This window comes from Prionailurus bengalensis, chromosome A1 (genome assembly GCF_016509475.1).
Source record: "Prionailurus bengalensis isolate Pbe53 chromosome A1, Fcat_Pben_1.1_paternal_pri, whole genome shotgun sequence".
Classification (NCBI taxonomy): Eukaryota; Metazoa; Chordata; class Mammalia; order Carnivora; family Felidae; genus Prionailurus; species Prionailurus bengalensis.
This window is the reverse complement of record NC_057343.1, coordinates 3,500,201-3,743,993: the sequence shown is the minus strand read 5'-3', so window position 1 is coordinate 3,743,993 and position 243,793 is coordinate 3,500,201. Positions and strand designations below refer to the sequence as shown.

Below are 243,793 nucleotides of genomic sequence, written 5' to 3'. Positions count from 1 at the left end.
GCACTGGCCTGGGGGTGACAATAAGTCGTGCTGCCACCTTCAAGCTGGACTTGAGGGTCCTGTGGGAGAGGAGAGTATCAGGGAGCAGGGCACCAGGGCCGACTGATATGCTGGTACCGATGGAAGTGGTCTGGTGCATCTCACAGGGGTGGTGGGCAGGAAGCTAGCTGCTACCTACCCTCAGGCTTGCCCACAACCCCCAGTGGTGGGGGGGGGTGTGTAGGTGGTGCCTGTCTCATGGGTCTCACAGGGTGGGTTGTAGCCCACCGGCATCTCAGTGCCAGGCTACGTGACACCGTCCCGGGCTACACGTTACCCTGCACCAAGTCAGCCATGGTGACCGGCCATGGGCTGTTGTGTCGTAGGCGAGGCTAGAACGGACACAAGAAGGTCATGCACAGGCTGGACTTGACCTCCGTGGGCACTGTGATTGGAGGCACCTGGGTAGGCTTGGAGATAGGCTGCATGGTGATGGTGGCAATGGTGCACGCTCATCACCAACCCTCATCACCGTGGTCTGTGCAACCAACATGGTGACAGCAGTAGGGGCTGATCACCTGGCTTGAAGAGATGGCAATGGTGCCCAAGGTAGTGATGGGCCAGGGAGGCTCCGGTGCGCTGGCCCGCAGCTCTGCAAGGCTGGTGGGAATGCTGCCTGTCCCTCTGCCGAGGGTTGACATCTGGGACGCTTTTCGTGATCAACACGGTGACGGCTGGCTTGATGGTGGAGACGGTGACGGTCGTGACCAGGTGAACACCCCTCAACGGGCACGGAGCAGAGGATAGTGCCTGCCTGGCTGTCCGGGGACCCTCTTTAGCACCACCTGGGTCACTACGTGCTTCTCATGGCCGGTGGCATTTTGAACAGCAGCAGTGATTTCGGTGGGTGCTCCCGTTCCTGAAGTCATCACCTTGGTGATGATGGTGGTGAAAAGGGACTTGATGTCAAGACTGCTGGTCCCACCTGTGGCTGGTATGGGGATGGTCTCGATGATGGTGTTGTGTTGGGCTTGGCCTGCTGGAATGGCCAGGATGATGGGCTTAGTCCCAGCCCCACCGGCTCGCATGGCACTGATGATGGTGGTGGGCTTGCCATCTGCCGAGGTCCCCAGCTTTAGGACGGTCCCAGCTGAAAGGGACCCTTTGATCCGGACTACCAACGTCCCTTTGCCCAGATTGCAAGTCAGAGCGCCGCCTCCCAGGATAGAGATGGGGCTTTTCACCAGGGCGGTGGCCTTGATGACCCCACCCACCAGCGTGGTCGCTACCTGGCTTTGCCGGGCCATTATCATAGTCCCTGATGTGTGCACCTAAATGATAGGATGGGTGGACGTGTGGACAGCAGAAGAGATGGACCTCCTCACCTGGGCAGCTGCAGGTGTTTGAGTGGCTGGGTTGCTCACCATGACTGGTGAAGAGGCCACTTCAGTAGCCCAGAGAGTGGTGGGGCCAAGTGCCAGGTGTCAGAGCCATGGTTTTGATGATGGTGATGCTTGTGGGGACACTTGGCACTGTGAGTGCCAAGGAAGGAAGGCTTGTTGGCAGCAGCTGTGGTCGCTGGCCATTAGTGCCACCATCTCTCTCATTTTGGGGCTGCTGCTGATCACTGTTCCCTGGGCACTCTGTAGTGAAAACTGCCTTTTTTTAAAAATATGAAATTGGGGGGTGCCTGGGTGGCGCAGTCGGTTGAGCGTCCGACTTCGGCCAGGTCACGATCTCACGGTCTGTGGGTTCGAGCCCCGCGTCGGGCTCTGGGCTGATGGCTCAGAGCCTGGAGCTTGTTTCCGATTCTGTGTCTCCCTCTCTCTCTGCCCCTCCCCCGTTCATGCTCTGTCTCTCTCCGTCCCAAAAATAAATAAACGTTGAAAAAAATTTTAATAAAATATGAAATTGATTGTCAAATTGGTTTCCATACAACACCCAGTGCTCATCCCAACAGGTGCCCTCCTCCATACCCATCACCCACTTTCCCCTCCCTCCCACCCCCATCAACCCTCAGTTTATTCTGTTTTTAAGAGTCTCTTATGGTTTGGCTCTCTCCCTCTCTAATTTTTTTTCCTTCCCCTCCCCCCTGGTCTTCTGTTAAGTTTCTCAGGAGGCGCATAAGACTGAAAACACATGGTATCTGTCTTTCTCTGTATGACGTATTTCAGCATCCTTTCTTAATGAAAACCCTCGAGAAAGTCGGGATAGAAGGAACATACTTAAACATCATAAAAGCCATTTACGAAAAGCCCACAGCTAACATCATCCTCAATGGGGAAAAACTGAGAGCTTTCTCCCTGAGATCAGGAGCACGACAGGGATGTCCACTCTCACTGCTGTTGTTTAACATAGTGTTGGAAGTTCTAGCATCAGCAATCAGACAACAAAAGGAAATCAAAGGCATCAAAATTGGCAAAGAGGAAGTCAAGCTTTCACTTTTTGCAGATGACATATTATACGTGGAAAACCCGATAGACCCCACCAAGAGTCTGCTAGAACTGATACATGAATTCAGCAAAGTTGCAGGATACAAAATCAATGTACAGAAATCAGTTGCATTCTTATATGCTAATAATGAAGCAACAGAAAGACAAATAAAGAAACTGATCCCGTTCACAATTGCACCAAGAAGCATATAATACCTAGGAATAAACCTAACCAAAGATGTAAAAGATCTGTATGCTGAAAACTATAGAAAGCTTATGAAGGAAACTGAAGAAGACACAAAGAAACGGAAAAACATTCCATGCTCATGGATTGGAAGAATAAATATTGTTAAAATGTCAATACTACCCAAAGCAGTCTACACATTCAATGAGATCCCAATCAAAATTGCACCAGCATTTTTCTTAAAGCTAGAACAAGCAATCCTAAAATGTGAATGGTACCACAAAAGACCCCAAATAGCCAAAGTAATATTGAAGAAGAAAACCAAAGCAGGAAGCATCACAATCCCAGACTTTAGCCTCTCCTACAAAGCTGTAATCATCAAGACAGCATGGTATTGGCACAAAAACAGACACATAGACCAATGGAATAGAATAGAGACTCCAGAACTGGACCCACAAAAGTATGGCCAACTAATCTTTGACAAAGCAGGAAATGGAAAAAAGACAATGGAAAAAAGACAGTGTCTTTAACAAATGGTGCTGAGAGAACTGGACAGCAACATGCAGAAGATTGAAACTAGACCCCTTTCTCACACCATTCACAAAAACAAACTCAAAATGGATAAAGGACCTGGATGTGAGATAGGAAACCATCAACACCCTAGAGGAGAAAGCAGGAAAAAACCTCTCTGATCTCAGCCACGGCAATTTCTTACTGGACACATCTCCAAAGGCAAGGGAAATAAAAGCAAAAGTGAACTCTTGGGACCTCACGAAGATAAAAAGCTTCTGCACTGCAAAGGAAACAATCAACAAAACTAAAAGGCAACCGACAGAATGGGAAAAGATATTTGCAAATGACATATCAGACAAAGGGCTAGTACCCAAAATCTATAAAGAACTCACCAAACTCCATACCCGAAAGACAAATAATCCAGTGAAGAAATGGGCAGAAAACATGAATAGACACTTCTCTAAAGAAGACATCTGGGTGGCCAACAGGCACATGAAACGATGCTCAGCGTCACTCATCATCAGGGAAATACAAATGAAAACCACACTGAGATACCACCTCATGCCAGTCAGAGTGGCTAAAATGAACAACTCAGGAGACTATAGATGCTGGCGAGGATGTGGAGAAACGGGAACCCTCTTGCACTGTTGGTGGGAATGCAAACTGGTGCAGCCGCTCTGGAAAACAATGTGGAGGTTCTTCAAAAAGTTGAAAATACAACTACCCTATGACCCACCAATAGCACTGCTAGGAATTAACCCAGAGGATACAGGAGTGCTGATGCATAGGGGCACTTGTACCCCAATGTTTATAGCATAACTTTCAACAATAGCCAAATTATGGAAAGAGCCTAAATGTCCATCAACTGACAAATGGATACAGAAGATGTGGCTTATATATACAATGGAATACTATTTGGCAGTGAGAAAGAATGAAATATGGCCTTTTGTAGCGATGTGGATGGAACTGGAGAGTGTTATGCTAAGTGAAAACTGCTTTTAATAAAGGGATGAGCAACTTCTACATTGTTAGATTGAGTGATTAGATGTGATTAGAGATTATTTCCTGTCTCCCAATAGATACACATACACTTTCCCAGTTCTGTTTATCAAGAAGGACACATGCAGGGCTTTACAGAACCATCTGTGTCCTAAATCAAGTGTCTGTGTGTGGGTTTATCTGGGGTCTCTCACTTCTGTCTCATTGGTCTGCCTATCTCTGCACCCAGTCCCAGACTCCTTATTTACCATAGTTTAAAAATAAATCTTGATGTCTGTTAGGGCACATCCCTTTTCTTCTCTCGGTCCTTCACATTCCCACATAAGTTTTCGAACCAGCTGCCAATTTCATAAAAGAACCTAAAGGGATTTCGAACGATAGTTCATTGAATCTATAAATCAATATGGAGAGAATTCACATCTTTACAATATTGTCTCTTCCAATTTATGACCATGATATATCTTTCATTCTTCTACATCAGTTTTTTCCCTTGATGTTTTATAATTTTCTGTGTAGAAACTTTCCACGTTTACTTAGATTTATTTCACATTATTTAAAATATTTTTTAACACTTATTTATTTTTGAGAGACAGAGAGAGACAGAGTATGAGCAGGGAAGGGGCACAGAGAGAGGGAGACACAGAATCAGAAGCAGGCTCCAGGCTCTGAGCTGTCAGCACAGAGCCTGACATGGGGCTCAAACCCACGAACCGTGAGATGATGACCTGAGCCGAAATGGGATGCTTAACCCGCTGAGCCACCCAGGCACCCCTATTTCAAATTATTTTTAAAAGTTTAAAAAAATTCTTTTGTTTTGGATATTTAGAAAAAAAATTAGTTTTTAATATTGGTCTTACATAAAATAGACTTACTGAACTCAAATATTCCTTTTAATAACTATTCATGGATAGTTTTGGATTTTTGTGTGCCTAATCATATTACCTACATAAGATGATTATATTCGTGCATTTCTTTTTTTTTAAGTCTTATTATTTATTTTGAGAGAGAAAGGGGGATGGCGCAGAGAGAGAGGGAGAGGATCCCAAGCAGGCTCTGAGCTATCAGTGTAGAGCCTGACATGGGACAGGATCCCATGAACTGCAAGATCATGACCTCAACTGAAATCAGGAGTCAGATGCTTAACTGACTGAGCCACCCAGGCACACTCCTGCATTTCCAATCACTATATCTGATTTCTTTTTCTTGCTTTACTGCATTGGCTAAGATCTCCAATACAATGGTGAATGGAAGGGGAGAAAATGGGCATCCCAGTTTGTTTCCCAACCTCAAATAGAAGTATAAAGCATTCCACCATTGCGTATAACGTTTTCATAGTTATGTTCTTTCAGACGAAAGAAACCTCCTTCTATTTCTAGTTGCTAAGAGCTTTTAACAATCAATGTTGAATTTTTTTCAAATGTTTTTCTGCATAGATTGAGAGCCTATGAATTTTATCCTTTATCTTATTCTATTTTATTCCATTTAATTTTCTTCTTTATAAATTGCATTGTTTGATTTTTTTCCCCCAAGGAGAAGCCAACTTTGTGTTTCTAAAGTAAGTTCAGCTTGGTCACTCATATTACCCTTTATGTATAAATGGGTTCGGTTTGCAGATACTTTAAGAGTTTGGCATGTATGTTCATATAGGAGATCAGCCGAGTTTTTAATATTATAGTGTCCTGTTCCACTTTTGCAGCCAAGGTGTTGCAGCTTTCAAAAAACGAGCTAGAATGTGTATGCTCCCTGCCTATCCTCTGAAAGGATCTGTACAGAATTGGCCCTAATGTCTCCCTAAATGTACATCATTGCTGAAGCGTTCTGGACTGCTCTGACATCGATGGGCACTCTACCCCGGCATACTTGGAAGATCTAAGATTTCAATAAAGGGGCCTTTTTACAGGATATGGAACCCACTCTTGATGTACCTGTGCCATTAGAAAACGGATCCTTGGCTAATTGAATTATATTGTTGTCTTCCTCTTAAAAGAAGTGTAAATTTATTGGATGCTTACTTTAAGTCAGGCACTCTAAGAATTTTACCTCTACTATCTCACTTAATCCCTTAACAAAACTAGAAGAGCCTCTGTTTTGCTGATGAGGAGGCCGAGGCACACAGAGGCCAGAAAACTCCACGCAGGACAGAGCTGGGGAGCGGTGGAGGCAGGTTTCCTGGAATCAGAGCCTACACCCCTCATCGCTGGCTGATGCACCTTGCTTTGGCTTAGACTGTTGCTTTTTTTTCTTCTCTATTGAATTGACTCCTCTGCTCACTTATTTCCCATTTTTCTAAATACTGTATCTAATACATGCCTTCACAGTCAAATTTGCCTTGATTAATGCTTTGCCCAAATTCTGTGTTTCAATGTATGGTATTTTATTTCCACTCACTGCTGAATAGTTGTTAATTTTAATTTTGAGTTTTCCTGTATCTTGAGTTATTTAGAAGAATGGTTTGACATTTTTTTTTCCATGGAAAGTCTCTTTGGGGCTAGCCTTTGGTTGTGTACTGTCTGGGTTTGTAACATTGTAATCAGAACTTGGCTGTGTAATTTCTGCCCTGAGCACTTTTTCCTTTAGAATTTTTTAGTAACCTAACATCTGGCTAATTATTGCAAGTGTCCTGTGGTGTTTGAAAAGAATGTATTTTCTATTTGTTTGTTGCACGATTCTCTCTACATATCTATCACAGCAAGCTGAATATTCGTGATATTCGAATTCTTAACACTGTCATTTTTTCCCCCAGGTTATTTGCCATTTTCTAAGAGGGATTTTTCCTTCTCCCTCCTCGGATCTAGTTTGCCAGCCTCTCTTTGTATGTTTAAAAACATTTGCTGTCTATATTTCAATGCTATGTTTAGTCCTTAATGTTTTCTTGACGTCTTGATGAAGTGTGCCTTTTATCAATATAAAACACTTGTCCTCTTCACGCTCAATATGTGACCTTTCTTCAGTTTTGTCAAATATTCATTTTTAGGAAAGCCTGCCTGTTGACTGCTCCTCTCAGCCTGGATTTTCAGTGGGGCTTTATCTCCCAGAGGTCTTCCAGAACGTGTTAGGACATAAATCCTTTTCTAAAACCTTTCTCAGGCTCCTGCGGGGAAAGCAGGGGCATAGATCTGCAATCCCTCAAGGCCACCAACGTTGTGTTTTCTTTCCCTTTTTTCCTCTTTGTTTTTTCCACCCTGCCTATATTATGTTTTGCTAGGTATTAACTTCCAAATGTGGGCGGGTCTGTTCAGGCGAAGCCTGCACGGCTACATTCCACGGGCCCTTGGGCAGCTTGCCGGAACCTTCTCTTTCCTTCTGTTTCTTGTTGGCACCTCCTGGTGCACAGCCCCGGTTTTCTTCTCTTACCTCAAAGGAGTAATAATGGGAATTATTTGACTAGAAAGGGATAATAATAGAAATGATTATTCCTCCAGTAATGTTTCATACAACCCTCTATTCTAGTGCCCATAGTCTGTGCATTATTTTTTAACAGTGTCATCCATTAAATTCGAGGTCCTTACTCGCGGGAACCGGGCCGAACCACCTTTCTGGTCCTTTACGGGTAGCGTGATGCCCGGCACACAGGCACTCAATAAATGGGACAGGTGAGGCACGTGTAGATAGACGAATGCGTTCGTAAGCACCCAACATAGAAGGCCGCGGGAGATGTAAATATAATGAACCAGGCGTCCTTGCTCCTGCCCTCAGCCTCTCAAACCTGTTCTTCATTCACATAATGACCAGAAAGATTCTTCTAAAACTTAAGTCTGATCTTATCACCTCTCTGTCCAACATCTGGCTTCAGGGACTCCCTATCTCACTCCAGGCGAAAGCTAGTGCATCCCTAAGGAATGCTTAACTGAACTAAATTAAAGCTTAGAACCAGCGTGGAATCATGGGAAGACAGTAACAATGGTCTGATCCCGTTTCACAAATTCTGTAATTTTGTCATCTACACTTACACACTTGAGCGTCTGTTAATATTTTAAATACCTCTGACATTTTGACGCTACAGGATGGTATTTTGACCTTGTCCCGTGGTGCCCAACACAACGTGTTCTCATCTCCGTCCACTCACAGCCTGCCCCGGCTATGCTGGCCTCCCTGATTTGCCTTAAGCAACCCGAGCAGACTGCAACCAACACAATTCTGCATTTGCTCGCCCTCTGCCCGGCTCGTACTCTTCCGGCCCGAGAGCCACATGGCTTGCTCTCTCGCCCTGTCCTAACCGCTGCTGGAATGTCACCTTTCCTGAGAATCCTATCCCAACACAGTGCGCCCGTGTCTCTCTGACCACGTTGATTTCTTTACACTCTGTGGCGCCGACCGACTCGGTAGGTACACGGTTGTTTATTTCCTCCTCCTGGAATGTGAGCTGCACGACAAAAAAGACACCCATCTGGTTTTTCACTGCTGCATCCCAAGGGCTTAGTGAATGGTAGATGTAATTTTTGAATGAATCAATACAAGTATTTGCTTGGTTTTGGTGGCTACTGCTATATTGGCCATAGTCACGCGTACTGAGATCGTAGCCATACCCATGTCAGGAAGGAGCTGGGACACTGGTCGCTGGGTGTCAATACCCCAGGGGAGCGTTTGGGCTTGCGGCCATGGCAGGGCAGGCTGGCAGCCACGTGCCCCTACCCGCACTCCCCATGAGCCGTGGGCTTGGTCGTCCGTGGACAAGCGAGGACCGTGGGCTTGAAACACAGACCCAGGAGAAGGATGCTGCGAAGCGTGCAGTCTCGGGTTTCGTGGCAAAAAGGTGTTAGGGGAGCAAATCCGACCTCGAATATGGTGTCCGCCCCATGTCCACTTCTCGCGTTCACGTTGCCGTGGGCAGTAAAGCACGTGAAAAGTTTTACTTGCGTTTCGTTCAAATGTAAGTCTGCTATTTCACAGGCCAGGACTTTGGTGACATGCATGCAGGGGTCCCCAGACGATCTTTCCCCCCCTCAGCTTGCAACCCCAGTATGGCCCCTGATGATTCCCAGTATAATTAAGGGAGTGAATTAAAGGATACGCATCGGGCATCCTCAAGAAATGCTTAATTGGACTAGGTTAAAGCTTAGAGCCAGCGTGGAATCAGGGGAAGACAAGAAAAATGGTCTCATTCTGTTTGAAAAATCTGTAGTTTTGTCTTCTACCCTTAAAACGTGAGCATCTGTTAATATTTTAAATATCTATGATATTTTGACTCTGTCGGATGGCATTTTGACATAGGTTGAATTTTCTAATGGACTAGTAGTAATCGATAGGAAAACTGGAATTAAGTGATCAGTGAATAGAGAAGAAGTTGATCTTAAATCTCGTCCTGTATCTTACATTTGTTGAGAATTTACAGGATACCCGGGTACCACAAGGGTGCGCTTAGTTGAGTATTAATGAATAATGATTTGATTAATTATTAACGAGGGGACTAAGGGTGTTCTTATTAACTCGGTGGAGTTGGTAATACGGCAACAACCCTGAAAGTTACATGGTAATATTGTCTCCATTTCACCTTGAGGACAGAGAGTCAGAAAACGGTTTGGCCAAGGGAGGAGCTGGAATTGCATCGTAAGTAACTGCAGCTCAGAATCTGTTCTACCCTGGGGTTTCTCTTTTGCAATCGGTAGCTGGCGGCCTCGAGAAGAGCTGAATTCCATCATGCTTAACAGGCTTGAGAAAAAATGCAAAGGAACCCAGGGATTCAGGTTGTGAAAACGTTCTCGGGGTCTGGAGCTAACGGCGACTGGGAAGAATTCCAGAGATGGCGAGGAAAATGAAGGGAAGGCACGAATCTCTCAGAGCGCCTTTGAAAGGCAGACCGTGAATTGATGTCCGTCCCTGAGTAATAATTTGATCCTTCAAGGGAGGCGACCGTATATACGAAACCATGATAAAGCCACATCTTTCTTGTTTTCCTGAAGTCGGTATAAACCAAAGTATTTTTCTTGTACATATTCTACAAAAAGTCTGTAATTAATCTTCAAAGTTGACTGTTGCAAAGAGTTTTAATTAGTCAGCATGCATGGTACGAATGTATCAGATTAGTACCGGTGCAGCAGAGTCCCGCCTGGCCCTTGGGGAAAGGGTGAGATGTGGTTCGACACAAACCACAGGAGAAATTGAGATGGAGAGGTTTACTGCTCAGCTGCAGGAAGTAGCTGGAGCCACCTGGGAAGGTCAAGGCTGGTTCAAACACAGACAGAGGCAGAGTGTGAGTGGGGGAGGGTCCGAGAGAGGGAGACACAGAATCTGAAACAGGCTCCAGGCTCTGAGCTGTCGGCACAGAGCCTGATGCGGGGCCGAACTCACGAACCGTGAGATCATGACCTGAGCTGAAGTTGAGCATTTAACCGACGGAGCCACCCAGGCGCCCCAAGAGTCGTAGCTCTTAAAAAATCTTACACTTCAAAAAGATACTTGCCTCATTTCTTAGTTACTATTTGTGCGTTTGGCTACTGTTACCTTTTGTAGCTTCTCCCAGGGACGTGTTTGGTATTTGTCATTACAGATGCCCCACTTGTCATTTACTTGTCGATTGTAATTGTGTTTATGAATGCAGTAGGCTCCCCATCTCAGTTGTGAATTGTTTTCCCGGAACTTAGTACCAGGGTTAGAAAGGATGGTGATCAAGGTGTGTTTGTCAAAATAAATAAATAAATAAAAGACTCATAGGCAATATCTTTGTTGTTAACTATGACCTACGTACTATTACTGTCTATTACTGTCTGTTATTATCTATTATTACCTTGCTGTTATTATCTATCTGTTGGCAGTATCTAATAAACCCCTTCACCACCCTTTATACAGTTCTTAGCACCAGCGAAAGAGAGTTTCAGGCACACAGCACAGTATGGTGAGTCCACAGTGTATGTATCAGGCCATGCTCACCACAAATATCGTGACCGTTTGTCACCATACAACACTATGAAAACACCGCTGACCATGTTCTCTGTGCGGTGCCTTTCAGCCCGGCGACGTACTCATTTCGTAACTGTACCTCCTGCTCCCCTTTGTCCATTTTGCCCATCCCCCCCACCCCCTCCCCTCTAGCAGCCGTGGGTCTGTTGTCTGTCATTTATAGGTCTGATTCATTCTTTACAGTAAGACTGAGGAAGGTGAATTGTTTGCGCAGGTTGAGTGCCTTGCTCAAGGTTGGGCAATGAATTTATGATGAGTCGGGATATGGACTGAAACCCCTTAATCTCATGCTTTCAAACACACCAGAAGATCTTGAAATAATTCTTCCCGTGGTCTTAAATGTCACCGATGGGAGATAGCTGTATGACACTGATTTTTTTTTTTTAGTTGTTATTTAAATTCCAGTGAGTTAACATAGAGGGTAGTATTTGTTTCAGGGATACAGTTTAGTGATACAGCACTTCTTATAACACTCAGTGACACTGAACTTTAATGTGCAATCTGTGGCTTGTTCCAGGACCTCTCTGCTTGATACATCTCAAAGGCCTCCCAATATTTTTTTTCAGTTAAAAACATTTTTTATGTTTATTTATTTTTAAGACAGAGAGACAGAGTGTGAGTGGGTGAAGGGCAGAGAGAGAGGGAGACACAGAATCCGAAGCAGGCTCCAGGCTCCGAGCTGTCAGTGCAGAGCCTGATGTGGGGCCCGAACTCACAAATTGTGAGATCATGATCTGAGCTGAAGTTGAGCATTTAACCGACGGAGTCACCCAGGCACCCCAAAGGCATCCCAATAATTAACACCAGGAATAAAGTTTTGATGGCGATGTTAGTATTACTTATGTACTCTCTATGAACTAACTGGTGTCTCACAGAGATGTATTACATGTTGAAGTACATTTTTCTTTGTAAAAACAATGCGAGCGTTTTGAATTATTCGAACCATCTTTATACTTTTTAAAACAAAATGTAATTCCATTTTTCTATTATTTTATTTCTTACCGAGATCAACAATGTTCAAAATGGTTGATTAGCAAAACGTTTAGTAGACTATTTTAGGGTATTTACAAAGGGTAACACAAGCAAGGTTTTCCTCTCCAAAAGTGAGATAAGTGTATAAATGCATTTGTCACTTTGGGTGAACTCAGCATGGCCTTCCTTGAGCTTCGTGCTAGAACAAAACAAATGCAGTTGGTTGCTAGTTGATGAAGAAGAGTGATGTAGCAGAAAAACTAACTTCTATTTCTTCCCCTCCTTCTCTTCCTCTTCCTTCTGTTAATCAATCGATCATCTATCTATGATTGATCTATTATCTATCTATCTATCTATCTATCTATCTATCAATCATCTATCTATCATTTATCTATCATCTATCTATTATCTATCTATCTATCTATCATCTATCAATCATTTATCTATCATCTATCTATCTATCATCTATCAATCATTTATCTATCATCTATCTATCTATTATCTATCTATCTATCTATCTATCTATCATCTATCCATCCTGCTAGCTTATCCTTCTTTTGGTATTTGTATTTCTTTCTGTCTTCCTTTCTTCCTTTCTGAAATTCACTAAAAAACCCTGTTGGTAACACTTCCAACTCTGACAAACTTCTGGTGTTTCACGTGAAAAGAATGGTTTTAGGAAGTCCTACATCAAAAGAGAATATCCTGGGAACCCTTAGGTTAGCTTAAAGTAGACATAGGTACACTGCTTTAGAAGATGCTTGTTAAAGAATTTTAAACAGTGAATTCTGAAACTACAAGAGGAAGATGGAGTATATAGAATTTTCCACACTTACCTGACCATGCAACTATTTACATTTCTCATAACACTCTTCAAAGGAACACCAACTGGGAAAATGTGTGTCTGTGAAATCAAGCTTAGTAATTACATGACACAAATGCTTTGAATTCTGACAATTTTTTTATACTGCAATTTTCATTAATGATTGTTTCTTCTGGTATTTCTAACAAGCCTTGCTTTGCATTAATTTGAAATCATTCATTCTATCTGCTGCAGAATATAGACTATTTGACTTCATCAAATATTGTACCATTTATGTATTGAAAATATACTACTTTACTTGATTGTTTGTGTCTTGAATTATATATTTTTAAACAACTCACCTTGAAGTAATTATGGGTTCACAGGAAGTTACAAAAAAACCCTACATGGATGTCTACACCCAGTTTCCCCAGTGATAACATCTTGCACACCTACCGTATAGTAACAAGATAAGAAAATCGGCATTAGTATAATGCACAGAGCTTGTTCAAATTTTACTGGTTCTAAGTACTCTCATTTGTGTGTGTGTGTGTGTGTGTGTACAAGTCTGTGCAATGTTATCCCTATGTGGATTCACCACAATCAAGATAAAGAGCTGTTCTACCTTCACAAAGCACTCTTTGCTACCCCTCATCGCCAGGTCCACCCCCTCCCCCCATTTTCTTCCTAATCACTGCCAACTACTGTTGTCCTTTTCTATAACTGGATATTTTGAGAATTTTACATAAATGCAACCATACAGTATGGAACCTTCTGAGATTGGCTTTTTTCACTCAGCACAATCCCCCTGAAATCCATCCACAACATGGGTATCAACACATTAATGCTCATTAATTTCTATGGTTGAGTAGTATTCCATGGTGTGGATGGACCATGGCTTATCTGATGACTTTTTGAAGGACATTTGGATTATTTCTAGTTTGGCCTTTTGTTTTTAATTTTTTAATGTTTATTTATTTTTTGAGAGAGAGTGCGCGCATGTGCACAAGCGGTGGGGGGGTGGGGAGGGTGGGGGGTGGGTGCGAGCATGTGAAGCAGTCTCTGTGCTGAGAGCAGAGAGCTTGATCTGGGGCTTGAACCCACTAAAGGGTTCAAGATCATGACCTAAGCCGAAGTCAGATGCTCAACCAACTGAGCCACCCAGGCGCCCTTCTAGCTCGGTCTTTCAAGAATGAAGCTTATATAGGGGCACCTGGGTGGCTCAGTTTGTGGAGTGTTCGACTTCAGCTCAGGTCACGATCTAGTGGTTTGAGCCCAGAGTTGGCTCTGTGCTGACAGCTCAGAGCCTGGAGCCTGCTTCTGATTCTGTCTCCCTCTCTCTCTCTGCCCCTCCCCACTTGTGCTCTGTCTCTCTGTCTCTCAAAAATAAATAAACGTTAAAAAAAAAAAAAACAAATAAGAAAGCTTATATAAACACTCCCACACAGGTTTTTTGTGTGAACGTAACTCTTCATTTATCTGTGATTAATGCCCAGAGTGTAACTGTGGGCTCGTAGGGTAGTTTATGGTTTTAAGAAGTTTCCAAACTGTTTTCCAGGGTGGCTGTGCCATGTTATTTCCACCAGCAACCAGTGAGTGATCTAACTTCTCTGCACCCTCAGCAGCATTAGCTGTTACCTCTATTTTTTATTTTAACCGTTCTGCTCAGTGTGTCATGATACCTTATTTTGGTTTCCCGTTTCCCTAATGGCTAATGATGCTGAAAATCTTTTCTTGTACACGATTGCCATCTTCTCTGGTGACCTCTATGTGTTGCTCAGTTTCTAACTGGATTCGGTTTTTTCAGTGTTGAGTTGTGAGAGTACTTTATAGACTTGACACTTTAGGTGCAAGTTTTGTCAGATGTATAGTTTGTAAATATTATTTCTACCCGTTTTACGACTCATCCTCTTATCCTCTTCACAGAGCGTTTGGCAGAGCAAAAGTCTTAAATTTTCGTGATCTCCAATCAAATTGTATTTTAATTGCAACATTATTACTTTTAAAAACTTCACTTGATGTAATGTACCCTTTTGATTTGGCCAAAAGTTACTCTTCCTTATTATAAAGCATTTTAAAAAGCACAATTTTTAAAACCCTATAAATTCTATTCAAATTAGCCATCATTAGCATTTTTGGGAATAGACTCAATCTCTCTGCATATATTCATATCCATGTGAAACAGAGAAGTAATTTACAAGAATGACTTTTTTAACTTTTTTAACTTTAAATGACTTTTTTAACTTTAAAAAAACATTAAGTTCATTTTTATTCAAATTCAAAAGACAGGCAACCGAAGTGAAGATATGAGATAGGTTGAGCTTTAGATAAATTTTCATTTGCATTAGGGAATTTGAGTGCAAAGGATCCTAAGTGACCCCTTTACAAATAAGAAAATGGTCATGACCCTTAAACCACATGGGTTTGACTCTGGGTCCACTTACACATGCATTTTTTTATAGTGCACCATTGTAAATGTATTTTCTCTTCCTTATGATTTTCTTTTTTTTTTTTAATGTTTGTTTCTTTTTGAGAGAGAGAGAAAGAGAGAGTGCAAGCAGGAGAGGGGCAGAGAGGGAGGGAGAGAGACAATCCAAAACAGGCTCTGTGCTGTCAGGGCAGAGTCGGACCCAGGGCTTGATCTCACAAACTGCGAGCTTGTGAGCTGAGCGGAAATTAAGAGTTGGATGCTTAACCGACTGAGCCAACCAGGTGCCCCTCTTTCTTATGATTTTCTTAATAACATTCGCTTTTCCCTAGCTTACTTTATTGTAGGAATAGAGTATATAAAACATATAATATTCAGGGGCACCCGGATGGCTCAATCGGTTAAGCGTCCGACTTCGACTCAGGTCGTGATCTCAGGGTTTGTGGGTTTGAGCCCCGCGTCGGGCTCTGTGCTGACAGCTCAGAGCCTGGAGCCTGCTTCCGATTCTGTGTCTCGCTCTCTCTCTGCCCCTCCCCTGCTCACACTCTGTCTCTCTGACTCTCAAAAATAAATAAAGCGTTTAAAAAAATTGAAAACATGTGACATACAAAATGTGTTAATCGACTGTGTATGTTATCACTGAGGCTTCCGATCAACGGTAGGCTATTAGTAGTTCGGGTTTGGGGAGTCCAAAGTCTTATGCAGATCTTTGACTGCTTGGGGGTCAGCACCCCTGCCCCCTGTACTGTTCAAGGGTCAAGTGTATTTTCTTTTGTTATAGATTTCAATTTACTATATCGATTGGCTCCATCCTATGAAGGTAATAATCACCCCTTTTGTATATCCTTCTGTTTCTCTTTCTCCCGAATTCCTATTTTTATCACTTTTGTACAACTGATGACACCTTTCCAGTGGGTACATTCTGTGCTATAACCGTAACACCCACAGGGTGGCAGCTGGCTTCTCTTTTGGCGGCTCCACGGTAGGATCCTATTTTGTGAAAAGGTTGCTCCCGTGACCCCCCACGCGCTGGATGCAGACACGCCAGTGGCTGTGCCAGTTTTTCATCCCTGATCTTCACTTTCAGGGAACCTGTACGCTTCGCGAGCGTGCACGAGAGAGCATGGCCCTCTCCTATAATGTGTGTCTTTCTCTCCGTCTTTTCCAGACCTCAGATCCTCACTCTGTGTCACGCTTTGAGGCCGAGGCTGTCCCTTGAGGAAAGGGAGATCATATTTCTTAAGTACTTCCTGCGGCATTTGTTGATTTTGGTAATCGAGTTACCCCCACCGCCCCATTCTTCCACAGCTCTTTCTTTGGTCGTGATGTCTAGGGGCATGTGTCTTGTATCCCGGGATGGGAAGAATTGTATCAAGAAAGCAGAGGTGGGAAACAGGGGGACGTAGCAAGGCTTCCACAGGCAAGCGTTTTGCTCATTCTCGTGAGGTCTTTTTTTTTTTTTCTCCCAAGCCAGGAATTTAGTTTATTAATTATGCTATTTTTATCTATTCTACCTCATTAATTTATCCCTTCATTTATTTTCATGATGTCCTCCCTTGTATTTTCTTGAGGATTCCTTTGTTGGCTTTGTTTTTCCATTTTTTTGAGATGAGCATTTAATATGTTTATTTTCATTCTTTCATTTTTCCTGGTAAGTGTTCAGTGCTATGGCATCTCTCCTTGTTGCTTTAAATGTGTCCCGCAGATTTGGAAATGCAGTGCTGTGTTATGATTATTTTTGACAGATATTTTGTTATTTCAGTTTGTATTTCTTCTGTCGCCCAAGAGTTGTTTAATAGATTTTTAAATACCCAGGGTAAAGTCTCATTTTCATTTTAGCTTTTATTAATACTTTCCAAATTTATTGCATTGTGGTGAGAACTGTTTCCTGTAATATTTCTACATTATTCAACTTAACTAATGTTTTCCTTGTAGCCTAGCAGACGATCCATTGTTGTGAATGTTTCAAGAGTATGGAACTTTCTCTTAAAGTTGAGTATATATCTATAAGCTCTCCTTGTTGATGACATTGTTTAAGTATTCTGTCTGCTTATATCTTTTTGTCCATTTTATCTGTCTTGGCCAAGAGTGGTCTTTGAATGTCTCCTCTTATCAGCGTGTCACGGGTCTATGACTCTTTGAATCTCTTGTACTTGTCGCATCGTAGGGTGCTTGCTATATTATTTAGGATACGAATATTTCTCAGTGCTTAATCACCTGTGTGAATTACAGCTTTAAGCATTAAAAAGTGCCTTTCTTCATCACATGTAGTGCTTTTAGGCTTGCATTCTACTTTGTGTGATATCTGGATTGCCGCTTCTATCTTCTTATCGTTTCTATATGCCTGGGATACCTTTGTGCGTCCGATATTTACCATTTGGAATCTCTTTGTCTTAGGTCCTCCCTTGTTTACAGCATACACTTGGGTTTTGTCCTGCAAGCTAAGTGGAAAATTGACTTTATTCCTCTGAACCTTTGCCTCTGAGGGTCCCCCTGAAATCTTAATAACATCGCCTCTGTGAAGTTCCTGCAAAGTTCCCCGCAGGGTCTCTGGCATGTGGCATGTGGGCTCTGGGGACAGGGGACAAAGAACACTTACTCAGGAGTACTGTTGCTCTGTTTCCCTGAGCCTTCACCTGAGAGCTAAGGCTTACACATGGGGCTGGGAGTGGCTGTGTGCTGAGATCCTTCTAAGGGCGATTAGCCCCTCCCTCAGTTTGACAAGGGAAACAGGCCACTAATTTTGATCTTTTTATGCTTTTCTACTTGCTTCCTTCCTACCACAGAGCTGGGAATCCAGCGTGGGGAGGGTGGTATTCTTGATGCCTCCCCCCCTCCCTCCATTTCTGTCTCTTTTTCTCCTCCTCTCCACCATCCCTTAGGATTGAAAGTCATCAGGCTGTACATTTTTTTTTTCTCCCGGAAACCCTATCTTTCCTTAGCCCGAGGGCAGCAACCCCAGGGTCTAGACCTCAGAGGAGAAAGAAGTATCTTTTTTGTATACTGGGAGAAACTCTCTCACCAGGTTGCTCTAGGCACGCATTCTTTAAATGGTCAAGTAATTTAAAAACTCCTCTTTTGACAAAGCCTGGTTTGCAACTCAGTTGCCCTGCTGACAACTCAAGCAAAGATCTAATTTGACAGTTAAAGCTGAAAAATGACTTCCTGGATATAGAAGCCGGTATCTGCTCTTTCCCGAAGCACCGAAACACTTTATTTCAAAGGACAGTGAGCTTCGCCAGCGCTTGGAAATGTGTAGAAAAAACGGTGCGATTATCTCCGTGGCAGGTGTAGTCGAGGGGCGCTGTGGACACTCTCCGTCCTGCTGCGGCTACTTAAATCGTCTGTGCATCAGTAGGTCCCTTTTTACCCTGTCACAGTGTTTGGGATCGCCACCATTTTTGTCCAAGTGTTCAGAGAGGTCCGGGTTTCCAGGAAAAATTGTTAAAATGTGAGACAGCTAAGCGCTGTGGTGAGAGATTGGTGGCTAGCTGTACTAGTGAATGGCTTTGTGTTGGCCGCTGATTCATCCAGAAGAAGTGAAGGTTCGGCCACTGTTGCATCATCTCTAATGCGAAGAGACGACGTGGGGTTGTGGAGGCTCTCCTCGAAAGATGAGGAAAACAGGATTGAGTGTGTGAATCACATCTGGCATCAAAGTCAAGGCTCAAATGCATCATTCGGAGTCTTCCTTTTTGAAGCTAAACTTGGCATCCGTACCCGGGGATCGGGTGGAACTCTTATGTCTAGTGCATGGAGGAGAGTGGAGTGACAGCGTGTTTTCCAACCAACACTCCTGGCTTTTCACAAACTCTGCATATGCAAATCTCTAATGATACTGTACCTACAGATGATGAAAGTTTAGGAAGAGAATCAGGAAAACCACTTAATTATTTCCACTTTACTTTTTCTTTTAATATGAAATTTATTGCCAAATCGGTTTCCATACAGCACCCGGGGCTCATCCCAACAGGTGCCCTCCTCCATGCCCATCACCCACCCTCCCCTCCCTCCCACCCCCCATCAACCCTCAGTTTGTTCTCAGTTTTTAAGAGTCTCTTATGCTTTGGCTCCCTCCCTCTCGAATTTACTTTTTTAATGTTTATTTTTGAGAGACAGAGACAGAGCGTGAGCAGGAGAGGGGCAGAGAGAGAGGGAGACACAGAATCCGAAGCAGGCTCCAGGCTCTGAGCTGTCAGCACAGAGTCGGATGTGGGCTTGAACTCACGGACCATGAGTTTGTTTGTTTGTTTGTTTGTTTGTTTATTGTGTGTGTGTATGTGTGATTGAGAGAGAGAGAGAGAGAGAGAGAGAGAGAGAGAGAATCCCAAGCAGTCTCCGTGCTGTCAGGGCAGAGCCTGATGCAGGGCTCAATCTCACGAACTGTGAGATCGTGACCTGAGCTGAAATCAAGAGTCAGCTGCTTAACCGACTGAGCCATGCAGGTGCCCCTGAACCAAATCTTTAGATTGGGCACTTCAATTGTTTTAAGCAGCTACCTGAGAGGTCATCAGGGTATGGACATCATGATCACAAGACTCAAAGTTCTGGAATTTCTGAAGATGAAATAAGCAGACAATCAACGCACAGCCCCACATAGTTTAGCTTGTTAACACCCATAGAAAGAACTTTTTCCCCCCTCTTTTCTTTGACTCCTAGAACTGCCCCTTCCTTTGCCTCATTAAAACCACTTACTTTGGGGCGCCCGGGTGGTGCAGTCGTTAAGCGTCCGACTTCAGCCAGGTCACGATCTCGCGGTCCGGGAGTTCGAGCCCCGCGTCAGGCTCTGGGCTGATGGCTCAGAGCCTGGAGCCTGTTTCCGATTCTGTGTCTCCCTCTCTCTCTGCCCCTCCCCCGTTCATGCTCTGTCTCTCTCTGTCCCAAAAATAAATAAACGTTGAAAAAAAAAATTAAAAAAAAAAACCAACCACTTACTTTTACCCTACAAGCGGGAGCCCTACCTGGGTAGCTTCCTGCACCCACACCCCCCGGATTATAACTCTTTAATCCCAAACACACCCTGTCTTGCATCTCCTCAGGCTTTATCCTCGGGCTGATGGGACAACGTGACTGGGGGTGATTCAGTAACTTGTCCCAGTTCAGATGTCAACCCCCAATCCCACGACTGGGGCAACACTACTTTGGCAGGGTTTTTAAAGCACCATTAATTCAGTCACTAACTTAAAGTTGGAGGGTTCAGACAAAGGCTGTATTGTTTCAAGGTAAAATATATTTCAAAAAATCAATGTGTTTTGTTCCCCCCAACATACAGAGTTTGTTAAATTATTTGTGAGAACTCACAGGGACAGATTTCTAAGGCAACCAGTGACTGCATTAGAGGAGTTAGGCATTTGAAATAATAACCATTTACTTTTGATGCCCAGTAATTCAGAAATGATAGGAGGTGATACTGAGTGGCACATTCTGGGCGAGTGCATCCTTTCCATGTATTCATTCATGGGAGCTCTATTGCTAGCTGTAGTTTCCAGATGAGAAAACTGGGGTTCAAAGGAGGGCAAAAGATTCGGGAAAAATCGTAATTGAGGAGGTGGAACCCAAAGTCATCTCATTCTAAAAACACTCGTGCTTAAATATTGCTTGTCTGGACTCTCTTCCATTCATCGTCCAGAGTGATCTTGCAAAACAATGAAAATATGACCCTATTATTTCACTGGTACCTTACCCTTCAAAGGCTTCCCATTTCCCTTGAAATTCCCAGCCCTTTTACTGAGCTATGTCTGTTTTCCTCTTCAGCCTCCCGAAGGCGCCCCTCCCCTCATCCTACCCTCTAGCCATGGTGTATTTTTTAGTTATTTCACATTCTTTCCTCCCTCTTCCTAGAATATTCCACATTCTTCAATCCCTTTTACTCTTTACTTGACCAACTCCTATTTATGTGACCGGTCTCAGCTAACTCTTTATTCACTCCTGGGGCCTTTTTGAAATCTACACTTGTTTTGAAAGTCTCACACAATACTTATACTCCCCTCTCATGATATATAATACATATATATGCATATGATATATAATATATATATAACTCCCCCTTCAATATATAATACATAACAATATAATAATCTATAACGGCATATATTATAATGATTAGGCTTGTTTAATAATTGTGTTCTTCATGATACTGAAGATTCATTTCGGGCAGGGTCAATGTCTATCTTGTGGTCACTAATTTTTTTTTTTTTTTAATTTTTTTTTCAACGTTTATTTATTTATTTATTTTTTTGGGACAGAGAGAGACAGAGCATGAACGGGGGAGGGGCAGAGAGAGAGGGAGACACAGAATCGGAAACAGGCTCCAGGCTCCGAGCCATCAGCCCAGAGCCTGACGCGGGGCTCGAACCCACGGACCGTGAGATCGTGACCTGGCTGAAGTCGGATGCTTAACCGACTGTGCCACCCAGGCGCCCCTAGATTTCTGCATGCCTGCTACAGCACCAGACTATATAAATATGTCTTGAGTGGTTTAATCAGATACTAGTCTGATATCAGTGCTAATTAGCGTTGAATATTTAGATGCAGGTAAGGATCAAATATACCAAATAAATGTGAACCTCGACATGAATGTGCTAAAGTAAGACTATCCCATTCGATTCTGCCTTCTTAGTGCCCACCACGATAACAATGAACAGTAATGGATGCTAGATTAAATATTTTTGGATGAATTTATGAACACGTAAATGGTCGAGCATAACTTAGCCAACGTGTGCATAAATATTTTCTTGGGCAAACTGGTAATGATCATTAGAATCCTAGAATCTTTGCAGCTAAAGACAAAATGAGAGAAGAGATGTAAAAGTATCATTAAAATGCTTGAAAGATGTAAAATAATAATTGTTTATGGGAGAATACAGAGAGCCATATTAAATATTAGATAACATTTGCCCAATAAACCTGTGTTTTATCTGCTATATCAATTGCTATCGCAAAAATATCTGCAGAGAATAAGTTTCATCTCTTTTCATATTCAAGTTTATATTCTTGCTGGTTCAGCTTCTTATTTTATGGTCTTTCCTGGGAGTGTTTCCTTGAGATGCTACAGATTATATTTAAAGTTTGACTTGCACTAGTAATTTCTACATACTGGTATTATTAAATAATCTTTATGAATATTAGCTTTCCTTAAAATCAGGGGAGGATTGATTGAACTCATCTGAGAAGAGCTTGGGTAGAGCACTGAAAGAAGCAGAAGTCATTGTACAGTGCATCTGGTAGGCAGAATATTGAAGACAAAAAACCGAACTCTGCTATTGAGTTGAAGCCACCGTAGCTCAATGTATGTGCAATATTTTTATATCGGCATCATACTACCTTTGATTAAAGCTTTTGCACGTTCATATGTTTGATTCCTTTTATTATCTGGTAATGTAGTACCTACCTACAGTGGAATATTATTTACCCTTTCAGTGGAAGGGTAATAAAAAGGAAGGCAACTCACACATGCCGCAACAAGGATGAACCTTGAGTACGTTATGGAGGTGAAATAAACCAGCCGCAAAAATACAAATACGTTATGGTTCCAGTTACGGAAGATAGCCGGAGGAGTCAAATTCACGGAATCAGAGAGCAGAATGGTAGTTGTCAGGGGCTTCTGGGGAGGAGGAATGGGGAGGTTTTATTTATTTATTTTTTACTGGCTCTAGAGTTTTGGTTTCCTAAGATAAAAACATTCCGGAGATGGGTTGCACAGCAATGTGAATACCTATGACAGTATTGCGCTGTGTACCGTAGAAATGGCTAAGGTGCTACATTTTATGTTCTGTATTTTTTTTGGCATGATAAGATATACAAGGTAAGTAAAAAGTAGGCTGGATATTTTTAAGCTCTCTAGAAGAGATGCAAAGATAGCCCATAATCGCCATTTAGAATTGTTTAACATACGTGGTTTCCTTTGGAGCAAATGATTTTTATGGTTTCCTTTGTGATCACGCTGTCGAGATGAGATGTACCTTTCTTCAAGTGTGTATTGCAAATATTGGTTTTTCCAATCTGGGCTTTTGCTTTACCAACTCTATAGGACTTTGAAATGTGATAAAACCAAGACTTATTGATACTTTATGTAAAGGAAGAATCGGCCTAAGAAGAACTCTGTTCCCAACTTGTTCTTCTTTTAACGAATCCTCGTAAGGTATCTTCATGACCAGGAGGAAAGGGTCTTGTTGTAGGGATGCTGACATAGAGAGCAGGTGACAGGTAATCTTAATCCTCGTGTTAACTACCTGCCTCTGCCCCCTGCCACCGGCCTCTTTCTCCCCCATGGCCTCTTCCATGTTCCCAAAGTTACAAGATCAGTACCATTTTAGGATCTTTGTCTCGCACATAGCTATCTACTTAGAGAGCCGTGGAGATTTTTCCGTTTGATGCTATTATGAGCACTTTGGCACCACATACACTTCTGTGTATATTTTTGCTTAAGGAAAAATCCCCAGTCTGGGCAAAGGATATACATGCAACGTTCAGATTCCTACTGCCTCTTTCCTCCTAAGAAGGATTTACATTTCCGTAAGTATATACGAATTAAGTCCATTGTCCCACAAGCACCTCAACTAAAGGTATTATTAATCTCGAAACATTTGGCAATCCTAGATGTATAAATGACATCTCCTTATTGTTTCAACTTGAATGTCTTTGTCTAATGATGACTGACAACTGATGCTTACTTTCCTATTTTTCTTTAGGGCGTTCATACTTTTCTTATTGATTTGTAAGAAGTATTTGCGACTCAAATGTGCCGCCCCTCTGTCAGACGTCTTGCAAACATTTCTCTGGAGTTCCATTTGTCCTACAGCTTTCTCATGGGATTGTCTGTCAAACAGAAATTTACATTTTTATGTGCTTAGTTCTATCAATCACTTCCCTTGTGGAGTCTTACCTTGGTGTCATGGTGAGAAAGATTTTTCTTAACCAAAGATGGCTGTGCCCCTATAGTTTCCTATTTTTTTTTCCTATACTAAAATACTTGTATATTTTATTTTGGTACTATTTTTAAAAATAACCTGGTGCTGTTAGGGAACCAGGCTGGAACGCTGGTGGAAAAACTAAGCAGCCCTCGGAGACTTTGGTGGATCGGAGATTTATTTAACACCGGTGGGCTCAGAGGAGATGGTTTCTCCAAAGATCTGAGGACAGAATGCAAGAGGGAAGGGTGATTTATAGTTGTCAGCCTCCATGTTTGGGGGGGGGAGCAGTTTTGCGCACGCGGCAAACAGGGCAAGAAGAACCCAGAAGAGGGGTCTCCAAGCCAGAGACTAGAGCTTGTCTTAGTCCCATCGGCCATCTTTGGCGCAGTATTTTATTTATTCCTCCAACAGGGCTACAAAGCGAAGCTTGGATACACATGGCACGACCAGTTTCTCCTATTGCAGGTGGATTTTGTTCCCAGTGGATCCAGTTACTGAGTTTCAAATGTCAGGATTGTCCTGGGCTTGTTCGAGAAAAATCCGTCTACCTACTTTTCATGGCCGCAGCGGTGGGTGTGAAGACAGAGAGGCAGGGGCTAATTTCCACGTCTCTCGTGTATAGGAAATTGTTCTGCCTCCAGAGCTTCTCCACGTTTTGTCTCACTTTTATATTTCATTGATTGCAGTGGGATTTTGGAAGCCCAGATCCATGGGTCCATTCAGTACCTTTTCCTTCTTTCACATTGTGCTGTGGATGACTGTTCAGCAAATCATTCTTGTAGTACCTACCGGGTCCCTCTTCCACCGGCTTTCAAGAATAGCTCCCTTTACCAGCAAGCGTGAGTGAGGTAGAGAGAGCACACAAATTTCGTCCACTGGCCTCTGTTACCTGAAGGCTCTTCCTTAGGCCACTAGGTGCGTGTCAAACCAGAAGCCTGCCCCTCAGGCCATTGCTTCATTGTACTCAAATGAGCCTCTTCCACTTAAAATCTGCATAGAATCAGCTGTCTCTGAGCTGGGCCCGGGGCACAAGAGTAGGAGGGCGCACAGCTTTATAAGAGCCATGTCTTAGATGACTACAGTGTTGATCTCAGTAGACATACCCTACTGGTTTTCAAAGCTAGATGTTTCAGGGGGTTCATCTCTCAGGCGCACATCTTAAAAGTTTGGGTGCCCAGTGTGGGGTTCAAACCCTTCACTCATCAGGGGGAAGCTCTAGGTTTTGAATTCCTTCCCAATTGTAGGTTGCCATGTCAGGAGTGGGGTCTATGTGGAGAGATTGTGTCCCAGTGATGTGGTTTTCTTCTAGTTTGTTGAAGTTATAGTCATTGCTTAGCTGGCCTCTAGTTTGGTTTGGTTTTGTTTTCTTCCTTCAAAGGAAATTGTTCCGTATGTAGCTGTAGACTTAATATGTCCACGGAAGGAGGTGAGTTTGGGATCTTCCTGTGTCGCCATCTTGACCCAACACCTCCACCCATTCGCTTTGTGTCTTTGGGGATTTATCTACAAAATTTTAATAAAGGAATTATAGAATATTTTACTCTTAGTGTCTGGCTTCTTCCCACTTAGCATAATGTTTTTGAGAGTTATCCAAATTATTATGTATATCAATACTTCATTCCTTTTTGTGGCCGAATACTATTTCTTTGTAAGTGTATATCGTAATTTGTTTATCCATTTCTCCATTCATGCACATTTAGGTTCTTTACACCTTTTGGCGATTGTAAATAGTTTGCTACGGTCTCTGCATTTTTTAAAGATACAGTTCCCTTAAAAACTTTGGGGACCTCCCATGTGTCACTGTAATACACTGCATTAGACAAAATATGTAGCCAAATTGCTTTTTAAAAAATTTTTTTAAGGATTATTTATTTTTGAGAGACAGAGTGCTAGTGGGAGAGGGGCAGAGAGAGAGGGAGACACAGACTCTGAAGCAGGCTCCAGGCTCTGAGCTGTCAACACAGAGCCTGATGCGGGGCTCGAACTCACGAACCACGAGATCATGACCTGAACCGAAGTTGACGCTTAACCGACTGAGCCACCCACGTGCCCTGACATAGCCAAATTTCCTTATGAAAGAAGACCTTATTTACCTTTAGCCACAAGTGATATTAATTTGGGACAATAAATGTAAGATTCTTAGGAGCCATCTTGAAAAGCCAAATTGAGGGGCGCCCGGGTGGCTCAGTGGGTTAAAGGGCCGACTTCAGCTCAGGTCATGATCTTGTGGTCCGTGAGTTCGAGCCCCGTGTCGGGCTCTGTGCTGACAGCTCAGAGCCTGGAGCCTGTTTCGGATTCTCTGTCTCCCTCTTTCTCTGACCCTCTCCTGTTCATGCTCTCTCTCTCTCTGTCTCAAAAATAAATAAATGTTAAAAAAAATTAAAAAAAAAAAGAAAAGCCAAATTGATATGCAGCATTTCATGTTCTGCCAGTATATAACCTGGATCCCTGTTGTAAAGCTTTCTGTAGCTCTTTCCTTCACCTTCTCATCCACAATTCCCTTAAGATCCTTTGGGCTTTTGTCTACTGCTTGGTCCCAAGACATTACCATACAGCTTTGGTGTTTTATGGCAACACCCTAATTCTAGATACCAAATTCTGTCCCAGAATCTACTACTATATAACAAACTACCCCAAAATTTAATGGATTAAGATATTAATCACATTACTACATCTAATGATTTTGAGAGTCAGAAATTCAGAGAGAGCTTAGGTGATTATCCTCCTCTACAAGGGACAAGTTGAAGTCACCTGGTGGCATTCAGCTGTTGGCCAATCTGTTCTTAGTGGTTGGAATTGTGCAACCATAACCACTTTCTAATCCTGATGTTTTCGGTTCCCCCAAAAGAAAAGGCATTCCTATTCCCCTCTGCTTCCAGCTGCTGGGCACCACTAATTTACTTCCTATAATACGGATTTACCCATTCTGGACATTTCATATACAGTCGGACCTTCATTTGTGGGCATAACTTGTTCCAGAAACATGCTTGTACTCCAAAGTACTTGTATATCGAAGAGAATTTCAAGAACCACTGGCTCAGTTATGATCACGTACGTTCCTGTACGATCACATACGGTCTGAGTACATTCAGCCTCACATACCGCTCATATTGCAATACATCACTTGTTTATTATGTTAAAATCTTTAGAGACGTTTTCTTGTCTTGCAGAACACTCCCAGAAGAAGTTACCAGCAATCCAAGGTTTTACCGTATAGGGAAGGATACCATTATGGTTTACTTCCATAATTTCAATCCCTTCACATGTATTGAGGCTCGTTTTATAGTCCAGCTGTTACTAACCCCAAATTTGGCTACCCATCCCTCAATATTGAGGCCAATACTCAAGAGGTGAGTTTTGATTGAAAAGGCATAGGAGCTTTATTCAGGAGGCTGGCCACTTGGGGAGAAGGCAGACTATTGTCCAAAAGCCATTTCTGCCTAGCCCAGAGATATGAAGGGGTTTAATCAGTGAAGGGAGTTCAGTGGCCTGTGACATTTCTTGATTACAGGCAGACTCAATGATGCCAGCTACAAAGTTATCTCAGTGCTCTGGGGTTTTGCAAGAAGTCCTAGTTCCTTGGTGCCTGGGGGTGGGGCAGCGCATAGATTTGGTTCCTCGGTAACTGGGGGAGGTTGTGAAAGATAGTCTGGTTCTTTGGGACCCAGGAGAGGTTGTGTGAGAGAGCCTGGTAACTAGCAGAAGTGCTCTGTTCTCTCTAGGAAAGAATGCATGATCTATAGGTATACAAAGAAAGGTTAAATTCATCGATCACATAGGCTCAGAGTGCTCGCTAAAGTATAAAGACTACTAGGTTGGCAAGAGGGGCCAAGGCAGTGGCTTCAATTCCCCACTGTCAATCTCATCATTCCATATCTGTGGAATTAGGGGCAAAGGTCCATCTTCTGTGTCCACTTTCTGCTGATCAGGGACAATGTAGGGAGTTTGGAATGGAAGGACTCTTACACAGTTGGAGACTCTTGTTTCCAGCTTTTCCACTGAAGGGGGGCATCTCCAAGCTAGTATGAATAGTGCCAGCTCCTGCTTGACAAGATGCGAAAAATCAAACAACAACCAATGAGAACAAGAAACATAGCAATGCTTAATATTGTATACTTCCATTTGGATGGTATTGAATTTAGCCAATTGCTAAAGGTATCTACAGTTAGGGCATCTATAGCTATGATGTGTTTACCTAAATCTTTCATCACTTCAGTTATATTTTTTGAGTAATTTGGGACATATACACAGCACTGTTTTATGGGATATGCAAGTTCTGTGAAATGGGCAGGACACATGAATAGACACTTTTCCAAAGAAGAATCCAGATGGCCAACAGACACATGAAAGATGCTCAACATCACTCCTCATCAGGGAAATACAAATCAAAGCCACACTGAGATATCACCTCACACCAGACAGAGTGGCTAAAATGAACAAGCAAGCTTGATAATAAATTATATTAACAAGAGTTTCAAGTTCCCAAAGATTAAAAAAAAAATTTAATGTTTATTTATTTTTGAGAGAGAGGGAGAGAGAGAGAGAGAGAGAGAAAGCTCAAGCTGTGGAGGGGCAGAGAGAAAGGGAGACACAGAATCTGAAGCAGGTTCCAGGCTCCACACTCCACACTGTCGGCATGGAGCCCGATGCAGGGCTTGAACCCACAGACCGTGAGATCATGACCTGAGCTGAAACTACGAGTTGGACACTTAACCGACAGACCCACCCCGGGCGCCCCTCAAAGATGTTAAAAGCGGTCCCAGCAATTACTCATGAGAACTCTATGAGACAAAATTAATCATTGTAAGCCATCTTTTGCCAGCAAAATTACAACAGAAATAACATGAGCTTATTTGACCTTTCGCAAACCTTGGTAGAATAAAGATGTTTATATTGAGAGTGAATCACTCTAAAAACACGTCTGATTTAATGAACCCAACCGACTCAAATTAGCTTCGATACCAAATATGCTACACCTGTGTCCCCCGAAAGTCGATCAATTTGTTCCCTGAAGTCAGTTTTCCGGAGGGCTCCTGTGGGGAAATCTCAAGTGGGCAGTTTCAATCCAGGGGAGCCCCTGGGCCCCTCGTGCTGATTTGGGAGGCCTTCGGTTTGAACCTCCCCAGGAGGGGGCCTAACGGCTTGAGGTGCTTGGAGCTCCTTGACATAGAGGAGAGGAGGAGCCTGTGGTGCCTGAGGACCCAGCCCAGGACGGCACTGGAGCTGGTTATGGGAGCCTCGGCCTTGGCCTTGCGGGAACCAGCGGAGGGGGAGGGGAGGCAGAGCTGGCAGGGTGTTGCCAGCAAGAGTGGAGGTGGATTTAAAAAGTTTCAACGAGGGGCGCCTGGTGGCGCAGTCGGTTGAGCGTCCGACTTCGTCTCAGGTCATGATCTCATGGTCTGTGAGTTCAAGCCTCGCGTCGGGCTCTGTGCTGACAGCTCAGAGCCTGGAGCCTGCTTCCGATGCTGTGTCTCCCTCTCTCTCTGCCCCTCCCCATTCATGCTCTGTCTCTCTCTGTCCGAAAAATAAACAAACGTTGAAAAAAAATAATAATAAAAAATAAAAAAAATAAAAAGTTCGAACGACACCCTTCCCTTATCTCTGTCTCCTGCCTCTCCCTCCTGCAGAACAGGTTTTTTTTTTCTCGGACTCTTTTTATGTCTTTGCACCACGTAATTTTGGCAGAGACAGAGAAAGAGAGAGTGCCGGCCGGGGAGGGGCAGAGAGAAAGGGAGACAGAGGATCTGTAGCGGGGTGTGCACCGAGAGTGGAGCCCGATGTGGGGCTCGAACTCAGGAACCACGAGACCATGACCTGAGCCGAAGGTGGATGCTTACCCGACTGAGGCACCCAGGCGCCCAAAACGTGTCCTTTTTCAAAGTTTATTTATTTATTTATTGAGAGAGTGGGGGGAGGGGCAGAGAGAGATGGAGATGGAGAATCCCAGGCAGACTCTTCGATTTCGGCACAGAGCGCGACGTGGGGCTCAGACTTACAAACTGAACTGTAAGGCCATGATCTGGGCTGAAATCAAGGGTTGGCCGCTTAGCTGACTGAGCCACCCGGGTGCCCCTATTTAAAATATGTCCTAACGGGCTTTCTTTGGGAACAGAAGGAGTAGTCCCCATCTTCCTAGGCGAAAGTTCGGGAAGAACCCAGGAGAAACAAAATCATAACAAGATGAATCTGTTACCATTTGTTCTTCCCCCAAATTGAGGGGCTCATTGATCTACATAGGCCAGGCTGTGTTACAGTAAAAACGCTATCCTATTCTCAATTGTGAGCTTCTGGTTATATTCTTTCCATTTATTCAAAATACGACCCAGTGGGCTGTTGGTGAGACAGAGGTAGAACCTCCCGTTGTACAAAAATTTAACACAACGCCACCCACCCCCACCCAAACAGATCTGTTCCAGATGCCAAATAGAGTGACCATTATTCAGGTCCCTTTTAGTTTCTCCCCAAATCCATGCCTTTCTAATGGGAAAAAGTAAGAGCAACAAAACAGAAGCACCCAGTGCTCTACAAATGAGAAACATGCAGGGGCGCGTTGGGCACTCTGAGGGACTTACTCCGTCCGGAAGCTCATGGGCTTTCCCAAGTCCTCCTTTCCTTGTCACCGAAACCAAGATGCCAGACTGGCAGTTGGTGTAGGTAGCTTAGGAATCATCAGGGAGACTCTCTGAGACCAAAACAGTGTTGGCAGCTGCGGGACTGGTCAGTCCTCCCAGGCTCCCTTCCAGGGCCAACCAGCATGGAGCAGCGGGTCTCCCTTGACCATCAGAATGACTAGCCCTGGAAGCAAAGAGTCAGCCCTGGCACGCTGCAGGTCCCGCAGTTTTGCCCATCCACGCGTGGCGTGGTAGCTCTCCTGGCTCATTTGCCAAATTTGTTACCAAAACCCAAGTTCAGCTCACTCTGAAGGCCAATTCTCAAGAGCCAAGTTTTGACGAGAAAGGAACATGAGCTTGATTCAGGAGACTAGCCATCTGAGAAGGCAGACTCTTATTCCCAGGTCAACTCCACCATTCCTGTCTGGCCCAGGGACTTTTTTTTTTTTTAATGTTTATTTATTTATTTTGAGACAGAGCGCGAGAGAGAGAGCACTCGGGTACATGAGCAAGAGAAGGCAGAGAGAGAGAGGGAGAGGGAGAGAATCCTAAACAGTTTCTGCACTGTCAACACAGAGCCCAGTGCAGGGCTTGCACTCATGACGGTGAGATCATGACCTGAGCCGAAACCAAGAGTCGGGTGCTTCATTGACTGAGCCACCCAGGTGCCCCTGGCCCAGAGACTCTTAAAGCCACTTAATCAGTTATGGAAGTGCTGTGGTCTGCGACCTTTCTTGATTTCGTGCAGATTCAAGTATGCCAGCTACAGAGTTATCTCCATGCTTGGAGGTTGTGCAAGAGGTTCTGGTTTCTTGGTGCCCAAGGGAGGTTGTGCAAGAAAGCCCGATGATGTGCAAAAGTGCTCTGGTCTCTCTAGGACAGAATGCATGGTCTGTAGTTATGCAAAGAAAGGTTTAGTTCATTGATCAGGCAGTCCAAGAAAAGTTTGTACACTACTGGGTTGGCCAGAGGGGCTGAGGAGGCTTCATAACATATGGTGTATCCTGGAGAATGTTCCATGTGCCCTTGAGAAGAATTCGTGTTCCGGTGCTTGTTGTTGGGGGCGTGCTCTACCTTGAGACTAGTTGCTTTACAGTGTCGATTGAAGTATTCTACTTCCTATTTGGTATTTAGTCTAGTTGCTCTATTCATTATTGTAAGTGCTATGTTAAAGTCTCCCATATTATTGCTGAATTGTCCATTTCTCTCGTCAGTCTGTCAGCTTTTTCTCCATGTATTTTGTATCTTATTGTGGGTTTCATTTGCATTTCTCTAATGGCTAACGATATGGAGCATCGTTTTCACATTTTATCCATATTTTTCAAATTACCCAAGAGTAACATGGATTCCTTTCGTAATTGGAAAAAAAAATATTTTGTAAAAATAGATTCAGTGACTTCTCTAATAATGGCTACAGTTTTAGACTTGCAAATACAATTCTGACATGTTATCTGCCCAATAGCAAGTACCTAATAGTATTTGACAAAGTAAGTTTTACTTCTATTATTTTATTTCCAGCATGTTAAATTTATTCTCCCTTAGAAGTACGTAAATTTTATTTTATTTTTATTTATTTATTTATTTATTTTAACGTTTATTTATTTTTGAGACAGAGAGAGACAGAGCATGAACAGGGGAGGGGCAGAGAGGGAGACACAGAATCCGAAACAGGCTCCAGGCTCTGAGCTGTCAGCACAGAGCCCGACGCGGGGCTCGAACTCATGGACTGTGAGATCATGACCTGAGCCGAAGTCTGACGCTTAACCGACCAAGCCACCCAGGCGCCCCAGAAGTACATAAATTTTAAATGGCTAACTTATATGAGGTTGAAAACATTAAATATGATTACCTATATGAACCATTGTTTCAAAAATAATATATATTAGGTCAGTTCAGCAAGAGAACTGAAACACTCAACATAAAAAGGATTTAAATATTCTTTACCCAAATCATATGCTGAGTTTATCTGACAGTTTTCTCAAAAAGGTATAGTGAAATCTGACACAGGACACTCCAGAAATTTGAATTCTACACTCAGTGATGAGAAAAAGCAAAGATTTTATACTTCGTATGTTTATTTGACTATGCAAAAAGTAATTTTTAGCATTAAAGTTTTTGAAGAAATGCTTCCAAAATTTTAATTTTTCTTCCAAAAATATCCCAGGAAGATAGGCCCCTCCCCAGAATTTCCTTTGTTTATGAGGAGCTTTTGTCACTTTAAACAATACTTTTATTTATATTCAATTGAAAATTACTATTAATCATGATGACATTTAACACATTTATTTTAGGGTCATTAAGTGATATCTGTCAGTAGACATCTATCCCCAAGCAAATGACAGTTTCTCAGTATCTAAGGGTCAAGAAATAAACATAATTAACTTTTGATTCAGGGAATGTAGATGATTGAGTTATAGACAAGCTTTTAAAAGGTTAAAACATGCCTCTCGATTTTAGACATGTATGTAATGCAGGAATAACAAGTGTATGAAGTAAAGAACTTTGAAATAAATTAAATGTAAAGATAATTCGAGAAGAAAATAAGCTTGATTTACAGTTTGCCACTCTTTTGATTGGGGATATTTATGATAACCTTTTCAAGTAAATAGGAAATAAATTTAATGCCCTCCTAATTTTGTCACAGTGTTTATATTTTTATCCATTTCACTTTTAATTTATGAATCCCTAGTAAGTAGCTTAGTTAGCAGTTGGAACAGATATTTCTAGACTGGAGTGTCTTCAATTTGGATCGTGACCAGAAGTAAGGCTTATGTTTGGTTGGAATGAAGACAGTGTTCCCCAACACTTCGCTGCCTGTTCTGGGACGATATGAAAGTGTTAGAATTGAAAGTGCGTTTCTTGTACAACAATTTTCTTTAGTTAATATCATGAACAAATTGTTTGAAATATAAAGACTATCTTTAGCGGAGTAATACGCTTGTTTTTTGAGGTGCAATAGAGGAATTCAAATAAACGAATGTATATAATTTATCAGGAAGTAAAGGAGTTTGTTTTATGCCAGGAGAGTGGTTGAAGTCATACACTTTGGTGACCAACAGAACGGGTCCAAGTTCTAGGCCTGCCATTTGCTGTGTCACCTTGATGTCACCTCCTCTTCAAGACTTCAGCTTCGGTAATTACAGCTCATAGGATTAAGAGAGGACATATTTGAAAATTCTTTTTATTTTCATTTTTTAAATGTTTATTTTGGACAGAGAGAGAGAGAGAGAGAGCTTCTGAGGGTCAGAGCAAGAGGGAGACACAGAATCTGAAGCAGGTTCCAGGTTCTGAGCCATCAGCACAGAGCCCGATGCGGGACTCGAACCCACAAACTGTGAGATCATGACCTGAAGTCGGATGTCTAACTGACTGAGCCACCCAGGCACCCCTGCAAATTATTTAATGTAGAGCCAGGCATAGAGAAAGTGCCTAATATATATACTATATTATAATATAACAGATATTATGATGTTATATTATATTAACATGTATAATTTAAATAAGTAATAAATCTTTAAATAAATACATATATATAATGTATGTTATGTATGTAATATATACACAGTAGCTCTTAAAAATCAATTCTAGGTGAGCACTTCTAGAGTATGAACCCACTTTGACGTCAGCAGAATGCAGGCTCTGTAGTTCAGCAGCTGTTACCTTATTCACCGCTGCTGTCATCAGTTACTTCGACAGATCTTTCCGAATATTGGCAAAACAATTTGAGCTTCGTCCATTGTCTCAGAATGTTGTGGACTGAACGTTTGTGCCCCACCCTCCAGATTCATACACTGACATCCTAACCCCTGATTTGATGGTATGAGGAGGTGGGACCTGGAGGCGATTAGGTCATGAGGCTGGACCCCTCATGGATGGGATTAATGCCCTTGTAAAAGGAACCCCAGAGAGCTCTCTCTCACCCCTCTTCTGCCACATGAAGATATGTGAAGAGGTTGGCTATCTTCACTTTTCAAATTGCTGATGCTTCCTTATACCTGAAGGATCGTATGCAAACTCTTCCGCCATTACTTCAGGGTTCTTTTCAAATGTTGTCCTGATATTACGTGGCACTTTATAAGTCTTCCCTCATATAAACCTTGTAATCTAACTGGACTGCCATGTTTATGGTTTCATAGCCTAAGCCCAGATTTGCTTTCTGGTACAGCTTTGTACATTCTGCTCCCTTCATTTAGAGTTTCTTCTTACATGTGATCATTCCTTATGTGTATGGACCCTTCCTTCTGTGTAGCCAAACCTGCTTTCCACACCTGGAAGCTTTCCCATTGTAATCTCTGCAATAGATATTTTTCCCAAACTTAAACTATAAAACAAGTCAGGGGGGGCAAAGAAACAACACTCATCATTTTAAATTAATTAATTTATTTTAAAGTTTACTTTTATTTATCTTGAGAAAGATACAGAAGGCCAGCAGGGGAGGGGCAGAGAGAGGAGACAGAATCCCAAGCAGACTCCATGCTCCAAAGAGCCCATTGTGGGGCTCGAATTCACAAACTATGAGATTATGACCTGAGCCAAAATCAAGAGTCAGACACTTAACGGACTGAGTCACCCAGGTGATCACAACACCCATCATTTTAATTTTAATTTTTTAATGTTTATTTATTTTTGAGAGAGAGAGAGAGAGAGAGAGAGAGAGAGAGAGAATATTAAGCAGGCTTCATGCTCAGTGCAGATAAAACACAAGTGTTTTAAAAGAATGCCTCTCAAGTTTTAGATTTAGAAAGGCTTGCTACAACACAGATCGCTGAGCACCACCCCAGAATTTGATTTCTTAGGATTGGGGTGGGGCCCCAGAACCGCATCTTAAGTGATGCTGGAGCTGCTGATCTGGGGTCATGCCCGGATAGCATCCCTCACACGTGACCCTGAGTCATGTAAATAATTCTAGAGAACATACTCGACACAGTGCTAGTGATCATACCTACAATGAGATTGAAACAAAGCTCCATAGTAAACAAAATAGAAAGAGATTTCAATAGTATATTCTAAAATAATGAAATGAGCCAAATACCTTTTCTTTCTTTATTTTTTGAGAGAGAGAGAGAGAGAGAGAGAGAATGTGCATGCACACGTGGGGGAAGAGGCAGAGAGAAAGGGAGAGAGAGAATCCCAAGCAGGCTCAGCCCAGTAAGCTCAGAGCCCGACCCATGAATCTTGAGATCATGATCCAAGCCAAAATCAAGAGTCGGGCACTTAAGTGAGCCACCCAGCCGCCCCTGAGCCAAATATCTTAAAGAAGGGCAGCTAATTACACAGAATTGTTCTCATTACCTACAAAATGAAATATCTTAGGTGTCTTTAATACTTATAATAAGAATGATAGGGTAGCCCTGAGTTTTTAACAATGTTAACAGATGAAGTCACTTTTATCATAATGACGGGACAATAGGTTACACAATCCAGGCAAAAGAGTCAGAGTCAAAGTTTTAAAAGTGGATCTTTTCAGGGACGGGTGCCCGATGGCTCAGTCTCTCAAGGGTCCAACTTCTTCTCAGGTCATGATCTCACGGTTTGTGGGTCGGAGCCCTGCAGAGAGCTCTAGCTTTGACGGTGCAGAGCCTGCTTGGGACTCCCTCTCTCCCTCTCTCCCTCTCTCTCTCTGTTCCTCCCCTGCTTATGCATTCTTTCCCTCTCAAAATAAATACATAAGCTGAAAAAAAAAAGTAGATCCTTTCAGGGCAAGACCAGATTATTAAAAAATAAAAATAAAATAGGAAGAGACATGGGGCCGATCAGATTAAATAGGCTCGGATGAATCGTCTCAGTTTATGCATAGTTCCCATGTGTAGACAAGAATCAATGGCCCAGAGCTGTTGAAAATATTCCTTCTAAATTTCATAAGATTATTGAACTCTTAGGGTAGTAGGGAATGAATTATCATCGTATTAACTATAACCACAGAAAACTGTAAGAATAAGAGAACATCAAGGATAGGAATATATGTCCAAATGAAGCGACAACTTTAAATCAATGGTCAAAGCACTTCTGTGACCTTTTTGAAGAGAGTAGTAGTAAGTTTTCTTTTTGGGACACATCTCCAGATACACACTGCTCACTTCCGTGAAGAAGACCGTAAGCACACTACCTAATGGTCAAATGTCATCTCATATCCTTGGAACCGTGGGGGCTTGTGGGTAGTTTGTGGGAGCAGAAATAAACCCTATGGTCTGATTTATTACCAATCGCTTCTCTCCATTCTTTATCAATAAAAACATTCTTGGTGGGCCTAGTGCCGTATATATACATACGTGTATGTACCTATGTATATACATGCAATATATATATGTAATTTTTTTCCTTATGTGCATGCTCAATGACAATAGCCACATATTGTCAAATGATACATATGCAACTAAGAAACAAACGTACACAATGAGAGGAAGAGCAAAGGCAGAGGGAGGAGAGATAAGCAGCTGTTGGAAGGCTTAGGGGAGAGGAATGGGCAGGTCGCTGCAAGGCTGGTCCTTGGCTAACTAACCCTAGTAGGCCAAGTCTATCTGAGCTCTCTCTCCATTAAAGTCCTTGCCTCCTGTTTAGGTCCTCAGTACTTCTGTGCTGACACTCTCCTGCCTTCTACAAAGTCATCTCATGCCAGGTTTGGGTGACCGTGAATGTACGATGTCTGTCAGGCTCATGGGTTTTAGTGCATCGTTGAACACAGAAGGAACACATGAAGCATCTTGTCAACCTCTCAGTTGCTGATAAGCAGGCCCTCTTGAAGCCATACTTCTTAGTCTCCCAGTTACAACTCAGAATAGGATATGTGAGTTTTGAGAAAAATCTGAGAAAAACAAAACACAGTAGCAAGCCTGGGGTCATTCACCTCTTAGGTCTCCCCAGTTCAGATTTCATCTTCAATCCTTTATCTTCATTCTGTGCCTCCCCTTTAGCCCACGATTCTGGTACTAACCAGTAGATCTGGGTTGTATTTCATTTGACGGAAGACCCTGGAGGTGAATAAATTTAATTAAAATTACCATCGGACGCTCACACACCGTCATGCTTCAGATCAAGATAAACAGAAGCTTTGCCAGAGGAACATCTAAATCTGCTGCAATGATTGTCAGCTGCCTTCACGAAGTCTTTCTTGGCAGAACAATGGCTTCAACAGCAATGCCATTAACCTCATAATAGTCGCCTCCCCGCTTGTGGGAAGGTGCCCTGTGAGAAAGCCTCTTCCAAGAGTATTAGAGTAAGAACATCAGAATAAAGAACAGGTGGGGCCGGGGGATGCAGGGATGCAAAATTAGCCCAGATTCTGTCAGGCCTCCATATATGAGGGAGTAATGGCTGAGATTAAGCTGCAAATGGGGTGCCTGGGTGACTCAGTCAGTTAAGCGTCTGACTCTCGATCTCAGCTCAGGGCATGATCCCAGGGTCATGAGACTGAGCCCTGTGTTGGGTTCTGTGCTGGGTGTGGAGTCTGCTTGGGATTCTACCCCCCCCCCCTCCCTCTGCCCCTCCTCCACTTGTGCTCTTTCTCTCTCTCTCTCCAAAACAAAACAAAACAAAACAAAACACCTACGATTGACTTGTGGTGTTGTTGACAGTGATATCCTACCCAAAGTCCACAGAGCACCAGTAGCTTTTCATTGTTACTGCATTTTAACACTAAATGAGGGATACTTCACGGAGCTAGTGGGGAGGTTATAAACTATAGAGTGAAATAATTGTTCTCTAAAAGAATAAGGAAAAATGTAACATAATTCTTTCAGAGAAGAGAAAGTGTCATGGAGAAAAAAATGGGATTTGGAGTCAGGTATGTGTGAGTTTGAATCCTAGCTCTATTTTCTTTTACCGGGAGTCTTTACCTCCTTCTGGGAGTCTTTACCTCCTTCATTATGTGAGTGAGAAGGCTTGGACAGCTGAGGAGGGGTTTCAATGCCCTTTTTCATTCAAAACATCATTCTGAAAAAGATCATGGAGAATATCCCTGGATTTTCTTTCTAGTTTCTATAATCCCTTCACAACACAAAAAACATAAAAGGAAATAAACAAAACATCCAGTTAGAGAAATCCCTGATTCCATGCAATCAAGATTCCATGATGCACAGGGAATCTCAGTGATGTCCAAAAAGTTGTAACATTTATATAAGAGTGATACTCAAGGATAGAAAAGTCCAGGTTGGGGGGGTGGGGTGGGCAGCATGTCTCTGAAAAGCACAAAGACAGCAAGGAACAGCACACGTTGGGGAGATAGTGCATCTATCAGTAGCAAGGTCTAGAAAATCATCTAGATTTGGTATCCCAGTATGGAGTCTTTCTAATGTCCAGGAATATATGTTTCTTTTGTTTGCTAGTGACAGAACTTAGATTTGAGATGGTTGACATGAAAAGAGAATTAACTGGTTCACAAATCTGGAAGTCCAAGACTGATTTCATGTATGGCTGGTTCTATAGAATCAAATCATGCTATTAGATTCTGTCTTCCTCTTTTGACTATGTGAGGGTCTATTCATGGCCTAACAGTTCTCTTTTCACTTAATGTACAAGTTTATCCTTACACTAATTCCACACTCTTTTTTAAAGCACTTTTATTTAAATAAAAAAATTAATTCCAGTATCATTAATATACTGTGTAATATGAGTTTCAGGTGTACAATATAGTGATTCAACAATTCCATACATTACCCTGTGCTCATCAAAAGTTCCCTCCTTAGTCCCCATCATCTATTTTGCCCATTCCCCGCCCCCCACACTTTCTCTCTGGAAACCATCATCTTAACTATAGGTGAATCTGGTTTTTGACTTGTCTCCCCATCCCCCTTTGTTTTGCTTGTTTTGTTTCTTAAATTCTACCAATGAGTGAAATCATATGGTATTTGTCTTTCTCTGACTGATTTGTTTAGCTCAGCATAATACTATACTCTCTAGCTCCATCCATGTCACTGCAAATGGCAATATTTCATTCTTTTTTCATGGCTGAGTAATATTCCATTGTAGATGCATGCTACATCTCTTTTGGCTATTACAGTTTTGTAGTAAATTTCGAAATCAGGTAACAAAAATTCTTCAATATTGTTACTTTTTATGTTTATTTATTTTTGAGACAGAGAGAGAGAGGGAGAGAGAAGATGAGTGGAGGAGGGACACAAAGAGGGGGGATAGAAGATTCTAAGGATGTTCTGCGTTGACAACAGAGAGCCTGATGCAGGGCTTGAACTCAGGAATTGTGAGATCATGACCTGAGCTGAAGTCTGACACTTAACCGAGTGAGCCACTCAGGTGCCCCAATATGGTTACTTTTTTTTAAATATGAAATTTATTGTCAAATTGGTTTCCATACAACACCCAGTGCTCATCCCAACAGGTGCCCTCCTTATTGTTATTTTTTAAAATAGTGTTTTGGATATTTTTGGTCTTCCACATTGCCATATACATTGTAGGGCCAGCGTATCAATCTCTACAAAGAATTTGCTAGGATTTTGATACCTATTACGCTGAACTTGTAGGTCAATTTGAGAAGGGCTGTCCTCTTAATAAACTTGAGATTTTCAATAAATCCCAATGTTCTACTTCTCAGTTTATTCAGATTTCTTGAATTCCTCTCAGAGAAATACCTGCAGAAAGCCAGTGACCCAGCTATTTGAATGTATCCATGAAGAATACAAGTTTGTGGGCCTTGCCTGTTTGCTCCAGATTCAGGCTGAGTGAAGGAAAAGTGGTTTTTTTTTGGCCTTTCTAAAAACAGGTTTCAGTAAGGCAAAGACAGAGGACCAGGGGAGGCTAATCTTGCCAAATGCAGACTCCGAAGAAGGTGTCAGTAATGTTTCAGAAAAGGGTACCAGCAGATGGGACGGAGTCAGAGAGAGGTGGGCATACGCTGAAAAGAAAGGCTTTGGGATTTAAGAGTAGATTAAAATATCATTTTCTGGAAATAGTTAAGTGGTTTCCAGAGAGGAATTTTGTTAAGAAGCAGTTTTCCTTCTGTCCATCCTTTCTGAGATTCTCTTTACTTGTCATCTCCCTCAAACAGGGATGTTGGGGTCCGGGATCTTGGGCATATCTCAGTACTGTAGCAACAGCTTCTGACCTCATAACACCTTAAAAAGTAAATAAAAAATTCTGAATAATAAATTTTTTTGCAACATCTAAGTATATTGGAGAGTGTAGGCGCAAAGAGTGTTCTATCCCAAATACAATGTGTTGTACAAGAACATGAGCTTGAAGTGACCTTAGACAATACACTCTGTGCTGGGAGGGGATTTCAGAAATGTCATGGGGAATGGTGAATAAACCCAGGTCAGTAACAGGAACCTGTCGAACCATTCGTCCCCACAGCTGCAAACTAGATGTGACCAGACAATGTGGGAAACTTTACTCACTTTTCTAAATTTAAACAACTTTCCTTCATAAACATCCAGTAAGTTTGGGAATCCAAATATTGTTCTGTGATTTGTTTTTCCTCTTGCCCTGGACACCTGTAAAATGTTCTTCAAATATACTTTTCTGAAGTAGAGTGAAAGATGCATGAGAATTTATTATACTATTCGTTTCATTCAGTCTCTCTTCTAAGGTACATACAGAATACAACATGTGAGCCTGGATTAGTTGCTGATTTTCAACCAGAAAAATCATGGAAGCAAACCTGGAAATTTTCAAGTGAAAAAAGGCAGGTGCAAACTTTTTTTGGATACTATGATCTCATTGTATATGAGATATAATTATGTAGGTATATATGTAGGCAGGCTCCTGCGTGGCTCAGTCAGTTAAGCGTCTGACTCTTGATTTTGGTTCGGTTCATGATTCCCGGGTTGTGGGATTGAGCTCCACATCAGGCTCTGCACTGAGCTTGAGGCCTGCTTGGAACTCTCTCTCTCTCTCCCTCTGCCCCTTTCCCCTGCTCCCTTTTCTCTTTCACCCTTGTTTGCGTGCTCTCTCTCTCTTAAAAAAATTATATATATGTACATACCTGTATATAGTACTGTATGGTACATTATAAGAAAATTATATATTAAATGTATGAAAATTATATACAACATATATACATTTTATAAACGAATATAGTACATATATGTGTGTGTTTGTGTGTATGTGTATATGTAGTATATATACACTATATTCATATATAGTACTATATATATATATATGCACACATTTTTAATATAAATCTATATGAATAGAAAAATACCTGGAAAGATATATATTAAAGTTTAATTTCTGGGTACAGTGAACTGAATGTCTGTGTGTCCCCTAAATTCATATGTTGAAACCTTAACCCCCAATGTGATGCATTAGGGGGTGGGGCCTTAAGGAGGTAATTGGATCACGAAGGTAGAGCCTTCACAAATAGGATTAGTGCTCTTATAAAAGGGGCCCCAGGGGGTACTCTCACCCCTTTCTGCCATGTGAAGACATGAGGAGAAGTCCTTCATCTATAACCCTCAGGACAGCCCTCACCCGAACCGGACCATGTTGCTACCATGATATTGGACTTCCAGCCCCCAGAACCACGGGAAATGAATTTCTGTTGTTGATAAGCCATACAGTTTATGCTATTTTGTTATAGCAGCCTAAGCCAAGACCCCAGATGTTAGGCTATAATTCTATTTTATTTCTCTCAAAAGTTTCTTCTAACTAAAAATACATGTATTTGTTACAAAAATGCTTTTTAAAATAGTAAAAGCAAAGCAATTTTATAAAATAAAATATAGCAGTATTTTTTAAAAGAAATATGTAATTCAAGAGAAGTGATAATAATTCCAAACTTGTAGTCTGATAATATTATTTCAAATGCACATGGCAAATTGACAGAGTAGAAAGGAGAAATCTATAAATACACAGTCACAGTGGGAGATTTTGACAGATCTCTCTAATTTGTTTTTTTAAGTAATTAATCTAGCACTAGAGCAAAATATTTAAACAGACAAACTAAAATGCCCAAATGTATGAAATTATACAGAAGTCTTCATCTAATAATTAGGAAATATGTACTCTTTTTTCGACATGCTTGAGACATTTATGAAAATTGGCCACGGACTTCAACTTTGTCCACAAAGCAAGTCTAAACGTTTCTCAGAAGTGGTGTCATTTCAACCATGTTCTCTGACCACAGTGCTAGTAAGTCAAACCAGAGAACAGAATCTTGGGATCTTTAAAAAAATTGAAATAGGAGAATCTGTTATATTGAAATATTTTTCGCATACCTCACAAAATACCTCATAGAGCGTATCTTGGATATTCCTGAAGAACAGTTCAAGGGAAATTTATAGTTTTAAATACTTACATCAGAAAAGAGGAAATAACTGGGGTACCGGGATGGCTCGGTCAGTTGAGTGGCTGACTCTTGATTTCGACTTAGGTCATGATCTCATGGTTCATGAGCTTGAGCCCCATGCCAGGCTCTGCGCTGACAGTGTGGAGCCTGTTTGGGATTCTCTCTCTCCCTCCCTCTCTGCCCCTCCCCTGCTCATGTGCACACACACACTCTCTCTCTGAAAATGAATAAAAACATTAAAAAAAAAGAAAAGAGGAAATACCTGACGATTAAGGAGCTAAGCACACAGTTGAAGAAGCCGGAGAAAAATAAAGAAGAAGAGATAACATAAAAAGGTAAAAGCAGACATTAATGGAATAGAACTCAAATCATTAAGTACAAAGACAGAGCAAAGCCAGAAATCGGTTCTTTCGGGGGGCAAAAAAGATATGCAAACTAGGGTGTGATTTTGCAAGAATGGGAAAAGCACAAAATAAATATCAGTGAAAGTGTGAAAGAAGAGACACAGTTGCAGCTGTAGCAGAGATTAGAACTGTAAGAGACCACTGTGAATAAATTCATGGCTAAGTTAGATGAAATAGGCAAATTTTTTAGAAAAAATTGATGTAAGAAACAGTAGAGGAGCGCCTGGGTGGCTCAGTGCCCTTAAGCACCGAACTCTTGCTTCGGGCTCAGGTAATGGCATCACGGTTTGTGAGATGGAGTCCTGGGTCCCGTTCTGTGCTGACGGCGAGGAGCCTGCTTGGGATTCTGTCGCGCTCTCTCTGTCCTTCTCTGGCTCATGCTCGATCTCTCTCTCTCTCTCTCTCTCTCTCAAAATAAATAAATAAATAATTTTTAAAAAGAAAAAAAGATAGAAAACTTCTGTAGAAAGAACTATATCTAGGGGCACCTGGGTGGCTCAGTCGGTTGAGCATCCAACTTCGGCTCAGGTCATGATCTCACAGTCTGTGGGTTCGAGCCCCGTGTTGGGCTCTGTGCTGACAGCTCAGGGCCTGGAGCCTGCTTCCGATTCTGTGTCTCCCTCTCTCTCTGCCCCTCCCCTGCTTGTGCTCTGTCTCCCACTCAAAAATAAATAAACATTGAAAAAAAAAGAATGAACTATATCTATGAAATAAATTGAGTAGTTAAAAATCTACCTTTACAGCAACACCAAGCCCCATTGTTTTTTCTACAGAATTCTACTAAACTTTCAAGGAACAAATAATTGCATTTTTTTAATGTTTATTTTTGAGAGGGGGGAGGGGCAGAGAGAGAGGGAGACACAGAATCCGGCTCCAGGCTCTGAGCCGGTCAGCACAGAGCCTGACGCGGGGCTCGAACCCACGAACTGTGAAATCATGACGTGAGCCAAAGTCGGAGGCTTAACCGGCCGAGCCAGGCGCCCCAATAATTATATTTTTTAATTGAAGTATAGTTGACACAGAACGTCACATTAGTTTCAGGTGTACAACATAGTGATTTGACAGGTGTATACATTAAGCTGTGCTCAGCAGAAATGCACCCCGTCTGTCACCACGTAATGCCGTAACAATGGCATGGACTGTGTTTGCTCTGCTGCACCTTTGGTCGCGTGACTTACTCCTTTCATAACTAGAAGCCTGTACCTCCCACTCCCCTTCACCCGTTTGGCCCATTCCCCGACCCCTTTCCCCTCTGGCAATGGTTAGTTTGCTCTCTCTGCTTATGGGTCTGTTAATAACTGCACTCTAAAACAAACTTTTCCAGAGAACAGAAGAGGAGGCAGCTCTATCATTTTATATGACTGCTATAACCTTGATACCAAAAGCTGAAAATGATAATACAAGGAAGGAACCTTCCAGCCCACGCTTAGCTCTGGATAGATGCCCTGAACTTCACAAAATACCAGTAAATCAAATCTTGTAACGCATGCGATAAAACATTCTGTGAAATGTCATTCAGATTTGGCTTTTTATTTACATCCAATTCAGGAATCGCTGGGCACCAGTTGAGGCCAGTCTCTGTTCCATGAGCAAGAAACAGGATGGTCGATGGTGTTTACATGCTTTTCCCCCTCGGGAACATGATTCTTGAGTTGCGTCTTACAAACTACAACCGAAGAGTTAATCTTCTCTTGTTTTACACTTTGTTTTTCATGCTTCCTGCTATTTCTTCATAAATACATTTCCTTTCTCATTTCTCCCCATTGATTTAAAAGTTAACCGTCTTGGTTTCTATTATAGCAGTTTGTGATTTTCAGCTCTTTACTTGCATGCACATATCTCTGTATCTACACCTACATATGTATTATTTCACATCACTATTGGGTTTGCAATTCCCCATATAAAAAAAGGAAATTATCATGACAGCATCCGTTCTCCTCCCCTACATTTCTTATTTTTATTTTTTGCCGGATTTTAAGTTTGCACTGTTGTTATCACTTTTCACATAATATCTTTATCAGAAAGTATCTTGGTATTTGCCATACTTGGAGCAATTATTTACCCTTAATTCTTCGTGGTTCCTTTCCTCCGCCATCTTGGTCCTTCTGTATGAGGACCTGGTCCTAAGATGACATCCCCTTATTGATTTCTATGAAAAAATTCCACAAGAACCAAACGTTCTGTGGGGCATTTAACTGAGGTTTATAGGTGCTATGGAATGTCATACCAGCTTTCCATCCGTTTGCTGACCCTACCCCACTCGTTCCATTGACTTCCAACGTTGATGCTCCCCATACATGACCCTCACAGCCACACGCAGACCCTGGGAAACTTTGCCCAGTTAACCTGCCTGTTCCTCAGAAAACAATCATGCCTCTCTGGTCTTGCCTTTCCCAGAAATCCTCATGGACCAGTTGCCTACTTAGGGTTGACTGGTAGGACAGTATAGGAGGTGGGTGCATGGCCGTAGAGATTTTGAAACCAATGACAAAAGTCATTCTGCTTTTTGTTGTCACTTACACCAGCACTTCTAAACAAACTCGTTGACAAAAATAAGATATCCCTGCTGGGGCTGACCCTTCCCCCTTCCCTGTTGTTGGCAAGTCGTTGGTAGGTACTTTTACTCACCCAGTTACACAGATGGGGTAACTGTGACTTACGCAGGATACTGACTTCCAGGTCTTACGGATTGTAAGGGAAAGTATTGGTATTTGTACCAGATATAGCTTACTTCAAAGTTCTTAACAGATATGCTATTGCGTGTGCTTTTGGATGACAATCCTGGGTCGCTTAGTGAAAGCAAGCCTTGGCTTTTCTCTATCCCTTAATGAAGTGCCATTGGGACATTACCAGTGAAAAGCCCTGCAATCTGATCACACCTCTAATGGATTTTCACAGTCAATGATAGTGCATCTGTATACTTCCCTAGGAAGGCTAGTTTCAACTCATTATTGTCAAGGACTATTGATCAATGAGCACCAATTCAATCTAAATTGTAGCAGAGGAACTCAAGGCTTCCCGAATTCATAATGAACTATGTATGTTTCTTGCTAAGACATGACAGAAAAGCAGGGCATAGCTAGTTCCCCACAAGAAAAAGTCAATTTTGAAATCTGAGCAAAGCCTTAACACATAGCAGCTGTCAATATTATAAGAGAAAGCAAGCTATTGGCCACATAACAATCTATAATCTTTGTTTTGAAAGCAAAACATCCATTCCATTTGGAATGACCCACCAAATTTTCCACAAGTAAAACAGGAGCATCTTAGAAAGAGAAACTTTTTTATATGTTATGTGCCAAAACCGTAGTCACATGAGATTGATTCTGTTTTGTACTGGTAGCACTAAATATGAATTTAGTAAATTTATGACACTTAAGTTTTGCAAAACAAAATTGTTACAGAGCACAGGCATAAGCTGCTTAGATAAAACTTTTCCTTTACAGATTTCACTAAGAGCTGTCGTCTTTCTTACCCGTTAAGAATCGTTAAAATGAATGAATGTCTTACGTTTGAATGAATGAATGCTTATCTAATTCCTAATTATGTTTCCACCTATCTCATAACATCGGCCACCACTTTGTAGTAGAAAGTGCAGAGACTTTTGATTCCTGGAGACGTAATTCACATCCTCCCCTTGTCCATGAAAAAAGGTAGGTAACTATGCTCATCTCTCAGTTGAACAGAAGAAAGATGGAACTCCCAGAAAGAAATGTCATAAAAATTAAATATGATTTCCACATATTCAGTGTCTTAGATTTACACCTGTGTCAGTTAGTTTCCTAAAGATGCTATAACAAAGTATCACAAGATGAGGTGCTCAAACAACAGGAATTTCACTTTCTCTCAGTTCTGGGGACTAAACAAGGCATCGGCAGGCTGTGCTCCCTCCGATGGCTCTAGGAATGGGTCCTTCCTTGCCTCTTCCCAGCTTCCTGGGGCTCCCGGCTATCTTTGACTTGTCCTTGGCTTGTAGCTGCATCATGCTGATCTCTGCCCCTGTCTTCCCCTAGCATTCTTTCCTGTGTGTTTGTGTCCTCTGCATCTTCTCTCTCTTTTAAATCGATTTTATTTATTTTGAGAGAGACAGAGACAGTGCGAGTGGGGGAGGGGCAGAGAGGGGGGGAGAGGGAGAATATCAAGCAGGCTCTGCGTTGTCAGTGCAGAGCCCGACTTGGGGCTTGATCCCAAGAACTGTGAGATCATGACCTGAGCAGAAATCAAGAGTCGCATGCTTGGCCGCCTAAGCCACCTACGTGTCCCTACGTGTGCCATTTAACACCGCGCTCCCATCAGATCCCTTTCCTTCCATTTCTTAATATGAATATGAATAGGGTGCTTATTATGTAGGTCACCAAGTCATGGTACTCCAGGGGTGATATTAACCATAGACCACCATGTAATAATATATAAAATTTATGTAACCTATGTGTACATTTTTTAAAATAGAAATTGATTTTTAAGTGTATATGGATAGTTCCATACGTATACTTCTCAGCTTTTTTTTATTGCAAGTTAATTAGGACCTTTTATTTCAAGAGCTTCACTGGTCTCCCCTACAGGAAAACCACATTGACCTATCGGTTCCCTACTGAGGGACGATTGGATTGTTCCTTTTCTTCCTGCTCTTCCTGTCGATTCTGTAGCAAACATCCTAATACTTTCTGCATTTCCATAAGTGTGGTTGTTTCTAGACCTGCAGTTGCTGAAGTATTAGGTAGTCACATCTTTAACTTTATGGGTATTACTAACTTGCTTTCTGAACTAGATGTCCCAAGTTATAGTCTCACCAGAATTGTATGACAGTTCCCAGTTCCATTCTTGTCAACATTTGGTACTCTCAGACTGGCTTTATCAATCAGACGATTATACAGTAGTCTCTCTTTGGTCTTTGATTAGAACAGGGTTGAACATCTTTTCATCTGTTTATTGACAATTTGGTTTTCATATTCTGTGGATTACCAGTTGTGTCCTTCTAAAATATATATATAATTTGGGCTATCTTTTCTTGCCCTCATTTGTAGGAGGTTAATAAAATACATGTATTCTGTGTGATATTTCTGTGTTGGCTCTGTGTTTGGCAAATGTCTTTTTCCAGTCTGTGGTTCATCTTTTCTGGTCTCCACCATAGTTTATGAGTCTTGATGTCTTACGGGGTAAGTATCTTCTCACTTATTTGGACTTCTCCTTTCAGCACTGACCTACTCTTGATTTGTCTGTGGGGACTAGAAGCCTGTCCCTGTAAGAAGCGGCTCAGTGCCTCCAAGTCCTTCCAAGCAGAAGCTTTGCTATGGCTGACTGGGTGGGGATGAAAGCCCAGTGCTGCCATCTGGTGACTGGGCTGAATAGAGCACCCTCTTTACTCGGGTTTTGGCTGAGATGTTCTTCTGGGTCTCACTCAATCTGGTTTCCAAACTCTGACTTCTGTCTTCTTACTGATCCTTTATTTCTCCTGAACTTTTCTTGGGAGCAAATGAGTTTCAGCATCACCTCGAATTTGGGCCTAATCTTAAGTCTTTGCACAACTTGAGGGCAGGGGGAGCTGACGGAAAGGGGTCAGTTGCATAGACAATATGTAATTGGACAACACAGATAATCTCTAAATGACTGAGGATTTCATACACATCATTTCTGTCCATGTAACTGAAAGGAAATAAAACTTAATTAAACACAGTATTATAGTTAACTCTGGCTGCTGCAGAATCCCGGAACTTGCCTCACTTCTTTCTCCTGGCTACATTAAATAACTTTGTTCTTAAAATAGACCAATTATCCCCCAAAGGATGCTAAATTAAAAACAAGTCATTCTTTCCTGTTTTAATTATCCTAGGACGTGTATTTTGAGGAATAATCCTTCATGCATTTAGTCTCATCCACGCTGAATTCTTGGTCAGAGGGGATATGCCTACCTAACACAGCATTTTGCAAGAAAAAAGCTAGGAAGTAACTGAGTTTAATTTTATTGTTTCGGTCTATTTGTAATAGCTGACACGTGAATGAAAGCCTTTGTGGTTTTGCAAATATAAAGCTCAGCGATGTTTATCGATGTTTGTTTTACTGTCCAGTAATTCCCACCGTTGACAATCAACAGATGAAGAAAATGAAGGAATTTGGAGGTAACAAGTCACTGTTTTGCCTTGCATTGGAAAAACCTAACAAAAGTTAATGAGTAGTGTGGTTTATTCAATTTCGTTAGGGTCTATAGCATGATTTTCATTAGAGTGTCCTTTTTGATGTTTTTAAGCTTATTTATTTATTCTGAAAGAAAGAGCGTTGAGTGCGGAAGGGGCAGGGAAAGAGGGAGAGAGAGAGAGAGTCCCAAGAAGGTTCTGCACTCTCAACTCTGAGTCCGACGTGGGCCTCGAACCCACAAACCATGAGATGACCACCTGAGCCAAAATCAAGAGTCAGGTGCTTAACTGACTGAGCCACCCAGGTGATCCCCCCATTATGATCTTTAAACTGAGATCGGTTCCCCCAGAAGTTCGGTGTTACTAGAACTTCTACAAATTTTGAAACATCTTGCTGCATATCCTTCCCCTGTACCTCGTGTCTGCGTAGATAAGCGGTAATCACATGGCCTAATTTGAATTGACTTCTGAAAAGGAACCAATAATCAGAAAGCGCCATAAATGGGTTGATTTTATTGATTAATAAATTAAATGATTTAGTTATTCTCTTATTCATTCAGCAAGCATTCATTGAACTATTATTACGACATCTGGTATATTTGCTACATACGGGAGGACTGAAAATAAAAAAAATAAATAAAATAGTAGCCAGGTGGATAGATGCATGTGTATCTACCACCATCCAAACCTATTAAGTCACTGAGTTTGGATCGAATGAGTCTACATGGCCACCAATATTTATATTTAATTATTGCATGACAGTAAGTGTGAGACATGCATAATAACAGATGGCTAACGAATTATTTCAGCTGCCCCGGTGTACAATTACATCTTCTAATTATACCACAGCAAACTTTGCTTTTCCACATTCATTTTTGTTAGATCGAAGTGTAAATTTATAATAACGAAGACCGGGCTTTTATTTTTTGTAAATTTTTTTTTTAACGTTTATTTACTTTTGAGACAGAGAGAGAGACAGAGGATGAACGGGGGAGGGTCAGAGAGAGAGAGGGAGACACAGAATCTGAAACAGGCTCCCGGCTCTGAGCTGTCAGCACAGAGCCCGACGCTGGGCTCGAACTCACGAGCCGCGAGATCATGACCTGAGCCGAAGTCGGCGGCTTAACCGACTGAGCTACCCAGGCGTCCCGAAGACTGGGCTTTTAGATTGTGCTTTTAGCTTGGTGGCTTCGATGCATTTATTTTTCCCATAGAAACACCCATGGAACCAGGTAAGGGATGCGGGGGTCCAATAGCACTGGGAACATCAAGCGGTCCTCTGGATCCGTGCAGGACAACTCCCAGGAAAGCAGCACATTTAAGTGTCCGACGAGGCAAAGAGCGGCATCATGAGTCCTGAGATGGACAATGGACATTAGGTGGGGATGACCATGGCGGGGAGCACTGGTTGCGGGAAACCACGTGGGCTACACTTTCATTCGCCAGTTCTAGCTAAAAATCAACTCAGGGTCTCTCAAATCACCTAGAAAGAACTTAATCTTTGATGAGGCAATTGTCAGGCCACAGAAAGAGGAAATCCTATCATGCTGCTAGAGCGACATTAAGGAAATACCAGAAAGATATCAAAATTTTATCTAGAAGTTGTGGGCACAGCTTGTTCTTTAGTAAGTAGAAAGGGAATCCATAACAGTACACAATGAGATTCAGAATACCTGAGTCTGTTGAGAGAAGCAGACAAGCTGTGTGTGTGTGGGAGGGGTGGAGGGCAGCTTATTTGAAGGCACAAGATAGCTTAACCTATATCGAAAAACTACCTGCCAAAGTTTGAGAGAAGAAAGACGTTCAGAAAAGGGGTCCCTGTCTCTCAGGGGTTATTTGCTGATTGCCAATTACGGAAATATACAGATGAAAGACCGCCAGTGTTTTAGACAATTCTTGGGGCAGGGGCGGGAGGCTGAAACTGGAAGCCCGAGTCCGCCAATATGATGACCAGGGACCCTGCCGAAACCTCCAGGCTTTTGAATGGAGATGCTGAGAGTTGCACCTTACAAATAAAAGTAACAGGGTAAAGCAGTCCTCATGGGAGCTGCACCCCTGCTTCACGTGGGTCACCACGTCTGACAAGGGATCCTACGTCGCCACAACTCCAGTCCCTGGAAGAGGCCCAGTTCAATTCTTTCAGAGAACTGTAAATTCTAAAAAGTAAAATACGAATTAGAGTGCAACCTTTGAAGGATAAAATAAATTAAGAACTCATTTGACAGTTAAGAGTAGTTTAGATAGATGAGAAATGTAGATAGGTTGATAAGTGATATAGATGATAGATAGATAGATAGATAGGGAAATACCTAGGGCAGAGTAAATGACCTGTAGAATACAGTGAGGAAGTTCAAAATATGTCCAGAAGTGAAAGAAATAATTGAATAGAGACAATAGGGGCGCCTGGGTGGCTCGGTCAGTTGAGCATCCAACTTCGGCTCAGGTCATGATCTCACGGCCTGTGAGTTCGAGCCTTCGTCGGGCTCTGTGCTCACAGCTCAGAGCCTGGAGCCTGCTTCGGGTTTTGTGTCGCCCTCTCTCTCTGCCCCTCTCCTGCTCATGCTCTGTCTCTCTCTCTGTCAAAAATAAATAAACATTAAAAAATTAAAAAAAAAGAAATGATATTTGAAGCTATTATGTCTGAGAATTGTATAAAACTGAAGGCCAACCAGCCATGGACTAAAAAAGGTCTACAAACAGTGTGTTAAGTACAAAATGAGTCACGTCTTGGTACATCATAACAAAACTCCAGAAAAACAAAGACAAAAAGAAAATGTCAAACTCAAGAAAACACACATTTTCCATTAACAAGATTTTTAGACATCCACCTGATTTTTTGGCAACAGCTTTATTGAAATATATTCACATGCCATATAAGTTACCCTTTCAAATATGTAATCCAAGGCTTTAAAAATGTACAATCCCAGGTGTCAACCATCAACCCAACTTTTGAGCGTTTTCATTCACAAACACAAACTTGTTAGCCTTCAGCTTCCAGCCCGACCCTCCTTCTCCACTGCAGCCCTAGGCAATGATTTTCTGTCTCTATATTTTCCTCTTCTGGAAATTTCGTATCGATTGAACCATACAACATGTGTTGTATTATTGCCTTCTTTCACTTAGCAAATTGTTTCCAAACCTCATCCACATGGGAGCATGTATCATTATTTAAATTTTTTGTGACCCAATAGTATTCCTGTATGTATATTCAGGCATACCTTGGAGATATCAGCAGTCTGGTTCCAGACCACTGCAATAAAGCAAATATCACAATCAAGTGAGTGAAATAAAGTTTTTGATTTCCCAGTGCATATTAAAGTTGTGTTTATATCATGATGCAGTCTATTACATTGCAATAGTCCTATTTCTAAGAAAATTACCTGGATACCTTAATTAAAAAATACTTCATTGAAGGGGTTCCTGGGTGGCTCAGTCAGTTGAGCGTCTGACTCTTGGTTTCAGCTCAGGTCATGATCTCACAGCTTTGTGGGTTCAAGCCCCACATCAGGCTCTGGGCTGGCAGATCTCTGCTTGGGATTCTCACTCTCTCTCTCTCTCTCTCTCTCTCTGTCCCTCCCCCACTTGCACTGTCTCTGTCTATTTCAAAATAAATTTTAAAAAATTAAAAAAAATACTTCACTGCTAAAGAGTGCTAACCATTATCTGAGCTTTCAGTGAGTTTCATCTTTTTTGCTGGCGGAGGGCAGCTGGCTGGCCAGGGTAGTGGTTGGTGAAGGCTGGAGTGGCTGTAGCAATTTCTTAAAACTAGACTGCAGTGAAGTTTGTTGCGAGTGACTGTCCATTTTATGGATGATTTTTCTGTACCTTGCGGTGCTGTTTGATAACATTTTACCCACAGTAGAACTTCTTCAAGATGGGAATCAATGCTTTCATAGCCTACCACTGATTTGTCTACTAAGTGTATGTAACGTTCTAAATCCTTCGTTGTCATTTCAACAAGCTTCACAGCATCTTCAGCAGGAGCAGAGTCCATCTGGAGAAACCACATTCTCTGCTCAGCGGTGAGAAGCAGTCCTCACCCCATCGCGTCCTATCACGAGATCGCGGCAACGCCGTCCACCTTCGGGCCCCACTTCGTCTAGTCCTGGTTCTCTCGCTGTTCCTACCACATCCGCAGCGACTGCCTCCACTGACGCCCCGAACTCTTTACAGTCATCTGTGAGTTTTTGAAATCAACATCTTCCGAACTCATGTGAGCGTTGATATTTTGACCTCTTCCTGTGAATCAAAGATTTTTGAATGGCTTCTAGAATGGTAAATCCTGGGTGCGTGGATGGCTCAGTCGGTTCAGCATCTGACCCTTGGTTTCAGCTCGGGTCATGATCTCATGGTTTGTGCGTTAGAACCCGCATTGAGCTGTGTGCTCATGGCATGGAGCCTGCTTGGGATTCTGTCTCTCCTTCTCTCTGTTCCTCCCCCACTTGTGTCTGCTCTCTCTCAAAGTAAATAAATAAACTCAAAATTTTTTTTTTCGAATGGTGAATCCTTTCCAGAAGAAGTTCAATTTGCTTTCCTCAGATCCATCAGAATCACTATGAGAGGTATGGCTTTATGAATGTATTACTTAAAAACTAAGACTTGAAAGTTAAAATTGCCCCTTGACCCACAGGCTGCAGAACGGATGTTGTGTCCGCAGGCCTAAGAACAACACTAATCTCATTGTTCGTCTCCGTCAGGGCTCCTGGCTGACGAAGTGCGTTGTCAATGAGCAAACATATTTTGAAAGGAATCCTTTGTTTCTTGGTGGTAGGTCTCAAAAGTGGGTTTAAAATATTCAGTAAACCTTGCTGTAAACAGATGTGCCGTGATCCAGGCTTTCTCGCTCCTCTTTTTGAACACAGGCAGAGTAAATTGAACATAATTCTTACAGGTCCTAGGGTTTTGGGAATGGCCAGTGAGCACTGGCTTTACCTAGTCACCAGCTGTGTTAGCCCCTAACAAGAGAATCAGCCCATCCTTTGAGGCTTTGAAGACAGCAAGACTCCTCTCTACCTATGAAAGTCCTAGATGGCACATGAAATCTCTATAAGGGAAGCCCTGTGTCAAGGTGCTAAAAATGAAAATATGGGACGTCACATTTCGGGAGATAGAAAAGTAATAATGTATGCTATGAGTTCTATTTTTTTAATTTTTAAATTATATTTAAATCCAAGTTAGTTAACATATAGTGTAATAATGATTTCAGGCATAGAATTTAGTGATTCGTCACTTACATATGATGCCCAGTGCTCTTCCCAAGAGGTACCTTCCTTAGTGCCCATCATCCATTTAGCCCATATTCCCACCCACCTCCCCTCCAGCAACTCTCAGTTTGTTCTGTGTATTGAAGAGTCTCTTATGGTTTCTCTCCCTTTCTGCTTTATCTTATTTTTCTTTCCTTTCCCCTATGTTCATTTGTTTTGCTTCTCAAATTCCACATATGAGTGAAATCATATATTTATCTTTCTCTGACTGACATATTTCATTTAGCATAATATACTCTAATTCCATCCACGTTGTTGCAAAAGTTTCATTCTTCTTCACTGCCAAGTAGTATTCCATTGTGTGTGTGTGTGTGTGTGTGTGTGTGTATCACATCTTCTTTATCTATTCATCAGTCGATGGACGTTTGGGCTCTTTCCATAATTTGGTCATTGTTGAAAGCACTGCTGTAGACACTGGGGTGCATGTGCCCCTTCGAATCAGCAATTTTGTATCCTTTAGATAAATACCTAGTAGTGTAATTGCTGTCATAAGGTAGTTCTATTTTTAATTTTTTGAGGAACTTTCACACTTTTTTTCCAGAGTAGCTGCACCAGTTTGCATTCCCACCAGCAGTGCAAAAGGGTTCCTCTTTCTCTGTATCCTCACCAACATCTGTTGTTTCCTGAGTTGTTAATTTTAGCCACTCTGACCAGTGTGAGGTGGTATTTCATTGTGTTTTGATTTGCATTCCCCTGATGAGGAGTGATATTGAGCATTTTTTCATGTGTCTGTTAGCCATCTGGATGTCTTCTTTGGAAAAGTTGTCGATTCATGTCTTTTGCCCAATTCTTCACCGGATTATTTGGTTTTGGGGTGTTGAGTTTGATAAGTTCCTTATAGATTTTATATCTATATAAAATCTTTATCTGATATGTCATTTGCAAATATCATCGCCCATTCAGTTGGTTGCCTTTTAGATTTGCTGATTGTTTCCTTTGTTGTGCAGAAGATTTTGTCTTGATGAGGTCCCAATAGTGCATTTTTCCTTTTGTTTCTCTTGCCTCCAGAATCGTTCCTAGTAAGAAGTTGTTGAGGCCGAGGTCAAAGAGGTTGTTGCCTGTTTTCTCCTCTAGGATTTTGATGGTTTCCTATCTTACATTTAGGTCTTTCATCCATTTGAGCTTATTTTTGTGTATGGTGTCAGAAAGTGGTCCAGATTCATTTTTATAGGCTGAAAAATAGTCTCTAAAAGAGCACTGAGGAGTGCCTGGGTGGCTCAGTCTGTCAGTTCGACATTGACTCAGGTCATGATCTCTCAGTTCATGGGTTCGAGCCCCACATCGGGCTCTGTGCTGACAGCTCGGAGCCTGAAGCCTGCTTTGGATTCTGTCTCCCTCTCTCTCTGCTCCTCCCCTGCTTTCTCTCTCTCTCTCCCTCTCTGTCTCTCTCAAGAATAAATAAACATAAAAAGAAAAGAGCACTGAGATCATAGGAAAAGAGAGGAAAGAGGAACATGGAGGGAGTAGAATCAAGGCACTGGAGCTTGGGTCAGTTATGAGATAGTTATTACCATCACTTTTTAATTTTTAGTTAACAGCTAAAACAAAGAAAATAGGATGGGCATAAAAGAACTGTTCGAAATTCCACATCTCTGCATAATTTACCTTAACCATGTAAGTGCTCGGAAAACTACTAACAATGATTCTGGGTAGTTGGGGAAGAAAGACACGGGCCGCTGCCTCGTAACTATCTGTCTCCCTGTCTGCAGCAGGTGTTCAATGGGAAGTCCTGAACGGTTGCTGCTGGTTGTCATGCGTAGCTCAGTACAGAACAGCTTGTGTGAGCTGTGAGCCCAGAAGCTGCAGCCTGAAAATAGACCACAGTCGTCAAATTCCTGGTGAGCATTGCGAAGAGACACTGTGAGCAGTGCCGTTGGTGGGGGGTGTGTGTGTGTGCAATAGGTGACTTTTCTATTTGTAACCTAGGAGTAAATTACCCTGTATGTCATTTTGCATAATCAAAATACAATACCTTGTCAATTACCTATTGACGTACCAGTAGTGAAAGATATGGGTTAGGGTAGGATACTCTAGGATGAAAGTAAAAAAAAAAAAAAAATCTTTAAAATTTTTCAAAAAAGAGCCCTTTATGGAAGAGGGAAAAAATTAGTATAAAGAAAAACAACAGAAGGAAAAACTCCTTGGTTTAGCACGAAAACATTATATGCCTAAAACAGATAGGATGTTCAGAGAAATCCTAACTTAATATATATGAGAACGTTTTCTGTAAAACTATTGTTTTCAACTCAACAAAGAAGGAAATTTGGACCTAATTCAAAGGATATTTTATCAACACATCATTAAAAATGTGAAGGATCAGCTCTTTTTTAAAAAAGTGTTTATTTGTTTCGAGAGAGAGAGAGGGGTGGAGAGAGAGGGAGGGAGGGAGAGAGAGAGAGAGAGAGACAGCGAGAGAGGGAAAGCAGGGGAGGCACAGAGAGAGGGAGGGAGAATCCTAAGCCGGCTCCACATTGTCAGCCCGGAGCCCGACTCGGGGCTCGATCTCACGAACCCATGAGATCATGGCCTGAGCCTAAATCAAGAGTTGGACGCTTAACCAACTGAGCCACCCAAGCGCTCCATGAAGCATTCGCTCTTAAAATTATTTCTTTCTTTGGGTAAAATAGAAAACCGTAATATAATTTTCACAGCCAATACACAGTGAAATGGTTTATTTTTCATCCTGCTTCGCGGGGAAGAGGCCCGACACTATTTGGCTCTGAGGTAGCCTGTGATCTTCTAGATTCTCTAGACAAGACATCATTTCCTTTCATCTATGAAATTGCTCCGGACGCAAAACAAACTAGTACAGCAGTAAGTTTTGACATGATGATTACGTCTACGGCGATTACCTCTCCCATTTGGATAGTGGTTTTTACCTTCTGCTAAGTAACTTGTCATTCTCTAACTCATTCTGTCTTATGACGACGGCACCTAATATTTTGGAAACTTGTCGTCCTTTGCCACTAAACCAAAGATATTTCCCTGATGCTTTGCTTTTGTTTCCTCTGAGCCAGTTACTTACTTTTTAAAACCCGTTTTTCTTTGCCCTCTCCCACTTGTAACGTTTTATTCTCCCGGCACGGTTCTTAATGCAGTGGGGAGCCCTGCTGTTCACAGTCCGCGGGCAACTGGGACTTAAAGGGACATCACAACGTGACAAGGCTTCGGACAAGGGTAGCATTGACTGCTCTGCCAGGCTGCCAGTCCTTTGATGCTGTAGCATTTTGGCTTGAGCCCTTGGATTCCTAGCCCCGTGGTAGCCTTGCCTCCCTCCCTTTTTCTCCCCAGTCTTCATCAGGCACTTGGCCCCATGATGCTGTCTGCAAACCATGAGGATACTAGGGGTTGATGCCTACATTTCCGATGCCTCAGCTGCCTCTTACCTGAGAATTCGATTTTCACCATGTTTCATACTGAACAACCCCCCCAATTCTTTTCTTTTCCCTTCTGTCGGACCTCTGAAAAGATGTCTCTTGAAAGACCTTTCTGTCAGTTTGTGTCTTAGGAATATTTTCTATGCCTTTAGGTAAAACCTTCTCGGTTCTCTTTTCGACACTGCAGACCAGACGCTTACGTCGACGTTGTGAATTTTCCATTACAATTTCTACACTGGAAATATTTTTGTCACTTCAAAAATAAGTATCGGTCCCTTTTTATGTGTAAAGTACTGTGATTCCATTATATTTAAAACAAAGCTGGGGCGCCTGGGGGCGGCTCAGATCAGGATCTCACAGTTTGGGAGTTCGAACCCTGCATGGGGCTTTCTGCTGTCAGCACAGAGCCCTTTCCAGATCCTCTGTCTCCCCTCTCCCCCGCCCCCTGCTCTGCCCCTCTCCTGCTCACGCTGTCTTCCTCGCTCGCAAAAATAATAAATAAATAGTAAAAAAATAAAACAAACTTAAGAAAGACTAGACCTTTCTGTTAGGCTCACCTTATCTGAGAGAAAGAATCATGAAATGAACTTGCGGCTCATGCTCTGTGGTGGGTGGTCTTCGTGTTTTCCTACAGGGCACAGGGATGATCGAAGTAGGGGGGATAGGTGTCCTCAGTGCTGCCTGTCACTTTGCCACTAGATTGTAGACGACGGCCTGGGACTGCACATCGGCTCTGCTCCTTGCCATTTACATTTACAACCATCTTCGGCCTTTGTTCTACTTACTTCACACGATGTTCTTATAATGGCACTAAAATTAGAAGTATGTTTCCTGTGAGTAGTTTAGTGGCCTTTCCTGAACTCTCATCACATGCTAGGCAATGAAATAGGCTTGTCTCGCCATTTTATAGATGAGGAAACAGAAGTTCGGGAAATTAACGTGAAAGTCCGAAAGCCAATAAGGCCAAGAGTGGAGTCGAGTCAAAACTAAGTCTGCATGAACTATAAACTTCCAGGGGGCACCTGGTGAGTTGCATCATCTCTCTAAAACAGATGAAGGGAAGGTCCTTCAAGCTACACAAGGCATTTTCCGGAGGGCTGCTCATTCACTGCTTCTTCCTGTGTCTAGTTGGAAAAGCACATAGTTAGAGGGGCCTCCACAGTCAGGGTGGACTCTTCCCAGGAAGTCCTCCTCTGGACTAGTTGTCTGACACGCACGGGGTGGGCAGGGTGCGGTGAAAACCCACTTAAAGAGCTACTGGTTTGGGGGTGCCTGGGGGGCTCAGTGGGTTAAGCAACTGACTTGGGCTCGGGTCATGATCTCACAGTCTGTTAGCTGGAGCCCCACGTCGGGCTCTGTGCTGATGGCTCAGAGCCTGGAGCCTGCATCGGATTCTGTGTCTCCTCTCTCTGCCCCTCCCCTGCTCACGCTCTGTCTCTCCCTGTCTCAAAACTAAACAAATATTAAAAAATTAAAAAAAAAAAAAGAGCTCCTGGTCTTAATTTTTCCGATACTCTGCAAGCAGCTATTTCATAGTAATAATGTGGATTAGATGGCTGACAATTCATCTGTTTTCGAATGTGAATCCTCTTAAAGGAGGGTAAGGGAATAAATTAATCTACAAAGTGGACGGGAGAACAATATCTACTGTATATTACTCATCATATCCAGATAATTAACTCAAGGTTCAAACTGAGAGTGACATTTGAGAACATCTATATTGCAGTTGTGTTATAAGCCCTTCATTTCCACTTAAAATATTAGAAATGGGTATCGTGTCTGACACCTCTTAGGGTTTCCACGGTGCTTTGAAACCACGGCAGCAAAAAACAAAGGCAATTAGCTGAATGACTGTGAGTCTATTGTTTGGTTTTCTTTAGATCCAGAGCTTGAAAGTGAGCAGCTCCTGGGGGCCAGGTTTAAGGGTGCCCTACATATTCACGGGTCTTTCTCCCAGAAACTCCCCCATATTCTCATGGTGAAAAACCCCCTCCTGTACCTGGCAGGGTGAGAAGGAAAAGCCACCATATTGATCCAGGCCTGGAGTGTTCTCCATCACAAAGGCTTACTCTCCTAGGGAAAGAACTTTCCAGGAGCCTTATCTGACCAGGTGGGAGGTGATTAGTCAGCTCCAGCCCCCTCTAGACTTCCTGTTTTACCTAAAAAGCTGCGAAGCACTTCTGAAGCTCACAGCCCAGGGACTCGGGTCCATTAAAAGGCTGAGATTTAACTGAAAGATAGGAAATGCTTCATTCGTACCGCATCTTACCCCTGGGTTAACAGGGCTCCAGTATATTAGAGTGGATTATGGTTTAAAGAACGGCAAGACACAAACTGTACTTGAGCGGGAGTTCTTAGGAAAACCCAAAGACATGAGGGGGCTGGGGAACAAGAGTGCTAGAGGATACTGAAGACTCTGGCACCTGCAGCTGGAGTGAACATTAAACACACCCCAGCTCTTAGCCAAATCAACATAAAATCTCACATTAAAGACTTGTTTACCTCATTTCTTATTACCCGGCACATCATTTCATCTTCCAACAACAACAACACCAACAACAAAAATGGCAAGGCATGCTAAAAAACAAAAATAAAAACAAAAACACCTCAAAAGACAAGAAACACACTCTGAAAAGCCAAAGCAAGCATCAGAACCAGACTCAGGTGTGACACAGCTTTTGGAATCTTCAGAGAGAGAACTTCAATTAACTCTGATTAATACCCTAATTGTTCGAATGGAAAAAGTGGACAACACACAAGGGCAGATGGGCAACGTAAGCAGAGACAAAAACTACTGGAAAGAATCCAAAGGAAATACTAGAAATCATAAACACTGAAAAAGAAAAGAATACCTGGGATTGAATACAACCAAGGAAAGAATCAGCGAGCTTGAAGACATTTCAATAGAAAATTACCAAACTAAAATGCAAAGATGAAAACAAAATTTAAAAAAGATAGAGTATCTGAGGATTATGGGGCAATTAGAAAAGAAGCAGTATATGCATTATTGCAATATCAGAGAGAAAATAAGGAAAAGAATAGAAGGAATTTTTAAAGTAATAATAGCTAAGAATGTCCAAAACCAATGGCTGACACCAAACCCCAGATCCAGAAGACTTAGGGTATGACAAGATAAATGCCAAAAATGGACACTCAGGCATACCACATTTGAACTGCAGAAAAGCAAAGACAAAGAAAAGCTTGAAAGAACCCAGAGGAAAATAACAGCTTATGTATAAGGCAACAACGATAAGAATTACATTAGACTTCAGATTAAAAAGCATGCAAGTGGGAAGTGGCTGAATTAGTTAAAGTGCTGAAAGTGGAAGAACACCAACCTAAAATTCTTTATCCCGTGGAATTATTCTTCAAAAGTGAAGAAAAAACAAAGATTCTATCAAACAAAAATCGAGGGAATTTTGTGCATGGCAGATCAACACAGAAACTTGGACCTACAGAAAGAAAGGAACAAGGATAGAGAAGGAATAAATGAAAGTAAAATTTCTTTCTTCCTTTCTTTATTTCCTTCTTTTCTTCCTTCCTTCCTTTCTTTCTTTCTTTCTTTCTTTCTCTCTCTCTCTTTCTTTCTTCCTTCCTTCTTTTCTTTCTTTCTTTTTTTCCTCTTTCCTTCTTTTCTTTCTTTCATTCTTTCCTTCTCTTTCTTCTTTCTTTCTTTTCTTCCTTTTTTTCTTTTCTTTCTCTCTCTCTTTCTTCTTTCTCTCTCTTTCTTCTTTCTTTCTTTCTTCCTTCTTTTTGTTCTTCTTTCTTTTTTTCTTTCTCTTTCTGTTGCCCTTCCTTCTTTTCTTTCTTTCTTTCTTTCTTTCTTTCTTTCTTTCTTTCTTCTTTCTCTTTCTTTCTTCCTTCCTTCTTTCTTTTCTTTCTTTCTTTCTTTCTTTTCTTTCTTTCTTTCTTTCTTTCCTTTTAATGTTTATTTATTTTTGAGAGAGAGAGAGAGAAAGAGACAGAGTGTGAGCAGGGAAGGGGCAGAGAAAGAGGGAGACACAGAATCCGAAGCAGGCTCCAGGCTCCAAGCTGTCAGCACAGAGATCAATGCAGGGCTCAAATTCATAGACTGCAAGATCATGACCTGAGTCCAAGTTGACGCTCAATGGGTGGAGCCACCCAGGCACCCCTAATTTATTTTTCTCAATGAATTGAGGTTTTTAAATTAATGGTATAGCAATTTATTGGGTGCATATGGCCTATGAATAAGTAAAATGAACGACAGCAGTGTTACAAGGAGGACTTGAGGATACTTGATTATAAGCCACCTGCACTATCCCTGAAAGTGGTATACTGTTACATGAAAAGTAGACTTAGATTCATAATACATTTTACAATTTTAAGGAATTAAAAAAACAGAAGTATAAGTGCTGTACTAAGTGAAGTGAGAAAATGGAATAATGTATAATGCTCAGTTTATATCAGAAAACATAGAAAAAGAAGGGAAGGGAGAAAAATGAAGAAACAAAGAAGAAGAACAGTGAATAGAAAAACAATTACCAACATGGTAGATGTTAACCCATCTCTATCAATAATCACGCTAATTAAAAAAAATAGAGATTGTTGGAGTGGAGAAAAAAAGAATGGCCCAACTGTGTTGCCTATAACAAACTCTAAACATCAAGACACAGATAAAAGTAAAAGGGTGTACAAAATATATCATGCTAACTCTAGTCAAAAAAAAGCTGGAGCAGCTACATTAATTGCAGACAAAGCCAACTTCAGAGCAAAGAAAATTATTAGTCATGAAAAAGAGCATTCTGCAATGATAAAGGAGGCAATGTTCCAAGAAGACATAACATCCTTGATGTGAATACACCTAACAGCAAAACATCAAAATATGTGAGGCCTGAACTGACAGAATTGCATGAAAAAGTAGACATATCTAGAGACCCTGTGTAAAGATGGTGACATAGAGGCTCCCAAATTTTCCTCCTCCCATGCACATATCAGTTGTACAGCTACACACAGAACAGTTCTCTCTGAGAGAAATTCAGAAACTAGATGGGTGACTCCTGCATAACAACTGAGAAAATACCCACATGGAAATGAGTAGGAAAGGCTGGAACACACTCTCACTCTAAATTCCACCCCTGATAGAGGGCCATACAATTGGGAGAGATCCCCTGACCCTCAGCTTCTCCCTGAGAATGAAGGGTTTGGGCCACACAGCTGAATTTTCGGGCTACCACCTGGGGGATGGTCCCCCAAATCACTTTGCTCTGAAAGCCAAGAGGGCTTGTGTCGATGAATTGTACAGGACTCTAGCACACCAAGAAGCAGATGACACTCACACATGATACTCACTGTGGCTCTCCCCACCAGCGTTCAGTGCAGAAGAACAAGCAAAAACACCCATTTCTCAGTCTTCCTGGAAGGGGTTTAAATTGCATACTTTCCCAGATGCTGCTTGATTTTAAACTACAGTACAAAGCTATAGAAATCAAAACAGTATGGGGTTGGCATAAAATAGAATGAAACTGAGATCCTAGATACAAATCCACACATATATGGTCAATAAACTTTTCTTAACAAAAGATTTATTTTTGAAAGAGAGAAAGCATGAGTGGAGAAGAGGCAGAGAGGGAAAGATTGAGAATCCCAAGCAGGCTCCACACTATCAGTGTGGACCACTGGGCTTGAACCCACAAACCGTGAGATCGTGCCTGAGCCGAAGTCACGCTTAACCAACGGAACCACTCAGGTGCCCCATGGTCAATTAACTTTTGACAAAGGAGCCAAAATATATAATGGGGAAAGGAGGTTTCTTCAATAAATGGTTATGGGAAAACTCAATATCCACATGCAAAGAAATGAAACTGTACCTTTATTTATACCACACACAAAATCAACTCAAAGTGGATTAAAGACTTGAATCTAAAATCTGAAATCAGAAACATAGAAAACATAGGGAAAACAGGCCTTGACACTGGCCTGGACACTTTTTTTTTTTTTTTAGATTTAACATCAAAAGCACAGGTTAAAAAAAAAAGCAAAAAGAAACATGTGGAACTGTGTCAAACTAAAACGCTTCTGCACAGCAAAGAAATCCATCAACAGAAAACAAACAAACACCTACAAAATGGGAGAAATTTGCAAATCATATATTCAGTAAAGAGTTAATATCCAAGATATATAAGGTTATTCCTATAACTCAATAGCAAAACACCAAATAATCCAATTAAAAAATGGACATTTTCTGAAAGAAGACATACAGAACGCCAACAGATACATGAAAAGGTGCTCACTATCACTAATCATCAGGTTTTGGTCACAAATCAAAATCACAATGAGGTATCACCTCACACTTGTTAGGATATCCAGGGTCAAAAAGATCAAAGATTTAAAAATGCTGGTGAAGATGTGGAAAGAAAGGAATTCTTGTGCGTTGGTGGTCATGGCGTAAACCGGTAGGTCCACCATGGAAAACAGTATGGAGGAGTCAAGGAACTAGATATAAAAACGTACAATTAAGAAAAAAAAAGAAGTGAAAAATAGAATTACCTACTTCTAGGTATATGTCCAGAGGAAATGAAATCACCATCTTGGAGAGATACCTGTACTCCCATGTCGATTGCAGCATCCTAATAGCATTTATAATAGCCAAAGTATGAAGCAACTGAAATATCTGTTAATAGGTGAATGGATAAAGAAAATGTCAAAGACGTACACACACACACACACACACACACGCACACGCTGAAACGTTAGTCAGCCTTTAAAAAGGAAGGAAATCTTGTCATTTGTGCCATGGATTATCCTTGAGGGCATTATGCTAACTGAAATGAGACAAGCAGAGAAAAGATAAATACTGTATGGTATCACTTATAGGTGGAATCTTCAAAAAAAAGTTGAACTCATAGAAATAGTGTGTAGAATGGTGGTTGCCCGGGGTGGGTATTGAGGGAAATGGGGAGAGGTTGGTAAAGGGTCCCAACTTCCAGTTATAAGATGAATAAGATCTGAGGGCTTAATGAATAACATGGTGGCTGTAGTTGCTAATACTGCATGTGTAAATGAAATTTGTTAAGAGAGCAGAACCTCCGTGTTCTTACCACTTAAAAAGGTAATATGGGATGAATGATTCTTTTCATGATGTGATGTATCACACTGATTGTTTTGCAGGTATTGAACCAGCCCTGCACCCCCAGGTATAAATCCCACTTGGTCACGGTGAATAAAGCAACCTACATATTAGAACAAACAATCCTAAAATTTGTATGGAACGAGAAAAGGCCCTGAATAGTCAAAACAATCCTGAGAAGGAAAACTAAAGCTGGAGGCATCACAATCCTGGACTTCAAGCTGTATTGCAAAGCTGTAACCATCAAGACAGTATGGTGCTGGCACAAAAATGGACACATAGATCAATGGAGCAGAAGAGAGAACGCAGAAATGGACTCCACAAATGTATGGCCAACTAATCTTCAACCCAGCAGGAAAGAATATCCGATGGGAAAAAGACAGTCTTTTCAGCAAATGGTGTTGGGCAAACTGGACAGCGACATGCAGAAGAATGAACCTGGGCCGCTTTCTTACACCATACACAGAAATAAACTCCAAATGGACGAAAGACCTGAACAAAAGACAGGAAGCCATCAAAATCCTGGAGGACAAAACAGGAAACAACCTCTTTGACCTGGCTGAGCAAGTTCTTACTTGCTATGTCTCTGGAGAGGGAGACAGAATCCGAAGCCGACTTCAGGCTCTGAGCTGTCAGCACAGAGCTGAAGCGGGGCTCGAACTCACGGACAGTGAGATTATGACCTGAGCCTAAGTCCAACGTTCAACCGACTGAGCCACCTAGGCGCCCCTAGAGCAGTTTAATTCTATAGCAACCAGAAGAAAATAAATAACGACAACAACAACAAAAAACAGCCACAAGCAATGAAATTAAAAAACAACAACAACAACAGGAAATCAATAGAGGAAATAAAATTCAAATTATTTGAAAAGATTGATGAATTCATAAAGCTCTCTTTAGGGTAACCAAGAAAAAAAAAGAAAGGATAAACTAATAATATCAGAAATGAAAGCAAGACCATTACTATTGCTCATTAAAATGATAATAAAGGGATATTGTAAGTGACTAATATGCCCCAAATGTAATAACATATATGAAATGAACCAATTCCTTGTAAAACACAAATTACCAAAAAATACAAGGAGAAATAGATAATCAGAATAGGCGTCTATTACAGGAATTGAATAAAAAAACTAATAACCTTCTAAAAAAGAAAACAACAGACTCAGATGGTTTTACTGGTGAATTCCACTAAACATTTATTGAATAAATGAGACCAATTCTCCAAAATTTCTTCCAGAAAGTAGAAGCAGAGGGAAGACTTCCATACTCCTTTTATAAGATCAGCATTACTGCAATATAAAACTAAAGACAACAGAAAAAAAGGAAACCTGCAGACCAATATCTCTCATAAACTGATATTTAGAAAAATCCGCACTTAAATATTAGTAAATTGAACCAAACAATGTGTAAGAAGAATTATGCACAATGACCAAGGGAGATTTATTCCAGTTACACAAGGCAGACTTAGCATTTGAAAATCAATTAATGTAACCCGTTGTATCAACAGATTAAGAGGAAAACTCATATGATGATATTGATTGTTGTATAAATAGCATTTAAAAGATCATCAATTATTCATAAAAACTTTGAGCAAACTGGGAAGAGAGGGTAATTCTCTCTATTTGATAAAGCACACCGACAAAATAATTCTACAGCTAATATCATACTTAATGATGAGAAACAAGGTGTTTTCCTCCTAAAATAGGGAATATGGCCAAGCTGTCTCCTCTCTTCACTCCTATTCAACATCATACTGGGACTCTTAGTAATTGCTATAGGGCAAGAAAAGGAAACACAAAGTACATTGACTGGGAAGGAAGAAATAAAACCATGATTGCTTGCAGATGACATGATTATTTATGTAGAAGATCCTAAAAAGTCAGCAACAAAAAACATGTGGAAGTGATAAGCAACTAAAGCAAGCTGACACGATACAATAGTAATATACGAAAGTCAATTGCTTTCTTATATGCCAGCAATGAAAAAATGGACCTTGAAATTAAAACCATAACACCTTTTGCAAAACAAAAAAAACCAAAAAATTGAAACGTTGTAAATTTCAAACAACAACAGCAGCAACGTGTTTCTAAAGGTTACATGGAAAGTAGAAGACCCAGATTAGCCAGCACAACAGGACTTTGACTTATTATAGAGCTGTAGAAATCAAGACACAGTGATGCTTGTCAAAAAATAGACATATAGGGGCGCCTGGGTGGCTCAGTCGGTTAAGCGTCCGACTTCAGCTCAGGTCACGATCTCGCGGTCCGGTCCATGAGTTTGAGCCCCGCGTCGGGCTCTGGGCTGATGGCTCAGAGCCTGGAGCCTGCTTCCGATTCTGTGTCTCCCTCTCTCTCTGCCCCTCCCCCGTTCATGCTCTGTCTCTCTCTGTCTCAAAAATAAATAAACTTAAAAAAAATTAAAAAAAAAATAGACATATAGATCAGTGGAATAAAATACAAACTCCAAAACACACTCATGCAAATATGGTGAACTAATCTTAGACAAATGAGAAGGGAATTTAATTGAGAAAGGATCGTCTTTTCAACAAATAATGCTGTAACAATGGCATCTCCATCTATAAAAAGAAAAAGAAAGAAAAGAAAAAAGAATGAATGAAAGAAAAAGAATCTAGGCAGAGACATTACATCTTTTATGAAAATTGAATTAAAATGGATCATATAGACCTAAACGTAAAATGCAAAAGTATAAAACTTCCAGAAGGGTTTGTGATGAGTTATTAAATATAACACCAAAACCACTTATCCATGAAGGAAAAAAAAAGACCTCATAAATTGAGCTGTATTAAAATTTAAAACTCCTGCTTTGTGGGAAACAACTGTTAAGAGAAGGGAGAGAAAAGCAACAGACTGGGAGGAGATATTTGTAAAACACATATCTAATAAAGGACTTGCATCTAATTATACAAAGAGCTCTTAACACTCCAGTATAAGAAAATAGAGAGCCCGGTTAAAAAATTGGCCAAAAGATCTGGGCAGACATCTCACCGAAGAAGTAATAGAGATAGCAAATAGGCAGATGTAAAGATGCTTAACATCATTATTTATTGGGGAATGGCCAATTAAAACAACAAGATACCAGTACGCAACAAGTAGATTGACTGGAATCCAGAAAACTGGCGATATCAAATATTGGCTAAGATATAGGGCAACAGTAACTCCAATTCATTGCAAGTGGGAACCCAAAATGGTACAACCACTTTGGAAGAGAATCTGGCAGCTCTTACAAATCCAAACATAGTCTAATCACATGATCCAGGAATGGCACTCCTAGTGTTTACTTGACTGATTTAAAAACGTATGCCTGCACACAAAAAGCTGTATGTAAATGTTTATAAAGCTTTATTTGTAATAACCGAAGGCTGGAAGCAACAAAGTTGGCCTTAAACAGATGAATGGAAAAACAAACGGATACATTAATATCATGGAATATTACTGTATACACCCAATAATGGATTTTTCGCTGATAAAAAGAAATGAGCTATCAAGCCACGAAAAGACAGAAGCAATTTAAGGGTGTGTAGGTAAGTAAGAGAATTCAGTCTAAAAAAAAAATGAAGGCAATTCAGGCAAGAGTCCTAAAATACATTGGACATTTGTGGCAGAGATAGGCAGGTCGATGTATGAGGTAGACACAAAGTGAGGTGACTTGTGTTTCACATTCATATCCGTCAGAGATCATGTTTCAGGGGAGATACGGAAAGAGGTTGGACGGGAAGACTTATGCAGTAACTGTCAGCTACCCCAGTGGGTATAGAGTGGGTCCATGGCTGCCATGTTGGCAGAGATGGATGCCTGGGCTTCCCTTCACCTGGGTTAACCTAGCTGGCACTGCAAATGGAATTTTGATGTTCCAGAAAGAGAATGAAGCTGAGTCCCCATGCGGTATCACGCATGAAGAGAACATTTGGTGGCAAATTCACTTTAACGTAGCCTTCCGCTCTGGAAAGAGAAGTGATTTAGTCTTCTCGGGACCAATACATATTCTAAATATGAGTTTTCTTTTCCTTCCCACCCTACAGTGCCTTTGAGATAATACCACTTCCCAGAGGTTCAGAGAGAGTCTGATTTATAGGCATGAGATCACTCATAACATCGTCCAGGACTAAGGGACCCACTCACTGCGTAGCATTTGTGACACTGAGTGTATAACTATTAGATCTCACATTCCTAGCACATATTCTACCATCACAAGCCGCCTGTCTGACAGGGCGTAGAAATGGAGCTTTCATGATTCAGCTAATGCGATTGCTTGGAGGAAAGACTCTGTATGTTTAGGATGCTATCCTCTAAGTGTGCTATGGAATTTAAAATCACTTCCATTGTATAATAATGAAATCAACAGGTAGGGCACAGGGATCCACAAACTGAGGACTAGAAGTTGGAATAACTCTGCTAACTCATTATTTTCATTGACTCATTGGGATATTTGTGCTTTCCTCCTTACAACTTGAGGCTGTGTTGGGACAGAGGTCCTTGTTCCCAGAAGAAGGATACCTCAATCCAAGAACCCAGAAAGGATCGAGTTAAAGTTAAAGCTACTTGTGACCATCTCATCTTTGTCTCCTTCTAAAATTGGGCAAACAGGCAAAGAATGAAGTTATTATACTAATAGGGGTAATTGACTTTGGCATCATTATGAAGTAGTCACAGCTACATATGAGTAAGGAGGAATCAGTCTTTGAGAAGGTGACTCATGGGATCGACTGGGATGTCACTTGGTGTTCCATGTCCAATCCACGGTGAAGAGATAATTACAGCAACCACATTCTGGTAAGATCACGGTAACAGAGGCTCAAATCCCTTATCGATGAAAGTCTGAGTCACCTACGAGTCAAGACATCTGGTCCAGCAGAAATTCTAGGTAAGGGGTGCCTAGGTGGCTCAGTCAGTTAAGCGTCCAACTCTTGATTGTGGCTCAGCTCATGATCTCAGGCTCATGAGATCAAGCCCCGTGTCAGGCTCTGCATTGATGGCATGGAGCCTGCTTGGGATTCTCTCTCTCTTTCTCTCTTTCTTTCTGCCCTTCCACTGCTCATGCATGTGCACTTTCTTTCTTTCTCTCTCTCTTTCTCTGAGTGTAAATTAATAAACATTTAAAAAAAAGAAATGCTAGGTAAGACTATGCAGAATCTAGAATAGATGGTAGAGAAGTTACATAATATTAATAATTTTGACCTTGAGACCAACTTAAGACATGGGCTATCCATTGTCCCCCTAACCATTCTCCTATAAGATTTGTCCCCCCAATTAATATTAACAATCAGAATTTGGGAGAAGCTGTGACGTGAGGGCATATACTCAGGGCAAGTAACAAATGGGTCTAAGCATGAAAGGAGTAGACAGTAGCAGAAAGTGTCAGCGTCTGTCATGTTCCACCCAGGTCCCTTTGGTCCCTTCCACAGTTTCTATGGGCCTGTTCTCTAGTTTCTGTGTGTTTCACTTTTAATAGTTCACACCTACAAACTTGTGTAGAGGGATACCTTTAGGTTGTCGAAGCTGCTTTATCTGATGCCCCAAAAGCCAGAAGTGACTGGAGGTTCAAGTCCCTTTCAGGCACCTGTTGATGCAGCCTGGCATATGAGGATGAGAACCCAGCTCCTGTGCCTTCAGACAGGTCAGAACTCCATTGTGAAATGTTCTCTGAGCCTTCCCCTGGCTTCTCTTCCCTTCCTTTCCTGCCTTTCCCATTCCGTACCAGCTACAAAATTTCTTATAGGAGCACTTCCTTTAGAAATCACTTGCGTAAGAATCCTGTTTAACACAGGATATACTTCTTGGGAATCTGACCTAAAGATGATGAGAACTTTTCTTAACCTATATGGGGACTGAATATACATTTGGGAGATAATAAAATTATATCCACACTTACATCCACAAGAATAAATTTCAAGTAGATTAAAGAGCTAACAATAACATTAAAAATATAGGAAAATATGTTCTATGCTCTTGGGATAGCAGGCTTTTCCAAACCTGGCATGAAACCAATATAAAAAAAAAAGGAATATAATGATGAACTAATGTAAGATCCTCTAATGAACAGAAGATGTTCTATGTTAATAAGGTGAAAGACAATGAAAAAATATTTACAACATAGATAATGCAGAGTGATATAAATTATATATAAAAGGCCATAAAGATAAAAGAGCAAAACCAAATAACCGAAAGAAAAAAAATGAGAAAAAAGAATATGCAAAAGAAATTCACAGATGGGATGCACTTAACCACATTAGTAAAAAAATGCAAATTGAAACTAAGTATAATTCGTGGAATAAATTGGAATAGGGTATTGGAAAAAAGTTATGGTTGGCAAGAGTATGTGAAAATGGGTACTTATACCCACCTCTGGATAGTGAGAATTTTGCCAATATCTACTGATATTTTAAATGTGCAAGCCTGTATATTACAGGAACACCTTTTTGTAAGAATTTATCCTGCAGAAGTACTTGCAAGATTGAAAAGATAGAAAAGCACACACACACGTTTTGTAAGATCACTCGGAACTTAATTAAATGCAGAATCGAACAACTATCCAGAGATAATTTGAAGGGTCATTAGCAGAGGAAACACTGCAAAATGGTGGAGGTCAAAAGAATGCTGTGATTTACATGAGTCGGGATTGAAAGGACTTTGACGAATGGGTAAAAATCGAGCACATTTCAGAAAAATGTGTAGGGTTTGGCTACATTTGTACGACACCTCCATCAACAACAAACCTCTTTGTGTCTGTGTGTGTATGTGTGTGTCTGTGTGCTCACCCATTTACAGCAAGTTTACCGACTTGTGTACCGACTTGAGGGATGTCTTGTATCCTTGATCACTGATCTGTGTTCCATAACTCATCTATAACCACTATTCATATTTGTGATAGGCAGTGTCCATTAAGTTGTAATTGTAGGAGGTAAGAATATGGGTTTGGGTAGTCAATTCTATCAGGATGACAGCTCCACCATCGGAGAGTATTGACCTTGGACAAGTTCTTCAACTCCCCAAGCTTCAATTACCTCATTTGCTAAAAGTGGATAACAGCAATACCTGTACCTCTTTCGTGAGGCAAAATAAATAAGAAATACGATAAGAGCTGCCTGCAAATTGCCTACCAAAGTCAGCCCTTACTTATCATCCCTACAGGGATGCATTCTCCCAGATTCAGTGGCTAACGGAGAGGAATTTTGAATGGAGTCTTATGGTTATCAAACATTTCTGAGGGAAAAACTTCTGTTTGCAGAATATCTTCTCTCAGTAGCGTACAAAACGTCAGAGTGGTTTAAGTCAAAAGTCCTAAAAATGTCCAAAGCACAACTGGCCCTCCATTACTGTCTTTTTTCATCTCCCATCTTTTCTTTAACAAATCTCTTTAATCTTATCATAGGAGCACAAGGTTTGTGTTTTGTTTGTTTGTTTGTTGTTTTTTGAAGAATGGAAAATTTGGAATTCAATGCCGTGTGAAAAGAAATAAGTAAATGTTGAAGCAAAGGGCCATAAAATCAAGTAATAAACTCAAAGCACAAAGTGAAACATCACCAGCAGAAAAACGAAACTGGATATCCAGAGAAGTCAGTGGTTTTGAATCACGTAAGTTGTGTAGAACCTCTTCATGACAGCAGTTCAGGATTTGAGGGTAATTACTGAAATTGCATTGCTACGGACTCCTTTCACAAAGGTACGGTCTTCATATTATTTTCAGCAACCATGTAATCTGGTTAAATACTGCAGAAGGCAAAATAAAGATAAAAAAAAAAGAATGGCACTGATTTGAGAAAGACCGGTGTGCCCTTGGCCATGAGCTTTGCTCCTTTACTTACTTTCTTCATCTCCTGACGAGGTTATAATGCCTCCATTTAGAGGATTTCTGTGAAGAGTAGAGATGAAATAAATAGTGACCACGGAAGTGGCTGGAACACGATAAGCACTCAACAAAGGGTAGCTAATGATCTTGGGAATTGTGTTGCTATTTTTTTTTAAGTTTATTTGTTTACTTATTTTGAGAGAGAGACAGAGAGAGAGAGACAGCACACACACAAGTGGGGGAGAGGCAGAGAAGAGAGAGGGAGTGAGAGATTCCCAAGCAGGCTTCCTGCTTTCGGTGCAGAGCTGGACACGGGGCTCGATCCCAAGAACCGTGAGATCATGACCGGAGCCAAGATCAAGAGGCTGAGGTCTGATTGAGCCACCCAGGTGTTCTTTATGAAGAGCAACTATATTCATGCAATACTTTCTTGAAAACAAACACACGTATTCATTTCTCCTAACCTCCGCCTCTTTAAATTTGGCCATTTTTCTGACTCCTGAAGAATCTCCTGGACCATTATTTCATCATCCAGTGTCTTCCTTATCTTTCCATACTTGTAGCACCTGAAAGAATGTGTAAAGTATCTGTTATATGTTAAGTCAAGTCATTGGTCAACATGTTGTGTGGTTTCTTCTCTGGTCCTCCGGGGCTTACATTTTCCTAGATAGGTTAGGACCCAACTCCTATATTCCTGTTACACTTCAAACACGGCCTTACCACGTACCAACTACATCCTAAATTTTTCATGATGAAGAATGTGTAGAAGTGATTTTAGCGAGTGATGTTAGGCAGACAGGTGGGTATTCCTGGTACAAGTTCAAGGTGGTCAGTGAACATGGGTTAAATGAGTGGAAGGGTGGTTGGTTGGAGCAGATAAGAACTGGCCAGGGGCACCTGGGTGGCTCAGTCGGTTGAGCATCTGACTCTCGATTTCAGCTCAGGCCATGATCTCACGGCCTGTGGGTTTGGGCCCTGTGTCGGCTCTGCACTGACTGTATTGAACTTGCTTGGGATTCTCTCTGTCTCTGTTCTTCCCTCGCTCATGCATGTTCTCTCTCTCTCAAAATAAATAAAAACATAAAAAAAAAAAAGAACTGGCCAAATGAAACAAGCTGTAATGTGACCTCGTTTTCAGTTAGGTCGTCATTAACTACGAAATGCTCTAATTCATTAATAAGAAATGCCAATTTAAAATTCGGATGCAAAAAAAACATGCTATCATTTAAACCGATTTGTTTTGTTACACTTTATGTGTGCCTTCCTTTTAATTGATAACTCTTACCCAAACGGAAAAAACAAATACATTAATTCCCTGGTTTTTTTTTTTATAAACAATTATGAGGAATATAATTAACAGGAGGAAAGGAGACGTCTTAGCAAATACACAGAAAAAATTAACCTGTAGGAGGATTAAAACAGAATCCTGAAGCTGTGCTATGCCTTCATCAAGGCTTCTGCAGAAGTTTTTCTAAAGAAAGTAATTAACGTATAACAAATTGATGATAAAAGTCTTTCTGGGCGAAAGATATATTTCCAGGAGGCCTAAACTTTGTTTCAATTCTCCCTCCACCGCCTTTTCTTTTCACGACGCTTCAGGCCCGAATCACCCGATGTATGAAATGGTTTTCCAAGCTGGAAATTAAGATTTTGGAAGACAGTAAAAAAAAGGTTCAGAACAGTGAAAATTCCTTTTGGAGGGAATTCTATGGTTAATGTTGGAATGTGGTGCCATCTCTGTACTCAGATACAACACGGTTTCTTTACTGACCGTTAATGTGCTGATTTTTCTCTTTTTATTCTTCCTTGGTGGCTTGCCCCATGGTGTCATTTGGCTCCTGATTTTGTGCTCTGGGAAGCGCTAACAGGCAGATGAAACTCACATTCCGCTGGCTAGGATGCAGGTTTCACACTGGGTTGAGCAAGAACTTGTAACACAAGAGAGCACAAAACATGAGACCCAACAAGAAATAACCCGCCTCTCACGTGGCTGAGAAGCACACAGTGGGGAGGACGGACGCCATGATGATTAAAAGTTGCACAGCCCAACTTTTCTCCAGAGTGAAGATTTCTCTGGAAACTTGTGGTTGGAAACAGTTGTATTTCCTAAAGCTGAAGTGTTTGCTTCGTGAAGAAAATAGCTGAGAAAGTAGGAAACCAAAGAGCATCTACAAAGCTATTTCTATCTGATTAATGCCAACTAAAAGGGAAAGCCTTGATTTTGTTACCAAGGAGAGAAGGAAAGCCCGGAAATGCCGAAATTGTCCCAGTCAGCGGCATCTCAAAGAGAAGAGCCATTGTCCAAGGCACCTGGAATGTTCATCGCTCATCTTTATGTGTCTGTGTTTAGAAGTGCATGCATAGTTCCCTCCCCTTGGCTACATTTATAATTATACCCAGCAGGGTCTGTAAACCATGAAGTCTCTAAAATATCTCACTATAATCTTTTTTTACCAGCTCCTTCACACTCCCGTTGATAAACAATACAATTATGCCTTTTGCAGTAAAAAACAGCCTTATAAGTTACCTGCCAATTAAAAATCAAACAAACTGAATAGTGTCTTCCCAAACAAGTATCCTCCTGATGGTTTAAGTGGAAATGGTCATCAGCCGTATGTAATTGTGCAGACTGGACCACATTCAGCATTTGAAAAGCATAATATAAAACATGATGCCATTTTCTATCTTTTTCCCTCACTGAAAAGATAACACAAAGGTTCACTACTGCTTTTGAAGTTATTTAGGTATATTAACTAAGTCCTTTTTTTCTTCTAAGAGAAGAAAAGGAGTCAAATGTCATTCGATGCTGTAATAATGTAACAGCAAACGGAAAAACAAAACAACAGTGAGTTTAGAGATTCATCCTCCCTTCTAGAATCTAATACTCACTCGTCATCACTATGGATGATAAAATCCAATCTGGGCTGTAACACTGGAAACATGGCTAGCACTCCTGCCTCTGAGGTAGTTGGTCAGACTCTAAAAAACGAAGAGGGGCTCCAATCCCATTTCCTGGACTCTGTACTTTCCCTGTTATCTTGATGCAACTCTATTGTTCTGTCCTTAGTGTTCTCGTGAGTCCAAACCTGATTCAGAAAAGGTCTTGAAACCAATATTCCCTAAAGTGTGAATGGCCAAGGAGAGCAAGGGAAAACCACGACCAGCTTTGTGCAGAAAGGCTTGTTTTGTTTTGTTTTCAAACATTTCCCGGAGAAGAAAGATAAAGAAAGGAGCTTCGGTAGTTTAAAGAACCGCAGTTTCTTGAGACCACAGAAAACAACAAAGGTTGGAGTGGGTCTGGAGAAACTGGAAGCCTTGCATATCGTTCACGGGAACGTAAAATGGTGTTGCTGCTTTGGAAGCCAGGATGAGGCTTCCTTGCAAAGTTAAAAAGAGACCCAGTATTTGATCAAGCGTTTGCACTGCTGCGTTTATAAACACAAGTTTTGGGAGCAAGAACTCGAACAATTAAAAAGTATACATAAAAAAGAAAAACAGTTGTGTTAGTCAATCTATAATGGAAACCAACCATTAGAAAATGAAGAATTTGGAAAGGTTATTAGGGAAATAAATGTTATGTCGATTTCAAACAAAATACAAAGTGAGAAGTATAGAGGGATGGCTTTGTGTATGCGGCACAATCTTACGTAATCTTTCTTTCCCCTTTTCACGGATGATGCAATATTACTTCTTAAAGTGCAACCCCCAGATCAGCGGCATCCGCATACCTCGAAACCTTGACAGAAATTCAAATTTCCGGGTTTTCGCTCACATCCACTGAGAGGCCAAGCAGTCTACATTTTATGAAGCCCTTCAGGTTATTCTGATATACACTGAAGTTCTGGAACCACAGACATAGAAGGCACATGATAGGCTGCTTAGGTAAATACGTCTAAATTCCAAATCCTGGGCACACCTACCAACTGAGACCTTGGAGCATTTATTTACATCAAAGGATGTTGATATTCTCCTCCATAAAATGAAAATAGTAATAAAGACTATTGTCAGGGTTAAATGAGATATTGAATCGGTGATAGAATATCAAATGGGACCTTTCCTATTGCCTCAATAAATGGCTATACGAGTTGCTAATATGTCCAAGTGGGAATTTCTAAAATGCAGCAGAAATGATCCAACCATCATCAGGTGACTAAAGCCTCTAAGAGAGAAGATTTGAAAATGTGAAAGACAACGTGTAGGGGAATTTTCAGGAATAGAGAAATTGCAGGGTGTTCTAAGGTTTTTCTCTTCCTTTCCCTTTCGGTGAAAAGAGTAGCCACTCCCCTACCCGGAAGGCAAGAGAAAGAGAGAGCCAAAAAAAACAAAAACAAAAACAAAAACAAAAACAAAACAAAACAAAACAAAACAAAAAACAAAAAACAAAAAAAAACCCCAAAAAACAAAAAACCTTCTAGAGATTGAAGGTCTTTAAAAGAAGCTATTTAATCATATTTAATCATAGGCATACTAAGCTGTAGGTGCATTCGGACACAGCCATGTGAGCAGAACAAGGCAAAAGAATTCTTGTGAGCACGTGCTCTTTGTCCCCAGGATTTGGAAACATAGGTATAAACGCTGATGTGCTACTTTCCATGCTGGACATTTTGAAGTCTGCACTTTGGTTGGAACAGCCCCAAATCACAGAACAAGGAAGAGGAGTCAGCATCTGGGCCAACCTCACTTCCTCTGGTCTGCCAAACAAAGCTACCTATGTTTTCTATGGGTCAGTTAGACATTAGAAGGTAGGCATCTTGGAAGGACCCTGTCTAGTAAGGCTGCCTGCTCGAAGAGTAAGAGACTCTGAGGGTCGACCGCAAAGCATCAGCCAAATAGCATACCACCCACGTCAGAGAAGAGCACAGCACAGAGACCTCTGCCCACAGAGATTCCAAAGAACCCACCCATGCATTCCCTGGGAGAGCCAGCATTTGGACAGCTGCCATAGAAGACACAGTGGCCAGCCACTGTCTGCTGAGTCAGAATTACAAGAAGCAGCAGCTAAGGGGTAAGATCTTTATCCTTCCCCCACCTTTCTTTTTTCAAATCCCCATTTCTGTGCCCTGACTTTGAAGGGGTCAGAAGATGGACGGGGGAGGGAAAAAATGGGGAAGCAAGACGAAAATAGAAGTATCTTTTTTTTTTTTTTTTTTTTTTTTTTTTAACCACAGTTGGGCCCTCAGTTCCTGGTAGGAACATAGTTGACTTTGGTATGAGATCAGGGTCACATTTGAGGCTGAAGTGGACTATTAAAAGTCCTGAAAAAGGGGCGCCTGGGTGGCGCAGTCAGTTAAGCGTCCGACTTCAGCCAGGTCATGATCTCGCGGTCTGTGAGTTCGAGCCCCGCGTCTGGCTCTGGGCTGATGGCTCAGAGCCTGGAGCCTGTTTCCGATTCTGTGTCTCCCTGTCTCTCTGCCCCTCCCCCGTTCATGCTCTGTCTCTCTCTGTCCCAAAAATAAATAAAAAACGTTGAAAAAAAATTAAAAAAAAAAAGTCCTGAAAAGGACAGTATGATTGTTCCACAAATAAAGCATCTAAGAAAGTGTCTACCATGCCAATACATGTAATTTTTTCCTTTTCTTTCCTTTTCTTCTCCATCCCCCGCATCTTGGTAAGAAGGTTGCATGGGATAGGGGATCAGACATGACCTTTGGTATTTTTCAGTTAGTGGCTCAAAGCCACCTGTAAGAAATTTTACCGTTAACCAATTATGAAGAATTAAACTTGAGCAATGAACACTTTCCAGAAAGATTTTTGACTCATAGAAAAATATTAGAGAAAATCTTATCCTCCTCATGCCAGAGAGATGGAATTAAGATGAGATTCATCCAAGGTTGAAAATACTTGAACATTAGTGGGAAGGATGATATCTTGATAATGGATATCTTTGCATTTGTTCATAGTTTAAATTATTTTGAAATTAATAACTTAATTATTTAATTAGATCAACTTGCTTTCCGTGGAAACCTGTGAGTAATTTTTAAATATCAGTAGAATTGTGACACATTTAGTGTTACCTAAGAAAATTCTCATTATTAAGTTGACAAGTCCCAGCTCTCCTAACGTTGACCTGAAGACAGTCAATCCACATTTTCAGCAAAGTTACCTGGAAATATGGAACACAGAACAGGGAAGCCTGGATCCAGACTAAGGAGTGAAGATGCTTAAGTTGACTCGATCCTCAAGGGGGAAAGGTCATTGACCTCTTTTCACGCTAACCTAGAGTTGACTCGAGTCTGGAGTTCAAACAATTCATTCTTGACCTAAAAAGGCTCACTCTGAGGTTATACCTGCTTACTTTTCCTCATTCTTCACCTAATCCTGGCATAAGATGCCTTCTAATGACTATATTACTGACACCATTTGTTGAAATTTCATAAAAAATCTGTATAAAACCATTATAATGCTTACAAGTACATTGGAAAACTGGCATTATTTTCCTATTTGCTTTTTGCCCTAATTAGCTAAATAATACTTGGAGAATGACAGAATGTCAAGATCAATAGATCCCTATACAGTACTTTCGGATGGTTATTTTGTGGTATAATTAGCATATCTGATGACTTAATCAAAATGGCACCTTGGTCCTGCAGGGAGACAGAAAAGCAGAAATACGAATTGTTGTAGGACACACAACTAGATTTCTTCTCTGGATGGCAGTTACTATGTGCCAGCTACTGTTCTAAACGCTACATATAGGAAGCTTTCCATTGTAACTGAGTTTTGCTTTATAGGGCAGGATTTTTTTTTAAGTTTATTTGTTTTGAGTGGGGAGAGGGGCAGAGAGGGAAAGAGAGAATCCCAAGCAGGCTCCCCACTGTCAGCACAGAGCCTGATGAGGGGCAGGAACTCACAAACCGTGAGATCATGAGCAGAGCTGAAACCAAGAGTCAGACGCTTAACCGACTGAGCCACCCAGGCGCCCCTAGGGTAGGGTGTTATTATTGGAAATATCCAGAATTACAAAATTATGGATGCAGTTTAATGCTGTTCACTATTTCCTCTTCCCAATGCTCACACCAAGAATGCTATTGGTTATAATCTAGATCTTTCTTTATTAATGAACAGTGACTGGTGGTATGTCAGAGCAGAGAGTCCATTTTTATGACTTCTGTGATGTCAACTCAATCTGTGGTAATCACTGCAATTTATGGCACTTTAAAAATTTTTTTTTTTCTTCAACGTTTATTTATTTTTGGGACAGAGAGAAACAGAGCATGAACGGGGGAGGGGCAGAGAGAGAGGGAGACACAGAATCGGAAGCAGGCTCCAGGCTCTGAGCCATCAGCCCAGAGCCTGACGCGGGGCTCAAACTCACGGACCGCAAGATTGTGACCTGGCTGAAGTCGGACGCTTAACCGACTGCGCCACCCAGGCGCCCCATTTTATGGCACTTTAATGTCCGCACTCTGCAAGGACAATGAAATAAACTTGAGAATCAAAGCGCCATGATCATCGTGCAGTTCCTACATTTCATATAATCCCTGATAAGACTGCATATGGGACACACTGTATACCGATGCCCGGATGCGTATAAGCAACAATCACAATATTTTTATTTTTTTTTACCAATCTATAATTAATGGAAATCATTCTTGATTTGCCCTTAACAAATCGAATTGTGCTCTTCGTAAATCTTCAGAGGCTATTAAAATTTCCCTTGTGATACAGTGGTGAGAAGGAAATGCTTTTGAACATTTCTAGTTGGAAAGTGGGAATTCTAGGACAGAAGAAAATTTTGAAAAGCATTGATTGCTCAGGGGCCATTTTCTTTAGGGAAGAGATAAGCAATGGGCGGGAATCAAATTACAACCCAGTCCAGTTCTTAAATTCTACAAAACACACTCATTACTCACTGATAGTACCTTCTCTGTTGACCAGAGGGCTTGAGTCCTTACAGATCATAGACCCAGTAAAAGCCTCCAAATTCTTGGATAGCAGTTGGGTTTCAAGTTTGCCATTCTGAGAACACTCTGAAGAAAGCCTCATGCCCTTTGCTGCTTCTAAACTTGGATCTGCACTTGGATTTCTGTTTAGAATGCTCTTAGTTCTTTTTTTTTCCTTCCTGGCAAATGTCTAGTCTTCAAAAATCACATTTTTTCGTGTGTCATTATGAAAGAAATAGGTGTTCATTTTAGAAAATTTGAACCTATGAAATGGTATAAAATGGGGAAAAAAAGTCTGCCTTATGCTGGACCACTCAGACAGCCTGAGACATACTTCTTTAGTAGGTATCATTCCAGATGTTTACTGGTGGAGACATGTGTGTGTGCTTGTGTTTGTGAGGCTATGCGTTTAAATTAACAGTTGGAATAATTATTTACCATTTGTTGCCCATTGGGACTTGTACAGTTTAATTTTATATCATATACGTATCCTACTTTGTTGGATATTCTTTCATACATGATTTGGATAATGGCTTATCATATGATACGCTGTCTTGTATTTAAACAGAATCCTCTAGTCCAGGAGATTCAGGTTGGTCTTAATTTGCTCTACTTTAATAAAGCGGGTATGAATTTTCTTTACGTTTGTGTCTCTTTTTATTAGGTATCTCTGAATTTTTACCCTGGGAAAGTTCTTCAAATAAGAAATAGAGGTCAAGAGCTTATATTTCTTGAAACTTTTGCTACTTAAAGCCAAAGTGCCAATAAAAAAGATATATTTTAGGCACTATTGTCAGCAGAGGACGACCTGGAGATATCTTCGGCAATTCGATGTGTGAAAAATCGCATCACTTTGTGCTTTTAATTTAATCATTTTGGTTTCTGTTGACAATAAACACCTTTCATGTATTAATTTACCTTTTGTTTTTCAGTTTTGTGACTCCTTTGATGTTCTTTGCTCATTTCTATGGGACTCTTGGTTTTAATTTTCTAAGTGTCATTCATATAGAAAAAACTTTCTCTGTTATGTACTTTGAGTTTTCTTTATTACTACTTTGGATTCTTGTTAGCTTATGAAATAATTTAAATATACATCTTCACAAGCTTTTGTAGGTCAAAGCTCTGTCTCAGAGTTATTTGCTGTAAAACGCTGTCGCTGATCGTCAGTATTTGCCACAAAAAAACGGACCAAAAGATACTGTGTATCTCCTGTTGGAAGAACAAAATACCACCTCTCTCCCCTGTAGCAAAGTCAAGCCCTGACTAATTACCAAACGTTTCCAAAAGCCAATTTCATCCAAAGACACACTTTTCCCCCCCCAAATTGAAGCAAAATAGTATCAGCACTATTACCATTATTATTTTACGTGCTTTCATTGTTTTGTTAACGGAATACGATGTGAAAAGGTAGAGAGGAATAAACGTTGGAAAAATAAGAACAAATGTTATAATTTTTGTATTTACTAACTGTAGACGCAGAATAATCAAACAAAATAAGCTCAAACAATCTTACTATATTTTGAGATATTACTAAAGATATGAGAGATTATGAAGTAAAACTCAATAGCTTTTCTATGCACCAATAGTAACAAGCTGGAAATGATGTTTAAATTGTGGCATTTTATTGTTCTTATATGCATTATTAAAAAGTTTAATTGAGCATGATATTGGTATGCAGTAATATATTTTAGCATCTGCTCAGACTGATCCCTATAAATTATTTTAAAAGAATAAGAAAATGTTCTATGTTCTTAATGACTTTATTCAGTAGATACACATTACCTGCTTATTGTTATACATCCTTGGAATATAATGATTCAAATCAGAGGCCATAAAATCAACACACAAAATCAGCAGCATTTTGTAAACACTAACAATGAACAATCTGAAAAGAATCTAAACAATAGTCCATTTACAATAGCATCCTAAAGAAGAAAATGCTTAGTAATAGATTTAACCAAAGAAGCAAAAGAGTGGTGTAATGAAAACTACAAAATATTTCTATTTAGAGATTCCTGTTTAAAAATATATAATAAGTGGAAATATATCATGAATTCAAGGCTGGAAGATTTAATATTGTTAAGCTGACACTATTGTCCAAAGTGATCTCCAATTTTAAAGCAATCCCTACCAAAATTGTAATGATTTTTAATTGTACAGAAATAGAAAAAGCCATCATAAGTTTCTTATGGAATCTCAAAAGACCCAGAATAGCCAAAACAATCTTGAAAAGAGCAAAATTGGAGGAGTCCCACTTTCTGATTCCAAGCTTACTACAAAGCTATAGTATTCACAACTAGGATACCTGTCACAAGAACTGAAATATAAGAAGAGAAAGCCCAGAAATAAAAACCCAATTGATTTTCAATAAGGGTGCCGTGATCCTTCAATGAGGAAAGGACAGTCTTTCTTTCTTTTTGTTTGTAAGAAATGGATCACTTTCCATTGTGAAATCCAATTGTACGTTGTTATGCTTTATGAAGGCATTTTGACACTTGTCTGTTTCCTAATGTTAATGAGACTGACTTCCTTTTTTTTTTTTTTTTTTTAGAAAATTTTAATTTCAGTATAGTTAACATACAGTGTTATGTTAGTTTCAGGTATACAATATAGTGGTTCAACAATTCTATCCATTACCCAGTGCTCACCATGAAAAGTCTCCTCCTCCTCTCCTCCACCTCTTCCCCCTCCCCCCCTTCCCATCCCTCCCCCCAGCCCACCACCCCTCTAGTAACCATCAGTTTGTTCTCTATAATTAAGAGTCTGGTTTTTGGTTTGTCTTTTTTTTTCTTTCTTTAAGTCCACACATGAGTGTGATCATATGGTATTTGTCTTTCTCGGGCTGACTTATTTCACTTAGCATTATAATCTCTAGCTCTGTCCATGTTGCTGCAATGCAAGATTTCATTCTCTTTTATGGCTGCATAACATTCCATTGTATATATGCGTCACGTCTTCTTTATCCATTCACCTGTTGATGGACACTAGCACTGTTTCCATAATTTGGCTATTGTAAATAATGCTGCACTAACCACAGGGGTGCATATATCCCTTCCAATTATATATCCCTTCTTTATTCTTTGGGTAAATACCCGGTAGTGTGATTACTGCATCCTATGGTAGTTCCGTTTTTAAGTTTTCGAGGAACCTCCGTACTGTTTTCCACAGTGACTGCACCAGTGTGCGCTCTCACCAACAGTGCCTGAGGGTCCCTTCTTGTCCGAGTCCTTGTCAATACTTGTGATTTCTTGTGTTTTTGATTTTAGCCATTCTGACAGGTATGAGGTGATCTCTCATTGTGGTTTTGATGTGCATTTCTCTGATGATGAGTGACGGTTAAGCATCTTTTCACGTATCTTTCGGCGGTCTGTATGTCTTCTTTGGAGAAACGTCTGTCTGTGTCTTTTGTCCATTTTTAAGCTGGATTGTTTGGGGGCTTTTTTGGTGTTGAGTTGTGTAGTTTCCTTATAAGTTTTGGACACTAACCCTTTATTGGATATATCATTTGCAAATATCTTCTTCTATTCAGTAGAGTATATTTTTATTTTGTTGCTAGTTTCTTTTGCCGTGCAGAAGCTTTTTATTTTGATGTTGTCCCAATAGTTTATTTTTGCTTTGGTTTCCTTTGCCTTGGGAGACATGTCTAGAAAAATGTTGCTACAACCATCGTCAGAAAAATTACTGCTTGTGCTCTCTTTTAGAATTTTTATGGCTTCAGGTCTTACATTTAGGTCTTTAATTAATTAATTTTGAGTTTATTTTTCATGTAGTGTAAGCAAGGGGTCCAGTTTAATTCTTTTGCATGTAGCTGTCCAGTTTTCCCCACACCATTTGTTGAAGAGACTGTCTTTCTTCCACTGTGTATTTTTGTCTTCTTTGTCGAAGATTAGTTGAGCATGTAATGGTGAGTTCATTTCTGAGTTCTCTGTTCTCTGTGTCTACTTTTGTTCCAGTCATTACCACAGCTTTATAGTATATTTGAAATCTGGGACTGTAATACTTCTAGCAAAGCTAGAAGAACAAAGTTCTTCTTTTTTAAGACTGTTTTGGCTCTTTGGAGTCTTCTGTCTATTGGAGGCAAATATTAAGATTATTTGTTCCAGTTATGTGAAAAATGCTCTTGGTATTTTCATAGGGATTACATTAAATCTGTAGATTGCTTTGGATGGCATAGATATTTTAACAATATTGGCTCTTTCAATCCATGTACATGGGATATCTTTCCATTTGTTTGTGTCATCTTTAATTTCTTTCATCAATGTTTTCTAGTTTTCAGAGTATAGGTATGTCACCTCTGTGGTGAAAAGACAGTCTTTTTAATGAATAGTGTTGTGAAAACTAGATATCCACATGTGCAATAATGAAGTGGGACTTTTACCTTACACCTCATACAAAAATCACCTCAAAATAGATCAAAGACATAGAGGTAAAGGCTAAAAGTATAACCTTCTTACAAAACCACAGAGAGGAAAAATGTTTATGACACTGCAGTGGGCAATGATGACTCTCATGTGACAATAAAAGCACAGGTGACAAAAGGAAAAATAGGTTGGACTTCATCAACATTACAAACTGTTATAAGTCAAAGGACACTATCGGGAGAGTGAAAAGACAACCTAAGAAAGGCAGAAAATATTTGCAAACCATATATCTCCCCCTCCACTACCTTTCTTTTTCAGAAAGGGGGGTTGGGGGAGGGGCAGAGGGAGAGAGACAGAGAGAGAGAGAGAATCCTAAGTGGAGCCCAACGCGGGGCTCAACGCAGGACTCAGTCTCATGATTGTGAGATCATGACCTGAGCTGTAATCAACAGTAGGATGCTTAATCTGCCGAGCCACACAGGCAGCCACCCAGACACCCCCGCAAACCATGTACCTAATAAGAGATTATTATCCAGAAAATGTAACAACGCCTACAACTCAACGACGAGAAAGCGACTTAATCGAATTGGCCCAACACCTTGAATAGATATTTCTCCAAATAAGATACACAAATGTCCAATAAGCACATTCAAAGGTTCATAGCGTCACTGGTAATTAGGGAAAACAAATCAAAACCACAATGAGATACCATTTCACACCCCTTAGAATGGCTCTTATTGAACAAAAAATGGAAAACGACAAGAGTTGGTGAAGATGTGGAGACACTGGAACTCCACGCTGCTTATGGGAATGTAAAATAGTACAGCCACCATGATAAACAGTTTGGTGGTTCCTCAATAGAGTCAAGCATAGAAATTAATGTATGATCTGGAAATTCCATTCCTAGGTATATGTCCAAAGGCACTGAAAGCAGGAACATGAACAGACACTTGTATACCCCTGTTCGTAGCTGCATTATTCGTAAGAGCCAAAGGTGGAAACAATCCACGTGTCCATCAGTAGATGAATGGATAAACCAAATGGGGTTTATACAAACAAAAGAATATAATTCAGCCTTTAAAAGTAATTCCATTTTGATGCATGCTATAACAAGGATGAACCTTGAAAACATGCTGAGTGAAGTAAACATAGTCACAAAAGGGCAAATATCGCATGGTTCCGGTAACAGGGGGCATCTAGAACAAATACATTCATAGAGACAGAAAAGCAGAATAGGGGTTACTAGAGGGTGGGGTAAAGGATAAATTAAAGGTGAGTTGTAATAGTTGTGGAGTTTCTCTTTGGGATGTGCAAAGAATGCAAATGGATAGTGGGGATTGTTGCACAACATTGTGAATGTACTTCGTGTCACTGAATTGAACACTTAAAAATCATAAATCAAGGTGGTAAATGTTATGTTATATAAATATCATCACAATAAAAGCAAGTTAGGGTCACACTTTTTGTCCTCACAAAGATTATAATCTACAAAGTACACTAAACAGACATTAAATGCTAATTGTCATTATAATTATCATTATATAAAATATATATGTAATATGACACAATATATGCTATGGAAAAATATCATACACAATGGAAAATACTGCAGAAAAACACACATAAGCTCACTATCAGGTATCACAGATTTGTCCTAGCTGAACATCAAGTTATCAGTGTATTAATAACAATTCCACTGGTAGTTTACTAATAAGGAAGAAAATACGCAATTTTGAAAAAAATGTTTTTTTTCTCATCCAGATTGCTCTTTTCCACAGAGGTTTGAGAGTAGGTTTCCAAGAGGGAAAAGATAATATTTCATCTGTCTCTGTATTTTCAGCAGCAGGCACATAGTAGCCATTTACATAGAAAAAAGAAAGAAAAAAGGACCATGCACAGGTGGATACAAATTGTATTTGTAAATATAAATCTAACCCCCCCCCCACCCCCCCGCCACACACACAGACACGATGAGATAATCTTTGGATAATTGCTACAAAAAACTCCCGAAAAATCTATGGTAGTTTTCAACCACAGGGGATAAACTTTTTGATATTTTTCTCATATGAGGTAAATACCTTAAAGTTGCCACAGTTTATTGAGCATCGATTTCAGAAAATATGTACTAAATTTCCAGCACTCCCAAGTGCTGATTTTCATCTCTGCTCTAATAAGAAATGGAATGATTCTTGGGGAATTTAAAGGAAGGCAAAGAAATATACATGTGGATTGGGCCACTTGTATTGCTGTCCCTTATCTTAGTAAACTATATTTTCTTCCCCAAAGGAACACTGTAGATTTTACTAATATTTCACTGAACTCCAACCACTCTTTCCTGGGACTTGGTTAGGGGATGAAAGGCAATGTTTTACTCACCCCCTACTCAGCCAATGACATCTCTCTCTTTTCCTAACACTTAACCTCAGTCCCTGCATTTTTCATTTTCTGATGACTCCTTATTTCCAGCCTCTTAGATGGTTGATGTATACCCAACCCTTGGTGTCTAACCAAGTTGTAGTTCAACTACCGTAGTGGTACATAACTTCAATACCCTAAATTAAGCATACGAAACTTGGTACAGAATAACATACCAACTGACCTGGAAAATTCAGAGTACTGCTAAATTACTTTTTTAAGAACTAAAGTATTAGAACCATAAAACTTACCAATTAAAAACATTTTTTTCTGTATCTTCAGGATTATACTTGACCTTGTAAGTTGTTAATTAACCAATAATTTTATTGAAGTGGAAATAATCATAACAGAGCATACCTTCAGATAACAAATGAGATTCATTTTTAACATTCAGCCTAAGGTTCCATTTTTCTTCAGCGTTTGAATTATTGTCAGTGAATAAATAAATCCTACATGGTGTGAACATCATTTATTACCAGGAAACAGATGTTGGAAAAGGTTAATGAATTCCTAATGGATTAGCAAATACAAACTGAAAATGAGTTGTTTTACAGCAGAGTGTGTATTATAGAACTAACCAGTGGCAAGAACAAAGTAGATGTTTAACAATGATGCCGAATTCAAAGAAATAGTTTTAGTTAGTATCCAATGATAATGATAAATAAAAATTAATTGCCCTGAATAACTGGGAAAGCTTTTCGTCTTCACGGGAGCAAGTGATGGATATTTGAACATTTTGAAGATCGTAAGAAGTCTTTTTGTGTGTTTAGTTACATTGCCTTGTGGGTTGTAAATATAGAAGACCTTATTTTACATTAAATAGGGACCTTGTCTTACAATTTGTGTAATGAATTAAAGCTTTTAAATGTCATAAGAGAGCTGGTATCTATAACTAAACACAATTTTGACAAATGATTCAAAGAAGCATCCATGGGTCTGAAAACAACCAGTGCAACTTCTTCAACTGATCATGTTACCTTGTTTGTATTTGTGATTTGCCTTGTATTGGTTTCATTTCTTTGGATGACCTCTCTCATTTAGTAAATCCCTTGAGAGAGGTAAAGAATGTAATTGGCCGTTCACTTAAGCATTCATATTTCTACTCCCTATTCACACTTGGGTTAAAAAGTATAAACCTTTTTCCTTGTTTATCACAGAAAAATTTTAGTCATTGTTTATTTGAATAATGTTACCTTTAGAGACGGAAGCTAGATGATTTCTGAATGAGAATTAGAGTCTTTAATAACATCATGAAATAATAAATTTAATCTATAAAATGTTTCTGAAAAATTAGGCATTCTAGAGGATTTTAAATAAATGACATGGGCACCTGGGTGGCTCAGTTGGTTAAGCCTCTGACTCTCGGCTTCGACTCAGATCATGATTTTATAGACGGTGAGTTTGAGCCCCCCCTCCAGTTCCATGTTGCTGGTGGGAGCCTGCTTGGGATTCTCTCTCTCTCCCTCTCCCCCTCGGCCTCTCTCTCAAAATAAATAAATAAACTTTAAACAAACTAAAAAATAAAAATAAATGACATAATAAAATGACCAAAGAGTTTCCAGCTTTGACTGGGGATAAGTTCAGAGACAAAAAGAAAACCACACCACGTGCTGTTAGAAATGTATAAGTAAATTACGGTGATGGGAGCATTAGATGGTGAAACCACAACGTTCTAGGCCCTGCAGCGCAGACTTCTGGAAGAGAAGAAGGGACAGGCCAGACAAATGACTTGGGAGTGGCCTATAAAATTGAAAGCTTGATCAGCTCATTGCGTTAGCATGGTAGAGAGCAGGAACTAAAACACTAAAAGAGTTTAGAGCTTTGAGTCTCTGCAAAGTTGTGCAAATTCTCTGAGCCCCTCTGGGCCTCAACTTTCTCACTTATAAAATTTGGAAAATAACACCCAACTTGGCAGTTTGCTAACTTATGTGAGATTACAAATGTGAAAACACGAGGACAGTGTTTGACCCCAAGAAACGCAGTAAATGGTCATTGTAGTACCTCTTCTTGTGGAAATAGGTGAACAACATGCTAATAATTTTTATTAATGTGAGAGTGAAACCAAACCATTAGGTTCATTTTGTTGTTGTTCAGAGTGACAAATATTTTGAAAGATATGCTTTAAAAATAAGCTTTTGGGGTGCGTGGGTGGCTCAGTCAGTTAAGCATTCAACTCTTGACTCCAGCTCAGGTCATGATCTCATGGTTCATGGGCTTGAGCCCCACGTGAGGCTCTGTGCTGACGGCTTGGACCCTGGAGCCTGCTTCGGATTCTGTGTCTCCTTCTCTCTCCGCCCCTCCCCCACTTATGCTGTCTCTCTCAAAAATAACTAAACATTAAAAAGTAAATAAATTTTTAAACATCAAAATAATATTGATCATAGACAAATGATATATATATAAAATATCTTGAAATTTGCAGGAGCAAATGATATTAATTCAGGGAGGCTTCTTTTATTTTTTTAAATTAAAAACATTTTTTTAATGTTTAGTTGTTTTTGAGGGAGACAGACAGAGTGTGAGCGGGGGCGGGGTGGAAAAAAAAAGGAGACACAGAATCCGAAGCAGGCTCCAGGCTCTGAGCTGTCAACACAGAGCCTGTTGCAGGGCTCGAACCCTCGAACAGTGAGATCATGACCTGAGCCGAAGTCAGATGCTCAACTGAACCACCCAGGCACCCCTATTTTTAAAAAAAATTTATGTTTATTTATTCATTTTGAGAGAGAGAGTGAGAGAATGAGCAGGGGAGGTGCAGAGAGAGAGAGAGAGAGAATCCCAAGCAGACTCCGTAATGTTAGCACAGAGTCGTATGCAGGGCTCAAACTCATGAACCATTAGATCATGACCTGAGCCAAAACCAAGAGTCAGATGTTTGACTGAGCCACCCAGGTGCCCCTAATCTTTTATTAAAGAAACTTATTCTCAAGGAGTTTCTTCTTTCTTTCTTTCTTTCTTTCTTTCTTTCTTTCTTTCTTTCATTTCAGAGAGAGAGAGTTCATGAGTGGAGGAGACAGGGAGAGGGAGAGAATCTTAAGCAGGCTCCATACTCAGCATGGAGCCCAACATGGGGCTTAATCCCACAACATTGGGATCATGACCTGAGTCGAAATCAAGAGTTGCTCAACTGACTAAACCACCCAGGCTGTCCCTATTCTCAAGGAGTTTCTTGAGGGGGTGGTATTATGATGTAGTGAGATCTAGATTATATGTAGTCAAAGCAGAGAAAACAGTATTAGTGAATGCCCAGATTTTTTTTTTGAAGAATGGCACATAAGAGGGCATAAAGTAATGTTTGGTTCCTTTTACCTTAAATTTCCTTATCTAGTCATAGAAACCAGTTCTTCAAGTTAGTGATTCTTTGTTTTCCATTTTGAAAAATTTCTGTCCAAATACTCTTCGATGTGCATCCATCTTGGCTAGGGTTCTAGAAATTCATCTTTAGGATTTGGGAACACTTCATGCTTTTGTTTCAAATCAATGCCCCCTGGTTTAGGTGTATCTGACTCTGACTTCCGTGCTTTGTCATATTTTTGTTATTAGTTCCATAAACAAGATATATGGGCCAAGCATGACTTGTGTTCATGGCATTGTATTTTATGTTTACTTGTTAAATTTTTTGTCTTCCACCCTGGGGCAGTTAACCTATCTTGCTCACTATCAATAGGTCTATCACAAGTTAGATTTCTGTAAATATTTAACAGGAAAATAAATGAATCTTTTAATTTGCTTTGGAAAGCTGTCCATAAAAGCAATGAGAGCACTGGCAAAAATCGCCAACATCAACTTTTTCAGGACTCTGGAAATTGATGAAAGAGTTGCAGCAGTCCAAAGATCATTAAATTAAGACGAGTGGCTGAAGCTCTGTAAGAACTGTGAGCTTTGTGGGATTTTCACTTCCTGCCTTATTGCCGCCCTGCCTCCCCTTTTCTATGGTATCCCTGACAACACAACCTTACAACTAAGGTAGCTGTAAAAATGAGTAGCTTAACAGAAACTGGAGGGGAAGAAAGGGCTTGGAGCTCCTTAGAAAGCCTTGCCCCAGAGATGATCACTATCTGATCAATCTGGCCACTCACTGAAAAGTTCAGATCACAGGGTTTATCTTTATTTGATCGTACTCTGAGCTTACTCTGTGTGCACAGCCCTATCCCCAAGATGTGACAGTTGTGTGACATCACATGGCCTGAGGTGACCATCAGGTTGGAAACTAATAAGAATTCCATGGAAAAAACTTAAAATGAAAAACCAGGGAAGGAGATGATCATAGGGGGCCTTGAAAAGCTCTTGCACATTCCTAAGAATCCAAAAGGCCAGATGCAGGTTATGAGGTTATGTATAAACAGGGAGTGAAGGCTAGTGGAAAGTTGTAAAATGCATGCTGGAGCGTTGAAGTTGTGCCCCCCCAAACTGTACTGGGATGCTTGGCAAAGGATAGGAGGCATTATTCCAAAGCATTTAAGGGAATCTCTGTCCAGTCATTTGCTGGCTGCTATGCCAATCAAGCAGGGATGTTAGTTGCTGCCCATGACAAAGAACGCAGACTGTACTGAATGAGTCCAGGAAAATCACTTAACAAACAGTAAGAACAACAACAACACAAGTAGCAAGAAAATAAAAATTTTAAATTCTAGAGGGAATCTGATTTCTAAAATTTCTATATTATAACATTTGAAATACTCAGTTTTTAAGAAAAAATTATGAGACATGCAAGAAACAGGAAAGTGTGACCCAGACACAAGAAAATAAGCAGTTAGTAGAAAAAAAAAAGGTCTATAAGGAAGATAAGATGTTGTACTTTCTAGAAAATGATTTAAATTCAGCTATGGTAATATGTTCAAATATAACCATAACCATATCTAAAGAACTAAAGGAAAATATAGGAATGAAGGCTCATGAAAAGAAAATAAATAAGGAGACAGAAATTATTAAGAAGCAAGCCAAAGAGAAATTCTGCAGCTGAAAAGGACAATCACAAATAAAATTTCCCCGGAGAGGGCCAATATAAGATTTGAACTGGCAGAAGACAGAATCCGTGACCTTTATTCTAGGTCAATTAAGATTATACAGTCTGAGGAATCCAAGAGTGCAGTAAAATCAGACCTGTGAGACACCAGCAAGGATCCTGGCAAACCTATAATGAGAGTTAGAAAAGAGAGAGACAACGGGGAAGAAAAAATATTTGAAGTAATAATAATCACAAAATTTCCAAATTTGATGAAAGACATTAGACAGCACAACCAAGATGTTTAACAAACTGCAAGTGGGACAAACACATGGAAATCCACAGCTAAATACATCAGAGTCAAGCTGTCAAAGTTCAAACACAGATAATCTTTAAAAAAAATTTTTTTTAACATTTATTTATTTTTGAGACAGAGAACATGAACAGGGGAGGGTGAGAGAAAGAGGGAGACACAGAATCTGAAACAGGCTCCAGGCTCTGAGCTGTCAGCACAGAGCCCGACGCGGGGCTCGAACCCACAGACGGCGAGATCATGACCTGAGCCAAAGTTGGATGCTTAACCGACTGAGCCACCAAGGTGCCCCAAAACCCAGATAATCTTGAAAGTAGCTGAAGAAAAGTGACTCATCGCATATAAGGGATCTTGAATAAGCATACCATCTGACTTTCCATCTGCAGCCACGGAGGCCAGAACTTAGTGAATAACACTAAAAATTCTGAAGAAAAGGGCAATTGACAAGTAATTCTGTACCCAGCAAAAATATCCTTCCAAACTGAAGGAGAAAGGAAGACATTGTCAGGAAAATAAAAACCTAGAGAAGTTGTTGCTGAAAGACGTCCCCTATAAGAAATACTAAAGGGAATTCTTCAGACTGTAATTAAGGGTCACTAGAAAGTAATTTGAATCCACATGAAGCAATAAAGGACACCATTATAGGTAATTGTATAGGTAAATATATAAGGAGGCATAAATGTGTTTTTGTTTGCAACACTTTTTTCTCTGCGACCTGATTTAGAAATACTGAAAGTCTTTTTACTAGGTAATACACTGCCATTCTCTGTCAGCAAACTAAACGTAATTTACAATTTACTGAATTGTGCTTTAAAAGACAACTGAATAAATTAGTAATTATGAAACTCTGTTGGTGTTACAGCAATAACACACAAAAGAGAAAGGAGGGAATGAATTGAGGCATGAATTAGAGGCAAATTGTGTGTGGTACATGTATATCCTATCTTATCAGTAACATTAAATATGAATGAACAGCACATTCTAATATAAAGGCAGAGGCGGAATGGATAATGAATGAAAAATATGATCCAACTATATGCTATGTACAAGAGACAAAATTTGGATTTAAAAACACAAATTGAAAGTAAAGGATGGAAAGATAAGCCATGCAAACAGTGACCCCAAAAGGGCTGGAGTGACTATAGTAACAGACAAAATAGGCTTTAAGACAATGAGTGTTACTGGAGGCAAAGAAAGACATTTTATAAGGATGTCAGGGAAAGCCCACTGGGTATACATTAGTCAGAATTATTAACGTACAAACTAAAAACAAAAGCGCTTCCCTCCCACCCCAATTAACACAAGCTGTCAGAATTGTAGAGAGAGATAGCAAATGCATCAAGGGTAGTTGGAGACTTTAACACCCTACTTTAAATAATGGATAAAATACTATGCAGAATATCAAAAAGAAAACCGGTTTGAAAATGTTTTAAAGCAGTTAGATCTAACAGATGATTGATAGAACAATTCACCCAACCACAGCAAAATGCATATGCTCGCTAACAATACATGAACCATTCTACAAGATAACATATTAGGCCATTAAAAAAAAAAAGAGTACATTTAAAGGAGAGAAATTTTACAAAGTCTGCTCTCTTGTCACAATGGAATAAAATTAGAAATTGGTTAATTGAAGGAAATTTGGGAGATTCACAGATATGTAGAAATTAAACAATTCTTCTAAATAACCAATGGAAAAATAAGAAATTATAAGGAAATGTGGAAAATACTTGGAGATAAATGATATTGGAAAATGACATGAAAATGGATGGGGTACACCTCACTCTGGGGAGTGTTTATGGCCGTCAGCATATATATTAAAGAAGAGAAAAGATATTAAATCATAACCCGACCTTGAAATTAGAAAGTGAAGAGAAATGCATATGTAAAGCAAGCATAAAGGAGAAAGAAAGATGAGAGAGGAAATATGAGACATCAAGGATAGAAAAATGAAAGAAAAAAATCCACAAAAATGAAAAGATAACAGCTTATCATTTAGCTGAAAAGGTAAAACCAACAATTGATAAACCCTATGATCTATGGATGATGTTGGGTCTAACTGCTTTAAAGTAGATTTTCAAGATTTACCAAGAAGGAAAGAAAAGACACAAATTACAAAAATCAAGGATCAGGAAGACAGCATTATGAAGGAATAGCACAATTGATGCCAAACAGTTAGTTCAGAAGAAATAGAAAAATCCCTAGAAACTCAGAAACACCAAAACTGATATCAGAAGAAATAGAGTGCCTGGTGAACAAGAGGTTAAATTAGTAATTTAAAACCTTTCCGCAAAGGAACACGAAGACCCAGCATGGCTTTCCTGCTCTCTTGGGCAAAATATTTAAAGAATTGGCAATTCTCACAAAAAGTAGAGAGGAGGGACGACTCCTCAGCCCATTTTATGTGGCCGGTATTTTCCAGAAGCCCAAACCAGACAAGGATATCACAAGAAAAGAAAACTACTGACTTATGTAACTTATGAATATCAATGAAAAAAATCCTTAAAATGCTGTAATTCAAGTTAAATTTCCCAATAGAAACATGCAGGTCTTTTTACCGGCTAATACACTGCTATTTCTCTCTCAGTAAACCAAACATAATTTACCATTCACTGGATGTCCTGACTTGAAATAGTCTATTGTTTGAAATGTAGAATATTTTTACTATTTCAAAAATTATGCTTAGAGTAAGACTATTTTTATATATCAGACCTCAATTATACATTTAAATTTGCATAGAATGTGAGCTCTCTGAAAGTCTTTTTCCCTAATATAAAGAAACTATCCATTTCCAAATCTTATTAATGCAGATAATCTATCTAAATATTAATTATACACTGTGTCGCAAAATGAAATAGTTATTTGTTTTATGGTGAGTGTGTGTGTGTGTGTGTGTGTGTGTGTCTGCCTTTTAGAAATGTACATTAAGAATTCGGTGGTATTTTCCAACCTTCCTTTTTTAATTTTCTCCAGTCCTTGGGAGCAACTTGCAGTCTTTTTTTTTTTTTTCCTTCCTCCTCTTGTGCTCATTCTCCCTGTTTTTTTGAACTCTCTTTTCTCTCCCTTTATATCTGGTTCTCAACTTCTTTTGGGGGGAAATATCTTGAGCAGAATATAGTGGGAAAAGAATCTCGACCTCTTTCTGTTCCAAATTCATTTTTATCCCTTCCCATCTCAACAAAAACTTTATGGAATCAACACCACCGTGCTCTGTGGGGAAGAAAGAAAAAAAAAACTTGTTAGCTTAGCTCTGCTGGAAGCTGGAGGGTGCTGGGACCCTGTGTAGTGCATGGAATTCTAGATTTTCCCCTCCTTTCTCTGTATATTGGGCTCAGAGATTACACTGTGCCTCTATGTGAATATGGACAGTTAGCATTTGCCATTTAAAAAAGAAAGAAAAAAAACTTTTAAAAATGGGATTATGGAAGGAGAGCAAAGGCTGGGCTTGAGACGTTTGGGTGGGTTCAGTGGGCATTTTGACAACATGGCTTCTCCTTCGGCATGTTTAATTGTCATGTTTAATGGACATCCTTGCAGTTGAAGATGACACTTTTAAAATAGAATTCTCTCCTGATGATGACTTAAGCCCTGCCACTTGCAGGGAGAATCAGCAGAACCTGTAGGATCTTACTTGGAATTGACATTCTCTTGTAATTGTGTCCCTGGTTATTTTTCAATTTTCTTTTTGTTTCACTGGAAAAGAAAGGTGATGTTCAATTGTAAGCGTTAAGAATGTACAAGTGGCTTTGTTGCGATAAAACTAAATGCGTACACACACCAAAAAGAATTCAGTGGCGTTTTGTAATCACCTGCTTCTCTAATTCTCTTTAGTTTCCCATTCAAACTCTGACCTGTTTACGTCTGATCAGTACTTTCCTGAACTATTAGTGTCCATCTGAAATTACTCACAGTTCAGCCCGTAAGATACAGTATAATTATCAACTGTATTTCTGTTACTTTGTTTGATATTTTTTGTTACTGTATCCATTTGCTACCATATAGTTCTGGACAAACGCTAAAAGCTATTACAGGTTATCTGACTTTGCTCTTCAGACTTTTCGAGACAAAACTTTAAGAGTGCCTCATTCCTGATATTGTGCATTTGAAGAGAGTGGCTGAGGAAAGACTGGGGAGAGACAAAATCAAGAATAGAAAATGTCGACACCTTATATTTTTTAGTGAGCAAATAAAAGAGTTAAAGGTAGCTCTTAGGTTTTGAACGTAGAAAGCGAGTAAAAATATGGCTTCTGCTTTAACAATGAACACAGTTGGGTGAACCGCAAAACCATAGCTCTGTCCTTCTGTTGGGCCCAGAGAGCACTGTGGTCTCCATGCCACCAAGTAAGCAAGTGATGAAAATTCCAGAGCAGCTCGGTTCTTTCCATTCGGGGGAGCTGGTGGTGGACTGCCTGGGCTTTGGCCGGGCTTGGAGGAAGGGGTATTGCCATCCAAGACGGTTGAGAAGAAAGCATCTGAGATGCTGACCAGTTATTAGAGGCCGGGGAGGCCTGGAGGGTCTATCCAGAATCCATGAGTGGGAGTCACACTGCCTTGCCCCCTCTTTTCCCTAGAAAGGAGGGTCCTGAGACCTGTACCTAAGACCGAGGCTGGGCCAGAAGACCAAGAAGGCTCCAACCCCCCATGAACCTTGTACCAAACAACAAGCAACAATAGGTGGCCCCAGGGGAAGGTCAAGAGACCAGAGAGGGACCTCGTGCCCTTTCTGAGGCATCTAGTAGAGGGCCCGTGGCATTGGCAGTCGAGGCATAACAGTCATCGAAAAATAAATGTGGGATGAGAACGTAATATGTGACAGGGGTGTTAACAAACAAGACAAAGTATGTATAATAATTACGCAGGTAGTTTTGAGTCTTGTTTTTTTTTTTAATTTTTTTTTTTAACGTTTATTTATTTTTGAGACAGAGAGAGACAGAGCACGAACAGGGGAGGGTCAGAAAGAGGGAGACACAGAATCGGAAGCAGGCTCCAGGCTCCGAGCGGTCAGCACAGAGCCCAACGCGGGGCTCGAACTCATGGACCGCGAGATCATGACCTGAGCCGAAGTCGGCTGCTCAACCGACTGAGCCACCCAGGTGCCCCTTGAGTCTTATTAAGTGAGCATGTGTACGTTGAACACAGATAAGTGAGAATGGAAGGGTCAGGTAAGGGCCTGGCATTCACAAGGCATCAAGCATTCATGCCTTAAGTGAACCACCTGTTGGCCAGACCCATTGTGGGCCAGCATAGCCTCTGCTGAAGTCTGTAGAAAGAACTGAACACACTGCTCAGCAGCTTAAGGGCAAGCTACAATTACTGGCCAGATAGAACTGCCCTGTTGGTTGGTCTTCAAGTCTTGCTCTTACAACACACTATCACCGGGAAGGGCCAATGTGGCAGACAGAGACATGGCGGCAGCCCAGGATTTAGGGAGTGAGGTCTTCTCATCTTTCTTTTGCCGTCTCCCAAGTGTGAGAATCCACCAGTCTTCTCCCTTTGCTTCTCGCTGCATGTTTTACTTGGACTGAATAACCATGGGGGTCAAGTGATTTAATTTTAGCTGTAATCCTTTCTGTTCGGCAATCACGTGTTATGCTGTCTGGTTGCGTGTCGGAAGCGATCATATACTCAAGTTAATGTCCCACTCTGACAGAGCTTTCCAGAACAGAGATGCTCCGTATTCTGCCCTTTGCAGAAATAATACAGCCAAGAAAGCTTGGAGGAGGGGGCAGATGACAGAGCCTAGAATAAGCCCACAGCGCCTCACACAAATGGTTGGGAGCAAAGGGTGTCCTCTACAACTGGCCAAACAGGTAGCAGAATTTCAGCACGTTTAAGAAGACAAAGGCAAATTCTGAGAAACCTAATGCTGTTACATTGGGTAGGGGGGGGGAAAGACAGCCAGCGAATTTTCTAGTTGCTCTTCATAAAGAGTCAATGCATTCTACCCAAAGACAAGGGAAATAAGACTATAAACTATAACTATAAAAGTTACTATGAGAACAAAAAAATACAACCGTTCTGACATAGAACTAAAAATAACCAAAACAAAGGAAACAGCGGACCTAATGAAATCCCTCTAAGGTATGCATACCAATGACCAATTTACATAACATAAAATATGGTAGAGCCAAACCCAATATGTCAGTCATATCGACATATTTAAGTGGGTTTAATTTACTTCAGAAAATAAACAGATATTCAGACTGAATCATAACGCGAAACGTAACTCTGTTCTATTTCAAAAGGCGCATCTAAAACCACATCTTCAGAAAGGTCGAACACAGAAGTATATACATATGTATGCCAGGAAAATGGAAATAAACAACAGCTTATGTTGCTATTTTACAAGTCAAGTAGGAAGCATTAATCAAAACAAAGACGTGTTATGCTAAACTGTGTAATTCGTACAATAACGGTGTGACAGTTTTGAATATCAATGCATCACATAAAAGTAGTGAGGTTTATGTAACAGTAATTAAAGAATTAAAAAAAGTTATAAACTCTCTTACTCCTCTCCTCTTAATTCAAGATAGATCAAGCAGCTAAGAAAAAGTAATGATATAGAAGAGATAAGCAAAATAATCAATAAACTAGACCGGAAGTTAAATATATTTAACTTTCTACCACAATTGATAAGAAAGTTTATTTTCAAGCATATATGTAATAGTCATGAAAGCTGAACTTATAGTTGGACACAAAAGTATCTTAATGCATTCTGAAAAGTGGAATTAATCTAGACAGACTCCTTTTTTGTCAGTGCAGTAAAACTAGAATTTTATTTCACAGTTCAAAACAAAAATGGCCTTTCGCCTAAAATTTGAAAATATTCTTAATAAGTTATACTTGGGTCAAATTGAAAATACAAAATAAGCAATGAGTTTTTAGAAAAGGACAATAATGCAAACAGCATATAATCAAAACTATGAAAAACAATAATGTAATACTAAAGGAAAACTTATAGCCTTTAAAACACATATAAGTTTAAGAAAACAAAGGAAAATAAACTAAACACCTGGTTAAATATATCATTAAAAGTACAATAAAATAGATACATAAGTAAAAGAAGAAGAAAGGAATTATGGAAAAATAAAATAATCAGGAATAAAACAAAAATTAGAAAAAAAATAAGTAGAAAATCTGGGAGTTTTGATGCACAAAAATAATGAAGATTGATATACTATTCACACACCTAACCAATACAAAAGGGAAATGCCCAAACTCACAAAGGAAGAAATTCACAGGATAAATAATGAAAAAAAATAAATAATGAAAAAAATATTTTAAAATCCTGAAACTGTTTTGCATAGCTCAATGAAAATAAAGTTGAAACTCTGTGCACAATTTTTTTTCTAGGGAAATATAATTTAATAAACCTGATGCTATAAAGGATGAAAAGCTGAAAAGTAGATTTATTTTCACAGAAGCTAAAATAAAATCATCGAGGAACTATTCCTCTGACTTTGCAACTAAAGGTAGGCTAAGATTCACACGCTGATTTTACCAAATCTTTGAAAGGCAGAAAATTCCAGTAATATTTAAAACTGTCCTAAAGCATTATGAGTGAAAAACTTTCTAATTTTTTTAAATAAGTGGGTAGGGGCGCCTGGGTGGCTCAGTCGGTTGAGTGACCGACTCCGGCTCAGGTCATGATCTCACGGTCCATGAGTTCGAGCCCTGCGTCGGGCTCTGTGCTGACAGCTCAGAGCCTGGAGCCTGTTTCAGATTCTGTGTCTCCCTCTCTCTCTGACCCTCCCCCGTTCATGCTCTGTCTCTCTCTGTCCCAAAAATAAATAAACGTTAAAAAAAATTTTTTTAAATAAGTGGGTAGACTATAGATAACAAATTCTAATAATGATTGTGTAGGAAATTTATATATTGGCATTATTTAAGAATATCAATGAAAAATTCTTTAAAAAAAGAATTCTATAGCACAAGAATTATATATTTTAACCAAGTAGGTTTTATGCCAGTATAATTCCAATATAACTTATTTAAACATAAAAATAGAATTACATAAAATTCCAGTAGAATTTTAACATTATATTGGTGGTATTAGTCAATGAGCTTTTAAGTACAAAAGTATGGAATTATGGAAATATGACAATAGGAAAGAAGAGGTAAAAACTACCTCTATTTGGGGCGCCTGGGTGGCGCAGTCGGTTAAGCGTCCGACTTCAGCCAGGTCACGATCTCGCGGTCCGGGAGTTCAAGCCCCGCGTCGGGCTCTGGGCTGATGGCTCAGAGCCTGGAGCCTGTTTCCGATTCTGTGTCTCCCTCTCTCTCTGCCCCTCCCCCGTTCATGCTCTGTCTCTCTCTGTCCCAAAAATAAATAAACGTTGAAAAAAAAAACTACCTCTATTTATAGGTCATATGCTTTCCAAATTACAAATCCATGAACTAAAAAACTATTCTGTGCCTCCCACTCTGTCCCTCCCCCACTCATGCTCTGTCTCTCAAAAATAAGCAAACATTGAAAAAAAACCAAAACTGAATGGCACTGGTGTATAAACATATCATTGGAACACTAGAGAAAGACCAGAAACACACAGGACACACAGGAATTTAGAATGTGGTGACAGTGGCATCTCAAGTCGGGTATCCCAAAACATGAAATTATAAACATGCCAGAAGAAATCGTGAGTGAATTGTTTATACTTTAGAATGGAAAGGCCTTTCCAATTGTGATTGAAAGTCCTAGGGACGGCTGGGTGGCTCAGTGGGTTAAGCCTCTGACCCTTGATCTCAGCTCTGGGCACGATCTCATGGTTCGTGAGTTTGAGCCCCATGTTGGGCTCTGCACTGATGCCCAGAGCCTGCTTGGGATTCTCTCTCTCTCTCTCTCTCTCTCCCTCTCTCTCTCTGCCCCATCCCACCCCCTCTCATGCTCACTCTCCCTCCCTGTCTCTCTCAAAATAAATAAATAAAAATTAAAAAATTCTTTAAAGTCCAGAAGCTATAAAAGACAGGAACTTGATAATCTATGTTTGTCTATTTTGTTTTGAGCTTAAAAAAATTTTTTTTTAATGTTTGTTTTTGAAGGAGAGAGACAGAGCACAAGCTGGGGAGGGGCAGAGAGAGAGAAGGAGACACAGAATCCGAAGCAGGCTCTGGGCTCCCAGCTGTCAGCACAGAGCCCGACTCGGGGCTCAAACTCACAAGCTGTGAGATCATGACCTGAGCTGAAGTCAGACGCTTGACCCACTGACTGGGTGCCACCCAGGCACCTCCGTTTTGAGCTTTTAAATCATGTTAGTGCATTATTCATTTAAACATGTAATTATATTAAGAACATCCTTCTAGCTCTAGCTTTGTAAGTTTTTTTTTCCCCTATGTATTCTTTTCATGCCCGTTTAGAAGTGGTCCAGAAATTAAGCGAGCTATTTCTGTGACCAATTCAGCACTCCCACAAAAGGGTTCTATAATACGCTTTCAGAGAAACACCTCTCTGTTTAACTCCGCACTGGGAGGGAGAGGGACTCGCGTTCTTCTGGGACCAGCAATCTGGGTGTTAATCCCAGCTTGTTCCCCAGCCGCCATGCAGGGAACCCCAGTGGCCCACGACGCTTCCTCCTCTACCAGCTGGGGTGGGTGAATCTAAGATTGCCCGTCTCGCTTCCAGTTTAGGAATCCCTCAGCAACGTCTACTCTGGTAGACTTTTGGCATAAGCACTTTCCAGCCTGTTCTCACATTTGTCTTGGGAAGACCTGTCCTACATTCTAGTCCTACAACCAATTTAGAAATTAGGCAGATTTTTAAATATCTCTGTACTGTCTGTACCTGTGTTAGCCCAAGATAGTTCTTCCCATGCTTTTTTTTTTTTTTTAACTTGAGCACTTGTGCCCAGAAAGCAATGAGCTCAAGGCTCTTATCAAAAAAGATGGAAACTACTGGAACTATGTGGGAATGCCTCCACTGTCCTGTTTGCCAACGCTGTTTTTAAAAAGGAAAGTATGAAAAGAGTCTCACATGTCCTAGAAATTCAGAGAAATTACCTAAGTACTCCCAAATTTGCTTCATCGGATTTCTTGGAGTAAATTTGACATCACCATCTGCATACTTATTTTTTAAAATAGATTGCATAAATGATTTTTTTTTAGATTTAAATCCTATGAAGACATTTAAAAAAATCAAAGTTTATCCTGTCAGTCTTAGACGATAAAAGTCCTCATTTCTTTTCCAAGGTAGATTTGACCATAGAGCTTTAGTTAGTAATTATAATTTATTGTTCATGTTATTTTTGTGGTATCTTCATTTGGAGACGAACATTATGTCCTGTTTAAGCAACTAGAGATGGCTTTTTGTCTGGAGAGTCTGGTCATCCAACTTTAGCTTGTTTTTCTAAAACCAGCCAACAGGCAACCAACTCACTGATTATTTCATAAGTGACAAGTATTTAATAAGCACCTAGCCTCTGTTCAACCTCATGACGTGTGCGGTGATGGCCTCCTAAAAGCTTCGATATTATTATGTGGTATTCAAGTGGAAAAAAGGAGACATGACTGGAGCCATTTTGAAACAGGGCTGGAGATGCCACTCCAGAGAAAGCTGTCCTCCCCATCTTTGTTTGAAGTGGGCCATGACCCTTGGATTGGGCTAAAGGGCAGTTGTTTTAAGCAGTCATTTGAGAAGTCAGCAGGAGGACAGATGTCCTAATCTGTTGTGAACTTTCTGAAAATAAAAGCAGCAGACCATCAGCACCTAACTCAGAGTAGCATAGTTTGTTAACACTCCGAGAAAAACTTAAAAAAAAATTTTTTTTTCAACTCATATAATTGCCCCCCACCTCCCCTTTCTTTTCCTCAACCCATTGCTTTCACCATATAGGTGGGAACACTATTTGGGTATTTTCCTGGATCTATGTTCGAGGAATTGCAAGTCCTTAATCTTAAACGTTTGTTTGCTTCTTCTTGCAAACTCTTTCCAGGTTAACACACAGTCTACAAGGGAAGATGGATGTATGTCGACCAACAAAAATATGAGTGGCTCTATTCAATCAAGAGTCTATGCTTGGGAAGAAGTAATGAATTTGGCTGGTTGAGTAGGGCAGGGGGAGATGATAAACGGTCTTTAATATCATGGAGAAATTTGGATCTGATACTCAGTGTCTGTATGGAGGTAGTTCTTGGGTCTGTCAGGGAGGAAAAACTTTTCCTCTACCTTCTCAGGTTCGGAATTGGGGGATCTCAATGGAAACTGATTAGAGACAGATTAGGAAAAGACAAAGTGCATTGACATAAAATATATGGAATCTCACAGAAAATGAGGCTCAAAGAGGCAGCTAGAACTTGGGGCTTTATAGACCATCTTATTAGGGGAAGGAGAGCGGAGAAAGGACACTTATGGGAACGAAAATGACTTTTAGGGTAGATAAATGCTCTCTAAGGAGAACAGTTGAAAGATGGGATAGTTTTATGACAATGTCTGTTTAGGAGATTTCTTATGCCAGCGCTGACTCCTCTGGTGATAAGACTCTGTCTTCCTGGTCGGGAAACTCCCGGGGAGGGGATTTGTGACAGTTGAGTTCTTTTGGGAGACTCTGCTTTTAGGCAAATAAGTGGGGTCCAGGAAACCACACACACACACACACACACACACACACACACAGCTCTTCCTGTGTTTGTTTTTGTTTTTTATTCTTTTTGAGAGAGAGAATGGGGGTACGAGCACGCGAGTAGGGGGAAGGGGTACCGAGGGAGAGAGAGAGAGAGAGACAGGGAGACAGAGAGAGACAGAGAACCTTAAGCAGGCTCTATGCCCAGCGCAAAACCCACTGCGGGACTCCCAACTCACAACCATGAGATCGTGACCTGAGTTGAAATCAAGAGTGAGACACTTGACCAACTGAGCCGCCCAGGCACCCCTGTATTTGTTGATTCTCAAAGGTCTTCCTCTCCAGATGATCGTTATGCCACAGTGGCGTATTCTGGATCCCTTCAGGTAGCAAACATACACACACCGGTGACATCCTCTCGCTAGCAATGTGCGAGGTGGGATGTTCTGTGGCTTTCCTGGAAGCCATCTGGGGAAGGGGTGCAACAATCCGGCTTTGTGACTGATGTGAGTGAGAACCAGGTTCATAATAAGTAACAAGTGGTTAGGAGACGAAGAACGGTGGTGTTTTCATGTGAGACAAACAAGTCCAAAATTATTTTCGGAAGTACCATTTTCATCCCGTCTACAGAGCATCAAAGAGACACATCACGACGTAAACAAGACGTGACGTTACCCTCTATTGTTCCAAATTGCTTCAAGTCTGTAAATATTCATCATTGCTTCAAAACCCCAATGGATGTAATGTGATTACATTGTCTGCTATGACAATACATAAAAATGGCCTGGTGAAAGTGTACATTGTCTCATCAAGTCCCTTTTCTAGAGTTCTCAAGAGATGAATGAAAATAAAGGCATGTACGAGATATAGCTATACTTCCTTTGTCCAAACCTATCACAGTGCAGGCCTGGTTTGGTTCCTGATTGCTGTCATTTGAGTGCGGAGCCTAAAGGGCATATTTGAGACCCATCATTTCAGTTAGACCTAACATTTACCACATCAATCACACCCCTGGAAAAGGCAAAAAAAAAAAAAAAAAAAAAAAAAAAAAAAAAAAAAAAAAAAAAATGATTCTCCCATATCTGTAGGGCTGGAGGAAGAATAGATCTTTTAAAGATAATGTATTAGGGGCGCCTGGGTAGCAGAGCTACTGGCTGGGTGGCCTACTCTTGACTTCAGCTCAGGTCACGATCCCAGGGTCGTGAGATTGAGCCGCGTGTTGCGTTTTGCACTAAGTGTGGAGCTGGCTTAAGACTCTCTCTCTCTCTCTCTCTCTCTCTGTCTCTCCCCTGTGTCCCTATTCCCCCAAGAAAAGAAAAAGAAAAAGAATATGTTAAATCTTTGTCCAAAAGTGGGTTTTAAACATATTTATTCAAGTAATCTCTACATTCAACATGGAGCTCGAACTCACAACCTCAAGATCAAGAGTCACATGCTCCGCCGACTGAGCCAGCCAGGAGCCCTTGTCCCGAAGTGTTTAATATAAATTTTCTCAAGGAGAAGGAATACCAAGATGTGTCCAAATTCCAGTCTCTGCTCTGGGTACAGTTTTCAGACAGAGCTCTGGCCTGTCAGGTGTCAAAGGGGAAAAGGAGGCAGAAGAAGTAAGAGTGACATAGAGCTTCCACTAATTTTCCTTAAAAATTTCATAACCTTGAGTGTATACGACCCTCCTGTGAGCACTGGCTTTCATACATTAATTGATGACATTGATTACATTTGGTTGATTACATTTCTCATTCCATTGTGCCGGTTTTCCTAGACTGTTAGGGTTAGTCCCCAAATCTCCTTTGCCTCTCTTCCCACCTGCTTTACTCCCTCACCCTGTTACCTGCAAATGTCAAGACCTTAGCCTCTGCTGGTCTTTGTTAGGATTCCTGCTCCTCCCACGGAGGGGCAGGACTTCCCTTTTCAGTTCCTTTCCGATAGCCAACGTTCCTCTGGTTGCTTTTCCAAAAGTTTCTCATTCGATCCTAGTGTTTTTCTGCAGTCAGAGAGGATACAACCAACAATTCTTAAAGTTGAAATCCAAAATTCCTGGGTACTTGGAGAGCTAGTGGTAGTGAGGATGTTATTATTATTATTATTTTGAATGTTTATTTACTTTTGAGAGACAGAGCGTGAGCAGGGGAGGGGCGGAGAGGGAGGGAGACACAGAATCCGAAGCAGGCTCCGGGCTTTGAGCTGTCAGCACAGAGCCCCACGGAGGGCTCGAACTGAGGAAGGGAGAGATCGTGACCTAGGCCGAAGTCGGTCGCTTAACCAGCTGAGCCACCCAGGTGCCCCTAGTGAGGATGGTTATTAAACAGACTAGTGAGGGGCACCTGGGTGGCGCAGTCGGTTAAGCGTCCGACTTCAGCCAGGTCACGATCTCGCGGTCTGTGAGTTCGAGCCCCGCGTCAGGCACTGGGCTGATGGCTCAGAGCCTGGAGCCTGTTTCCGATTCTGTGTCTCCCTCTCTCTCTGCCCCTCCCCCGTTCATGCTCTGTCTCTCTCTGTCCCAAAAATAAAAATAAACGTTGAAAAATAAATAAATAAATAAATAAACAGACTAGTGAACCTGCTGGAAGCCAGTGGCTTAGATAGCGTCTTAGTTGAACCCGGATTCTGTCTAAGCTGTATGCTCTGGGGTAGACCATGTCAGGTGGTACTGAAACGCTTCTGACTCTAAGACTCCCACGGTCTTTGGAGCATAAAGCCTAGACTGTGTTTTTACTGTAAACAAAATGAAGTCATTTTACGCCTCCTAATAATTAAGGGAGGGGTCTTGGGTCCTAGCGTTCTCACCTTCTCTTCTAACAATGGGAAAAAATTGCTTCGGCAGCTTAACCAAGCTTGTGAATGCCTGAAGAGGAATGAAATACAAAGCAGGGCAAAACTGCGTAGTTCTGAGATAAACTGCAGTCTTTAGTGGCTCTTCTATGAAGATTGTCATAAAGCTTGTTATAAAAACACCCAAGGCAAAAAAAAAAAAAAGTTTCTGTGTTTTTGTCCTGTGTGTGTGTGTGTGTGTGTGTGTGTGTGTGTGTGTATGTATGCATGCTCCTTGAATGGGTGTTCTAGCTAGCTCCCTACTTGCTTAAATAGTTGAGCTTTTCAGAAACATCAGCAATGAATAAGAGGTGAATCATTCCTCTGAATTATTGGATTTACTTGTCCATCTCAGGTTTTTTGGAATAAGCACACACACACATCTATACTGAAATTCGGCTAGTCAATGTGCTCTGAAATCTGCAAAGCTGTAATAAAAATTTGATGCGATTTGGGGCATCTGGGTGGCTCAGTCGACTAAGCGTCCGACTTCAGCTCACATTATGATCTCACAGTTCGTAGGTTCGAGCCCCGAATCGGGCTCTGTGCTGACAGCTCAGAGCCTGGAGCCTGCTTCGGATTCTGTGTCTCCTTTTCCCTCTGCCCCTCCCCCATTCATACTTATCTGTCTGTCTCTGTCTCCCAAATATAAGTAAACATTAAAAAAAAATTAAAAAAAAAAGAATTTGACACGATCTTTATTTGCAAGGGTTAAATCCTTCTTTCTCTGTTGCTAATACGTTTGTCAAGGTGCTATCCTTATTAAAAATGGAAAAATTTGGCCCACACTTGTCTCAGGGAAAACTCTGGCTCGTGGCTGAGTTGAAAAGAGAATAGCTAAGATCGGTGATTATTCTCGAACCGCCAGGCACGTTGTTGAGAACTTCCTGAGCTCTTTTTCCTTCTTTCTTGGAGTTTTCAAGAACCTGTCCTGCACCTCCCTTCACATTTGGGTAAATTGAACTTACAAGGATGTAAATATCTTACACAAGGTCACAAAGGAAAACGTGGCTGCAGCTTAGGAAACGTATCCCCGAGGGACTATCTAAGCATTTGCTCCGGTTAATGGTTAATAATTACCACAGTCTGACACCCAGAAGTTCCCTCAAAGATTATATATGAGTAGAGCTCCGAATTTTGCCCCGGAAATGTTTGCTAATGATATACCTGGGGATGGACGGGTGCTCGTGTCTCTGTGGTTAATAATTTCCCTGTTTCTGCCTTTGAATCTCTTGCTCCTCGACTCAAGAGTGTCACCCTCTGGCATCCTCTCGGAGCACAAGGACAGCAAGGGCTTTCTGACACTCCGTCTTCAGGCTTGAAAGAGTGACAATTTAGATATCAACTTAGTAGCATCGTGGGGTAAGCAGAGTGAGGTGTTTCGTCCGTGATCTCCTCCAGGGCTTTGCGTGGCTTCTTTTCTCAAAGGAAAAGTGGCTTAACTGAGCTGTCCAACTTGGGAGGGTGATCTGGCTGGCGCATGGTGAGCAACCTGAAAGTCTGGGTAGAAGGCCTTGTGGTGGAGTCAAGCCCAGCACGCCTGGTGACCTTGTGCCCACTTTTAATCTACAGCCCAGGTATCATTGCTCTTTCCATCTGAGACTTTCTGCTGCTTAGCAGTGTGATCTTCTCCCAAACCCACACGGAGGAGCCCCTGCCTGGGCTGAGCTGCCTGGGCCCCGGGCAAAGCTGCCAAGATTTCCTACCCATGAATTTTTGCCTTGTCTGTCTTAGAAGAAGAAACTCTTCTCCTTCTGCCCTTTGGAGTGGGTCATAAAAAATGCCTGCGAGGCTCGAATAGGCTGAAGCCTCTGAGAGTCAGGAAGCAGCCACTGGAGGAAGAAGGCAGCATGGTAGGAGGACCCGAGGCTCATCTCGTCCCGAGAGCCGAGCTAGATAACTATCAAACATTCCGAACGTTCATAAAACCGACCTGAGTGTGACAGGACAAACTGCACAAGAAGAGGGAGAGAAGAAGCCGCATCAAGGAAGGCAGGACGTACAGAGATGTTGTTTGGGGGAGAGATGGATCATGGGTGCTGCGGAGGGGAGGGAGCCCTGGTCACAGAGAGAGGTGAGAGAGAGAAAGAGAGGGAGAGAGAAAGAGATAGAGAGAGAGAGAGAGAGAGAGGAGCACACACAGGATCACACGAGAATACTTCCCCAAAGCCATTGACTGGAAGAACGAGAGGGTCCAGTCTTCATGAGTTTTTGCAACCAGCAGGATCCAAACACTGGAGGCTTAAAAGTCTGTGGGCTTGGCTGGGATAGAGACCTGAGGGCAAGGACCCACTCCTGAAGAGCAGCCAGGCAAACGACCCCAGGGGTAGAGGGTGCCATCTGAGGATCGCCTAAGGCCCATGTGGACAGACTGTTTGCTCTTCTTGAAGTGCATCTGTGAGAGGTAGCATTGCTTCTCTGGGGACAAAAGAACCTGCGGGTGCCATTATGCTTCCCTGCCCCTCAGCATAGTCGTAGAGGTACCTGCTGAGGACCGCTAACCCGGACATCACTCTTTAGCCTGCTTGCTCCAAAACCCATGCACCTGCACTATGGTGCAGCTGTCTTTCTCAGTCAGACCTGCATCTGTTCCAGCATGGTGAGACCTCCCCGCCCACCCCCCGCCAGAAGTTCAGCACACGTCCCCACCACAGAGCTTGAAGTTTTAAAAGTCAGCAGGATTTGCTTGGATGGAACCCAAAGTGCACTGTGCGAATCCAGAGAGTCAAGTGACCCAGAGACAAACAGTGTGAAATGAGCAATCGGAAAAATGCCTGTGATGCATGAAGGGAAATTATTCTCTCCTTTGGAAGTGTTTCCCTGAGAGAAGCAAGCATGGACTCCCCTCTACCGAGACAAAGGAGCAGGCTGGCACCATTTTCCTTAATTGCTCCTCAGCATAAACTAACTTCAGTAAGCTGTAGAGTGCCAGAAGTGATGGTCTAACCTCCTTACACCAAGCCTCATCCCCCTGAGCTCTGCAGGTGCTTCTTTACTAGGGCAAGTGTGCCTGAGAACCAGTGCAGCGGGCTCCTTCTCCAGATGACCAGTACAAACCCCCTCCCTCAAGTGGACCATGTCTACTGACCATAGAGTTCTGCAAGGCTTCAGTTCTAGAGGAAGTAGCATTATGTCTCTTTTAACAAGTAGATCAGAGCATGCCTAGTTAAAAGTCATCACACTTTGGCCAAGGCACACTGTACCCTATAGGCAAGGAGAGCCTCTGCAGATGACTCACCCGAAGGATAGAACAGCCAAAACACACACAGTACACACCAGGGATAGTCCTTGACACACCAAGTCCTAGACATTATATGACCTCTTCGTCATAAACCCATTACTCTCAGAAGCAGGAAACATAACAGGCTTTTCGAACACAGAGAAGACAGAGACCTAGACAAAAAGCAAAGACAGAAGAATTCATTCCAAAAGAAAGAACAAGATAAGGCCATGGCCAGAGATCTAATCAAAACAGATATAAGCAATATGCCTGATCCCAAAGTTAAAGTGACAATCATAAGGATACTTCCTGGGCTTGAGAAAAAAAAAAAAAAAAAGGAAGACTTCAGGGAGGCCTTTACTACAGAGATAAAAGATTTAAGGGGCGCCTGGGTGGCGCAGTCGGTTAAGCATCTGACTTCAGCCAGGTCACGATCTCGCGGTCCGTGAGTTCGAGCCCCGCGTCGGGCTCTGGGCTGATGGCTCAGAGCCTGGAGCCTGTTTCCGATTCTGTGTCTCCCTCTCTCTCTGCCCCTCCCCCATTCATGCTCTGTCTCTCTCTGTCCCAAAAATAAATAAATGTTGAAAAAAAAAAATTAAAGATTTAAAAAACAGTCAGAAATGAAAAATACAAAAAAAATTCCAAACAGTCAGGGTGTAATGATCACAAGGATGGAAGAAGCAGAGGGATGAATAAATGATACAGAAGATAGAATCATGGAAAATAACGAAACTGAACAAAAGAGAGAAAGAAGAATTATGGAACACAAGAGTAGACTTCGGTAACTCAGTGACTCCATCAAACATAATAACATTCATGTCATAGGAGTCTCAGAAAGAGGAGAGAGAGAAAAGGGGGCAGAAAATTTATTTGAGGAAATTACAGCTAAAATCTTCCCTAATCTGGTGAAGGACACAGACATCCAGATCCAGGAGGCACAGAGAATTCCCATCAAAATCAATTAAAGCAGACCAACAGCAAGACATAATGTAGTTACATTTGCAAAATACAGTGATAAAGAAAAAATCCTAAAAACACTAAGAAAAAAGAAGTCCCTAGCTTACAAGTGAAGATGCCTAAGGCTAGCAGCAAACATCTCCACAGAGACTTGGCAGGCCATAGAGGAATGGCAAGATGTATTCAACTTTTCGAAAGGGAAAAGTCTGCAGCCGAGAATACTCTATCCAGCAATGCTTTCATTCAGAATAGAAGAGCGATAAATAGTTTCCCAGACAAACAAAAACCAGCCCTGCAAGAACTATTCAAGGGGATGCTTTGTATGGAAAGGAAAGAGCAAAAATGACAGACACTAGAAAGGAATGGAGAAAACCTCCAGAAACAATAGCAAAACAAGTAATATAATGGCACTGAATACATGTCTATCAATTACTCTAAAGGCAAATGGACTAAATACTCCAATCAAAAGACATATGGTGTCAGAATGGATAAAAAAAAAGACCCATCTATATGTTGCCCATAAGAGATCCATTTTAGATCTAAAGACATGTGCAGAATGAAAGCGGGTGGATGGAAGAGCATTTATCATGCAAATGGACATCAAAAGAAAGAGTAGCTACACTTATATCAGGCAAACTAGATTTTAAACAGAAGACTGTAAGGAGAGATGAATAAGGGCACTGTATCCTAATAAAGAGATCTACTCAACAGGAATATCTAACAATTATAAATATTTATGTCCACAACATTGGAGTACCCACACATATAAAATGATTAATAACCAACATAAAACAACTCACTGATAATAACACAATAATAGTAGGGGACGTTGACACCCCACTTAGAACAATGGACAGATCATCTAAGCAGAAAATTAACAAGGAAGCAATGGCTTTGAAAGACCCACTGGACTGAATGGCCTTAACAGATATATTCAAAACATTTCATCCTAAAGCAGCAGAATACACATTCTTTTCAAGTGCACATGGAACATTCTCCAGAATAGATCACATACCGGGTCACAAATCAGGCCTCAACAAGTACAAAAAGATTGAGATCATACCATACATATTTTATGATCACAATGCTATGAGACTTGAAGTCAACCACAAGAAAAAATTTGGAGAGACCACAATTACATGGAGGTTTAATAACACGCTACTAAGAAATGAATGGTTCAACCAGGACATCAAAGAAGACAAATGAAAATGAAAAATAAAGGTCTAAAACCTTTGGGATGCAGCAAAAGTGGTCCCAAGAGGGAAATACGTAGCTATACAGACCTATCTCAAGAAGCAAGAAAATCTCAAATAAATAACCTAACCTTAACCTAAAGGAGCTAGAAAAAGAACAATAAATGAGACCAACAGTCAGCAGAAGAAGGAAAATAATAAAGATCAGAGCAGAAATAAATGATATAGAATATAAAAAAATAGAAGAGATCATTTGAACCAGGAACTGGTTCTTTGAAAAAAATTAATAAAATCGATAACTCCCCTAGCCAGACTTATCAAAAAGAAAAGAGAGGGGAGTCTGGGTGGCTCAGTCAGTTAAGTGTCTGACTCTTGATTTTGGCTCAGGTTATGATCTCACAGTCTGTGAGTTAAAGCCCCATGTTGGGCTCTGCGTGATTGCTGCAGAGTCTGCTTGTGATTCTCTCTCTCCCTCTCTCTCTGCCCCTCCCTGCTACCCTCCCTCTCTCTCTCAAAAATAAATAAATAAACATAAAAAAAGGAAAGAGAAAGGACTAAGTAGATAAAATCACAAATGAGAGAGGAGAAATACCAATCAACATTATAGAAATACAAACAATTATAAGACAACATTTTGAAAAACTATATGCCAACAAATTGGACAACCTGGAAGAAATGGATAGATTCCTAGAAACATAAAAACTACCAAAACTGAAACAGGAAGAAATGGAAAACTTGAACAGATAACCAGAAAACAAATTGAATCAGTAATCAAAAATCTCCCAGCCAAAAAGTCCAGGGCCAGATGCCTTCACAGGAGAATTCTACCAAACATTTAAAGAGAGGTTTGTATGTATTCTTCTCAAACTGTTCCAAAAAATACAAATGGAAGAAAAACACCCAAATTCATTCCATGAGTCCAGGATTACTCTGATACCAAAGCCAGACAAAGACCCCACTAAAAAAAGCAAAATACAGTCAATATCCCTGCTGAACATGGATACAAAAATTTTCAATAAGATACTAACAAATTGAATCCAACAGTACATTAAGAGAATCATTCACCGCAGTCAAGTGGGATTTATTCCTGGGCTACAGGGCTGGTTCAATATTCGCAAATCAATCAATGTGACCCACCACATTAATAAAAGAAAGGATAAGAACCATATGATCCTCTTAATAGATGCAGAAAAAGCATTTCACAAAATACAGCATCCTTTCTTGGTAAAAAACCATCAAGGAAGTAGAGATAGAAGGACTGTAACTCAACATCATAAAGGCTGTATATGAAAGATCCACAGCTAATAGCGTCCTTAATGGGGAGAAACTGAGAGCTTTGCCCCTAAGGTCAGGAATACGACAGGGATGTCCACTCTCCCAGTTGTTCAACAGGGTACTGGAAGTCCTGGTCTCAGCAGTCAGACCAAAAAGTAATAAAATGCATCCAAATAGGCAAGGGAGGTTAAACTACATATATATACTATAAACTATATATATAACTATGTTAACTGACTTGAATTTAAATTTAAAAAATGAGGTGATACCCGCCATAAAAAAGAATGAAATTTTGCCATTTGCAGTGATGTGGATGGAGCTGGAGTGTATCGTGTCAGAGAAAGACAAATCCATACGATGTTACTCATATGTGGACTTTAACAACAACAGAAAGCAAATGAACATATGGGGAAGAAAAAGAGAGGCAAACCAAGAAATAGACTCTTAACTATAGAGAACAAACCGCTAGTTAGTGGAGGGGCAACAGGCTGGGGGAGGGGGGCTGGAGCAGGAATGGGTTAAACAGGTACTGAGTATTAAGGAGGGTGTGGTGGTGATGAGCACCAGGTGTACGTAAGGGATGAATCACTAAACTCTACAACAGGAACTGATATGGTGCTCTAGGTTAACTAGCTAGACTTAAATAAAAACTTGGGAAAAAATAGAGAAACACTAAAAAAAAAGTCAGCAACCCTTCATCAGGGTGTTTGTGGATTCGTTACTACACAGGGTGACTCATAGAATAACAGAATCTCATTGTGATCCTCCATGTACGGGTTGATTATTTTATTACTTCAAGAAAGTTATACGTAAGCTGTCTTCAGAATCAATCTTGCCTTTGGTAAATGCCTCCCCGGTGGTCCGAAAGTTGAGAAAGAGAAAGCAGAAAATAAACATCCGTAGAGAACCTTCGTACCCTAGAAAGCTAAGATTTAAGGAATCTCTTAACACTTAGCTAATATTCCAGATGCCCCTAGTCCGCAATTTTTTATTGTTGTGCTCTACCCTTTCTTTCGTGTCCTTAATTTATATTTTGTCGGGGGTATTACCTTGAAGAGTCCATTTATCATCCAGGTGAGAAATACTATAATGATAACGGAGCATAAGAGATTCTATATATTTGTTGAAGGGCATTGAAAACTCAAGTAGGTCATTTATATGATAACGTTTAATTCTTTCAAAGACTTTTTATTGGAGAGTAGTTTCAGGTTCACAGGAAAACTGAGAGGAGATTTCTCATATGTTCCTTGCCCCCACGTATGCATACCTCTTCTGCTCAATGTCCTCCACAAGACCGGTTTAACTTGTTACGATTGAATGAAATGGCAACGACACACCGCCGAAGGTCCAGGATTTGCATTAGGCTTCACTCTCGGTGCTGTGTTCTCCATGGGTTTGGACAAATGTATAATCGTATGCATCCACCATTATGGCATCGTATAAGGTATTTTCACTGACCCCCCAAATCCACTACACTCCACCTTCACTATATTCCTCCTTCTCTCACAACCCCTGGCAACCTTGATCTTTTTGCTGTCTCCATAGTTTTGCCTTTTCTGGAACGTCCTATTGGTGGAATTACATAGCCTGTCATTTTTTTCAGATTGGCTTCGTTCAGTTAGTAATAGGCATTTATATTCCCTCTGAGTTGTTTGCGGCTTGATAGCTCATTTCCTTTTAGCAGTGAATAATATTCCATTATCTGGATGTGCCAATTTACTTATGCCTGCCGAAGGATATCTTGGCTGCTTCCAAGTTTTGGCAACCATGAACAAAACTTCTATAAACATCTGTGTGCAGATTTTTTGTGTAGACATAGGTTTTCAACTCCTTTGGGTAAATACCAAGGAGTGATTTCTATGCCGTATGACGAGTATGTTAAGCTTTTCAAGACACTGCCAACCTATTTTCCAAAGTAGCTACACCATTTTGCATACCCACTAGCAACGTAGGAGAGTTTCTATTGCACCACATGCTCCCAAGCATTTGGCATTGTCAGTGTTCTGGATTTTGGCCCAAGTAGGTAAGTAGTGGTCTCTGGGTATAGAGAAAACATACTTCAACACAATAAATGCCATATATGATGAGCCGACAGATTATATCATACTCAGTGGTGAAAAGCCGAAAGCTTTCCTCTAAGATCAGGACTAAGACAATGATGGTCACGCTCACCAATTTTATCTAATGTGGTATTAGAAGTCTTAGCCAGAGAAAGTATGCATGAAAAAGAAATAAAAGTAATCCAATTAAGAAAGAAAGAAAGAAAACTGTCTTTAGTTGCAGGGGACATGATATAGAAAACCCAAAAGGCTTCACTGAAAAACCAACTAGTGAATTCAGTGAAATTATAGGATACAAAATTAATATAGGAAAATCAGTTGCATTTCTATACAAGAAAAATTAAGAAAACAATCCCATTTACAATTGTGTTGAAAAAAGTACCTAGGAATAAAGTTAACCAAAAAGGTGAAAGATCTATACATAGAAAACTATAAGACACTGATGAAAGAAATTAAAGTAGGCACAATTAAATGGAAAGCACAATCCATGCTTATGAATTGGAATCATTAATATTGTTAAAATGCCCATGCTATATAAAGCAATCTACAGATTCAATGCAATACCTATTAAAATTCCAATGACACTTGTCACAGAAATAAAACAGGCGATCTTAAAATTTTTATGAAACTACGAAAGTAGCCAGCACAATCTTGAGAAATAGGAACAACACTGGAGATATCACAGTTCCTGATTTCAAACTATACTACAAAGCTATAGTAATAAAAAAAATATGGTATTGTCATAAAAACAGATACATAGAATAATGAAACAGAATAGACTGCCCAGAAATAAACATATATATATGTGGCTTTTGGCATAAATTGATTACATACATATAAATATATATAATCATATATATATATGTATATATATATATACATATATATATACATATATATATATATATATATATATATATATAATCAATTTATGCCAAAAGCCACAAATATACAAAAGGGAAAAGACAGTCTCTTTAATATATGGTGCTGGTAAAACTGGACAGCCACATGCGAAGCATGAAACTGATTCCCTACCTCACACCATACAAAAAATAAACTCAAAATGGATTAAAGGCTTGAACATAAGAACTAAAACTGTAAAACTCAGAGAAGAAAACATAGAGGGTTATCTCCTTGACATTGGTCTTGGCAATTATTTTTTAGATTTGATACGAAAAGCAAAGGCAACAAAAGCAAAAATAAACAAGTGGGTCTACATCAAATAAAAAACTTCTGCACATCAACAGAATGAAAAGTTCACCTACAAATGGAAGAAAATATTTGCAAATCATACATCTGATAAAAGGGTTAATATCCATAATATACAAAGAACTCCTAGAACAACTCAACAGAAAAAAACAGAATTAAGAAAATGGGCAAAGGACCTAAATAGACATTTCTCCAAAGAAGATATACAACAGGCAACAGGTACACGAAAAGATGCTTATCATCACTAACCATCAGGGCGATGCAAATCAAACCACCATGAGATATCACCTGACACCTGTTAGAATGGGTTTGTCGAAAAGATAACAAATAAGAAATGTTGGCATGGATATAGAGTCAAGGGACCCTTTTGCACTGTGGGTGGGAATGTAGATTGGTGTAGCCACTATGGACATTTCTCAAAACATTAAAATTAGAAATACCATATGACCAGCAATTCCCCTAGTGGGTATACATCTAAGGGAAAGAAATCACTTTTTTGAAAAGATATTTGCACCTCCATGATCATTGCATTAATTGCAGCATTATTTACAATAGCCAAAGTATGGAAACAACTTGGATGTGCATTGATTGATGAATAGAAAAAGAAACATATATAGTTATATATTTATACTATATATAATTATATATTTAACTAGTTATATATTTATAAATGTAAATACACATATGGCTTTAGTTTAAGGTGTACGACATAATGATTTAATATATTTATATACTGTGAAATGATTACCAAATAGATGTAGTTAACATCCATGAGCTCACACAGTGGTTTTTTTTTTTTTTAATAACGAAAAATTTTAAGATCAGCTCTCTTTAACTATTTGCAAATAAATATGGGGGCACCTGGGTGGCTCAGTCAGTTAAGCATTCGACTCTTGGTTTTGGCTGTCATCTCATGGTTTTGTGAGTTCAAGCCCCACATTGGGTTCTGTGCTGACAGTGCAGAGGCTGCTTGGGATTCTGGGTCTCCCTCTCTCTCTCTGCCCCTCCCCCACTCACGCTGTCTCTGTCTCTCTCAAAATAAATTAATACGCTTAAAAAATTAAAAAAACAAACATGCAAATAAATATGTAATACGGTATTGATAACTATAGTCACCAGGTAGTATATTATATCCTCAGAACTTATTTATTGTAAGTATATGATATCAACATATATATCTATATCAATATAATATATATATTTACATATATATGCCACAATTTCTTTATCCATTCATCAGTCAATGCACACTTAAGTTATGTATGTGGTATACACACACACACACACACACACACACATACACACACTGTAATATTTGTCAGCCATAAGTCATAAAAAAGCAAATTTTGACATTTGTGACAACATGGATTGTCCTTGAGGGTTCTAAGTGAAATATGTCAGAAAGAGAAAAACAAATACTATATGATCTCACTTATATGTGGAATCTGAAAAAGAAAAGACAACAAACTGATGGAAACAGAATACATTAGTGGCTTCCAGCAGTGTGGGGGTGGGTCATGGGAAAAGTAGGTAAAGGTGGTGTAAAGGTAAAAACTTCCAGTTTTAAGGTAAATAGGTTCTGGGGATATAATATACAACACGGCGACTATAGGTAACAGTACTGTAATATGTATTTATTTGTGAGTTGTTAAGAGAGTAGATCTTAAAAGTTCTCATTATAAAAAACAGCAACAACACTACAACTGTGTGAACTGATGGATGTTAACGAAATCTGTTGGGGTAATCATTTCACAGCACACACATATATTAAATCATTACGTTGTACACCGTAAACTAAAACAATATTATATGTCAATTATGTTTCAATTAAAATGGAAAACAAAGAAGAAAACCACATCTTCTGAATAAAGACTGTTTTCTTTCTCTCTTCCCCTCTCCCTGCAAAATGCGCAGAAGGATTTGTATAGACAAGTCTCCAAAGAAGTTGTACAAATGGCCAACGAGCATATGAAAAGATGCCTAACACCAGTAATCACAAGAGAAATGCAAATTAAACTATAATGAAATACCATCTTACCCCCATTGAGATGGTCACTATCAAAAGAACAGAAAACAGCCAACTGGCGAAAATGTAGCCAAATTAGAATGCTTGTGCTCTGTTGTTGGGATTATAAAATGGTGCAGGTTCCTCAAAAAAATAGAATTACCGTATAATCCAGCGATTCCATTTCTGGGTAATAGTCAAAAGAATTCAATAAGCACAGCCATTTTTCACTCCAGCATTATTCACAATAACCATGAGGTACAAGTGGCCGGAACGTCCATCAGTGGATAAATGGATAAAGAAAATGTGGTATATGCATACAGTGGGATATCACTCAGCCCTGGAAATAAAGGAAAACCTTTTACCTTGTACAACATACATCGAGAGTTTAGCTAAACTACTCCTCCATATTGTTGCCTCTGCATCCATTTTGTGTGGCCTGCGGGCGCCCAAACTGACCCTCGGTCCCTCCTGCAAGCACCAGCCTGGCAGCCTGCAGAGTCATATGCAAATATAAGTTCCAGACACGACTTTGCCAACAGCCTTGCGATAAACAGCCTCCCACCTTTCAGTGTCATATGCTTTATGGACCACTTGTAAGCCCTGGGAACCTCCAATGCAGCATACCAAAACTTCACTCTTTTGGTTGAAATGGACCAATCTGGCCCTAATCCAGAAAACCCAAAGCCCTCTACCTGTGGACCCTAACAAAGGCATATCCCCAGACCCTGCCTCTCTCTTTCAGTCTGCACTCTGCCTTGACCTCCCCAGGGGGCCTCTCGAGGCATATTGTGGACACGCTCCAGGACTGGTTAGAAACAAAGTTCTCTGTTTCACATTGTCTTGTGGTCTGCTGTTGAACAGGTAGAGAGATTGAGTTCTGCAAGACGCAAAAGTTCGGGAGACCTGTTGTGCGACAATGTGAAAATGCTTCACACTATTGAGATGCATTCTTAAAATTGTAAAGAGCGCCAATGCAATGTTGGTTTTTATCACAATCTTAAAAAAAAAAAAACTAGAGGGACGCCTGGGTGGCTCAGTTGGTTAAGCGTCCGACTTCAGCCAGGTCACGATCTCGCGGTCCATGAGTTTGAGCCCCGCGTCGGGCTCTGGGCTGATGGCTCAGAGCCTGGAGCCTGCTTCTGATTCTGTGTCTCCCTCTCTCTCTGCCACTCCCCCGTTCATGCTCTGTCTCTCTCTGTCTCAAAAAAAAAAAAAATGAATAAACGTTAAAACAAAAAACAAAAACAAAAACAAACTGGAAAAAGAAAATAACCAAGTCTCAAAACTTAGTCTCTGGTATTTTGCTCGACACACTGTTTTATCTACCTGTAAGGTCTTTACCCAACTTCTTTTCCTACCTTACTCCTACTTCTCCTTTAAGAATCAATACACATGCCATTATGCCATCTCCCTCAGGAAGCTTTCCTTGACCAACCTTCTTGCTCGTTCTGGGTTAGGAGTCCAGACACTTACTTCTGCCAAATATATAGTACGTGTGTTTTAGTTGACTACTTGTCCATCCCCAGTGGTGTGTGAGATTGTGGGTATCGGTGGTTCATAGTGAGTGGGCTTTAGAAATTTACGTGAAGTACCTAGCACCTCAGACCCAGCTCTTGGCATATTATATGGCTGAGAGAGAGAGAGAGAAAGAGAGAGTGAGAGGGAGCTAGAGAATGTTTTTGAATAAGTGGACTCTCGAGGTCAATCCTTAAAATGACTAACCCAAATGTGGCATAGCCCAAATGCCCGAGATTCTACAGTTGCTTTCTGGGTGAAGTCTTTCTTGTGACATTTCCAAAACATAAATACAAAAGGGAGTATGTTTCTGACATCAATACTTAATTTATTTGACTGGTTTTTCTTTTGTGTAAAGAATACTGTATGTTCAATTCACAAACATCGCCTGCCCAGTCCTCTTAATGGGGATATTCAGTTGCTGAAGACAGTTGGGAATTGTCATTCCCCTGTGAAGAGATGACAGTCCACTTAGAAATTTATTTTTTAATGCTTATTTATTTATTTTTTGGGGGCAGGGGAGGGAGGGGCAGAGAGATAGGGAGAGAGAATCCCAAGCAGGCTCCACGCTATCTTCACGGAGCCCTATGTGGGGCTCGATCTCATCATCAGTGACATCATGACCTGAGCCCAAATTAAGAGCCTGACGCTGAATCTCTCCTTTAGAAATTTAAATGGCAAGTTTCCCAAAACATTGTGGATAGCACAAAAGCAGCAGAATTTAAGAGATCAACATGCTCTTTGGAATGAGTGGAGAGAGGGAAGCAGAAGAATGAAAAGATAAAAAAGAAGTGATAGGAGGCCATGGGGAAGGAAGAAAGTAGCATTTGTTAATGACTTGGTCATTTTATTTAATCCCCACCTGCATTCCATTTGAAGGCACTGGAGAAAAGTCAAAACGCTTAACCTGGCTTGCTTAGCTTGCAAATCATAAAGTGCAATTTCAGTTCTGAGGTGTGCCTACCAAGCTCTATGGAAATCAGTATTTTATCGTTTAAATTTACCCTATGTTTACAGAAGAATAAATTTTAACCTAAGAGGATAATTGTATTATGGCTGGCCCAAAGGAAGAAAATGAAAGGTCTTTAAGGCTTTCGTTAATGACTCCGAGAGTAATTTTACGGCACTCTTCTATGTTATTTGTTTCCTTTAGCAGGTGGCAAGGTGACAGTGGCTAACATGATTATAATCATGGAGAAGACAGGAAGCTGTCTTGCCAAAGGAAAGGTGAAGTAAAGCCCCAGGGAGGCCTTGAGCCGGGCATATGGACTGCTTCTTTAACGTGGCTACTGGGGTCTTGCTCCAGTCACTCCTGAGGGCTGTGTGACCAGATTTGGTCTGACATTGGGAAGAGGACCAGCCGGCAGTTTAGTGTAACAGCCTGGGATCTAATGCGCCTGAATGAAATCAAATTAGAGTTTTAGATTCCAATGTGGAGAATTTAATCAATGGTATTGGTGTGTGTTTAAAAAAAAAATACCTGGGAATAATATATTTTGGTCTAGTTAAGACCAAAGGTCTAGATATGTGGCCTTGAGTGAATGGTCAAGAAAGAATTCTTGAGACATTTTCGGTGCAAAAAGGTGCTTTTATTAAAGTACACAGACGGGACCCATGGGCAGAAAGAGTCACTCTTTTGCTGTATGAAGCTGGTGATTATATGCTTAGTGTTTAAGGGGGAGGAGATGTGCAGGGAATATTAGATCATAAATGTCTTCTTTGAATTTCTATTCGTAGAACTACTTTCTTTTTTTTTTAATGTTTATTTTTGAGAGAGAGTGTGAACAGGGGTGGAGGGAGCAGAGAGAGAGAGAGAGGGAGACAGAGAATCCCAAGCAGGCTTAGCACTGTTGGCATAGAACCTGATGCTGGGCTCAAACTCATGAACTGTGAGATCATGACCTGAGCCGGAATCAAGAGTTGGATGCTTACCTGACTGAGCCACCCAGGTGCCCCTTGTAAGGCTGCTTTCATAAGATTTCTATGGCACCTATCATTCAGCTCAGTATTCACTTATCATTCAGCTCAGTATTCACTATTGGTGAAATGTACAGGCAGTCATCAGACACTTTAAGAATGTAGGAACCATCATGTATGTGATCCTTATCTAAACCATGCAGGCTATAGGTCATCCTTCTGGGCCAAAGGTGAACATTTTTCTGCTCCTATCCCTTCTCGTCTAGGACATTGCAAACTTCCAGAGGTAGATGTTTCATACACACACACACACACACACACACACACACACCCTGGAGTCACATAAACCTACATTGACATTAATATTTGAAAGAATATGGAACAAAAATCAGTCAGAAGCAATAGTCACGTATTGTAAATCACCCTCATAAGGTTTGCTTCATTGCTTTGCTGTAATTTTTGGTGGGAGGTGGGGAAACATAGAGATGAGAAAAAAAATATGACCGTAAGAGTCAGAATTGGTGAAGGTTTTAGAGAAAAATGAGCCATAAAAGCCTATGCCTTCCATGTGAGTTAACATTCTACTAAGAAAATTATGTCATAAACAACTTTTTATGGATTTCAAGAACAAGTCTATGAAAAGTGAAATTTGCAAATGTTTATATTTTCTGGTATAGTTAAGATGTCACAATACACAACCTTGAAATGGAAAAACCAAGTTAACTGATGAATTAAAAATATTCTAGAATAAAAGAGAAGTTATCAGCGTTGTGTATTTCCTGTGTATAGCGGAATCCTCCACAGAATGCATATTTTTTTGGTCAGTATTTCTTTTCTAAGTGGGACCTTTCTTTTACACGTCCAAGGTAAAAAGCCAGCAACATAAATCGCTTTCTTCTACCAAGCGATGTTCCCTGGGGCTGCATCACCTCCTTCAGACCACCCCCCGAGGTCACAGTGTGCCATCAACTCCCTCCCCAGGGTGAGACTCTTTGCTCTGGTCACCACCTCCTCCTTGTCACCGCATAACAGTGATCATCCCAGCAAACGGGCAAAAGATCAGTTGTATGTGGTCAGCAGTCAATTTATGAACGAGGTGTGGTCCAATGATAGCTTTCAAAGACTATTATTGCCTTGAAATCACATTATGTGTAGTGATTTTATTGCCAAACTAGCACCAAAGTGCAGGCCAATTTTTATGTCGAATATCCTCCCTCGTTTTTTTTCTTACGGAGCGAAACATTAAAGCATTTTAGTAGGACAGCGAGTTGTTACGGGCAAAATCCTCCGTGGCCAGTGTTAATGCCTGTGCTCTGGCCTCTTCAAAGCCAGAACTCGCTACTGCTTCCTGAGGGAGCCAGAGTTTGTCACTCCTTTATGGTTTTGTCCCGAGCATGCACAAGGGGTCTTTTGATTTGGGGGAGGATGGCAGTAGTGATGTGTGTTACCAAATAGCTACAATCGGAAAGAGAGTCTGTCCTCTCTTACTTTTTCCTCTTCTTTCCCTTTTCCCCTTTAGACCTTGTGGGAAAAAGCAGGGCACACATGATGTGATGATGGCAGGTCTGTTAGGATGTCAATGAAAAAATAACATCTGAAACGATAATCCTCTGGATTTCAGAGAGAAACCCTGATTTAGTGAGTCTACGCATCATTTTTGCATAGGGAATGGGGTAAGGAAGTCGGAATCAGGAGCAGGATGCGTCAAGGCAACGCGAAGAAGTGCCCCAGGAAGATCGGTGCTGGGCTGGGAAGGCAGTAGCTGTTGCCGGGGGGCTGGGGGGAGCAGAGGGCTTTGCCTCCTGTGGCCTCCCGTCCTCCGTCATGATTACCACCATCGCTGTCACTGAATCTCCTCCACTGCAGAAGCCAAACTATGGAAGCAGCCAAGTGTCCACCGATGGATGAATGGATAAAGAAGAGGTGATACATATATACAATGGAATATTACTCGGCCATGAAAAACAACGAAATCTTGCCATTTGCAACAACATGGATGGATCCAGAGAGTATAATGCTAAGCAAAATTAGTCAGTCAGAGAAAGACAAATATCAGACAATGCCATTCATATGTGGAATTTAAGAAACAAAACAAACAAGCAAAGAGAAAAAGAGAGAAAGAGAGAGACAGAGAGAGAGACAAACCAAGAAACAGGGTCTTAGCTATGGAGGATAAACTGATGGTTACTTGATGTGGTGGGTTATATAGGTGATGAAAAAAAAAAAGAAAGAAAGAAAGAAATCACTGACATTGGCTTAGGAAAAATCAAAGTAGGAAGAAATAATGAAAAAAGGTAATGCAAGTCCCAGAAAAATACAAAAGTTGAAACTGTCTACTGCTACAAAAAATGAGTTTATAGACACAATCTATGCAGATGTACGTGTGCATACAAAAATACGAAAGTTGGAACCATGAAGAGAATAGAGACAAATCCTACAAGGAAGAGTAAGAGATTCCTCCACCAGTTTCGCTGGGCCAATTGTTTCCAGAGACGATGCACACACATCCACATAGACTTTATATGGATCCAGGAGGAGCTGTGCCTTTCTGTGTACTATACATTTGAACTTCAGTTTTCCAAATGCTTTTTCAAAAGTAAAATAAATAAGTAAGTAAATAAATAAATAAGGTGGTTAGTTACTTCCTAAACTACCTGTTCTATAAATCAGCGTGTTCCCTTCTACCAGTTGAGATGAGTTTTACGTTGGTGGTACATCTGGGCTTGTGAAATATTTAATAAGTCATATTAGTAAAGCAGCAGGAGGACGGAAAAACTGGACACTATATGGAATTGCTGGCGTTCAAATAATCAGTCGTACGCTTATATTCCAGCAAATACTTATACCGGATGCACCCGAATTTATGTGTGACAGCTAAGTTTGATAAGATTTGAAGGACATCTTTGTTAGAGATAAAAGCAAGGAAAGACATTTTCAGAAGACAACCCAGGCTTTCCCAGTGGTGGTAAGGAAGCAGAAAGAGATGATAGAATCGGAGGGGGTGGGGTGGTGCTGAGAGAGCATGATTCTGGCCCTGCTGGTTGGGTCATTTTCCCAGTGGGGGTGAGGGCGGTGTTTACCGTTAGAGAGGAATGCCTGCTGGGCCTGCTGCCCCTGCAATATGGCGGCCTGCTGGAGGCCAGCATTGGCTACCCCTTCCAGATTTGCTCTTGGTATTGAAATAATGTGTGCGTGTGTGTGTGCGTGTGTGTGTGTGTGTGTGTGTGTTTCTTTACATGATGCTTTAATTAAAAAGGAAAACATGATTTGCAAATCAGGAGAGATCACATAAAAGCTTTTTTTCAGAGGTTTTGAGATAATAGGATGGGCTAATTAAGTTCTTTTCTGCTTCAGTAGCTTTGGTTGCTCCCGGTGCATGTTGTCACTACTGATTTTGCAGACGCTCAATGACACTCAAAAGAGAGTGGTGACTGTCCTTGGGTTTCAGTTTAGTGGTTTTACAGAATCATCGGGAATGAGTTATGTTATCTTTGAGCACAGATGGCAACTGTATACACCTTTTCCATAATAACTGTATCATACGAAGCAATCCTGAATGTCACTTTAGTTACATGTTTGTCTAACGCTAATAAAACTATAGTTTACAGACACAATCTATGCAGACGTGTCTATCTATACGGGTAACAAATATGAAGTAACATAAAACACAGCTTGTTATGGAGTCTGGTTCTCTCACTGGATTGCAGAACTCCATGAGGTCATTGGAGACAGCTTCGAATTCTGGGGGAACGGCTTACCTTTGTATCTGTTTTACCGTCACAAGCTGTTACAACTTGAGCCATCAACTTTATGGATGTATCCCATTAAATCCTAAGGGTTTGGAAAGTGAGGGAGTCTTTTTTTAAAAAATTGTTTAAAATATTTTTATTTTTATTTTATTTTATAAATAAAGCCCGGAAGCAGGCTCCAGGCTCTGAGCTGTCAGCACAGAGCTCAACACGGGGCTCAAACCCATGAGCTGCTGAGGTATGAGATCATGACCTGAGCTGATGATGGATGCTTAACCGACTGAGCCACCCAGGTGCCCTGAAAGTGGTGACCCTTAGTAACTAACATTGTGTTATTTTATAGATGAGAAATAGAGGCCAAAATATGGGAAAAGGTGTGTTCCCAAGAACCACGAGTGCCAGAATTTGTGAATGCCTGGTTGGAAGGGGTGATGAAGTTGGCTTAAGGACTGCGATTTACCGAAACAGCTCAAAGTTTATGCCTTAATTACGGTGTTTCTGATTGAATATGGATGACAGGTCGTTGTTTAAGAAATTTAGAGACTGATATAGACATATTTCAATTCATCTGCATCTTTCTGAGCTATTCTTACCCTTATTCCCCCTCCCCAAACATTGTACAGAGAAATGAACTGAAATGCAGTGCATAAAATATGTGATGTTACAGATATTATGGACAGTGCAAGAAAACCATCTGTCAGTAATTACAAGTTCGTTGGACGGGTTGTCCCGGAGGACATTTGGACACATGCTTAGTCGCCTGAAGATGCACTGAAGAGTAGAATGGCAATCACCTGTCAGAGCCAGGTATCTCATATCTCACGCCACCTCTGCAGGTGTATATGCCTGTCAGCACAGAGCAAGGGCTGAGCTTGAAAATCAGCATCCTGGGTTCCTACTGCCTTCATCCGCTGACTCTAAGAACCACTAGAAGAGTGTCATCGTTAACCAGTGACTTTCTAATCCTAGTTTTTCATCCTTCTCCTTCTTCATTATTTCAGCAGCTAAAATTTATTGAGCATCTACTACATGTCAGGCAGTTTACAATATTATCTCATCTAATCACACAAATTCTGTGAGGTTAAGCAAGGCATACAGGAAGGAGCTGGGGTTTAAATACAGACATTCTGAGTCTGGAGCCATTGTTCTTGATCGGTACACTATTCCAGCTCTTTGGGTGCAAGACTGTTGCAGACGAGGAGTCTGCGGTTCTCTCTTGTCCAGCAAGAGAGCAGATGCAGAATTGAATATGAGAGAGGCTAATGTCTGGGAGGAGACAAGAGCCCCGAACAAGGATTTCATCTCCGTATTCATTGAGAGCTCGAGATCTCACACACGTGGTGAACGTGAAGAAAACCATCAGATAGTAATCATTAACTTGTGTGTGTCAGGAAGCAAAGGGTCAAGGGGGCAAGTGGAGTTTGTGATCAAAGCACAATAGTATAGAGGCACCTGGGTGGCTCTGTTGGTTAAGCGTCTGACTTCAGCTCAGGTCATGATCTCATGGCTCGTGAGTTCAAGCCCCACACTGGGGTTTGTGCTGACAGCTCCGAGCCTGGAGCCTGCTTTGGATTCTGGGTCTCCCGCTCTCTCTGCCCCTCCCCCACTCACAATCCATCTCTCTCTCTCTCTCAAAAATAAATAAACATCAAAAAATTAAAAAAAAAAGCATAATAGTATATTGGCACCAGATGGAAAGTAGTTTCCTGCAGGTGATATGACAAGTTATTCATGATCTCATTCTAACAGCTCACCAACTAACCTTGGGAGTGTTTGCTCCATGGTGGCAGCTTTCTACCCTAAGTTTTTTTCTATCCCATTTATGGGGCATCCCGGAAACACAGAAGAAGCCCATCTCTCAAGAATGCGTAAACGCATGGGGCGCTTTGGTGGCTCAGTCGGTTGAGCGTCTGACTTCAGCTCAGGTCATGATCTCACGGTTTGTGGGTTCGAGCCCCTCATCGGGCTGTGTGCTGACGGCTTAGAGCCTGCTTTGGATTCTGTGTCTCCCTCTCTCTCTGCCCCTCCCCACTCATGCTCTATTTCTCTCTGTCTCAAAAATAAATAAACATAAAAAGAAGGAGTAGATGCGAAAGTGTAGGTAACTCAGTTCCCCAGTGAATACAAACATGTTGCACTTATAGTTTTCCCCCAGATCTCAGTGCTCTGAGCATCATGCTTCATTGCTTGGGATCTCGGCCCTTTCCAGCATTTCTGCTTTGTTATTCCCTCCAGGAGAAGTGCGGGTAGACTTTGCTATGCGTTCAGCGTTGGTGCTGAGTCTCAGCCCCGATGCTTGGCATCTGCAGCTTTTGCCTTCCTTTTGCTCTATCAGCTTCTGTCTCCCTGATGCCTGTGAGTATGTGCTTGCGTTTCAGGAGCAGCTGATCTCACACTGTCTGCCGTTCATGCCGGTATTCTGTAGGTTTCTGTGCCATCACTGGCTTCTGTCCTTCTCCACTGTATCCGCGAGAGGGCTTCAGCGGATCCTCCCGATCTGCTCTTTTACAGGGACTTGTTATGGGCTGAACTGCGTCTCTGCTAAATTCACATTTTTTCAAGTTTATTCATTTATTTTTGAGAGAGAGATAGAGAGGGAGGGAGAAAGAATCCCACACAGGCTCCATGATGTCAGTGCAGAGCCCAATGTGGGGTTCGGTCTCACGGCTATGAGAGCATGACCTGACCAGAGATCAAGAGTCAGATGCTTAACCGACTGGGCCACCCAGGTGCCCCCTGAATTCATATTTTGAAGCCTAAAACCCCAGCACCTGAGAATTGGACTGTGTTTGGAGATCGATCCTTTAAAGAGGTAAGTAAGTTACGACGGGGTTGTTAGAGTGGGTCCAAATCCATTTGACTCATGTCCTTATAAGAAGAGATTAGGACACAGGGATGACCTTGTGAGGACACAGGAGGACACAGGAAAAAGGCAGCCATCTGCAAGCCAAGGAGAGAGGACTCAGAAGAAATGAAACCTGCTGACACTTTGATCTTGGACTTCTAACTTCCACAACTGGGAGGAAATAAGTTTCTATTGTTTATGCCACGCAGTGTGTGGTATTTTATTACAACAGCCCTAGCAAGTGAATATAGGGCATCTCAGACAATGTGTGTGGGAGCTTGGTGGCACAGTCTTTCCTTTTTACCTTGACTTTCTGGCCTTCAGAATATGCAAGCAGTCTGAGAGATGGGCAGACGGTGTTGGGAAGTTCTAGATTTGAAAATCTTCAGATCTGGCCTCATACAGTGCCCAGATCCTTTGCTCCTGTCGAGGTCCCAGCCCTGCTGTCTTGTCAGGCTCATTCTGCTGGACTCAGCTACTCTAGGGTGCTGTTCTCTTGCCTCTCTTGTTTAACTGCCATCACAGAATTCCGGAATCTACCAGAAACCTTGGTTTTCTTTTTCTAAACCCCAATATTGGGCCAGACTTAAGATTTGTCCCATAGAGTCTGTAAATCAGGGATGTGGCTGGGTTCCTGAATATTCTACGACAGTTAATAATTAGCTGTGATGGGTAGCGACATCCAGGGGCATCTTCTGAGGGCTCAGAGAACTTCTAGAAGACAGGGTTGTCAGCCCATTGTCCACTCTAAGTGTTTTATCTCTGATCCGGATTCAAAAGCCAAATGAGGTCACCGGACCTTGCACAGAATTCAGCAGGATAGCCCGCTACCCAATTGCTATTACTAATTTGTAGGTAGTATTTCCCCCACACAGTTTTTCTTGCTTCCTGCTCTCTAGTCCTCTTATTAGTACAGATAGTGATTCCACAAATGATCTCTCATCAGTCTGCTCTGGTTGTCTCCAACTAGTCACAAATATTATGAAATACATATATTATTGCCATATATATGGAGTTTAGGCCAAGGTCAGGGCTAGAAATACAAATTTCATAGGCATGAAAAAATACGTATTTTTATAGCTTGGATGACATCATCTACAGATAGGCATAGGTTTTGCGATGCCTAAATCTTTAATATAGATTGGAGATTTTTTAAGATGGTACCATATAATTGTAAATAAAAATTTAAGTGGTAGTGAATATTTAGAATGAATTTAGAATATTACAACTCATAGTTTTTTGGGAATTATTTAGGATCTATAGTAATTATAATTTTTGGTGTTAAATAAAATATCTCAAACATCATAAAATCCAGAAATATGATATTTTTATTAACCACCTCTATTATACCCCCCATATTTTGACTATATACTCTTTAATCACATATTCATATGACAAGAATTTTGTACTATTTTTTAATATGGGAATAGGAAATGCAAAGTTTCCTCCAACATGGTGAAGGATCTTAAAAAAAATAGCTAAGAATGTGTCTGTTAACTTTGCCAGCTTTTATTGACAATTTTCAGAATTGTTTTATATATGGAAAAAATCTCAAATACTTTTTTTATATACGAGCTGTAAGATATCAGAGAATTTCATGTTTTTATTTGCACTGATAATTTTTTCCTCAGTGTATATTATTCATTTTGCCCTACGAGAGGGGTTGGCAAACAATAGCCCACAAATCTGTTGCTTAATTTTGGATGACTCACACACTAAGAATGGTTTTTAGACTTTTTAAATGACAAAATTTTTTTTTAAGATTTATATTTTGTGACACATAAATTGTCTGATATTCAAATTTCAGTGTCTATAAGTCTATTATCGGAACACAGCCAAGCTTGTTTGTTTGCATATTGTCTACGGCTGCTTTCACATCACAATGGCCTTGTAGCTCATGAAGCACAAAACATTTGTCGTGTTACAGTTTACAGAAAATTTAGCTAACCCATTGTCTAGAATATATCCATATAGAAACAACCAATTAAACTCACAATGATCAGGGGCACCAGGGTAGCTCAGTCAATTGACCACAGCACTCTTGACTTCAGCTCAGGTTGTGATCCCAGGGTCATGGGATAGAGCCCCACCCCGGGCTCTACACTAAGTGTGGAACCTGCCTCAGATTTTCTCTCTCTCTCTCTCTCTCTCTCTGTTTCTCTCTCTCTCTCATTCTCTCTCTTTCTCCCTCAGGCCCTCTCCCCCACTTGTGCTCTCTCTTTCTTTAAGATAAAATTAACAAAAACAAAAACACCTGACAATGATCAAATCCCTGCCACAATATCAACCATAGTCGTTTTTAAAGCATTCAGGGGCGCCTGGGTGGCTCAGTCGTAAGCGTCCAACTTCGGCTCATGATCTCATGGTTTGTGAGTTCAAGCCCCACATCGGGTTCTGTGCTGACCGCTCAGAGCCTGGAGCCTGCTTCGGATTCTGTGTCTCCCTCTCTCTCTGCCCCTCCCCCGCTCATGCTCTGTGTCTCTGTGTCTCAAAAATGCATATTAAAAAAAAGTTCAAAATACTTTATTTTTCATTAATTCTCAATATCCTAGTGGTCCATTTTGTTCATAGTTCAGCATTATAAATGGGGACGGACAATAACTTGGCCAAAGTCACAGCAGGCGGAAGGGTATTGCTCTGGGTAGCACATACATCTTGAGATCCTTAGACTGACATTCACAACTCATCTGCAGTGGCTACATCTATATATTCTGAATTAACAACATTTCATTCACATTGGTTGTTGATGCCCTTATTGTAAGCAATAGATCATGTGTTATGTTATCTTTGTCAATGGCAGGGTTATGAGTTTGTATGATTCATCGCTTTCATTAAGTAGATTATTAAACAAAAGCCAATTCTTTTCTTCTACTTGAAATTTATGTTTGCTTTTAATGAATTACTTCAACATGATATGAAAAAGTTTTTGTTGCAATCCGTTTCTTGAAGTCAGAATAATCTCTGTTGGTTTTATTAACCATCTTTACAGCTTTTGTTTCCTATCCTATTAATTTTATCTGAATTTTGTCACTTCCTTAATAAATACATTTAAATGTGACAAAGGAGATGTTTCTCACGTAAGTTCAAATCAGGAATCTATACTTTCTCATTTGTGTTTTTGAAATAGCCCAAAATGCGTCCAAATTGCAGGTAAATGGTATTTTCCCAATAAGTGTTCCCCAATCTTAGCTGGATTTTAGTCCCTCCACCACAACCAACAAGATATAAATTTACAATTTGAAATCAAATTATAATAGTCCCCCATTATCTATGGGGGATATGTTCCAAGACTCCCAGGAGATGCCTAAACCCAGTACCAAACTCTGTATATACTATGTTGTTTCCTAAAGGTACATGCCTATGATGTTGTTGTTTTTTTTTTTTTAATATATTTTTTTCAACGTTTATTTATTTTTGGGACAGAGAGAGACAGAGCATGAACGGGGGACGGGCAGAGAGAGAGGGAGACACAGAATCGGAAACAGGCTCCAGGCTCTGAGCCATCAGCCCAGAGCCCGACGCGGGGTTCGAACTCACGGACCGTGAGATCGTGACCTGGCTGAAGTCGGACGCTTAACCGACTGCGCCACCCAGGCGCCCCTATGATGTTGTTTATAAGTTAGGCACAGTAAGAGGTTATCAACAATAACTAATGATACAACAGAACAATTATAACGATGTACCGTAAGAAAAGTTATGTGAGTACAGTTCTCAGCCTTCTTTCTGTGATGATGTAAGATGACAAACAAAATGCCTACACGATGAGGCAAAGTGAGCCGAATGACACAGGCATTGCGATGTAGCGTTAGGCTACTTTTGACCTCCTGGTAGTGTGTTAGAAGGGTGATCATCTGCTTCCAGACCACAGTTCACCCCAGATAACTGAAACCAGAGAAACCTAAACTGCACATAAAGGGGAGATTACCCTTATGTAATTTGCCTTGTAATTTCAGCCTTCCTCCCCTTAGCTTTAACCCCAAAATGTGCTTGGCTACTCCAGTCACCTCTGATAGAACAAAAATTATAGGGGAGACCACAGTGGAAAGAGACAAGAATTACCCAGTAATGGTGAAACTATTTTTGCAAATTTTACAAAAACCATATGACCATGTGAACATATTGCTGGGTTTCTGTCACTGAGAAAAGGCTCCCATCCTCTGAAAGAGAAGCATTATATATAAAAGAGCCTTAGAATATACTCCAGTCTCTACTGAAGATAGTCTAGTACAGATGGTGTCAGAGAAAGAGCCTTAGAAGGCCAAGCCAGTGACAAGAGGAAGCACAGGAAGTGTGAGGTCACACAATGCTAAGACTGATTAGTTTCTTCTACTTAACCGGAAATCTTTTCAACTTTACACTTATATGGAACCATATATGCATTTAAAGATGAAAAAGTTTAGCACGCTAGATACATTTGTGAATTTGGGTATTAAAGCAATTCACAGAAGCCATGCCACTCTTCTGAGAAAAGTATATCATTTATTTATAATTAATTATAATAAAACTACAACCCATCAAGTGCCAAGGCAGTATCCTAAGCCACATGAAGAGTCTCCAAATAGTTTTGAAAGTATTATCGATAAATGCAGCTAGGTCATGGTGGTTAAGCCTCACAGAGACTATTGAAATATGCTAAATTTAAGATACTCTTTGGTGAATTTTTACTTGTAGAGATCACACAGCAGATACTAACGCCCCCATCACTGTCAACAGAATATAATGCTTAAGTATTGTAGTCAATTTCTAGCACTACTTGCGACTTCAACCTTTGTGTAAATTATTATGAAACAGAGAAGACAGATTGCAAATGAGAACTGCAAACCATTGAGCCCACATATATTAACTATCAAGACTACGCGTTCTTTGCTTCGTGAAATTCTTACCCAAGAAGAAAAAACTTCTGGAAATAAATTGACTGTTTGCCTCAAGAAAATTCCTGAAAACCGATTTGTCAAAATAAGCATGTAAATCAGTGGGCAAAAATATCTGGGCAGATAACTTTCTTACCAGCACAAATTTGCTTATCTGGGCAAAGAGCTTGCCAGGTCAATTATTTAGACCGACCTTAATCTTTCGTTGTACCCATCGGGACCAAACTGTTATGTCATAAATTTTCCCCAGTTCTAGTCATTTCCCTGCTACTACAGACTGCATGCTTGTATCCAACACCCTCACCGGCCCCGGCCCAATTCATACGCTGAAATCCTAACGTCCAATGAGATAGTGTTCAGAGGTTGGGGCTTTGGGTTGTGATAGGCCAGGAGAGTAGAGGCCTCATGTGGGGATTACTGCCCTTAGAAGTCAGGTGAGAGCTTGTGTCCCCTCTCTGCTCTGTGCTACCTGGGGGGTGCAAGGAGAAGTCAACAGTCTGCAACCCCCAATGGGTTCTCTCCAGAACTGGACAACATAGGTACACTGCTCCTCCAGCCTCCAGAACTACATCCAGCCTCCAAAACTATGGAAATAAATTGTCTTTTCAGCCACTTGGTCTATGGTAATTTGTTAGAGCAGGCCAAGTGGATTAAGACACCCATCTGGAAATATCTACCTTAACCTGAATCCAGTTACCAAGACTTTATACATTTCTTTCCCAATCTCTTACCCCCTTTTTTAATGAAACTATGATTGCCTCTATTGCAGCAAGTTTAATGAACTCAACACTGCTTGATCAACAGACTATACTGGTGATCTTTTTGTGGAGTCAGGAGCCAACAATCTGGTAAGAGACCGAATACACAATATCCCACTTTATGCTTAAACTCAAAAGAGAAATTTCTGGAAATTAACCTTAAACCCCACTGCTGTTGCAGAAGCTATGTCTTCATGACAACGAGCAATTGAGGAGCGAATTCCTAATAACCTTCAACTACTATTCATGCTGCAGTCAACAATCACCATCCTTGGACATTTAGCTGAGAGACACTCTTTTCTCCTCCTACTAACTTAATAGAAGTGATCTACGTGCAAATGATGTTGCCCCATTAAAAGTTCCCCTTTTAGGTCCTTCCCTGGAGTCCCTGAGGTCTCCTCTCTTAAGTAGGTCACACCGAATTTGCATGTCGACTTACCATTGTCCTTGTGTCTACACCAAGGAAATCTGAAGATTTCCTTGCAGTGCTGTACTCCTTATGGACAAATTTGGACATGATAAATCCATCAAACTCAGATTATTCCATCCAACCCTCTCATAACCAAGCTTTTACAGGATTCTTTAACACCAGAAGGTAAAGAAAGTCTAAAACCAGAGTCAAAAGCTTAGCAGCAGAAAGGATCTCATAGCCTGTACCAATCCTTGTAATACCTTCATCTCCTAACCATTAAGCTGCATTTGAGAAAGTATACAATTTTTATGTCCTCAGGGCCATAAATACATGGCTGTTTCTCATATGCCCGTGGAACCAAACTTAACATACAAGTTTACATTTTGGTCCCACCTGGGGCTGTATATTTTCCAGTTGTAGATTTCTGTTCGGCATTCCTAACTGTCCCTAGACACTTATTTACATTTTCGTTAGAAGTTCAACAATATATCTGGACCTTGGTTCTCAGGGTTTTACTGCAACACTGTCCTACTTTATGTAGTCCTTAACCAGAATCTTAAGAAGCCTGAATTTTCCTGCAACTCTACTCTTAATCAATACATGATCTTCTGCTATGTTCTAAAGAAGACGTGATTTCCAGGGGCGCCTGGGTGGCTCAGTTGGTTAAGCGTCCGACATCAGCTGAGGTCACGATCTCACAGTTCGTGAGTTTGAGCCCCCATTGGGCTCTGTGCTGTCAGCTCGGAGCCTGGAGCCTGATTTGGATTCTGTGTCTCCTCTTTCTCTGCCCCTCCCCTGCTCTCACTCTGTCACTCTCCCTCAAGAATAAATAAACATTAAAAAAAATAAAAAAAAAAAAGAAAGAAGTGATTTCCAAAAAGGTTGCTTTTTTTTTTTTTTTTTTTGATTGAGAGAGAGAGAGAGAGAGAATGAACAGGGAAGGGGTAGAGAGAGAGGGAGACACAGAATCTGAAGCAGGCTCCAGGCTCCGAGCTGTCAGCACAAAGCCCAACACAGGCTTGAACTCACTATCCGTGAGATCATGACCTGAGCCGAAGTCAGACGTTCAACCGACTGAGCCCCCCACGCGCCCCCCAAGAACCATCTTTAAAGGCATAAAGTTTTCAAAGAAAAGTTACCAACCAAATGAATCCCTTCGGGTAGACTTATCTAAAGAAGGTACAGTAAATCCCTTTTTCCTAACTTAGCTTTTTAAACCTCAATTAGGCCAGTAATTAAGGGACATTTAAAAAGGTCCCTAGATCTCCCTAACTACTGCAAATAGAGGATTCTTAGTGCTTTTTGAAATTGCCACACCTCTCTATCGCTCAACCAAGACTTCACTAACTGCCTCTTTTTTTGGAAACTAAACATAAGCAGGTACTTTGCAATTTAAAATCAGTTCTCCAACAACCCCTTCCCCTGCCTCCCTAATTATCATAAGATTTTCTAGCTATTCCTGTTGGGTAGTCTGGGCAAGCCCTGGGTGTGATGTGTTCTGCTTTATGGGAAACATCTGAGACCAGTAGCTTTCTACAACCTTGACTCCGCAGCAAAAGCCCACCTACTTAGTAAGCATAATAATAGAACCAGCTAAGCCAGTGTAGCTTCTGGCCACTTGGTCCCTGGTTTTAAAGTCTTATACCTAAAGGTCCCTCATGCTACACAAGTTTTGTGCCAGATAATTCGCAACATTTCTTAGGCGTATCTCCTGTGAAATTCTACTTTCTTCCTCACATGCTTCCACTTACTGTTGTAGTACATTTAATCCTGGTATTCTCCCATTGCCAGAAGAAGGAGAAACTCATACCTGCTTAGCCTCTACCCAGGGACTACGTAGATCCCAGTTTTATTAGACCCCTTCTTCCCAGAAAATCTAAATTCATCAACATTCATCTAATTCTAGATGAACTATATATTAAGACTGAAGCAGAAAAATACCAACTGACTCCATTCTAGAGGCCCAAATCTGACAATTGACAGTAACTCATTTTCTCACCAGAGCCTGCCAATTCGTTAGAGATAAGAGGGTTAATATATACACTGACGGTAGGCTAATGGAGTAGTCTAAGATTTGGAGCCTTTCTGGAAATAAAAAAAAAAAAGATTGTTGAGCACACCAAGAACTCCAATTAAGAAGACCAAAAAGTTAAACATGGAGATACTCTAATGTTTTCTAAGCAGGTAGTAATTTTACATACAGAATCTTATACCAAACAAAACAAAACAAAAAAACCCATCAAATCTAAAGGACCATCATGTCGGATGGTAGTGCTCAGTGACATCCTAGCCCCATGATACCCCAAATGCCATAGTGAAGTTCACAGCACGGTTAGTGAATTCAGGAGCTTTTCGTGATGATTGCTTGATGGCTCTAGACAACCTCAAGTGGAATCTTAACAATTTCTTTTATGGGTGGACTTGACCACCACTGAAAGAACACATTTCCTAATGTACTTAATAAACAATGTTAGTGAAGAGTTACTATCGTTACATGTTTCATCTGTCACTGGCATAATACAGACCAACCTATAAAAGTGGAAAGTGGACAAGAGTGTGAGTTTCGGCGACCCTTTGAACACGTCCAAATGACAACTACCCACTTGGCAGATCTTAAGTATGTTCTGTTCGGTGTTCATTTGTTTTTTAGAATGAATTAGAACTTTCCCTTGCTGGGCATTTGCAGTTCTGACAGTAACAAAAATATTAATTTTGTGTTCCCAGACTTTAGAATTGTAACCCACCTTTAAAGTGACAGGAGCGATTGTTTTACTGGGACTATTGTTAAAGAGCTTTAAAAATCCTGAAGACTCAGAAACTTTACCCTCCATATGAGATTCAATACTTAAGAAGGAATAAAGTAGGATTTAGAAGCTAAAATAAGGAAAGCTCTTAGAATCCTTAAAAATTCCATAACCTAAGTGTATTGCTATAGTCTTACTGCAATGTTACTAATTTCTTTGGGGCTCATTGACTCTTCCTTTATGCATTAGTAGCAGGCTAGGCTACACACTCATCCAAGAATATCACTTCTAATTCTAGACTCTAACCTCTAGCAAGCAGACATGGCCAAACACCACAAGGAATTTATGTGCCATACACAACCTTATAATCTGCGGGAATGAGCCGACTCTCATTATAATCTTACAATCTTTTGCATGACCTTAGATCTGAAGGATAGGAGTTCTGATTTGTGTAAAAGAGGGGTCTTTTTTTGATTATTGGCTCATTATTTAATTGGCTTTTTTTGAATTATTATTGAGTTGTTAGTGTTCTTTATATATTCTAGTTAAATGACCCTCAGCAGATTTGCAAATGTGTTTTACCCATTCTATGGGTCCTTTTCATTTTATTCATGGTATCTTTTGAAGCACAGAAGTTTTAAATTTGATAAATTTATCAATTTTTCTCTCTCACTTGTACCTTTGGTATCGTATCTAAGAAGGCTTTGCCTAACAAAGATCTACCCTTATATTTTCTTCTAAGTGCTTGATAGTTTTAGATTTCATATTTAAGTCTACGGTCCATTTTTGTTCAAAATTTATGTATGGTGTGAGGAAGAAGTTTCCATCATTCTTTCACCTATGAACACCTACTTGTTCTTATACCATTTATTTATTCTCCGTGAACAGTCTTGCTACCCTTATGAAAAAAAATCAACTGACTGTAAATATGACGGTTAATTTCTAGAATCTTTTTCATTGTCTAGATATCTGTCCTTGGTCAGTATCAGACTATCTTGATTACTGTAGCTTTGTAGTACATTTTGAAATTAGTAAGTGTGAGTACTCCAACTTTGTTCTTTTTCAATATTGTTTTGGCTGGTTTGTGTGCCTTCCATTCTCAAATGTATTAAGAATCAGCTTGTCAATTTCTGAAAATTAGCTACCTGACTGCGTTGACCTATAGATCAATTTGGGGAATGTCACCATGTTAATAGTAAGCTTTGTTATCCATGAACATGAGGTTTCATTTATGTAGTTCTTTAATTCTATCAACAACATTTTTTTCGTTTTCAGAGTATATGTTTTGAACTTATTTTGTTAACAGCATTTTATTCTTTTGGTGCTAGTCAAAATGGAATTGTCTTCTTAAGTTCATTTTCTCATTGTTCACTGTTGGTGTATAGGAATATAACTGATTTTTATATATTGATCTTATATTCTGTATATTTGTTTCTTATTTATTCTCTAACAAATTACCAGGACTTAGAGGCTTAAAAGAATACAGATGTACTCTTTTATAGTTCTAGAATCAGAAGCTTGAATAGGTCTGCAGGGCTATTCTCCACCTGGAGGCTCTAGAGAAGATTTTTTCCCTCGCCTTTCAAGCTTCTAGAGGTCACCTACATTCCTTGGCTTATGGTCCCTTCCTCCCACTTCTAAACCAGCAGTATACCATCTTCTCCCCTTTCTGATTTTGTTTCCATCCCTGCATATTCTTTTTGATTGTGGTCTCTTGGGTCCCCCTTATAAGGACACTTACATATATTGGGTCCACCTGGATAATCCAGGATACTATCCCATTTCAAGTTCTTTAACTTAATTATACATTCACAGTTTCTTTTGCCATAGAAGATAACATATTCATGGATTCTGAGGTTATAGAAATTCCTGGGGGGCATTATTCAGCCTATAACGTTCTGCAACCTTGTTGAAAGTGTTCACTGTTTATAGTGTTTAAGTGGTTTCCTTGGTATTTTCAATATACGATAAGCATATATCGGCAGGCTCATATTTCAGTCATGATTTTAGAATTTTATCTATATCAAATTTCTCAACAGAAACTTTTTATTGTCCATAATGTACATTGTTTATTGAAGGATCATCGAAAAGCAAATAGATAAAAAAGAAACGTGGCTTATATCAGACACAGCTGGATAAGTGTCATCCGATGGAAGTTTTAGTAGATTCCTTTTTAAAAAATTGGCCTGGAGAATCTAACATGTTCTTAATATCTTTCCTCTAACTGAACAGTAAGGCAAGAGTCATTATGTTATAATGGATCCTTAGAAGAGTTCTCTAATGATATCTTGACACATCCGATTCTACACGGTGATCCTTTTTCCTTCTTAGTGCAATCCTCTTTTCTTTCGTTTAAACACGTGTCTCCCTCTATAAATAGATTATAGAGAAATTTATCTGCTTGTAGCCTAAATGAAGCAAAAGAAAACTTCCATAGGATTTTACCATCGGGCAGCAGATTTTAGTGGCTTGTGACCATTAATGTAAACAACTTCAGCCTCAGGGGCTAAGCACTTTTCAAGTTAAGAAAGGCTGAATGTCTGCCCGGAAGGAGAATGACTAACAAATGCAAATATCTTCCTTGAGATCCTTTGTTTTTAATTTTGTAAATGTGTATGCCTCTATAAATAGATTAGAGAAAAACTTGTCTCTGTGTACTCTAAATGAAGCACGAGAAAACTGATGGGATTGCACCATTGGGCAGAGGTTATAATTGGATTTTATCCTGAGCAAAGAATATAATTGAATCTCACCATGTGCCCACAATTTCTGCCCCAGGAAACATAATTAAATGGGCCAGAACTTCTCCTTCTCCCCGCCTATAACAGTAGACCAGCCGAACCTGAGGGACTTCTCTGTAAAGCCCGGGCTCCCTCTTTGTTACCTTTCATCTCTGTTTGCTGAGGACCCACTTCGGGAAGAGGAGTATTCAGATGATTAAGTGCCCCTTTTGCGGGCAGATGGCTGGAAACGGTACATACAACATGAGAGTACTGTTTGTTGTTGCATTCGATAAGTAACCAAAAACCAAAAAACCATGAAAAGAATTTTTGTTCGGTCTCTATCACTTGGTTGCCTTAAAGTTTCCATTTTATTTTAATGGAAAGACCAAGATTTGGGCATGCCTGTGCTTGGCAGTCCCTTAAGACAGTGTGGAGTCTCGTAGTGTCAGAACTGGAGCTTCTCCAGAAATAACAGGAATGTCGGAGGGAGAGAGGGAAAGAATCCTATCCAGGCTCTGTGCCCAGGGTGGAGACCGATCTCATGATAATGAGCTGAATCATGACACCTGAGCTTAACCAACTGAGCCACCCACGTGCCCCTAACATAATTTGTCAAAAAAAAAAAAAAAGGTGTTTAAAAATGTGTGTTTATTTTTGATGAGAGAGAGAGAGGGAGAGAGAGAGAGACATGGAGCATGAGTTGGGGAGGGACAGGGAGAGAGAGACACACACACACAATCGGAAGCAGGCTCTGGGCTGTCAGCGCAGAGCCTGATGCAGGGCTTGAACCCGTGAACTGGGGGATCATGACTGGAGCCGAAGTCAGAAGATCAACCAACCGAGCCACCCAGGTGCCCCATAAAAAGGAAAAGTATTAATCGGATACTAATTCTCTAGGCGTTTTTATCTCAAACAATTTCAAGTGCTTGGAGCCATAAATTTTAAACTTTCTCCCGCAGATTAGATCTTCAGGACTAATTCTGCTTAGTAGTATGGGAGGATACTTTCCCAGACATGTATTTATTTAGTTTTTCAGAAGCCTAGGAAAAAAATGACAGTGATTTGATATGATTGAAAACACTGGTTTATCAATGAATGTTGATATCATGAACCGTCAAAGAATCTACCTAGTTAAGTATGTCCAATGAAATCTTGTGCATTTATTTGCATATAGTAAATGTCTAAAGATCTAGTAAAGTATTACCACAACTTTAAAAAATATTAGACCTAAATCTAACAAATCTAAAAAGGACACATCTAATGAATACATAAAAACGTTTAATATGTAATTTTAATGTTACTATATAACCTATGTTGTATAATATATTTTCTGCTATTAATATATAATATTTTCAATTTTAAATAATAAGTAATAATATTTAAATTTTTTTAAACGTTCATTTATCTTTGAGGGGGAGAGAGAGACAGAGTACAAGCAGAGGAGGGGTAAAGAGATAGGCAGACACAGAATCTGAAGCAGGCTCCAGGCTCTGAGCTGTCAGCACAGACCCAATGTGGGGCTTGAACCCACAAACCGTGAGATTATGACCTGAGCTGAAGTCGGATGCTTACCCCACTGAGTCACCCAGGCACCTCAGTACGTAATAATATTTAAATAGCAAATGATTGAAGTATAACATGTCATATCTGGTCTAGTTAAAAGCTCAGCTTAAAAAAAGCAAAATTTATGTATTCATTATAAGGATTTGAAAAGAACTGTGAATTATTTTACCCCAGAAATGATACCTTTCTTCACAGTGATGTGTTTTTCTCTATCCAAGAGGCTGTGAGCAATTTTTCAGCAAATAAAACCAGTCTTAAAAAATATGGGATTGAGATGGCAATTGCTAAATGGTTCACTTTATCAGAGAAAGTTGGGTTTTATTTAGATCTTTCTATGCAATTAGGTAAGGTTCTAGATCTAAGGTTTATTCTGAAAAAGTAATGTAAGTTACATTTGGCCAAACTGAAAAAAAAAATGATATTTTGTGTGGTGAGAGATATTTTTTTCCCCCTGAAGTTTAAGCCAATTTGACTTTGAAAACTACTAGAAAAAGACTGGCTGATAGTATTTTTTTTAACGGAGGCACAGAAAAGCTTGTGGTTTCGAAAATTAATGCTCCTTAGGGTATTGTCTGATTATAGTTTACTGCTGCTTTCCAGAGATACCCTATTGGTTTAAGGGTTTGTTAATTAGAGTCAAGCTTTAAAAAAATCAAATGAATTCTTCCTAAAGCTCAGAATTCATTATGAAATGTAGCCTATTAATGGAAGACATTATATGCCTTAAATGTTTTTTATAATTTTAACCTTAATTTGATAGGTAAAAAATCAGATAAAGCACAGACCACGAGAAGGACCCCTTTCTCACTTTGCATTTCCTCCTTTCTTCCCTTGATCCCTTCATCTCTATCTTCTGAGCATCTTCTATGAGCCAAGCCTGAAGTTAGGGGCGGGGACCATGAGGACAGTTAAAGACCAGTCATTCACTTGAGGAGCTAACATTTCACTGCAGGAAATATTCAAAATAAAAAGGAAACTACAGTAGAATATGGTTCATGTTGTGAGAAGGGGTGAACAGAGAAGTCAAGCACCTATGAGGGGCCCTTATGAGCACATCTAACTTTTGGAATCCGTGAAGGAAGCGTGAGTTATATAGAGAAGGGTGGGTATATTAAACAACAACAACAACAATGACACAGAGTCAGATGAGAAATGAAAATGCCGTGATGACCACTGGAGAGTTAATAAACAGTAATCGATAGATAGATGGTCCCGAACTTAAAAATAGCCGGACGTGTGATTTTTTTTTTGACTTTATGATGATACACATTCAGTAGATACTGAATAGTATCTACTATCTTTGCCTGCTCCCTCCCTCTGCTGATCCCTGGTGCGGTAAGTGCTTGAGTGTGTGCCCCTGGAGAACTATTTCTTTGCTACACGGATTGATTACTCTTTTGGTAAGGGACTCCTCTGCCCCTACTCTACAAGACTTTGACTGGGTAGGAACCACATCTAAATTTATGGTCTCTCCACAGTCCAAAGCATTTACTTCCTCCATCAAACGTATCCAGATTCTTATGCCAATTATTCCCCGTATTTTGTGTGTAGATTTGTTGTTTCCATATTCCCCCAATTACAATTTTGTATTTTAGCTGTTTCTAACCTTATAAACAACATACAACATACTTTGCAATCTGTTTGCTTTTTCTACTTACTATGACACTTCTAAGATTAAACCACCGCTTTACAATGTGTCTTGCAGTAAAAGTCCTAGCACGTATTTATTTACACTTGTGGCAGTGGACATGTATTATGGCCAAGTATTTGTTACCGTGGAACTGTGCTGTTCTGAACCTTTCTGTCCATATCTCTTATAAAAAAATATGAAGAAATTCTCTTAGGTATATATCTTGTTGTGAAATTACCCAGAAGTGAAAATCCTGGGTCATCATCAAATGAAAAAGTTTTGCTCTGCAAAAGACACTTTTTAAGAGGATGAAAAAAAAATAGCCACCGATTGAAGTACAATATTTTTAACTGAAATATCTTCCAAAGGACTAGTATTTAGGATATATCAGAACATCTGTAAAGAAACAGTAAAAATATGAACAATCTTACTTGAAAATGGGCAAAAGATGTAAACAGACATTTTATTGAAGAGGTAGTGTAGGTGATACACAAGCACATGAGAAGATAAATTTCCACCAGCAATGTGTGAGTAATTCAGTTTTTCCATTCTCGCTAGCATTTAGCATTCTGATAAATGTGTAGTAATATCTTATTAGGGCTTTATTTTATATTTTCCTAATGGCTAGCTATGTTGAATCACCAATCGATAACCTTCTAACATACAAAAGTCCAGGACCAGACGACTTCACTGGTGAATTCTACCAAACATTCAAAGAAGAATTAATTCTAGCGGGTGTTGGGGGTATAGTGGTGAGCCTAAGCTGTCTTCCAAAGAAGAATCGATTCTAATCCTCAAACCCTTACAAACAATAAGAGGAGGGAACACTTTCAAATTCATTTTATAGGGCCAGCATTACCCTGATACAAAAGCCAAACAAGGGCCCTTGAAGAAAATTACAGGCCAATATCCTTGATGAACACAGATGCAAAAGCCTCAACACAGTATTAGGAAACTGAATTCAACAATACATTAAAAGGATCATATACCATGATCAAATGGGACTTATCCCAGGGATGTAAAAGAAGGTTCAATGTCTGCAAAACAATCAACTTGCTACCCTACAGCAACAACATGAAAAATAAAAATCCTATGATTATCTCAATAGGCACAGAAAAGGCATTTGACAAAATTCAACATCCGTTCATGATAAATACTCTCAACAAAGTAGCATAAAATGAATGTACCTCAACATAATGAAGGTCATGTAGAATGAACCCACAGCTAACATCATACTCAACAGTGAAAGATAAAAACTTTTCCTCTAAGATCAGGAATAAAGACAAAGATATCCACTCCCTCCACTTTAATGAAACATAGTATTGAAAGTCCTAGCCAGAGCAATTAGGCAAGAAAAAGAAATGACGATCATCAAATCAGAAAGGAACAAGTAAAACTGTCATTATTTGCAGATGACATGATACCATGTCTAGAAAACCCTAAAGTTTCCATCAAATAACTTAGAATTAACAAACAAATTTGGTAAAGTTGCAGCACACGAAATCAAGTCTGTTGCGTTTCTTTTTTTTTTTTTTAATTTTTTTTTAACGTTTATTTTTGAGACAGAGAGAGACAGAGCATGAATGGGGGAGGGTCAGAGAGAGAGGGAGACACAGAATCTGAAACAGGCTCCAGGCTCTGAGCTGTCAGCACAGAGCCCGACGCAGGGCTCGAACTCACGGACCGCGAGATGGTGACCTGAGCTGAAGTTGGACGCTCAACCGACTGAGCCACCCAGGTGCCTCAAGTCTGTTGTGTTTCTATACAGAGAATGAGCTAGCAGAAAGAGAAATTAAGAAAAAAAAATCTCATTTATACTTGCATCAAAAGGAGTAAAATACTCAAGGATAAATATAACCAAGGAGGTAAAAGACCTGTACTTTGAAAAGTATAAGCTGTTGATGAAAGAAACTGAAGGAGACATAAATCAATGGAAAGGTATTAAATGTTCATGGATTTAAAAAATAATATTGTTGCGGGGCGCCTGGGTGGCGCAGTTGGTTAAACGTCCGACTTCAGCCAGGTCACGATCTCGCGGTCCGTGAGTTTGAGCCCCGCGTCAGGCTCTGGGCTGATGGCTTGGAGCCTGGAGCCTGTTTCCGATTCTGTGTCTCCCTCTCTCTCTGACCCTCCCCCGTTCATGCTCTGTCTCTCTCTGTCCCCAAAATAAATAAATGTTGAAAAAAAATTAAAAAAAAATAATATTGTTGCAACTACATGGATGGAACGGGAGGGTATTATGCTAAGTGAAGTTAATCAGTCAGAGAAAGACAAAAATCATATGACTTCACTCCTATGAGGACTTTAAGAGACAAACAGATGAACATAAGGGAAGGGAAACAAAAATCATATAAAACAAGGAGGGGGACAAAACAGAAGAGACTCATAAATATGGAGAACAAACTGAGGGTTACGGGAGGGCGTGTGGGAGGGGGGGTGGGCTAAATGGGTAAGGGGCACTAAGGAATCTACTCCTGAAATCATTGTTGCATGATATGCTAACTAATTTGGGTGTAAATTTTAAAAAATACAACATAAAATTATTCAAAAAAAAATAATATTGTTTAAATGTACATACTACCCCAATGATCTACAGATTCAATACAATCCTTATGAGATTCCAATGGAATTTTTTACAAAAATAGGAAGAACAATTCAAATTTGAGTGGAACCACAAAAGACTCCAAATAGAAAAAGCAATCTTGAAAAAGAAGAACAAATCTGGAGGAATCACATTTCCTGATTTCAAGCTACATTAAAAAAATATAGTGATCACACAGTATGATATTGGTATAAAAAGAGACACATAGATCAATGGACCAGAATAGGGAGCCTAGAAATAAACCTATGCATATATGGTTAATTAGTTTATGATAAAGGAACCAAGAATACACAGTGGGGAAATGATAGTCTCTTCAATAAATGCTGTTGGGAAAGCTGGACAGCCATGTGCAAAAGAACGAAACTAGATCACTAACAAAAATCAACTTAGAATTGATTAAAGACTTAAGTATAAGACCTGAAACCATAAAATTTCTAGAAGAGAACATAGGCAGCAACCTGTTTGACATTGATCTTGGTGATGAATCTTTTAATTTGAAACCAAAAGCAAAGGCAACAACAACAACAAAAACACAAGCAGGACAAGTCAAACCAAAAACTTCTGCACAGCAACAGACAATCAACAGTTTGAAAAGGCAACCTCTTGAAAAAGGAGAAAATATTTGCAAGTCATATATCTGTTAGGAGATTAATATCCAAAACATATAAAGAACTCATACAATTCAATAGACAAAAACTCCAATATGATTTAAAAAAAATGGGCAGAAGGTCTGAACAAACATTTTGCCAAAGAAGATACACGGATGGCCGACACGTACCTGAAAAGGTGCTCAACATCACCAAACAACAGAGCTATTAAAATAAAAAAGCAGCAGTGAGATATCACCTCACACCTGTCAAAAAGGCTACCGTTCAAATGATTAAAAATAACCAGTATTGGCGAGGATGTGGAGAAAAGGAACCCTTGTGCGCTGTTGATGGGAATGTAAATCGGTGCGGCCACTATGGAAAGTGGTGTGGAGGTTCTTCAAAACATTAAAACTAGAGCTACCATATGCACCCAGAATTCCACTTTTGGGTATTATTCCAAACAAAACAGAAACACTAACTTGAAAAGGTGTATATGTCCTCAATTTTCATCACATCATTCTTTATGAAAGCTAAAATGTGGAAACAAAGTGTCTACGGATGGATGAATGGCTAAAGAAAGGGCGGTGTATTTATACAATGGAATATTACTTAGCCATAAAAAGGAAGCTATGGACACTGAGCATATTATATGTGCAACTTGTGGGGGAAAAAAGAATAGTTCATAGATATAGAGGGCAGAAAGGGACAGACTGAAGTCTACCAGAGGAGGTGGGTAGAAGTGGGCGACATGGGTGAAGGAGGTCAAAAAGGACAAACTTCTAGTTACAAATATACATAAAATAAGTATTTTATGTATGAAATTGTAATTATATATAAAAGCAATAACTCACGGGGATGTAATACACACCATGGTGACTATAGCTAACAATACTGCATCACATATTTGTAAGTTGCTAAGAGTAGAGATCTTAAAGGATCCTATCACAAGAAAAAATTATAACTATGTATGGTGATTGATATTAACTAGACTTTCTGTGCGATTATTTCACAATGTTTGCAAATACTGAACCATGATGGTGTACATCTGAAGTTAATATATTGCTATGTGTCAATTATATCTCAATAAAAAGAAACTGACTGCATTCTCCTCCAACATGTTCTGTTCCATTATTTTAAAATAGTCTACTTAACACTTCGGTTTTCTGAAAGCTCTCTTCATATTTCTAAGCTGTTTGTTTCACCTGTTTTCTATTTCAGACTTCGAATTACCTAGAATTTAATTTTGAATATGATACGCAGTTAGTGGTTAACATTTTTCCCCATGAAGTCATTTCTGTCAACATCATAGGGTTTACATAAAGTGTTTTTGTACTTACATGTTTCCTCAATGATTCTTTATGCTACAACAGACCCTCCAACTTTGTTTTTAAAGAAATTTATTTCCATAAGGTCAGCAGATTGTCTGTTACTACCAATTCATTGCTTTTTAAAATGACCCGAAGCGGTATCTGTTGCTTGTTTCTAACACGTTGGTTTCACGTTTTGTGCCTACTAGAGTTAGCTAGACCTGGGTCCGAATTTTCACTCCGTCTTTCCCTACCTCTGTGACCTCTACGAGTTACTTTGGTTCTCTTTACTCAGTATCTGCATGTGTAACCAGCGTTTAAAATTAGTAATATCTGTTTTGAAGCATTGCTATGAGTTTTAAATGAGCACACAAACCACTTAGCACAGAGCTCAAATCTTATCTATTGATAGTCATAGCATTATAATTTTGTAGTAGTAATCAAAATTATATTTGGCTTATTTTAACAGGATCAATTTAGTTAAAATATTTGAGTGCCAAAGCTGCTTGCCACTTTCCACTTGATATCGTCAATAGGCTGGTGACAGGGTACAGTTCTCAGCTGGATTTTTAGGTACCTGTGGAAGGTGTGTAAGACAACGGTCTTGTGATAGCAAGTGTTGAAGCACTTCCATAAAATAAAGGCTTGAATTTTGAAATATCTTATTCAGTAGTAGATGCAGCTGTGCTTTCCAGTACAACCTGAGAAAATGCACTACTTTACTGATATGTCTGTATGCATATACCAGGCATTCTTTGATCCATTTTTCTGAAATTCATTTTGTATGTTAGTGATTGATATATTTGCGCTTTGAATGTGCAGACGTGGAGTGAATTCTGACCAGATTTGACCATAAACAAATCGGGTTACGGATGAGGCACTGATTCTGCAAAGGCCACTGGGTGATACAGAGTCCCATGTTATGTCACAAAAATATTTTCTTTAATGGGTCATTATGCTATACGTGTATATCTACATACCTGTATAGTTGGCTCTTGAACAATATGGGTTTAAACTCCACAGGTTAACCTATACGTGAATTTTTTCAGTAAGTGTGTTTTGAAGAAGTGTCTGGAGATTTGTGACAATTTGAAAAACCACATAGCCTAAAGGTACTGAAAAATTAAAAAAGTTATTATTGTCAGGATGCAGTATGCAATATATAACACACATAATGTGTGTTAATGGACTGTTTATGTTATCAGTAAGGCTTTGGGTCAACAGTAGGCTTTTAGTAGTTATGTTTTGAGAGAGTCAAAAGTTACATGTAGATTTTCAACTGCCTGGGGGATGGGCTCCTCTAATCTCCAAGTTGTTCAAAGGTCAACTGTATCTGTGAACTATATCCCTATCTATCTATCTATCTATCTATCATCTATCTAATCTATCGTCTATCTATCATCTATTATCTATCTATCTATCTATCTATCTATCTTCTACCTGCATGCATCTATCCATCTATCTATCCATGTATGTGTGCGTGCACAATGTATGTGTGTATACATAGATTATGTGGATAATTTTGAAGGGCTTCTTAGTGATATCTAAACATTGTGAAAGGTTTCACAATGGTAAAACCCAAGCAAATGGTTTCTGAAAGAGTAGTGGCATTTAATTCTTTATGTTTCCTAATATTTTAAGGCCCCATTATCCTTTGCATGACTTACCTCCTGATCAGTATATGATTCATTTTTCTCCTGCCTTTTTAGATAGGTAGCATTATCTGCAGTGAAAATACTGGTTTAATTAGTCAGTCTTTAATATGGTTTTTCACTGAAAGCCAATGAACTTAAAAGATTCGAGCAACGTTTTAGTTATTTTGGGGTATCATTTTGTTTGTCATCTTGTTTTTTTTTTTTTTGAAGATACTCTAGAGATAACACTCCTTTCACCTTCATTATTTTAATTACTTTTTGGCTTCTTCTCTCTTCCCGGAAATTAAAAGAACAGCATGTTATAAAAAAGCTTCTCTTAACTCAGCTTTTTGTATATAACCTTTAGATAATTAAAATTATAAAGTCTTTCAAGAGATATGGTAATTATCCAAGAAAAGGTGATGTCTAAAAGTTTTTTAAGCAAGTGGACTCTTTGCTTTCTGGTAATTACTTTTTGGGCAATATTTTTTATTATTGAAGTTCATTGTGAAGTTGAACTAAACCTGTACTGAGCCGATAAACTGCATACCCAGATTACACCAATTTTGTCTTGCATTAAAGTTTGTTTTCCACAGCTATGGCTTATTGGCATGTCTGTGACTTTCACAGAGGCTCATATAAGAAGCAGCCTTATGTACAATATGTCTATATTGTAAATGAAAACTTCTTCAAAGATATTATTGTTAATTGTTTAGAACCTCTAACATAAAGAACCCTATAGGTAAAGCAAATTTCCCTTAGAAATATATAACTGATATCCATTCAGCAAATGTTAATTGAATGTTTACTATTTACCAGGCCCTATTTTAGGCACTGGCTATATAACAACTAATATTCGAGATGAAGTTCTTTTTCTCAGAGAACTTTCATTCCTTTGGGTGTGAGTCCTTCTAGCAAACAATGAGGACTGTGTAATTAAACATGATTCTTCCTTGCCTTGGTTTCTACAGAACTCAGATTTAAGTTGAGTGAAGTGTTCCTCAATCGAGGAAACCACCATAAACTTGTATTAATAAAAAGAAATAGATTTTTTTTCTATGTCTACTTCTTGCTTTTTTTTTTTTTTTGCTTTTATTTGTGGATGTATGTTAGCCATGCCTTCCAGCCTTTTCGAGGAATAATCTCTTTACTCATGAGGCCAAGTTAGCACTTGCCCTGCCAGAGCAGATCATGTTGAGATTGGACCCCAGTTATTGGAAAAGTCATGAGAGGAGAAGAATACAAACTGAAAGAAGAAAAGAATAATCTTATAAGATATTCACTTCAGGTGAGGTTTCTAAAGAGTTTCCAGGCAAAGAGAGACTAGTGTGGTCTTGCATGGAGGATTTGTCCACATCTGAGGTCAGGGTTTAAGTAATACAAGCCTTTGAGTTTCTCAAGATCATTCACGGCACATCTGCCTCCTGTGTCAAGGTCTTTTTTCTTATCTCTTCTCTGAAGCTAGAGGAAGAAGCTTGCCAGGGCTCTAAGTTAAGCCTTCTCTATAATTGTGTTACTTTGCCAATTAGAATATTAATAATGGCTTTAAAAAAGGTTTGCCCACCAACTGAATGGAATGAAAATCATTTGAAAACTGCCTCAAGGCCTTTTAGCTTCCACACTGGTCCCTGATTTGGTAGTAAGCCAACTCAAACCAGTGATTTTCTTCATTAAGTGAACTGAAGGCACTAGGCAACAACCAACTCACTCCACATCATTCTCATTGTCATATCTCATGAACACTATCCTTTCCACCTATGTTCTGTTTTGCTTTACCGTGGGGGACAATCTTGGTCATCATGACAGTACAGCCTGCCAGGAATTATTACTGTTCTGTTCACCACTGGCTGATGTGAGATGCAAGGAGGGAGAGACAGCCAATGATGGGTTTACCAGTAAGCCAGTTTGAACAGTACATAATAGAAAATTAATCTCACTCAGAGACGGTACAAAACACTTGCTTTAGAATCAATCCACCTGAGGACAAGGGCTGGAATGTGTATATATCAACTACCACGATCACTGATTGAGGGATATTCCCAGTGGGAATTAATTTCTGAGAACTTGTTGACTTCAATGTATATGACAGTATGGCTTCTTACACTTCCAAGAAAAAGACTGTGGACGAACTTTCTGATAATGGTGGTTGAATGTCCACAAGAACACACTAAAAATTTTGAGGAATAAAAACATTGCATTAACAGCATGTGTTGTGCATGGAAAGAAAAGAGGAGGGAAAACACGGAAAAAAGAATCAGAGACATTTGGACCTTGTTGAAATGGCCTGACACACATATAATGGCAATCCTTCAAGGAGAGAGCAAGAATAGACCAGAAGTGATATTTGAGGAGAGAATGGCCAAAATTGAGAAATGATAGGAAGCTACAGATTCACGAAATGATATAAATGCCAATAAGGATGAACAGAGTAAATTCTATCTGGATCATATCATAACAAAAGAGCTTAAAACCAAAGACAAGTATAAAATTTTAAAAGGAATCATGGAAAAAAGGATACATTGCCTCCAAAGGAGCCACAATAAGCCTGAGGGCAGACGTCTCAACAGAAGTGGCAGGAGCCAGGTAACGGGGCAATGGCATTTTTAATGTGGAATAAGAATTGCTAACTATGAATTCTACACCAGAAGAAGTTATTCTTCAAATTCAGTGTCATGAAGATTTTTTTCAGACCAAAAAAAAGATGACATAATTGTTGCCAGCAGAAGCATACTAAAAGAAACGCCAAAGGGAATATTTTAATCAGAAGGAAAGTGATCCTGGGTGGAAAAAAGAAAATGCAACCAAAAAATAAAGACTTCAGGAGGTGTGAATATATGAGTAAATCTAAATGAATATTGACACTACGGCCTCATAATAATGCTCCCTGTAGGTTTCAAGTATTTCTAGAACTCAGAAACAGGGCAATAAACATAGGATGAGAAAGATGGGATTAAATCATTTTGAGATCATTGCATTTACTAAGATTGGAAAAGGACTAATTTAAACTATGCTCTAATAAGACGAGGAAGACTATTGACAACCCGAAGGTAACCAATGAAAAGATGACATAAAAAATTCTAACTATAGCGCAATTAAGATTAATAGAATTATTTTAAAAACCTCTTTATTGATCTAAGAGAAAGCAAGAAAGGAGGAAAAAAAACACAAAAAAAGATGAAATAAAGTAAGAAACTATAAATAATAAGGTGCTGTGTTTAAACCCCAATATTTTAGCACTTAGATTAATGCTAAAGGATTAATTTTCCAATTGAAAGACAAAAATAGCAGATTTGATTTTAAAAAACTACTTCCTATTTAATAGGATAACTCAGATATAAGGACACAAAAACCTAGGAGTGAAAGGAAGGAAAGAGGTGAATTGCGAACACTAGCAAAAAAAATCTTGCGGAGATATATTAATAACAAACTAAGTAGACATTAATAAAAGAGCACTACTGATAATAAAGAGGAACATTATCGTATAAATACAGCTTCAAATCTAGATTTTAAAAGGGGGTATAACTTTAAGTCTCATTGACATCAAAATGGTAAGAGAATCTTAAGAGTAAATTTACCAGTCTTAGGTGAAATTGACAAACCTTTTGCAAAGTAAACATCATTATCTCTGATACAAGAAGTGTAAAATCTGAGGGGTGCCTGGGTGGCTCAGGCGGTTAAGCGTCCGACTTTGACTCAGGTCATGATCTTGCAGTTTGTGAGTTCGAGCCCTGCGTCGGGTTCTGTGCTGACAGCTCAGAGCCTGGAACCTGCCTCAGAATCTGTCTCCTCCTCTCTCTGCTCATGCTCTCTCTCTCTCTGTCTCTCAATAATAAATAAGTGTTAAAAATTTTTTTAAAAAGTGTAAAATCTGAATATTTCTTTTAAAGAAATTGAATCTATAATTTCAGAAATGTTCTGAAAAGGAAAGCCCATTCTTCACCAGTGAATTCTTCCACAAATATAAGAAAGCAACCACATCAATCTTACACAAATTCTTCTAGAAAACAGAAAGAAATGTTTGGCAACTCATTTCATAAACAGAGCATAACTATGATATAAAAAGCAGTCAAAGACATAAGAACCCAAAACTTCATGGCATACTTACATTCATAGAAGCCAACACCTTAAACAAAATAATAGCCCCCTAAAATCCATCTGTGTTAAAAAGAATGCTACATCAATGCCATGTTAGATTTATATAGAGAATGTAAGGTTGATTTTACATTCAAAACCAACGTAATTTAACAAATTAAAAAATAAAGGAGAATAAAGTCATATCTTACTAGATGCAGAAATTTAGAGTTTACTTATGATAAAAATGCTTAGCAAACTGGGAAGAGAAGAACACTTATTTAATGTTAAAAATATCACTTAAAATATTACAAGAATCATAATGATGAAAAAATGAAAGCTTATCCTCTGAAATTAGGAATTATACCAAGACACCTGCTATAATCACTTATGATTAACGTCATGTCTTATCAGTTCAATAAGTGAAGATAACAGATATAAAAGATTAAAAGCAGATTTATAGAGATTAGAAGGGAAGAATAAGCTGTCATTATTTGCAGACATGATTGGCTATGTAGAGAATCCAAATCAACAAAGAATCTATCCAAAAATAATTATATTTAGGAAGTCAGCTGGATAAAATACAAAAATCAAATGTTTGTTTATGCTATCAAAAAACAGAAATCAAACTTATAAAAATATTCAACTTTATAACATTATTTGTAATGGCAACAAAATATTGAATAGTGCAGAATACTTTTAATAAAACATTCAAGAATTCTACACCAAAGCTATAAAAATATTATTGAGAGAGTTTAAGAAACCTAATAAATGGAGACATATACCATATTCAGATTGGAAGATATTATTTTTAAGATGAAAAATTTCCCCAATTACTGTATAGATTTCTCTGCGGTCTCAATGCAAATCCCAGCAGATTGTGTATGTGTAAATTGGCAAGCTGATTTAAAATTTTAAAGAGAAATGTAAAAGTCTAAGGACAGTGAAGGCTATCTTAGGAAAAAAAAAAACAACAAAGTTGTAGGACTTAAACTACCAGATATAAAAATCTATTATAAAGCTGCAAAACTATGGTGATTAAGGCATTATTATAGCGCTGGAGTAAGGATCGAACAGAAAAATTAATGGAGCAGAAGAGAATGTCTAGAAACAGATGCAGACATATATGGTTGCTCCGATTAGGATAAAGATCCTTCTGCTGTTTCAATAAACGATGCTAGATGAATTGGAGAGCCACGTAGAGGGAAAAAAAATCGTGTCTCTTTCCTAATGCATATGCAAAAGTCAATTCCAAAACAACAATAACAAAAAAAGAAAAAAGAACAAGAAAAGAAAGATTAAAAGAGATAAAAATACACTAAAAAGTCAATTCCATTGGAGACCTAGTGTGTAAGTTAGAGAAACAGAGTTTCTAGAGGGTAACATATAAAAATCACTTCTTGACTTTGTAGTATGTCATTATTTCTTAACCCGGACATAAAAAAGATAATGACAAATTGGATTATATTAAAAAAATTATAATTTTTTGTCTATTACAATATACTGTTAAGTGAATGAAGTCACAACCTGCAAAATGGAGAGAAGGTGATATATAAAAATATACATAATATGTATATGAAATATACATGATTATCTGTGACATTTATATATGTCATATGTATGATTTCTACATATCAACAAGAAAAACAGCCTAAATGAAACCAATTTTTTTATCCTGAAGCTATGAACAAGCAATATACTTAAGAAGATATCCAAAGAGCCTTGTGGGGGTTTTAAAACGTGTTCGCCAATTGATTGATACTCTTGTTATCGAGAAATACTGTGTATGGCTCTTCCTCTTGAATATCAATGTAATTATGGCCATTTTTACCCATAGAATATGGTCAAATATTATGACTTCTGAGGTCAGACAGCTTCTACCTGGTTGTCAAGATAACAGAGGGATCTGGTGGGCTCTATCTTAAAATCCTATGTCTGTGCGGTGAGAAGCCCAAACCACATGGAGAGCCCAGATATAGGTGCTCTCATCAAGTGGCAGCTGAGTGCACAAGTTAGATGGCTCTCAGCCTAGCATCCAGACATGTGAGGAAGGAGTCCTTACATGTTTTTAGCTTTCAGCCATTCTAGTTTTCCCAAATTGGGTCTAGACATTGAGTGGTAGGAGTCGTGCTCTGTCTGGTTTCTTGACCCACAAAATCAGTGACCATAAGGAATTGGTTGTTACCTTATGACATCTGGGGTAAGCTTATTAAGCAACATTAGTAATTGGGACATGGCCAGAAACAGAAATAAGATGATCAACATTTTTAATCAACAGATATATTAACATTAAAACCAGTTAGATAAGAATTTTTGTTTAAGCTACTTACTACTAATCCTGAAGTTAACGGCTTAATACCACAAAGATTTATTATTATTCACAATTCTGCAACTTGAGTGGGTCACGGTCTGCTTTACGGGTCTGCTTTTCTGGGTCACGGTTCTGGGCCCACGGTTCTGGGTCACTGGTTTTTCCTGTGTTGCTAGAACCGTTGACATTTCGAAGATGGCCGCCCTCACATTGCTAGTCACTGGTACTTGAGGCTGACGGGGAGCACAGGTGGGACTGTGACCAGAGACCTCGGGTCTCCTCCGCAGAGACCCTCCATGTGCATGGCTTACTGGGCTCCTGTCAGGATGGAAATCTATATCCAAAACGGACCCTTCCAAGATCAAGCATTCCAAGTGTTTAGGAGTGCTTGCAAAGCCTTCTTTTATATCACTCTTGTGAAGGACTGACTGGTCAAATCTAGTCACATGGTCAAAACCCCCAACCCAGTGTGGGAGGGGATACAATTGGCATGAATACCAGGAGGTATGCTTCATTGGGGATCTTCAGTGTAACAATGTAATTCAACTCTATATCCACCCTATTATCGATAAAAGAAAAAAGGAAAAAAAAAACCCTACCAGGTATGAGTAAGGACGTAGAATTCTGGACTTCTCATTCACACTGTAAGGAAGAAAAATTATCGATATATACTCACTTTGGAGAATAATTTTACAACTTCTAGTACAGGTAAATGTACTCGGATCTTATGACCCAGCAACAGAAATCCATACGTATGTGTGCCAAAACAAAACTATGGTGTTTTCACAGGAGAAACTACTATATAGTAATAAAAATAAGTGAGCTATTTCCACAGACAGCATTTGAACAAATCCCACAAATATAATGCTGATCGAAAGAGGCCAGACACAAAAAGAAAACACAATGTATAACTCCATTTACCTAAATGTTCCAAAAGAGGTAAAAATAATCTGTGGCCATATAAGCAGTAAAAAAAATGGTTGCTTTTAGGAAGGGCATCGTGCATTATGACTGGGTGTAGGCACAAGAGAGAATTCTAAAGTGTTGGTAATATGCTTTTTCTGCTATACTTTCCTTTAACGTTCATGGAGTTACGCACTTAGGATTTATGCACATTTAGGTGTTTATGATACACTTCAGTAAAATTTACATTTTAATACTGGCTATTTCATTACTGAGTAGTTCAGTAAAAAATTATGGTTAGTAAAAAATTTCATTGGGGAGTAATTCAGTAGAAAACTACTGAATAAAATTAAAATTTTATTTATACTAAAATAAAATTCAGCAAAACTTACACTAATTCAGTAAAAATTCAGTAAATATTAAAATAATTAAAAAGTAATTCAGTAAAAATTACATTCAGTCAAAAACTTCATTATTGAGTAATTCAGTAAAAATTACATTAAAACAAAATTCAGTAAAATTTACCTTAAAATACAAATTGCGTTGAAATAGCACCAGATCTTTGCTCAAAAGTCATTGTGAAAGACTTCCATTTTTTTTTTTAACGTTTATTTATTTTTGAGACAGAGAGAGACAGAGCATGAACGGGGGAGGGGCAGAGAGAGAGGGAGACACAGAATCGGAAGAAGGCTCCAGGCTCTGAGCCATCAGCCCAGAGCCCGACGCGGGGCTTGAACTCACGGACGGTGAGATCGTGACCTGAGCTGAAGTCGGACGCTTAACTGACTGAGCCACCCAGGTGCCCCAAAAGACTTCCATTTTTACTTCTATCAAAGAAAAAGGTGAATGTTCCAGTGGGTCAGACATACTGTGTAACATATCTCAATGGTCTCCTAATGAGAAATTTTGAAAGGCAGTTATGTGTTGAAAGTGACTTTGTTTTAATGTAAATTGCAATGGGGACCAGTGCTATCAATATACCTTAGAAAATGGTAGCCATGGAGTGAAAGTACAATCTGTGACCACTTAGGCTCAAAACTCATCTTTTCCGGGTTAGAGAATACATTCTGACTATTTGGGGTCTGATGAGGAATAGAAAGCATGTTTTCTTCGTGTGAATTGGGAGACCAAACACAAGCAGGGAAGCCATTAGTATGTACATGTCGAGGATAGTAAAATCTTTTGGGTCAGTGACCATTTTTTAAATTATTTTTCGTACTCCATACGGTAACTTTGAGGCTCTTCAGTGAGTGCAAAGACTGGACACATGCTTTTCATACTACAGAAGCACTAAGGAGTGGGAATAGCAGTAATCTAACTCAAAATATATATTTTTAAATACAGATATAATGAATAACGAATGTGAAAGTCTGTATACAGATTGCTATAATGATGTGAATTATTAGAATTTAGCGAGGAGGAATTTTATTCACGCCGGTCGAAATTCTGTACTTCCTCATCCACTGCAAACCTGCACCCTGGTCGCCTTGGTCACTTGCAGAAGTGTTCTCCGGGGGCCGGGGGTCCTGTAAGTAAGGAGGCAGTTATTTTGTCTCATGTCTCGGCTAACTACATTCATTTTTCAGACACAGCTTGACGAATTCAGACTCAGTTGAGACCTTCTTTTGTTTGAGTTTTTAAAACAAAATACACCTAAATCTGGAGAACTAAGAAGAAAGAAGTCCTTATTTGGGGTCAATTTTACACAATAAGAAGGACAAAATGAAACAGCAGTGCATGTAATTTTATAATGTCTGGCTAAATGGAATCTAAACACTGTCAGAAAGACACTAATTTAGGGTGCAGGAAGAATATTCACTAATCAACAGCTAAAGGTCAGCAAAAGATTATCTAACTTGTGTTCAGCCTGTTCTCAGATTTGTATCAGAATTGACATTTTGCTCAGATTACTAATATCAGGGCTCGGAGCCAGTTTCAACTGTGATGAGTATGTGGCCAAGGAAATCAATCTGACTTCCTTTTCAATGTCACCATATTCTTTGTCTTTAATTATCAGTTACAGTTCTGCAAACAGTGCTTTGCAGAATGAAACATGTCTTCCTTTTTCAGAAAGGCTTTTAAAGGCTGGATTATTGAATCAGAGCAAATAGTAAGACGGTGTCGATTTGACATTCACAGACAATGAGCCTGGAGATGTTTAGGGAAGACAGAGTGGGTGGACGAATAGGCAAGATTGGAGGCAGGAGATAGGCAAGGGGTGCATCAGCCCAGTGCCACCGACCCCCCCCATTTTTGAATTAGTCCTTATACAGACATTAAAATGTATATTCGGGCATCCCACTTTTCCAATATCAAAATTATTATTCAGGACATGAATAAGAATTCTAAAACCTACCAATTTGAGATTAGAAGTTAATTTCTCCTGATTTATTCAGTTTTGGTTTTTATTTACATTTTTCAAGTTTGTTTTACTTATTTGGAGAGAGAGAGAGCACAAGAGGGGCAGAGAAAGAGAGAGAGAGAGAGAGAGAGAGAGAGAGAGAACCCTAAGCAGGCTCTGCATTGTCATCGCATAGCCCGATGTGGGGCTCGAACGCACGGACCGTGAGATCATGACCCGAGCCAAAATCCAGAGTCAGTGGCTTAACTGACCGAGACACCCAAGCACCCCGATTTTTGTTTATCAAATGTTTATTAGGCATCTTCTATGCTTCAGCCACGGTGCCACGTGAAAGGATACCATGGTTAGCCAAAATAATCGTGGCCCCTGTCCTTGTGGAACTTAAAATCTAGTAAAGGGGAAAATAACTTAAGTAAGATATCCACAAAATGTAAACGTAAGCTAAGATAAAAGCTGTAAAGAAAAATATAAGATTATTTGCAGAATAAGTAAGTATTGTAAATACTTACAATTGTAAATACTTCTACTTGCGGAAGAAGTAAGTATTGTAAATTTAATTTACAATAGAAGATCATGGAAGACCACTATGGGTTTGTAATATCTGGGCTGACTTAGGAGCTGAGTGAGGTTTATGAGGCGGTGAATGAGTGACAGTATTTACGCACTAGGCAGTGTATTGGGAAAGATCACGTGGTGTAAAGGGGGCTAGCGTCGTGACGGATCCGGAAGAAGAAGGGTAGCGTCCAGTACAAGGAATGGGAAAGTAGCAAGGGACGGGATTGGGAAGGACACAGGAACAATTATAGGGGTGTTTGTATACCAATGGGGAGGAAACCGGGCATGAATTCGAGGGCACAGAGCAGAGGAATGAATTTGGAAGACTGCTTGGGGAGCACGTGGATCGAAGTGGGTCAAATGGAGTGCCGTGAATGATGATTTGGCTTGGTCTACCGTGGTCTAGTCTAGCCTGGTGGAAAAGGAGACAGACGGCAGTACGTGGATGTGCAGTGTGCATGGGCAGAATCGACATGACTAAAAGGTGAACTGGATTAGGGGAAGGAAGGAAAGGAGGGAGTCACATCTGGGTATTTTGGATTCTCTCCTAATTAATGAGTTGACCAGCTGCACGGATTGCCTACCATTTACCGGTACGTGTAAACTAGAGAAGTAGATTTAGGGAAGAAAATGAGCAGTTTAGCAGTTTACTTTGGACCATGCTAAATCTTACGCCCCTCTGAAACACTAAAGTGGAGATGTGGAACGGAAAGCAGGATACAGATTATGGAACTCAGGCCTGTGTTCTTTCTGGAGGCTCAAGAGGAGTGTTTGGTTGTTGTTTTGTTTTGCTTTGTTTTGTTGTTGTCTTTTCGAGCTTCTAGAGGCTGCCTGCATTCCTTAGTTCATGGACCTCTCCTCCATCTTTAAGCCATCCAGGTAGCAACTTCAAATATCTATGATTTAAGGCCCCTGCTCTCACCATCGCCTTCTTTGATCCTGATCCAGATGATTCCAGATAACCTCCCCATTTCAAGATACTTAACCACATCCACAAAGTCCCTTTTGTTGGGGGCATTAGAACATGGCATCTATTTTTTTTTTAAGTTTATTTATTTCGAGAGACAAAGAGACAGAGAATCCCAAGCAGGTACCAGACTGTCACCACAGAGGCCAACATGGGGCTTGATCTCGCAAACCAGCAGATCATGACCTGAACCAAAATCAAGGGTCCGAAATTCCACTGACTGAGCCACCCAGGCTCCCCCAGAATGTGGGGTAGGGATCATCACTGCATCCAGCAAAGGGAGTTTGAAGCCATTTGAAGGATGAGATCACTCAGGGAGATTTCTAGCCCACAGATGTTTATGAGTATATATGCTCTTGTCAAATTTGTTTCCAGAGTGCCTGGGTGGCTCAGTCGGTTAAACGTCCAACTTCGACTCAGGTCACGGTCTCGCAGTCTGTGAGTTCGAGCCCCGCATCGGGCTCTGGGCTGATGGCTCGGAGCCTGGAGCCTGCTTCCGATTCTGTGTCTCCCTCTCTCTCTGTCCCTCCCTTGTTCATGCTCTGTCTCTCTCTGTCTCAAAAATAAATAAACTTAAAAAAAAATTAAAAAAAATTTGTTTCCAAATAATTTGATGAAATTCTTGGGAAAATATTTTAGTTTCAGCGTGTTTTTTTAAAATTTGGATTGTGGATAAGATTATGAATGTGCACTGCACTTACGGAGTAGAGTCTCTTATAATTTTCTGATTGAAGACTTTCTGGTCTTAGGGAGTGTTTGTAAGGTTTTTATACAAAAAGATATGAACACATGGGTAGGTCAAACCTATTATCTGTTTAGATAAAGAACTTCTTGCTAAGTTTAAAACGGTAAGACTTTTGGGGCGCCTGGGTGGCTCAGTCGGTTAAGAGTCCGACTTTGGCTCAGGTCATGATCTCACGGTTTGTGAGTTCGAGCCCCACATTGGGCTCTGTGCTGATAGCTCAGAGCTTGGAGCCTGCTTTGGATTCTGTGTCTCCCTCTGTCTCCGCCCCTCCCTCACTTTTGCTCTCTGTCTTTTCCAAAAATAAATAAAAAAATGTAAAAAAAAAAGTGGTAAGACTTTCATATATGATATATGCTACGTAGTATAAGGCATGTCATAAGTCATACATAATGTACATACTATAGTAGCCTAAATAAGAAAATATTAAAACAAAAGATATCCGTAAGAGAAGGAATATAAATGGATGATAAATATTAAATGTCAAACCCTTCATATTGAATGAAATATCAAGCAAACTTAATTTATCAAAGTAACAATCGGTGGTAAGGATTTGATGCAATGCAGGCTCTGACATTATTCTTGTTTGGAGTCTTAAGAACATTTAATTATTTGATTCATGAATTCTAAGTCCAGTATTTATTCCAAGTACTTGATCATAAATACAGAGAGATACTCATACATAAAGTTAGAGGTGAAACATGAGCAGAAAAACCTATTAGGGATCTGCTAACTACATTGAGATCAATATAATGGAACATTATTAGCAATCAAATATGATGTTTGAGAAAGTGCTACAAGAATGTAGCAACTTATTCATGTATTGAAGCAAAGAGGGAGCCTGAGAAGTTTTAAAAATATATACCATTTAGGGGCGCCTGGGTGGCGCAGTCGGTTAAGCGTCCAACTTCAGCCAGGTCACGATCTCGCGGTCCGTGAGTTCGAGCCCCGCGTCGGGCTCTGGGCTGATGGCTCAGAGCCTGGAGCCTGTTTCCGATTCTGTGTCTCCCTCTCTCTCTGCCCCTCCCCTGTTCATACTCTGTCTCTCTCTGTCCCAAAAATAAATAAAAAACGTTGAAAAAAAATATATGCCATTTATATGGACAAAAAGATAGTTGTAAAACTATCAATAGTATCCACTTTTCACTGGCGGGATTATAAGTGAGTAATCTTTTGCCACAGTACAATTCTGAGTTTCATATTTTTTATAACAAGTCCATACTGTTGTCTTCAGAAGTAAAATAAATGTGACTCAGAATGCAAAGTTTTCGTCGTAAATGTAATTTCTGCTTTAGGGTCCCACTGAAATTCTTCCCTCTTACTGGTGCCTTTTCCCCAGATGTCGCACCAACGGTCCGAACTTGAGTCAATGAAAGGAACGAGAGCGCTGGGGTGGACGATCTTCGTGGAAGAAGGTGGCAGGAGAATGTAGCTGATTAACTGTAGCCCTCAGGGAGAGGGGTGAACGGGGGTCTACAGACACCCTCCGTGTTTTATCAGAATGGGTTGTTATGGCCGCTCCATGGTCCGCACGTCAGGGAGAGGGGAATGTTCGATAATAAAAATGTTCCCGGCTGGCATATCAGAATAATCAAAACACGATTTTTTGTTTTTCTTCTAACCAACCTCATCTGACATCTCCAAAGCCAAAACAACAATGCGTCAGGCTCCACAACGGGAAATTAGGTTTGAGCTGATATGGATTCTTCATCTAGAGCTTAATTAAAAAGAATTAGAGCACAGTTATATCGGGAAAAAATGTTAGCAGGGTTCAGATTAATTTATTTCATGGATGATCACGATTGTTATCTTAGAAGCTCTTCAGAATTAAAAACTAAAGTAAGATAATTGGCCCAAGGAAGTCTTCAAACATCTCATGACACTTGCTTTAGGATCCGCATTATACATTCACTCTTCAGTTTTCACTCAGACTATATCTTGGGGCATTTTCCCTTTAGTCACTTATATTTCAAACTACAGCAACCGTCTTGTGGATGGGCACGTCCCTCTGAGCAAATGAGCAGTTAGACTAGCGAGGGGGCAGAAGTAAATGAGATCAAGGAAGCCATGGCTAAGAAATTGGTTTCTTTCCTTTTGTACTGTATTTGATTATACATCAGTGACGTGATACATAAAATAATGCTAGCTTGAAAGATTTTCTAAAGGAGTCCTATCAGGGGGCCTGGGTGGCTCAGTTGGTTATGCGTCTGACTTTGGTTCAGGTCATGATCTGGCTGTCCAAGAGTTCGACCCCCACATCGGGCTCTGTGCTGACAGCTCAGAGCCTGGAGCCTGTTTCACATTCTGTGTCTCCCTCTCTCTCTGCCCCTCCCCTACTCATGCTCTGTCTCTCTCAGTCTCACAAAAATAAATTAACTTAAAAAAAATAAATAAAGGAGACTTATGAATGAAGCTCTTAAATTTCACAAAAAAAAATCTGAACTTGGGGCGCCTGGATTGCGACTCTTGATCTTGGGGTTGGGAGTTTGAGCCCCATGTTGGGCGTAAAGATTACTTACACAAACAAAAAATATCTGAACCTTACTAGTAAAGAAAATGATGTTTTTCTATCTATCCTTAAATTCATATTTTCAGATTCTTGGGTGCTTCTTGCCATCCCATTAGTTTTGCTAGTGTTTACTGGTGATTATCTCCCTACGGATTGAGTGATCAGAGGAGAAATATCCTCACTGGTACTTCAGTATGTCCCTCATCAAATCTCAATGTGCGTGTGTGTGTGCGCGCGCACACACACACACACACACACACTTGTGTTAGATTCACAATCTATGTAATGAAGCAATTTAGATGGGAGGCCGTTGAAACTGTGCAAGGTATTCCAGACCATTAAGTGGCAAATTCGGAGTTATTGTTTTCTGGGTAGAAAACAAAACAAAATATGAAAGACAAGGAGGTAGACGCTGAAAGGACCCCTTGCGGTAAATTTGAAACCAGCAATAAGGACTGAAAGGTACAGAAATAAATTTCGAAGTATGGAAATGTGTCCATGCTCTGAGGACCTGCAGAGGAGCTTATGCAAAGTCCCATTTCCCCCTGTTTTGTAGGGAGTCTGTGCCTTTGAAAAGATCGTGCGTCTTTATGATCAATGCTATTATTTCTTTCCTTTCTCCCCTTTTTTTAGTAAGACATGAAAATGAGACGCCGGACGGCAGAGAGCATTCAGGTGGAAAATTATTACAGGATCTTATCTAAATCTGACAGCGTTTTTTATATGACTGCCAGACTCTAGCTCCCCTACTTTGAGGATTATTTGTCTTTACATATTTGTTCAAGTTTTAATGCTTTGTCAGTTTCTAATACAGATTAATGATGAAAAAGGTGACATGAGCACACTTAAAGGAACACATTTACAAATGCATTTGTAAACTGTTAGCTAGCCATCACCATAAGAATAACAGGTTATATTTCACCCATATCACTGGATAAAATAATAGCGAACAGCATAGTCTGGACAGAAAAAATTGACTAGAAGGGAACTATAAATTTCAAATTTATACAAGAAAATGACATAGGCAAGATCACATTGAAAGACAGTTATCCTGAAAAGATGAAGACTGAAACACACCTTAAAACACAGACAAATGCGCACATACACACAGAATGTAAGTGTATGTTTTTTACAAGAGGCATAAAACATAATAATATAGAATGCATATAATAGTAATGATCAAGCAAATCTTGGCTTAAAGAAATCAGGAATGATAATATTAACAACAACAACACAATGAAGCCAGGCAGTCCAATATGTATTGGTAAAAAGAGTCATATGACTACTGAAAAAAATATTAGGAAAAAATAATTTTCCAGATACATAACCCGTTGAGTAACACAGGAATTATGATGCTACTGAGTTTCATTTATTATAGAATTACCTAATTAATTCATATGCTGTGTGAAAGTGGGGGGGGGATTACTTAGTGAAAAAAATGAATGCGCAATGTTACTTACAAATGTAGAATTTTCATAACAATGAGAAAATAAAATAGTCCAGAAGGGTTTATCCTATGGTTGTAGAAGTAACTATGACAATGGAAAGGGGGAACGGGACAACAAAGAAGAAAACACGACAAATATATTTAAGGCGGCAGTACTGGAAGTGAAATTTGAATAAAAACTAAATGGAGTTACGGCACAAAACAGCTGGCCATGTGGATGTTGAAGCTAACCCTGCATATGTGGCCAGAGGAGCTGAGCGAAGGTGAATTTATCGACGTAAGAAATTAAAATGGATGGGAAGCAAAGGCTGAAGGTGTCCTCGATGAAGCCTTGAGATCAGAGAACTCTCAGTGATATTCGATGGTGTAGAAGTGCAAAGGCTCAGATGTGGGAAACCGATCCAAACTTAGCAAGGAGAGAGACCACTGGTCAAGGCACAGGGAAGAGCAAGAGATTCTTTGCATGTCATAAAGCACATGACAAGGAGAACAAGGCGAGGGCTATTCAAACCCCTCTCCACGACCACTTTTTCCAAAGGAAGGAACAATGTTACCCTCCCGGTTTCATGCAGCAGGATTCTCGCACAGAGAGTCGTGACCCCCAGGCTTTTTCCTTCCAGAAAGCAACTTGATTCCTGCCAACACCACCTCAGGGGGTTCATACCCAAAGAACGGAGCCCTGACCACCACGTGGCATAGTTTTTTTTTAATATATTTTTTACTCCTTTGTCTCCCATACATGGTAACACGCAAACGTGTAGTCTGATTAAGCGGCCTCATGTTACAAGGTGGTGAGGGATGTGGGCATTTCCGCAGATAGCTAGGTTTGCCTTGAGGCTTTTTTTCTTTCCTTAGGGAGGGGACCCCACCACATTCAAATTTCAAAAAATCACAGTGTCCTCAATAACAATTAGCTTCACAGCGTACTAAGTCACAATCAGCTTTACTTTCTTCATATTCTGTTGCCAAGGCCTGTAGCAACCGACAGTAAGAGGTATTGCAATACGTTGATAAAAGTTTTAAAGGTCACGGAGCTGTGCTAATTCCCCGCTGGGTGTTAAGCTGCGTTTGCAGGGTTTCAGCGAGCGCAGGAGTCCTGCAGTCTTACGGCGCGGTGCCGAGTACGAAGAGCCTGTATATCTCATCAATTATCAAGTGTGAAATGTTGCAACGCCATCTGAATAGCTAGAGAGGTCAGTAAATTAAACTTACCACACATTCTTAATAAATTATAGGAAAAAAAACGTCGAGAAGATACATTACGAATGGTAATAAAACACATCCATTTTAAAACTGATATATTCTAAACTAATAAAACACTCTAAGACTATTTTTAAGCAAGCGATAGCTATTATTTAATATGGGTATAAAAAGGGGGGAATGATTCCTTTTTATGTATGTGTTCATTTTTTTTTTTTTGGTCTAAAAGTCTTTATATTTATTGATAAATTTCTGCGTAGAGAAGTTACAGACATTTTCCCTTCCACCGGTAATGGTTCCAGTACATCCTTAGAAAAGTTGAGTGTTATATTTAAAATGTTTGCTATTTTTGTGTTTTGTTTCTTTTTCCTATTCTTATTTAAATTCTAGCTAGTTAACATGGTGTAATATTGTTTCTTGGAGTAGAATTTAGGGATTCATCACTTACGTATGATGCTCAGTGCGCCTCGTAACAAGTGCCTTCCTTAATACCCATCATCCATTTGGCCCATTCCCCACTCACCTCCCTCCATCAGCCCTCAGTTTGCTCTTCATCATGAACAGTCTCTTACGGTTTGTTTTCCTCTCTCTCTCTTTTTTCCCCCATTCCCACATGTTCATCTCTTTTGTTTCTTAAACTCCATATATGACTGAAATCATCTGGTGTTTATCTTTCTCTGACTGACTTATTTCACTTACACGATACACTCTGGTTCCATCCAGCATCATTGCAAATGGTAAGACTTCATTCCTTTTTATGGCGAAATAATATTCCATTGTATATGTAAACCACATCTTCTTTATCCATTCATCAGCTGGTGGACATTTGGGGTCTCTCCATAGTTTGGCTATTGTTGATAATGCTGCTGTTAACATCAAGGTGCGTGTACCCCTTCAAATCTGTATCCTTTGGGTAAATACCTAGTAGTGCAATGGCTGGACTGTAGGGTAGTTCTATGTGTAACTTTTTGAAGAGCTTCCATACTGTTCTCCAGAGCGGCTGCCCCAGTTTGCATTCCCACCAACCGTGCAAGACGGTTCTCCTTTCTCCACATCCTCGCCAGAACTTGTGTCCTGTGCTCTTAATTTTAACTCGGAATGATTACTTCTTAAAGGTAATTTCCTAGAAAAAAATGTATTTGACTCAACTAAGAATCCATAGAAAACTTACTATTATGTATCAGTGTCTGAATACATGTATAAAGGCAATACTTTGTATATGCCAATGATAACCAGGTAGAGTCTATGGGAGGAAAATGTTTGCTCTGGCAGAATTCCTAACCTAGGAATCTGGGAGACTGTTTGCAACAAAGATGACAGATGAAATATTTCATTGCTTGAAATATAAAAAGCCAAACACTGTGAAGATAAAGGACAAAGGTTATTAATGTAGCATTTTCCAGAATGTGACCAAAAATGGCTAAAATCTACTTGAAAAAAATGTTTCATGTTATTAATCTGATTTACTTTACTTTCTAATATTTATTTTAGTATTCATATAAATTTGGCTAAAAGTGCAAATATTTTTTAAATGATACTATTTTGCCCTGGTAATGGTGATGTGAGACGGTTTTCAACCACTCCATGCTAGAGAAGTGTAAGTGACCGCTCCCGCTAGGAATGCGCTGTGGGCTCTATGTTTATGCCGCTGAGACCCTCTGCAGGGACGGTGCTGGTTTCCAGGGACATCGCGTGGGATTTACAGAAAGATTCACTAGGTACAATGCAGATCTTTTGAGTATTTCTGGGGTCTAATGACCACTTGCTAATTTGGTGATTCCCTGGAAGGACTCATGCACCTCAATATAAGGAAGTTACTCTGAAGGCTAAGGTGTATTCCAGCAAAGGGTGTTTAGTGTAGGAACAGTATATCATGGGCTCGGTCCCATAAGGCTGCTTCCCACCCCCCACTTCAGATGCCAGATGCGAGCCCCCCGCTGCTGTGTTCCTGACAGATGGATACAGATTGGAGGATCCAATGACCTCCTTCTCATACTTGATTAATTTGCTAAAGTAGCTCATGGAACTCAGGGTCATACATTCACCAGTTTATTAAAGGATATGGTAGAAGATATGAATAATAGCCGGGTGATGAGAGACATAGAATGAGGTCCTAAACAAAGAAGCTTCGGTCCTTGCTGAGCGTAGGGCCTGACCCGGGGGCAGGTGGAAATGTTCTGGTTCCCCAATGGTGGAAGCTCTCTGGGAAAAAAAAAAAGGGCCAAAAAGCTGTCTCCCTGGGTTTTTCTGGAGGCTTCATTACCTCGTTATGATTGGCTAAGTCATTGGCCATTGGTTCCAGCCCCGTTCCCTTCAGAGGCCGGGAAGGTGGGGCTGAAATTTCCAACCTGTTAGTCACATGGTTGATGCCCCTGGGAGCCACCCCACGCCTCCCTTCCTTTTAACTACTTTTTTATGGATTTCTTCAGCTCTTTGAACGTATTTAAGACAGTTCATTGTTGTCTAATTATCCCAAAGCCTGGGCATTCTCAAGGATGGTTTCTAACTTCGTGTTTGTCCTGTGAATTGGCGGTGCTTTCCTGTTTCTTTGAACGCCTGAGAAATTTTTGTTGGACAGTAGGCATTTTGTATATTGAGGTGCACTGACACTGAATAGCAAATTCTCTCCCCAGGGACTGCTGGTGTTGTGGCTGAGGCCTCGCATCTTTTGTTTATTTAGTGATTTTAAAAACAATCTCTGAAAGGATAATTTTCATCGTCGTGTTCAGTCACAATCATCACTACAGACCACTTTCTGGAAAGCCGGCCGGCGATTTGACGAATATTTCCTTAAGCGCTTGAACACAGTGAGAAGAGAAAAGAAAATGTGTTGTATCTCTTTACAGAGATACAACAGAGATTCAACAGAGGCCAGAAAGGCTGATTCAGCACAGTGGGGTTGTCACAGTGGCCAACTCTCTTGCTGACATCTCAGGGAACCGTCAGGCGTCTCAAAACACACATCGCTGATTTGGGAGGACGGAGTCCTTCTTGCCCACCCGGGCACCTGAAAAACACTAGCAAGAATGTGGTTTGTTTGATGTCGGGCTGGGGGCTGTGGTAATGTAGCTTCGATCCAACAGGCTGAAATCTACCTGTGTCTTTCTTCGAGCCCTCCCTTGGAGGCAGTGATCAATCTGACTCCAGAGCTGAGAAATAGTTGGTTCTGATGCTTCTTTCCAGCTGAATAGTTGTTTCTGTGGAGTGACAGATACTCGCAAGACCCGACTCTATCCGCTGTGATACCAGTCCAGTAAATGCTAAGTTTTGATCCAAAGATAACTACAGAAACGGAAAGGGCGAAGACATCTCCCAAGTGGGAAAACAGCTCTAGCCCTTCGTACATTTTCAGGCACTTTGGAGGCAAAATGAACTTCCTAAGGGATAGAATCCCATCGAAAATATGGACAGCAGTCTTCATAATATCAGCCAGTCTGCAGAAGAAATTCTTCAGTGTGGGTTCTCACGCGTGAGAGGGGAGGAGTTAGAAGTTTCTCTTATTGGAACACCTGGGTGACTCAGTTGTTTAAGCATCTGACTCTTGGCTTTGGCTCAGGTCATGATCTCCCGGTTCTAGTTTCATGAGTTCAGGCCCCATGTCGGGCTCTGCACGGACAGCATGGAGCTTGCTCGGGATTCTCTCTCTCCTGCCCCCTTCTCTGCCCCTCGGGATCTATGATGCTGGTGTAACACTCCAATAGTTTAGAATATTTCACCCAGCTTCTTCAAGTCTTGAGGGGTACAAGCCAAGGAGATATGGCAGAGGCCCAGATAATATTAGAATAATAATTAGAGTTTACTGAGCATACATTATGCTCCAACACTACTTCGGGCACCATATGTTCAACGTCTTGGATGCTCAACCAACCACCCAAATTTGGTTTTATTTCCCCTCTTTGGGAAGCAGAATTTTAAGGTGGTCTCTAATACTCTTGCCTCCTGGTGTACTCAGCCTGTATAATCCCTTCCTTTTGAGTATAGGTGGGGCCTGTGAATATCTCATAGTCACTCTCATTTACCTCTCACTCCCAAGATGATATTAGTATGTAAAAAGGGATTTTGAAGATGCAGTCAAGGGTGTTCCCTCGGTTGACTTTGAATTAAAAAGTCGCTTAAAATGGAAGATCACTCTGGGTGGGCCTGGTCTAATCAGGTGAACTGAAAACAGGAGATAAGAGGCAGCAGCAAGCAGCGTCCTGCGGGCCTTGAAGAGGTGCTGCGATGTGAGAGGCTGCAGCAAGGACCTGTGGATGGTCTCCAAGAGACCCGGAGCCTTGTCGCCCATCTGCTAGTAGGATGGCAGGGGCCTAGGCCATACTGACAAAGAAATGGCTTCAGATGAAAGCACGACCCTAGACGCCCGCTGGATTGCAGCCCGGTGAGCTCCTGAGCAGAAAATCCAACCAACCAGCCCCCACACTCCTGACCCATGGGAAATGTGAGACGATGAATCGGTGTGGAGTTGCTATGTCTGCGGTAGTGTGTCACACGACAGTAGGAAACTAATACGTTCATTTTGTGTCGGAATCGACTTGATCGTGTTGGAACATCAGGACGAAAGCAGATTTATTGACTTTCCCTAAAAAGCCAGGAGCTGGTCCAGTTACAGAACCTCAGGTGACAAGGTTGGAAGAGGTCCGGTAAGCAGGTCCCCTCAAGGCCGAACCGATCATTTTAGCCTGGGGCTCCTTAAACATGCCCTGTGCAATAATCTTCTTCAATTCTTAAGTTAAAAAAAATTTTTTAAATTTATTTTTGAGAGAAAGAGAGAGACAGAAACCCAGGATCCGAAGCAGGCTCCAGGCTCCGAGCTGTCAGCACAGAGCCTGACGCGGGACTCGAACCCATGCACTGTGAGGTCACGACCTGAGCTGAAGTCGACCGCTTCACCGACTAAACCACCCAGGCGCCTCAATCTTCTTCATTTTTTAAAAGAAGCAACCACACCTTTTATTTCTGAAGTTAAATTAACTGATGTCTTATTTACGTAAAAGTAGGAACGAAATCACCAGGAGAAAATGTGAAAGTTTTCCGTGATTGAAACTTACGTTTTATAGTGAGTGGCGACGATTTCCTGCAGGGCTGTTGAGTACTATTCTCACACGGATAGAAGCGTCTCCTTCCTCAGAGTGATTGGAAATCCAAGTTAGGCTGGAAGGCGAAGCACAGAAAACAGAAGAAGACTCAGATTCGGTTTACCTCTTTTGGTTTGTAGGGGTAATATTGACTCGCAAAAAATTTTTTCTGTGATCAAATAGTCTTAATGGCTAGTAAGAAATGTAAGGGAAAAGGGAATTTTATTTATCTTTGTTGTTAAGAGGAGAGCACTGGCTAATTGCAGCCTGGATTGCCGTACCAAAGAGAAAGTGTGGCATGTCTAAATCGGGACGACTTTCATCCAAGAGTCCTCCAATGTGGCAATTCTTAACGTCATTTGCCTTTTTATTTTCTGAGTGCGCATCAGACGTCACAAGGAGGTATATAAATCAGGCACAAATACATCAATTTCTGGAGGATGCTATTCTTTCTTGTGACTTGAATGATTTTTCACCTGCCTGCATCGAAATATGATGACCCCATTTTTATGAAAGGAATCATTCCTGAAGATGTTGAACAATTCAAAACTGGAATAATTCAAGAGTAATTTTCACATAGAAATAAACGTAAGGTAGGTATTATACCTTTTCCGAGCTTAAAAACTGACTGAAAATAAAGTGCAGGGGCACGTTTTTTCGTGATCTTTGAGTGATATGTGGTGATTTCTGCCAGCACGAAGGTCTGCTTCTTTAACGTTGCTTTTTTTCTTTTCAGAGAATTACTCCGACATTAACCGACAAACATGTTGTCCTGTTTTATTGCTTTATTAAACTATGAATCCTTGGAATGGGGGGTCTGGGGGTCCCATACTGACACTACCACTTAGTGGACATTTGAATGATATTATTACAATTTACAAAATTATTTTAAATTGTATTTGTAGTTCATACTATGATAAAAGCATCAAAGTTCCTAAACCACTCCCGGAAATTGGAGATGATGATATTGACAAGGACCGGGAAGCACTTCTGTTGCTATTTCAAGTTCTGTCTGCTGGAATGCCAGAAGCATGGCTTCAAATTCACCTTTTTTTCGTTACGAATTACATTTTGTATGCCGTTCCTGCATTGTTTCCCTTTTCCTGACCATAGGTATTAAAAAAGCTGGAATGTATCTTCACTTACATTGGGCTAGCTGCCGCTTGGATGGCTAGGGAGCATTGTTTTCTCATCGTGTTGGATGTAGCTGGTATTGATTGAGCTGTAGACTGGTTTCCCCCACCTTTGGCTCAGCCCCAAGGCACAAACTCAGAACAGCAGTATTTACCCAACACGGCCTTTCCCAGATTCGATGTTTTATGGCCTCTCATCTCTCTCGGTCTTCAGGTTGCCAAGGGCATCCTATCACTCAGGGCAGAATTCGAGTAAATGACTTATGACAGAAATCTCGTATAATAGGGGAAGAGATGTAAGTCAAAAGGTTGCTTTCTAACCGTGTTCGTGTGAATTCTTGACTCATTTTCTTGCACGCCTGCAAAGACATTTATAGCCATGGGGTGAAAATAAAGGGTTTTCTTGGATTGAAAATTGAAACAAAATGACAATTCTGCCTTTAAATTGCCATTTACAGCCATTTTATCAAATACAGTAAGAAGTCGATTCTCTTCTATTTCTAGTAGCCATATAACAGTTTTATGGCCCAGCATGCTCTTTATGAAAATATTTAATGGTAGGGCACTTAAAATCCATTTCTCTGGGCAGAAAGTTTATCCAATAGATTGCTCGCCATTTTTAAATGAGAAAGGTTTTACACCTGAAACTAATGTAACACTGTATGTTAACTATACTAGAATTAAAATTAAAACTTAATTAAAAAAAGTAAACGAGAGATTTGATCTTTCACATTCGGCCACCTCTTTTCCATAAGGATTTTTTAAAGCTTTTGTTGAAATTCCAGTTAGTTAACCTGCAGTGTAATATTATTTCAGAGGTACAATATCGTGATTTAACATATCCACACAATACCTGGTGCTCATCACAAGTGCCCTCCTTAATCCCCATCACCTATTACACTCATCCCCCCACACCCCTCCCCTCTGGGAAGCATCTTTGTTCTCTACATATAGTTTAGAGTCTCTTTCTTGCCTGGCCTCTTTCTCTTTTTTCCTTTTGCTCATTTATTGTGTTTCTTAAATTCTATATGTGAGTGAAACCGTATGGTATTTGTCTTTCTCTGACTGACTTATTTTGCTTAGCATAATATTCTCTAGCTCCATCCATGTCGTTGTGAATGGCAAGATCTCACTGTTTTTTTATGGCTGATTAATATTCCCTTGTATATATATACACCACTTTATCCATTCATCAACCAATGATGTACTTGGGCTTTTCCCATAATCTGGCTATTGTAAATAATGCTACTATAAACATCAGGGGGCATGTGTCCCTTGAATTAGTGTTTTTGTATTGTTTGGGTAAATACCTAGTAGTGCACTTACTGGATTGTAGGGTAGCTCTATTTTTAACTTTTTGAGGAACTTCCATACGGTCTCCCAGAGTGGCTGTGCCAGTCTGCATTCCCACCAACAGTGCAAGAGGGTTCCCCTTTCTCCACGTCCTCGCCAATATCTGTTACTTTTCTCGTTGATTCACCATTCTGACTGGTGTTAGGTGGCATCTCATAGTTTTGATTTAATTTCCCTGATGATGAGTGATGTTGAGCACGTTTTCATGTGTCTGTTTGCCATCTGGGTGTCTTCTTTGGAAAAAATGTCTATTCATGCCTTTGGCACATTACAAAATTTTTTAAATGTTTATTTATTTTTGAGAGAGAGAGAGAGAGAGAGAGAGAGAGAGAGAGAGCATGAGTAGGGGAGGGGAAGAGAAAGAGGGAGACACAGAATCCCAAGCAGCCTCCAGGCTCCAACTGTCGGCACAGAGCCTGATGCGGGGCTCGAACTCACAAACGTGTGTGATCATGACCTGAGCCAAAGTCGCATGCTTAACCCACTGAGCCACCCAGGCGCCCCATATAAGTTCTTTATAAGCTTTGGACACTAACCTTTTATCACCTCTGTCATTTGCAAATATCTTCTATTCCGTAAGTTGCATTTCAGTTTTGTTGATTGTTTCCTTTGCTGTGCAGAAGCTTTTCGTTTTGATGGAGTCCTAATGGTTTCGTTTTGCTTTTGTTTCCCTTGCCTCAGAAGACATATCCAGAAAGAAGTTGTCGTGGCCGCTGTCAGAGAGGTCACTGCCTGTGTTCTCCTCTAGGATTTTGATGGTTTCAGGTCTCACATTTAGGTCTTTCATCCGTTTTGAGTTTATTTTTGTATATGGTGGAAGAAAGCGGTCCAGTTTCATTCTTTTGCACTTGCTGTCCAGTTTCCCCAACACCATGTGTTGAAGAGACTATCTCTTTTATTTTTCCATTGGATATTGTTTCCTGCTTTGCCAAAGATTAATTGACCATATAGTTGTGGGTTAATTTCTGGGTTCTATTCTGTTCCATTGATCTATGTGTCTATTTTTGTGCCATCACCATACTGCTTTGATCATTACAGCTTTGTAATATAACATGAAGTCTGGAGTCATGGTGCCTCCAGCTTTGTTTTTCTTTTTCAAGGTTGCTTTGAATATTTGGGGTCTTTTGTAGTTCCATACAAATTTTAGGATTGTTTGTTTTAGCTCTCTGAAAAATGCTGGTGGCATTTTGATAGGGATTACATTAAATGTGCAGATTGCTTTGTGTAGTACAGACATTCTAACAATATTTATTCTTTCAACCCATGAGCATGGAATATGGTTTGGTTTTGTCGCATCATCTTGAATTTCTTTCATCAGTGTTTTATAATTTTCAGAATACAGATTTTCACCTCTTATTGAGTTTGTCCCTAGGTATCTTATTGTTTTTGGCACAATTGTGACTGGAGTTGTTTTCTTTAAAAAAATTTTTTTTAGTGTTTATTTATTTTTGAGGGAGAGATAGACAGAGAGAGAGAGAGAGCAGGGGAGGGGAAGAGAGAGAGGGAGACACATAATATGAAGCAGGCGCTAGGCTCCGAGCTGTCAGCACAGAGCCTGATGTGGGGCATAAACCCATGAACCATGAGATCATGACCTGAGCCGAAGCTGGATGCTGAAAGGACTGGCCACCCAGGCGACCCTGGAACTGTTTACTTAATTTCACTTTCTGCTGCTTCATTAGTAGTATACAGAAATGCAACAGATTTCTGTACATTGATTTTGCATCCTGTGACTTTATTCAATTCATTTATCAGTTCTGGAAGTTTTGTGGTGGTCTTTTGGGTTTTCTGTATATAGTATCATGTCATCTGCAAATAGTGAGAGCTTTACTTCTTCCTTATCAATTTGGATGCCTTTTATTTCTTTATGTTGTTTAATTACTGTAGCTAGAACTTCTGTACTATGTTGACTAAAGTGGTAAGAATGGATATCTTTGTCTTGTTCCTGACATTAGGGGAACATATTTAGTTCTTTACCATTGAGAAATGATATTGGCTGCATGTGTTTCATAGATGGGCTTTATTATGTTGAGATATGTTCCCTTTAGGCCTACTTTGTAAATGGTTTTTATCATGAATGGGTGTGGTACTTTGTTGACTGCTTTTTCTGCATCGATTGAAATGATCATATGGTTTCTATCTTTTCTCTTATTGATGTGACATATGACATTGATTCTTTTACAAATACTAACCCACCCTTGCATCCCAAGAATAAATGCCATGTGAACATGGTGTAGATTTTTAAAAATATATTGTTGGATTTGATTTGCTAATATATTGTTGAGGATTTTTGCATCTCTATTCACGAGGTGATAGAAGTCTTTTGTTATATATATATATATATATATATATATATATAACCTCTTGTTTTCTCTAGGCTTTGCCTACTCATTCTGTTGGAACTGTCTTTTGATCAACAGAAGTTTTAAATTTTAATATGTTCCAATTTATCACTCTTATTTTTCTATAATTAGTAATTTCTGAGTTGTGTCCAAGAAATATCTATTTGGCCACAGAGAAATTCTCCCATTTTTCCCCCCTAAAGATGTCATTGTTTTAGCTTTTATATTCTGTGATTCAACTTAATCTTTGTATACACAGTGAGGTGGAGGTCAAATTTTATTTTATTTTTCCCTAGTGGATATCCATTTTTTCCAGCACTGTCATTGAAAAGATTTTCCCTTCCACCTCCAAAACCAAAAACAAACTTTAAAGACTGTATGTTAGCCAATTTGACAATAAATTATATTTAAAAAAAAAAGATTTTCCTTTCCTCATTGAGTTGCATTAGTATCTTTGTGGAAAATCAATTGACCTCATAAATGTAAATCTATTTTTGCACTATATATTCTGCACCAGTGAACTAGATGTTGATCTGTATGCCAATGTCAGAATGATGAGAGTAGCTTTATAGTAGGTCTTGAAATCAGGTAATGTAAATCCTTTGTTCTTTATCAAGATTCTTTGGAGTAGTCTGTGTTCTTTGCATTTCTATATAAATTTAAAAATCATCTGGTTAAATTCTAAAGAAAGCCTACAATGATTCGGATTAGAATTATGTTCAATACATAGGTTAATTAAGAGATAACTAACACCTCATAATTTTGAGACTTTCAGTCCATGAACATGATATTTCTCTTCGTATACTTGGCTTTTCTGTAGCTTTTTTTTTTATAGTAGTGCTTTGCAGTATTTAGTGTAGACGTCTTGCTTATCTTTGTTAAATTCATTTCTACTCTTGACAATAAATTATATTAAAAATCATTTTTATTAACTTTTACATCTTTTACATTATTGCGGAAGAATCGAATTTTATTTTTTTGTCTAATTTTTGTCACTAATACTTAGAAATACAATTGGGATGTTGTCGATGTGCCAATTTCACTTCTTAGTTCTAATAGTTTATAGAACCCTTAGTATTTTCTACCAAGGAAACAATCATGTCCTCTCTGTATACAAGAAGTTGGACTTCTTACCTTCCAAACATTAGTCCCTTCATTTTTCCTTCTTTCCTTATGCACTTGGTAGGACTTCCTGTATGAATGTGGAATAGAGGGGGTAAGAGCAGGTGTTCTTGCCTTGTTCTCAAATTTGGGAGAAAACATTTGATATTTCACTGTACGTATAATTCTGGCTTTGGGTTTTTCTTAGATGTGCTTTATCATACTGAAGATCATTTTACCCTTCATGTACTGGAGAGTTTGTATCATAAATAAGTAATAAATTTTGTAATCTATTTTTTACAGCTATTGAAATGATCATATGACCTTTTTTACTATTTAAATATCCATATTTTAACATTTTTATTAATATTATCACATAGATGTTAAAATATTATACTTCTTGAATAACTACATCTATTTATGCTGTATCCAATTTTTTATATTGCTGAATTAAATTTTATCACATACATTTTTAGAACACTGTCTCCCATTCCATGGATTATCTTCTCATTCCTTTGTTGGTGTCTTTCACTGAGCAGAAAATTTTAATTTAAGGAAGTCCAGCTTCTCAATTATTTCTTTTGGGTATCATGCCCTTGGAGTAGTAGCTAAACAGTCATCACCAAACCCACATACTTTAGAACTGTTCTTTTCTCTGGATAATGGCTTGTGGATTAAACTCAAAACATTTATATGGAAATTTAAAAAAAATTATGTTTATTTATTTTTGAGAGAGAGAGAGACAGAGTTTGAGTAGGGGAGGGCCGAGAGAGAGGGAGACACAGAATCAGAAGCAAGGTCCAGGCTTGGAGCTGTCAGCACAGAGCCAGGTGTGGGGCTTGAACCCACGAATGGTGAAATCAGGACCTGAGCTACAGTCGGATGCCCAACCGACCGAGCCACCCATGCGCCCCTATGTGAAACTTTTTATTAAGATAAGAGATGAAGTTAGGCTCTCAGAAGACCCGGACACCATCTCTGGAGCTGACCATGAGAAATGCACACCAGCAACAGACCATCCAACGGTGCTCCCAGGGTTGACTTAAGGCAATAAGGTGTGTGTGTGTGTCACAATGGAGGGGACGACAGATGAAGCCATGTGTGTAGGCCAAGCTCGGCAAAGACACTGCCCGCTCTGATCCACTACTAACGCGGGACAACCCAGCCATGCTCCATCCTTGGCAGTGAACTGAGCCATTGGCATCCCGGGGTCTGGTGAAAAGGGCCTTGGAATATCATAGCCCGGAATTGCCCTTGCATTTTGCTTCTGCACGATTCTGGTTTCTGTGTAGGTCCTGGACTTGATCCTTTTCCTACTTCGAGGTTAAACTTTGCTACTCAAGTGGTGGTGGGACGAGGCCCCTGAATCACTGTGTTAGAGCTCATCGCTGTGCCCTACGGCTGTCTGTTTTCTGCCTGGCCACCTATGGACTCCTGAAGAGCCTCTAGGGTGTCCCTGTTCGATTTCCCACTGGCTGCAGCTCATCAGCCTGAGTGCCACCGTTAACAAGGCCATTCTAGTTGCCAAAGACGTGACATGTGAAACTCAGGCTAAATTTATTATTGGAAACATCAAGTAATACGATTAGGCTGATGAAAACATATTACAACCTACAGTATTTTACATGTGAGGGCATTCCTAACATTCTCAAAATACCCTCAGATTGACAGGTTTACGTACTGTGCTCCTTTTCAAAATGGGGGAGGTGTTGGGTAAGGAAGCTAGATGTTGTCTAGGATTATATGCCTAGCAAATAATACAGTTGGGGCTATACGTGAAGGCTGGTGAAGCTTAAGGCAGCTCCTTCTGGAAAGTACCTCTGATCTGCAGGAGGGAAGAGGGTGTTCACCCACCAACATCAAGTCCCCTGTGGTTCTGCGAGTCAGGGCGGCCACTTGTCGGCTGCCTAATCTGGGAAATCTGCCAAATAAAGCCAATTCCCACCTCTCAGTGAGGATGTTGTCTCCACTAGTTAATTTTACAAAAACGGTGTGCTAGAACGGGGTGTAAAAATAGATTTCTAAATAGATTTGATTAGAATTCTCAATCTCAGTACACTCTATGTTGTATCGTTTAGAAGTTATTGACAGGGAGATATGAAAAATGTGCCTGAATCAGAATGGGACCTCAGGTTTAGGCTGAGAGTTCTATCTGTGAACAGTGAGTGATTGAGCTGCCGCATATGAGGGACAATATATCTGTCCTGACCTCTGAGCAGGTTTCACTGTGGAAAATGTCATTCTCAAGCTCTGTCCTTGACTATGTCACAGAGAAGAGTTATGTGGTATCCACCAAGGAAACGTCTACGTCTGATGCACTTAATGGAATCTAACCTGAAGTTTATTTCATGAAGAATGAGCTCTTGTTGAGGTAGGAGTCCTGAGTTATGGTTCCATTACTCCTCAGCTATGATATTAGTAAGGGTACCAAAGTGTGAAAACCAAAATGAAAACCAGACCTATCTTTCTGGGGCTGAGTCTAATGACATTTTATTTTAAGAGCCTGGGGATAGTCTGGGGATTTGGGTCAGGGAGAGACTGGGCAGGATGTTCTGATTGGGCAGGATGATGGCAACATGTTCTGATGCCGAGTCCCTATAGAAAAGGACATTTGTACTCTTACAGGTGAATGTAGTGTAGTTATCATGCAGCCATTAAGAATCTGAGTTCACCACAGTGATAATATATACACATATATACGTGTGTAAGCATCTTATATATATATAACATATATGTACACACACATATAAGATTATATAAAATATTATACATATATAAAATAATTTTACATAGTCTATTTAAAATAAGAAATTATGTGTCTAGATGTATATATGTGTGTATATATATGCATATATACATCCCTACTGATAGACGCTCTGTAATTAGTTACTTCAATGAACGGGCCTTAGGCTTCATCTGATTAAAATCTTCATTTTCAGATGAGGGAAATAATTCTCTACATGAATGGTTGAGGCATTGAACAGTTAGCACTTCTGCCTAGTTCAAAGTCATCTTAGATATTGTAGTGGGAATAGAATTGGCATTGATATCAGAGACATCAGTTGGCTTTCCAAGCTGTTATGTCTTGAGACAGTTAATCTCTTCGAGACCAGGTCCCTTTTTGGTAGAATGAGAAAAACAGCACATGCTTCTCTGGAATGTTGTGTCCATTTAAAGAGATCATGCATTTAAAAATATCTAACATTTTCTGCTATATGACTGGTTCTAAATAACTGCCAGTTTCTCATTAAGACTTGCTGTTTCTTGCTGTGATTTTGTAAGAGACACCACAGGGTTAAACAAACCCCAAGAAGGGTGAAACATGACTGAAGAGCCAGGTGTTGGCAAGAAACAAGGACAACAAACTATGACTTCTTCCATTCATTTTGTAAATTCAGTTCGTAAAATGACGAGAAGCAGAGACAACTGGGAGACTTTTGTGTTACTGAGATGAAGAATTTTTAGCCTGATCAAACAGGTTGAAAGTTGCATCTTACAGTAATGCAAATAAGGTAAAAAAGTGTCCTGCTTGAAAATACATGTTCGTTGTAACCTCACAATGATGACATTATGAATTCATATATGGATATTGCTAGAAACCGTGTTTTATTTTTTTTTCAATGTTTTTTATTTATTTTTGGGACAGAGAGAGACAGAGCATGAACGGGGGAGGGGCAGAGAGAGAGGGAGACACAGAATTGGAAACAGGCTCCAGGCTCTGAGCCATCAGCCCAGAGCCCGACGTGGGGCTCGAACCCACGGACCGCGAGATCGTGACCTGGCTGAAGTCGGACACCTAACCGACTGCGCCACCCAGGCGCCCCTAGAAACCGTGTTTTAAAAGGTGCAAAGAAATCTCCAAGTCTAAAATGACAGGTTGCAAAAGGGTGCGGGGTTCTAATGAAACATGACCAGGCCAAAGGTAGCTTATTTTGTAGCTTTGAAACTATCAACATTACATAGTTCATGAGTGGATCTTTAAGCCTTCGATCGTGTGCAGCATTGAACTTATGCTCAGACTCATACCAGAAGGTATGTTATACCGCATCGATGGGCTAGAGCTGTTGAAGTGTTTGAATATCTTACGAACCCCTATGTTGCTTCCATTCTGCCTATATACAGGAGGTTGCTTTAGAGAACATGAATTAAATATTTGTGTTACAAACACTTGAAATTAGTGTCAGAATCATTGAGATGCAGTTTTCCTTGATAACACTGTCAAAGTAGGATTTTAGAATTGTTTGTGCTTACGTGTTCGTGGCCACCGCTTTCTCCATGGTGTAAGATCAATTATGGTTGGTACCATTCCTACTTCTTCATTTTCTTACATCCTGCCTTTGGCCATAAATAGATGCTCAGTGAATGCTTATTGAATAAATGAGTGATTCTTCTTCATAGCAGGATGTGTTTTATTAGTCTCTATATCCTCAGTAACTGGCTTGATATCTTCTGCATTATCGATTGTCTCAGTCTATCTAAGCATCTGTCTTTCTGTATCTATCTATCTATCTATCTATCTATCTATCATAATCATCTATCATCTATCTATCTATCATCTATTATCTTTTTATCTATCTCTCTATTATCTATCTCTCTATCTATCCATTCATCATCTATCTGCTTTGATTTGATATCTGAATAGCATCAGCAATTCACTTACCAGTTGCTGGCCCTTCCCTGTATTATCCCATGGATGCTGGATTCTTCACACATCTGATGTTCAAAGAATAAGCATAACTATGAAGATCTGAGATCACTAGTTTTTCTCGTGAGGCTGATTCACAAAAGCACTAAAAACTAGAAATGTTCAAATGATGTTATCTGTTGACTCTGACGTTGATGGGTGTTGAACACATAACATGGTTCGAAAAAGCTTTGTAGGACTTGCTCAGGCTCCAGAAATATGTGAAATGCATTACTGATCACATTAATAGTGTGAACATAGAATTATTTCTAAGAGATTTTTTTTTCTAATCAGGTACCAGTGTGGTTTTATAAAAAGATTCTACATAAATCAGAGAGATAAGGGGCCCTAAAAACTCAAATACATTATGGCTGCCTGATCCTAGTAACAATACGAGTTGTGAGAGACCATATGGGCAACACTACGTGAGTCACAATACGGAAAGGATGGGTAAAGCACCGGTACTGCTATGTAAAAACATAATGAAGGGGGGCACCTGGGTGGCTCAGTCGGTTAAGCGGCCGACTTCGGCTCAGGTCATGATCTCGCGGTCCGTGAGTTCGAGCCCCGCGTCGGGCTCTGTGCTGACGGCTCAGAGCCTGAAGCCTGCTTCGGATTCTGTGTCTCCCTCTCTCTGACCCTCCCCCATTCATGCTCTGTCTCTGTCTCAAAAATAAATAAACATTAAAAAAATTAAAAAAAAACATAATGAAGAAATGAAACTTTTCAGTTGGTAGCGTATTCTTCTGCTATGGACTGAATTGTGTCTCCCCAAATATGCTGAAGCCCTAACCCCCAATATGACTGACTGTATTTGAAGGCAGGGCCATAGGAGGTCATAAAAACCAGGAAGGGTCCTAAGGGAGAGGCCCTGACATGATAGGATCAGTGTTCTTAGAAGAAGAAACATGGGAGCGCTCGCCCATTCTCTTCTTTCAGACTCTTGTAGTTGCACAAGCCACAGGTCATGTGAGCCCCCAGCAAGAAGGCACCTGCAACCCAAGGGAAGAGCCCTCACCGGTCACAAACCCTGCTGCCACCCCGATCTCGGACTTCCTGCTTCCAGAACTGTGAGAAACCAAATTTCTATTGCTTGGTAGACATCCATGGTGTTGGTTCTGGCAGCCCAGGCAGACGGCATCTTCCATGTACCTGGGCTAGAAATTTGGGATTCATCCTTCTTTTTTCTCTCACTCTTATCCATTCTGATTAGAAGTCATTTTTAAAAAATGTCATTGCCTTACAGTCTGCCTGTCTAAAACCCAAGCCCTCCGTCACACGGCCAGAAACCTAAATTAGAATGTCTCACCTCTGTGACTGTAAGGCTCCTATCTCCCAGTTCTTGCGATATTCTCGTTGCCTCCATTTATTATTATGCTACCGGTGGGCTTTTTCTAATATACAGCATTGGCCATGTTGTTCTTTTGCTTAAAACCCCTAAGTAGATACCCTTGGACAGAGGAATAAAACCCAGTTTTCCTTGAGTGGCATTAAATCCATCCTGTACAAGCCCTCGTCTGTCTCTAGACTCATCTCTTGCCATGTAGCTGACGTCTTAAACTCAGCATTTCAACCCTAATGAGACACTTCAAGTTTCTCAAACACATCTGTGTGTTTCAGAACACTGAAGTGTTTATTATCCTGCTGGACTACTATTTGCCTATAATTTCCTTTTCCTCTTTGCCTTCATTGAAAATATTTATCTTTAAAAATTCAGCTTAATTACAATCACCTCCATAATGCTGCTTTCCTTGGCATTTTTGTCTTCTTTAATTTTTTTTAATGTGTATTTATTTTTGAGAGAGAGAGAAAGACAGAACACAAGTGGGGAAGGGGCAGAGAGAGACGGAGACAGAATCAGGCTCCAGGCTCTGAACTGTCAGCACAGAGCCCCATGAGGGGCTTGAACTCACAAACTTGAAATCATGAAATCATGATATCATGACCCGAGCTGAAGTCGAACACTCAACTGACTGAGCCAACCTGGGCGCCCCAGCATTTTTGTATCCATATTGGTAAAACTCTCTACCTCTTTTCTGTACGTGTCCTTCCACAACAGTTGGACTATACCATGATCATAGCACCTGTAATTCTCTATTTTTATGTTCTTTTTTGTTTGTGTACTTGTTTATTGCTATTATTTTATTCCAGCATTATTCATTTGTTTGTGTGATGAAATCAAAAGTATTAATACGAGAGGGTTCTCACACTTTTCTTTCTCCCCAGAACACAAATGGGAATTTTGTAAGTCCCATGCCAATTCTTCCATTACCTTCTTGAAGATTCTTGAGATTTTAGAAGGAGGCGAGCTATATAGGTTACATAACATGCCAAGAGACACTGGAGGGGACAGAATGGTGAAAGATGGCTGTAACCAAACAGCAGGCTGGGGTGGAGCTAATAAACACTCTGTTCGTTCATTTTTCTCTCCTCTACATTCTGTTGTTTCTGTCTCCCATTAGCCAATATCAACTGTAAATGGGAGACCCAGAGAGTCTAGGTGAGACCATCCATAGAAAACAGACTTTCAAGGCATAAAGCTGGGAGGATCTGGGTTGACAGGGGTGAAACTGTGGAAAACAGAACATCCAACATGGGAGAGCATCTCTTATGATTCCTTCCTAGGCATAGCCTTTAGTAGCATTCTTCTGAGTCTTACTGATCTCATTTGAGTCATTTAAAAAAAAAATCAATCCTTATGGTCAACCCCTGAGCTTAGTGTGGGATAAATTTCCCTGGCAATGCATAAACTATAATATGGAAAGGCTAATGCCTGAATAATACATCGGAGTGCTTTTAGAAGGAGGATGGGATTGAGTGCTAGGCAGTCATTTGTCCACCATTGAACTCAGTGCACGGAAGGGAATGATTTTAATGAATAGAAACATCGAGTTTTTATGTTATTTATTTAATATTTTTAATTTATTTTTTTTATTGACCAACATGACATGTTGTTATTGGGAAGTTACTTATTTTAGACAGTGTCCCTGCCACTTGTCCCTCCAAAGTTGTCTGTGATTGTCACTCCAACACCAATCTGTCACATGCACTGTGAAAACTCCGTCAGAATTGGACTTGTGAGTTACAGGCTTACTGGCAGCCTCCTTGAGTATGGAAAGCCAGCACCAGAAGATCTGGGGTTGAATATGTGTTGTAGCTGATATTTTAAGCACATATCAGAATATCTGAGGTCATCGTCTCTTGCAAAGACTGTTTTCTCTGGAACATAGAAACATCGAGTTTTCAACATCTAGTTTACAATGACTATAATACAATGCTGTGTACCCAGCTATAGGATTTATTTATTTTTTTTATTAAATTTTTTTTTTTCAACGTTTATTTATTTTTGGGACAGAGAGAGACATAGCATGAACGGGGGAGGGGCAGAGAGAGAAGGAGACACAGAATCAGAAACAGGCTCCAGGTTCTGAGCCATCAGCCCAGAGCCCGACGCGGGGCTCGAACTCACGGACTGTGAGATCGTGACCTGGCTGAAGTCGGAGGCTTAACCGACTGCGCCACCCAGGCGCCCCCCCCCAGCTATAGGATTTAAAAGCATGTTCATGAGAGAACTAGTATTTGATCAATGCCTCCAATGCATCTTTAGCAATATGTGTATTACATCGTTTGGTATTCATGCAATTATTATTGAAATGATGTCTACAAACGCCTTGGCTGGTAAGTGGCAAATCTGGACGTCCATTTCGCGGTTGTCTTTTTTTTTAATGTAAAATTTTCAGACCTTTCTTTTAATTTCTCCTCCTTTGCAGTTGAGAGGATATTTAAAAATCTTCAGGAGTTTCTTATCACATTAGAAAGGGCAAACTGTATTATTGTACAAAACGTTAAAATGTATGTTAATTGTGATTACACAAATGCAGCTGAGTCTTGTTTGCGCCTCAGGGTGGCTTCTATTACTTATGCAAATCCACCACTATTTCTGCAACTCCACTAAAACGTTGGTTGATGGCACTGGAGTGATCATTATTCTATCATATTCTTGTTTATAGAATAGCGTTTCCCAACTGTGTTCTGTGGAATGCTCTTGTTTTTTTTTTTTTTTTAATGTTTACTTACTTATTTTGAGAAAGAGAGAGCATGCGGGAAGGGTAGAGAGACAATCTCAAGCAGGGTCCCCACTGCTGGTACAGAGCCCAACACAACACGGGGCTCAATCCCTTGACTGTGAGATCATGACCTCAGCCAAAATGCAAAGTCGGTCGCTTAACCAACAAGCCACTCAGGCACACCAGGGTGGCTTATTTTTTACCATGCTCAGAGGTGTGGTCATACAGGCTTGAGAAATTATATTACAAAGTTCTAGAAAGTTCTCTTTGCTCTGGAATTTCGCAGAGTCCTTAAATTATAATGTTCATTGTGCACCTACAGAAAGGAGATACGTTATGCGCAGGCATTTCCAAACTTATGTGAACTCATAGAGATGGGCTAGATGGGTGATGGGCACTACGGAGGGCACTTGTTGTGGTGAGCGCTGGGTATTGTATGTCAGTGATAAATCACTGAATTCTACTCCTGAAAAGCAAAAAAGAAGGAAAAAAAAGGAAATAAAGGATGCAAAACCTTTGCACTTTGTGAAGTAAAATAAAAGGGGAATGCAAATCACCCTCCCTCCCCTCACAAAACACAGAATATATATATATATATATATATATATTTTTTTTTTTTTATTTTTTTTTATTTTTTTTTTTTTAAATAAGAAATCCACTCTCATTCACCTGGAGTCTTGCTCAGAAAAGCAGCTTGGGAGATAATAGTTTAACTGTTGGAGGAAAGAATTGTCTTCCCACATTTTGATTTATTTTTTTTAATGTTTATTTGTGTGAGAGAGAGAGAGACAGAGCGTGAGCAGAGAAGGGGCAGAGAGAGAGGGAGGCACAGAATCTGAAACAGGCTCCAAGCTCTGAGCTGTCAGCATAGAGCCTGACTCGAGGTTCAAACCCACAAACCCCGAGATCATGACCTGAGCCAAAATTGGACGTTTAACCAACTGAGCCACCCGGGCACCCTTCCCTCTTTTGATTTAATCACTGCCAGAATCAAATGAGGAAATTGAGGCTTATGTGTGTAAATAATATACCCGCTATGTCTTCTCAAATTACAGCTTTCTAAAACATAAATATCTCATGTAATTTAAAATTGTAAGCATGTAACTTAAGGCTATAGTGGTAGATGGCCACTCCACGGTTATATCATACCTTCTTTTATTTGAAATTAAACCATTTGCAATTCGGTCATATCAAAATCTGCATTTTCCTGTACCCCTTTATAATTTTGCTTCCCCCACCAAAATCAGATACAGAAAAATTTTGAATTTTGAAAGGAAATTCTATAAGGAAAAATAACCAATAGATTCTTTGGGTTATTTTTAGGGCCTGATTTAGAAGACTTATAATGAGGGATATTTTCAAAGTATTTTTATTTCAAGTCATAATTTTCAAAACCAGCGCTGGCTTGTTTTGGGTATCTTCAGAGATGCCTTACATTCATCATATGAGGCTATGTTTTCCTTTTGGATATAATGGAATGTTATTTGGGCAGTGTCTTCTGAATAAGCTTGATTAACATACTTGTCATACCATTCTTGGCCAAACACAAAGTCTAATTATAAAGACACACTACTGTGTTGTTGGCCATTTCAGAAAATAGAACACAAAGCACGTATTAAACAATGGAATCATTGACTCAAGCACATTTCATCTCAGTGTGAACATTCACAGGATGTAGAAACTCTAGCATATTGACTAAAAATGTGGTTTTGCAAGTTTCTCTCAACTTTGGTTATAAACACTGTGCACATGGTTAGGGCACAGATAAGGCCGTATTCCTTGTAATGATCCAGTTTAACATGATGTTGAACTCTTGTGTCTCATATTGAAGGCATTTTATTTTTCTCCAGGTTCTTCTTCCACCAATAGAAAAGGCCAGCCTGGTTATGAAAATCAAGACAGTCTTTCATGGAGTCGCTCTGTCACCTGAATCACCCAGGCTGGTTTCATGTTCTGACAGGGCCATCCCAGTACAGATGTTCCTGGAGTTCACCTCTGAGAACTTGTTCAAGCAGTTCTTTTGATTCTCAGAAGCTGGTCTCACCCAGGCACCGGCTCACGATCAGCATGGGGACCTACTTGTATCTGTGGGACCAACACGGCATCCTGTGACTTCCCAAGGGCAAGGTGGGTCCATGCCAAAAGAAATTAAAATCATCCCCCAAGAGATCAGCCCTACAACACTACAACATTCCCACAAGTTGGTTTCTGAACCCAGCCAGAGAAAAAGAAAGTTCCTCTTTATGGGAACTTTATTCTAAAAACAACATCAGAATTATGAAAGAGCACATAATTATACAGTCGAATTTGACGCATAGCGGGCATTGTTCGTGTTTTGTATCACTGAAGTGATATCCTCAGGCTGGTGAATTCTGAGTCAGTTTGTATGAAGTCACAAAACATTATGGCCAAAAGTGGCCTTAGATATAACTATTGAGTTTGCAGATGACAAGGGAAGGATGGGCGCAGATACTCATTCAAGAAAGGAGTGGACCAGTTCCAATAAAACTTTTTCTTAAGGTTTATTTATGAGAGGAAAAAGCGTGAGTGGAGGGGGGAAGAGAGATGGGGACAGAGGATCCGAAGCAGGCTCCGCGCTGAAAGCTGAGAGGCCGATGCGGGGCTCGAACCAACAAACCGTGAGATCGGGACCTGAGCCAAAGTCAGATGCTTACCCAACTGAGCCACCCAGGCACCCCAGAAGTGGCACCACTCTAAAATGGTACTCAAAGACATGTCAGCAGTTCTCAAGATTTACAAATAGAATAAACATTTTTTCATATTAACCAGGCCTGAAGATCATTAGCACAAACACTGATGAGAATCAGGAAGCAGGTGGTTTATGAACATAAAGGGGTAAGAACCCAGTTAACACTGAATGAGACCAGGATCTATTTAAAGCAAAACTGAGGCAAATATCATCTGCTTTTACTCAAATGTGGAATTTAAGAAACACAACGGATGAATATAGGGGAAGGGAAGGAAAAATAAGATAAAAACACAGAGGGAGACCAACCATGAGACTCTTAACTACAGAGAACAAACAGGGTTGCTGGAGGGAGGTGGGTGGGGGGCTGGGCTAACTGGGGGATGGGCACTGAGGAGGGCACTTGCTCGATGAGCCCTGGGTGTTAATGTAAGTGATGAATCGCCGGGTTCTACTCCTGAAACCAAGACTACGCAGTGTGTTAAGTAACTTGAATTTAAAGAAATAAACTTAAATAGGCCTTTATGTATCATGGTGTCTAAAACATACTTTAAAAATGTTTTCCTGTGTCATTTAAGAAAATTGAGGGGCGCCTGGGTGGCTCAGTCGGTGGAGCGTCCGGCTCCGGCTCAGGTCGTGATCTCATGGTCCGTGAGTTCGAGCCCCGCGTCGGGCTCTGTGCTGACAGGTCAGAGCCCGGAGCCTGCTTCAAGTTCTATTTCTCCCTCTCTCTGCCCCTTCCTCTCTCATGCTCTGCCTGTCTCTTTCTCTCAAAAATAAATAAACATTAAAAAAAATTAAAAAGAAAAAGAAAATTGAAAAGTTTTGGGGCACTTTTAAGAGGCAAAGACAAAAAATAGAGCAAAAGAATTTTCCAGATTCTGTTTAAATTATGGTTGCTATTATTTGACATCACCCCTAAAAGTAGGGATTTGTTAAAACTGTACGTAAAATGCTTAACAAAGGATCATGGTGCTCTCTGGTGGTAATATCTTTGTGTCTTCCTGAAAAAATAAAATAAAACCAACTGAGTTCTAGAAGGGAAATAGGCAATGAATAACAATTTTTAAAAACTTGTATTCAATAATCTTTTCACGTAATTAGGTTGTATTTCTTTTTCTAGCTTAAGTTCATTATAAGACTCCATCATACACGTTTAACCCAAGGATGTATGGGAAATGCAATTCTGTTCTGGTGTGGAGATAAAATTCTGTCTGCGCTTCTCTATGCCCTCCGATGTGTGTGAATGTCGGGGTTTAGGGCCTCTGTGGATGGAGGGCGAAGGATCAGTAAAACCATAGCAAACTAAATTTGGGCATCACCAAGAAGGTCAATGACACCTCTGTGGTAACTCGCTAGGGACACCTCTCTGAAATGGATGAGGAAATGTGACCAGATGATTTTGCAAAGCATACACATCCCCACAAAACCTCTAAGCAATCTTACAAGTTCTAATCTTATAAGAAAGTTTCTCGTAATAGAAACAAATGAATGGGGTGAATGCCCTGCTTAGTAAGTAAGGGACAAAGGGGTGCCTGGGTTACTCAGTCGGTTAAGCATCCAGCGTCAGCTTCTGTCATGATCTCACAGTTCGTGAGTTCAAGCCCCGGGTCGGGCTCTGTGCTGACAGCTCAGAACCTGGAGCCTGCTAAGGATTCCGTGTCTCCCTTTGTCTCTCTGCCCCTCCCAAAGTGTGCTCTGTCTGTCTCTCTTTCTCAAAAATAAGGAAACATTAAAACAAAAAAAAGAAATGAGGCACAAAAATGAAAAGGCACAGGGAGGTGCAGACTTCCCTGTTGATAGGACGATATGTTATATGACAGACTGTGACACAGGAAACAGACGATGATCTCTAAAGTAAAGGAATCTAGATAATGTTTAGATGACATAAAGTGGTTCTTCCCATCAGATCCAAAGTCCCTTTCTTGTAACAAAATAAAATTTTGAAATAACCTGGCTAATATTGTACAGGAAGTTAGGATTGTTTAGCGATAGCCTGTAACATAATTAATATACGAATATTTTGTAACAATCTCTATTATTTTAAATGGAAATTGTAGATAACATAGTCTACCTACAGATATAACTTTAAAAAATCAATGTAATTCTACAACTGCATTCTAGATTGGAAATAAAGGAAAGTAATTTTTTTTTTTTTTTTTTGAGAGAGAGAGAGGGAGAGAGCAAGGGAAAGAGACAGAGGGAGAGGGAGGTAGAGAATCTGAAGCAGGCTCCCTACTCAGTGTGGAGCCCCCTCAGGGCTTGATCCCACAATCCCGGGGTCGTGATCTGAGCTGAAATCAAGCCTCAGACACTCAACTGACTGAGCTGCCCAGGAGCCACAAGGAAAGTAAATTAAAAAAAAAAAAAGTATTGCAATCTAAGTTTCGAGTGCCATGATGAAGTAAATCTACAAATGCATAGCTAGCATAGCCTGATACTGCATTATAATTATATCCATGTCTCAAATATGCTTTGTGAACAAATCTTGCAAAGGCGCTATAAAAAAAAATGTATGCTCTTCCCTTAATTTGCTTGATTGTTACATTTTTGGAAAATGTAGTGTATTTTAATGGAAACCATGCAAAAATACTTTGTATTTACATATAAGATGGAGAGAGTGTCTAAACTCAGATAAACATAGGCAGATTTGCAGCTACAGGACGTCTCCTAGACTTTTGAGATTTGTCTGGGACTTAGGACAATTCTTCCTTTTGTAGGCCTGTTCACTTATGGAAAACGTCTAGCCTCTCTGTTCTCCGACTGTTAAATGCCAGCAGAACCTCTCCCATCATTGTGACAGCAGGAAAGAGCTTCCAAAAATGCCATCCGGGGACCCATAAGCTCAGCCGAGTGCCCCTGGCAGGAACACAAGGTGTCCAGGAAGGGCCCTGAGTCCCTGGGCTGACTGGGTTCTCCGAGTCAATGTGTCAGGGCAATGACGTTCTCAGATTGGTTGTAATTCTGATCTCGTGAAGAAATGCCAAGGGTTTAAGATCCGGGAGACGCCTGGCTGGTACTCCGATAGCTTTACTGGCTTTTTAATTTTTAAGAAAACGCAGTCACCCTTGTCACTCACATCAGCATCCGGTTTGGTCTGCTGACGGATTTCCCTTCTGATCCTGGTCATCGGCCTCATCGTTCAAAGCTCTACGCCTTGCACAGGCGTGCGGTTCATGCCTATGGAGCGATGAGCAGGGCTGGCCATCCCGGGCGTGCTCTGAGTCCTGGCCTGGTAGCCCCGTGCCCCTTTCTGATTTACCTACCCGGAGGGGACAACTTTTCCTCAGTGAAGTGGTATAGACAGGGGGCAGAAGACGGCCTGATCTGGGCCCACAGGCAGCCGGGTCCTGTAGCTGCTCGCCCTCCTTGGGCCCTGCACGCTGCACCGGAGGCCACTCGGGGGGTGTCAGGCAGCCACACGCAGGCGCCTAGCTGGAGGGGCCAGCCCCAGAGTGCACATGTTGGTGGGGGCCGGCTTGGGGGGTGGGTATCTGGGCTGGTGTCTGTCTGGCACTCGTGTTGTGGCTAAGAACTGAGCTGGGTGCCAGCCTGGTTTCTGGGAGCCGGTGGGGTCGAGGAGGGAAACCTCGGTGGTCGGCCTCCCGCACCTGCACAGCCCCAGAGGTTGGAGTTGGCTGCCAGCGTCGTTCCTGGGCTCCACCAGGGGGAGGGAGGGACCCAGGCAGCTGGCAGCCACAAAGGCAAACATCTGTGGGGGTAAAGGCCAATGAAACAGGCAGGAGATCTGGGACACTTATGGCAGCCATCAGTCTCATTGGTGGCAAAATCTGATGAGTTCATCCGCCAAGCAACAATCATCCGTGAACTACAATTGCTCCTGCCGCGTGGCTGCTGTTTGGTAACCCTTGCTTTTCTGCCTTGTTCCTGTTGCCTCTACATGTCTCAGCGTTGCTGGTCTGGGGCAGCTGAAACCGAAGTGGAGTCTCTGTGCCACGCCCCCAAAAGCTCACCCCACCCTCCCCTTCTCTTTCTGGCAAGAGATCTCCTTCAAGTTGGGAAATTCCATCTTGAGAGGGAACAAGGGCAGCTTGAGGGTTGGGGTGACAGGGATGAAATGAAGCTCTCTGCCTTCTCTTCTGGTGCCATTGCTCTCAGGTGCTATTTTTTTTTTTTTAATTCCCGTGTTTCTAGAGCTTCTTCTGTGGGTGATAGAGTGCTCCCAGATCTGTTTTTATTCACTGGTAGATGCGTATTATTGAGGGACAAAGACTGGGGTTTCCTACATCATCATTTTGGTGACATCTGTGAGGGCAGTTCTAGAGTTCTGCTAACATTTGCCCATAATGTGGGAGTTTTAAAACTTTTTTTTTTTTTTTTTTTTTTTTTTTTAGCTCGGAATATGTTCTTGAAGCTGAGAGTTCATTTACTTCATCAGGTCTGGGAAGTTTTTAGTTTGACATTTCTTTTTTTTTTTTAATTTTTTTTTTTTTAACGTTTACTTATTATTGAAAGACAGAGAGAGATAGAGCATGAGCAGGGGAGGGGCAGAGGGAGAGGGAGACACAGAATCCAGAGCAGGCTCCAGGCTCCGGGCTGTTAGCACAGAACCCGATGCGGGGCTCCAACCCACGAACCCCGAGATCATGACCTGAGCTGAAGTGGGATGTTTAACCGACTGAGCCCCCCAGGCGCCCCCAGTTTGACATTTCTTAAAATATTGCCTTATACAGTACTGATTTCTCTGTTCTTTCCTCTTAGTGGTCTTGTAAGATTTCTGTTGGATCTTCTCATTTTGCATTTCATGCATCTTAACTCCCTTTCATAGTTCCCATCTCTTTTTCCCTATGCCATGTATTCTGGTTAATTTCTTTCTTTTTTTCCATCAGCTCATTATTCCTCTCTTCAACAGTGTCTACTTAAAACATGCCATTTATTGAGTTTTTAATTTCCATGATGACATTTGTTAGAAGTTCTCTCTTGTTTCTTTTTTTTTAATGTTTCTTTTTTTAATTTTTATTTTAAATGTTTACTTATTTATTTTTGAGAGAGAGAGAGAGAGCACAAGCAGGAGAGGGGCAGAGAGAGACACACACAGAATTTGAGGCAGGTTCCAGGCTCTGAGCTGTCAGCGCAGAGCCTGACATGGGGTTTGAACCCATGAATTGTGAGAACATCACCTGAGCCGAAGTTGAACTCTTAAGGGACTGAGCCCCCAGGCACCCCTAAAATGTTTATTTTTGAGAGAGAGAGAGAGTACATGTGTGTGCAAAAGAGGGGCGGAGGAGGGAGAGAGAGAACCACAAGCAGGTTCCGGTGCTGTCAGCACAGAGCCCGATGCGTGGCTCGAACCCATGAACCATGAGGTCATGACCTGAGCTGAATTCAAGAGCCAGATGCTTAACTGACTGAACCACCCAGGCGTCCTCTTTTTTGTTTCTTTATAAAATTTTCCTGGTTAATATTTTAATAGCATCTCTGGGGTTCTCAGAATGTCAGTTCCAGGTTTAATCCTTTAAATCTTTAAAGATTCATCTCCCTGCAGCTCAAACATACTACAATGCCATGTATTTTCTAGTTATTGAGCTCCTCTCTGCCAATAAGAACTCTGTGCATCACTGCTCAATTAACTTCTGCCCCCCAAAATATAAGCTATATTATTAGGCTTAAAAAGAGTTCAAATCAAATTCAAAGGATATGCTGGTTTCTTGAGAAGTTGCAACTCAAAAATAATAATAAAGATAAGATTCTTCCTGGCACTGCCTATTTATTCTTTCTACAAATATTTGTAGAGCCGCTACTACGTGTCTGGCACCATCTTATATGGGAATGTGAGGTGGAAAAGTCACTAGTCCTTAAAGAGCTTGGAGTTCCAAAAACGAAACTTCTAACATTGATGGATTGCATCCATAGGATATGGAACTCTTTTTCTTATTAACTGACAAGCTGAGAGACTTGTCTCAAAGACATTTTCTTTGCGGCATCTCTTAGGTAGAAATAAAAAGTTAAGTGACCAGAAATTTATATATTCATATTTGGTCAACAGTGGCAGCCATTAATGAAAGTGGTTCTTTTCATGGCCAGCACAAAATGGTTCTCAAGTTGTAAGTTGAGTCTAACAAGCCTTACTCCGTATGGACTAAGAACTCTATTTTATGGTTAAGTAGGGAGTTATGTCTTAAATAGTCTCTTGGACTGTTATTAAATACGCCTTTCTTTTCAAAAATGAAACACCTTGAACTTCGTTTCAAAAGGCATTAAAAAAAGCATTTTTTAAAAAGTAGTATGTGTTTAAGATAACGCGAAGCAGACTGGAATTTTCTTAATCTGCTAAAGACTATCTATCAAAACCTACAGCAAGTATTGGACATAATAGCAAAATAGCAGAAATAATCTCTTAAGGTGAGGAACTCTACCGGCAGCTGTCTGTTGTCACTCCGTCCATTCAACGTCATGGTTGAAGCCTTAGCCGGCACAGTGAGACCAAACAACAGCAACAACTAACTAGTAAGAACACAAAATTTCGAAAGCCCTAACACTGAAGGCTTTTGAAAAATTGTAAGACAGTTATTCAGATGTGTCCATGTGTCTCTGTGTCGTGTGTACAGTTCAAAGTACAAAATAATAGTTTATAACCATTATAGAGATAGAGATGGATGATAGACAGATAGATAGATTGATAGATGATAGATAGATAAATAGATTGATAGATGATAAACAGATACAAAGATGATATGATAAATACTCAGAAGTCTGAAGTTACATCTGAGAAGGGAGGGTTGGGGGAAGGGGGAGGGTGAACCTGACTGCATTTGTAAAGACTACTTCTTTAATTAAGAGAGAGATCTCAAGTAAATTAAAGAAAATATTGGGTACAGGAGTACCTGTATTATTTCTGTCCTTTTTAATGCATTGAAATCCTTCATAAATTAAAAATAAAAATAAAAAATAAAATAAAATAAAAAATAAAAATAAAAAACAAAATGAGTGTCTATGTATTACCACATGATGGCACCATAAATCCACTAATAGCTCTATCTTTCCTTAGTAGTTAGGGGGGAAGAAAAAGGATATGGGTTCTAGTCCATCGATCTACGTAAAAGTCAGCAAAATATCTACAGTTTCCTAAACATGGGTAATAAGGTAAGTGCACGTGCATATGTGTGTGAAAGAGACACAGAGAGACAGAAACTGAGAGAGACAGAGACAGAATTTTTCTCAAAATAGATCTCCTTGGAACTCAGAGTTAAAAAAACAAAATCCAGCCAATAACAAGGCAGAATCACAGAAAAAGTAAAATAAACCCTGATTAATTTGGAACCTGCTAAATTTGAATTCAGGTTATTTGGTAAGGAAGTTGTACTTCGCATGAATATAAATGGTTTGCTAAAGGCTTCTTTTCTGATCAGCAGAAATAAGATGATTGTGGCGGGGCACCTGGGTGGCTCAGTCGGTTGGGCGTCCGTCTTCGGCTCAGGTCATGATCTCACACTCCGTGAGTTTGAGCCCCACGTGGGGCTCTGGGCTGACGCCTCGGAGCCTGGAGCCTTCTTCAGATTCTGTGTCTCCCTCTCTCTCTCTGCCCCTCCCCTGCTCATGCTCTGTCTCTCTCTGTCTCAAAAATAAATAAAAGCGTTTAAAAATTTTTCTTTTAAAAAAGATGATGTAGGGGTGCCTGGGTGGCACAGTCGGTTAAGCGTCCGACTTCAGCCAGGTCACGATCTCCGGGTCCGTGAGTTCGAGCCCCGCGTCAGGCTCTGGGCTGATGGCTCGGAGCCTAGAGCCTGTTTCCGATTCTGCGTCTCCCTCTCTCTCTGCCCCTCCCCCGTTCATGCTCTGTCTCTCTCTGTCCCAAAAATAAAAAAATAAAAAATGTTGAAAAAAAAAAAGATGATGTGGTTAACTTATATACAGATGGTCCTAACTTCGACTGGCGAGGTTTGGGATATGACACTGGGTTCATTTATCTAGAAGACGAGTAAGACAACATAATTCACAGAGAATTGTTGTGAGATAATTATGTCCTTACATTGCCACTGAGAAGGACTCTCCGTTAATGTCCCTGGCAGCTTCTAGTTGGAGGAATAGATCATTGCCATCTACTGAAAGAGTCCCAGACCACCAAACTCCTGTAGAATACATCTCTAGATATAAAAAATAATTAGTTAAAAGAGAAATTCTACTGGAATTCTACAGAAATTCTACTGTAACCTGGGGTTTTGAATAATCTCTTAAAAATATCCTATTTTCTTGAGGAAACTATATGGTGCTTGGTGGATAAAATGACAAAGATTTTTATTTACTTTGGTTTCACAATAAAATATTTTAAATTCTTACCAAAGCTAAGACCGGAAAGACCATAATTCTTTTTTTTTTTTTTTTTTTTGGTCTTTCCCGTTACGAGTAAGCCTGAAATACAAACCTAGTTTGACTTCGTGAAATGGTATTACTACTTTTATGATTTTTGTCTTTCACAGCTATCATAAAAACAGGAAAGAAAGAAAAAAAAAGCAGTACTCCCAGAAATGTTCTTGGGCCGACTTTGTGATTGCTGTGTTATCTCAAAAATATGCGCAACATTTTTTCTCAAGTTGGCATGCGATAAAGTTTCAATAACATTTAGATAACAGTATTTAAGTAAGACATGCTGATAACACCACTGGGATAGTGCAGAGCTGTGGAGTCACCAGCATTAGCTGTAGCTTCTAAAGCCAGAATGGCATGAAGGGGTTTCCTTTGTTTGATTAGATGGCTTTGGTTTTACCAAAGAAATTGAATTGGAAATTGTTAGTTAGAGTTCTACAGTTAGAGAAGGAGAGGATACAAATGCAGGGGGTGACTAGTCAAATCCACTACTTTGGAGGTGAAGTAGAAATCAGGCTTTGTGGGTGGTGAAATTAAGAAAACAACTCATAATGACAGTCTTGAGGGGTGAGGTCTGAAGGTGATTTGAGTTGTGGTCTTTTCAAGTGGTTTTACAAGGCATCAGGGTTAACATCTAAAGTTTGAAGCTTTTAGGTGATAGTTTTAGGACCAAGGGAACAATAATGTTAACACAGTGTGTGTTACAATTACAGGATCTTCGTATTTAAAAGGCCTATAAGAAAGCAAATCGTGAAGATTTGTTTGCCGATGTCCAAAGGAAGGTCTCTGTCTTTGCTCAGATAGAAGCCCAGAATGTTTGGTGAGTGAGAAGACAGGAGGGAGGGAAGGGTTTGCATCTCGACCTCCCCTTCCTGCAAATTATTTTCAATTCAGTTATCTTGAGAAACTTAGAGCTGGCAATGAGCTTGCAATCTAATCACCTTATTTTAAAGTGAATAAATGTGAGATACAATGAAGTTTCCTGGCTTATTTCAAGCAGGGGGAAAGCCTCAGTTATCTGAAGTGGTTGAGATGTGCCAAGATAATTTGGTTTTCAGGGCTTGGAGCTGGGAACGAGGGGGCAGCCATGTGTGATCAGTGTGCTAGCCACCCATCCTGGAATCTCTGAGAATCAGGGAGCAAAGATCAAAAGAAGAATGCCAGGAGTTAAATGAGAGGGTATGCTGCCCAAGGTCAGAATGTAATGAAGAGAAATTTACTTTGCATGGGCTGGAATTTTTTGTTGTTATTTTTTTTTGGTGTGTTTGTTTTTTTTTAATTAGTTCCTAAGGGTGCACTGGGTTACAAAGTAGGAATGTATTGTCTCATAGTTTTAGAGGCTAGGAGTTTGAGATCAAGATGTCAGGGAGGCCATGTTACCTCTGAAGGTACTGGGGAAGGTTCTGTTGCAGGCCTCTCTCCCAGCTTCTGGCATTTCCTTTGCTTTGGGTCTGTGGCTCCAGTCTTTACATGGTGTTCTCTTTCTGTGTGTCTTCTTCTTCACACGGCACTCTTTTTATAAGGGCATCGGTCATATTGGATTAGAGGCTCACACTATTTGGTTAGAGCCAATGTAATTGGTTACATCCAATGGTTACATCCTAATTGGTTACATCCAATGACCCTATTTCCAGAGAATCTCACATTCTGAAGTTTCACGCTTAGGACTTCAACATAGCTAGTTTGGAGGCACACAATTTAATCCACCACAGGGGGTAGCTGAATCCATCATTCATAATGATGGATTCTTTGAGTAACCCAGTCTTTCTAGTTATGGTGAGGGATTTTGTCTACACCTGACATTTTCTTATTCCCTAGGGCTCGCTTCTTAATCTTTTTTCCCACCCTATGCCTTTTTCCTGGAAAGATCATCCATTCCCAAGGCTTAAACTGCTATCTCCACATTGATGACTCCCCAATCTATATGACCAGGCCATATCCCTCACCTGAAGTCTGGACCTATTTAATCCACTGCCTACTGGCATATCACTGCGTATCATCCAGGCACAGAAACCTCCGTGGGCAACAAATTTAACGTATCCTTCTTGAATCCCAACCCAAGGCAGTTCCGAGCCCAGTTGAAAGTTGCCTCCATTGGGCCATCATCTGACCCTATGACTTGGGTGACATCTTTGGTCCTTCTTTTCGGTGCTTCTATGTCCAGTAAGCCATTCAACTTCACAGACTCAGTCTACCTCTTTGCTTTAGTTCCTATGTTTTGTCCTCTTCCTCATATATTCCTTCCTTCTGGTCTTTGTCCTTCTCTAATCCATCCTCAACACCGAGACCAGGGAAATCTTTCTGAAACTCAACTCCAACCATTTACTCACCTATTTGGATCCAAAGTCTTGAAGATTTTATCCCCAGACACGGCTTTAGCTCTCCTCTTCACTTTCATAGGTCATTAATTTTTCAAACATTTATTGAGAAACTGCCGTGTCCCTGGCACTCGTCTAGGCACGTAGAGGCACAAGGCAGAAGTGACCCTAACCACACATTCTAAAGTTGTATGTAAATATCCAAATAAAAGCAAAACACACAAGGGGAAAACCCATCTGTTCCTCAGGTGACTGACAACCTAAACTGGGGCGTGTTATCACAGTATCCCCCTCAAAGCTTACCCTAAGTGTGTTTTGTCATGCCAGGTGTTCCATAAGTTATATAGAATTTGGACAGATCAACTTTTATATTTGAAATATGTGTGTGAAAATAGTGTATACAATAAATTCTGGCGATTATGCATAATGTATAAACATTATTGCTGTAACCTTCACATACGTAGGTTTTCGTATCTCTTGAATATCTACTATGAGTGGAATTGGGGGTCATATGGGAGCTCACTTGTTAACATCTTAAAGGACTGCTGAACTGTTTTGCAAAGGGGTTGTACAACTTTACATTCCTACCAGCAAAGGATAAGGGTTCTAATGTTCCCACTTCTTCCTAGGACTTTCTATTGTCGGTCTTTTTTAATGTAGCCATCTAGTTGGCATTATGTGCTATTTCATTTTGGCTTTGATTGGCATTTCTGTAGTGACTAAAATTTCCACCAATGGATGAACGGAAAAATAAATACGGTATATCCATACAGTGGAATATTAGTTGGCAACGAGAAGAAATGAAGTACAGATCCAGGCTGCAACGTGAAGGAGATTAAAAGACATTATTCTCAGTGAAAGAAGCCAGTCAAAAAATTTCACATGTTGTACGGACTCATTTATGTGAAATGTCCAGAACAGGCAAGTCTTCAGAGAAAGAAAGTAGACTAATTGTTGCCTAGGCCTGGGGTCAGAGGGAATGGAAAGTATTGCTAATAGGCGCAAAACTCTTTTTTGAGGTGATGAAAACGTTCTAAGATTGAATCACGGCGATGGTTGCCCAAACTTTTAAATGTACTAAACCTCATTAAATTGTACATTTAAATGAGTGAACTTCATGATATTTACAATTATATCTAATAGCAATGAAGGGGCTCCTCGGTGGCTCAGTCAGTTGAGCATCTGACTCCTGATTTTGGCTCAGACCATGATCTCACGGTTCATGAGTTCAAGCCCCTGCTTGGGATTCTCTCTCTCTTGCTCTCTCTGCCCTTCCCCCACTTGCTTTCTCTCTCTCTCTTTCTCTCTCTCTCTCTCTCTCTCTCTCTCAAAATAAATAAACTTTAAAAAAATCTGTGAAAAAATAACTATACTTTCGATGACCAAAGTTGTATTTTGCTAACATCAATAAACCTTTAGTAATATGAATAAATACCTAATGATTTTTTTACAAAATATGTGTTTGGAGATATCCAGCTTTCTCAAATTAGAGAATTTAGCAAGCCCTAAAAAAAAAACCCACACTATTTTTCAAGAGGTAATAACCCATCAGTCTTTGCCAACACGAAATTGAAACCTGAATGTGGAGTTAAAATCATTTAAATGCCTTCTGTCTTGACAACATACAGGATTTTGGTCTCAGAAATTGCTCCAAATTGAGAGCTTACATAGCAAATAATTGGTATTCAAGGGCAGAAAGTTCTTTCTTTTATGCAGTTCGTCCTGCAGCGATCTCTTTGTCTGCCAAAGAGATGAACATCGGAAGCAGAATGGGGAACAACATTTTAGATTAAATTTATGTTCTGCATCGGCGACATTCGCTCTAAAGGATGAATTCATCATAACATTTCAGATTTCTTCTCCAAACCAATTTCCCATGCATTTATCTTATTTGGTCCTGAAAAGAAAATTAAGAAAGCTGTGTGGTAGGCGCTAGAGGTATTTACTGTCAACTTTTGATGTTAGAAAGTTTTAACAAGACTTAACATGTCATGAGTATGGAACTGAGATTGGGAACTAAATCCTCTGATTTCCTGTCATTGTCATCATAACCAAACATCTGCCCTCAGTTGAGGCTGAGATGACAAATATGAAGAAAGCAAGCCACTGAAACCAAAACTAATAGTTCACTCAGGGTGGCACGCGAGAAAGAATTCTTTGCTGGACTCCAAGTGTGTTTTAGGAACAAAAAAGCATTAACCTCGCGCTAGCTTGTCCAATGAATCACTGTTAAGTATTTTAGCTCAACTTTGTTAACATTTCAGATTCCCGTCCTCGAAATGCTGATCTTCAGGAGGTGACTTTTAAGGGCTTTCGGTTTTAGTTCAAAAGAGGATGGTTTCACTTTACCTGACGAGGTCTTATCTTAAAATTCCAGGGGATGCTTAGCTCCAAGGCTTGTGAAGCCTGTCTCAGAGATCTGCCTTTGATTCCTGTCACAACTTTTGCCATAATGAGTGGCCCATTCCAAAGCTTGCAATATAATAAGGCTAGCCTAATAAGATAATTAGAAATACAAGACGAGATTCTCAACCTGATATATTGATCACTGCTACTCCTTTTGTGTTGTGGGGGCCAGGATGTATAGAAGTCTCTGTGCGGCTTCAGAAAGTGCCAAGGTCTCTTCAAAGTAAAACCGATTTTGCAAACAGCCCCTCCTCCCCGGGCCCCCTCAGTCACATGATCAGGTAATGTACTTGATTCACACAAACAGGTAATCCACCAGGCTGCACTCCAGACAGTTAAGTGGCTTTAACGTAAACTCTTATTGCAACGGGGGAGAGGGCGAGATAAAAGCCTCATTTGTCTTTTGAGCACTTGCTGAAAATCTACCCATTATACAGTGCAGAGCTGGATGAGGGCTGCAGGGGCCTTTTTGATGTGGAAGAATTTCCTTCGTCCTGGGAAGAGTCAGGGATCCAGCTTCCCTTTCTCCTCGGCAGAATGTGGGTATTTACTCGCTGCACATTCCAGCGCCTTGATAGATGGCTGAGCTGAACTTGGCCTGCCCTGAACCAAGGGGCTCCAGACTTGGACAGCTTCTTTGTTCTGTCCTAGGGTGTCAGCGACTTGGAGTAGTGAGTCTGTCGACTCAGGGGCCTTTCAATGGGAGGACAGATCCTTTAGGTCACCGATGGAGCAACAAAGGTTTGCTTATGGCGCGGTGGCCTCCTCTAAAAAATGGGTTTTTTGTGTCAGGGTATTTATCATGTACCTGTGTCATCATTTCGGGGTTACTGTGGCGGTCCTTTCTTGGACAGCGCACCAAGCCTTTTGTCTACGAATGTGAATATGGCTTTGAAGCCTGGGCAAGGAATACATTACAAGCCTACTGATAGAGAAGCTCAAAAGGAGCAAGATGTGAGAGAGGACGGAGAAAGACACGGGGCTGCTAATGGGGAAACAGGCGGGAATTAATCGAAATCATTCTTTAGTTAGAGAAATAAAGCCTTTGTTCCCCACCTTACTAAAAAATCCCAAGTATTTAGGGTCATGTCGGTGTGGTTTCATCTTTTTCCTTATCTGGTTTTATGATTCACAATAAAGCAAGTATTTCAAGGCATTCAAATTAATTATTTCTATGCCCATAAAGCGGTAGGATTAGAGCACCTCGGGGGAAATAGAGACGCTGTCTTGCAAAGACTCCTTTGGTGGAACCGTATCTCGTAGCACAAGTTTAGATTTGACTTGATTTGATTATTCTTCATTCGGAAAAGCCAAGAGGCAGCTTGTTCTGGCGTTCCAGCTCATCAAAGCTATTTGATCAAAATTTCCTCGAGTTTATTTACTTATTTAATTTTAAAATGATCTCAAAGTGAAGTGCGTTTGTTTCGGATTTGCTTTAGTTTGTTTATACAGACACAATCCCAACGTGATCACAGAACTTCTGTAAACGGGGGCAAGAGAGGAGCACGGTGTTAAAATGCTAAAGATTTCCTGGTGAAGGTACTTAGTATGTTATGAATGGGGTGCTGGTTGATTAAGTTTAGGGAAATTAAAAATGGGCCATAGGCCATTTCCCTGCACCACACAACATTTAAGCTAAAAATCAGCTGCAATCTCTTAGAAACTTAACCTGCTGAGAAAGGTAGCTGGTTTTTGTCCCTAAGTGTCATTAAATGTTTAGTGATTTTTACCCATAGAAAATCATGACCAAACGTGCACTTTTCAAAAATATTGAAAAAAAAAAAACGGTTTACTTATGGATGTGCATGTATGTTTACCTAAAGATAACACGAGTAAAGTGTGTTCTTAGCTATGCTGAAATATAATTTTAGTAGAAAATTCTACTTAGCAACTTTTTTCTATGTAGCTTTCAATATTTTGAAAATATCTGATAAAAACAGGATACGCCTTTACTTGAATTAACAGATGCCAACATTTCTTTTTGTTCTGATTACCCCCACTACCTATGGAGATAGATTATGCTTATCACATGTGAGCTACTGTCTCAGCAAAACCCACACCAAATAAAATATGTATGTATGCACATGTATGTTTATTTTATTTCCCTAAGCTGCTGATTTCTCTCCCTACAGATTTCTTTTCTGTTTGCTTCTTTTTCCAAATCTTACATTACTGCAGATACACAAAAATCTTACTCTTTCAAATGAGCTAGATGTATAGAATAATCAACTAACCCTCTTAAAGAGCGCTAGATTTTAAAATGAAATGTGCTCCGTTAATGTTAAGGATTCATATAATGGTCAGCTCTTAAAACTATGAATGCAGTACGTGGGTAGTTCAGTCGGTTGAGCATCCGACTTTGGCTCAGGTTATGATCTCACGGTTTGTGAGTTCAAACCCCGCATCAGGCTCTGTGCTGACAGCTCAGAGCCTGGAGCCTGCTTTGGATACTGTGTCTCATTCTCTGTCCTTCGCCCACTTGTGCTCTCTCTCTGTCTCTCAAAAATAAATAAATGTAAAAAAAAATTTTTAAAAAAACTATGAAAAAATGTTATACTTTATCATGGTAATGTGTTAACTATGAATTCTGTATTCTGTTCACAATAGCATGAAAATATACCGGAACGAGGTGTATCGATCATAAGGTCTTCAACAGCAGGCAACAACAAATCAGACTAAGTGGTTCGATCCACATGACGTTTGTTATTTATTTAGCGAGTAATCAGAAGTGGGCAGTCTCAGGTCTTTCAGTTGTTTTGTTCTACCACTCAAAGTATCTTGACTTTTGGTCTTTATACTCCTTTTCTTTTTATAATAATAAAAAATAAATAAAAAGGACCATTACAATCCCATCTCCTAGATTCAACAATTAATATTTTCTTCTTATATTCTTTTCCCCTTTTCTCTTTCTCCATTGCCGAATTATTTCAGAGAGTGAATATTTCAGTATGCACCACTACAAATTATAGGTATTTTATTTTTTTAAGTTTATTTATTTATTTTGAGAAAGAGAAAGGGAAAGTGGAAGGGAAAGTGGAAGAGAAAGAGAAAGAGAAAGAGAAAGAAACAAGGTCAGAGAGAGAGGGAGAGAGAGAATCTCAAGCAGGCTCTGTGCTTTCAGTACAGAGCCACCCCTGGGGCTTGGTCTCATGAACAGTGAGATGATGACCTGAGTCAAAATCAAGAGTTGGATGCTTAACTGACTGAGCCACCCAGACATTCCTAAAAATTATAGATATTTTATTACATTAAAAAGTTAACAATACTTTTTTCATTTTATCTCATCTCTAATCCATATTCAAACTTTCTAGAAGTGTCAGAAAGCACAAATTGCCTGCCTTTCTCACTCATCCAGGTTTAGAAGAATTATATGTTTTAGTGCTTAAGAGATCTCCTTTTTCAGGTTCTTTTGGACAAGGCCTGTGTGTAGAAATTAGGGAAAAACATGCAAATGAGCTAATGAGTTGCAAAGACATGTAGTGATGACAATGGATTTACTCATGGAAGAGCCTAGATGTCCATCAACTGATGAATGGATAAAGAAATTGTGGTTTATATACACAATGGAATAATACTTGAAAATGAGAAAGAATGAAATCCTGCCATTTGCAGCAATGTGGATGGAACTGGAGGGTATTATGCTAACTGAAATAAGTCAGGCAGAGAAAGACAGATGCCATATTATTTTCACTCATATGTAGATCCTGAGAAACTTAACAGAAGACCATGGGGGAAGGAAAGAAGAAAAAAAATAGTTAACAGACAGAGAGAGAGGGAGGCAAACCATGAGACTCTTAATACAGAGAACAAATTGAAGGTTGATGGGGGTGGGGGAGAGGGGAAAGCGGGTGGTGGCCATTGAGGAGGGCACTTGTTGGGATGAGCACCGGGTGTTGTATTGGCATAACCAGTTGGAACCACATGTCCTTGTCTGTAAAAACTGAGATTTTCATCATCAACTTTACTCAAAGGCTCAAAGGGGAAAACATACATAAGAGTGCAAAGTGTAACATACAATGCACTGTATACATGCAAACAACTTACTTTTTGGAGTGGATTTAATGGGTGTTTGTATATTCAGAATGCTGTAACTATCACCACCATTGCCTCACAAAGAAACCTTGTACCCTTGTGCCCATCAACAGTTACTTGCTCCCCTATCCCCTTGTCCAACCCTATGAAATTAATAATTTACTCTCTACTCTCTATAGATTTGCTTTTTCTAAACATTTCAAATAAATGGACTTGTGCTATGTGGTCTTGTGTTTGACTTTTTTCTCTTCTTGTAATATTCTCATGTTGTAGCATGTATTGGCACGATTTTCTCCTTTAATTGCTTACTAAGATTCCTTTGTATGGATGTACCATATTTTGCTTTTCTGTTCATAAGTTAACGGAAATTTCACTCATTTCCACTTTTTGGCTGTTGTAAATAATGCAGCTATGAATTTTCATGTATGAATTTTTTGGTGGCTGTGTTTTCATTTCCCTTGCGTATATACCAAGGAACTACTGTGTCACATAGCAATTCTATGCTGATTATTTTGTGCTGAGTGTGGAACCTAAGTTTCTCTCCCACCCGCTCCCTCTGCCCCTCCCCTGCTTGTGTGTGCACACACACACACTCTCTCTCTCTCTCAAAAAAAAAAAAAAATAAATAAATAAAAATAAATCATCCTCCTGGGTGGGATGTGGCATCTCACTGTGATTTTGATTTTCACCCCCTTAATGTCTAATGATGTTGAGCATCGCTGAGCTTTTTCATCTGCTTTGAGAAATGTCTGTCCATCTCTCTTCCCTTAAAAAAATTTAATAGTTTATTTTTAAAGAGAGATTTTAGATTTACAGAAAAGCGACTGAAAGTACTGAGACTTCTTTTTCTCGCCTCGTGCCCATTGGTTCCCCAATTAATAACATAGTGCATTATTGTGGCATATTTGATATGATCCGTGGGCTAATATAGATACATTGGTATTAATTTCCTAACTATATTAGGGTTCAAGGTTTGTGTTGCACACCCGGTGTGTTTGCAAGTGTATAATGACATGTTCCCGCTCAGAGTATCGTACACAATAGTTTCACTACCAATCGCCTGTGCTATATATACTTGCCTTTCCCCGTCTCTCCCTGAGTCGCCGACAACTAGTAATACTTTGACTATTTCCACAGTCTTGCTTTTTCTAGAATGTCATATAGTTGTGCATATGTACGGCCTTTAGTATGTAGCCTTCCCAGAATGTTTTTTTTCCCACTTACCAATATTAATTTAATATTTTCCCATGTCTTTTCATAGCTTGAGAGCACCTGTCTTTTAATCACGGAATAATATTTCATTGGGTAGATGTACCACAGGTTTTCCGTTTACCTCCTGAAGGACGTCTTGACTTCTTCCGAGTCTTGGCAATTATGAATAAAACTGCTGTAAACATTCATGTGCGGGTTTTCTTGTGGGTGTGTGTCTTCAATTCATTCGGGTTAATACCAAAGGGCATGATAGCTGGATTGTAAGATGGGAATATGGTTAGTTTTGTAAAAAAAAAACCAAAAACTGCCAGGCTACCTTCCAAAGTGTTTGCAGGATTTTTGCGTTCCCACCAGCAGTGGATGAAAGAATTGCTTCACATTCTCCCAAGCGTTTGGCTGCCCATGGTTTGGATTTTAGCCATTCTAATGGGCAGTTGGGGGCGTATCAACAGTGTTTTAACTTTCAATCCCCTAAGGTCATGTGGTGTCGCTTATATTTTCATATGTTTCTTTGCTATCTCTGTATGTTCTTTGGTGAGGTGTCTGTTCATATCTGTTACTAGTTTTTGGAAAAACTCTTGTGTGTTTCCTTATTGTGGAGTTTTAAGAGTTATTTGTATATTTTGGACACCAATCCTTTTATCTGATATATGTTCTGCCACTTTTACAAGTCCGTGGCTTGTTTTTTTTAATTCTCTTAACACTGTCCATTGCAGAGAACAGGTTCTTAATTGGGTTAAAGACCAATTTATTAATTTTTCTTCCATACATTGTGCTTTTGGTGTTCACTCTAAAAAGTCATCACCACACCCGCGGTCACCTAGATTCTCTCCTGTGTTGTCTTCTAGGAGTTTTATAATCTTGCATTTTATATTTAGGTTTATGATCCATCTTGTGTTAATTTCTATCAAAGGAGTAGAGTCTATATCTAGATTTCTTTTCTTCTTTTTTTCTTTCTTTTTCTTTATTTTTGCGGGGGGCGTTGCTCCAGCACCAAGTGTTGGGATGATTATTTTCTCTGTTGAGCTACCTTCAATCCTTTATCAAGGATTAGTTTATCATATTTATGCGGGCCCATTTCTGGGCTCTCTCTTCTGTTTTACTGATCTATTTTCCTTTCCTTCTCTGATACCATACCATCTTGATTGCTGTATCTTTTTTTAAAATATAATTTATTGTCAAGTTGGCTAACACAAGTGTATACAGTGTGCTCTTGGTTTTGGGGGTAGATTCCCATGACTCATTGCTTACATACAACATCCAGTGCTCATCCCAACAAGTGCCCTCCTCAATGCCCGTCACCCATTTTCCCTTCTCCCCCACCCTCCCCATTGACCCTCAGTTTGTTCTCTGTATTTAAGAGTCTTATGGTTTGCCTCCCTCTCTGTTTGGAGCTATTTTTTCCCCTTCCCTTCCCCCCATGGTCTTCTATTAAGTTTCTCAAGTTCCACATATGAGTGAAAACATATGATATCTGTCTGTCTTTCTCTGCCTGACTTATTTCACTTAGCATAATACCCTCCAGTTCCATCCACGTTGTTGCAAATGGCAGGACTTCATTTTTTTTCTCATTGCCAAGTGATATTCCATTGTATATATAAACAACATCTTCTTTACCCATTCATCAGATGATGGAGATTTAGGCTCTTTCCATAATTTGGCTATTGTTGAAAGTGCTGCTATAAACATTGGGGTACAAGTGCCCCTATGCATCAGCACTCCTGTATCCCTTGGGTAAATTCCTAGCCGTGCTATTGCTGGGTCATAGGGTAGTTCTATTGTTAATTTTTTGAGGACCCTCCACACTGTTCCAGAGTGGCTGCACCAGTTTGCATTCCCACCAGTAGTGCAAGAGGGTTCCCGTTTCTCCACATCTTCACCAGCATCTGTTATTTCCTGAGTTGTTCATTTTAGCCATTCTGACTGGCGTGAGGTGGTATCTCAGTGTGGTTTTGATTTGTATTTTCCTGATGATGCATCGTTTCATGTGCCTGTTGGCCACCTGGATGTCTTCTTTGGAAAAGTGTCTATTCATGTCTTCTGTCCATTTCTTCAGTGGATTATTTGGTTTTCAGGTGTTGAGTGCTGTATCTTAATAGTAATTATTGAAGTAAGTCAATTCTCTGATTTTGTTCTTCTCTATCATTGTTGTGTTGGATATTTTCAGTCTTTTTACTGTTCATATAAACCTTAAAATCAGCTTGTCAATATCCACAAATAACTTGCTGCGATGTTGATGGTCTTCGAATTTATAGACTAAATTGGTAGAAACTGATATCTTAACAATATTGTCTCTTCTTACCCATGAAAGTGGAATATCTCTCTATATATTTAGATCTTTGATTTCATTCATCAGAACATTGTAGTTTCTCTCCTATTGATCTTGCACATTTTTTGTTAGATTTATACTTAAGTATTTAACTTTTGGGGGCTAATGTAAACGGTACTGTTTTTAACTTCAAGTTCCATCTGTTCATTGCTGGTATATATGAAAACAATTGACTTTGCATATTAACCTTGTATCTTGCCACCTTGATCTAGGCACTTACTAGTTCTAGGAGGTTTTCTTGATTGATTGTTTGAGATTTTATACACAGACGTAGGCAATCATATCATCTGTGAACAAAGACGATTTTCTTTATGCCTTTGCTTGCTTTAAAAATTGGTTTATGTTTTTTATTTCCTAATCCAACATTGCAAAGATTTCTTTTGTTTTCTTATAAGAATTTTATAATTGAACTTTTTCATTTAGGTTTATAATCCATTTCGAGTTAATTCTCGTGTATGTTGTGACAAAAAACAATCCAACTTCATTATTTTGCATTAGAGATCTTGCTGTCCCGGCACCGTTTATTGGAAAGACCAATCTCACTCCATTTAATTGTCTTGGCATTCTGTTGAAAATTGATTAATCATAAATGGAAGGGATTATTGCTGGACTTTGAATTATGTTTTATTGCACTGTCATTATGCCAGTACCACTGTCTTGAATACTGTAGCTTATCAGTAAGTTTCAGAAGCAGGAATAGTGTGTCCTCCAATTTTGTTCTTCTTTTTCAAGATTATTTTGGCTTTTCTAGTTTTGTAGCGTTTCCAACGGAATTTTAGTAACAGCTTGTCAAAATTTTCAAATAATTAGATATGTAGGATTTTGAGATGAAATGCATTGACATAGTAGATAAACTTGAAGGAATATTTCCATTGTAATAATATTAAATATCCTAATCCATGAATATTCCGTGCATTTGTACCTTATTTAGTTTTCTTCCAATAATATTTTAGAATTTTTAGTGTACCTTTTTTGCACTTTTGTTAAATTTATCCCCAAGTGTTTTATTTCTAGAGTCGGGTAGATATCACCTTGTGGATGGGAGGATATGACAGACAACAGGTTCCTTCTAGAATAAAATAGGAGTGGAAACATACCACTTCCTCGGCCATTGAGTGTGAGAAAGAGAAGACAGATGCAGAGAGGACAGGGTTTAAGGTGCCCTCCTTGATTTGTCTCCACTTAATGGAATAGAATATTCTGAAGCTTGAATAAGATATACTCACATGTTTAGGTTTCCTTTTGCCTCCACCTGTACCTGTAGGGTCTCACAAAAAAAGTTAAGTTTGGAAATGAGAGAGTCGCAATTTTTTTGCACATCAGAGTGGTGCCATATGAACCAAGCTACGGCTGGGTTAAATTGTCCTTGGCTAGTTCTGTCTGTCAAAATCCTAGCCATCTGTAGTAGGTTCAGATAGGTCCAAATGTTAATACAATGTTAAGTGTGACCTTATTTGGAAAGAGAATCTTTGCAGCCATAATTACAGATCTCAAGATGAGATCATCCCGGGTCCCATGTGGGCTCTATATCTGAAGGCAAGTCTCCTTATAAGAAGACAGAGGGATGCACGGGCAGACCAAGTGAGGATAGGAGCAGAGATTGGAGTTACATGGCTGCACAGTCTAAAGACATCATTGACAGGATGCAATTTCTGGAAAATAATTGTGACCTTTAGCTCTGCAGCAGATACCCTGAAATCTATGTGTGACTTGTATGTATGGATTTGCTCAACAAAGGAATTCATACTGTTGAAGCTCCTGTATATTCTACCCTGATGAGTGAAGAATCTTTTTTTGTTCCCCCAAAGCTACCAGGGACACTGTGTTAGAGCTTTATTGGTTCAAAGTGAAATGAAAGGTACCCTCACTCTCCTTTTTTCCAATCCAATTCTGAGCACATTTATACACACACACACACACACACACACACACACACATGAACCTGCACACCCACACACTGGGTAGACATTCTAAGATATCTAGTGTAAATGAAACTCTTATTTCTTTACTTGAAGCCATAATCCTTAAAGTGGCAATGAACATCAATAGGGTAGATGGCTTTTAGTCATTGTAGGTTTTAATTTCAGTTCATTCTAAACAGGGGTCTCTGTACCCCGGCTCATTATGAGATTTCTATGAGGAATGCACATAAACTTTCCAGGTCTTCCCATGTCACAGTTCAGAGTACGTGCTCATCATCTCTGATCTGGCCTTTGAAAGAGGGGGTTGGACCCTTTAGACTTGGTTCTGACTCAGTGGCTTATATTGTTGAGCTCAAGAAAAAAAGCATTTGCAAGGCAGAGAAGTGCGTCAATTTTAAGGCAAGCCAAAAGGCCCATGAGCACATTCCTTTTCCAGACAAAATTCCTCTGAAGATATTTCCCCTCCAGAGTGTCAGTCCCTGTGCCTGACCTTATGCCTGACATTAAGCGAACATTAAATAAGTTGTAGTCATTCTATTTCCAACTGGCTATCGTTTGCCTAAACCTGAAGAAAATAGGAAAACCCATGGTCAGTTATTTGGCATGGGGCTCCCTCATTAAAAGTTTGGGGAACCAGATTAGTCCGGGTCGGCCCAGACGAAAACCCCTGTTCCCCAGTTAAGGGAGCACAACAATAGAATTCTGCACCTGCATCGATTTCTGCCAAATCTGAGCTCACGCAGTAACTGTTGCTTTTGATTAAGTGCATTAGGGAAAAATGGATTTCTATCTGCCACCTTGTACTTGTTTTATTGGTTATGCTCATGGGTGGAAAGAAAATGAGATTGGGCAGGAGACTGGAGGAAAACCATGCTGACTTCGAACTATTTTTCAGTTCAACGGAGTCAGCAGAAAACCCTTGCCAGGACTCCTTTCGGAATAAAATAAAACTACATAATGGTAGTTTCTGTACCTTTGAAGGAACGTCTGTGGATTCATATGTATTTGAAATCCCATTCTTTAGTTTTCCCCCTGGGGGTGGTGGAGTAGACACTCTATTGGTAACTCTGTCCTAACCCAGGACCTAAAGCCACGGAACTAGAAAGCTGCCACACCAAACCAGAACGAACACCACAGCTTGGTCCTTGCTTGCTTCTCTTTCCTTTTCTCCTACGTTTTATGTCACAGATTTGAACGCACGCAATTAATGCGGTCAGAGTGGGGGCAATTAATTACAGAACTCTTAATTCATTTATAAATGTACATCCAAGTTAGTTGGCATATAGTGCAACAATGATCTCAGGAGTAGATTCCAGAGATCCAACCCCTGTGTCCAACACCCAGTGCTTAGACTTTTTAATATAACTTAATGGCTTATGCCCCCCAATTCGATGGCGAATTCTCAGTCTTTATTTCGTCTACATTTTACTCTGTCGACAGCATTTGGCAAAGAGAATTCCTTGCTCTTCCTTTCAGCGTTTGTCCAGTTGTCATCCAGACATTCTTTCTCATTTCTTCTACCACTCTGGTGGCTCTTCTCCCACTTCTTTGCCGGCTCCTTGGCACCTCCTAACCTCAGAGCTGTGGAGATTTCTCTTGGTCTGTACTTGTTCCCTAGGTGAGTTCATTTTACTTTATGGGCGCTAATCTTTTCTATAAGCTAGTGACTCCCCAGTGTGTACCTTCAGCTCAAGATTTGGCCCTTGAACTCCACACCTGGGTATCTACCTGGCTTCTTAGCATCTGTCTTGCATGTCTAAGAGGCATCCACCATTTCCTCCACAGTCTTTTCTATTTCTTTAAGAGGCACCTGTGACTTCTACTGGCTCAGGTCACAACTTTTCCTAGGTGCCTCTTTTCCACTCTCACCCACCAGCAAATTCCTTCAAAAAATGCTCCCCCCCCCAATCTGACCACTTCTCAGCTCTGCGACTCCCACAGTGGTCCCCAGCTCCTCCCTGGATGCATGCAAAGACCTCCTAACTGCCACAGTGATTCTGTTCAGATGCAGCGAATCATGCTGGACCCCTTCAGTGGCTCATCACCTCCCCCAGAGCAGGACCCAAGGCTGTCGCTGCTCTGGGGCTGGCTCCTTCTCTGGAGCCCCCCACCCACATCCTCTCTTGGTTCCAGCTCCCCTGCCTCCCCTCAGGGCTCTGCAGGGCCGCAGAAGATTCTGCCTCCAGACACCCACAGGGCTCCCACCTTCACTTCCGGAGACCCTCATGGGATGTCACCTTTTCTGAGACCTCTTGGACCACCCTACATAAAATATCAGTTTTTCCCTCTACAAACTCTCTCCTCTTTACTCCAATTTAATTTGTTATCACTTATAGCCAACTAAAATCTGAATGTGTGTTTGTCGATGCGATGCCGTCTGCCACTCCCTCTTCTAAAAGCTTCGGTGGGCAAGTATTTTCTCATGTTTTGTTCTTGGCCGACCCTCCATCACCTAGCAGTCCACCTCACCATAGTGGTACTCAGTAATTACTTATTGGATGAATTGGAAACACTAGCACTGGGGAAATAATGTAAAATAATATGACCTTGAAAGCAGGTATAAATTCACAAATGAAATGATTTGCAGTTTCAAGGTGACCAGCTGTGTTTGTTTGCTCTGTTTTGGTTTTGCTTCTGAGGATGGGAGAGACCTTTCGAATTCACTGTGGTTTTGACCTTGTGTGGCAGTGCACTCACGCATCAGGAGTCCATGGACAGGGCCCGTGGGGGCTAGCGGAAGCCTGGACTCCCCGGCTCCTCTGATGGAAATCTTGGCAAGTTCTCTTCCCACAAAGTTCCAGGTAGGGATTGCAATTTTAACGTCCAGGTGATCAACTTGAACCGGCTGAAAACATTAATTTTTGCTAACCATGGAAGAAGGTACTGCCATATCATGAAACTCTCGAATTACATCACACCTTCTTTTGGATATAGTGTAAAAAATTATAGAGCTAGTGAATAATATTTCCTTTCCATTTCCCAGAGATTTACTTTATTTTGGAGATCCTTTTGGCTCCTTTTATATCCAAAGGAGTAGCGATATAAAGTTGGAAAAACTGAATTATTCTCATATCGACTTCAAAGAAGAATAAAATGTGTATGCGATAGTGAACTTATTTTTAGGCATATAAAGGTCATATACAGAAAATATTCGTACTGGCTTGTGAAGGATCTTTTTTTAAGTTGAATATGGATAAATATAGATGATCACACTGCTGCATGTGTGTTCCTATATTTAGTCCTATACAAAGATTTTCTTGCCTTTGAACTAGAACAGAAGTTCTTTTGTGCAGCATTCAGAACAGGTAGTTAGGTGTCCTCATTCAGTCCCCCAAAAGGAAACTTATGTAGGTCAGAAATGCAACTGGAAATCACTAACTCCTTCCGTCTCTTTTTGTATCCCCAAGCCCCTGACCTACCCACACGCATGTGAACACAACCACTCCTCTAGAAACCGGCCACAGGTCTTTTTCACAACTGATCACTGACTGGGAAGAATGCTTATTACAATCACCCTGCAGAGAGGTCTTTCCGATGCTGTCCTTGACTGTCAACTGGAAATGACCCACTTGCTCTACTCCACTGCTGCCTTCAGCTCCGTGGGGGATTATGATTCAGAGTCCAGCCAGATAGAAACTCCATAAAAAGAGTGTGGGGATTGTAAATGTCAAAAAGTCAAAGCGCAAAGATGATAAAAACTGTGTGTGGAATTTAATGAACTGTTGACCATGACTAGGCTTGATCAATCTCCACTTGTCTGCTGTATCAACTGCCATTTCGTTCAGCTATTCTTGGTTTTACAACATTTGTGTTATGGGAAATTAGAGCGATTTCTACAATGCTTTGGATGTCTTCCCCCTCCTAAACAAAGTACAGTTTTCCGAAGAGACAATGCTCTCTTGTTGGCATCTGCTGTTGGCTGCCTTTTTCCTAGACCCTTAGCCTGGATCAAGAATCTCTTGACTCTGCCATTACAAGAGCCATCTGTTTCTGTCTCCCCACTCGTTCCATTGTGTATTGTTCAGTGTCATATATGTTCCATTCAGAGTGTGCGGGTGGGGGTTGGTGCAGGGGATGCCAGCACGCTATGCTAAGACCTTTGGGGAGCTAACCTAGATGAGATGAATGCATTAAGCTAAACCGGATTTAAGCAGCCTTGAATGGGAAATTGTTTCTCTTTGTAATCAACACTTGAGTTGTAATTGATAGGAGACATCTTTAAGGAATGTTGATTTTTTTTTTTTATTCCAATGGAACTATGTGTTTCCTTCCTGCATAGGACTCTCTTTGAGTCCTGAAATAGCTCTCAGCTTGGAGGGGCCAACTTGGAAGCGCACACAGCCAAACTTGTGAGGCAAGGAAACTCAACTTTGTAAGAGCAAATCTTGGCTTTGAAAAACCAAACCTGAGTTTCTAATCCCGGTTCTTTTGTGTCTTCTTTCCTTATTCTATTTTATTTTACCTTATTTAATTTATTTTTTTATTGAAGTATAATTAGCATGTTATATTAGTTTCACATGCACAACATACTGATTCAACAATTCTGTACATTACTCAGAGCTCCCCATGATGTGGTCACCATTGGTCGGCTTATGTTGTGTTAGTGACTGGATTCCCTATGTGGTAATTTTCCATCTCTTTGACTTACTTGTAACTCATAACTGAAACTTTGTACCTCTTAATACCCTTTATTTATGTCACTGTCTTGTCTTCATTTCTGTCGCTGATGAGGATGACCTTGGTAGTACTAGGGCGTCTGACGAAAGCTCTGAACTTGGTAGTCATAGAGGAGTAGGTGGCTGCAGCATTAAATTCTCTAGTTAAAATCTAAGATTCTGCTGGATGTCCCACCAGAGTTTGTTTCCAGAGTTAGTGGAAGTGTTTAAGGGTCTGTTTCTGTGGATTGGCGTCTTTTCCCTTAACAGCTTTAGGCTTGCCTTGCAGTGTATTTGCGACATTACTTCAGTCAGTTTATTTCCAACTTTAGTACCTTTCCATAGATGAATTCATGATGATATAGAAGCCCATGCATAGTTTTTTCGCTGAAGCCCGTTATACCATTTATTAACGTTCTATAAACGGAAACCGCAATTTACTAAAAACACACCATACAGGAGTCATAGACTGTCATACATGTCATTTCTATTTATTTTCACAGCAACTCTATGAGTGAACTATTATAAACACCTTTTAAGCACGAGAAAAAGAAAACGTTAGAAGCTTAGAAATCTCCTACAACATTACTCAGATGGTTAGTAACAAGATGGGGTTTTTTCTAATGTTTATTTATTTTTGAGAGAGAGAGAGAGGCAGAGCATGAGCGGGGGAGGGGCAGAGAGAGAGGGAGACCCAGAATCCAAAGCAGGCTCCAGGCTCTGAGCCGTCAGCACAGAGCCCCACGTGGGGCTCGAACCGACAGACCGTGAGATCATGACCTGAGCCGAAGTCGGATGCTCAACCGACTGAACCACCCAGGCGCCCCACAAGATGGGTTTTAAACAAGATCTAGCTTCAGAATGAACCCCCTTGCCAGTATACCCATTCCCATTCACGCTAGTTCGAGTACTACTTTAGTATTCTGTAATGCATACCCTTTTAGTTTTGGTAAAAAGAAGGCTCGCTTCTTATCAGTCAGATTTACATATTCAATTCAAATCATTTCACTCCTCAGGTGCAATGACTTTCAGCTTTTTAGCTGCTTTGTTTTGATGTTTTAAAATTAATATTTTAATTAAGTAATTAATTAAATTAATTAACTAATTAATTAATAAGATCCATATACACACTTCTATCTCTAATCTCCCTATTTAACTGATGACATTTTTTAAAAGTTTCTTTTCTTTTGAATGAGAGAGAGTGAGCAGGGGAGGGGACGAGGGAGAGGGGGAGAGAGAGAATCCCAAGCAGGCTCCATGCCTAACTTGGGGCCTGACATAGGACTTGATCTCACACCTGTGAGATCAGAACTTGAGCCCACATCAAGAGTTGGGTGCTTAATCGATTGACCCATCCACGTGCCCCACTTTATGACAAATTAAATTGGTATTTAGTGTTCACAACTTATGATTAGGTAGGTTTTGTTCGTAGATGACACAGAGTATTTTGAATACAGTTTGAATATATATCATCACCTTTGTATGTCTTTACAGATTTTTCTTAGAATTGATAATCTTTAAAATTTTTACATTGTCTCTCTAAGCACCTATAAATAAATTCCCCCCCTAGGTAGGACTAGGTGGGTAACCTAGTATTCCATGTCTCGTTCTTGGCAATGGGCATCCTTGCTTGAACCTGTGTCCCCCTGCTACCACTCTCGTGGCTGCTCTCCAATCTTGTGGAATAGTGTGCATCCTAGACTGTCCCTTCATTATCATCCTGGAGTGTCCCTTAGCTCCTTCTTTTTATATGGATGCCTTTGATCTCCTATGTGGATGCCGTGAAGGATCATTACCCATAGGGTGAGAAACAACACAAAGGAATGGGCTGAAGGGAAGTTCTTTGGACCATTTAGTATCTAGGTTGTCCCTTACCCGACTGTCTCTAGCCCCTTGTCTGCCTTCTATTGTGCCCATCTGCTCCATCTATAGGATTCTGGCTCAGTGTTGACAAAGAGGAAACCATGGCTCCTGCTGCCAGTGGAAGATGGTATGCTGCTGCCCATGTTGAAGACTCTTGGGCATACTGCTTCTCCTAAGCATTTTCACCCACTGCACTTCCTGGCCCACCCTTTCATCCTTTCGCTCTACCTTGGAAGATGCTTGTGCCTCTATTCCTGAGCTTTTTTGAAGTAGGTTTCCGGTACTGACCAGTTTTTTTTTTTTTTCATTTGTTTCATTTTGTTTGAACCCGGCTACATTTTTAGAGCAGTTTTGGATTGACTGACAGCAAATTTGAGTAAAAGGTTCAAGATTTCCTGTATAACTCTGATCCACCCCCTCCCCCCACCATATAGCCTCTGCTACTACAGCGGTATGTTCGTTATAACTGACGAACCCACACTGACACATCATTATTACCCAGTGGTCATAGTTTGCATTAGGGTCGCTCTTGGTGTTGTACATTCGGTGGGTTTGGACAAAGGTACAATGATGCATAGCTACCATTTCACTATCATACAGAATACTTTCATTGGCCTGAAATTCCTCTGGGTTCTGTCAATTCATCCCTTGTTCTGCATTCTACTCTTCTTCTATAGGTAGTTAGGTTTAAAGTTCTTCCACCAGACATGCAAAGGCCGACAGACACATGTAAAGGTGCTCAGCATCACCGATCATTAGGGAAATGCAAATCAAGACCACAGTGAGATACCACCTCACACCTGTGAGATGTGGTTACTATCAAAAAGACAAGCACTAACAAGTGAGGGGGAAGTGAGAAAGGAAACCCTTGTGCACTGTTGAGGGGAATGTAAATTGGTGAAACCACTATGGAAAACAGTAGGGAGGTTCCTCAAAAATTAAAAGTAGAACTAAATATGATCAAGCAATTCCACTTCTGGGTGTTTATCCTAAGAAAATGAAAACGTGAACTCAGAAAGGTACGAGCACCCCTCTGTCCCCTGAAACATTATTTACAATAGCCAAGATATGGACACAGCCTAAGTATCCACGGATGGATAGATAAATGAATAAAGAAGATGAGGTATGGGGAGGAGTGACATCAGCATGACGGCATTGGGAGGAAGAGTAGTTCTTTTTTTCCTTTCTCCTTTGATTTACAACTAATTAGATATTTATAACAACAACAACACAGTGCCTCTGCACAGCATACCAGGACATCTTAGATATCCATCCATCCATCCATCCATGCCTCCATGGAAGCAGTGGAATGAGGAAAGTGGTGGTCGAGGTGGTGGCACCACAGAAAGTAATAGCCAGTCTGACCTTCCTGGGAGAAGGGGTGGAGAGTAAAATGCATTGAGCACGGGTCTGCCCACCTTCGCTGCAGCTGGAGGGAGCGCTAACTCTCTGAAGAGAGACCACACTAACTGAGCAGAGTGATAGGAAAAGGAAGTAAGCAAGGAGAACTGAAGAAAGCATGTCCTACTGTTGGCCCCAAGAGGCAAGAGGACTGCCAAAGGACTTCCGAGACCCCCTTCTTTGCACTTGAGGACTCCCCTACCAGGCCACGGGCACATGCAAATTCCCAGGGACTAAATACACACCCCGCCCCCGACTCCACCCGTACTCATTTTTTGGTTTGGATTGGTTTGGCTTTGTCTTATGTGTGTGCTCCCAACCTTTACAGAGTTAGCTCAGAGAAAAGAAGCCAAAAACTTGTGCTATAGCGCCACCTTCTGGAAAACAAAAGGAGGGTTCTAACTACCAACCTGTTGAACTACTACCAAACCTTGACTAAGTGTGAAAGATGTTCACTACGTCCAAGGTGGGGGCAGGGGCACTTCCTATCAGCACCGTGAAGAATCACAGGTAATATGGCATCGCAAGAAGAAGATGATAATTTTCCAGCAACTGAACTCAAAGACAGGGGATGTTGTGATCTAAGTGATAAAGAATTTACCATAGCTGTTATGATGAAATTCAGTGAGGCACAAGAAAACTCGGAGAGTCAATTAAATGATCTCAAAAAAAAAATTAATGAACACAAGAACTACCTTATCAAAGAGACTGAAATTCTTAAAAAAAAACACCTGAAATTATGGAGCCAAAGGACTCAATAAATTAGATGAAGAATGCATTAGAATGCACCAGAAATAAAAGAAAATAATATGGAAGAGAGAATTTGTGAGTTTGGGGACAAGACATGGAAATGATTCAGATGGAAGAGAAGAGAAAACTAAGATTTTTAAGGACCGAAGAAACCTTCCAAGAACTGTCTCTATTAGAAAAACCAACATAACACCAACCCAAGAATAATGGGTATCCCAGAAGGAGAAAGGAGGGGGGAGGGTGCAGAGAGTATATTTAAAGAAATAAAAGCCAAAAACTCCCCAAATCTGGGGAAGAAACTGGAGATACCATTCCAGGCAGCTAATAGGATACTTTATTATCTCAACATAGAAAGCTCTTCTCCAAGACACATTATATTTAAACTGTCAAAAGTCAACAACAAAGAAAGAATTTTAAAGGCAACCGGGGAAAACGACACAGTAACCTACAAAAGAACCCCATTGGGCTATCAGCAGATTTCTCTGCAGAAACTCTATCGTCTTCTATAGTCTTCTTCCACAGAAGAAAGTGGAAAGACATATGGAAAGTGTTGAGAGATTAAAAACTGCCAGCTAAGAATTCATCATCAACTGGCAAAGTTATTCATATATGAAGGAGAAATAAAGGCTTGCCCAAATGCACAAAAACTGTGGGAGTTCACCGCCAGTAGACCTGCCTTACAAGAAGCATTTAAAGGAGCTTCGCAAACTGAAACAAAAAGATAAAAAGTACACAAGCCCTGATTAAAGGGATAAAGAGTAAGTTAGAATTAGAATACTATAATTCTTTCTTAGAATACTCTATTAAAATCTTAACTATAGCATAAAGGTTAAAGGAGAAGAGCATTAAAAATAACTATAGCTACTACGGCTTGGCAGTGAAGTCACAGCCTCGAAAGGGATAATTTGTGACATCAAAAATATAAAAAGGGAAGAGTAACAGGATAGATTCTTTACAGGCAAATGAGGACACATTGTTATACACAGAAAAAAGACTATTTTACTTATGAGATGTTTTAGGTAAACCTCACGGTAACCACAAAGCAAAAATCGAGTGTAGAGACACGGAGCATAAAAAAAAAAAAAAGTTGGGGGGGGTGAAAAAGTGAGCAAATCATCATGGAAGATCACCAACTTACAAAAGTAGACAGAAAAAGAAACAGAAACAATGGTGAGACAAAATAAATAGCCAGAAGGCAAAAGGTAAAACAGCAGTAGTACATCCTCAGGTATCAATAATCACCCTAAATGTGAATGGATTAAACTCACCAAGCACAGAGTAGCTAGATAGATAAGGAGGAAAAAAAAAAAAAGGGATCACGTGTATGATGCCTACAAGAGACTCATTTTAGCTCCAAGGAAATATTTTTTGAGATATTTTTTAAATGTTTATTCATTTTTGAGAGACAGAGAGAGACAAAGCGTGAATGGGGGAGGGGCAGAGAGAGAGGGAGACACAGAATGGGAAGCAGGCTCCAGGTTCTGAGCTGTCAGCACAGAGCCCGACTCGGGGCTCAAACTCACGAAGTGGGAGATCATGACCTGAGCCCATGTCGGATGCTTAACTGACAGAGACACCTAGATGCCCAGCTCCAAAGAAATATTGAGTTCCAGGTGAAAAGGGTAATTCAGGAAAGATAACTTGAATCATCATTTAGATGATGAATCCATTGTTGAAACTAGGGTACTGAAGTCCTCTACTGTTATTGTATTATTGCTTATTTCTCCCTTTAGATCTGCTAGTATTTGCTTAATTTATTTAGGTGCTCCCTCCAATGTTGGGTCCATATAAATTTCTTATGGTTATATATTCTTGACGATTTGACCCCTTATCATTATTTAGTCACCATATTTGTCTCTTGTTATTTTTTGCTTAAACCATTGCATAGGCAATCAGTTAATAATTGACAAGGAAGTAAAGAATACTAAGTGAGGAAAGGATAGTTTTTTCAACTTGATGTTGGAAAAACTGGGAAACCACATGGAGAAGAATGGAACTGGACCTCTATCTTACACCACTCACATGAATGAACTTGAAATGGATTCAAGACTTAAGCATAGAAACTGAAACTGTAAAATTCCTAAAAGAAAACATAGCAGAAAATTCTTTAACATTGCACTTGGCAGTGACTTCCTGGATGTAACACAGAAAGCTTAAGAAATTAAAGAAAAATCAAGTGCAAATTAAAAATCTGCACAGGAGAAAGGATCAAAATGAAAAGGTGGCCTATGGAATGAGAAAAAATATCTGCATATCTTACATAGGGTAAGGGGTTAATTTCCCAAAATATATAAAGAACTCATACAACTCAAATAACCTGGTTAGAAAACGGGCAGAGGAACTGAATGGGCAGTTTCCAGATGCACAACAAGTACATGTAAAAGTACTTGACATCCATAATCATCAGGGAAATGCATATCAAAATGCAAAAATGAGTAAGTTCTGGCAATCTAAGTTACAGCATGATGGCTATAGCTAACATTACTGTAATATATAGTTGAATGTTGTTAAGAGAGTATATCTTGCACATTCTCATCACACACACATACACACACACACACAGAGAATAATACTACGTGATATGATGCAAGGCTTAGCCAATGGAAGTAGCAATATTTTTGCAAAATATAAATGGATCAAATCAACACATTGTACACCTTAAAGTGGCACAACATTTTATGTCCATTATACCTCAACAAAGCTGGCAAAAAAATCAATAGGAGCAGAAGATAAAAAATTCAAAGGAAACACTGATTTCTATTTGGTCTTCAAAAGGTCACATATGAAAACACGAAAGATCTGAAAAACACCACTGATATGTTTGGGGTGAATTACTAAACTTTGTGTTCTACAATGTAATCATTTCAAAACACCTTAAAACGTTTTTACATCCTGATCACATGTTAGGATCCAAAAGTTGAAAATAAACCTATGACACAAAAATATATAGTTTTATTTCCTGGTCACAGTTATGAATGGATAATTCACAAAAATAAATAAGAAAAATTTATACTTAACTATTTGAAAGTTCAAAAGAAACAAAAAAACAGCGCTTAAACATCTTTTCAGTAAAAAGGAAATAACATTGTAGATTATTAAAAATGATAAAAGAAACGGCTACTTACAAAAAAGTACGGAAGTTAGAAAAGCCACACGCAAGAAAATTTATATTATTAAATGTCTTACTTTACATATGAAAAAAAATGTCTTGAACATTCACTCTGAACTCAGATCAAAGCCACTGAAAGAAAAGCAAGATAATTAGAATCAAGTTGATAATAAATATAACAATAAGAAGTTAGAAGGGAAATCATAATAAAATGTTAGTGAATGAAAGAGTGCTTTCCTTTTTATAAAGAAAGGACTCCCCAAAGAAAAGATGCTGGAAAATACATTGCAGACTAATGTAAGTTTAACGGCAATTAGAGATAATTTCCTAGATAAAAATAATTTTACAAATGCACATATTCTTCATTTGAATGAAGATTATGTTGAAATGGCCTTTTTAAAAAATCAATGAAAAACTAAAGAAAGTTTTCAAATATTTTCCTGTAATAAGTTTCCAGTTTGCAGATCTAGAAATATATTTCCCTAAGCATTAACAAGCAGATCATGCCAAGTTATGGGATCCCAATAATTTTACAGAAAAAATTATTCTAGAGAATAAATAATTAAAAATTTTAAGAACTCAAATAAAATTAACCAAATTGTTTATAAGTATATACTATAAGAAAGAAAGGAATTCACATGAATACTTTTCTTTTAAAAGAAAAGATATGGATAAATCTTACTTTTCACCAAATATTGTACTCCAATCACTGACAATACTTAATTCACTTTTGGGTTGTTCAGGCACTGAATTAACAAATCCAAAGTAGTAGATAATATTTTCTCATTTCACAGATGAAGAGACGAAGAAGGGTCATGTGGTTTAAAAAGCTTGCCTCATGGTCACCTAGATAATAAGTGGCAGACTGGATATGCATCTTTCGAGTACCAAGCTGCAGGTGTAAACCACTCCCTTATATTGCCTCTCTGTAAAAGATTAAAAAATAACCTAAATAAAATGTCAGCAAGTTCAATTTATTCGTAAATTAGAAGACCAAATAGGCAATACTGTAGGAATGCAAGATGGGCACAAAATACCTGTTACTGATTTTAAGATAGATATATATCTGAAAATAGAACAAACAGGAAATTGTTTCAACATTATTATCTATCACACACACACACACACACACACACACGAAAACAAACAAACAAACAAAATCCCCCAAAACCCCAAGCAAACAAAAACAGCAAGGCAAATGTAACAGTGAGATATAATCAGCATTTCCATTAATTCTTTAGAAAAATGAGTATTTACAAACATACCACACAGCTAATCAACATTGCTCTGGACATTTTAGTCAGCGTAATCAATAGAAATAGAAATAGAAAAAGGGGAAAGAACTGTTGAAAAGTAGACAACTTTGCCATTAGTTGAAATTGCATAATTGTAGGCTTAGTAAATATAAGAGGTCAATCAGATAAGAACCTAAAGTTAGATGTGAATATTCAGTATAGTTAATGGATGCTAGCGTACAACTAAAATGTCCTGATATATCATGCACAATAAGCTTGATGGTAAAGAGACTAAAGATTACAATAGCAAATAGCAACAGGAACAAGTAGAACATTTTTTTACTAAGAATCTCCCTAAAGAGAATTGTGTCAAACATACATGAAGAAAACCAGAAAACTTTCTAAGAAACCTAAAAGTGAATTTTAAGGAATAGAGAAACATGCCATGATCTTGAATGAACACATGAATTGTGTTTAAGATGTTAATCCTCCCCAAATTAAGGTGTTAATATGATTATTAGCCATAGGATAAAGGAAATAGCTTTGTAAGGATACTGAGGGTGAGGGCTTCATAAAAAATTATGAAATATCATTGAGAAACAACTAGAATAAACGAGGAGAATAAAGAAAAATAAGAATGTGAGTAGTTCAGCCATATCACATATAGAGTGATATTGAAATTAAAATTTTTTTTACTGCTTATTTATTTTTGAGACAGAGAGCGTCAGAGCACGAGTGGAGGAGGGGTAGAGAGAGAGAGAGGGAGACACAGAATCCCAAGCAGGCTCCAGGCTCTGAGCTGTCAGCACAGACCCCGATGCGGGGCTCGAACGCACGAACCATGAGATCACGACCTGAGCCTAAGTTGAACGCTTAACCAACTGAACCACCCAGGTGCCCCTAGAGTGATATTGACATTTAAACCGTGGTCTGTTTCTAGCTTCAACAGACGGAAGAACAGAAGTATGAATCTCTTGCTCTCTCTGTACGTGTGTGTGGTTTATGTTTGTGTGTGATTGGGAAAACATACCAGATCTAACAGAGTGGATAACTTGATTAATTGTATTTGGAAGAGCATCTAATTCTTTAGAGAAACTTGATTTTTTGTTCTCATCTCCCATCATATACCAAAACACAAAGTAAAACACTAAATTATCAATATATTGAAAAGAATCGAAGGCACGGAGAACATACTGAAGTCAACAGACTGACATTACAAGAGCTTAAATTGCTTTCTTAAAAACAATTTGCTATATAAATGCCAGATGGAGTATTAATTACTGTCGTTTATGGTGTTTTTGTAAAGAAATAAACAAAAAAGCACTAATAAAAACCAAGATCAATTAACAAGTTTTACACGAATGACAAATCAATATAAAATCAAATAAAATGTGCACTAGATTATAAGAAACAGAATGTAAATTATATGCATGGACTATTAACTATAAAATAAGAAACAAAATATGACTGATTTATGGTCAAAAGGATGTGGAGTTAGTAGGCTTAGTAAATATAGTAAAAGTTTGTGGTTGATGGTTTGATAAAACTTTTTTAGAAACGATTAGAAGTACGTTCCAAAAGCTTTTAAATGCTTTTCATTTTAAGCCCGACAATTCCATATCTCAGACTCCAAGGTCATGATCAGAGATATGGTCTTGATGCAAGGATGAGAACGGCAATACAGTAATACAACCATTTGGAAGTCTACATGTGTTTTCAAAGGAATGGGCAAGGAGTTCATAGTACATCTAAAAGGTATTATGCAACCACTAAGAACAATATTTTCTCTAATGAATCAGGAAAATAGTCATGATATAATATGTAAAGAACTTCTACAACTTGTGTACTATAAACACGTAATACATACTCGTGTATACAACCAAAATATGTCGACATTTATATATTAATGATCAATGTAGAGATAATTGAAATGTTATCACTTATATATGACCAAAGTATATAGACATTTATATATTTATGAGCAACGTATAGGTAACTGATGTGTTATCAAATTTGGTTTTATATAATTCTGTTTTTACTTTTTTGTTTTTACTTATTTTGTCATGCATGATTATTCATTCCAGTACTTGTGAAACTTTATTAATTTTTATTTTTATAAATTTTATTCAATATATAATTTAATTTGAATTATATTAAATAAAGATAGCTTTAGAAATTTTTATTAAATGTGTTAATTTAATAGTTAACAAATACATCAGCAGGTGCCTAAAGGCTTATAAATATAAATATATTTATGGCGAGAAATATAGAGAGAAATTCATGAAATTATAGTTCTAAAATGTAACTGTTATTTCCAGATAGTAATGTATTGATTTTATTCAATTCTGTAGGCATTTTAATTCTTTTTTTTTTTCCCAAACGAATTCCAATTTACAAAAATTAGGGGAGGGGAAGTATACATCTTTGGCATTGATAAAATTCACAACATGAGAAAATCAGACTTCTCCAGAGTGTAGATTTGGTTTCACTGTACTATTACAGACAGAAGAATGAAATAAAGTTGAGAAGGAAATAAACCTGCGTGATCTCAAAAAGATAATACGTTCGGGCATTACGGAGTATTCATTCCTGGTTGAGACGCTGTTTATCTGGTTCGTTTTGAGTCATTTCAAAAGGCCTTACTTAGGCGGACAAAACGGAATAGGTGTGTTCGATGGGCTATGATGGGGTAGGAGTGAGAATGTGTGTGCCTGCTGAAGAAAACAGGGCAGGCGAAAGGGAAAGGAAGTTTGATATTGAAAAGGAGGTGGGGAGGCAGATTGAAACGGGCTGCAGACATCAGCTACCTGTCGGTGTCCCGTGCCTGGCTCTGACCGGGCCCATTAGGAGAAGTCAGAAGAGTCAGCAGAAAACCTTCTGCTACAGACTGTCATTTGGTCAATTTCCCCTGCACGCGTGAGACTTGCGATGTAGGCGACATGCTGAAGTTCTAAGAAAGCTCTGCGTTCCCTGAAAGAAGAGTCTGATGGGTGGTTATTTGTTCCCCGCAGTCTGGGCGTCTAAGCCAGTTCTTGACAAACACCTTTCTGAGCCTCTGCTGTACTCTTTGGCGAGAATATGAAAGAAGCCAGAAGCAGCAGTAACGTCGCCAGAAGCCTGGGGAGCAGACCACACCTGGGTCGTGTGTGAGAGGCACGCAGTGTGGCCAACAGGTAATTAGAGAAACAGTAGACAGACTCTAGATCAACATCTATATCTCTGTAGAGATTCTGATAAAATTCTGATAAAAATTCTATCATTTTCACGGAAAGGGCCCTGATTCCCTTTGCTATAGATGATCTCCGAGGCTCACGTATTTTAGCAATTCAATATTAAAATTTGAAACGCGGGGTACTCCACTTTCTGCAACTTAGCAAGTTTTCCTTACAAAACATTATGACAGTTTACTTAGGAATGCGGGAGAGGGGCTTCCAACAAACCTTGCTTTTCTGGTGTCCTCAATATTTAGTCAATTATTGTAGTCTCCTATTTGAAAAATATAGCTTTTAGTGAGTTGTATTTCCATCTGTTCTTTTGCAGTTCGCATGCATGTGCGTACTTCTCATGGCTCTCTATTCTTAACACTTTTATGGGAACTCACTGTCTCAAAATATTAACCACCTATTATCTCCAGAATTCAGAAGGAAGGGATGCTAGAATCCTCCTTAAACAGAAACACAATGCTGCTTCATGTCTCAGGGCAAATACTTTCCAAACACATGGTAGGGGGAATGGTGAGTTAATGCGCGAGTACCACATAATGTATTAAGTATTAGCCAACAAAGTTTGTTTAAGAAAGATCGTCTCAATCTAATTTAAGTGTAATTCCCAGATAAGATAACGTCCCTACTAAATCAAGACTGGGATGCATCAGAGAGACCTGCCTGGAGAATCACTGAATTGAAAGGAATGCATATTTCTATCATTAGATGACTTTACAACTGGTTTAAGATCCATCTTTCCAGACAAGAGTCAGTGCGAATGTCTGGGAAGGGTACTTAATGACATCTCTTTGATTTCCACACAGCACCTTCTGCTGTGGGAGATTTATTATTGCCCTAAGAGGGGGGTAAAAGCTGGCACAGTATTCACATTTGTGCAACATACAAATATGGATGGGGGAGAGAACAGATATTTTCAAATGAGTTTCAAGGACTACTGCTTTAAAAAGAAACCAGATCCTTGCCGAGATGAAAACGTAAGGTGAAGCAAGAGTTAAATTTGAAGCTGGAAAAAATTAAGGCACTTCTACACCGAGGTGCTTCTCTAAAAATATAAAACGTAGATGAACTGTAAAGATCAAAAACTTGGTGATAAAATGATGACATCAGGGAAAATGAAAAATTGTATGAAAGTAGGAATGTCTGGAAATTGTTGAGCTAATTCAGGCAGGAGGAAAGGCACTGAAAGAGGATAATGGATGGTAGTTAAGTTCCTGACCTCCCGCAAGCCTGTGTGTGAGTCAACAGTTACTCTACCTCAAGATAGAAAGACTAAAGCCTTTGCAAGGAATATCCAGGACTCTTGTCCCAGAAAGATACGCAAAGCTTTCTTTTTAACAAAAGCCCACTGGAAGGCTTGTAAACCTGTCATGCCTGCGCGTGAGCGTGTGTGCTCTCGCCCAATTGAATGAGCTACTAATTCTATTATTTACAACCCAAGTGAATTCTGGGAATATTACTTTTGTTCGTCATTTGGGGATGTAGAATGGCGGAGAGACGTTTCTGATGGAAAAGTCAGAAGAAATTATGTAATTCTGCAGACATTATTACTGACTGCTTACAAAAATCTTCAGCAGGATAATGACTCATTTACAAAACAAGTACCATCTCTGTGTGGAGACTTGAGTAATATAAAGGGTGTCCACCCAAATATATTTTGGAAAAGTTAGCCGCGATGCCTACAAAACCCACTGAGGATGGCCCTCCCATCGATGATGCATTGCACTGGAATAACCTGCTGTTCGCTATATATCTGGGGAGATGAGATTAAACACACGAAGGAAAATTAATTTTCTACATGGGTCAATTTGTATAAGGGAAAAAGTGTAAGCCTCAAGATTGAAGCAAAATGAAAACCAAAGAAATGGATACGGAAGCCAGCTTCCCCAGGACCTAATTTGGGACCTGGGACTTGGTAATTAGCTTCTTACTATCCCACTTTCTTCACCTGTAAACAAGAATTGATGACGCCAAGTTGACAATATTGTTGGGGCGATTAAATGAGATCATAGAGGAAAAACAACTGACCCATAGTAGGTGCTTAATGCAGAATTGCTATCATTATTATTATTATTATTAGAGAGCACTAAAGCAGGGGAGAGGGACAGAGAGAGAAGAGAGAGAGAGAATCTTAAGCAGGTTCCACACTTAGTACAGAGTCTGACACAGGGTTCCCATGACCCTTGGGATCGTGACCTGAGCAGAAATCAAGAGTCAGACGCTCAACTGACTGAGACGCCCAGGCGTCCCAGGACTAAGTGAATGGTCCAAGAAATAATCAAAAACTGTTTCTGTGCAACTGAAGTAGAATCTGGTCCTTCAATCTGCATTATATTGAAATTGAATCTATACATTATACATTTTTAGTAATTTTGAGGAAAGCATAATATATCTCTCAGTATAAACTTTAAATGTGCTTTAGATGTAGGGAAGTCTATCTTTGGGTGGTCTCCAAAGCTAGATTGACTGATTTAAAATCATTTCTAGGGACGCCCAGGTGTCTCAGTAGGTTAAACGTCTGACTCTTGTTTTCAGTTCAGGTCATAATTTCACGGTTTCGTGAGTTCAAACCCCACATCGGGCTCTGTTGTTGCCAGTGCAGAACCTATTTGGGATTCTCTCTCTCTCTCTCTCTCTCTCCCTCTCTCTCTGCCCCTCCCTTGCTCACACTGTCTCCGTCTCTCTCAAAATAAATAATAACTTAAAAAAATAATTTCTAGGTATGTGATCTTGGGCGGATTATCTTAATTCTTCTATTTCTTGGTTTCCTAATGTGTAAAAGGGTAATAACAATGATGTCTTACGGGGTTGTTGTAAAACTAAAAAATGTTAGTGCACGTAAAGGTGATGTAGGACTGGCTTGGAGTAAGTGCTCAATAAATAACAGGTGTGACGATTTCGCTATTGAGAAATTACCATCGGGGTGTAAGAGATACTTAAGAATTGCGCACATGTTAATGTATTAGTTGTACATCCTTGAGATTCACCTCTTCTCCTAGGAATGGATTGGTCCCTGCCTACAGACACTACTTGAATGTCATGGTCAAAGTCAGCCACTGTCGTCTACCAAATACTGACGGCAACTGGTAGTATCTCTCAGGGGTGCAGTTGTGAAACATTTTTTCAATGCAGAAGTTGGTCATAGGTCTTAGAAACTTCTTGAATACCTAAGGGAATTAGCTGCTTTTCACTTCGCTGGTTACTCTCCTGTGATCTGCCCAAAGGAAGAAGATACATTCGCCCTGAGAGAAGTTTGTAATTCTCCCACGCTCCCACTACACAATTTGTGGTCTAAAAATCTATAAGCAAAAACAAAAGCAAAACAGGAAAAAAAGAATGAAAATAAAAAAAGCTGCGCCTGGGGGGGCTCAGTCCGTCAAAGCGGCCGACTTCGGCGCAGGTCACGATCTCACTGTGAGTTTGAGCCCAGCGCAGAGCCTGGAGCCTCCTTCGGATTCTGTGCTTCCCTCTCCGTCTCTGCTCCTCCCCCACTCATGCTCTGTCCCTCTGTCTCTCAAACATAAATAAATACAAAATAGAATAAAATAAAAATAAAATACAATAAAATCTATAAACGTGTTTTGACCTGAGTCTGTGGGGCCAGAGATGTTCAGTTGCCTATCTAGTTAATAATGGAATTCAGACTTGCTGATTTTAGGAATTAATCTGGATAAAGTGGAATTGGAAGTCATATCCTACTCTAATAGTTCCACTACCTTCTCCTCCTCCTCCTTCTCCCCGTTCTTCCTCTCCTTCCCCTCCTTCTGCTTCTTTTGCTGCTTCTTCTTCTTGTCTATGTCTACACTGCTAGGTAGAGCACACACTTAGTAGCTTCCCAGTAACCGCTTTCTGTGATGTCTGTGAACAAATGCACCTCTCACCGTTCCCTGGGCACATACAGTTAAGTAGCTCAGGAGAGGCACCCGAGTTAAGAAAGTCCAACTGCAGTTTCTACGGGTTAGACCTCCTGGACCCAGAAGACACTAGAACTCAGAGCTGCGTGGCAACCAAGAAACCGGATGCTCTAGAGCCCCCAACCCGCCTCTGTTACTCTCTACCCACCTCTGTTGCTCATCTCCTCCTGGGGCCTGACACTAAATTCCTCCCGAATCTTCTCCTTCTTTGGCTTAAGCTGGTTAGCTTTGGATTCTGCTACTCACAATAGCTTTGTGGAATTTACGTTTTAAAACTGTACTTGTATGTTCCAACTTCAGGAAACAAACCAAAGTGTAGGAGGAAATCAGACAGTGAAATTGACGAGGTAATTGGTCTAAAGTTTAAAGCCTTTTTTAGATTTAGAAACGGATGACCACTGTGTTTCCATCTTCCTATATTTGAACTGGTGTGATTTGCATGGAGATAGAAGACTCTTGTACAACATGGATGTTAGACGAAATTAAAGCAAAACCAAACAAAACACTATGCACTCTAATCCAACACTGTAAGCTGTAAAATAATATTGGAAAGGATCCAGCAAGACTTTAGGTTGAAAATCCAAAGTTAGTTTACCTTAACGCCTGTTTATCCAGGGAAATAACACTATATTCTTAGAACCTCTTAAATTCAGAAGGAGATAAAGAGATGAACTTCTCCATTCATAAAAAGGTGAGTGTTTCTCATCACTTTACATTATTATTGCTATTTTTTTTTTGCCCTGAGACATTCAATTCATCATGAATCAGTAGTTTTGAATATTTGTAAGATTCTTTTCCCTTGGAGAACTGTAAATTCTCACAATGCCATATGGTGGAGCTGGCGGACAAAGGTTGGTTCTTACAGATTTCATTGTTTTGCTGGTTGCTATGTTTGAGATTTTATTTTTTTTACCACATTTATTACCATGTTAACTCTGATAAATTTCCCGTGAAACTCACTATTTGTTTATGTATTTCCATTTGAAATTGTTTTACACGGTCTTGGTAGCTCAGTTCGTAAAGAGTAGAAAAAAAATTATAGCCATAATTTTTCAATCAGAGGTGATACCTTTGCAACGGTGAGTTGTGAGGCATGGTATTTATATTGCTGCCTCAATTACCATAAAGATATTAGAAAGAGAAATATGGTCTTTGTAAGGCAGCTTATAACATGTTTTAATAAATATAGATGTGTATGCATGTATATATATACATATATATAAATTAGATACTCAGGGAAGATTAATAATATGTATATTTCACTCATTGATTTTTTTCCTCAAAAATAATATTACTCTAAACCCAGCATGTTTATAACTTGAAATCAAGAAACATTTATTTAGTTAATCTATGTGGAACAAGGTTCATGTAGACTTGTTCAGTTTTGTTAATTATAATTTAATTTACGTCAATTCTAAGTAATGAAAAAGAATAAAATGTGTGTGTAATGGGCAGAAATATACTAGGTTGTGTGAGAATATAAACACTAATAAAATAATTTTTCCATTCTAGAGATTATACTCTATGTTTTTACATAAGATGGGTTTATAAAAAGTTAAATAATGCTGGCAATTAAAATATTATTGCAGAACAGAATTGAACAGATTTCCCAGGAAAATATATATCTAGGACCCAAATGAATTTTAGAAGCACAGCTTGGAATATGAATAGGAATTTGTGTTTTGTAGGAAGATTGAGAAGGCACAGACACTAATTGAAGCATAGCTGTCTTATATAAGAGAGCTATCTGTGCTTTTCTAATTATAAATGAAAAGAATCCTCACTTAAAAAAAACGCTTAATCAAATAATATCATTCACTGAGTTACTGAAAGCCACGGCTACACAAAATGTTTAGATGCATTTAAGATACAGTACGCCAGAAGATATTGGGGTTTTTTTTCAACACACTTGAAAACATAAACAGGATAAATATTTTCCTTCTACGGACAGAACACAAGGTTTTAAAAGAGCATTATATACAATTAAATATTATCACATAATCGTAAACTAATTCTAGGCTGTAAAGTTGAACGTAATATATATTTCTTGAGTATCAGTTAGAGACTATATGTCTTCAAAAGGAATTAGCTCTCATTGCATTTTCCAGGCATGCCATGTGTTAAGGTAAAGGGCATTCAGTAGCCCGAGTCACAACCCAATCACACAGTTAAAGGGAAAGTGGGTTCTGCTAAAAAATTTGTTAAAGACCACACTACCGGAAACGTTGGAATGAATGCAGCAAAAGTTGCAGGAACCATTTTCGAAAAGTAGCTATATATTCAAAACTCAGGGTGTATTGATTGTCTGCAGTAACCATGGACTGCACATACTATTTGAGTCCCCCTCTTGCAAATGAGGAAACCGAGACCTGGAGAAATGAAATATGTGCCCAAGATCCCGCACTGAGTCTGTGGCAGGGCTGGACTTCAAGTCACAGCTCATTCAAATTTTCATATCCTAACCAAAATGCAGCAAGACCTAATTCTGAGCCCTGGGTAACTAAGACCGAAGACATCATTAACAATAAGAGAAGCAGATTTGGGAAGGAAAGAGAACGAGTTTGCTTTAAAACATGTATAATTATGTTTTTTAGCTGAGAGAATTTAAGGAACAGGTAAGCCATTGTGTTGCACAAATGTTTAACAAGCAGCTGTGGAGCATAAATTATACAGCAGGTACTTCAGCAGACATGGAGGCTTCAAAGGGTCAGCTTAAATTCAAGGGCTGAAGAGACACATGTAAAATGCAATGGTAGGAGTGTTTTAATTGACTCATGAAAGCCTATTCTGTGGGAATAAAAGAAGGTGTGGCTAATTTTGACGAAGGATAGGTATCAAGTACTTGGTACTTAATACCCAATCTTGTATGCAGAAATGAAGGAATGCTTCACAGAAGAGGTGACATTTGAGCTGGGTCTAAAAAAAATGAATAGGAGTTCTGTAGGCCCGTAAGGTAGTGGATGAGAGGAAGAAAATACCAGTCAAGGAAATAATTTCTAGTGCAGTAGTTGTGTGTTGCTGAGGCCTGAAGACATTGAACGATTCTCCTAAGGTCAAACAACCACTTAGTGTCATATTCTGACACAGATCAAATCTCTAGACCAGTCATTGGCAAAGTGCAGCCAATGGGTGAAATTAGGCTTGCTGCTTGGTTTGTAAATAAGGTGTGCTTGGAACACAGCCACCCTTGTCTGGTTAGATATTGTCTATGGCTGTCATCACACAATAGTAGCAGAAGTGAGCATTTCCGACAGAGACTGTGTATCCTGCGAAGTCTAAAATATTTGCTCTCCGGCCCATTACGGAGAAAGTCTGTCAACACCTCCTCTAAGATTTTGGTTCTGCTCTCTCTTCCATTTACCACACTGAAGATGCTGCTGCTGAAAGTATGAGACTACATACAAAATACGCGCCCAAATATGTATTTTGAAAGTAACAATCCTAATGGTGACCTTTAATGTCCTAAAATTAAGTGGGGCGTCTTAGAATACGAGTATCACAAAATATAGGAAAACGTCCGGCAAAGACTCGAAAGGCATATCCACATTTAGGAACCAGGGTCAAGAAGAGAAGAGCAAGCAAACGTAGCAGGAGAAAAGAAGTAGCATACTAAGGGAATGGCACAGGAAAAAATTCTGGGACTGCTATAGAGGGGTGATCTAAATAAAGGAGGGTCCAAGGGGACAAGAGCTAAGAGATGACTATTAGATTTGGGGTCAGAAGCTCCCTAGAATTTCTTTTAGTGGGTGGAGATAAGGTCACAAATTTTGATAGTACTTTTATTCAATCAAAAAAAAAAAAAAAGACTCCCATCACGGCACAGAAAATTTACAGCTTACTGTTTCGATGCAACTTTCACTATGTTCTATTACCCACTTTGCAAATAAGAATCAGAAGTTGTTTGTTAGTTTGCATATGGCCAATGGTTAGTAAACATGGGGGACACTTTAAGAGTAAGCTAGGAGTTAGACAGTCTGGAACATCTAAAAGTTTCCACAGGTAAAAACAAAACAAAACAAAACCAAAAGAACAAAACAGGTCCTGCAAAATGAATGAGCTACCAGAATGGCATTGGACGTCTCAACAGCGGTGCAGCGAGCTAGAAGACAATGAAACAAAACCTTTAAAATGCTGAGGGAATTAGAATTTTATACCTAGCCAACCATAAATCAAGAATGAGTATAATAAAGACATTTTCAGACGTGCAAGTTCTCAAAAAATTGACCTGCCAAGTACCATTTCTCAGGCAACTCTGGAAAATGTCTTCCCTGAAACTGAAAAGTAATCCTAGAGAGAGAAAGTCATAGGATCAAGGAAACAGAATCCAAATCAGAACCGAAGTACAGGGAATTCTCTTGGCGAAGGTGAAAAAGAACTCTTTGGAGCCACTGGGGCAGAACTAGGGGAAAAAAAAAAAACAACAACAAGCCAGTGAACTTGCCTTCAGCAAATACCGAGGGTTTAATTTCATCCACGTGCTGGGGATAAAATATCTATCTGTAACAATACATTTTCATTTATTTAATTGTTTAAAGAATTTCTAGAGTGATGTTATTGTCCCACTTTTACATACGTTTTCTTCTGTGCTCTCACAATATTTTAACATGCTGGGAATTAAGATAACGAACCGCGGTTGTATTTTCTTTTTAAATACTTATTTATTTATTTTGAGAGAGCACGAGTGAGAGTGGGGGAGGGGCAGACAGCGAGGGAGACAGGATCCCAAGCAGGCTCTGCGCTGTCGGCGCAGAGCCCAAAGCAGGGCTCGATCTCACGACTGAGAGATCACGACCTGAGCCGACCCAAGCGTTGGCTGCTTAGCCGACTGAACCACCCAGGTGCCCCTGGGGTTGCATTTTTATACAACATTGGTACTTAAGCATTTTTTAATATCACATAATCAGAAAATGAAGTCATATTAATTACTATGAATAAATTTGGGAATAAAGCCATATGCAAGCTTATGTGTAGTTTCAGTAAATATCACCCGGAAGCTTGGGTTCATCTGTATTTCGAAAAAGTAACAATCGGAAAAGAAGTGTTTGGGGGATGATTTTGAGCTGAAAAATGGTGAGAGGGATGTCACGAGTGGGGAGTCTAAATCCTGAAGAACGTCCCATCTTGGGATGGGGAGGCTAGAGCGCAGTGGGACCTACAGAGATGCTCAGTTCCCAGCATGCTTCACGCCCCTCCCCCAGCTCTGCTCCTCCCTTGTCTCCTGGATCAACAATAGGAAGCCAGACGGTTTAAAATCCCTACCCACAGGGGCGCCTGGGTGGCTCAGTCGGTTGAGCGTCAGGCTTCCGCTCGGGTCATGATCTCACGGTCTGAGTTCAAGACCCCCCCGGTTGGCTCTGTGCGGACAGCTCAGAGCCTGGAGCCTGTTTCAGATTCTGTGTCTCCCCCTCTCTCTGCTCCTCCCCCGCTCGTGCTCTGTGTCTCTCAAAATCAAATAAACGTTAAAAGAAAATAAAATTCCTCCTTGCAGTCCATGCTGATTACTCAAGTCAGCATTAATTTCAACAGGAGTCATCGCTGCCTTGACCACACACAGACATTTTTATTAATTGCCAAAGTACAACACTAGCTCAATTCCAGGGTTTTATGGTGTGGTCAACTTCGCCACGCAGAACGTCGTCGCAAAGGATGGTGGCTGGCCCCACCGAAAACACCACAGATCATCGCTGCCTTATTTCTCAGTGGTGTTTGATTGTTGCTGGACGTGGAGGTAATGCCTGTTACATAGTTTGAACCACTTAATTACTTATCTTAAAACAGACAAAGAAAAGCGTCTATGCTTGCTGGCAAAACAAAATATAATTCACAGTTCTAAATCAATCTTTCACAGTGAAAACGAAGGTGCGATTCAGAACAAACCGATAAAGCCTGACGGACTTATGTGGCTTTTGTTCTTCAAAAAGCCGTGCACGAAAAAGGTAGCAAAAACAGCAAAGATCCAAAGAAACGTCAGACAGCGTTACAATATGACCAAATATCCAGGATGTAAATGAATAAGTGAAAGAGGAAGCTTTCTATTGAAGTTTTATCAGATATCGTTTCGTAGCAAAGCACATTTTGGTACCAATTGGGGATGACAGGCTTATTTATGATCTTTACTGAACTATAACTGGGGTACGGGGCAAGGGGGTAGGAGGTATCATTTAAAAAGTATATTTCAAAATTCTTCAGTGTTTCTCATCTGGTGGGTGGTTTTGCCCTCCGGGGGACCTTTGGCAATATCTGGAGGCGTTTTGGGTTGTGAATGGCAGCTAGTGTTACTGGTAACTAGTGGGTAAATGCCAGAGAGGCTGCTAAACAACAACAACAAAATCATCCAACAAAATGTTCATAGTGCTGAATTTGAGAGACACTGCTCTAGTCCAGAGGTCACAAATTCCCGGCCTCTTAGATTAATTAAGAAAGGAACTTGGAGAGGATATGCTCTAACATACCGTAAAAATTCCCATATAATGCTATAGCCCTAGAAGACAGTATTTTAAAATTTAGAATTATTATATTGATATTTTTTCTTTGTGTCTATTTATTCATGTTGATCACTTCTATGACAGCAGCAAATTTGAAATTTTTAAAAAATGCAGCTCAACTAAATAAATGGGCAACCATTGGTCGATTGTCTTTCTCGTTCACTCGACTTAGGTTTATCCGAGAGCTTTGGCTTGAAATTTGGAGCTTGGAATCAGGCTCCACTTAGCATCTGAGACACTAAGAAGCCATTTTGTAGAGTGCTGCCATTAATTAAGATGCCTAGGTTAAACGCGGATATATATTTTTTAAATGTTTATTTATTTTGAGAGAGAGAGGGAGGCAGAGAGAGAAAGAGGGAGAGAGAAAGAGAGAATCCCAAGCAGGCTCCGTGCTGTCAGTGCAAAGCCCGGTGCAGGGGTGGATCCCATAAACTGTGAGATCATGACCTGAGCCAAAACCAAGAATCAGATGCTTAAGTGACTGAGCCCCCCGGGTGCCCCTAAACACAGATATTTTTAAGAATAGAGTCATAGGCTAGATGTATGAAGGAAGTGTTTTCAAGCTGTGAACACCTCTGAGCAGGTGTCATTAGATGTGTGATACCTCCACGGGCAAAATCCACAAGGGAATAGCTTGTTATGGCCCCTGAATGAAAATCTAAATGCAGAAGTAACTAGAATTGTCTGCTGGGTTGTCAGGGATGCAACAGTGATACTGTTCTTTCCTCAGGCTTAAGTTTCCCACAAACTAACTCAACTCTGCCCTTCCCCACAAATAATTTTTCCTTGATTGACTTACTGTTTTAGCTACAGTGAACCAAAGCAGTTCCCTTCATAAACGACCATGGACATCCTATGCCACCCTGAAAAGGTGATGATGATTTCTCACTAGAGGACACACGTCTGTATCTCTGTACTTAACACGTTCCTTCTCGGACTGGGCTGGGACAGTCTTAACATTTTCAAAATAACTACAGAGTGCATGCTGGCTGTTGGATGAGGGAGGTTACTTGCCCACTGAAAAACACTCAGTGCTCTCCATCATGGCTCCCTACAGTTGACTAGTTGAATTCTTGGTCTCTTCCCATCTTGGAATTCAACTGAGCTCTGAATGACAGCGAGGAAACGGGAAACATTGCTGTTCTAATGCCACAGAAAAATTCAGACAAAGTCGGATTTTAAAAACAGCATTTGACAATCAGCTTTCGGCTCAGGCAATAAAACCAGATCAACTATTTTCATTTTCTTTCTTTCTTTCTTTCTTTCTTTCTTTCTTTCTTTCTTTCTTTCCCTCTTTTCCTTTTTGACAAGTCTTGATACCGAGGAAATTATCAGCTGTCCTTATAAAAACACAACACAAAAAATAGATTAATCCATTTTAGCTTCCTATTGTTTGAGTCATACTTTGAATATCACTCTGAAGGCACGCCCGCTCTGGACATCTAGGCAGACATTTTAAAAAGAGGAGATTTTTGGTACATGAAGTAAGACTAAAGATATTCATCTCTGTTCACTAACTGTCTAGACATGGAAACATCTGGGAAATACACCAGTATTTTCATATAAATTTCCTTCCATGCTTCTTCTAGGACACTCTCAGGAAACTGCCCTACTGCTGGTGTCTGTGATAAAAATCGCTAGACTCACAAACTATTTTCTTTATGTGCCTCTTAGTTCCCGCTTTCTGCTACCTTCTTAATAAATGTAAGAGGGGAAACGTCCTCTTTTTTCAAACTAATGATCTGTGCAAACGTTTTCCTCTGTTCCATGGACTTTTGCAGATAATCTGAGTTACAAAGGTTGTCACCTTTTGAGTCCTCCTGAATATGCTAGTTCAATTAAAGAAAAAAAAATGTTTTCTGTCCCTACCATTATGTTTGACTATTCCATCTAAAAACAGATACAGGATCTGGATGAGTGAGCTCCTTCCCTCAGCCCTTCTGAGTTGTAAAGAATTGTTACAGTTAGTCCTTGGTGATTTGATTCTGCCTTGGGCCTGAAAACTTCTCTGATGGCCCAAGCAAACTCTTACTGTTCTTAACCCAATGATGAAAGCAATCATTGTCTTAATTAATGGACCCTGACAATTTGTTTCCCTCTATTACTAGATTTTTTTTTAATGCAGCTCTATCTTGTTTGTCCAAATAGTTTGTAGGAAGACATAGGTTGTACTCTTGCAACTGGATGTGGTCTTAAAGGTGTTCCGTAAATGTGACTGATTCCTGATACGTGTGCCCAATAGAATGGCACATTGTCTTTGAATGTGGATTGCGGGTTCTCCCTCCTGAAATTCAATAGAACGATACTATAGTGAACCAGTTAAAGGGAAGAAACAGTTAAAAAATCTGTTTGCCACCCTTGTAATTTATGTAATTGATGGCATAGCCTAATATATTTCACTTTTAAAGTTGATACCCAGGATTATACTTTGTAGCCATAATGTTGCTTTGTCAAGTTGGTTGTGAATGATTGAACATTCCAGTTAGAATCTGAGAGGTCATCTGCTGAAATAGCTCCCAGAACAGTTGGGAGGAGGTTTCTAAGCTCCATAAGGCTAATGCACCTCAAACTACTCCAAATACCAAGACTTTTTGCTTTTGATTAAAATTATACTGATGATTGGTGGTGACAATGGTTATTTCATCCTCATAGGAAAACTTGATTAGTTAGGTAGCAAGACTCATATCAACCATTGATTAATGAAACAGTGGGTTCTTATTATTAATAATCACAAGCCCTTAAGCCCAAAAGGACTTGAAGACACAGCTGCTATAGTGGAAGAAAGATAATGTAAAGAGTGGTAGATGCTAAAAATGTTGTGTCAATCGTGCATCCAGTCTAGACTTACTTAGATGGGGCAAGGGGTGGAGATAAGAAATCTTGAACCCGGACAAGTTAATTTTTTAGGGCATAGAGGCGAACTTGGCAAATTCACATCTCATAACTACAGATCCGTTGCTTTCACAGTTTATTTTTCTGTAGACTTTAGGATTGAGCCAACAACCTTAGTCAAGATGAGACAGGTGTATCTGGTATCCATTGAGATCCTAGAATTGTTCGACTTTTGTTAAAAGTTGTGTGTAAAGACAGTCATCCGGAACAAGCCTTCTTCTATGAGTTTAAAGCAGAGTTCATGTTAAACTATTTCTTGACATAGTTAATCGTGACATTTGGTTTCATGGTTTTTCTTATTCTGTGAAGAAGTTAATATTAAAAAATTCTCACAGAAACGGTTACCGGGGAAAATGTCACTGATGTATTGAGACTGGGGTCGGGTGAAGGCTTGGTGTTGAGGACAGACTTCTTTATGAAAGACTTGAGTAGTGAGAAAAACCAGTCTTTCCAATTCACTTAATTTCTTTTAAATGATGACCAGGAACCAGCAGGAAATCCTTTCTGGTAAAGCTGTTCAGTTCCTATGGCCTTCCAGAGGACCCATACTATAGCTTGTAGGCTAGAAATTTGTACTCAGTGTTGGATGCAACTCTCACGAAGTCAGCTGGCTCTGTTGCATGAATGACCACAAAGAAATGAAAGTCATTTTCTCTATTAGCAGATCATGGGTTCTAATGACTTTGAAATGTCTGAGAATGTAAGTATGGCTGACAATATGGAACACTGGACACAGGTTTAGAAAGGAGAAAAATTATTTTCTCTCTTTAGAAGGCGACAGCCCTACAGGTATACACAGAAGATATATGTAAAAAATACCGAGTGAATATTTCTACTTCACATAACTTATTAGGAGAAACATACTAGCTTGTCACTATGTTAAAGTAAGACACAAATGAGTAACTTTTCAAAGCTAAGTTAATATGCCACCATTTCGTTTTCAGACCACAATCTGTACTTATTTTGTTAGGGAGTCTTTCCTTGTTGAATCTGAGATAAGTTGAAAATGGTTGCCAGAAGGAGGTCTCTACGTGCTACGGTGCAGAAGCGTATAGAAAAGGAGTTTCAAGGCCATTTGGTCAGAACTGCTTTGAAAAGACTGCATTAGCTTTATTTGTAGAAGAAACAAATATCAAGAAAATAAATTTATTAGTGTGTCATTGGCATGCTGTTTTAAAGAGTGCTTTTGCTAGCTAGATGATATTTTAATATTTCGCCCGAAAGAGCCTAGTGTTTATTTGACTTTTAACATCTTTCAACCAAGACATCAAATTAGAGCTTTCAAAAGCGCTTTTTTTTAGAGGTCATTCTTCATGATTCAGATTCTCCAGTTAGCACCTAATTTCCCCTGTTCATAATGAAAGGAATAATATAATTAAATGAAATCAACAGGCCTTATTTTAGCCCTCCCTAGCTGCACTATTCTACCACACCCAACGCCTTTACCAGAAATGCTAGCATCTACTAAAATGGAATAATTGAATGAAACCTTCTTTATAGTCGTCCCCAACTTGGGGTAAGCTTGATAAGCAGTGGGAAGCAGTCTCCGTTTGGGTAAGCACGGTTGGGGATACGGATGGGCACAGTATATAGGGACTATCAATCTTAGGAAGTGATAAATAAATTTAATTGATAGGTTGTTAATAAGTGGCCACGATGACGGATGGATAAGGAAATACTTGGTCATGATTTGGACTGTTTATAGAAGGAGGACTTCCATGAATTGAAACTTGAGGTCCTCCATGAATAAGGAAGATGGTGTTCTTTACGTTGTGTTGTTTCACTCGGCCTTGACCACGAAAACAAAACCAAAATCAAAAACAAACAAATGCCTTCCTATTCGATACCAATGCATATTTATTTTGTGGTAAGTCAAGTTTAGCCAAAAAAATAGTTCAATTTTCTTTAGCAGTTCTAGGTGGTGCAGTGCCAGAGATCGGAATGTCAGTGGTCATTGTACAGGGCTAAGGATGTAGAAGGCATAGGACAATAGGCAGCAATGAGAAAACTGAGTGGACGCGATGGATGAAATGGGGCCAAGTGCAAGTTCCACCGCATGCAGGGATGGCAGATACACTGCAAAAGCTGGTCACTAAA

The 243,793-nt window shown here is 40.0% G+C and overlaps 1 pseudogene; it reads right to left on the bottom strand.

Moving 5' to 3' along the window:
* Positions 1–327: 327 nt before the first annotated feature.
* On the bottom strand, positions 328–192,766 carry LOC122466875 (annotated as a pseudogene).
* Positions 192,767–243,793: the final 51,027 nt, after the last annotated feature.